Raw genomic sequence first — 225000 nt, 5'->3', positions numbered from 1 at the left:
ATGTCAAGTGGAATTGACCGTTTGTGTTGTTTTGTCTTTGTCTTTTCCTGGGCTTCTTTCAGGTTTGCTCTAACTTTTTTGTAAATTGTTTGCATACCTCTTTTGATGCAGTGTGCGAGGTTATCTAGGTTGTATAAGGGTGGGGGTGGTTGGTTGAATATTTGGTAGGGTATGCGCATTGGTTGGCCGAAAATGATCTCATGTGGGGACATCTTTGTTGCGGAATTGACTGTGCTATTGATACTGGCTTGTACCTGTGGTAGCCAATCTTCCCAACTGTCCATGAGGTTATTGACCAATGGTCTGAGAATCTCTAGGACCTTGCGATTTGTTCGCTCAGTCAGACCGTTTCCCTGGGGGTGGTATGCAGTGGCAAATGTTTGGTCAATGTTGTAGAGATGTGCTATTTCGCGCATCACCTCATTTTTGAATTCTGAGCCATTGTCAGATAACATTGTGTGTGGTATGTTGTATCTACAAAAGATATTGTTGACCAGGGTTTTGGCTACAGTCTCTGCTGTTTTGTCCTGGAGTGGTATTAAGATTGTGTATTTAGAGAAATAATCAACTGCTGTAGGTACATAATTGGAACCTCGATGGCTCGTTGGCATTTTCAGTAGGTCAATGCCAAGTGTTTCCCATGGCTCAGCAGGGAGTGGGATATCTTTTATGTTGATTTGCCTCAGGTTAGGGCCTCTGAATTGGTTGCAAGTTACACAAGAATCTATGTGTGTGGTTATATCTCTTTTCATGTAAGGCCAGTAGTATGTGTGTCTAGCAGTGTTTAGTGTCTTATCTCTGCCCGAGTGGCCTCCCATTGCACTGTCGTGCAATATGTGTAGGAGCTTGGGGACTAGGGCTCTGGGGATAACAGTAACCTCCTTTGTATTAATAGTTCTCCTTATGACTCCGTCGACCAGATTGAGTTCCTCAATAGGGACAGGTGGTCGGGAGTGTAAGGGGGTTTGTGAGATGAGATGCTGTTTTATTGGAGACCATATTGGGTCTCTGTCAGTTTCATTTCTGAGTTCTTGCATAGGTATGCATGTGGTTTGGGTTATGAGGGTGATGTGAGTTTGTCTGCTCAAGCAGTCAGCCACTACGTTAGCTTTCCCAGTTAAGTATACGATCATGGGATCGTAATCAAGGAGAGTTGTTTTCCATCTAGCAACTCTCCCATGTAAGTCTTTGGAGTTAAAAAGATAGACTAGGGGTTGGTGGTCTGTTAGTATGGTAATCTTGTAGCCTAAAATGAGGTATTTAAAGTGTTTTAGTGCCCATATGATTGCAAGTCCTTCTTTGTGTGTAGTTGAGTAGTTATTTTCAGTTTTGCTTAAGACTCTACTTGCGTAGGCTATGGCGTGTTCTTTGCCATTGTCATCTTTCTGTTGTAGGACTGCGCCTATTCCTTTAGAGGAGGCGTCTGTGTAAAGAAAGAATTCTTTCTTCATGTCAGGGAAAACTAGTACAGGGGCTGTGGTGAGTGCGTGTTTGAGAGTGTCGAAACTTTGCTGTTCTGTTTCTGACCATTGAAATGGCTCGCCTTTCCTTGTGAATTTGGTCAGAGGGGAAGCAATATCAGCAAAGTTTCTTATGAAGTGTCTGTAATAGGAGGCTAACCCAATGAAACTTCTTGTTTCATTAGCGTTTCTGGGGTTGGGAAATTGTTTATTGTATCTATTTTATCTGTGGTTGTGTGAATCCCTTTTGCATCCACTTTATGGCCTAGGAAGATGAGTTCCTTCATGAGGAATCTACATTTCTTTAATTGAATCTTTAATCCCGTATGTTTGAGACGTTTGATGACAATCTCTAAAGTGTTAAGGTGGTCTCTTTCTGTGGGACTATATATAATGAGGTCGTCTAAATAGACGAATAATGAGATTCCTATCATGTCACTGAAAATGCGGGTCATCAACCTTTGTTGGGTTGAGGGGGCATTCTTAAGGCCAAAGGGCATACGTTCGAAATGAAAGTGTCCTTTGTCAGTGGAAAATGCAGTTACGGGTTTTGATTCCTCTGTTAGTTCGACCTGCCAGAAGGCTGACTTGAGGTCTATTGTGGAAAAAACAGAGTTCCCGTTGCCAATGCATTGTAGTACATCTTGCATGGCGGGGAGGGGGTGTGGGTCAGATTGAGTTAGGTTGTTTACTTTCCTGAAGTCAACAACAGGGCGTAAGGTTCCGTCTTTCTTAGGGACCAAAAAGAGGGGACTGTTCCATGGGGAGTCTGAATGGGAAATCACGCCTTGGTGTATCATCTCTTGTACACTGTCATTGACTTGGGATTTCCTACTGTGGGGTATGCGGTAAGCGGGGGTGTATGAAGGGGTGGTGTTTGGGGGAATTTGGATGTGATGTTTGATTATATCACATTTGCCTAGTGGTTCGCCTTCTAAGGCGACAGCTGATCTATTCCTCTGTAGGAGAGCTAATAGCTCGTTATGACTTTCTCCGTCAGCTGATGTCGTGATCTGGTCTGGGGGAATAGGGGGAAGGGGTTGTGTTGGTCTTACTTGGTTGATGTGTTGCGGCAGTGGTTCCTGGATAGGGGAATTATGGAGATGGACTGCGCAGATGTTTGTATTCTTCCTGATTTTACGGTGTTGGTCTGACATGTTTGTTAACATAGCTAGTGTATGTTTATTTTCTGATATTGTGTCCCAGGAGGACTCAATGGTTATGTTGTTAATCCTGGACGTGTCTGAGTCGATTATGACGTCCTGATGGTCGATTGCACCGGGCATGTATAGTGGGACTGTTATTGAATGTCTAGGGGGTATGATGACTGTGTTAGACATCAGTGCCTTTGAGGTGACATAAGGGGGTGGTCGGAAGGAATAGCTGTTAGTGGGATTGGGAGTATTGAAGGAAGGTAGACATGAGAGATGTTGTGTATCTGAGTCGGGTGTCTCAGGAACTGTTGACTCATTATTTACATCTCGGAAGGAGATTTTGTTAGTCTAAAAGTCTATCTTAGTTTTCCAAATCCTCAATGAGTTTAGTCCTATTATACCTTGTTGATCAAGACTCCATTCATCAGCTATGTGGAAAGGTGTGAGACCTACCTTACAATTATTGACTTCAATGTTTAAGTCTATGGTGTCGTGTAGAGAAATTGTGCTCCCTTCTATTAGGAGTCCTTCCATATTGGAAAATTGAATTTGGGGTGGGTCATTTAATGCTTCATACAGAGCTCTTGGGATGATGTTCAGGTTTGTTCCTGTATCAACCATCATGTCAACTTTAAGTTGATCTAGGCTCACTTCTAGGGTGAGGTATTTGTGTTGTGTATGAGATATTCCTATGGTGGTTTGGTGCGTGAGGCTGGTACACGTTCCCCCAATCGTTGTTGAGTATTGCGTGTCGTGTTGGAGGGAGCTGTTTGTCGAGGGGTGGTGAATGGTTTGTTAGTTCTCTGATGCGGTTGTTGTTGTGTTTTCTGTAGGTAACACTCTTTGTTGGAGTGAGTTGATGTTTGGTGTAGGTTGCAGTATTTGATTGGATGTGTTGGTGTAGATAGGAGTGGGTGTTTAAAGGGGGGTGGAACTTGTTTGTTTTGATTCTGAACTTGACACTGAGCATTCGTATGTGAGGTAGTAGCATGCACTGAGCAAGGGATGGGGTGGTGTTGTACCTGTGGGTGTTGTTTTTGCTGTGTCCAACACTGGGCATCTGTGTGGGAAATGGTTCCATGAACTGAGCAAGGAATAGGGTGGTGTTGTACCTGCGTGTGTTGCTTTTGCTGTGTCCAACACTGGGCATCGGTGTGGGAAATGGTTCCATGAACTGAGCAAGGAATAGGGTGGTGTTGTACCTGCGGGTATTGTTTTTGCTGTATGCAGTCTTTTGTGTTGTGACTGTTTGATGAATGGTAGGAGCACCACTTAGAAGGTTGTCTTTGATTGGTGGGAGGGGGTTGCTGTGAGTGAAGGCTATTTAGTCTGGGGAGATGGTTGGGGGTATCTAAGGATACATTGCAAGCATTCATGATATCTAAGATATAGGTATAAGCTAGAGGATTTCTAGTGTCTAGTTCCCTTTTGGAGGCTTCCTTTAAACACTTTGGAGGGAGTTGGGAGAGATAGGAAGCTATTTCAAGGAATGTTAGTAGGTGTTTTGTTGGGATTACATTTTGACCAAATTGATCAGTGTGAGTCCAAGGAGAGTTATTCTCTAGGTCTTCTCTGACCTCTTTCATTCCGTTTGCAACAAAATCCATAATGTTAGTAATGGAATGTGGTTGGACTCTAGTGTTATTGAGGAAAGTGATGAGAAATGAAATGTTATTTGGTTGTTTGTTATGAAAGACCTTAAGAAGGTGGCGTTTATATTCCTGATATGTGATTCCACATGCAACTAAGCTGTCTAGCATCCTTGCCTTTGAACGGCAAATGTCAGATGGGTTTATTTTCTGACGGCACAAATTTATTTTATCTGTCTCCGAGTATTGGGGGTTCTTGGAGAAGAACAGGTCACATGCTGTCAAGAAATCTGTAATGGATAGTCCACTATCTTGGGAAAAGGTTGGGATTTCTGTGAGGGGGGTTATGGTTTGATAGTTGTTAATTATTGTTGGTTGAGGTAGTGGGTAAGGGTAATATTGTGGGTTTGGAGGAAGGTTAGGTGGTGGTTGGTGGTATGGTGTGGAGTGGGTTTGAACAGGTGGGGTATGGGGGGAAGGAAAGGGGAAGGTTTGGTACTGCTGCTGAATGGGAGGGGGGTTATTATGTGTTGGGATATGGGGGTTGGATGGATTATGGTTTATAGGAGGTTTTGTTTGCATATTTGGTTGGATGGGAGGAATGGGTGGTTGTGATTGTGAGGGGTGAAAGGGGTCTACTTGAGGAAGCTGGTTGAAAGGCATGATATTAGGAGGAGCAACATGAGGAGTTGGTTGGGTGGGTTGTTGTGGTTGAGATGGGTTGGAGGTGTCTACTTGAGAAGGCTGGTTGAAAAAAGGTAAGACATCGTTCTCATAAAGAGGGTCTATTGGATTATCTGCATTAGGATTAGTTTTGTCAGGATTATTTAACTGGTCATTGGTTAACTGTTTAGAGGTATTGTCAACCTGTGGACATAGGTAAAGATGGTCTGTTTTGTCATTGCCAATTAAGTCTTCTGTGTGTATTTCCTCTTTGTCATTGGATATGTCATGTTGTTGTTTTTCTTCTCTAGACTTTGAGAAGACGCTATGTAAACTTTGTTTTAGTTTGGATCTGGTGGCAAAGGCCATGTTGTTAAGTCATGTATTAGTTAATAGTTAGGTTTGATTTGTAATCTAAGAAAAAAAAAGCTGTTAAAATATGAATAATAGGTATATAGTAACTAAGGGTAATATGTTATGCTTAGATATGGGAGGGGGATATAGTATGTCAACGGTTATACAGTATAATGGGATTACATATGTAAAATCATAAATATATGTATATACATAAAATAGTAATAAAATGTCATAAAAAATTTACAGCAGTAAAATAGGTTACATAATAATAATAATAATAATAATAATAATAATAATAATAATAATAATAATAATAATAATAATAATAATAATAATAATAATAATAATAATAATGATAATGATAATAATAGTAATAACAGCAATAACATACATACATATACCAAGGCTTTTTTTCCCTTACAAGGGAGGTAGCCAAAAAGGAAAAGGCATAAAATCATTCCTACCCATTCCATCCCTGAATACACTCCACACCCCTCCACCCTCCCTCTTATCTTAGCACCTCCTGGATGACGGGTCATCCCTGCACCTTTGTCCGCTGCCCTGGGTCAGAAGCTGTGTCGCCAGACACAGCACATCCACAGCAAGGCCGCTTCATTAAATCGGTGACCCCCCTCTCCGTCCCCCCATGCATAAAAGGAGAAGACGGGGAGAAATCCCTTCGGGCTGCGTCAAATTTTGCTCACACATACTACCTCACCCCCCCCCCCCGCCCATTCCACCTCATGCATCACAACATCATCCATATACAACCATTCTCCATTCACCCCTGTCTTCTGTCCTCTCCCTTCCTTCCTCAACAGACATTCCCCTCTTCCCCAAAACCCCCTTCATCCCATCCATCCACCTCATCCTAGGACGTCCCTTCATGTTCACTCCCTCCACATCTGCCTTCCATACCTCTTTTACTAGTGTAGTGACGTGATGGATCCTACGACCCGTCACACACTGATCAAAGAAATCTTCAAGTTCCTGTAGTTGGCAAGCATAGTTCGCAAGGGTGACCCTGCCATCCAGCGGTCAGCCAATCAGGAACTTGGAAAGCTCCTCACGTTCCCGCCAGCCTCCCTTAAAAGGTCGGCGTTTTGCCGAGATGGGCAGAACAGTATCGACCAGACTGACCAGTACACAAACTACATCTCCTCGTCCAGTCTTCTAGCTGTCCCATCGAGCCTCGCCGTCATCATCTGCTACCGCCTCGCTGACGTTAGGCTCCACGTCCAGCTACAACCATAAGCTCCACTAAGCTGTGGCCTTAGTCCGAGCTTCACCTATATTTCTCATGTGACTCTTCTAGTGTCGCACCTTGTGGCTAATTACCAAAAGAAAGAGATTAGATATTTTGTGTTGATTTTCATTTGTCCTGCCGTTGTTCCGAACTAAAACTACCAGCCTCCTCAGGTTCCTTGGCACCAAACGCAACCGGACTACCGCTTACCACCCCCAAGCCAATGGACTCGTGGAACGGTTCCACCGCCAACTGAAGGAGTTGCTTAAGGCACAACCCTCATGCGACTGGGTCGACGCCCTTCCCCTGGTGCTTCTCACGATCCGCGTCACACCAAAGGTCGACAACGACATTTCCCCATCTCAGCTACTTTACGCTGAGAAACTTCGCCTCCCTGGGGAAATTGCCACGCCTGCCGTCGGCGATCCCGACCGTCACGCCCTCCTCCAACTTATCAAGGAGACATTCGCCAACACCCGTCCAACCCCCCTCGCCCACCACAACCTCAACCGGAGCACCTTCCCCCGGCCCTGTCTACAAGTGACTACGTCTTCCTCAGGCGAGACTCCAAACGAACTCCTCTTCAACGCCCATACGATGGCCCCTTCCGAGTCCTCACCAGATCAACAAAACACTTCGTCATCAAAACACTTCGTCATCAACCGAGATGCCAAACCGGATCGCGTCTCCATCGACAGGCTCAAGCCGGCCCACCTCCCCACCACTCCCCCTACCAAACCTCCAGGGCCACTACAATACCTCTTACAACATGGTCCTAACCCCATCCTCACCACCGAACCAAGTCATTCCCCACCCCCCGAAAAACTCCCCCCCCCAAAACCAATACTCCCCTCCTGCCCCTAACTCCCCAGCACCTGCAGCAGCCCCCCCCAAACTCACACAGATCACGCGTACGCGACGGCGAACCTTTGTCCTTCTCCTATCCCACAACCACACCCTTCTACAACTGTTCCCAGCACCCCCCAAGATCCTCCCCACCCCACGCCCCCGCTCGACCATGCAATGCAACAATTCTCACCCAACATTATGTCTCCACAGCTCCATACTCGACCGACCTCCCATCACCAGGCCTCCGATCTCGACAACACCACCCTGCACTCGAGCCCCCCTCCATCAAGGCCCTCCTTGCCAGACATGCCCCCTGACGGCATGACCACTCGTTCGGGGCGATTGATCCGAAGACCAGACCGGTTCAAGTACGTCGCGCGCGTCGCTCACTATCCTCCTCGACGCCCGCTTTCGAAGAGCGGGGGGAGTGGTGTAGTGACGTGACGCACCCTACGACCCGTCACACACTGAACAAAGAAATATTCGGAGCTAGCCTTTCCAAGTTCCTGTAGTGCGTAGTTCGCAAGGACGTCCCGACCAGCCAGCGGTCAGTCAATCAGGATCTTGGAAAGCTCCTCACGTTCCCGCCAGCCTCCTTTAAAAGGTCGGCGTTTCGCCGAGATGGGCAGAACAGTACCGACCAGCGCACACATCTCCTCGTCCAGTCTTCTAGCCGTCCCATCGAGCCTCGCCGTCATCATCTGCTACCGCCTCGCTGACGTTAGGCTTCACGTCCAGCTACAACTATAAGCTCCACTAAGCTGTGGCCTTAGTCCGAGCTTCACCTACATTTCTCATGTGACCCTTCTAGTGTCGCACCTTGTGGCTAATTACCAAAAGAAAGAGATTAGATATTTTGTTTTTCATTTGTCCTGCCGTTGTTCCGAACCAAATACTACTACAAATCCACCAAACCATTTACTCACTTCTCTCAATCTACATTCTACCTCCACCTTCACTCTACCTTTTCCTGCCACATTTGCACCCAAGTATCTAAAACTATCCACTTCCTCCAGTCGCTCCCCCTTAATGCTCACTTCCAGTCTACTGCCACTTTCACCCCTTGTGCATCTCATCACCTTACTTTTACCCACATTTATCTTTAGCTTTCTTCTATCACATACTCTCCCAAACTCTGTCACCAACTTCCTCAATCCCTCCTCCGATCCTGCCACAAGCGCAGTGTCGTCCGCAAACAACAGCTGGCTCACCTCCCACTTTTCTCCATTTTCTTTAACCATCTCCAATCCCTTGCCCACTACCCTTGCATTTACCTTTCACACTACCCCATCCATGTATAAGTTGAACAGCCAGGGCGACATAACGCATCCTTGACAAAGTCCCACCTTTACCTCAAACCACTCACTCTCTCCATTTCCAATCCTGATACAAGCTCTACTACTCTCATAAAAACTCTTGACAGCTCCTAGAAGCTTTCCTCCTATCCCATATATCTGCATAACCTCCCACAGTGCCTTTCTATCTACCCTATCGTAAGCCTTTTCCAGATCCATAAAAGCCCAAAAAAACATCCTTCCCCTTACCTATAGCTTTCTCACATATCTGTCTTACCACAAAGATCTGATCTACACAACCTCTATCTGTCCTAAATCCACACTGTTCCTCACCAATTACTCCCTCTGTTCCTCTCAATCAAGATCCTCCCATAAGCCTTCCCAACTACACTTACCAAGCTAATCCCTCTGAAACTACTACATTCACACTTGTCCCCTTTCCCCTTGTAAAGTGGAACTATACAGGCACTCCTCCAGTCCTCCGGCACTCTACCCTCTCTCCAGCAAATATTAAATAACCTCACCAGCCAGTCCACCATCACTGTACCTCCTTTCTTTAGACATTCTGCATGGCATCCATCCAGACCAGGTGCCTTACCTGCTTTCATCATCTTAACAACTGCCTTCACATCATCCTTCCTTATTTCTCCTCCATTTTCCTCACTCATCACGGTCATTTTCTTAGCTTTTCCCACTGCAGCTATCTTTCCCTCCCTATCCTCCTTCTCATTTAGCAACTCCCTAAAATATTCTGCCCATCTTCCCCTTACTGCCTTCTCTTCCATTATCATCTCTCCATCTGCACCTTTTACCTTTTCTTCTCTACTTGATTCGCCACCTCTTCCTCTCTTAATTTATTTCCAAAACATCTTTTTATTACTTTCAAAATTTTATTTCATACTCTTACCCCACTTCACATCTGCTCTCCTCTTTGCCTCCTTTACCTTTTGCTTTACTTCTCTTTTCTTTTCTTTGTACCTCTCACATGACTCCCTCGTCCTATTTTGTAACCAATCTGTGAAAGCTCGCTTCTTCTCTTCTACAACCTTTTTTGTTTCCTCATCCCACCATTCACTACCCTTCCTTCTATTTCCTCCTGTCCTTCTTGTTCCACACACCATCTTTGCACACTTTGTGACTCCCTCCTTGAACCATCCCCATTCCTCCTCCACACCTAGCTCTACTCTATCCTGCACTCCCTCCCACTCCTCCTCCAGCTTCTTCTTGTACTCCTTCTCCTTTTCATCTAAAGAGCTCATTCTAAGCACCTCCCTACCTTTTGTCCCTTTCCTCTTTCTCCATCTATCCTCCACTCTCAACTTACCTTCCACCAAAAAATGATCTGATATTCCCCCACCCTCTCCCCTTAGCACATGTACATCCTTAACTCTTCCTATCATAGTCCTATTTACCACTACATAATCCATCAACGCTCTATCTACCACCCTCTCCCATGTGTACTTATGCTTGACTTTCTTCCAAAACACTGTATTTGCTATCATCAACTCTCTAGACACATTTCCATCATCATCTCTCCACTATGATTCTTTCCTGGAACTCCATATTTCCCAACCACTCCATCAATAACAGAAATAAAATAAATAATAATTCAAAAATACTCACAAATGTACATTCACTCTTTTAAGCCACTTCCATTTGACACATTAAAAAAATCTCACCATCCACTCCACTATCATCACTGTACCCTATGTCTGTCATTTCACATGATATCCACCTAATCCAGGTGACTTTCTCATTTTCTGTTTCCTCTCCTATGATAATAATGATAATACTGTAATAATAATGATGATAATAATAACAATAACAATGATAATAGAAATAAAATAATAATTCGAGAATACTCGTAAAGGTTTATTCACTCTTTCAAGCCTTTTCCTTCCATTTGACACACATTAAGAAATCTCATCATCCACTCCACTATTATCACTGTACTCTGTCTGTCATTTCACGACATCCACCTAATCCAGGTGCCTTTCTCATTTTCTATTTCTTCTCCCATTGATACTTGTGGGTAAAAGTAAGGTGATGAGATGTACAAGGGGTGAAAGTGGCAGTAGACTGGAAGTGAACATTAAGGGAGAGCGACTGGAGGAAGTGGATAGTTTTAGATACTTGGGTGCAAGTGTAGCAGGAAAAGGTGGAGTAAAGGTGGAGGTAGAATGTAGATTGAGAGAAGCGAGTAAATGCCTTGGTGGTTTTAAGAGTGTAATGAGGAATAGACATTTGGGAATGGATGCGAAGAGGAGACTGTATGAAGGAGTGATTGTGCCAACAGCACTGTATGGGGCAGAAACGTGGAACATAAGAGAAGAAGAGAGAAGGAGTTTGAATGTGTTTGAGATGAGGTGTCTGAGAAGTATGGTGGGGGTTACTAGGCTAGATAGAGTGAGAAATGAGGAGGTGAGGAGGAGAACAGGGGTGAAAAAGGATTTGGGAGATAGGGTTGATGAAAGAATATTAGGATGGTTTGGACACATGGAAAGAATGAGTGAAGAAAGACTAGTAAAAGAGGTATGGAAGGCAGATGTGGAGGGAGTGAACATGAGGGGACGTCCTAGGATGAGGTGGATGGATGGGGTGAAGGGGGCTTTGGGGAAGAGGGGAATGTCTGTTGAGGAAGGAAGGGAGAGGACGGAAGACAGAGGTGAGTGGAGAATGGTTGTATATGGATGATGTTGTGACTGCATGAGGAGGAATGGGCGGGGAAGTGGGGGGTGGGGTAGTATGTGTGAGTAAATTTTGACGCAGCCCGAAGGGATTTCTCCCCGTCCTCGCCTTATATGCAAAGGGGGACGGAGAGGGGGGGTCGCCGATTAAATGAAGCGGCCTCGCTGTGGATGTACTGTGTCTTGCGACACTGCTTCTGACCCAGGGCGGTGGGCAGGGTGCAGGGATGACCCGTCATCCAGGAGGTGCTCAGATGAGAGGAAGGGTGGGAGGGGTGTGGAGTGTATTTAGGGATGAAATGGGTGGGAGTGTTTTTATGCCTTTCCCTTTTTGGCTACCTCCCTTAGAAGGGGGAAAAAGCCTTGGTATATGTATGTATGTATTGATACTTGTACCTCCTTTTGTAAGTCTTATAATTCCCACAGCATTTCCCACTGCCACAGTGAAAGCCCCCTTATTTTCCTCTACAGTCAACTTGAAATACTCTAAACTTCTTTTCTATTAACAAGTGGCCATCTGTCCCCTTTACAAATAGACAAACACCTACCACAATTAACATCTGCCATTCTCAAGCCTCAAACATTTTGTACTTTGCTTCCACCCTCTATATACTATACCTTTTTTGTCTATATTTATATGCCAGTAGACTTCTTCCCCTTTATAAGAGAGGTAGCCAGTCAATATACATGTATCCACCCCACCTGCCATCCATTTCCCTTCCATCTTAACTCTTTGTGATGTCATGGTTTTGGTTCGGACAAGCCAGGGAAATGAGACTCACAATAACACTAAAACTAAGATTTAATGGTTAATAGGCTCAGTGGTCACGGACGAGGGCTCGTAGAGGGAAGGTTCGGAGTGAGGCTCTCTTCAAGTGTTGTGGCTGAAAGCGAAGGGCCACAGGAGGGAATAAGGGTACTTGCTGAAGAGAACTGGTCCTGAGGTGGCTTGCTGGAGAGAACTTCTGCTTAGAGTTGTGCCCAGGAGAGAACTGATCATCTTGGCTAGGCGCCGTCTTTTTAAAGGGGGCTGGTGGAAACCCAGGGAGCTTTCCCGAGTTCTGATTGGCTGCTGGGTAACTGGCCGAGATGTCTTTGTGAACTATGCTTGCCAACTACAGCGAGTATATAAGCCTAGCTCGAGTTGTGTGATGGCCAGTCTGGTTTTGACCAGCAGCGCATCACTACAGTGGATTATAATAAAATGTATTTTCAACTCAAGGCTTTATTAGAGTGGTAGCTTGCTTAGCTCCACAGTAAAATAAACAATAGCATAATTCATATAATAAAAAAAAAACACAGAACCTTCACAGGAGAGTCAAATCTAACAAAGGCACTAAGAAACCACAGAATGTAAACAAGAGAACAAATGACATTATCTAAAACACTAATATATCACATGGGTGAAGAGTCATCTCTGTTCCCTGCCTACTATCCAGATCAGAAGCAATGCAACTAGACACAGCATATCTAAAGCAGGGCAAGTCACTTCATCTACATGGTAACCCTCCCTCCTCATAAAAAAAAATAAATAAAAAAAATAAATCCCTTGTGGTGATCTACGCTTCATTTAATTTTATATGTATAATTGCTCGATGGGTTACACTACGTTATTTTGTCTACTTATAACTAATTGTTCATATTAACATGATTAGAATGGGTATGTTTACTTATATTGTTTCTGTTTTGTTTTCAGACGATATTGATGTTTTGTTAGTTGAATAAAGACTAGAGAAAGGTTTCAATTCCTCTTTATGAATATCACATCCCTTTAGGCTACATCATTTCACATTCCAATCACAACCATTCTCCACTCACACCTATCTCTTGTCTTTTCCCTTCCCTGCTCAACAGGCATTCTTCTTTCACTCAAAGTTACTTTCACTCCATCCAGCCATTTCATTTTTGGTCTTCCCTCTGAAGTTCACACCTTCCACACCAGGGGTGCAATGGCAATTTTATAGGTACCAGAGCTATTGAATCTTAAAAAAAAATTATATAATAATAATAATAAAATAATATTATCAACTTTATCAATAATGTTTTCTTCTACCACCAACCAGCCATCATCCCCTCATACTCTCCTTTCCCCCAACCCAGTAGCCACCACCCACTTGTAGAGGTGACGGAGCAGCACTCCAGCAAGCTCTGTCGGCATTGCACCCATTCCCCACACTTTCTGCTAGTCTTTCCCCACTCATATTTTCCATGTGCCCAAATCATCCCAGTATTCTTTCATCTACCCTATTTGCCAGCTCCCTTTCCTCATCTTCTCATTTCTCACTCTATCCATCCTTGTAACACCCACCATACTTCTCAATCACACTTACATTTCTCCTTTCTGCATCTCTTAAACTCCCCAGTGTTATAGGGACAATCACCCTTTCATGCAATTTTTCCTTCATATCCATCCCTATATAACTATTTCTCATGACACTTTCCTTTTCTTTTCTAAGACATTCATTCTTGTACCTTTCATATGCTTCATTTTCTTTTTTACAACTAATCCTTATTTGTGTGTATCCTTCCTGCCATTACTGTACTTGCCTTTTCATTCCACTATTCACTGCTTTTTCTTCTGTTCCTACCATTGTTGCACTCAATACTTTCTCCATGAAGTAAATATATTTTCTTTCTACTTCCACTACATCACATAAGTCTCACAGTTCTGCCTGGAATTTGTCCCTCCTTGGGTAATTGGTAAGATTTATTCAAGTACAAATATATACAGTTTGTGCATACATTCCTCTACTGCATCCCATCATAAAATGATTAAAATATTGAGTAAATCAATCAATCATATTTAATCAATACTATTTGATTTTGTTTTATTCTTATCCAGGTTATATCCACCTCCTTAAAAAAATCTTAACATTTTGCTTACTATATGGTGGTCAGGCAAGATGGACATCAAGAGTCAATTACAAGCCAGCCATCTTCTACACCTATCAAGTAGCTGACATTGAGTCTGGAATGAACATGGAACATAAGAATGGAGACTGCAAGAGACCATAAGGCCTACATTAGGCAATTATATGTTCATTATCACCTATCATCACCAGACAAGTTATCTAACCTTCTGTTAAAACTACGAATAGTTTCAGCACTCACTACATGATTACTAAGTCTATTCTATTCATTAGCATTATATTAGTAAACCAGTTCTTGCTTATTTACTTCTTAAATCTAAATTTAAGGGACCAAGATCTCTATCAACTTCCACTGCATTTTCTTCACCTTTTCCCATGAAAGGTGACATTTTGGCAACTGTTCCCCTCCTATTATAAACCAATACATATTCCTATACCAATACAACAGACAATAGTCCAATGACCCCCCCCCCCCCCAAATGGGATGTAGTGGGAATCCCTAAGGACATTTGCCAGCCACTGTGGGGCTGTGAGCTTCCTGTCAATGAAACTAGAGGCAACAGTTATTATATTTATTTCAGAAAGGGAGAATTGGGAGAGATATACAAATATATAAAATTAATAGAAAACAAGAAGACAGGAGAATGGGAGTACATAAACTGTTAAAATGAAAACTAAGAACATAAAATATCTACAATAAGAATAGATGACTATAATATTTACAATGATACTGTTTTCTTGGATGCTGCTGCCAGGAGGAATGATACTGTTTGGGGTATGATTAAAATAAAATCAGGTTTCCTGAAGAACTATTGTAATTAGAAATGAGTATCAAGGTGTTCATTCATTCTTTCAGGAGATACAAGTTCTTGACACACTGGGCATGGGTAGGTTATTTCTTCCCCACTTAAAGTTACTTCATCTGGTCGACTTTTCTTTTGAATGTCAGTCTCACACTCTCTAGCCTTATTTTTGGATGTTCCTGGCTTCATGGAAAGTTCTTCTGATTCTGAGTCTAAGCATTTATCTAAGTGGTTATTTATCATTGATGCTGGAAAATAATTTTTGCATACAGGACAAGGCAATTCTGAGTTTGTATCATCATTAACCTGATTCTTATTTCCTCTCAAGGATGACTCGGTTTCAGTAGATCCAGTCCGATGACAATCTTTTTTTCTCACTAAATTTTGGTCTTCCCGCCTTCTACTACTCATATTTTTCTCCTTATTGGAAATAACTTCTTTCTTCTTGTCATTCAAGTTCAAAAGTTTTGAAACATTACTACCTCCACCTAATGCATGTCCTGTTCCTTTAAAAGGAGTAAAAGCTCTTTCTGGTGCTGAGCTCTGGGAGCCTGATTTCTCTGTTTCAGTTGATGTTCCTTTTTTTGTTACGGTCACAGTTGAACTACGTGATCCTGTGAAAGTCTTCATGCTCTGACCTCCATTATGTGTTTTTCTGCTTTTAACTTTACCATTATCTGAAGATTTTATGAATGACTGATTTTTAAGTCCAGAAACATTTGAATTATTTGATTTACTAAGTTGAGCTTGAGTAACCTTTCCTGATGATGACACAAAATTTTGCACATTCCCATTTGACAATTCACTTGACTTTTTACCAGTCGCATTTTTACTATGGACTGTCCCATTACTAAACTTATCTTGTTGATTTTCCTTATCTTTTGGTGATTTACTAATCCTACTCAGTTGTCCCTTTTGTCCATGAGAACTGGTCCCTGCTCCTGAAACTTTCCCTTGGGAAGATAAAGATCTTCCTTCTCCTTCAAATGATATGAACTTACGTATATCACCACAGCTTTTCAGCTTCTTTTGATCTGAAAAATAAATAAATATATATATATATATAAATAAATACACTGAATAAATATATAAAATAAAGAAAATAAAACATACATACATACATATACCAAGGCTTTTTCCCCCTTACAAGGGAGGTAGCCAAAAAGGAAAAAGCATAAAATCATTCCCACCCATTCCATCCCTGAATACACTCCACACCCCTCCACCCTCCCTCTTATCTTAGCACCTTTTTTTTTTTTTTTTTAATAAAGTAAAAAAATAAAACATACATACATACATACATACATACATATACCAAGGCTTTTTCCCCCTTTCAAGGGAGGTAGCCAAAAAGGGAAAGGCATAAAAAACACTCCCACCCATTTCATCCCTAAATACACTCCACACCCCTCCCACCCTTCCTCTCATTCTGTTGCCCCTGGTTTCTCTTGCAGAAGAGACAGGCTTCTGGTAAATAGCAACAGCTTCTGGGCAGGTCTACAAGTCACTCAGGGTCCATATAGTGTGTTGTTGTCTAGGGATTGTTAGCATGGGGCATTGTATACAGTGTTGTGTCTTCTGTGTGTGATTGCACCTGGGACAATTTGAATCTGAGGCCCGACCTATTCTGTGTTGGTACTGTTTCAAAGTCCTGTGTGGTTCATACCTGAATTTATTTATTTATTTATTTATTTATTTTTTTCTGTGGGGCTTATGCCTGGGGGTTGATGGTGGAGTATTGAATTTGGTCTGTCTAGAAGGGCTTCTTTTAGTGACCTGAGTGAGTATATGTTTTTGTGTGGATGTTTTGTGTGATATAGGTGGTATGTTGTTATAAATGTTTGAGTGGTATGCTGCTGGTGTAATCTTTTTTGTTTTTTTCATTGCATTCTGTTAGTTTTGCTTGTGAGATGTAGTGTGATGGGTGTATGTTGTTAAGGGTCTTGGTACAGAATTGTGTTCTTGTTATTTTCTATGGGGAGGATTTTCCTTTCTGTACTGTATTTAGGTGTCCAATTGGGGTGGTTTTGGTACGTCACGTTATTACTCTCATTGCTCCACAAGGTTCAGTGCTAACACCTATAATGTTTCCCCTTAATAAGGATGATGGCTGAATCAAAGCATACATCCTACACTCATCCAAAACCCACTCATCACCCTACCCATCTTAACCTCTTCAGTACGGGCCAAAATCTCGCGGGCAGCATTAGCTGCCAGACGCACAATGTGTCGTAATAATACTCGCATCATAAAATATAGTCACCGCTTATATCGATCATTCTCTCTTTCACCCATGAATTTTGATAACCATAGAAAATGTGATGAAGACAGTTTAGAGAGTATGTCATTACGCAGGGGCAACTACAATAAATATAATCAAGACGCCGATATGGCAGCCTCGCGTATCCACTTGCTCCTCATGCCGCCTTCGTATGCGGCACCGTATGGAAGGGGTTAAGATGGCATGCTTCTCATCTCTATGGCAACAGAGTGTGACACAATGCTTCCAAAGCAGGGGATGACAGCCAGAGTATACAATATATGAAAACAGCCATAAATTAAACAAGAAGAAAGTGCAACCAACCTGATACTTTTGAATCTGATTTTCTCTTCTTTGCTCCATAACCTTCTGGTTCTTTAATCTTTGTATAAGAACCTCCACATGTTTGCTGGTGTTGAGACCACCATGGGTCTCTTGGTCCAGGTACTCTATTCATAGATCGTTTTACTAAACCATAGTATGGACGTCTCTGCCTACATGGACCATCACACTGCCAAATATGTTGTCGATACACATCTACTTCATCATGAAATGTGTGGTAAACCTGAAACAATCATTGAAGGGAAATAGTGAATGATGATTTTCAACAGTGTTTAAGAAAGAAAGACAGAAAAAAGTACAAAATTATAGATGGACCAGGGTGATTTGTGGGTGGGTAGTTGAGGTGATGATGGATTATACAGTGATGCCCAACAGGAAGACTGGAAGAGATCTAGATGTGAATTTGTTTAGAGGAGAGAGCAAAGGAATGTCTATTCATCATCTGGTGGAAGGGAGATTTAGAGTGGATGTAGCATGGTGAAAGAAGAGAAGGGAGGCAGAGAGGAGTTGAAAACTAGTTGAATCTAATATATGAGAAAGGAGCTACACTTATGGAGTCTTGTGATACCTGTGGTTGTGTTTGTAAGCTGAATAGTGTGTGTGTGTGTGTATATATATATGTGTGTGTGTGTGTGTGAAAAAAACAATGACAATTACCTGCATGTGGTGGTCCTGGAAGATGGACTTTATGAGCACAGCTCCAAATCTATAGAGTACAACTACATAAATACCTATCTAAGAGATGTTCAGCATTGGTAGCACACAGATATAACAATAGGTGTGATAGATGGTGAAAAAGAAACAGGACTCACATGAGTACATCTTTCTTTTATATTACAATTAGATGAATACAATTTGGTAAATGTAGCATATCTAGGATCACTGAGGGATAACCTACAACAATAATAATGACAAAAACTTTATATTTCTCATATGTATCCTCTTACCTTCTTTACAATCATTCTACAAATACATCCCTCTTTCCAGTCAATACTATACTCATATTTTAATTCTACCACTACCTTTCCTTCTGCTACTGGGATTAGGCAAATGGGTAGTCTATCTAAGTATATAGACAGACTACCCATTTGCCTAATCCCACACACCATTCTAATAACTTCAAATTTCCCTCCTTAAAACATATCCATTCTCTTTTCTACTTCCTCACCCTTCCCTTTTCACTATATTCCACACATCCTTCAGATATGACTGATTACTTAACTACAAGAAACTTTCAGACAATCTACAGCAATCTTTATAAGCCTAAACAAACAGAGACATGAAGCAATATTGTCATCATGGTGAAAAATAATTGAGATGTGGAAGACTGCAAGAATTACACTTCCATCATAATAAAATGCTATCTACATAACAAGGGCTTTTACAGGCTGCCAAGGAGGTAGCCAAAGTCAAAAGGCACAAATCTACTCCCACCCATTTCACTCCTATCCACCATCCTTTCCTCTTTCTAATCTCAGCTCCTCATGGATGATGGGTCATCCCTGTATCCTGCCCACTGCCCTGGATCTGAATCAACGTAGAAAGATACAGTACATCCCCAGCAAGGTCACTTCACTCAATTGGGGACCCCTCTCTCAGTTTACAGGGAGAAATTCCTTTGGGCTGCGTCAAAATATCATTCACACAACCACTCCCTATTCCCCCACATCTCCCACCCCTCTCTTCCTTGCATCACAGTACCATCTACACATATTCTCCACTTGCCCCTATCTCCTGCCTTCTCCCTTCCTTTCTCAACAGATATTCCCCTCTTGCTCAACACCCCTTTCAATAAAATGAACTTGTAATAAACTTACAGAAATTTTAGTTCCGGCCACATTGTTAATGCGATACATATGTTTATGAAATTCTGGCCCATGGCCATCATGATCCTTATTGTTGGCTGTGACAAACAAGTAGGCATGAATCATCTCGTGCTGAAAGGAAATCAATATCATGTAGTACCTGCTAAATGATTAGCATGAGTTGTATTATATGAACTGATATTACCAATGGTAATTTACGATAAATAACAAGCTATGACTCTACCAGTAAGGTTTCTATTAAATCTTTCCTTGGCCTCAATTTGAGCAATGGTAAAGAAAGCCTCACAGAACACAGTCCGCTTCTCCCTTCATAACTACATACTCCTGCACACCTGAAAGGAAGGAAAAAACAGTATCTTTAACTAAATAATTCATATCTAAACCTTAAGGGTAGTATAAAAAATATATATATATCAAATGTTCTTTCCCTTTCATGAAAGAGAGGGCAGTGGATGACCATCTCAAAGGACACACCTATACAATTAAATCAATTTAATCACCCCTTCAATTTCAGTACCTCAGGGAAAAAGGGTCATTCTGTCCGTTGTCACATTGCAAGGGTCAAAAGTAATGCAGTAGGATACAGTTCTTCCACATCAGAGCCCAAAAGCTGGTTTATCTCTGTTATTTAATTTGGCAACACCCCTCTACTCAACAACACAAAATAATTTATGAAGTAAATGTCAATGTAGTGGTATTGGGAGATCTCAGTGCTAGGGTAGGAGACAAACCAATAGATGGAGTGGTTGGGAAGTGTGAAGTTCCAGGAAAAAATCATAGTGAATGGTGAAGATGTGTCTGGAGAGTTGATAATAGCAAATACAGTGTTTAGGAATAAGGTCAAGCATATGTACACATGGGAGTGGGTGGTGGATGAGTTTTGGATGTACATGTTCTTAGGGGAGAGAGTGGGGGAACATCAGATCATTTTTTGGTGGAAGGTAAGTTGAGAGTGGAGGATAGATGGAGAAAGAGGAAAAGGACAGAAGGTAGGGAGGTGCTTAAAGTAAACTGCTTAAATGAGAAAGAAAAGGAGGAGTACAAGAAGAAGCTGAGAGAAGAATGGGAGGGAGGGGAAGATACAGTAGAACTAGGCGTGGTGGAAGAATGGGGATGGTTCAAGGAGGGAACCATAAGGTATGTGAAGATGGTGTGTGGAACAAGGAGGATGGGAGAAAATAAAAGGGAGGGTAGTGAGTGGTGGGATGATGAAGTAAAGAAGGTTGTAGAAAAGAAGAAATGAGCATTCATAGATTGGTTACAAAATGGGATGAGAGAATCATGAGAGGTACATAGAAAAGAGAAGCACAAGATAAAGGAGGGAAAGAGGAGAACAGCTGTGAAATGGGGTGAGAGTATGACAGAAAATTTTTGAAAGTAATAAAAAGATGTTTTGGAAAGAAATTAAGTGAGGAAGAGAGGGCGAACCAAGTAGAGAAGAAAAGGTAAAAGGTGGAGATGGAGAGATGATAATGGAAGAGACGGCAGTAGGAGGAAGATGGGCAGAGTATTTTTGGGAGATGCTACATGTGAAGGAGGATAGAAGGAAAAGGTATCTGCAGTGGGAAGCACTAAGAAAATGACAATGTTGAATGAGGAAAACAGAGGAAAAATAAGAAAAGATGAAGTGAAAGCAGTTATTAAAATGATGAGAGTAGGTAAAGCACCTGGGTTGGATGGGTGTCATGTAAAGTGTCTAAAAAAGGGAGGTAAAGTGATGGTGGACTGGCTGGTGAGGTTGTTTAATGGGTGTCCAGAAGAGGGAAGAGTGCTGGAGGACTGGAGGAGTGCCTGTATAGTTCCACTTTACAAGGGAAAAGGGAACAAGTATGAGTGTAGTAGCTTCAGGAGGATCAGTTTGTTGAGTGTAGTGGGGAAGGCTTATGGGAGTGTTTTGATTGAGAGGATTACAAGAGGAACAGAGGGAGTAATTGGTGAGGAACAGTGTGGGCTGAGGACATGTAGAGGTTGTGTGGATCAGATTTTTGTGGTAAGGCAGATGTGTGAGAACACTTTAGGAAAATCTAAGGATGTTTTTTGGGCCTTTATGGATTTGGAAAAGGTTTGTGATAGGGTAGAAAGAAAGGCACTCTGGGAGGTATTGCAGATATATGGGATAGGAGGAAAGCTGTTAAGAGTAGTCAAGAGTTTCTATGATAGTAGTAGAGCCTGTGATAGAATTAGAAATAGAGAGAATGAAATGAGTGGTTTGAAGTAAAGGTGGGACTTTGCCAGGGATGTGTTATGTTGCCTTGGCTGTCCAATTTATACATGGATGGGGGAGTCTGAGAGGAAAATGCAAGTCTTAGCATCTCTGTATTTAGCATATGCAACACTTTGATGCACACCCGTGCACACACACATATGGTGTAGCATGGTACTTTCAATGACAAGACCTGTGTCTCCCTAGGGATTTCCATTGTTCTGTGACCAAGCTAACCGACCTTTCTTGACAGCACCCCTTGATAACAAAAGATTCTCAGTGCTCAGGTCAAGAGCTCTACCTTGAATAATAGCTGCAGTTGCACCTTGGGTCAACACCTGCACGACCATACAATGCCTCAACCAAGGCGACCCAACTTCCAAATATTCCTGATATGGCAACTATATATATGTAGATAATATGTGTCTGGCAACCCTCCGAGCATTGCTGAGGGCTTGCCGTGTATGTAGGAGAACAAAATTGAACCAGGAGAATTAAAGCCAAGAATTCCGCCTGAGTTTCCTTCACCACCAATTCCAATGTAGAGTAACACAACCTACACAAGGGTAATGGGCCAGGGATTGAAGATGGTTAAAGAAATGGAGAAAAGTGGGAGATAAGCCCATTGTTGTTTGCTGGTGACAATGCACTTGTAGCAGGATCAAAGGAGGGATTAAGGAAGTGACAGAGTTTGGGAAGGTGTGCAATAGAAGGAAGTTGAAAATAAATGTGGGTAAAAGTAAGGTGATGAAATGTACAAAGGGTGAAAGTGGCAGCAGATTGAAAGTGAGTATTAAGGGAGAGAGACTGGAGGAAGTGGATAGTTTTAGATACTTGGAGGTGAATGTGGCAGGAAAGGGAGTAGAGGTAGAGGTAGAATGTAGATTGAGAGAAGCAAGTAAATGCCTTGGGGGATTAAAAAGTGTAATGAGAAACAGACATAAGAACATAAGACATAAGAATGAAGCAGACTGCAAGAGACCATAAGGCCTACACTAGGCAGCTCTGTATCCATCACCATCTGTCATCCCCATCCATAAAGTTGTCTAATAGTTTCTTAAAACAACTAATAGTTTCAGCGCTTACTACATGGTTACTAAGTTTATTCCATTTGTCGACCACCCTATTAGTAAACCAATTCTTGCCTATTTCCTTCTCAAATCTAAATTTTTCCAGTTTATAACCATTACTGCGAGTCCTACCCTGTTGTTTTAATATGATGACCTTGTTTGCATCACCCTTGTTAAAGCCTTTGATCCACTTCAACACCTCTATCAGATCACCCCGCACTTTGCGTCTTTCCAGAGAGTGTAAGTTATGGTGCCTAAGTCTCTCTTCATAAGGCAAATTTCCATGTATCATTTTGGTCATTCTTCTCTGTACTGATTCTAGTGAATTGATGTCTATTCTGTAGGACAGAGACCAAAACTGTATTGCATAGTCAAGGAAGGGTCTAACTATCGCTAGATAGAATTTAATAATTACCTCTGCACTTCTATTTGTTACCGTCCTAGCAATGAAACCTAATGCTCTGTTAGCTTTATTCCTGGCGCTAATGCACTGTTTCCTGGTTTTAAGTTCCGGACTCTCTAGAACTCCCAAGTCCATCTCGCACTCGGATTTTTCTAAAAACGTGTTATCTAAGCTGTATCTATTTTCGGGGTTGTGTAGCCCTACGTTTAACATGCTACACTTAGAGATATTGAAGTTCATTTGCCATTTCACCGACCATGCGAACAATTTGTTAAGATCATCCTGCAGAATCTCTGCGTCGTCTCCTGACCTAATTAGGCGTCCTATTTTAGTGTTGTCTGCAAACTTACTAACATCACTATTTATCATGTTGTCTATAAGTTGTTTATGTACATAATGAACAAAAAGGGACCCAAAACCAAGCCCTGGGGGACCCCACTAGTAACATTGCCCCACCTAGATTTTACTCCATATATGGTGACCCATTTGTGAACGGATGCTAAGAGGAGATTGTACGAAGGAGTGATTGTGCCGACAGCACTGTATGGGGCAGAAGCATGGAACATGAGAGAGGAAGAGTTTGAATGTGTTTGATATGAAATGCTTGAGAAGTATGGTAGAGGTTACTAGACTGGATAGTGTGAGAACCAAAGAGGTGAGGAGGAGAGCGGGGTTGGAAAGGGAGTTGGGAGATAGGTTTGATAAAAGATTATTGGGATGGTTTAGACACATGGAAAGAATGAGTGAGGAAAGATTAGTAAAAGAGGTGTGGAAAGCAGAGGTGGAAGGAGTGAACATGAGGGGGCAATCAAGGATGAGATATATGGATGGAGTAAAAGGGGCACTGGGAAAGAGGGGGTCTGTAGAGGAAGGAAGCAAGAAGAAAGAAGATTAGGTTGAGTGGAGAATGGTTGTGTATGGATGATGCTGTGATGCATGGAAGGGAGTAGGTAGGGGATGGTGGGTGAGGGAGTATGTGTGAATGATATTTTGACACAGCCCAAAGGGATTTCTCCCTGTCTTCTCTTTTTCTGCATGAGGGGACAGAGAGGGGGTTGCTGATTACATGAAGCAGCCTTGCTATGGATGTGCTGATTCTTGCTACATTGCTTTTGACCCAGGACAGTGGGCAGGATCCAGGGATGACCAGTCATCCAGGAGGAGCCAAGAAAAGAGGGATGGAGGGGTGGTGAATGCAGGGCTCATCTTTTAAGGCATGCATTTTTATGCCTGTGCCATAATGTGCCTAAATTTGAAATGAGCACTAAAAAATGCACACCTATGAAAAATCAAAGTTTAAATTTTGCGTGCCTCAATGGTAAAGATTAAAGGTAAGTACTAAACAACAATGATGAGACAACTGTATAAAAAGGCAGAAACAATTTAACATCTCCCACTTATCATTAAGGAGACTGGTAGGTCTCCTGTAATATTCACATGTTAAAGAGGAGAAGAAAAAAAAAGACATCTCTGTTTACTGTGTTGCGATTCAATTCCTACAGTATGAAAAAAGTGATTGCCTATCGGTTATGGAGAAAATTCAGGCAAGTACTTATTTGCTCACCTGCATTTTTTTGAGGACAAGGATTATGAATGGGAGTGGAGTATGTGGGGATGAAATGGGTAGGAGTGGATTTATGCTTCTGACTTTGGCTACCTCCTTTGTAAGGGGGAAAATGTCATTGGTATATGTTATACTTATTCTCCTTCACCCTGAATAAATATAATGTCACAGAAAGTGTGATCAAGCCTGTTCACAGAATATGGGGTCCCTCAGTTATAACTACAAAATAAATATAATCAGGAAACTGATGCCAGCATCCTCGCATACCCTACTCATGGCTCATGACACATACATGGTCATCATTGTATTTAAGAGGTTAATCCCACCCAACTTCTTCATTCTCTGTCTTCCTCTTAAGCTCATTCCATTCACTTCTGGTTTTTATAGTCTCTTTGCTTGTTTCTCATTCTTTCAATATCTAAACTTCTTAAATATTTACATGCATACATATAACAACGAGTTCTTTCCCCTTTACAAGGGGGGTTAGACTAGCCAAGGCATGCACCCATTTTTTCATTTATCTCATATCCATTTGTCGTCCCTTTTATCTTAGCTCCTTGTGGATGAATGATCATCCCTGCATAACTACTCTTTCCTTTGTTGGGTCCTCCTACTTTTTTACTACAGCATAAAACATTTTTGTCCATATTCTTGAAGAAACTGTCTAAACTGCACAATGTTCAGATTACTTGTTCAAACATTTCATGTCATATAATTTGCATTTTTCTCAAAGCAATGATCTAACTTACAGAGTCATCCTTGGGCTCCACCTGACCTCTACAGAAGAAAGCCTCCTCCAGAAAAACTGATCATTAAACTGGAGGAAGAGCTGATGAATGTCAGGGTTTGGATCAATCAATTCCCATGATGGATCAATAAGAGAAACTGACAATTTCTCTTGCCGTGGTTCTTCAAGTTCCTTAGGTGAACGCTTCTTGTATGTTTTACCTATGAAACATGTTGTGCATATATAGATTATGAAATATGTAGTGAATATATATATATATATATATATAAAATATTTTAGGAATGTTATCCATTGTGCAAGTATCACCATCCAAACAATTCCACAGATCAACAGAAGTGGGCAGCAAACATTGTCAATACTGGTTCATACAACACTTCTTCCATGCTCAACCACCTTCCTTTAAATAATGGTTAACTGGTTGAAAGAAGGGGGGGGCTAGCCCATAGACAGTGGTGATTATTCTTTTATATGGTACCCTTGGTAGTGTGAGGTTAATTCTATTAATTTCAGAGAAACACCCAATCATTTACAAGTGACAGCTCACTATATCTGAATTAATTGGTAGATAGCAATGACTAATCTTGTACAGATGCTCCTCAACTTATGTCTTAGTTACGTCCTGAACGGCCGAACGTAACGTGAAAATGAACGTAAGTTGTTACTGTACGTTCCAGTAATGTATGACCGTTCATACTGTACTATACATCCATAAATTCTATTACCGTATCTTATAAAACACCCCTAAATCATTAATTATAGTAAAATAATAACGTTAATTTCAAGTAAATTACATTCAAGCAACATAAAGTGAGATGGTGGAGGAGGAGGAGGAGGAGGAGGCACGGCATGTTCAGTCTGTCGTTTGTGCCATGTAAACAATGGACGCAGCGTCATGCGTAAGTATAGTTTGAACGTCTCATACTACGGAGAGCGCGCTAAACTAAAAAATTCACTCAACAATTTTTTTTTTTTTTTATTACAATTTTTTTCTTACAGTCAGTGCAAACGTAAAATCGAAAAAACATAAAACGAATGAACATAAGTAGAGGAGCATCTGTATATATTTTTCTCTGGCCATGACCAGGCAACTCTTCAGTTAAGGGAATCCACCTCCTGTTTAAGATTTGATAAACTAACACAAATACCTCCATGATAGCTTTTGTTCTTTGCCGCTGTTGCTTCCCTTTCCTGTTGAAGAAGACTAGCACGCAACTCCTCCTGAAACTGGGCCTGCAGCTGCAGAGCTAGAGTCAAGTCAATTTCATTTTCCACATCCATTTGCCTTCACTTTTCACCACTCCTGTAACAGTAAGAATTTATTAAACTGTGGATATAATGATTCAATGAATATACAGAAAAAAACAAAAAGAGGAAGAAAGACAGATATATATATATACATATATTTATGTATGTATATATATATATATATATACATATATTTATGTATGTATATATATATATATATATACATAGAGAGAGAGAGAGAGACAAGAAGGAGAGAGAAGGAGAGAGGAGAGGAGAGAGAAGGAGAAAGGAGAAAGGAGAGAAGAGAAGAAAAGAGAAGGAGACAGGGGGAGAGAGAGGGAGAGAGGAGAGAGGAGACAGGAGAAGGTGAGAGAAGGGGAGAGAGAGGGAGACAGGTGAGAGGAGAAGGAGAGATGGGGAGAGAGAGGAGAGAAGAAGAGAGAGAGTGAGGGAGATATAGACACAGAATGAAGGGGGAGAGGGGGAGAGGGGGGGGAGAGAGAGAGAGAGAGAGAGAGAGAGAGAGAGAGAGAGAGAGAGAGAGAGAGAGAGAGAGAGAGAGAGAGAGAGAGGGGGGGGTATAGGGAGGTTGTGGTGGGGATAAATCATGTTTCTGAATGGGAATGCCAGGAGTGCCAATACAAGACACATTTTCTGCTGTATTTCTGATCTATTTGTTAACTAGCTCTCTAGCTTTTATTGATTGGGGGCCTCAAAAACTCAGTAAATGACAGTATTTGTTCATTTTTTCCCCTAGATTGACCTTTTATGGAGTTGGTTTCCTAGTGTATCCTCTCTATTCAGAATTAGCTCTATGGGGACATAACCAAGAGTGCAGTGCTGTCCGAGCTCATTGGAGTGTTGCTCTCACACCTGTGCAAGTGGGTAGTAGGTGGCGGCTGGTGGGGTTGAATACAGGGAGAGAAGATAGCTTTTATATGTTTAAAAAAGTAAACAGGCTAAAATTGTACTAATGTGAATTCAGAATTATGTAGTATGCTTACTGTCCATTTCTGTGAGATAAGCCCTCTAGAGATCTGGTACCTATAAAATTGGCAATGCAACCCTGGACATAACCAAGACTCAAGTACCAAAATGACAACAATATCATTATCAACCTATGAAATTCTGTAAACAATACTGTACTATTTTCATCATGTGGTGGTTTTAAATTGGTCTGCTACAGTCTTTGTACAGTTACTGTCGACCCTGTCAGGCTATACTGGTGGATATTTTTTTGGAGCTTGCCAAAAATACAGAAACCTTTGGGATGTATAATAAAATATAATCCTAAACATAAATTTTGAATGACTTGTCTTGTGGCTCTGCATTACCTGAAATAATTGTATGCATTACATGCAGGAAAGTGATTTTTTTTTTGTTCTATTCTTGTATCAAGTTAGGTTATGTTAGTTTAGGAACTACTGGACAACGCAAGTTTCATGTTAAATATCCGTGCTAGATTATATTGGAATTTTACCATTTCTCGTAACATATTATGCTGGAGGAGACCTTTACTGTGATTAACATTGCTGTATTGTACTGTAATATTGATGCAAAAGGTGACGAACCTTGAATTTCCTTGTAAAATCCTTGAAATATTTGATATTTCCTCTTCTATTTCCGAGGACGAGGTCATCAAATTAAAGTTGGCTGAACTTCACTTTTGTACGACTGATTAGTAATGTTCTCTGCATTCAAGTTTCAACTTGTTTTCTTACCGACTACTATTGTTATACTTATCTTTAATGCCTGAAATATGACTCAGGTTTATATTGCCTCAGTTCTATATCCAAGTAGGAATTGAATGTAAATTCAGGCGTTTACAGCTGTTACAAAACCTTTATGAATTGACTATTTCGTTTGTTTAGTGGTGTCTCTGCTGCTGCCTGGGTTGGGAGAGTCAATTTTGTTGTGCGTCAGAAAAATAATTAACGTGTCTTTATAAATCTTCAAATTATAAAGTAATGTAATAGGTGTACACAGTGGAATGGACGTTTTTAAGTAATGTTACATATTGTAGGTATTGGTGTTATATAAGCTATTGAATCCGAGCTATTATTTGATTGTTTTCAGGCGATCATTCGGAACTACATTGAGTTTTGTATGAGTACATGCTATCCGTAAGAACGCATTTCCTGTCTATATACAATATATTAAGAAAAAAGTTAAAAGGATCTTGCTCTGGTTTGTACCAGGTAACTTTATTAAGCTTAATTAAGGGAACCGCTGGGCACTACAGGTTTAACTTCCACAAACATTAGGGCAATATCAAACAACGTTTTTACTATCGTCGTAAACGCAACGATCAGCTGAGTTAGTTTGTAAACAGTGCAGGGAGAAAGACAAGATGAAGCTAGGAAGACTTATTTATTTTTTTAAATAATAATCATAATAAAAGGGACCTAACAGTTGTTAGTAATGAAAATAAGGTGTGTGAAAAAACAGGATGATATCTCGTGTTTATTGCATGGTTAAACTTTGGGTTATCGACATAGATAGTTGTCATTGATGATATAATAATCATAATTAATGGTCCATGAATCATTGGATGGTCACAACGTGCACATTTTCATGTAGGTACGGGCACAAAAAAATAAATTCTTGTTGCATATGAAAGACCATTTCATTAGAAACAAAGCACTTTTTAAATGTTTGAAATAGCTTGAAAAATAAGGGAGATACGATTTTTTGAATTATTTTTCCATTCCGATTTTTTGGCTAGAATCCATGGCAAGTATTCTATTGTGACTGTCAGTTTAGAGATAATCATCCATAAAATCCAAACTCCTGACCCATTTGACATACAACTTGATATGCAAAGGTTTTATGGGTGAACAAATCACCTGACTCCTGAGCATGCCAAAAACAATGTAGGCCCTTCCTTTTATACTATCATGTTGTCATGGCAACTATTGTCAAGTTAGAGATAATCATCCATAAAATCCAAACCCCTGCCCCATTTGACATGCAACTTGGTATGCGAAGGTTTTATGGGTGAACAAATCACCTGAGCATGTCAAAAACAATATAGGGCCTTCCTTTTATACTATTATACTATAACTATTCTTACTAACACCCATCATGTTGCCATGGCAACTGTTGTCAAGTTTAAAAGTTAGAGATAGTCATCCATATAATCCAAACCGCTGCCCCAATTGACATGGAATTTGGTATGTGAAAGTTTGTGTGTCAAAAAATCACCTAAGCATATAAAAAAAATGTGAGACATTTGCATCATATCAAATTTGCATTTTCATGGCAACAATTAAGTTAGCAAGGGCAAACATCGCTTGAGGCACCACCATCGATTATGCCCGCCAATAGTGCATCATTTTATGCGCATACCATTCAAATGGCCAAATTTACATATTGCAGGAAATTTAATTCATAAAAATGGCATGAGTGTATTAACTACAATCGTAGTAAATGTTCAACCAGTCACATCATCAGTTACATGTCAGTACATAAAAACACAAGATAAACATGGCGGCCTGCATTCAGCAGTAAATCGAAAAAAAAATGGTTTCAAAATGAAAAAATGAGCTAAAAAAAAAAAAATCCATTAAAAGGCAACATATCCAAAATAAACAAAAACTACTAGTCTCATGGATTATTCTAATACCAAAATCAGGGCAGGGTATTATGGGAGAGCTGAGAAATCAAAGTACAAATTAGTTTTTTTTTCTATTGGGTCGGATTATCGGATTATCATAGCTATGGTCCGTAATTTTGCAGAGGATAAAAATGTAACTTCTCTTTGATCAAATTACATGAAAATCACACATTTTAAAGAAAATAGGTCAAATAATGCACCCATATACTAATTTTTTATATAAAATTGTGCATTTAAGCTAAAACCATCATTGTTTGGGTTTGGTCAGCTATTAGTGAGACCGCACGTTTTGGCCTGATTTTCTGGGACAAAACAGGCCCGATTTTGTACCCTTCAAAATGCAATATGTCAGAAGCTAGGGCAGCTAGATGGATAATTTAAATTGCATTGTACTAATAGCGTCTTTCTACATCCCATGAGAATTAGTTCAGCTCAAATATCAGGAATTCCATTTTTATGTTGACCTAGCTAATTTAGTTGTCAATTTAGAGATAATCATAAATAAAATCCAAACCGCTGCCCCAATTGACATGCAATTTGGCATGTGAAGGTTTTATGGGTCAAGAAATCACCTGAGCATGTCAAAAACAATGTAGTACTTACCTTTTATAGTACTCTTACTAACACGTATGATATAACATGTTCCATCAATGTAATGTATGTGCAATGTAATGTATGCGCAGCTAAAAGAACTCTACCGTCACATTAAGAAGTGCATATGTAGGTGCCTTAGCCCTTACCCCTAGATTGCTTCTCGGTACACAAACCAGTCAGTACTGCAACTATCCTAAGACCTAACTTAAATTTACATTGAAATTGGTGAATTATTTTTTACACCAATTTACTGAAATAGAAAAATGAATAAGTCTTTTTACTTTCAAAGGAGTTATTTTGTTTAATCATGTTATCTATAATCATGACAATCTGAATAAACTGCCTCATTTCAACAGCTCATATCTATTATCATCATGAAACCAAGAAGAAAGTATAAGTCTAGCCTCTAGACCTCTTCTAGTCTTGAGACTTCTCATGGTCATGGACATGGTCCATGCCATGGAATAGTGACCATATTATTAATAGTTATTTCATATACTTGCTATCATAGCCATAGCTGGCTATGTAATAGGCAAAGCATAGCCTGTCCATCTTAAAATTCATACCATAAAAATGTAAGTATTGTTTGTGAACAGCACCTTCTATGACTAATACATGTAGTATCTCTGACATGTCATGCGTTACCAGACACAACTAAGTATCAGAGAACATGCCTATATGTTGACCATTTAGGCACAGCTGTCTCATTATCAATGATCTTAAAGTTGTTCATTTCTGAGAGAAAAATAGGCTAAAAGATATTAGTATTACATTAAAATATTTATATATAGGTGCCTTATCTTTAGTTTTTACTCAAAAAACTAATTTGCAATGGCTAATAGCCGAATTTGCGTTTAAGTCTGATTTTTTTGTTTTTGAAGAAATGGGCATACACTTGCAGAACAGCAAGACAATTTGATAATTCTGCACATGCGCTGAATGCTACAAGCATTGAAATTGACGCGCACCCATTCAAAGGGGTCGCAAAAGATGGCTGTGTAAATATTACATCTGCGATGGTTGCGCGGCACATGGATTTGCGCGTACCTATTTCATGTTACAGTTTCCATGCCACTGTAGTCACACTGTCCATGCAAATACAATCACAATGTCAATGCCAATACACTCATATTGTCCATGAAAATACACCACAAGTTAAACAGTACAGTTTCAGAGAAATGGGCATATGAGCCGATGTTGATGAGGCTAAGAAAATGTTATGGACAGGAGAGTTTTTGTTTAGGTGGGCACAGAAACCCTGGAGGACCATTTGCAGACACAATTTCCCCCACCCCTCCAGTGCTAAAGATAGCAAAATTTTGTCTTGTCATAGATTTTGGTCTTAACACCATGGTCTGGTCTGGGGACACACTGCTCCCACATCTCTGCTCAAACCTTATGTATTGGAACTGGTCTGCAATTGAGTTCAACACTGCTACTTGAGAAGTTGGGCCATGTGAGATTAGAGGTTTATCTGGGATGTTGTCCAGGAATTTGTCTAGCCTCCTCTTGATAGCCTCTGACTCTGTGTTGACTCCCACTAGGTCCCTAATCTCAGTATTTTTTTTTTTAGAAGTGCACACATGTGCAATATAGCATTAGAAAATTAATTAGGTAAATTTTTAGAGGTGCACATCTATGCAAAATAGCAATAGAAAATTAGATAATTTTCTAAATTATATTACGTCAATTTAGTATATGTTATTCTTGGTATTAATCAATAATAGAAAAAGTTGCTAAAAGCTATTAACAATCCCTACCCACTCCCTTCCATGCATCACAGCATCATCTGTACACAACCATTCTCCACTCACTCCTATCTTTTGTCCTCTCCCTTCCTTCCTCAACAGACATTCCTCTCTTTCCCAATGCCCCTTTTACCCCATCTATCCATTTCATCCTTGGTTGCCCCTTCATGTTCACTCCTTCCACCTCTGCCTTCCACATCCCTTTTACTAATCTTTCTTCACTCATTCTTTCCATATGTCCAAACCATCCCAATACTTTTTCATCAAGATTAACACATTGTTCATTCCTGTTGGCTCCTTAATAATCTGTTCTAAATGGTTATTATATGTGAGTCCAATTAGCTCAATGGCTTGGGCTTGGTTACTGACTGTTCCACCACTTATATGCCTAGAGGGCCAACTGATTATGGGCAGATTAAAATCTCCAAGCAGGAGAAATTTTGTCTCACTTTCTTCTAGATTTTCAGATGTCTTTGCTAGTATGTCAGAGAAATCTTCACAGTCATTGTTTGGTGATTGGTAAACTGTCACTACTATTATGTTCACTTTTGGCACCTTAACAATGAGCAGTTCATTTGTACCTTTCAAGTAAGAACATAACACTCTTGCACTTGATGCTACATCATCCCTGAGGTAAAGCACTACACCATCATGTGTTTTGTCTCTTCTGTTGGTGCAGTACAGGGTGTAATTTTCAATTTTTATTTCATTGTCTATTATCTCTTCACTTATATGGAATTCTGGTACATTTAGGAATAAATAATGATTTTCTTTATATTGTTCCCCTAGTTATTTCACTTTTGTCTGGTTCTTCATGGTGGTGAAAACATTATAACCAGTAAGCATAGAGATGTCCCTCCCGAGCCTGTACAGAGGGGGGGTGCTGGGGGTGCCTGAGCACCTGCCCCTTTGCCCTGTGCCCCAAAAGTGCCCTTCACAAAAATATTTAAAAACAAATGAAAAATTATCTCTCACAGGCTTTTTCCATTTTCTTACCATTCACAAATTATAATGTGGAAAATGGTGTTGCACCCTACCGGATAGTTGCCAAATACAAATAATACAAAAGAGTGAAGTGCCCAATTTCCTGCCTAAAGCACCTGCCCCTTGCAATGTCTGTGTACATTACTGTCCCTCCCCCTTATTTCATCCAGACAAGATGGAAAAATAACAGTCTTTGTCATGTTAAACATTTGCTAATAGGAGAATGCACATTGTGTTGTGAAATTTTAACAGTCATGTGAGTGTGCATGTATAGTGAGGGTATCCTTTACAAGAATATCCACAGAAAGACTCACTTTTTATCTGGTTACCATTATTTAAGAAGTTTATAAAGCAATGTATTTGAGTGGGTAGTTTTTACTAGGATCAAGGAAAATATGGGTGGTGCTCGGGGCAGACATAATATACAGGTAAACGTCGACTTACGATGGCCGCGACTTACGATTGTTCGACTTTACGATGACGACGACGACGATATGATAATTTAACCCCTTCCATACGGTGCCGCACACATAGGCGTCATGAGGAGCAAGTGGATTCGCGACGCTGCTATATCGGCGTCTTGATTATATTTATTGTAGTCGCCCCTGTGTTTTTACATTCTCTCAAATGATTCATTCTCTGTGGTTTTCAAAATTCGCGGGTGAAAGAGAGAACGATCGATATAAGCGGTGACTATATTTTATGATGCGAGTATTATTACGTCACGTCGTACGGCTGGCATTGGCTGCTGCCCGCGAGATTTAAGTGCCGTACTGAAAATACATATTATAGTGTTTGAATATGGTAAAAAGGATAAAAATAATTAAATAAACTACTGTACATGTTTAATATGCTATATTCAGTATCTCTGGTGGTTAATATACAGGTAGGCTAGGTACAGTGACCACGGAACAGAGTGGGGATCGACTTACGATGAGATCGTCTTACGATGGCTCTATCGAAACCTAATGCCATCGTAAGTCGACGTTTACCTGTACTTTAAGTTTAAAGACTTATTATGGTATTAAATGTATTGGATAGTAGTTGCTCTATTATTCTGGCTATTGCTAGGCTCTGTAAAAATGATACCCACCTCTATGGGTGAATTTAAATAAGCTGTGAGACTTAAGTGGTGGGGGTGTTTTGCTCATTTGAGTGAAATTGCCTGGTGGGAGCCAGAAGAAATGCATAATAATGACCCATGCCCTCTGAAGGCTCAGTGAGGAATCCTCCCATTATTTTCCTCATCCTTTTATACTTATCTCATAGTTTCTGGGCAATAGGAGCCATCACTGAACCTGTTCTATTGCTCCTTCACATCACCATATATTGCATATACCATGGGTACTCTCACCCAGCATCCATGGAACTTGTCCTTCCCAGGATCTATTGTTTGACACTTCATGACATTCATGTTTGATTCTTTCATGTATTATCATTCAAAATCCAGATACACAAAATCCAGCCCAAGACATTTAACTGTGGTATTTAACATTATTCCTTATCTTTGTTCCCTTTGTGCAACAGCATTTTTTTTCCATTTCTTCTTACATTCATATCAGAAAGCCTTTTTCCTCTTGTAAAAGGAGTGGTTAAGTCAAAGAATAAAGCCACACTATACCCATCCCAATCTCCCATATTGGGTATTGACTATTTAACCTTTATGTAGCTAATCTTTCCTTTACCACTGCTATGACTCAACTTCTGTGATATGATATTGTCCCCAAGGATAGAAGCACTGGCTATATCTAACAAAGTATGACTAAATGCCTATCTAAACCCATTCATTGCCCTTCCCATCTTAGCATCTCATGTATGAAAGGTCATCCCTGCCCCTTGTCACATTGTTTGTGTCTAAGGCAGTTCAGTGAGACACAGCACTTCCATAGCAGGCCCAGCATTCAGAACTAGTTTTCCCCCACCACTTCATTATATGGCAACCCCCCCCTCATTCACCCAAAAGAATTTATAGAACAGACTAGAGGAACATCCTATTGAGCCATCTTTCTTTATCCATTTACAACCACTCTCCATTCACTCCTTTCTTTTGTATTCTCTTCCTTACTCAACAGACATTCATATAGTATCCAATGCCTCCAAAATCCAACTCATTTTTGGTCTCCCTCGTAAATTTAAGTTATCCACTTCTGCTTTCCATACTTTTTTTGATAGTCTTTCTTCACTTATTTTTTTCATATGTCCAAACCAAGTGAGCATTCTTTGAGCAGCCCTATTCCACAATTCTTTTTCAGCCTCCTCTATATGACTCACCTCCCTAATGCTATATATTTTTCTTTATTTCAAAATTGCTTTCATAGAATATTTCATATACTCTTGCATATTTATATATTGATCTGTTTGCTAAAATATTGAAGATTTCATGGAAAGGATTGAATTAATAAAGTTTTTCATGCTTGACTGATTTTCTTTTCAGATGACTCGTATGTGGCAAATTCATCCTAGGGGACTATTACAATGGAAACTATATTCATCAACCCTTCCTCTGTCAGAGTGCAGGTCTATGCTAAAGAGCATTCAAAGACTTTATGTTCAAGCCTGTCCTCATGATACTAAAGTACATGTTACTGCTACAACAAAAGGAAAGGACTTGTTACTATATCAGGAATTTCATAATGATAGTTTTGGAGAAAAAAACAACTTTAAGACAAGGAAGAGATATTACTGTGACCAGAAGGAGTCCATAAGTAGTGCAGGTTATGAAAATATGTTAGAGGATATACAGGAATCAGATACTGAAGATACTCAGGATATTGTTCAGTTGAGTTTTGAACAATTTGACTCACTAAGAGTATCTATTTATTCAGATTCTTCTGATCCAGTTGTAAAATCGCTTGCACAAGCAGCAAGTTTGCAGGAGGTGTTTGATCTGGTTACAAATAATGATTCACCTTTGACTGCTGAGCACATAAGCCAGGCAATTATAACTCTTTGGGATCTCCAGAAAATGTATGAAAAATATGGTGTCGAAGTTCCAGAATTGCTAACTAGTCATGTTACAGAGTTTTTAGAAGGTATTAGAAACCACCCAATATTTCAGAATCTTCTTGATGGTCTAGGCAGATGTTATCAAGAATTAAACGATGATGCTCTTGCATGTATGCTTCTTTATTTACATAGAATTGGGTTGAAAAATTCTCACCCAGTAATGCAAAATATGGTTATTTTGGCTTTGAAGAGATACAAAACTTTTTCATTGACAGCATTGTCCAGACTTTCTGTATATGTACGTGACCAGGGCTTAAGTGGTATATATATACAGTCAAGAATAATTAATACTATTTCAAAACACATAAGCAATTGTAGAACTAAAGATGAATTGAAACTGATTACTATATGTCTTTTAAGCATGAAAAAGCTGGTTTCGGATACAGTGTTAAGTGAGTATAGTACTTTAGTTACTAAATTTCTCAGTGAAGGTGTTCTTGATGGTACAGAACCGAAATATGAGTTAAAGATTTTGAAATTTTTCAACCACAATGAATGGTCTTCCAAGAATAATTATTTGGTAAGAGCATTGATCTTGACTCTGTTAGATAAGGTAGGTACTCTTAGTCCCACACAAATTGTATATCTTAATTCTCATTTTCAAAGTAATTTAGAACCAAGAGAGATATTAAAGAAAATCCAGGAGCATGCAGCACGACACATTGAAGAAGTAAAAAATCCAGAAATCAAAGCAGATCTGCTTCTTTGCTTAGCACCATTTAGTTCACATGGAATGCGAAGTAATTTTGAAGAGCTTGTTGCAGAGATTTTAGATGGCAGCAGGTCTCAGTTTTATATGTCAGTAATTTTTAAAACATTGCGGTTTCTCAAAACATCCAATACCAGACTTTGCAATACTTTCTGGAACACGGCTATGGAATCTGTGCTAAAAAGTGTAGAAAAAGTTAAAGGAACCAGCTTAGGTATTGAAGAGATAATCTTGCGATCAGTGTACCAGCGTTACATGTACTTTAATAATAATTTAGGTGGTACATACAGAAATTATCAGCTGGAACACCAAATGAATCAGATTTTACTTGAAGAGTTAAGACATTCATCAGGAATACTTCCAAGTAAAATGGCTAAGATATCTTCATTTTTGATTGGGTATGCTGGGAAAGATGGAATTCCTGCTCTTGTAATTGACAAGATAAAATTGATGTCTTCACAACTGCAAGTTGTTGATACTGTGGCCCTTTCCCGTGGTATCCAAATTTTCCTTGCAATGTCGCCAAAACATATTCAGAGGAGCCATATGGAACAGATTGCACTTCTTACACATATCCTTAATACCTGTACTGAGAGACATCTTAAGGTATGTCCTAAATATAATTTTATCATTTTTGTGTACTCACATCTGTAGATAACCTTCAATGTTTGCTTTCTAGCAAACACTTAATATGATTTACTTTATTTCATATTACTATATGTGATTAAAGTGTATTTTTCTTAAACCAGAGAGTTGGATCATTGGTTGAAATAACAAACATCACTCGTGCATATTTGAGTAGGCGATGTTCCCCGGCTACTTTTCTCTTCGATGACATTATAAATGGGCACAACAAGTTTTTGGACCAGCTGAATTCACGAATAGTTCGAGATATCTCAATGAACTTCTTGTCTACTAGATATTTATCACCCCAGGTATTTTTTTCCCAGTTTATATTCATAGGATATTTGGGTAATGGTGTATATATATAAACCATAACATGTGTCCTTTTTTTTAATATACATATATATATGTATATATGTATATATATATATATATGTTTATATATATATGTATGTATACATATATATATATATATATTTATATATATATATATATATGTTTATGTATATATATATATATATATATATATATATATATATATATAATATATATATATATATATATATATATATATATATATATGTATATATGCAAAATAACCATAGGAGAAAGGAAACTTGTATATACTTGGTTGGGAGTCCTTTGCGCTTTAACACAGCCTCAAGACGACGTGGAAGTGAAGCAGCTAGGTTGTGGAGGGTTGTAGGCTCAAAATTATCCCAGATTTCCTGAATGGCTGCCTCGAGCTTGGGTATAGAGCTGACGTCTTTGCCTTGTAACCTCTTCTTTATAAGGTGCCACAAATTTTCAATTGGGTTCAAATCAGGGCTATTACCTGGCCAGTCCTTTATAAAGTTCACTTCACAGTCGTTGAGCCAAGTAGTGATGGATTTAGCAGTGTGGCAGGGGGCACCGTCCTGCTGAAAAACTGTGGCACCTGTTTTTTTCAAATGATTCAGGTAAATTTTCACACAGAAGCTCCAAGTACACGTTTTGGTTCACTTTTAAGTTCTTGGGTAACACTACTAATGACCCCAAGCCCTTGCCGCTGAAACAGCCCCACACCATTAACCCCTTCCATACGGTGCCGCACACGTAGGTGTCATGAGGAGCAAGTGGATTCGCGACGCTGCCATATCGGCGTCTTGATTATATTTATTGTAGTCGCCCCTGTGTTTTTACATTCTCCCAAATGCGCCCTGAATCCCATTCTCTGTGGTTTTCAAAATTCGCGGGTGAAAGAGAGAACGATCGATATAAGCGGTGACTATATTTTATGATGCGAATATTATTACGACACGTCATACGGCTGGCATTGGCTGCTGCCCGCGAGATTTAAGTCCCGTACTGAAGTGGTTAAAGTATCAGGGAATTTGACAGTACCCTTGACGTACCGAGGGTCAAGCGGGTCACTTCCATGTCGCCGGTACACCTTTGCACCACGGTTACAGGTGACACTGAAGGTGGCCTCATCAGACCACAAAACGTCAAGCCAGTCGTCTTCAGTCCAGTGAGAGTATTTCTTGGCAAATTCAATCCTTCTGGCTTTCTGCTTCTTGGTGACAAGTGGCTTAGCAACAGGCTGGTGACTCGCGTACCCAAGCCTGACACTGTCCTCACAGACACCTCACCAAACACCCCAGGGTTCTGTTCCTTCACTACCCTTGCTGTCTTACGATGAGATGCCTCTAGAGTTCATTTTATGATGGTATCTGCCCTTGTAGAAGTCTTTCTAGGGCGTCCTGAGCATGGTTTGTGAGCTGGCAAAATGTCATCTGGCAAATCTTTCACGTGCACACCACTTCCTCACTGTAGACTTTGCACAGCTTAACTGTTCACTTATTTCCTTCGTTTTCTTGCCTGATTCACGTAGAGCAATGATCTGGGCCATTAACTGCTTGCTTCTATAAGCTGCATCAGCCATGGTAAGGTCACAGGCAATGGTAAGGTCACAGGATTGGAGCTACCAAAAAAAAATGTACCTCAGACACTTTGCCTGCTCACAAACCATGCTCAGGACGCCCTAGAAAGACTTCTACAAGGGCAGATACCATCATAAAACGAACTCTAGAGGCATCTCATCGTAAGACAGCAAGGGTAGTGAAGGAACAGAACCCTGGGGTGTTTGGTGAGGTGTCTGTGAGGACAGTGTCACGAAGGGTGCATGAGCTTGGGTACGTGAGTCACCAGCCTGTTGCTAAGCCACTTGTCACCAAGAAGCAGAAAGCCAGAAGGATTGAATTTGCCAAGAAATACTCTCACTGGACTGAGGACGACTGGCTTGACGTTTTGTGGTCTGACGAGGCCACCTTCAGTGTCACCTGTAACCGTGGTGCAAAGGTGTACCGGCGACATGGAAGTGACCCGCTTGACCCTCGGTACGTCAAGGGTACTGTCAAATTCCCTGATACTTTAATGGTGTGGGGCTGTTTCAGCGGCAAGGGCTTGGGGTCATTAGTAGTGTTACCCAAGAACTTAAAAGTGAACCAAAACGTGTACTTGGAGCTTCTGTGTGAAAATTTACCTGAATCATTTGAAAAAACAGGTGCCACAGTTTTTTCAGCAGGACGGTGCCCCCTGCCACACTGCTAAATCCATCACTACTTGGCTCAACGACTGTGAAGTGAACTTTATAAAGGACTGGCCAGGTAATAGCCCTGATTTGAACCCAATTGAAAATTTGTGGCACATTATAAAGAAGAGGTTACAAGGCAAAGACGTCAGCTCTATACCCAAGCTCGAGGCAGCCATTCAGGAAATCTGGGATAATTTTGAGCCTACAACCCTCCACAACCTAGCTGCTTCACTTCCACGTCGTCTTGAGGCTGTGTTAAAGCGCAAAGGACTCCCAACCAAGTATTAGGTGAGTAAAAATCCAATAAATATAATGATTAATTACATTTTTGTGCATTTTTGTTTAGATTCGCTGAGGCGCCGCGAACTTTTGTCGAGCACTGTATGTATGTATATATATATGTATATTTATATATATGTATATATATGTATATGTATATATATGTATGTTTATATGTATATATGCAAAATAACCACAGGAGAAAGGAAACTTGTAGACAGTAAGTACTTTCGTATATTACATCTTCAGACTAAATGACAGAGATACAGAGTTGGGTTTAAATATAAGTATCAGGTGCAACCATAGGGGGGAAGGGGGGAGACAATACAATGTGAGGAGGACCTGACCAACACATAAGGCTCAATCTGGCGGAAAGATCTCGGTGACCATTTGGGTTACCAATTTATCACATTTAAAATGACCATAGCTTAAGTTTATATTTTTGTCAAACGTGCCTGATATTAAGCAGGATTCTATTATATTTCTTTCTTGTAGGCTTTTTCCTTTAGCTAAAATTGTTGCCTTAGACCAATCAATATGATGGTTGTATAATGCTTTATGTTGGAATAACGCATTATTTTCCTGGGCAGATCTCACACTATATTTATGTTGGGAAATCCTTGTTTCCAAGTTTTTCCCAGTTTGTCCAATATAAAATTTATTACAATCTTGGCAAGGAATTTTATAGACCACACCGTTGTTGTTAGGAGGGCTGTTCTTAATTAAAGTTTTCTTAATGGTGTGGTCATATTTAAAAGCTACTTTGATATCCAATTTTTTGAGTAGGTTAACAATACTAAGAAAATTTTTCATGAAAAGGAAGAACATGTGTCCCCATGTAGGTGCACTGCTCCGCAAACTTGATAAATGTTGCCAATCCTTTAGCGGCATCCTTCCACGTTACTCTTGGCTCTGGGTCATCTTTCTCTTCACTATCAGCCTCTGTTTCCTTACCATGCTTCTCCTCAATCACTGCCTGAATGATTTCGTTGTCAGTGTGGGGGTGATAGCTTTGTCATTGTTGACCTCCATCCACTCCTGAAGAGCTTCATCAGTGACGCTAAGCTTAGCACTACCACGCATATCCTTCAACTCAGCCATCACTGCCTTCCTTTGCTGTCGGTATGTGTTTGTGTGTTGAGAGAGTTGCTAATAGACAGTCGCACGCTTAACATCAGGCGTCTTATTACAGTGGGCACTGGGCCTGACGGAACGGTGGGATTTGTGGGAGATGGCGGGAAAGATGCGCACTACCTCTGGTGGTGGCAGGAGTGGCGCGGGAATTTTAAATTTGATTTTTTCAAATTTTTACATTTTTATACAAAATTGTTATTTCCCCGTGAATAATATGCCGGTTATAAGAAGGAGCCGGATGCGAGAATAACGGATAAAAGAGCTTTTACTCTATATGTATATATATATATATATATATATATATATATATATATACATATATATATATGTATATATATATATATATATATATATATATATATATATATCCAGGACAATGGATAGATTAACTGATATTGTAATCCCTTATGTGAGAATTGTCTTCATTCACAACCATGAATTAATTTAACACATTTTTGTTCATTATCTGCCCCCCCCGCTCTCTGGCGCTCTCTTCCTCTCTCTCTCTCTCTCTCTCTCTCTCTCTCTCTCTCTCTCTCTCTCTCTCTCTCTCTCTCTCTCTCTCTCTCTCTCTCTCTCTCTCTCTCTTCCCTCCTCTCTCTCTCTTCCCTCCTCTCTCTTCTCCCCTCACTCTCTTCCCCCCTCTCTCCCTCTTCCTCTCTCTCTCTCTCTCTCTCTCTCTCTCTCTCTCTCTCTCTCTCTCTCTCTCTCTCTCTCTCTCTCTCTCTCTCTCTCTCTCTCTCTCTCTCTCTCTCTCTCTCTCTCTCTCTCTATGTCCATGTTATGAGGCAGTTTACTCATACCAGATTGTTAACAAAAAAAAATATGTATGAAAAGATGTAGAATGAAAAAAAAAGCTGGCCAATTTTAAGTCAGATATAATTCTACAGATAATGGATGCACTGGCAAACTACGTCATTGAGAACAAGGATTATGTATTAGGGGATGTAGTGGAGCGTCTTCTGAACTGTTTGTATCATCTTGGCTACCATCCAAAGAATGAAAAGGATTTCTTTAAAGCAGCTGAGGAAATAATTGTACAGTAAGTAAAAGGGGTTTCCAGTAATTTTATAACATTTTATATTGAAAGTACTTTGATTTGGCCACCCCTAATGTAAGGGGGAATGGGGCTTCAGTACATATATATAAATATACATATATATATATATATATATATATATATATATATATATATATATATATTCATATAATATATATATATATATATATATACAGTATGCGCGGAAAGTAATAACACTTTACACTAAGCGTCATTACTTTTCACGGAAAGTCTTTGGCCCTCAATAGTACCACCAAATGAAGGATGTCATGAGCTGATGTTTTCTATACGGCAACTGGCAATACTGTATGAGTGTGTGGCAGTGGTTTATTTATCTCAGTAACACATGGTTTGTTGTGATGAGTGTTTGTATTTTTTTGGTCTCCCGCTTTTTTCCCTTTTTTGGGCTCGTGTTACCACCCAATTGTGCCTCCTATATACCCCTTACCATGCCCAAACAAACCCTGGATAAGGACAAACATGTTGAAATAGTTGCATTATTCAAGGCGGACCATAAATTACCCGAAATATCGAGACTCACAGTTGTTAAGCTACGTACAGTGCAGTGGTTTCTCAAGCGGTACCGTGACTCTGGGGAGGCCTGTGTTCCTGCCCCTTTGCCGAAGCCTGGTAGACCTCGCAAGACTACATTTAGGACCAGAAAACTCATTGATAGGCAAGTAAGGAAGGATCCTCGCTTAACTGCAAGACTTCTAAAAAAGATGAACCCGAATCTCCTTGGTGATGTTTCTATCAGGTCGATCCAGCAGCTACTACACGATGACCTGAATTATAAAAGTTACCGTGCCCGCACTACTCCTTGGGTTACTCGTCGGCAAGTTGTTAAACGTCTAAAATTTGCCAAGAAATATTCAACATGGACAGATGAACAGTGGAAAACAGTCTTCTGGAGTGACGAATCGACTTTCACAGTGACTGGCACCCCAGCAGCCAAGGTCTACCGCAAGCCTGGTGATGACCCCTTGAAACCTCGCTTCACGAACAAGGTCGTCAAGCACCCTGCCTCGCTTATGGTTTGGGCAGGATTTACGTATTATGGTGTTGGCAAGCTGGTTGTACTCCCTGCTAATGAAAAAGTAAATCAGTATAACTATCTGGAGTTATTGGCTGACTATCTTCCTGACTGTTTTGAGGAGACCAAGGCTGTGGTTTTTATGCACCTGCTCACACGGCCAAACTTGTGACAGACTGGCTAAGAGACTGTGAAGTGAGTTATATTAACCTCTTCACTCCGGGGCACATCGCACGTCTGGCAGCATTAGCTGCCCGATGTGGGATGTTGCATCATAATAATCGCATTATAAAAAATAAAGTCAGTGCTCAATCGTTCGTTCTCTTTCACCCGTGTATTTTGATAACCATAGAAAATTGATGAAGCCAGTTTAGAGAGAATGGAAATTACATAGGTACAACTACATACATACATATACCAAGGCTTTTTCCCCCTTCCAAGGGAGGTAGCCAAAAAGGGAAAGGCATAAAAACACTCCCACCCATTTCATCCCTAAATACACTCCACACCCCTCCCACCCTTCCTCTCATCTGAGCATATAATCAAGATGGCGACGTTGGCATCATCGAGTACCCACTTGCTCCTCATGCCGCCTACGTAGACGTCACCGTATGGAAGTGGTTAAAGACTGGCCAGGTAACAGTCCCGATATTAACCCAATGGAAAACCTTTGGGGTTTAATGAAAGGAAAATTACGTGACATGGACACCTCATCAGTGCCACGGTTGGAATCTGCTATTCACCAGCTCTGGGCCTCCATTCCTGAAACAACCCCCCAGAACCTTGTATTATCAGTTCCAGGACGTCTCCAGAAGGTGATACAGAGGAAGGGATATTCATTTTAACCAATTTCTATATGTAAGTACCATAATTTGCATTATTTCATATATTTTCACATGCAAACTAACCTTCACCTTCAGTTTACAGGTTTCATTAAGGGCGGCGTCATTACTTTCCGCGCATACTGTATATATGTGTGTATATATATATATATATATATATATATATATATATATATATATATATATATATATATATATATATATATATATATATATATATATATATATATATACATACATACATATACCAAGGCTTTTTCCCCCTTCCAAGGGAGGTAGCCAAAAAGGGAAAGGCATAAAAACACTCCCACCCATTTCATCCCTAAATACACTCCACACCCCTCCCACCCTTCCTCTCATCTGAGCACCTCCTGGATGACGGGTCATCCCTGCACCCTGCCCACCGCCCTGGGTCAGAAGCAGTGTCGCAAGACACAGTACATCCACAGCAAGGCCGCTTCATTTAATCGGCGACCCCCCCTCTCCGTCCCCCTTTGCATATAAGGAGAGGACGGGGAGAAATCCCTTCGGGCTGCGTCAAAAATTACTCACACATACTACCCCACCCCCCACCCCCCCGCCCATTCCTCCTCATGCAGTCACAACATCATCCATATACAACCATTCTCCACTCACCTCTGTCTTCCGTCCTCTCCCTTCCTTCCTCAACAGACATTCCCCTCTTCCCCAAAGCCCCCTTCACCCCATCCATCCACCTCATCCTAGGACGTCCCCTCATGTTCACTCCCTCCACATCTGCCTTCCATACCTCTTTTACTAGTCTTTCTTCACTCATTCTTTCCATGTGTCCAAACCATCCTAATATTCTTTCATCAACCCTATCTCCCAAATCCTTTTTCACCCCTGTTCTCCTCCTCACTTCCTCATTTCTCACTCTATCTAGCCTAGTAACCCCCACCATACTTCTCAGACATGTGTGTGTGTGTGTGTGTGTGTGCGTGTGTGTGTGTGTGTGTGTGTGTGCATTCTCTGTGTGATTGACAAAACAATAAAATTAACATCCTCATCTCTCTGATTTTGCTGAAATTTGGTTCATAGGTAGTTTTAGGGTCCTAAACACATTTCTGAAATTTAAAGGCCAATCTGAACAACCATTCAGGAGATATAACTTTAGATATATTGAGGTCATATGAGAGGTCACTAACATTTGGTGACCAATAACCAGGGCCCTTGAGAGGGAAAAAATGTGCTGGTGTGAGACCTTTTCTGGGTCCCCTCTTTCATAAAGGGGGTGTGGTCAGAAAAGGTCTAGATTGCAATGATTAATTTGTTAAACAAATATTTATCCAGAAAATTCATAATATTTACTTAGAAATTGTATGTATTTGAATGTGAAATCGCAGTTTGAACAGTGTTTCGTACATTGATAGATATGTCACTAAGGATGTGTGTGTATGAATTCCCCTCACGAAGACCATTGTCTCAAGGTGATGGGACCTAATAAAAGCAAGTGCACCATCCCTTGTGAGCCAGTTTGTACTTTGGTTGCAAACTCACTGCAGCAGCGGCAGCTTTAGCTCTTAATTGATCCCTGACTTGGTTCTGATCTAGAGTGGAGAGCAGAAATTTTCTCTTACCTAGCAGCAGTGTTAAGGGTGCACTGAGTGATATTTGGGAGCATCCCTAGGTTGTGGTTATGGACAGCCACCAGTGACATATTATTTACTTTGCAAAATCCTGAATCTAGTGATACAAACCTGAGGTTGTCACAAATTAGGAAACATTACAGTTTAAGAGAAGTACTAACCACAGCCATTATTTATATTTTTATTGGAGATAAATTTATATTGGAGAAGTGCTACCACAGACTTATTTTAGAGGCTGATATATCAAACATAATTGCCCATTTCAGCTTTGAACTTTGATATTCATGGGGCCCCTAGACTATTATGGGCCATGGTGTGGTGCATCAGCTGCATCCCCCTCTTGTGGGACCTGCCAATAAAACTAGGGTAATAAAAGTCATAAATGGATGAAAGAGTATTGGGATGGTTTGGACACATGGAAAGAATGAGTGAAGAAAGACTAGTAAAAGAGGTGTGGAAGGCAGATGCGGAAGGAGTGAAAATGAGGGGGCAACCTAGGATGAGATGGATGGATGGGGTAAAAGGGGCTTTGGGGAAGAGGGGAATGTCTGTTGACGAAGGACGGGAGAGGACAGAAGACGGGTGAATGGATAATGAATGGTTGTATATGGATGATGCTGTGATCCATGAGGTGGAATGGGTGGGGGATGGGGGGTGAGGTAGTATGTATGAGAAAAATTTCATGCAGCCCAAAGGGATTTCTCCCTGTCTTCTCCTTTTCTGTATTAGGGGACAGAGAGGGGGGTTGCCTATTTAATTAAGTGGCCTTGCTGTGGATGTGCTGTGTCATGCGACACTGCTTCTGACCCAGGGTAGTGAACAAGATGCAGGGATGACCCATCATCCAGGAGGTGCCAAGATAAGAGGGTGAAGGGGAATAGAGTATGATAGGGATAGAATGTGTGGGAATGGTTTTTATGCCTTTGTTTTTTGGCTACCTCCCTTATAAAGGGGAAAAAAGCCTTGGTATATATATATGTATTTATGGGGTCTGCCTAAAATGCGTCCAAAGGCGTCCGATGGCGACCTATGGCGTCCAATCCCTTTAAATGTTTATAAATTTGGCTGGAAACAATTCAGAAATAAATATATATTGCAAGTGAGTCGTCTTTGTCAGTTTCATGCACTTTGTGCCATTAACAGGGAAGTTATCTACATTGAAATTTGCCCGATCGAGATAGCGGCCAGACCTCCTGGCCGCCATCTTTGTTTTCACGGTTCCCGATCGGGTCGGTGGAAAACATGGAACCAGCACTTTCAATTTCCACATTTCTTTCAAGAGTCAATCATTTGGTTCATCACAAGACTAAACATAGTACCAGAAAGGCAATTTATTTTATCATGTTTGCAGAACTTGGTTAGTTGGGGCTTGGAGGAATTATACAGGCAGTATAATTGCTAATACAGATCAAACATTTTCAAATTCTATATTACATCGTTTCTGTTATTTCTTTTGTAAGCGGCTAAACTGGAATCTTATGCTTACCTGAGTTAGTTTTGATTAAAGGGTGTTACCGAATCATTTGTGCAGTTAATATCCTTTCACCATTTTAATCATTATTATCAATCCTGTGGTATTTTATAGTGAAATTTATTTCAACAATTAACACCTTCACGAATACAGTACACCAAAACCCCCTAGTTATTTTTCTCATCTTCTGATTTATCAAATAAGGTTTACCCATCATATGCAAAGTTGTGATGAAAAATGATCTATGGAGAGTTGACCAATCCGAATATATGCAATGCCTTGCAGAACTGAAATAGCTGTCAGTGACTAGAGTAATACAGACACCTGATAAACCATCATAACAACAACTGATATACTCCCAAATGTCGATATGTTGACATGAAATATTAATTTAACATTATATTTATAGTTCTTTTATGTGTGGATAAGTAGATTCGGGTGTGACTTTTTATTATGCGGGATTTGGGTTGAGGGATTGCATCCGTACACCATTTACTGTACCCATTAATTGATCAGAATTAAACATTTAATTACTAACCATATAATCCCAAGAAGCATATTTGAATATTTTATTGCTAAGCTTCTTCACCAAATATATGGTTATCTGTACTAATGATAAATTTCATGTGGAGACCAAATGTCCAGTTTTTGTTAACGAAGGAGACCAAATGTCAGGAGACCAAATCTCCAGGGATCAAATGTCTGGAGACCATGTCCAGTTTTTGTTAACGAAGGAGACCACATGTCCAGAAATCAAATGTCTGGAGAACAAATGTCCAGTGTTAACGAAGGAGACCAAATGTCCAGAGATCAAATGTCTGGAGACCAAATGCCTGGATCCCACATAACCCCATACAATGAAACAACGCGGCTTAATGCGTCAGAACAAAGCGAGAGGACTTTTTATCCCTGGGGGACTTTGATCGCTTTTACACGGGCGGACAATAACTTTTCGCATGAGTCCCTTTAATTCCTGTCGACAAACAGACGGAACGGAAGGATTGAGTGTGGCGACCTCTATTTTCAATATGTAATGATAGAGTTATTTACGATGATGTGGATGTTGAGACTATTATTCCCAGACGCACAATGTACCCCGTGCGCCAGCTGTGTCAGGGAAGTAAGTTTTGTGAATTTTCCTGAGCAAAGATCCCCTAGGATTATGACGCCTGAGCGATGATGATGATGATTGTTGGGCCATGCCATTTTAAGATGGATGTTTCATACTCACTGTTTTTTTCGTTTAATAAATTAATTCAAAGGCCCAACTAACCAAGTTCTGCAAACATGATAAAATAAATTGTCTTTCTGGTACTATGTTTAGTCTTGAGATGAACCAAATGATTGACTCTTGAAAGAAATGTGGAAATTGAAAGTGCTGGTTCCATGTTTTCCACCGACCCGATCGGGAACCGTGAAAACAAAGATGGCGGCCAGGAGGTCTGGCCGCTATCTCGATCGGGCAAATTCCAATGTAGATAACTTCACTGTTAATGGCACAAAGTACATGAAACTTACAAAGACAACTCACTTGCAATATATATTTATTTCTGAATTGTTTCCAGCCAAATTGATAAACATTTAAAGGGATTGGACGCCATCGGACGCCTTTGGACGCATTTTAGGATGTCCGGTATTTATGTGTTACATACATGCATATACCAAAGGCTTTTTCCCCCATACTAGGGAGGTAGCCAAAAAAACAAAGGCATAAAATCCACTCCCACCCATTCCATCCCCACATACTCCACTCCCATTGACCCCCCTCCCTCCCTCTTATCTTGGCTCCTCCTGGATGATGGGTCATCCCTGCATCTTGTCCACTGCTCTGGGTCAGAAGCAGTGTAGCAAGACACAGTACATCCACAGCAAGGCCACCTCATTTAATTGGCAACTCCTGCCTCTCTGTCCCCACATGTATAGAAAAAAAAGAAGACGGAGTGTGTGTGTGTGTGTTAATCCCTTTGGGCTATGTCAAATTATTTTTCACACATACTCCCTCATCTGTGTTAATTATGTAAAAAAATACTAGCATAAACATTTGTTTTTTATTTTTATTTATTTATTTGTATTTATTTATTTATTTATTTATTTATTTTTTCATTTATTCATCTTTTTTTACTAATGCTTATAGTCAAAGCATGCCTTCATTTTTCTCATTGATAAAAAAAATTCAATTTTGATACTCCAGTGGGATTTTTTGTTTTTCAACCTAGAGTTGAAATGACTTTTATTACCCTAGTTATTGATTGCCAAATGTGACCTCATATGACCTCAAAATATCTGAAATCATATCTCCTGAATGGTTGTTCAGATTGACCTTAAATTTTTAGAAATGTGTTTAGGGCCCTAAATCTACCTATAAACCAAATTTCAGCAAAATCGAAGATATGAGGGTATTAGGCACTTGTTGATCTAACAGAGAATGCCCCTATATATTTGTATATGATTTTCTTCTTTCTCCTTTTTTTTGGGGGGGGGGGCAAGAGGGAGGGGGACTTGTATAAGTTATGGTAATAATAAATGTTGTCTTGAGTTTCACCACAGCAGTTGGCAACAGGCCTCATGCTCTTCCATAGATCTCTTGGAAGAAACATTGGGCCACTGTCCTTGTTGTAATGTGGGACTTTCTGTGTCACCAGCTTATCATATTAGGAGGAGGGGGAGTAGTTGTCATTTGTCAACTTTTGTTATATGAAAAGGTGGAGGAAATACAAAGTTGTTTGGAGAGAGATCCAGATCCTATTCTGTATCAAACCATCAGAGCTGCACCTCCAGATGGAGATAAGGGTGTTGACAAGTTATGAAGGTGGACAGCAGGGAAGTGATTCTGATGCTTGTCTCACCTGGACCACCATTTGCAGATTCCTGTTGGTGGTCCCTTGTAGATTGTTGCTGCAAGGTATTGACATGTGAAGCCTATCAAAGGCAGTTCTGTTATACTGAAAGAGGAAAGATTGAGAGGCATTATTACATTGAGAACAGCAAAATCAAACTTCAACCTACTGCACTCGAGATTCTACACGAAGGTATGGATAAGAAGACCAGAAAATCTATAGAAGCTGCGTACATCACCACTCGTCCGAATATCAACAATAAGGCTGGGAGCTTCACCTGGGCCAAATCTTCAGCGAATATAGCGCTTCGTGATTGGCTGTCTCAGCGGGCCAATCAGAACACAGCGCTATACGCTCGCACACCCCCTTGAGCCATAAGGCGGGTTTATAAACTCTGTATGTTTCTAGTATGCTCATTCCTTTGAGAAAGTCATTAGACGAAACGTCAGGAATAAAAGCTTCACCTCCAGTCCATGTTTCCTTTACCGTGTCTATACAACTTGTTCACATGGATTTTCAACCTTCTCCCCCTCCACCCAGAGGTGCAACCCCTAGGGACTGGTACCTGGTTTCCAGAATAGGCCCAGGAACTTGCTTTCTGTCATTCTTCCACTTTTCAATACATGGATGAAGCGATGATGAAAAAGCTCATAGAAAACCTAATTAGGCCTGGGCTTAATATGCAGTAGTGGTGTGATCTCCACACATGAAAAAGGATATAATCAGACTAGAAAATATTATCATCTGTACCACAACTATGCTAATTTTATGACCCAGATTTTTGGGTTCTGCTTGGAGTTCTCCAAGACGCTCTTATGTCTTGACTTCTCGTAGGATAAATATACAAAGAGCAGGATCCCTAGTCCCATCACTGTCCCACTTTGTCACCCTTTACAACTTACATGATAATCATGGTGGCAGAATTCTTTTTTCCCCTACCACAGTGGATACAAAGATGTGTAGTCACAGAAATGGCAAAGGACAGTTTAATGGGAGCAGCATAAAGGAGGGACAGTTATAGTACAAAAGTAACATCATTCCTCTATTAGTAGAGATTTTACTCCAACATAGACAAATGATGTGTGCCTCAAAACATTCCCTTGAGCATTGGTTACATGCTGCCATGCAGTCAGTATCCCAGTACAGGGATTCAGTACTCCAGTAAGGAGTATTGATGATATCTTGATGCAGCTAGAAGGGATTTCTCCCTGTCTTCTCTATTTTTCACAAAATGGGATGAGGATGATCACCATGTAAATGAAATGGCCCTTTTTGTATATAGGTCATTGTTTATATTTGTATAGATATGCAAGTAATTCATAAGTGTAAAACTGAAAGCTATGGATAAGATATCTTTAAGTAATTGTTTGAAAATTTTACAGATCACATGGTCAACTACAAGGACTGAATATGCTACAAGCTTGCCTGTCTCTCTGTTTATATGATGCTTTATCCCCTGAGCTTATCCACAAGATCTTCAATCTCTCCTTCCTAGATCAGTTGGATGAAGAAATCTCTAATTGTTATTCAAAAGTATGTATTTTATATATTTTTAAGTGTTTTAAGTGAAAATGTCATAATTCTAAGGTCATTAAATTGAAAAATATATTAAATTAGTGGGTTTGATTTCCTCTCTGTTTATTAACCTTTAGAAAATTAACTAAATTTATTGATATAGTAATGCATTGGCAAACCACATTCACTGGCAGGTGATACGAGTGCACACTACCCAGCATGGGCATACTTAAACAGCAGATCAAAGAGGGAACAAAATACTAGAATACCTTCCTTGTGGATTGAAACAGTGACTATGGCCAGATTCCTGGGGAGCAAGAAAGAACCAGCACTGGATTGGGTGATTGATTATTCTGGTTATATTTCTTGCAGGCCTCTTATCCAGCCAAAGTCCGCCACATGTTGATGGAGCTGAATAGAGCTGTTTGCATTGACCACCCCCAAGAGAAGATCCCATGGTTTCATGAGAAATACTGTCAGGACTTACTTGAAACAGGTATAACTTTGTATGGTATCATCTTCTTGTTTAATGCCCAGTAGGATTAAGTTGTCATTTTCATGTGTTTCATTAACAAATCTTCCTCTCACTTCTGTTCAGGAATACCTAATGTTGCATGATTTCTTCCAAGGTTCTTTTTCTGTGGAATGTTTCATCCACCCCCTTGATCCACTGTTTCCTTGAATATCCAACAGATCTCCTTCCCTTTGGTCTGTATGTTAGAAATTGCTTGAGATTTTTCTTTTCATTCATATACCAAACGTGACCATACCATTTTATCTTGTTTCTTTCTACAGCCTCCAAGACAGATGTTATGCCATGTTCCCTACATTCCTCATTGTGTCTCTACCAGTAACTTCCATGATTGTTCTTAAAAGTCAGAATGCGGTAGACAAAATAATTTCTAAACCACCCACTCCCTTTTAGAAATGGTTTTGTAAACCATCCCAGTTGATTCCATCTTTATAGTCATATTTTGATTAAACTGTGTTTATAAGAGCAGATTTCTGAAGATTTCTTAAGATCCCTGAGATGTGCAGCCATTCATCATGCATTGGCTGAATTTCATGGTAGTTAAACATCATATCTAGATAGCAGTGCCTTAGAATTGATTATTGCATAAACACTCACAGTTTCTACTGAAAATATTGCAGAATTTAATTGAATCTGAAGGAGAGGAGTTAGACAGTGGAGTTCATTCATTATCTATCCAGCTATGTATGTTTGAGCCCATAATACAATGCCAAACATCAAAAGATGATAAAGAAAAGACTGAACATACTGAAGTTGACCTTCTTGACAATGATGAAAATGGGAAGTCCGATCATAGATGTGAAGAAAATGGTGAGGAATAGGATCAGTAAGAGGAAAACCAGGGATACAGGGCAGAAAGAATAAGAAATACTGAATGGTATGTCTAGGGATAGGCTAGGCCTAAGGCAAAACTAGATCATGATCTTATTCTTAGTGTTAACCTAATCAATGAATTGGTGTTCTGGTCATAAGCCTAACCATGACTTTACTCACCCACCCCCCTGGCCCAGCCAGGGGGTGGAGGTCTGAGGAATAGCCATAGGCCTAGGCCTAGTGCTATTCATGATAAACTCAGTCTCATGTCACATAGGCATAGCCCAACAACACAGGCTGCTTCATTTAATCAGCGACCCCCCTCTCTGTCCCCTCATGAAGAAAAATAGAAGACGGGGAGAAATTCCTTTGGACTGTGTCAAAATATGACTCGCACATACTCTCTCACCCCCACTCCCATCTCCCACCCACTCCCTTCCATGCATCACAGTATCATCCATACACAAACAATCTCCACTCACACCATCTTCTGTCTTCTCCCTTCTTTCCTCAACAGACATCCCCTCATTCCCAATGCCCCTTTTACACCATCCATCCATCCATCTCATCCTTGATTGCCCCCTCATGTTCACTCCTTCCACCTCTGCCTTCCACACCTCTTTTACTAATCTTTCTTCACTCCTTCCTTCCATGTGTTCAAGCCAACCCAATACTCTTTCATCAACCTATCTCCCAACTCCCTTTTCACTCCCTCTCCTCCCACCTCTTCATTTCTCACTCTATCCAGCCGAGTTACTCCTACCATACTTCTCAGGCATTTCATCTCAAACATATTTAAACTCTTCCTCTCTTATGTTCCCTGTTTCTGCCTCATATAGTGCTGTTGACACAATCACCCCTTCATACCCAGAGATGAAAAGAGAATCTACGAGAAAAAAAATGATAGAAAAATGCAAGGAAGAAACCAAACTATTTTATAGGTATGTGAATGGCAAACTGAAGAATAAACAAGAAATAGAAAAGCTGCGCCAATGTAAATACAAATATACAGAAGAACTGGAAATGGTTGAAATTATGAACAACCACTTCAAATCAGTACTCCCAATAGAAATTCACCTAACTGTGAGGAAATAGAGAGATATCCCCCCTCAGTTAAAGAAATAGTTGTAACACAGAAGGAAATCAGCAACCAAATCAAAACCCTTGACGTCAGAAAATCACATGGTCCAGACGGAATTGCAAATTGGATACTGAAAGAATGCATGGAGGAATTAGCAGATAAAATATACAATATAATTAAATTCTCACTTCAAGAAGGAAAGGAGTGGAAGAGTGCAAACATTGTATCAATTCATAAGGGAGGAAACAAGAAAAATCCATCAAATTACAGACCGGTCTCCCTGACAAGCACAGTAGCAAAAATTTGTGAAAAGGTAATCAAAAATAGATTGGTTAAACATTTGGAAGAAAAAACTATACTGAATCCAAATCAATTTGGATTCAGACAAGGAAGATCATGTACAACAAATTTGATCTGCTTCTACTCAAGATTAATAGATATGATATAAGAGAGAGATGGTTGGGCAGACTGTGCCTTTCTGGACCTACAAAAGCCATTTGATAAGGTACCACACAAGAAACTAATAAGGAAAATAGAGTCGTGCCATCAGAGGAAAACTATTGGAATGGATGAAAGACTTCCTGACTGGGAGGAAAATGAGAGTAGTAATAAGAGATAAATTCTCAAATTGGGAAGAAATGATAAGTGGTGTCCCGCAGGGATCAGTACTGGCCCTGATCATGTTTGCCATATACATAAATGACTTGGATGAAGGAGTAGAGTGTTATATGAATTACTTTGCAGACGACACAAAAATACTATAGAAAGTAAGAATGGAGGAGGATTGCAACTCATTACAACAAGACTTGGACAAGATCTGGAAATGGACTCAAAAGTGGGAAGTGAAATTCAATATCAAGAAATGTAGTATAATGAATTTGGAAAAAGTAAAAACAGAATATCGAGAGATTATAAAATTGGTCAAGAAGAGGTAAAAAAAGTAAACTTGGAAAAAGACCTTGGATGAGGAAATGATAAAAAAATAATTTAATTATGCTAATAATCTTAGAAAAGAATGATTTGTTGAAATGGGACAATGGAAAAACAAGAAGGCACAAAAAGAAACTCAAAAAAGATAAATATAGAAGAGATCTGAAAAAAATAGCTTCCTGCACAGTGATAGATATCTGGAACAAATTAGACAAAGAAACAGTGTGTGCAAACACTTCAAGATTTTAAGAAAAAACTTGATGCTGAAAGATACAAAGACGGGTCACCATGAGCATAGCTCCCTTCCCATATAATACAACTAGGTAAATACAATCTCCTCTTAGCATCCATTCCCAAATGTCTATTTTTCAATACATTTATTAATTCCCCTAGGCATTTACTTGCTTTTTTCAATCTACATTCTACTTCCACCTCCAATCCTCCCTTTCCCACCACATTCATCCCCAAGCATTTAAAGCTATCCACTTCCTCCAGTCTTTCTCCCTAAAACTCACTTCCAATTTGCTGCCATCCTCTCCCCTTGTACATCTCATCACCTTATTTTTACCTACATTTATCTTCCCAAACTCTGTCACTAACTTCCTTAATCCCTCCCATGATCCTCTTACAAGTGCAGTGTCATCAGCAAAGAACTGGCTTATCTCCCATTTTTCTCCATTTTCTTTAACCATCTCCAATCCCCAGCCCATTATCCTTGCATTTACCTCCTGCACCACCCTATCCATAAGTAAATTGAACAGCCATGGCAACATGACACGTCCCTGGCGAAGTCCCACCTTTACCTCAAATCACTCACTCTCGTGATTTCTATTTGAAACACAGGCTCTAAATACTTTCATAGAAACTCTTGACTGCTCTTAACAGCTTTCCTCTAATCCCATATATCTGCAATACCACCCACAGTGCCCTCCTGTCTACCCTGTCATAAGCCTTTTCCAAATCTATAAAGGCCCAAAAAAACATCCTTACCTTTCCCTAAAGCTCTCTCACATATCTGCCTTATCACAAAAACTGTGAGGTACTAAGTCAAATGCCTTCTCTAGGTAGAGGTACACACTGCTCACCCACCCCTCTCTCTCCTGCATCTCATCAGTCACTCTCAAATAAAAACTGAAAAGATTCAACACCCATGGCCTTCCAGATCTGAAGCCAGTCTGACTGTCTGTCAGAATCTTCATCTTTTCAAGATATTTGGTCCATCGATCTTTCACTTAATTTTACTCTTGTGCTAGTCATTGATACCAGCTATAATTCAGTGGTGTTTCCTTATTTCCACCTTTGTGAATTGGTACCACATTTGCCCTTTTCCACTCAGGCAGCATAGTGCCTTCTTTCAATGAACATGTAATAAGACTGAATCTTATCCGCTAGATGTTCCCAGTATCTTTTAAGTATCCAGTTTGAGATCCCAGTAGGTCCTGAAGCTTTTGTCACATACAGTGATTCCAAGAAATTGACCACTTCCCTCACTTCCACATTTATGTCTTCTAGACCTGGCTTTTTGCTCTCTTCACTTTCCTCCAAAAAAGTGCTCTCTTTTGTGAAGAATGTTTGGAAACTCCTTATTTCTGTCTGAGCTGAGGCTCCTTCAAAAGTCTCACTACCCACTATTTACTTGGTGACTACTTCCATGTATCTTTATTTGCCATTTATAAACCTGTAAAACCATTTTGGTTCATCTTTGCAATAACCCACTACACCTCTTTCAAAATTGCATTCTTCCTCCTTGCAGAAAGGGTGGGTGGAAAGAGAATCATTCAGTAGAATAGATAAAAAAAGTTTAATTGCTTTGGGCATATTGAAAGAATGAATGAGGGAAGACTAACAAACAAAAGTGGAAAACAAAAATGGATGAAGTGAACTTGAGAAAGAAACCAAGAAGGAAGTTGATGGACAGGGTAAAGGAGGTATTGTATGCAAGAGGGATGCCTGCAGATTAAGGAAGAAAGTGCAAAAGATAGGAGTGGAGAATGATTGCATGCCCTATAATTTTTTGAGTGAATGAGGTTGGGAGTGTTCTGCTGTGGAGGTACTGTGCATTGCTGTATTGCTTTTGACCTTAGTAGTATGGTGGAGGACAGGGATGACTCTTTATTCATGAGTTGTTTAGATGAGAGGGGCAGTGAATGGGTTTTAGATGGATGTGGGGTGAGTGTATACCATTTGTATGGGGAAACAGGCTGTTTGGTATGTATGTTGAAGTTGTAAGTCAGGATTCCTGTGTTATTATTTCCATGTAACCATAATCTTGTCATTCTTGTGTTTCAGTGCGAGTTCCTACCAATGCCTTCCAGATGGAAGTAGGACAGGTTTTAATCAATTTGACTGGAGGACCTGAATTTATGAACAGTAACATCACAACACCATATTATTATCTTATAGGTATGGCCAAAAAATTTGCATATGGTTTGTGATATATAGATGAAACTTGTGCTATTTCATTGTGTGATTTGAAATAAGAATTGTTTGAGCCATGACTGATTATGCATGAATTTATTTTATTTTTTTGAGATGTCAAAGTGTGAAACTTCAGCTGGTCAAGAAAACTTACAAATAGCATAAGACATTTACCCTTTTAGGTAATAGCTGAGCCACAGCACACACACACCCTACACCTATCCCAAATATTTTTTGTCCCTCCCATCTTAGTGTCTCTGTGGCTCCATCACCAGATACCTATTTTTCATGACACTTTTCATTCCCTCAAGACATTTACCATCTTCTCTCACTCTACAGTTTACCTTAACCCCCCAGTCTACTCTCTGCTACATACATACATACTTACATATACCAAAGGTTTTTTCCCCCTTACATGGGAGGTAGCTAAAAAACAAAGGCATAGAAACCACTCCCACCTATTCCATCCCCTACATACTGCACTCCCCTCTACCCTCTTCCCTCCCTCTTATCTTGGCACCTCCTGGATGATGGGTCATCCCTGCATCTTGTCCAGTGCCCTGGGCCAGAAGTGGTGTCACAAGACACAGCACATCCACAGCAAGACCACTTCATTAAATTGGCGACCCCCCCTCTCTGTCCCCTCCTGCAGAAAAGGAGAAGACAAGGAGAAATCTCTTCAGGCTGTGTCAGTTTATTTCTTATACACACTCCCTCACCCCCCATCCCCCACCCCACTCCCCCTCATGCATCACAGCATCATCCATATGCAACCATTCTCCATTCACCCCTATCTTCTGTCCTCTCCCATCCTTCCTCAACAGACATTCCCCTCTTTCCCAATGCCCCTTTTACCCCATCCATCCATCTCATCCTAGGTCACTCCTTCTTGTTCACTTCTTCTACCTCTGCCTTTCACACCTCTTACTAGTCATTCTTCACTCATTCTTTCCATGTGTCCAGACTATCCCAATACTCTTTCATCAACCCTGTCTACAAAGATTACAAAGGATTACAAAGGCAGAGCATGACGACAGGAGACTTTTTGATCCATAACTAGGTCGGATGCAAAAAAATATATATAATAATGAAAGAAAAAAATAAATAGAATAAAATAAATAAAATAGAATAAAAATTATAATGATATAGATAATAATACATAAGATAAATAAGTGCATAGTTATAGTTAGATAATAAACAAACAGGTAAATAGTAAATAATAATTAATTTACAGATAAATGATAATAAATGGAAATCAAGCAAATGATAAACAGACAAATAATAACAAACAAATAAACAAATAATATAAAATAAACTCCCTTTCCACCCCTGTTCTCCTCACCTCATTTCTCACTCTATCTAGTCTAGTAATCCCTATCATACTTGTCAGGCATTTCATCTCAAACACATTAAAACTCCTTCTCTCTTCCTCTCTTATGTTCCATGTTTCTGCCCTGTACAGTACTGTTGGCATAATCACTCCCTCCTGATTGGTAGAAAGATGAGAGTAGTGCTCAGAGAAAAATATTCAGGTTGGAAAGAGGTGATCAGTGGAGTACCCCAAGGATCTGTATTGGCTCCAATAATGTTTGCTATTTATGTGAATGACATGGATGATGATGTGAAATGTTACATGAGCTTTGCAGATGACACCAAACTGTTAGACAAAATAAAAACTGAAAAGGATTGTAAATCACTGCAGGAAGACCTGAATAAGGTATGGAACTGGAGTCAGAAATGGGAAGTGGACTTCAATATTAACAAGTGTAGCATAATGGAGTTTGGAAAAAGCAAAAATAGAATATCAGGACAATATAAAATTGAAACCAAGGAGGTAAAGAAGGAGAGATCCGAAAAAGATTTGGGTGTAATTATCTCAAACAACTTGTCCTATGATAAACAGATAAACAAAATTGTTGGAGAATCCTACAACTTGCTAAGATCAATAAAAATGGCATTTACATATTTGGACGAAGAAATATTAAAAAAATATTGGTCACACTGATAAGGCCTAGACTAGAATATGCGGCGACATTGTGGTCACCCAGTACCAAAAAGAATATAAAGAAAATAGAAAGAATCCAGAGAGCAGCCACAAAAATGGCACCTGCACTGGCAAGCTTGTCATATGAGGAGAGATTGGCTAAACTGGAGTTACCGACTCTGGAGCAAAGAAGAGAAAGAGGTGACCTACTGACCATCTACAGAATCATGAAGGGCACAGAAATACTCAATAGAGAGGACTTGTTAAACTGGGACAAGAGAAGCACAAGAGGACATGGGAAGAAAATAAAAAAAACAGCTACAGAAGAGATCTGAAGAAAAACAGTTTTCTGCATAGAGTGGTGGACACTTGGAACAAACTGGACAATGAAATAATGTGCACAAAAACCATTCATGAGTTTAAGAGCAAACTAGAAACTGTGAGATACAAAGGTGGGACACCACAAGCATAGCTCCCCTTCCTGCAAATTACAACTAGGTAATCTAGGTAAAATACGATCTCCTCGTAGCATCCATTCCCAAATGTCTATTTCTCATTCCCTTTTTTTTAATCCCCCAAGGCATTTATTTGCTGCTCTCTATCTACATTCTACCTCCACCCCCACTCCTCCTTTTCCTGCCACATTTGCACCCAAGTATCTAAATCTATCCACTTACTCCAGTCTCTCTCCCTTAATATTCAATTCCAGTCTGCTGCCACTTTCTCCCCTTGTATATCTCATCACCTTACTTTTATCCACATTCATCTTCAACTTCCTTCTTTTGGACACCCTCCCAAACTCTGTCACTAACTTCCTCAATCCCTCCTCTGATCCTGCTACAAGCGCAGTGTCATCAGCAAACAACAATTGACTTATCTCCCACTTTTCTCCATTTTCTTTAACCATCTCCAATCCCTGACCCACTACCCTTGCATTCACCTCTCGCACCACCCCATCCATGTATAAATTGAACAGCCAAGGTGACATAACACATCCCTGACGAAGTCCCACCTTTACCTCAAACCACTCACTCTCTTCATTTCTAATCCTAACACAAGCTCTACTACTCTCGTAAAAACTCTTGACTGCTCTTAACAGCTTTCCTCCTATCCCATATATCTGCAATACCTCCCACAGTGCCTTCCTGTCTACCCTGTCATAAGCTTTTTCCAGATCCATAAAAGCCCAAAATACAACCTTACCTTTTCCTATAGCTTTCTCACATATCTGTCTTACCACAAAAATCTGATCTACATAACCCCTACCTGTCCTAAACCCACACTGTTCCTCACCAATTACTCCCTCTGTTCCTCTCCTAATCCTCTCAATCAAGACCTTCCCATAAGCCTTCCCAGCTACACTTCACAAACTGATCCCTCTGAAACTACTACACTCACACTTGTCCCCTTTTCCCTTGTAAAGTGGAACTATACAGGCACTCCTCCAGTCCTCCAGCACTCTACCCTCTCTCCAGCAAACATTAAATAACCTCACCAGCCAGTCCACCATCACTGTACCTCCTTTTTTCAGACATTCTGCATGGCATCCATCCAACCCAGGTGCCTTACCTGCTCTCATCATCTTAACAGCTGCCTTCACTTCATCTTTCCTTATTTCTCCTCCATTTTTCTCACTCATCACAGTCATTTTCTTAATGCTTCCCACTACAACTACCTTTCCCTCCCCATCCTTCACATTTAGCAACTCCCTAAAATACTCTGCCCACCTTCCTCTCACTGCCTTCTCTTCCATTATCATCTCTCCATCTGCACCTTTTACCTTTTCTTTTCTACTTGATTTGCCTCCTCTTCCTCTCTTAATTTCTTTTCGAAACTTTTTTTTTATTACATTAAAAAATTTCTGTCATACTCTTACCCCATCTCACATCTGCTCTCCTCTTTGCCTCTTTTACCTTTTGCTTTAATTCTCTTCTCTTTTCTTTGTACCTCTCATATGATTCCGTCATCCCAATTTGTAACCAATCTGTGGAAACCTGCTTCATCTCTTCTAAACCCTTCTTTGCTTCCTCATCCCACCACTCACTATCCTTCCATCTATTCCTCCTCTCCTCCTTGTTCCACACACTATCTTTGCACACCTTATGACTCCTTCCTTGAACCATCCCTATTCCTCCTCCACTCCTAGTTCTACTCTATCCTTCACTCCCTCCCACCCCTCTCTCAGCTTCTTCTTATACTCCTTCTTCTTTTCTTTCTCATTTAAGCAGTTCACTCTAAGTACCTCCCTACCTTCTGCCCTTTTCCTCTTTCTCCACCTATCTTCCACTCTGAACTTACCTTCCACCAAAAAATGATCTGATATTCCCCCACTCTCTCCCCTTAGAACATGTACATCCTTAACTCTTCCTACTATACTACTGGTTACCACTATATAGTCCATTAGTGCTCTATCTACCACCCTTCCATCCACCACCCTCTCCCATGTGTACTTATGCTTGACTTTCTTCCTAAACACTGTATTTGCTATCATCAACTCTCTTTCGAGACATGTCTCCACCATCAACTCTCCACTACGTTTTTTTCCTGGAACTCCATACTTCCCAATCACTCCGTCTATTGGTTCATTTCCTACCCTAGCATTAAGGTCTCCCAATACAACTACATTGACATTTCTCCCTAATCCCTCTATGCACTTATTTAAATCCATCCAAAAAGCCTCCCTTTCCTCTACACTCTTCTCAATACCAGGCTCATATGCACTTACAAAAACCCACATCTCCCTTCTCGGCTTCACCTTCATCCACATTATCCTTGAAGAAACCTCCTTCCACTCCACTACACGCTTACATATCTCTTCATTTACTAGTATAGCCACCCCTTCTCTCCCTTGTCCTCTCTTCACTCCTGAGAACCTCCCAGCTACACTCCCAAACTCACACTCACCCTTCCCTTTTAGCTTAGTTTCACTCAGTGCCAACACATCCATCTTTCTTCTCACAAACATACTGCCTATCTCTTCCTGCTACATGTGACCATAAATACTTTAAAATATCCCCCTCCTCTGGCCATTCTACCCTCACCCCTTATATATCTCATTATATATACTTTGAATTTATTCCTCTCACATAACCTCATGAGCTCAGTCACCAGCTGCCTTTGACCTTTCTCTGACCCTGCCACAAGCAGTGTCATCTGCAAATAATACCTGGCTCACCTCCCACTTCCCTCCACTCTTGCTATCCATCTCCAACCCCCTGCCCATCACCCTTGCATTTACTTCCCATATCACTCCATCCATGCATACATTGAACAGTCATGGGGACATAACACAACACTTGTGCTCCCCACCTTTATCTCAAACCACTCACTCTCACCATTCCCATCCCAAACACAAACTTTAATGCTCATGTAAATGCTTTTGACTACCATTATAGCTTTCCTTCTCTCCTATGTATCTGCAGTAATTCCAACAATGCCTTCCTATTGACCCTGTCATAAGCTTTCTCTAGATCCATAAAAGACCCCAAAAAACATTCCTACCTTTTAATTCATGAGTGTTGATATTTTTCAGACTTTGAGTTCATGTTGGACAGTCGTGATAAGTTTATTTTGGTGAAGGACTTTTCAAATCATACTCAGAAGAAAGGTAGCATCAAGAGTGTGAGGCTCAGCAGTACACCAGGTTTTAGAAGGTTTGTTTTGATTCTATTAATTTCTTTAGCCTCAATACCACAGGGTTTTGTCACCAGCCTTGTGTAATGTCTTCCATAGTAAATTAAATTTTTGTTTTGTTCTGGCTGTTGCCAGGTTATTTTATTTCTGTGTAATATCCTGGGTAATGAAGAGGTTATAGTCTATTTCGATTTACCCCTTTTGTAGAGTGGGCACATTTTCTTTTATTCTGGCTGCTGCTCTGCATTACCACCATGGTAGTTAAAGGGTTTAGTATCCAAAAGGGGAACCAATGATGGGTACCTGCATGTAATGGTCCTTCAAGATGGACAGTGAAACTGCCCATTTACAAACCCTATCAACCCTCTCACCCCCATCAGGAGGTGCAGCCCTCAGGGGCTGACACTCAGTCTCCAGACTAGATATCAAAATCGCTTTCTTTCAAATTCAGCTGTATTTTTCACATCTTTTCACACATGAAGAGCTGACAGTCAGCAAGTTCTTTCCTTTTTCTATCAGTTTCAGATGGTAACATAAATGTTGCAAGATGATTGAAGGCAAGAGTCAATCCTTTAGATGTTTAGTGTGCACACGTGCACACGCATTCATGTGGTGTGAGATAGAACTCTGACGTCCTCAGACAACTCAAGGGACCCTCCATTGTGCTCTGATCTGACCCCCAAGGGTCTCTCCATTGTCATCAGACCTGACCGTGGCCAGAGGAACCAGGCACTTTGGATCACACCCAAACACCTGGCAAAACAATAGAGACATCTCTGTCCAACATTGCCAACCTCCAAATCAACATATGTCAACACTTTTTCCTTTATCAGCATACAGCCAACACATATTTCTTTTATGCTCTCTCTCTTATGTAAATATTCCATACATGGATACTGAGTGTCCACTCAGTCCATGCATTGTACATTGTAGATATAGGAGAAAATAATGTATTATTGTTTAGATTAGTAGGAACAACCAACTTGTACCTTGTAAATAGAATTTGGCAACCCCCCTGAGTTCTGCTCGGAGGTTGCTCCATGATTTAGAGGAGAGAAGATGGAGACATTAAAGCAAACAGACTTTCACCTTGTTTGCCTCACTAAATCTTCAATGTAGATTTCAAACTACAAATCTACATTCTAGAATATAGATTTGTAGTTTGAAATCTACATTGAAGGTTTGGTGAGGCAAATGAGGTGAAAGTCCACTCATTAAAGGCTCCGTTTTTTCTCCTCTACAGTTATGGAACAACATCCAAGCAGAACTCAGGGGGTTTCCAAATTCTATTTACAAGGTACAAGTTGGTTGTTGCCACTTAACTAAATAATACATTATTTTCTTGTATATCTACAATGTACAATGCATGAACTGAGTGGACATTCAGTATCCATGCATGGAATATTTACATAAGATAGAAAACATAAAAGAAATGTGTCGGCTGTATGCTGACAAAGAAATAAAATGCTGACATGTGTTGATCTGGAGGTTGGCAATGTTGGAGGGAGACATCTCTATTGTTTTGCCAGGTGTCTGGGTATGGTCCGAGCACCTGGCTCCTCTGGCCATGGTTAGGTCAGATGACAATGGAGGGTCCCTTGGGAGTCAGATCTAAGCATAATGGAGGGTCCCTTGAGTTGTCTGAGGATGTCATTGTTCTATCTCACACCACATGTGTGCACACTAGACATCTAAAGGATTGACTCTTGCCTTCAATCATCTTGCAATGTAAGGAAGTCCCACACCAATACAACACAGAACATAAGAATGAAAGAGACTGCAAGATACCATAAGGCTAACACTAGGTCATGTCAGTTACCTCCTATCATCTCCCATCCATAAAGCTATCTAACCTTTTCTAAACTGGTAGTTTCAATACTCTCTACATTGTTACTAAGTCTATTCCATTCATTGACCATTCTATTGGTAAACCAGTTCTTGCCTATTTTCTTCTTAAATCTAAATTTGTCCAATATAAATACATTACTGTGAATCTTACCCTGTTGTCTTAATATGATGACCTTGTTTGCATCCCCCTTATTAAAGCCCTTGATCCACTTGAACACCTCTGAGTCTTTCCAGAGAGTGTAAATTAAGGTGCATAAGCCTGTCTTCATAAGGTGAATTTCTGAGTGTATAGTTGGTTTAAGGAAGAATGTCAATGTTGTGGTATTGGGAGATCTTAATGCTAGAGTAGGGAATGAACCAATAGACAGAGTGGTTGGGAAGTGTGGAGTTCCAGGAAAAAAATTGTAGTGGAGAGTTGATGGTGATGTGTCTAGAAAGAGAGCTGATGATAGCAAATACAGTGTTTAGGAAGAAAGTCAAGCATAAGTACACATGGGAGAGGGTGGTGGATGGAAGGGTGGTAGATAGGGCATTAATGGACTACTGTATAGTGGTGAACATGAGAAGAGTAGGAAGAGTTTTGGATGTACATGTTCTAAGGGGAGAGAGTGGGGGAATATCAGATCATTTTTTGGTGGAAGGTAAGTTGAGAGTGGAGGATAGATGGAGAAAGAGGAAAAGGACAGAAGGTAGGGAGGTGTTTATAGTAAACTGCTTAAATGAGAAAGAAAAGGAGAAGGAGTACAAAAAGAAACTGAGAGAGGAGTCAGAGGGATTGAAGGATAGAGTAGAACTTGGAGTGGAGGAGGAATAGGGATGGTTCAAGGAGGGAGTCACAAGGTGTGCAAAGATGGTGTGTGGAACAAGGAGGAGAGAAGGAAATAGAAGGAAGGGTAGTGAGTGGTGGGATGAGGAAGCAATGAAGGTTGTAGAAGAGAAGAAGTGAGGATTCACAGATTGGTTACAAAATAGGATGAGAGAATCATATTAGAGGTACAAAGAAAAGAGAAGTAAAGCATAAGATAAAGGAGGCAAAGAGGGGAGCAGATGTGAAATGGAGTAAGAGTATGACAAAATATTTAAAGTAATAAAAAAATGTTTTGGAAGGAAATTAAGAGAAGATGAGGCAAATCAAGTAGAGAAGAAAAGGTAAAAGGTGCAGATGGAGAGATGATAATGGAAGAGATGTAAGAGGAAGATGGGCAGATTATTTTAGGGAGTTGCTAAATGTGAAGGAGGATAGGGAGGGAAAGGTAGTTGCAGTGGGAAGTGCTAAGAAAATGACAGTGATGAATGAGGAAAATGGAGGAGAAATAAGGAAAGATGAGGTGAAAGCAGTTATTAAAATGGTGAGAGCAGGTAAGGCGCCTGGGTTGGATGGGTGTCATACAGAGTGTCTAATTAAGGGAGATTCAGTGATGGTGGACTGGCTGATGAGGTTGTTTGATATATGTCTAAAAGAGGGTAGAGTACCAGAGGACATGGAGGAGTGCCTGTATAGTTCCACTTTATAAGGGAAAAGGGGACAAGTGTGAATGTAGTAGTTTTAGAGGGATCAGTTTGTTAAGTGTATCTGGGAAGGCGTATGAGAGTGTTTTGATTAAGAGGATTAGGAGAGGAACAGAGGGAGTAATTGGTGAGGAATAGTGTGGGTTTAGGACAGGTAGGGGTTGCGTGGATCAGATTTTTGTGGTGAGACAGATATGTGAGAAAACTGAAAGAAAAGGTAAGGATGTTTTTTGGGCCTTTATGGATTTGGAAAAGACTTATGACAGGGTAGACAGGAAGGTGATGTGGGAAGTATTGCAGATATATGGGATAGGAGGAAAGCTGTTAAAAGCAGTCAAGAGTTTTTATGAGAGTAGTAGAGCCTGTGTCAGAAATAGAAATAGAGTGGTTTGAGGTAAATATAGGACTTCACCAGGGGTGTGTTATGTCGCCTTGACTTTTCAATTTATACATCCATAGGGTGGTGTGAGAGGTAAATGCAAGGGTAATGGGCTGGGGATTGGAGATGGTTAAAGAAAATGGAGAAAAATGGGAAATATGCTAGTTGTTGTTTACCTAGTTGTATCTTACAGGAAGGGGGAGCTATGCTCGTGGTGTCAAGCCTCTGTATCTCGTAGTGTCTAAATTGTTCTTAAATTCATGTATGGTTTTTGCACACACTCATTTTGTCCAGTTTGTTCCATACATCCACCACTCTATGAGGAAAGCTGTTCTTTTTCAGGTCTCTTTTATAACTGTCCTTTTTGAGCTTCCATGTCCCCTTGTATTCCTCATATCCCAGTTTAGTGAGTCTTCTCTATCAAGGACTTCCATAACTCTCATGATTCAATAGATGGTCAACAAGTCTCCTCTTTCTCTTCTTTGTTCCAGAGTTGGTAACTCCAGTTTTGACAGTCTTTGTATGACAGTTCTGAAAGTGTGGGGGCCATCTTCATAGTTGCTCTTTGGATTCTTTCAATTTTCCTTATATTCTTTTTGGTACTGGGTGACCATAGTGTTGCTGCATACTCCAGTCTTGGTCTTATCAGTGTGACTAGTATTTTCTTCACCATTTCTTCGTCCAAGTAAGTAAATGCCACTTTTATTGATCTCAGCAAGTTGTAGGTTTCTCCAACAATTTTGTTTATCTGTTTATCAGGGGACATGTCCTTTGTGATGATTATTCCCAGGTCTTTTTCAAATCCCACTTTCTTTACTTCCTTTTCACCAATTTTATATTATCCTGATATCCTATTTTTACTTTTTCCAAATTCCGCTATACTACATTTCTTAATGTTGATATCCACTTCCCACTTCTGACTCCATTCCCAAAGTTTGTTCAGATCTCTCTGCAGTGACTCATAGTCTATTTCACTTTTCTCAACAACTTTGTGTCATCAGTAAAGAGGCTCATGTAACTGTCCACATCCTCATCCATGTCATTCACATAAATAGCAAATATTATTGGAGCCAGTACTAATCCCTGTGAAACTCCTTTAATCGCCTCTTCCCAAGTAGAACCTTTATCTCTGAGCACTACTCTCATTTTTCTTCCATGCAAGAAATCCTCCATCCATTCCAGTAGTTTACCTTGTACTCCATTTATGGTTTTCAGTTTTCCTAATAGTTTTCTATGTGGCACTTTATCAAAAGTTTTTTGTAGATCTAGGAAAGCACAATCAGCCCATCCATCCCTTTCCTGTATTATATCTAATAGTCTTGAGTAAAAACAGATCATATTTATGGCACATGAACTTCCCTGTCTGAATCCAGACTGTCTCAGATTTAGTATGTTGTTCTTCTCCTGATGTTTTGTCCATCTATTTGTGATAACTTTTTCACAAATTTTTGCTATGGTAAATGTAAGGGCAACAGGTCTGTAATTTGTTGGGTCTTCCTTGTTTCCTCCTTTATATATTGGTATGATGTTGGCCTTTTTCCAGTCTTCTGGTATTTTTCCTTCCTTAAGTGAACATCTTATATATTTTGCTTAGCAATTCTTCTTTACACTCCTTTCGTATTCAGTTTGCAATTCCATCTGGGCCATGCATTTTCTGACATCAAGGCTTGTTATATGGTCCATTATATGAGCTTTTGTTGCTATTATTTTTCCCATGGAGGGATCTCAGTTCTCACCCTTCCTCCCAGAGCCATACTTTTTCTCTAGTGAAAACCGACTTGAAATGTTTGCTTATGACCTCAGCCATTTCTATATCTTCTGTGTATTCCATGTTTCCTTGGTGTAGTTTTTCTATTGTTTGCTTATTTTTTAATTTGCCACCCACGTATCTATAGAATAGTTTTGGTTGATATATATTTTTAATATGTTTTTTTCCTAATTTCTTTTTTATTGCATCAGACAGCTAATGTGCACATGAATATTTGACTCATATTGAAGAGGTTAAGTATGGGGTGATGACCTGAATGCAAGAGTGCCTGTGCAATTCATGTTTGTCTTGGGAGTGATTTCTGTGATGGGTTGATTTCTGAAGGAGTTTAGTGAATTATAGAATTTGGTGGTCTTTTAAAGGGGCATTGGAAAAGAGGGGGTTGTCTATTGAGGAAGGAAGGGAGAAGACAGAAGATAGGGGTGAGTGGAGAATGGTTGTGTATAGATGATGCTGTGATGCATGGAAGGGAGTGGGTGGGGGATGGGGTGAGGGAGTAAGTTTGAGTGGTATTTTGACACAGCCCAAAGATATTTTTCCCTGTCTTCTCTTTTTTTGCATGAGGGGACGGAGAGGGAGGGTCACCGATTAAAGAAGCAGCCTTGCTGTGGATGTGCTGTATCTTGGTGCATTGTTTCTGACCCAGGGCAGTGGGTGAGATGCAGGGATGACCTATCATGCATGAGGAACCAAGAAAAGAGTGAAGGAGGGGTGGTAAATGGGAGTAGAGTATGTGGGGATGAAATGGGTGGGAGTGGATTTATGCCTTTTGACTTTGGCTACCTCCCTTGTAATGGGAAAAAAGCCCTTGGTATATGTATGTATTTATGTAAAAGAATCTTGCCTTGTACCTTTGGGGATACCTCCTGCCATTGTCATGATGTTGCCACTTAAAGGCACCTCTTGTTGACACCAGTCATAAGAAATTTGATAACACTTCTTTTTATTACAGATTTGCTGTTCTTTTAAGGGATGAGAGTAGCTACTGTATTAACAAACGGCAACTCATGGGGTGCCACCAACTTGAAAGACGGCATTTAGAAATATTAGGATACAGTGTAATTGAAATACCACATTTTAAATGGTATTCTATGGCTAATGCAAATTTTCAAGATAAACTGTCATATCTCAGGAATGCTATCTTTATCAATGGTAAAATTACTACTTGTACATAAAATATGTTGTAAATTGCATAAATGTTTTGTACAGTCAAAATAAATATTAACTTTGTATGAAGTGTTGAGTCTTGCCTGTCCTATGATTTATTGGTAATATGGAACATTATGAAGAGAATATCTTGTAAGTCATAAGGAAACAACCAAAGACCTCTCTTCAGACCTTTATATGATAACATTCTCTGTACAACAGCCCCTAACCATGAATTCCCTGCATGTAGTAAGAGATGACTCAAATAGTGCTACAAATTGACTTCAGAAAAAATTCAAGGAGGAATTGATAAGTTTTCCAGGATCTTATGCAAAACCTGTAATCCTGAGGAAACCAGTTAAAGCCAGGTACAGGCCCTTTTGAAGAAGAAGGGTTCTTGGAGCACTTTGAGGGAAATACATTGATGATCTCTCTTTTGGCAGTGTAGACCTGGAGTCTTCTATGATTTCTTTTCACTGTTGGTCCACTACTTACAGATGTACTCTGTTGGTTCCATCATGAGGGAAATGTTGTGCTAGGCTGGCCAGCTACAAAAGGATCCTTTCTCTCTTCTACAGCCTTCTTTGCTTCATCATCCCAACACTCAGCACCCTTCTCTCTATTTCCTCCCATCCTCCTTGTTCCACACACCATCTTTGCAGACCTTGTGACTCCCTTCTTGAACCATCCCCATTCCTCCTCCACTCTTAGTTCTACTCTATCCTCCACTCCCAATCCTCTCTCAGCTTCTTCTTGTACTCCTCCTTTAAGCAGTTTGCTTTAAGCACCTCCTTACCGTCTGTCCTTTTTCTCTTTCTCCATCTATTCTCAACTCTCAACTTACCTTCCACCATAAATGATCTGATATTCCCCCACTCTCTCCCTTTAGAACATATACATCCAAAAGTCTTCCTACTCTTCTGGTTACCACTATGTGGTCTATTAATGCCCTATCTACTACCCTTCCATCCACCACCCTCTCCCACATATACTTATGCTTGAATTTCTTCCTAAACTCTATGCTATCACCAGCTCTCTTTCTAGACATATCTCCACCATCAACTCTCCACTACAATTTTTTCCTGGAACATACTTCCCAACCAATCCATCTATTGGTTCACTTCCCACCCTAGCATTAAGGTCTCCCAATACCACTACATTGACATTTCTCCCTAAACCCTCTATGCACTCATTTAAATCTATCCAAAAGCCTCCCTTTCCTTTACACTCTTCTCACTACCAAGCCCATATGCACTTACAAAAACCCACATCTCCCTTTCCAGTTTCACCCTCATCCACATTAACCTTGAAAAAACCTCTTTCCACTCCACCACATGTTTACCTATCTCTTCCCTTTCACTTTCATATATACCACATCCACACACATTAAAAGACCCAAACTTTAGTGGTCTGATTGGAATACTCCTCCCATACCCTCTTATACCTTTGCTTTTTTTAGGAATGTCCCCTTTGGGGATACAGAGAGTAGAATGCCTAGTCCCATCCCTGTCCCATTTTTGTCACCTTATATGACTCAAGTGGGGACACTTGGTGGCAGTATTCTTCTCCCACCACACATGGTTTGGTGAAAAAATTAAACTTTCAGAGAAGTGGTACAGGACAATATTAAGAGTGGGGGACAGCATAATGGAGGGACAGTCGCAGTATAATAAAATATCATCCTTTCTCTATGAATTGAGATTTTCTCTATCACAGACAAAATAATGTGTGCCTCTGGTCCATAGGGACACCCCATATACAGGATGTTTGGGATAAATTTGACACTTTCAGAAAGGAAAGAAAAACATCATATCTTGGCCAAAAATTTATGTATTCTCAAAACTCAAAGTGCATCTCTTAGAATATCTTTTGCCAAATACAGCTCACTCAAAGAAGCCACCTTGAGCCTCCACCACAGCCTTCAGGTGGGACCTGAACCTACAACACACAGCCTTCTCAGTGTCCTTTGAGAGATGCCTAAACACCAGTTTGATCCTGACAATCAGCTCATCCTTGTTGTTGCAGGCAGTATGATTGATGTCTTTTTCAACTGCACCCCACACATAATAGTCCATGGGGTTGCAATCAGGTGAGTTGGGGGGCCAGATGTTGGGACTGGTGAAGTCATAGAAGTTCTCAGATAACCACTTCTGGGTTTTCCAAGAGGTGTGATATGGAGCTGAGTCCTGCTGCCATACATATGGTCTTCCTGTAGCCACCCTCTCCACCCAGCACTTGACAACAGTGGACAGCAACTCAATACAGCCATCTGAAGTGAGTCCCTCTTCAAAGATGTGGGGCAGCATGATGTGGCCTTTGCTGTAATCATGCCAAAAGACCATCACAGTTTGAGGGAACTTGATCTTTATGAAGGAGGGGACTTCATGCGGACTGTAGGCTAGCCACCTGTTGTTCTGTGCATTGTGCAACTGCTCTTTGCAGAAGTTCTTCTCATCTGAGAAGAAACAGAGCATCCCCGGCTCAACTGGGTGTTTGACCTTGTTGAGGAGTTTCTTGGCTTTCGTAAGACAGCTCTTTTGGGGCTTGGCAGTGAGTAGTTGGCCTTTGCGCCTCTTGTATGAGGAGTAGCAAAGATCCTCATTCAGCGCTTTCTTCATTGCTGCCACTCCGATGCCCATCTCTCTTGCCAAGGTCTGCAGTGCCTTGCCTGGATCTTGCCACACCTTTTTTTGCAGCTCTTAGACAAATTTCATTGTGTGGACAGAGTCAGAATGCCTACTATGATCCTTCCTGCTAGCCACTGCTTCCATATCTCTGTCATAATTCTCCAGCTCACATCTCATAGCCTTCATGGCATTCAGGTTAACACTGAGCTGTAGCTAAAATTTCCAAATTTTTTAATCCGACACGAATCCTCATGATGCAGGTTACTCTCTTCCAATATTCCAGTGCTTTCCAGTTGTCCATGCTCTCTAGCTCTCACACCCACCAATAGTACACAGAATCAGCTATCTGTTGCACTTTACCCCTATTGAATCCTTCTAATGGTTCTGAAATGACAGATAAAAAAATTATAAAATTTATCCTGAACACCCTGTAGACCCTAAAGTATCAACTGCATGCTACTGAACAGCTTTTAACCCCACAATAACATGCAGGCAATATGCCAGACAGTGATAGTGTGCATAATATTCAATCCAGTAGTTCAAAGAACTGCTTGTGTTTGCTGCTGATTTTAGTATGTTTATTTTCTTGCGACACTGCTTCTGACCCAGGGCGGTGGGCAGGGTGCAGGGATGACCCGTCATCCAGGAGGTGCTCAGATGAGAGGAAGGGTGGGAGGGGTGTGGAGTGTATTTAGGGATGAAATGGGTGGGAGTGTTTTTATGCCTTTCCCTTTTTGGCTACCTCCCTTGGAAGGGGGAAAAAAGCCTTGGTATATGTATGTATTTTCTTGTTTTCATGGTCAGGGCTTTGATGTGTATTTACCTAGCTTTATTTTACGGGAAGGGGAGCTATGCTCATGGTGTCCCGTCTTCATATCTCATTTTATCTAAACTATTTTTAAATTCATGTATTGTTTTTGCACACACCACTTTCTCATTTAACTTGTTCCAACTGTCTAGTACTCTGTGATGAAAGCTGTTCTTTTTCAGATCTCTTCTATAGCTGTCTTTCTTTATTTTCTTTCCATGTCCTCTTGTATTTCTATCATCCCATTTTATCAGATTCTCTCTATCAATAATTTCTATGCCTTTCATGATTCTGTAAATAGCTATCAAATCTCCTCTCTCTCTTCTTTGCTCTAGTGTCTGTAGTTCAAGTTTTGCTAGTCTCTCTTCATATGATAGTTTTGAGAGTGTTGGTGCCAATTTTGTAATTGCTTTTTGTATTCTTTCAAGTTTTTTTATACATTTTTTTGTACTTGGTGACCATATCGTTGCTGCATATTCCAATCTTGGTCTTATCAGAGTGATTAGTATTTTCTTCACCATTTCTTCATCCAGGTATGTAAATGCCACTTTGATTGTTCTTATTAAGTTATAAGTTTCTCCAAAAATCTTATTTATATGTTTCTCAGGTGACATATTATTCATAACAATGACTCCCAGGTCCTTCTCATTTTCTACTTTTTTTATTCCTTCTTCTCCCAATTTATATGATCCTGTTATTCTGTTTTTGCTTTTTCCAAATTCCATTATACTACACTTTTTAGTGTTGAACTCCATCTCCCACTTCCTACTCCATTCCCATACTTTATTTAGATCACTTTGTAGTGACTTACAATCTTCTTCTGTGTTCACTTTTTTTAATAGTTTTGCATCATCTGCAAAGAAGCTCATATAACTTTCAATTTCTTCATCCATATCATTAATATATATAGCAAACATTATTGGTGGTCTGAAAGTCAATGCGATTATTGAAGGTAAGGCCTAGGATTTTTAGCTTCTTTTCCAATGGAAAGGTTTGTCCATTCAGTTCTCATATTGAATGGTTCCTTGATTCATAGTTGCCTGGAGAGAGTAATATTACTGGTGATTTCTGAAGGGAAGCCTTCATTTTCTATTTCCAAGCCACTGTTCTAATTTGTCCAAGTGAGCTTGGGTGGTCTTGGCAACTATTTTGTAGTTACTATGTTATGCTATTGTCAAGTCATTTTAGTAGGTGAACACATACCAATAACACGGCATAAGAAAGTACAGTCTTTAGGGGTTGGTAATTCCTTTAATGGACATAAACATTCAGAATCTGATTAGAGAGAGCCATGGGTTATTGTGTAATCAAGAAAATCTATTGATTTTGAAGAAATGACAGATTTACTCTCATTGAAGGTAAGGTTGTGGAACCGGGCAGCCTCTGGAAACTACACCAAGTTCTCATCATGCTCCAACTGGGTCTTTCCTGTCATGACAATATTGTCCACATAAGCTTTAAGTTCCATGCTAACTATATTGCTTGATGATGTTGACAATAGTCCTTTGGAAGCAAGCAACATCATTCGTAACCCCGAATGGCACTCTGCAGAACTGATATAGCTTGCCATTTTTCAAAAGCAGTTATGGCTTGTCCTCTTCCCATATAGATATCTGGTGATAAGCACTTTTCAGGTCCAGTAAACTATAGCACTTGTAATGAGACAGTTCCATGACAAGGTCGTCTATCTTGGAAGAGGGTACGTATCCAAATGAGTGAATCTATTAATGGTCTGTCCATAGTCAACAACCAATCTCTTTCGGTGGCACTCATTTGACACAACAAGAACTTGTGCCCTCCATGGAGATGTGCTCTCCTCAATAACACCATCATGTAAATTTCAGACCTTATGAACTTCTTATCATCATCCCCAAACCTCTGAGATTTTGTTGCAAGACTTGGAAAGAGACGAGGTGTATCCACCAAAGCAGACAGTACACTGCGAGTGGCAGGGTTGGAGATATTTAGATCTTTCTTGGATCCACCAAAGTCCATAGTAACACTAGAGTGCCGACTCATGAAGTCTTGACCAAGAATGACTTCACAAGTCTGGGAGCACAGAAAGCCTTGTATTGTAGTAGCAATCACCCTTCAAATTGATGTCAACCATGTAGCATCCCTTCACAGGAGACATGAGTGATGGAGAGGCCATTGATATGTTTCCAGTCAATGGAACAACCTTCAACTTGTATTTCTTGGCATAGTTATGTGAGATGAAAGATTCAGAGCTCCCTGTGTTGATAAGAGTGGTTGCTTCATTGTTACCAACCAAAACATACACAGTAGCCCACAGTAGTAGTCCTGGGGAAGAAGCAGAGATGACAGCCAGTGTAGAAGACTGAGTGGATGCAGAAGTAGAAAATGTAGTAGACCAACACACCTTAGCAAAGTGTCCCTGCTTATTACACTTATGACAAGTGACATTTTTTGTAGGGCACTGTCCATGATTGTGACGGGGGCCACCACAGAAATAGCATCAGGACTTTGAATTGGCAGCAGCACAGGTCCTTTCAGCAGAATAAGCAGTTTTAGATATTGCAGCAGTACAGGTCCCATCATCGGTGCGAGCAGGTTCGGATGTCGCAGCAGCTCTTACACTACAGTATAACGAGAATAAGACTCTGAAGTCTTCTGAGCAACACCGAGTGCCCCTGCTTGATCAACAGCCATACTTAGGTCCAAAGTTTTGTTTTCAAGCAATCGTTGCCTGATTGTATGAGAGAGCAAGCCATTGATGAAAGAATCCCGTATGTAGTCATCCCAATTCTGTGAAGCAGTAGCAGCCTTAAAGTTACAATCCTTGCTGAGCTACTGAAGCTCTTGTAGATATTCATCTATTGTCTCCCCTTCATGCTGCCTATACAAGTATCCAATAAATGTCTCATGAACACTTCGTTTTTGGGCTTGACATAGAGGTCTTTGAAAAGATCTATAGCTGAATCATAGGTAGTACACTCTGCAATGTAACCATATACAGTTGGAGAGACAAAATTGATCAATATATAGCTTGTTAGGATCAAGGCTTGCTATGATCCCAGGAATGCATATAAAGTACAATTCCAGTGATTCCATTTTCATGCAGCAGTAGGCCAATTGGGAGATACATCCAGGCATTCAGGTCTCAGGAATTTATCCATCTTCAGATCAGATACAGTTTGTTAGTTGAATAAATTATGGTATTCATAAAGAAGAGTTGAAACCTTTCTCTAGGCTTTATTCAACTAACAAAACATCAATACAGTCTGAAACCAAACAGAAACAATATAAGTAAACATACCCATTCTAATCGGGCTAACATGCACAATTATTTGTAAGTAGACAAAATAATGTAGTGTAACCCATCAGGCAATTATGCATACAAAGTTACATGAAGCTTTGATCACTACAGTCATATTTATGTTTACTGCTACCATGACTATTCTTTCTGTTGGTGCTTTCTTGTTAAATCTCTCCAGCACTTGATGTGTGATGTTTGTGAGAAGTTTAGTGGTGTAGTGTCTCTCCTTGAATTAGTTGGTTTGGGGAGGTTGGCAGGTTAGTTGTTTCTTGCTCCAGTCTTTCTGTCAACTTGGGTATGGTAGATAGTCATGAGATTGGTCTGTAGGATGCTGGACTTTCTGGTGGTTTGTTTGGTTTCAATATGGAGATTATATATGCTCTTATACAGATTGTCAGAATTAGTTGTACAGCCAGAAGTGGTTGAAGGTATCAGTCAAGGCCTTTATTGGATCTGGGCCTAGGTGTGTTAGATATTCAATACCTTATCTGGGTCTTCTACAAGGGAATTTTTCAATTGCTTTAATGCCCCTTTACACACTTTTGTTGATGTTAGGAATGGTATCTATGTCTAGTTTAATGTTCTGTATCTCAAGTTATTTTCCTACTTTGTGGAGTTCTGGGTTTGAAACTTGTTTTAAAGAAGTGTACTTGACTTTGAATGAATGTTCTTTGTTCTTTTCTTCATTGAGTGACCCTCTGTGGGTAATTATTTACATATTTTGGAGAGGGTTGGAGATGGAGAGAATGAAAGGAAATGGAAGGTGAGCCAGATGTTGTTTGCTGATGGCAGTGCACTTGGGGTTGGCTCAAAGTAGTGTCTAAGGCAATTAGAGATAGTTTGGGAAAGCATGTGATAGGAGGAAGTTGAAAGTAAATGCCCATAAAATTAAGGTGATGAGATGTAAAAGGGGTGAGGGTAGCAGTGAGCTGAAGGTAAGTCTGCAAAGGAGAGAGGTTAGAAGCAGATAGTTTTAAATATTCAGGGTCACATATAGCAGGGAATGGAAGAGTGGGGGTATAGGCAAACTGTAGAATGAGGGAAGCAAGAAAATGTCTTGGGAAATTCAAGTGTCATGAGAAATAAGTATCTAGGGATAGATGTAAAGAGAAGACTATGAAGGGGTGATTGTGTCTATGATGCTGCTTGGAATTTATGGGAGCCAGAAAGGAAAAATTTAAGTGTGTTTCAGAAGTATGGTGGGCATTACATGAATGGATAATGAAAAATGAGGAAGTGAGGAGGAGAGCAGGGGGTGGAAAGGGAGCTGACAGATAGGGCAGATAAAAGAATACTGGGATGGTTTGGACACATGGAAAGAATGAGTGAGGTAAGACTAGCAAAAAGAGTGAGAAAGGTAGAGGTGGATGAAGTGAACTTGAGGGGAAGACCAGGAACAAGATAGGTGTGAATGGAGAATGGTATAAATTGATGCAACCTGAAAGGATTTCTCCTCAGCTTTCCTATTTTTGCATAAGGGGATCAGGAGGGGGTGATCACAGTATGAATGAGCCATCTGGCCCTGTTTTGGATGTGCTGTGTCATGCTGTATTGCTTCTGACCCAGGCGGTGGACAGAGGATCAGGATGACCCTTCATCCATAAGGAGATAAGATAAAAGGGAAACAAATGGATGGGATGGGTGGTGTTGGATGCATGCCTTGGCTGACTACTTCCTTATAAGGGGGATGAAGCCTCTTGGTATATAGATAGATAATTATTATTATTTTTTTTTTTTTTTGGGGGGGGAGGCTTTTTTCATCCCTTGTAATATGGAGACAGTAAAAGTATTGCCTCTTCTGTATGGGAGAAATCAAGTAGGTCAAGAAAAGCACATATAAAGTATAGCTTTATACGAGTAATACAAACAACATAATAAAGATTTATAATTAATGATAAAAAACAATCCTTGTAAGAATTGGCACTCAAATATTTCATGTAATTATGAGACCTGCTTCTTCTTTAACTTTTTGCCTTTCCTCTTTTTCAACTTTGCACGTTTTTCTTGTTTCTCTTCCACCTCTTCATCTTCTTCTTCCTCCTCCTCATCATCAACTTCATCATCATCATCCTTACCAATGTCATCTTCTCCAAGAGACTGGAAGACAAAATTAATAATTGATACATGGATAATACATTTAAAATTGGTTAATATAATTTGCAAATCACCACATCTAAAGAAAGATATTAGTATAATATAGAGAATACAAAGGGCAGCAATCAAGATAATCCTAACTCTAAATGAGAAGACATATGAGGAAAGATTGAAACAAATTAGAACTTCTCACATTGGAAGAGCAAAGAGAAAGATGTAACATGATGATGATATTTATAAAAGACCAGAGGAAAGTAAAAGAAAAAGAATGTAAATGATTTGCTGGTATGGAATGAAAAATCAACAGGAGGTTAGAGTAAAAATTTGATATAGTAAATTTATTTGAAAGACATTAGGAAATATAGTTTTCAATATAACAGTATATACAGTAGAACCTCAGTTCTCAACCAACTCAATCTGTTCTAAAACAAACTGTTCTAGAACTGATTTAGTCAAAAACTGAAACAAGATTACTGATCTGCTGGATACAGCTTTATCAAGGTGATTTTTTCCACAAAACTTTGAATTTTGCTTCATTTTCCATATTTTTCCATTTGGGCTGGTCAAAAAGCAATATCTTGGTTGAATATCACAGCAAAAAATTCTCAAAATTTTTTGTTGAGAATTTATTTGTTCAGTTTGTGAGATGTTTCAAAACTGTGGTTCTACTTCACTCTTGGAAACAGCCTATACCATAAACATTTAAGGTAAAGTTTATTGAGTGGGAGCAAAAAGAAGGGATCTCATAAATATTACTTCAACCCCATTTACTAGGTAAACATAGGGTATTATTCCCTCTCTCTTTGCTCCTTCATTTCTGATTTTCTTACCCATTATTGTACACTTTGAAGGGAAGACACATGAGAGAACAGTAGTAAAGAATAAGATGTCAAAATGGAGAGCAGTAATGAATGGAGTTCTATAAGGCTCATTGCTTACATACGATAAGAATGAAGGAGACTGCAAGAGACCATAAGGCCTACAGTAGGCAGCTCAGTATCCATCACCACTTGTCTTCCCCATCCATAAAGTTGTATAATCATTTCTTAAAACAACTGATAGTTTCAGCACTTACTACATGGTTACTAAGTCTATTCCATTCGTCGACCACCCTATAAGTAAACCAGTTCTTGCCTATTTCCTTCTTAAATCTAAATTTGTCCAGTTTAAAACCATTACTGTGAGTCCTGCCCTGTTGTTTTAATATGATGACCTTGTTTGCATCACCCTTGTTAGAGCCTTTGATCCACTTGAACACTCTGTGTCTTTCTAGAGAGTGTAAGTTAAGGTGCCTAAGCCTCTCTTCGTAAGGCACATTTCTGAGTCCATGTATCATTTTGGTCATTCTTCTCTGTACTGATTCTAGTGAATAGATATCTATTCTGTAGGACGGAGACCAAAACTGTACCACATAGTCAAGGACGGGTCTAACTATCGCTAGATAGTTTGATAATTACCTCTACACTTCTATTCGTTACCGTCCTAGCAATGAAACCTAATGGTCTGTTAGCTTTATTCCTGGTGCTAATGCACTGTTTCCTGGTTTTAAGGTCCGGACTCACTAGAACTCCCAAGTCTCTTTCGCACTCAGTTTTCTCTAAAAGCCTGTTATCTAAGTTGTATCTATTTTTGGGGTTGTGTAGCCCTACATTTAACACGCTACCCTTAGAGATATTGAAGCTCATTTGTCATTTCACCGACCATGTGAAGAATTTCTTAAGATCATCCTGCAGAATCTCCTGACCTAATTTGGCGTCCTATTTTAGTGTCGTCCACAAACTTACTAACATCACTATTTATCCCATCGTCTAAGTCGTTTATGTACATAATGAACAACAAGGGACCCAAAACCATGCCCTGGGGGACCCCACTAGTAACATTGCCCCACCTAGATTTAACTTATTTTATGGTGACCCGATGTTTTCTGTTACTAATCCAAGCTCTAATCCATTCTAACACTTTTCCTCCAATCCCATGGGCTTTGATTTTATTTACTAGTTTCTGTTGTGGCACCATGTCTAACTCTTTGTTAAAGTCAAGGTAAATAACATCATAATTACCACTGTTATCTGACGCCTTATATACTTTAGTGTAAAAGGATAGAAGATTAGTCACACATGACTTACCCTTGGAGAAACCATAATGTTTCTTGTCTATGTCAATGACATGATGGAAGGTAAAACAAGCTATTCCAATACATTTGCAGATGATGCAAAAATCATGAGAAGAGTAAAAAAAAAAAGGAATGTAGACTATTGCAAAAAGATTTAGATACTATTTTTGCATGGAGGCAAGAAAGGAAAATGAAATTCAATACCAAAAAAGTAAACTACTGGATATGGGCAATAGCTGCGAATGGCCATCTTTACACTATTCCTTGAGGAGAAAACCCATTTCAAAAGCAAAAGAGGAGAAAGATTCAGGAGTGTTAATAAGAGACAACTTGTCACTTGACAGACATATCAGCAGGATTGTGCGAGAGATGTATGGACTACTGCAGAAGATTAAAATGACCTTTCACAATACAGATGAAGAAATAATGAAAAAAACTCATAAAAATCTTGATCCATCAGTGGTATGGTCCCAACAAAGTGAAGGAGATATGCAAGATCAAAAGAATACAAAATGTAGCAACCAAACTGGTCCCCAGCCTGACAGATAAACTATACAAGGAATGACACACTGGGTCTGGCAACCTTGAAAGGTTGAACTTCCTGTTTGCTGCCATACTCTCCCTTTGTACATCCTATCACCTTACTTTTATCCACATTTATCTTCAATTTCCTTCTTTTACATACCTTTCCAAACTGTCACTAAGTTCCTAAATCTCTCCTCTGATCCTGCCACAATTGCAGTGTTGTCAGCAAACAACAACTTGCATATCTCCCACTTTTCTCCATTTTCCTTAACCAACTCCAATCCTCGACCCACTACACCTTGCATTTACCTCTTGCAGTCCCCCATCCATATATAAATTGAACAGCCAAGGTGATATAATAGATCCCTGGCAAAGTCCCACCTTTACCTCAAACCACTTACTCTCTCCATTTCTGATTCTAACACAGGGTCTACTACTCTTGTAAAAACTCTTGACTGCTCTTAACAGCTTTCCTCCTATCCCATATATCTGCAATACCTACCACAATGCCTTCTTTTCTATCCTGTCATAAGCCTTTTCCAAATCCATAAAGGCCCAAAAAATATCCTTACCTATCATAAAGCTCTCTCACATATCTGTCTTACCACAAAAATCTGATCCATGCAACCCCTACCTCTCCTAAACCCACACTATTCCTCACCAATTAATCCCTCTGTTCATCTCCTAATCCTCTCAATAAAAAAACAGTTCCATAAGCCTTCCCAGGTACACTTAACAAACTGATCCCTCTGAAACTACTACACTCACACTTATCCCTTTTTTCCCCTGTAAAGTGGAACTATACAGACACTCCTCCAATCCTCTGGCAGTCTACCCTTTTTTAAACAGACATTAAATAACTTCACTAGCCAGTCCACCATTACTGTACCTTCCTTTTTTAGACATTCTGCATGACACCCATCCAGACCAGGTGCCTTACCTGCTCTCATCATCTTAAAAACTGCTTTCACCTCATTTTTTCTTATTTCTCCTTCATTTTCCTCACTCATCACTCTCATTTTCTTAGTGCTTCCTACTGCAACTACCTTTCCTTCCCTATCTTCCTTCACATTTAGCAACTCCCTAAAATAATATGTCCATCTTCCTCTCACTACCTTCTCTTCCATTATCATCTCTCCATCTGCACCTTTTACCTTTTCTTTTCTACTTGATTCGCCTCCTCTTCCTCTCTTAATTTTTTTTCAAAACATCTTTTTATTACATTCTAAATTTTCTGTCATACTCTTACCCATTTCACATCTCCTCTTTGCCTCCTTTATCTTATGCTTTCTCATTTCTTTTCTTTGTACTTTTCATATGATTCTCTTTGCTTCATCATCCCACCACTCACTACCCTTCTTTCTATTTACTCCCATCCTCCTTGTTCCACACACCATCTTTGCACACCTTGTGGCTCCCTCCTTGAACCATCTCCATTCTTCCTCCACTCTTAGTTCTATTCTATATTTCACTCCCTCCCACTCCTTTCTCAGCTTCTTCTTGTACTCCTCCTTTTCTTTCTCATTTAAGCAATTTACTTTAAGCACCTTCCTACCTTCTGTCCTTTTCCTCTTTCTCCATCTATCCTCCACTCTCAACTACCTTCCACCAAAAAATGATCTGATATTCCCCCACTCTCTCCCATTAAAACTTGTACATCCATAACTCTTCCTACTATTCTCCTAGTTACCACTATGTAGTCCATTAAAGCCCTGTCTACCACCCTTCCATCCATCACCCTCTTCTATGTGTACTTATATTTGACTTTCTTCCTAAACACTGTGTTTGCTATCATCAGCTCTCTTTCTAGACACATCTCCACCATCAACTCTCCACTACAATTTTTCCTGGGAGCTTCACACTTCCCAACCTTTCTGTCTATTGGTTAATTTCCTACCCTAGCATTATGGTCTCCCAATATCACTACATTGACCTTCCTCCCTAAACCCTATATGCACTTATTCAAATTTATCCAAAAAGCCTCCCTTTCCTTTACACTCTTCTCACTACCAGGCCCATATGCACTTACAAAAACCCACATCTCCCTTCCCAGTTTCATCTTCATCCACATTAACCTTGAAGAAACCTCCTTCCACTCCACCACATGTTTACCTATCTCTTCACTTACTAGTATAGCCACACCTTCTCTCCCTTGTACTCTCTTCACTCCTGAGACCCTCCTAACTATACTCCTAAACTCAAACTCATCCCTCCCTTTCAACTTAGTTTCACTCACTGCCAACACATTCATCTTTCTTCTCACAAACATAATGCCTATCTCTTCCCTTTTACTCTCATCTGTACCACATCCACGCACATTAAAAGACCCTAACCTCAGGGTTCTAGTTGGAAAACTCCTCCCAGACCCTCTTATGCCTTTGCTTTTTTTAGGAATATCCCCTGTGGGGCTACAGGGAGAAGGATGCCTAGTCCTATCCCTATCCCTTTTTTTGTTGCTTTTTATGACTCAAGTGTGAATACTTGGTGGCATTATTCTTGTCCCCCAACATAGGGAACACAGGCTCTACTACCCTTGAAAAACTCTTGACTGCTCTTAACAGCTTTCCTCCTATCCCATATATCTGCCATACCTTTCACAGTGTCTTCCTGTCTACCCTGTCATAAGCCTTTTCCAAATCCATAAAGGCCCAAAAAACATCCTTACCTTTTCATAAAACTTTCTCACATATCTGTCTTACCACAAAAATCTAAGCCATGCAACCCCTACTTGTCCTAAACCCACACTCTTCCTCACCAATTACTCCCTCTGTTCCTTTCCTAATCCTCTTAATCAATACCCTTCCCAACTACACTTAACCCATGCAGTCCGACAGGCCTTAAACAGGACTGTGTCGCAAAAGTCCGACAGTCCTTAAATGGGACAGCTACTTTGAGCGTTAAAAAAACCCGCGCTAGCATTGGTATCGCTGCCATATTTGGTCATGAGGTAGGCCTATGGTAGCAATGTTGACTGGCAACAAGCAGACTGGTCCTCGGCTCCAGCCAGCCAGTGAGACGTGTGTGCGTCAAGTGTTGCGGCGAGAATTATTTAAGTATTTACTTATTTGTGTAACTATTATTTACAACTATGGCTCCTGGTGCTAAGAAGAAGCTAAAGTTTAGTGATAAATGTGATAGCCAAGGTGGGACGAGACGCACAGTGCACAGGTTAGATGTAGACCCTGACCCCACTATTGTGACTACATCGTCACCCACGCCTTGTACATCATCCAGGCGTGGTGCAACCACAGCTGCAGCATCTGGTGGTGACCGGAAACGTGCCAGGGTGTCAAAAACGGCACCAACAACCCCTGTTGTTAGTGCACGTGGCCGGCCAAAGCGGGGTTCCATGACACAAAGCCTCTCCACCCACGCGCGACCACCACCATTTGGGACCACCGCCACCACCACCACAACCACCACCACCACCCGGTCTACATCTGCAGCTGCTTCTGTGCCCTCTGACCCTTCTATTGTTACTACGGGAGTTCCTACGCCTCGTTCTTTTTATACGCTGCACCTGTGCCAGGGAGGCGGAGAGTTGGTGCTACCACAATTTTTTCCAACTATTGGTTATTTATCTGAGACAACATGGTGAGTAGAGCAATAAAAACTTGTAGGCTGATGCATTGTCATGTCTACTAACAGTAGAATTTTTTCCAGAGTAATTTGTAAGAGTTGATTTTTTTATGATAAATGCGGTACTAGGGGGTTGTGAATTTTGAGGCCTTTGGCCCAGGCGGGTTAACAAGCTAATCCCTCTGAAACTATTACACTCACACTTGTCTCCCTTTCCCTTGTAAAGTAGAACTATACAGGCACTCCTCCAGTCCTCTAGCACTCTACCCTCTTTAAGATAAACATTAAACAACCTCACCAGCCAGTCCACCATCACTGTACATCCCTTTTTAAGACATTCTGCATGACACCCATTCATCCCAGGTGCCTTATCTGCTCTTATCTTAACAACTGCCTTCACCTCATCTTTTCTTATTTCTCCTCCATTTTCTTCATTCATCATTGTCGTATTCTTAGCACTTCCCATTGCAACTGCCTTTCCCTCCCTATCCTCCTTCACATTTAGCAACTCCCTAAAATACTCTGCCCATCTTCCTCTCACTGCTGTCTCTTCCATTATCATCTCTCCATCTGCACCTTTTACCTTTTCTTCTTTACTTGATTCACCTCCTCTTGCTCTCTTAATTTCTTTCTAAAACATCTTTTTATTACTTTCAAAATTTTGTCACACTCTTAAGGGGGTACGCGACACCTGGAGGTCATTTTCTAAAATATTTAGAGTAAAGAGCTGAAACTTCTCAGGTAAATAGGTATCCATATTGCTTACATTTTAGGTGAAGCAGAATGATGTATGTACACATGTACATATGTACACATGTACACATGTACGTATACCAGTAGCGACATTTAAAAGTGCACAGCACCATAATACGTGGACCAATTTGTTTTATATTTTGGCTATGATTAGTCAGTAGGCACACCTAGGGCCGGTCATTGAGTAATTGAACAATTTCCTTTATACTTTTGCATACAGGCATTTCAATTTTAATGGCTGGCAAAAATCGTGAAAAATACAATTTTTTTGCTCTTGTTTCCATTATTACTCCAAACTCTTTTATCCTATTCAAAATATTCGAACGATCGGCCCTAGCAATTACTAAAAGTAATATTCCCTGTAAGTTTCATTTAAATCTAATGTATATTAGATTTTTTATGATTAAAAAAAAGTAGAAAAATATCGAACGGAGATATGGCAACTTGAAATATGAATATATCTGTAACTTGCTTATAGTTTCACCAATTTGACTGATTTTTTCATGGCTTAATTCTTATTATATAATAAGTAAGTACAGTAAAAATTATCAACATATTTTAATTATAAGTACTTTAAATACTGAAAAACTAAAGTATAAGTATGTCACAGTAGTGACGACGCACAGACGACAACATCATATAATTTGCTTTTTTGCACCTTTGGCGGTTTCTTCATATGAAACCTCTCTGCTGGGGGTCTTCAGGGTATCTAAATCATTGGAAAGAGGTTTATTTTCCAGTAGTGGGCACCTCTTTCCTCATCAGATTCCCCTCGCCAATCTATGTTGGTAGGGCACCCCCTCCAGCATCATATGATGTCCCTTCTTCTTTCTTCTTCCTGTATAGCCTTGATCTTTTTCCTCTTACTTTCTTCTTTGGATTTAATCTTCCTCTTTGAATTGTTTAGTCTAATGTTGTCCTTTACCTCTGTCACCGTCACAGAGGTGCAGGTGAGGGCGGTGGTGGAGTGAGAGGTGGTGAGATCTTTAGTCGTCTTTGACTGCTTGCCATCTTTAACTGCTGTTTTTTGTCATTGTGATGTTCTTTTGTTCTTTTTGCTACCCATGATGACTGTACTAAAGAGTAATATGTACTAGCTAAAGTAATAGATTGCAATGAGAGCTCATGAGACATGCGTACTTCCCTTTTCAGAGTTAGCCGGTAACTAACGCTTAGTTTCGCACAAAGTTGGCGAAATATTCTCCCTCCACCTTCCTCCCTTCCCCTCCACAATCGTATTGGCCGTTGATACACTGGGCGAGTGTAAATTCAATCAAATTTCAACGTTATTCGCTGCGCCTGAAGGTCCTAAGTGGCACGCCTCCTTCTAGTGTGGGTTGCGCCTTTAAATCTGTCCCTTTAATCCTCACCCAGGACCTTTAAATTGCGCGCGGCTGGAAAATTATTTGTCGGGATTTATTTCTAAGTGGTATACGAACATTTTGAACACAGTTTTGAAAAATGCCATATCTTGACCAAATTCACCCCCCCAGGTGCCGCGTACCCCCTTAACCCATTTCATATCTGCTCTCCTCTTTGCCTCCTTTACCTTATGCTTTACTTCTCTATTCTTTTCTTTGTACCTCTCTTGTCCTATTTTGTAACCAATCTGTGAATGCTTACCTCTTCTCTTCTACAGAAGTTAATAAATAAATAATAATAGCCACAGATACAAATGCAGATATAGGTATCTGGTCCACTTCTAGTGAACATACATTAAATTTTAGAGTAGTCTGTAATAATGAATAGAACTTGAATTTAAAATTAGTCCATAATAACCATTTCATCTCTATCTATATACTAAGGGCTTCCCCCCTTACAAGATAGGTAGCCAAATCAAATGCACACACCCACTCCCATCCATTCCATTCTCACCCATTCAACTCCCATCCACCATCCTTGTTACCCTCTCATTTTAGCTTCTTGTGGATTTTCTTACTATGAAATGATTATTCAAAACTCAATAACATGCACAGATATCAACATAATAACAGCCATATATACTAGCCTAATATTCTATCAAAGAACCCAAAATATTATTTATACCGTAAACTTGAAGGGTTCAGGTGGATGGCATAACTGGCAAGGCATCTGGCAATTGCAAGTATGGCACTTCAAGTATTCAGCATCAAATCCCTTGATAGTTCTAATACCCATAAGCTGATGGAATACACGGTGATGATATGGTTTCTTGTGTCGCTTCAGGAAATTTCGTGAAAACACTGCCCCATTGGTCTGCAGAAAGATATGTGATGGTTAAACACACTGTACAAATGTGTTAGTTACTGAAATTATGTGAAGCAAGACAACTGTGATCCATATAACTGTATGAGTCATCTTAAAACAGATATCAAAGGAATGCATATATTTTCATAATATCAGTAGAGAACAAGGGCACAATAAACTTATGTTACTACCTGAATGGCCAGTTCTGCACACACATTATTTTCAGGTACTGCTACATGTGGACGCAAACTTTTGTTCCCACTCACATTACGTTTCCGGGCATGTGGTACTGTATATGTAGTTTGTACATCCATACCTGGTTACAGGAAAAAAAAGAAAGAATAGAAAGAAAAACAAAATCAACCAATCAATCAATGAATGTGGGTTCTTGATTCTATTGGATCAAGGAAGAAAGAGGATTATCAAACTATTATAGTAATAATCATACATACATACATATACCAAGGATTTTTTCTCCCCTTACATAGGAGGTAGCCAAAGTCAAAAGGCATAATTCCACTCCCACCTATTTCATCCCCACACACTCCACTCTCATTCACCACCCCTCCCTCCCTTTTTTCTTGGCTCCTCCTGGATGACAAGTCATCCCTGAATCTCACCCACTGCCCTGGATACAATCACTTCATTTCCAAATATCTACCTATTATTCATCACAATTTTCATTCCACTTCAATATTTATTCACTTCTTTTATTCTGAATCTCACCTCCACATGTACATGAATTTGAGGCTAGGTATGATAAATTAGAGAGTAGGAGACAGGAACAAATGGGTGTTACTCTTTTCCTGTATACTACAATTATGTAGATACTCCTTCATTCGCCACTACATAAGACACAGCAGCAGAGAGAAGGTTGCATCAATGATACTGAGAAAAACAGATTTTCTGCTTTTGTGGTACTGTACAGGAAGCTAGGTCTGAGGGTTAGCTTAGTTCACTAGTGGTTGTTCTAGTTTATGGTTCAAGGGCTAACAGGAAAAATGTAAGTAGGGCTGTACTTAACAAATCCCAAACCAAAACAAGGGATACCAACAGATAGGCACCTCTGCTTATATTGGAAGACAGTAAATGTAAAGTCCTCTACAACAAAACATATGGTCAGTAAAAAAAAATAAATAAAAGTTCTGTAATTCTAAACCTACCCAAGAGTTGTCTCTTTGCTTTTTTTGAGAGTTTATCTTCATTTATAATGGATAATCCTTCTTGTGTGGTAATGTACATATGTACTCCTTCTTGTAACATCCTATCACGAAGTTTCTCCATATGAGGCTGGGTCTGTGGAACCATAGGTTTGAATATTTATGAATTGATTTCTGGAATGAGTATTGTATGTGAAACTCAAAACTACGTTCACAAAATACTTCTTAGAAATAACAACTGTAAGAACAAATATCATAATTATTACCATAGTTTTGCACTCTTTGCTTTTGCAGTCAAAAACAAACACTGCTTTCAGTGATCTGTAGGAGAAATCAAGGTCCAGAGCATCCTCCAGTGCATTGGGAATAGTTTGTCCTCGTGCAAAGATGACATCCGTTAGCTTATTGACAGAATCAGGAACACTTTCTTTATGCCCAGTGTAGCGAACAGTTACACGATTTGCGCTGGAGATAGTAACAGTTATGAACATAATTACAAGGTGAGAATTCAGTTTAATGGAAAACTACATAACCAAACAGCCACATCAATGAAAGAAGAATATAAATACAGTTACTGTACTGTGGTGGTTTAGTAAATTTGCATGAACTTATGATATTGTACATACTACATATTTTTCACCTTTTTATAATGTATCTGAAATTAAACAAATCCAGTACTGGATTATTTATATAGGCAAGCAAATTTAATATATATCATTGTTATGATTGAAAAAAAAAAAAAATCTAGATGAATTTGTATTGTATTATGGTAGCTCTGTTTTAGTTCCACACATGAATACTTTTTTATTTTTAGACTTTTTTTTACATCAATGCACTGTTATTTCAACATTTTATAAAATGAGATAAGGTTTCATCAATAACTGGATGAATCAAGGCAAGTAAAATTATTAGTGATATTACTGTATTAGGCCAGTCACTTTGATAACACTAACTTATTTATGTTAGCATACATTTTTTGCAGTTATTCAAGAAGGTTATAGTTAAGAAAAAAATTAGCATTCACAGATTGGTTACAAAATAGGATAAGAGAAACATATGAGAGGTACAAAGTAAAAAGAAGAAAAGTAAAACAAGATAAAGGAGGCAAAAAAGAGAGCAGATGTAAAATGGGGAAAGAATCTGATAGAAAATTTTGAAAGCAATAAAAAGATATTTTGAGAGGAAATCAAGAGAAGAAGGGGAGGTGAAGTAGAAAAGAAAAGGTAAAAGGAGCAGATGGAGAGATATTAATGGAAAAGGCAGTGATAAGAGGAAAATGGGCAGAGTATTTTAGGGAGTTGCTAAATGTGAAGGAGGATAGGGAGGGAAAGGTGGTTGCAGTGGGAGGTGCTAAGAAAATGAGTGAGGAAAATGGAGGAAAAATAATATAAGATAAGATGCAAACAGTTATTAGGATTATGAGAGCAGGTAGGGCACATGGGATGGATGGGTGTCATGCAGAGTGTTAAAAAAAGGGAGGTACAGTGATGGTGGACTGGCTGGTGAGGTTGTTTAATGTTTGTCTAAAAGAGGGTATAGTACTGGAGGACTGGAGGAGTGCCTGTATAGTTCCATTCTACAAGGGAAAAGGGGACAAATGTGAGTGTAGTAGTTTCAGAGGGATTGGTTTGTTGAGTGTAGTTGGGAAGGCTTATGGGAGGGTTTTGATTGAAAGGATTTGGAGAGGAACAGAGGGAGTAACTGGTGAGGAACACAGTGGGTTTAGGAAAGGTAGGGGTTGTGTGGATCAGATTTTTGTGGTAAGACAGATATGTAAGAAAGTTTTTAGCAAAGGGTAAGGATTTTTTGGGGCCTTTATGGATTTGGAAAATGTTTATGATAGGATAGACAGGAAGGCACTGCAGGAGGTATTGCAGACAGACAAAATAGGAGAAAAGTTTTTAAGAGAAGTACAAGAGTAGTAGAGTCTGTTAGAATTAGAATTGGAGAGAGTAAGTGGTTTGAGGTAAAAGTGGGACTTCACCAGGGATGTGTTATGTCATAATGGCTGTTCAATGTGTGCATGGATAGGGTGGTGCAGGAGGTAAATGCAAGGGTAATGGGCTAGGAATTGGAGATGGTTAAAGAAAATTGAGAAAAATGGGAGATAAGCTAGTTGTTGTTTGCTGATGACACTACAGTATCCTTGTAACAGAATCAGAGGAAGGATTAAGGAAGTTAGTGACAGAGTTTAGGAAGGTGTGCAAAAAAAGGAAGTTGAAGATCAATGTGGGTAAAAGTAAGGTGATGAGATGTACAAGGGGAGAGGATTGCAGCAAATTGAAAGCAAGTATTAAGGGAAACAGGCTGGAGGAAGAGGGTAACTTTAGATACTTGGGGTTCCATGTGGTGGGAAAGGGAGGAGTGGAGGTGGAGGTAGAATGCAGATTGAGGGAAACAAGTAAATGCCTTGGAGGGATTTAAAAAATGTAATGAGAAATAGACAATTAGGAATGGATGCTAAGAGGAGATTGTATGAAGAAATGATTGTGCCAACGGTACTGTATGGGGCAGAAAGATGGAACATAAGAGAGGAAAAGTTTAAATGTGTTTGAGATGAACTGTCTGAGAAGTATGATAGGGGATACTAGGCTGGATAGAGTGAGAAACAAGAAGGTGAGGAAAAGAGCAGGGGTGAAAAAGGAGTTGGAAGATAGGGTTGATGAAACAGTATTGGGATGGTTTGAACACATGGAAAGAGTGAGTGAAGAAAGATTAGTAAAAGAAGTGAGGAAGGCAGAGGTGGATGGAATGAATAGGAGGAGGCAGCCAAGGATGAGATGAGATGGATGGGGAAAAAAGGGTATTGAGAAAGAGAGGGATGTCTGTTGAGGAAAGACAGGAGAAGACAAAAGATAGGGGCGAGTGGAAAATAGTTGTATATGGATGATGTTGTGATGTATGGAAGGGGTGTAGGTGGGGGATGGGGGAGTTAGGGAGTGGTTATATGTGAATGATATTTTGATGCAGCCTGAAGGGATTTCTCCCTGTCTTCTCTTTTTCTGCATGAGGGGACAGAGAGAGGGGGTCGCCAATTAAAGGAAGCCTTGCTGTGGATGTGCTGTGTCTTGTTGTATTGCTTATGACCCAGGGCAGTGGGCAAGATACTGGGATGACCCATCATCCAGGAGGAACAAAGAAAAAATGGAGGGAGGGAGGTGGTGGTGGTGAATGGGAGTAAAGTGGGTGGGAGTGGAATTATGCCTTTTGACTATGTCTGCCTCCCTTGTATGGGGGAAAGAGTTTTTGGTATATGTACATTTTTTTTCATTACTGATTATTTCATACAAAGTTTACACAGTTCTTTCTTGGTCATATACAGCAGCTGGGACTACAGTCTAGTTTTGAAACACTTTCTGTAATTTTCAATTTGTGGCACATCTACCACCAAAATCTTTTGGATTTTGGAATTTTGGATTAAGGATTCTTTTCCTGTATTAGATGATCTGTGTCTTCTGTGTGATGATCATATCTTGGGCAATTGGTGTCTGTTGCCAGGCTGATTCTGTATTGGTACAGTATGGGGTGGAGATATGGACACTGGTGCATCAGTGTAATACTAGAGTTTCTTGCAAGTGGTATATGTATGTATGTATGTACAACAAAAAATGTAGTGAGACTAAAGATAGAAGAGATAAAGCTTAGAAAAGATGGAAAAAAAGATTTAAAAAAACTAGTACGTGGCAAATATATACCAAACTAAGAAATGAATATGTAAAAATATGCAGAGATGAAAAGAGAAACTATGAAAAGACCATAATAAAAAAAATGCAAGGAACCTAAACTATTTTACAGGTATGTGAATGGTAAACTAAAAGACATACAAGAAATAGTAAATGAGGAAATGGTAAAGAAAATATTAGTTACATTGATAAGACCAAGATTGGCATGCTGTGACACTATGAACACCCAGTACTAAAAAATATATAAAGAAATTAGAAAGAATACAAAGAGCAACAACAAAGATGGCACCAACACTCTCCAAACTGACATACGAACAAAGACTGTCCAAACTGGAACTACCAACCCTGGCACAAAGAAGAGAAAGAGGAGATCTATTGACTATTTACAGAATTATGAAAGGAATGAAAGTCCTAGATAGAGATGATCTATTAAAGTGGGACAAGAGAAAAACAAGAGGACATGAAAAGAAACTAAAAAAGGATAGTTATAGAAGAGATCTGAAAAAGAATAGCTTCCCACACAGAGTGATGGATATCTGGAATAAATTGGATGAGGCAACAATGTGTGCAAATACTATTTAAGAATTTAAGAACAAACTTGATGCTGAAAGATACAAAGATGAATCACTACAAGCATAGCTCCCTTCCTGTATAATACAACTAGGTAAAATAATTATAAAGGCTCTGCCCTCACATGGTGTTTATTTTGATAGACTTGTTGGCAACTGCCACTTTCATACACATTCTTAAACTTGCTTCTTAATGGATGTGTGCCTCACTTTATATTTATCTATCATAAACCCCTCTTATATTTATATATCTACCTAGTTGTACCTAGTTGTATTATACAAGAAGGGAGCTATGCTCGTGGTGACCCGTCTTTGTATCTTTCAACATCAAGTTTTTTTTCTTAAAATCTTGAATAGTATTTGCACACATTGTTGCCTCATCCAATTTATTCTTTCTTTATCTAAATTATTTCAGGTATCCAGTACTCTATGTGGGAAGCTATTTTTTCAGATCTCTTCTATAGTTATCCTTTTTAAGTTTCTTTTTGTGTCCTCTTGTTTTTCCATTGCCCCATTTTAATAAATCATTCCTATCTAGGATTTCCATTCCTTTCATGATTTTATAAATAGTCACAGATCTCCTCTTTCTCTTCTTTGTTCTAGAGTTGGTAATTCCAATTTGGACAATCTTTGTTCATATGTTAATTTGGAGAGAGTTGGTGCCAAATTTGTTGTTGCTCTTTGTATTCTAATTTCTTTATATTCTTTTTAGTACTGAGTGTCCATAGTGTTGATGCATACTCCAGTTTTGGTCTTATTAGTGTAACTAATATTTTTTATCATTTCTTTATCCAAGTAGTCAAATGCCACTTTCATTGACCTTAATAGGTTGAAGGTTTCTCTATCTTATTTATATGTTTGTCCGGTGTCATGTCTTTGCTGATCATTACTTGAAGGTCTCTTTTCGAGTTCGCTTTTTTTACCTCTCCTTCACCAATTTTATAATTTCTCAATATTCTATTTTAATTTTTTCCAAACTCCATTATACTATACTTCTTGATATTGAAATTCACTTTCCACTTTTGAGTCCATTTCCAGATTTTGTCTAGGTCTAACTGTAATGATTCACAATCCTCCTCTGTTCTTACTTTCTTTAGTATTTTTGCATCATCTGTGAAGAAAATCATATAACACACTACTCCTTCATTCATGTCATTTATATACATGGCAAACATGATTGGAGCCAGTACTAAACCTTGCGGGACACCACTTATCATTTCTTTCCAATTCGAGTATTTGTCTCTAATTACTACCCTCATTTTTCTCCCAGTCAGGAAGTCTTCCATCCATTCCAATAATTTTCCTCTGATGCCACTTATTGATTCTATTATTCTTATTAGTTTCTTGTGTGGTGCATTATCAAATGCTTTTTGTAGGTCTAGAAAGGCACAGCATGCCCATCCATCCCTTTCTTCCATTATTTCTATTAGTCTCAAATAGAAGCAGATCAGGTTTGTTGTACATGATCTTCCTTGTCTAAATCCAAATTAGTTTGGATTCAGTATAGATTTTTCTTCCAGATGTTTAACCCATCTAGTTTTGATAACTTTTTCCCATATTTTTGCTACTGTGCTTGTTAGGGAGACTGGTCTTTAGGTGTTTGGATCTTCTTTGTTTCCTCCTTTATATATTCGTACAATATTTGCATTTTTCCAGTCCTGTGGTACCTTTCCTTCTTTGAGTGAGTATTTAATTATACTGTATATTTTGTCCATCAACTCCTCTATGCATTCTTTCAGTATCTAATTTGCAATTCCATCCGGACCATGTGATTTTCTGACATCAAGGTTTTTTATTTGGTCTCTGATTTTCTTCTGTGTTACAGTTATTTCCTTCATTGGGGAGCAGTCACCATTTGCCAGCTTTCCTTGTGGAAAAAAATGGAGGACAGATAGTTGAAAATGACAGAGACAGATTTTTGGCCCATTCCAGAGACTGAGTGCTAGCTCCTTTATATAGAGATGAGGGGGTTGATGGGAGCTGAAGAAAAATGGTTAGATAATTCTCCCTAACATCTATCTAGCATGACCAACATGGACAGGATTTCACTGCTAATGCCTTGAATTCTTTAATATGGCTCTGATGTAGCTACAATTTATATGACACTTCTTCTCTTTAATATATTTTTAGTACCTACCTTCCTTTCTCCCCATTGAGATACTCCAGAAAATCTTCTATATCATCCTCACACTCAAGGCTGGTGACAATGACCACCTCACGGGAAAGGTCAGTTTCAGCCTGTGTAGTCTCATCCTTCACACATGTATCTAAGAAAGTGAATATAAGATAAGTAAACATGTTCCATATAGTAGGAAATATGTGTTTTGTTGTATGGGTGGGGGACTAAAACTGAAGTACATTCTTTATCAGTATATCTTACTGTATGGAGTTGTTGGGGGAGAAATTTAGAGGCAATTTAGAGTTTTCATGATGGATGTGAAGCCAGATATATGAGATGAATGTTGGTTTGAAGCAAGGGTAAATATGTAAATATCATCATAATTGTTTAATCTGTATATAAATGGAGTGATGAGAGAAATGAATAAACAGGGGAAGGAAATTTACAAGGTATACATGGCCAACACTCAAATATGGATATGACAGGATCCATTAAATTACAGACCAGTGTCAGTCACAACCATAGGTAAAAACACTTAGAAAGTGTAAATCATGTAAACTTACCACACAATGAAGATATAGTGTTTGTATCTACAAAAGAAAAGTGTTGTTTGCAGATCAAATCATAAGTGTGGAAGGCTGCACAGGGTCTACCTATTTCACAGATCTCCTTGTAAACTGTGTGAGACACATGATCAAAGCAAAAGCTGAAATGGAACAGACATTTAATAAATGCAATCTCTCATCAAGTTGATATGATGTTTCATGATGTGTCAGGATATGACACGAAGATATATGAGTGTAAAACAGTAGCTTATGTAAGTTGCATTAGCAGAGCTGGATACATTACCACCAGGCAGGTAATGTATTACTATCAATGCATTACCAATTTGAATTTCTTTTAGAATGATTTTGATGAAAAAATAAAAAGTGGAGAAGTATTTACTTATAAATATTCTCAATAAAATAATACATAAACTACAACATTAATATTCCCTATTCTAAAACATAAACTAACCAGAGCGGGGCACTCGTGTTACTGTGTTACTAATGCACAACCTGTCCGGAGGTAATCCGCCCAGCTCTGTGTGTAAGATAATGTTAGTCCACATATCCCTGCAAGAGTTATAAAACATTGTAATTGCCCTTACTAGCTATCTTATGGTGCCAATACAATTCATGTTGAATTCAACCAATACTAGGCTATCTTAAGCTGGATAATGAGATATAGGACTATAATATTGGGTAACTTATGATTAATGATCAATTACAAGAAAATTGCTGAAGAGTACAGCAGAGTACACAAATGGATCGATTTGCAGTGAAGGGTCAAGGGTCAATACAACAGCAATGGCATAGGGAATTAGTGCCATCACAAATAGTGCTTAGTTCTTAGCAAGATTCAGATATATAGCAAATGATAAATTGTAAACCTTCTTCACTCAAAAATAATGAAGTGGAAGGATTGTGTGAAGCCAGGTAAATAGGAATATAGACTAGGCCTATAGATACAGCAAAATGGCACCTGCCACTGGCACTTGTGTGTGCCCCACATATAAAAAGAGGGTTGCATGCTGTGCCAACAGATTTGCACCTTTGTTCAAACCCTTCATATCTTGTAAGTTCACTCTGTACATATCTTATATAAATAGTTATAGTTTGCTTTTTGCCTTTATTTTATATCCAGTGTAAGAAAATCTCCCAGCAAAAGGCATAAAGCATACTGGCAATTGGATTGATAGAAATGATTGAATCATGACCAGGTTTGATACACCAAATCAAAAACAACACGCCAGATTGTGACATATAAATGGGGGCCTGTCTGGGATTATTTTTCTTCTTCACTGGGTGAAATACTTGGTGTGCACAAAATACTTGAGAGGAGATAGAAAAAAAAAATTAGATCACACTGAGTGAATTCAAACAGCAACCTGTCATAAAAACAGAAGGGCATCTACCAGATTTGTTTGTTTACATACAATAGGCATACAAATAGAAAAGACAAAAATGTCATGCTCAGGCAGTTTAAATCATGAAGTGAAGGATCAAGGGTCAATACAACAACAATGGCGGAGGGAAGTAGTACCATCACAAATCATGCTTAGTTCTTAGCAAGATTCAGATATATAGCAAATGATGAATTAACCTTCTTCACTCAATAATAAAGTGGAAGGATTGTGTGAAGTCAGGTAAATAGGAATATAGACTAGGCCTATTGATTCAGCAAAATGTCACCTGCCATTGGCACTTGTATGTGCCCCACATATAAAAAGAGGGTTGCATGCTGTGCCAACACAATTGCACCCGTGTTCAAATCTCTCAGATCTTGTAAGTTCACTCTGTACATATTTTATATTACATAAGTAGTTATATTTTGCATTTCGTCTTTACTTCATGTCTGGTGTAAGAAAAAAAATCTCCCAACAAAAGGCATAAAGCACACTGGCAATTGGATTGATAGAACTGATTGAATCATGACCAGGTTTGATACTGAAAAAAAAAAGCCAGATTGTGACAAGTCATGAAGAAAGACAGTCATAATAACAAAAGATAAACACATGAACAGACAGATAAATATATATACTGTCACTCAGATCATAAAGTGAAAAAATGGAGTCAGAGTGATGGACACACACACAATAAAAAGTGTAGTGAGGCAAAAGACAGAAGAGATAAAGCCTGGAAAAGATGAAAAAAAGAAAAAATCTGAGAAATGGAAAATATACACCAAGCTAAGAAATGAATATGTACAACTACATAGGAAAGAAAAAGAAATTATGAAAAGGACATAATAGACAAATGTAAAGATCAACCCAAATCATTTTATATACAGTATATGTAAATGGCAAACTAAAAAATAAACAGGAAATACTTAAATTACGTCAAGGTAACAGAGATATAGAAATGGCAGATATTATAAACAAACATTTCAAATCTGTATTTATCAAAGAAAAAGAAAATCTACAAAACTGTGATAAAAGAAATTAAGCAAGATTTCCTCCAATGAAGGAATTAAGTATTACTCAGAATGAAATAAGGAATAAGATATTAAAGCTTGACATTAACAAATCACATGGCCTGGACAGAGTTGCAAACTGGGTACTAAAGGAATGCATTGATGAACTAACAGGAAAAATATACAAAACAGTTGAATGCTCACTCAAAGAAGGAAAATTACCAGGAGACTGGAAAAATACCAATATAGTGCCAATACAGTCATCCCTCGTTATTCGCGTTTTTTTTCATCTGTGGTTTTGACTATTCACGGATTTCAATTGAAAGAAAAAATAAATTTTGACCCATTGGAAAGCCACTAATGCATCCCACGGCCCATGCTGCCTGCGTGGGCTGCGGGCAGTATAACCTGCCACTCAGTTCACACGTGTTCTTCAAGGTAAATAATTATAAGGTGAATAATCGCAGAATAATTATTTTTTCTATAGCTGTTCATTCATCAGTTTCCTGTTGATCAGTACCAAATTTTCCCCATTATCAGCAATAGCTTGTCCGAAAATAGCAAAAAACTAGTCCTATGTTCAATTGTATCACTCAGAGCACTAATGCGTCGACGCAGTGGGCATGGCCTATCGACCAATCGTTGGCCACGGTTGACTGTCGACTGCGCGCGCCGGGCCAGGCGTAACTGCTGATTATAGTTTAATATGTGTTATTAAATTATACTTGTTAACCACTGATATATGAGAAGTGAATTTATTATAAGTGGAAGACATTTAAAGCATGTTTCAACTGTTAGTAGATAAGTGTGGCTAGAATGAAGCACGAGAGTGCGAATTTTGGCTGTGAAATTCCGTAGATTTTTAATCGTTTTATCAAAAATAGTATTAGCTGTTTTAGCCATTCACGGGGATTTTGAGAACGTATCCCCCGCTGTCATGTTTCCACCATGACCATGCCATGTTACACAACGGACTCGTGTTTTCACCGTGACATGTTACACAACGGATGCGGGCATCGCACACACGGATGACGTGGAAGACTTGGAGGCCGGCAGCGGAGGAATACGAAATTGGGGCCTCCTGCTAGCAGAGGTCAGAGGGCACATAAATCAAATGAAGAAAAGAAGCAGGACCCCCACTTCCATGCCCCATCATTTATGTATAGTGGATGACTATTAGTGACTATATTGTGAGCCCCCTTCACACAAGAATAAAGATACTGGTAAATTGTGTGGAGCTGGGTAAATAGAAATATGATAGGTTACATAGACATACATTGGCACCTGTGCCACAGCACTGGTGTTGCACAGCTGTAGCATGAAAAAGATGTGCGGGCCCTTTTGAGCCCTCTCCTGATTACCGTGCCCGCACTCTGTTCACACTGATTAACTAGTAAGATTTAGTCGTAATTTGATTTAGGTATTGAATTAAGTGATTGCACCCCACCATTTTTCTTTATCCCAGTGAAGTTAAATTGATTGTAAGATGCTAAATGTTGATCTAGGATTCTGGATTGCAGAAACTACTCGAGTCACGGTTTATGATTCTATATATCAACAAAAATACAGGGCCTAGCACGCGACACCCATGAATAACGAGGGATGACTGTATATAAGGGGGGAAATAAGGAAGATCCCACAAATTATAGACCAGTGTCCCTAACGAGTACAATAGTTAAATTTTTTGAGAGAATCATCAAAGATAGATGGACAAAATATCTGGAGGAGAACAACCTGAGGCAATTTGGATTCAGACAGGGAAGATCATGTACCACTAATATGATTTGTTTCTATTCAAGATTGATAAATATATTGCAAGAAAGGGATGGCTGAGCAGACTGTGCCTTCCTGGACTTACAAAAGGCATTTGATAAGGTACCACACAGAAAATTGCTTTATAAACTGGAAACAATAGGAGGCGTACATGGAAAACTATTGAAATGGATGGAGGATTTCCTACATGGAAGAAAAATGAGAGTAGTACTCAGAGACAAATTTTCAAAATGGGAAAAAATGAGTAGTGGCATCCCACAGGGGTCAGTACTAGCTCCGATAATGTTTGCTATAATGTGAATGACATAGACAAAATTATTGAATGTTACATGAACTTCTTTGCGGATGACACAAAGTTTTAAGGAGAATAAACTCCAAAATAGAATGTGAGTCATTACAGAGTGATCTAAACAAAATCTCAGAGTGAAGCAAGAGATGGGAAGTAGAGTTCAATATCAAGAAATGCAGTATAATTAAATTTGGGAAAAGCAAGAATAGGATATCAGGACAGTATAAAATTGACGGAAAAGAAGTAAAGAAAGTGAATTCTGAAAGGGACCTAGGAGTAATCATCACTAAAGACATGTCGTCTAATAAACATATAAATAAAATAGTCGGAGAAACATACAATTTGTTGAGATCAATAAAGGTGGCTTTTAAATACCTGGATAAGGAAATGATAAAAGAAAATATTACAAACACTGATAAGGCCAAAACTGGAATATGCAGCATTGATATGGTCACCCAGTACAAAAAAGAATATAAGAAAATTAGAAAGAATACAAAGAGTAACAGTAAAGATGGCCCCAACACTTTTAAAGTTGACATATGAACAAAGACTGACCGAACTGGAATTGCCGACCCTGGAAAATAGAAGAGAATGAGGGGACCTACTAACCATCTACAGAATTATGAAAGGAAAAGAATGCCTTGATAGAGAGGACAGAGGAAAAACAAGAGGACATGCAATGAAACTCAAAAAGGACAGCTACAGAAGAGACCTGAAAAAGAACAGCTTCCCACACAGTGATAGATATATGGAACAAATTGGACAAAAAGATAGTGTGTGCAAACACAATACAAGAATTTAAGAACAAACATGATCTTGTGAGATACAAAAACGGGTCACCACAAGCATAGCTCCCCTTCCCATAAAATACAACTAGGTCAATACATGGTCTGAGTTCAAATCCTACCCTTGGCTGAAATAACTTCAGTATTGCTATGCTGTGAGCCATTACTCCAACTCTTGTGGGTGGAGAGTTGGGAGGAGGGATGTCTGTATGTGTAAGGTCACAGCATTACCCATGGATTGGTCATATATGAGCTCTGAGCTCTCATCTAGGAGGGTAATAGCTGTTTATCACAAGTCCAATATGTGATCCAAAACCATGGTGAATTACACATCACTTGAGAGTGATTGATGTGCTGCAAGAGAGGGGGGGGGTGACTGTATGTACCTCATCCTAGAGAAGGCATTTGATAAAGTACATCATAGTTGCCTTATATGGAAATTGGAGCCTGTTGGAGGACTGAAAGGCAAACTAGTAGAATGGATGAAATATTTTCTGAAGGAAAGGTACATGTGGACAGTAGTAAAGGATAAGATGTCAAGATGGAGAGCAGTAATGAGGAGAGTTCCATAAGATTCGGTGCTTGCACCAATAATGCTTCTTGTCTATGTCAATGACATGATGGAAGGAACAAGCTATGCCAACATGTTTGCAGATGATGCAAAAATTATGTGAAGAGTGAAAAATGAAAGGGACAATAGATTATTACAAAAAGATGATGACACTATTTTTGCATGCAGCCAAGAATGGGAAATGAAGTTCAATACCAAAAAATGGAAAGTACTGGAAATGGGCAATAGTGGCAAAAGACCATCCTTAAACTATTCTTTGGAAAGAAAACCCATTACAAAAGCAAAATAGGAGAAAGATTTGATAGTGTTAATAAAAGACAACATATCGCCTGAAAGACATATCAGCAGAATTGTGGGAGAAACATATGGGCTACTGCAGAAGATTTAAGTAGCATTTCACTATATGGATGAAGAGATGATGAAAAACTCATTAAAACCCTGTAGTATGGTCCCCCACATAGTGAAAAATATAAGGATCAAGAGAATACAAAGGGCAACAACCAAACTGGTCCCCAGCCTGGCAGATAAACCATAAGTGGAGAAAGAATAATAGCAGTATGTCTGCAAACTTTGAAAGATCAAAGAGAAAGAGGTAATATAATTACAGTACAGTAAGTCCTCATTATACGGTACATATGCATTCCTGAAAACCTTACTGCAAATTGAAATTACTGTATACTGAACCCATTATAACATGTAATAATAGGATATAGAAGGCGTACCTTCTCCCTGCTCTTTCCTCTTCAAAATATCTAGCAGATACCATATCTGTGAATTTTTCTTACCGTAAATAGAATCGAGGGTAGTAATTACCAAATACCGTAACTGTGAATTTACCGGATAAAAAATTACCATATAAGGAGGGCTCACTGTATTCAGGTCATTAAAAGGAATACGTTGCATTGACAGGAGAGATCTCCTGATTAAAGATAAGAAGGCTTTAAATGGTCATAGGAGCAAATCAAGAAAGACCACATGTCAAAAGGATGTGAAAAAATACAGTTTTTCCATATAGATACCGTATTTTTCGGACCATAAGGCGCTTCGTACCATAAGGCGCACCCGTAATTTGCTATTCCCTGTCCTTACATAAAGTGCACCTGACCATAAGGCCCACCTGGTCTCGTCATCGGATAATCATGCATATGTGAGTGCATTCAGAACAACATTTTCGTTGTTGAATGAGAAAAATCGGTTGGGATTTAGCAAAATTACAAAAATAAATGATATATATTTTTTTTTGGTCAGTGAAATTAGACCACCTCCATGGACGGTCTGCCCTGCCAATACTCCTAAAAAACAATAAACACGTTACGGGAATTGTGGGGAATAAAACCAACATTAGCAGTTTTATTCCCGGAATTCTCTATTCACTTAAAAACACAAGATTACAAATGAAGGTAAATTTTTAGTTTCGACCATGGGCACAATATAGCAATAAAAAATTAATTATTAATTTTGTAAATTATAATGTATCAACATAATATGCAATTTTGTGAGCAGAAATAAAAAACAAAAAATGTGCTGAAACAGATTTCGTAAGTAACAAAGTCGTTTCGGACTAATGGTACGCCATGTTTGTTATGATAGATGCCGACGTCGAAGATATGAAAGGGTGATAAACTCGTCTAACCCTAACCTAACCTGTGTTTAATAAATCATTACCTGCAAATTAAAGGTCATCCGGCTCGTCCTCGTTGTTGTCGTCGTGAGAGACGTTGGCGTCCCGATCCTATGCTACCGACTTCGTTCATTAGCATATTTGCTTGTAGCAAGGTTATTTTTTATTTTCATTTCCGCCCACAAAATTGCATATTACGTTAATACATTTTAATTTACAAAATTAATAATTAATTTTATATTGCTATATTGCGTCCATGATCAAAACTAAAAAAATACCCAAATGACTACAGTCTGAGTGGAGTGAGACTATACCAATGCAAAATGGCTGTCTGTGTTGTGGACGCTATCATGTCATAGCCATGATAGCGTGAATGAATGCTGTGGCATGGACCCGAAAACTGTCGAAGTTTTCACAATTTTCTTGTCAAGATACATACCTTGGTTATAACTTAGTTGTAACTTTTGCTAGGCCTATCATGCACTGTCGCCGTCGGCAGGCTAGCTACGAAACGTGTCAAAATAGTACGTCACTATCCGAGGTATTTTTTTGCACTGAAGCCACGCATAAGGCGCACCGCACGATAAGGCACACCACCCGATTTTGGCCGATTTTAAGGATTTTTCCCGCGCCTTATGGTACAGAAAATATGGTATTTGGAATAGCTTAGGAAGTGATATAGCTCAAGCTCAATGAGTTCAAGTCTAAATATGATATTTAGAAATCAAGGATATGAATTAAGTTGGAACTATACATTAATTCAAGGCTAGGTATGATAAAAGAAGAAGAGAAAAAAAAAGAGAGAGAGAAAATAGGAGATGAGATCCAATGAGTATTGCTCCTTTCCTGTATACTATTATTAGGTAGGGATCTGAAAAAGACCTGGGGGTGATCACAACAAAAGATATGTCCCTGACAAACACATAAACAAAATTGTCCGTGAAACCTATAACTTGTTAAGATCAATAAAAGTGGCTTTTACTTGGATGAAGAAATGGTAAAGAAAATATTAGTCACACTGATAAGGCCTAAAGTGGAGTATGCAGCAACACTATGGTCACCCAGTACTAAAAAAGAATATAAGATTGAGAGAATCCAGAGAGCAACTTCGAAGATGGCTCCAACACTATCAAAAATGTCATATGAAAAAAGATTGTCAAAACTAGAACTACCAACTCTGGAACAAAGAAGAGAAAGAGGTGAACTGTTGACCATCTTCAGAATTATGAGGGGTGTGGAAATCCTTGATAGAGATGACTTACTAAATTGGGATAAGGGAAAAACAAGAGGACATGGAAGGAAACTCAAAAAGACAGTTATAGAAGAGACCTGAAAAAACAGCTTTCCCCACAGTGGTGGATGTATGGAACATACTAGATAAAACAATAGTGTGTGCAAAAATAATACAAGAATTTAAGAGCATATCAGATATAGCAAAATACAGAGACAGGACACCACAAGTGTAGCTCCCCTTCCTGTAAGATACAACTAGGTAAGTAAAACTAGGTAAATACACACCAACCGCTGGACTGTAAACAAGTATCAACTAGAGTTCCTGAGAGTTAAAAAAAACAACAAAAATATAGAACTTCTCAACACTACAAAATAACAGGATGCCTAGGTTATGTTAAATATGAAGGGGAACACTTGTAGATGCCCAAGATGGTTTAATACAGTGGATATAGTATCAAGGAAAAATGGAAGGGAATGAAAACAGAGCAGGAAATGGCAATAAAATTGGTACAAAGAAAGTAAAGAAAGTGGAATCAGAAAAAAGACCTGGGAGTAATCATTACAAAGGACATGTCCCATGATAAACAGATAAACAAAATTGTTGGAGAAACCTACAACTTGCTAAGATCAATAAAGTAGTGAAGGACAAGATGTCAAGCTGGAGAGCAATGATAAGCAGAGTTTCACAAGATTCAGTGCTTGCACCAATAATGTTTCTTGCGTATGTTAATGATATGATTAAAAGAACAACAAGTTATGCCAACATGTTTGCACATGATGCAATAATCATGAGAAGAGTGAAAAATGAAAAGGACAGTAGAATACTGCAAAAATATCTAGATACTATTTTTGCATGGACCCAAGAATAGGAAATGAAGTTCAATACCAAAAAATGCAAAGTACTGGAAATGCGCATTAGCGACAAATGGCCATCCTCAAACTATTCCTTGGGAAGCGAACACATTACAAAAGCAAAAGAGGAGAAAGACTTGGGAGTGTTGATAAAAGACAACCTGTCACCTGACAGACATATCAGTAGGATTGTGGGAGAAACATATGGACTACTGCAGGAGGTTAAGATACATATATACATACATATACCAAAGGTTTTTTCCCCCCTTATAAGGGAGGTGGCCAAAAAACAAAGGCATAAAAACCACTCCCACCCATTCCATCCCTATCACACTCCACTCCCCTCCACCCTCTTCACTCCCTCTTATCTTGGCACCTCCTGGATGACGGGTCATCCCTGCATCTTGTCCACTGCCCTGGGTCAGAACCAGTGTCGCAAGACACAGCACATCCACAGCAAAGACGCTTCATTAAATCGGCAACCCCCCCTCTCCGTCCCCTCATGCAGAAAAGGAGAAGACAGGGAGAAATCCCTTTGGGCTGCATCAAATTTCCCTCACACATACTCCCTCACCCCCCATCCCCCATCCATTCCACCTCATGGATCACAACATCATCCATATACAACCATTCTCCATTCACCCCTGTCTTCTGTCCTCTCCCATCCTTCCTCAACAGACATTACTCTTCCCCAAAGCCCCTTTTACCCCATTCATCCATCTTATCCTAGGATGGCCCCTCATGTTCACTCCTTCCACCTCTGCCTTCTACACCTCTTTTACTAGTCTTTCTTCACTCATTCTTTCCATGTGCCCAAACCATCCCAATACTTTTTCATCCACCCTATCTTCCAACTCCCTTTCCACCCCCGTTCTCCTCCTCACCTCCTCATTTCTCACTCAATCCAGCCTAGTAACCCCTATCATACTTCTCAGACACCTTATCTCAAACACATTCAAACTCCTTCTCTCTTCCTCTCTTATGTTCCATGTTTCTGCCCCATACAGTGCTGTCGGCACAATCACTCAAGGAGGAGATGACTCGTGGGGCAATGTACTGCTAGATATGACCATGGAGTACACAATGACCCAATGGGTCCATGAAAACACAAGGTACAGAAATAATGAAGAGCCATCGAAACTAGATCTAATATTTACAACAGAGCCTGAAATAGTGCATAAAGTCCAGTATGAGACACCAATTGGAAAGAGTGACCATGTACTCATCGAAACTATACTAAAGGAAGAAATAGACATAGAGAGGAACGAAAAGCATAGGAAAGGAAGACTGAGGTACAACAAAACAGACTTTACAAAACTAAAGACATTCTTCCGGAGTGCAAACTGGGAAATATTTTACAGGGAAGAAACAGCAGTGGAAGAGAAATGGAATATATTGATGGAAAACTACAATGAAGGGGTAAACAGGCATGTACCAAGACAAAAGCGAGAGAGAGAGTACATTAAATGTTGGTTCAACAAAAGATGCAGTGAGGCAAAAGACAGAAGGGACAAAGCTTGGAAAAAGTGGAGAAAAGACAAAAAACAAAGCAAATGGCAAATTTATGTTAACTATAGAAATGAGTATGTTAATGTGAGAAGAGAGGAGAAAAGGAACCATGAGAAGGATATTATAGACAAATGCAAAGAGCAACCCAAACTATTCTATCGGTATGTGAATGGTAAACTTAAAAACAAACAGGAATTGGTGAAACTATGCCAAGGAAACATAGAATACACAGAAGATTTAGAGATGGCCGAAGTCATGAACAATCACTTTAAATCTGTTTTCACCAGAGAGAAAATACCGAATTGTGACATAGACAAAAACAAGAAATCTCCCCTCATGAATGAGTTTACAGCATCACTAAAGGAAATATCAGAACATTTATCAAGGCTGGATGTCAGAAAATCACATGGCCCGGACGGTATTGCAAATTGGATTCTAAAGGAGTGCAAAGAAGAACTAACAGACAAAATACACATCTTAATAAACAGCTCACTCAAAGAAGGAAAGATACCCGAGGACTGGAAAAACGCTAACATTGTACCAATACACAAAGGAGGAAACAAAGAAGAACCCACCAACTATAGGCCAGTATCTCTAACAAGCACCATTGCCAAAATTTGTGAGAAAATAATCAAGAATAGATGGGTAGAACATCTGGAAGACAATGACATATTAAACCCAAGACAATTCGGATTCAGACAAGGAAGATCATGCTCCACAAACTTAATATGCTTTTACTCAAGACTAATAGACATAGTGCAAGAAAGAAATGGATGGGCTGATTGTGCATTCCTAGACTTGCAAAAAGCCTTTGACAAAGTACCACACAGAAAACTACTAAAAAAACTGGAACACATAGGAGGAATACAGGGAAACCTACTAAAATGGATAGAGGACTTTCTGACTGGTAGAAAGATGAGAGTAGTGCTCAGAGAAAAATATTCAGACTGGAAAGAGGTGATCAGTGGAGTACCGCAAGGATCTGTGCTGGCACCAATAATGTTTGCTATCTATATGAATGACATGGATGAGGACGTGAACTGCTACATGAGCTTCTTTGCCGATGACGCCAAACTGCTAAGGAAAATAGAAACTGATGAGGACTGTGAAGCACTGCAAGAAGACCTAAATAGGGTATGGAACTGGAGTCAGAAATGGGAAGTGGACTTTAATACGAAGAAGTGTAGCATAATGGAGTTTGGAAAAAGCAAAAACAGAATATCAGGAAAATATACAATTGGAACCAAAGAAGTAAAGAAAGTAGGATCCGAAAAAGATTTGGGAGTAATTATCACGAACGACTTGTCCTATGATATACAGATTAACAAAATTGTCGGGGAGACTTACAACTTGCTAAGATCAATAAAAGTGGCGTTTACATACTTGGACGAAGACATGATGAAAAAAATATTGGTTACATTGATAAGGCCTAGATTAGAGTATGCAGCGACATTGTGGTCCCCCAGTACCAAAAAGAATATAAAGAAAATAGAAAGAATCCAAAGAGCAGCTACAAAAATGGCACCTGCACTTGCAAACCTATCATACGAAGAGAGATTGGCTAAACTGGAGTTACCGACACTGGAGCAAAGAAGAGAGAGAGGTGACCTATTGACCATCTACAGAATCATGAAAGGCACAGAGGTACTCGATAGTGAGAACTTACTTAACTGGGACAAAAGAAACACAAGAGGACATGGAAAGAAAATAAAAAAACATAGCTATAGAAGAGAACTGAAGAAAAACAGTTTTCCTCATAGAGTTTTGGACACTTGGAACAAACTGGACAATGAAATAGTATGCGCAAAAACCATTCATGAGTTTAAAAACAAACTAGACACTGCAAGATACAAAGGCGGGACACCACAAGCATAGCTTCCCTTCCCGCAAAATACAACTAGGTAAATACAACTAGGTAATACAATCTCTCTTAGCATCCATTCCCAAATGTCTATTTCTCATTACACTTTTTAACCCCTTCCATACGGTGCCGCACACGTAGGCGTCATGGACTTAGATCTCGGTGGCAGCAGCCAATGCCAGCCGTACGACGTGTCGTAATAATACTCGCATCATAAAATATAGTCACCGCTTATATCGATCGTTCTCTCTTCACCCGTGAATTTTGATAACCATAGAAAATGCGATTACAAAAGAATTAGAAAGAATGTCATTATGAAAGGGCGACTACAATAAATATAATCAAGACGCCGATATGGCAGCCTCGCGAATACACTCGCTCCCCATGACGCATCATAAAATATAGTCACCGCTTATATCGATCGTTCTCTCTTCACCCGTGAATTTTGATAACCATAGAAAATGCGATTACAAAAGAATTAGAAAGAATGTCATTATGAAAGGGCGACTACAATAAATATAATCAAGACGCCGATATGGCAGCCTCGCGAATACACTCGCTCCCCATGACGCCTACGTGTGCGGCACCGTATGGAAGGGGTTAATCCCCCAAGGCATTTACTTGCTTCTCTCAATCTACATTCTACCTCCACCTCTACTCCTTTGTCAGGGATGTGTTATGTCACCTTGGCTGTTCAATTTATACGTGAATGGGGTGGTGCAAGAGGTAAATGCAAGGGTGGTGGGTCAGGGATTGGAAATGGTTAAAGAAAATGGAGAAAAGTGGGAGATAAGCCAGCAGGATCAGAGGAGGGATTGAGGAAGTTAGTGACAGAGTTTGGTATAGTGTGCAAAAGAAGGAAGTTGAAGATAAATGTGGGTAAAAGTAAGGTGATGAGATGTACAAGGGGTGAAAGTGGCAGCAGACTGGAAGCGAGTATTAAGGGAGAGAGACTTGAGGAAGTGGATAGTTTTAGATACTTGGGTGCGAATGTGGCAGGTTAAAATGACATTCCATTATATGGATGAAGAGATGATGACAAAACTCATTAAAACCCTGATGTGTCCATCAGAGTGAAGGATATAAGCAAGACTGTGAGAATACAAAGGGCAGCAACCAAACTGGTCCTCAACCTGGCAGATAAACCATATGAGGAAAGACTAAAATTACTGGATCTACCAACTTTGAAAGATCAAAGAGAAAGAAGTGACAATATTACAGTGTTCAGGTCACTATAGGGGATGGATTACATTAATAGAAGAGATCTCCTTATTAAAGATGGGAGGGATTAAAGAGGTCATGGACATTAATTAAGAAAGACAACATGTCAAAAGGATGTGAAGAAATACAGTTTTCCATATAGATGGATAAATATGTGGAATAGGTTAGAACAGTGTTTCCCAACCTTTTTTGGCTGCGACCCTAAATCCACTCTTGGCCTGGAGTCGCGACCCTAATTGTAATAATAAATTCAACCATTTCATGTTATATTTCTACGTACTTGCATAATGTTTATAAACTTTCGTTTTTATAGTTCAGTTTATATTTGCTAGGACAATGAATTTACTAGGACAATAACATTTGAAACTTGAATGAAAAAAAAGTTAAAAATGGCGACCCTCAAAAACACCCTCGCGACCCTAGTTTGGGTCACAACCCTGGGGTTGGGAACCACTGGGTTAGAATATGATATAGCCCAAGCTCAAACAATACATAAATTCAAATTTAAATATGATAACTGAAAATCAAAGCTATAGGTTAAGTTGGAACAGTACATGAATTTGAATCTAAGTATGTTAGAAAATTAGAGAATAGGAGACAGGACCCAATGAGAGTTTCTCCTTTCCTGTATACTACAATTAGGTAGATACAAAATATACCACAGTGGAGGAGGCTTGTACAAAATTCAAATCCCATATGAAGTACGACACCATATTGAGAAGATTCAATAAATTATCTATAAGATATAGGATGAGCTTGGAATTGGAAGAAATGCTTACCTCAAGGGTGAATCCTGCCACTCAAAATGTTTTTGGCATATAAGAGACTGCCCTGGTCTCTGAGGTGTGATACCCACTGGTGGTATTGTCGATGCGCATTTATCATCGTTTTCAATCTGCCAACCCCCCCAGCGCTCGGCATCTCTCATATTCTGAGAAGAATGAGTAAGCATTAAAGTTAGTGTACAACAATAGCTTGAGCAGAAAAATGTACAAACAGATGTTTGAATATGTAGAAATATCACACCCTACTAAGGGATATTCTGTACATTTTGGCCACATGAACATGAGAGAATTATTAAAGAAAGGTGGGTTAAACACCCTGAAAATATGAACATTTGAAATATATAGTGTTGTTTAGTCTTAGTTTATTCATACATCAGAGATATTTGTGATGAACTGCACATACATGCTACAATCTGTAACATGTGCTTGGTTGTAGCTTGCTGACAAGTCTGAAGTGTTTGTAATTTGAAGAACATGTATTGATATGAATACCTATACTTGCTTTTAAATCTTTTCTTAATGTAAATTAATTAAAGGAATATTGGACAAAACTGATCAATTTGTACTTCACCTGTAACTCCCATGATGGTCCAACTGCATCTGTGTTTGCTTCAAAGTCAAAGACTCCCAATAGACCTGAAACTCTAGCAAAGGAGAAGATTCCAATGCTGATGGTACACAAGTCAAGTTTCCGATTGAATTCAATTATAAGGTCGATGGATGGGACTGAAATCGTAGCCATTTCTTTGGATGAATGAAGTGTCAACCCAGACTCCATGAACTCTGTCTGGCGAATCATCTTTCCATTGTAAAGAACCTTGGGAAAAAAAATATATATATATCACTGTCTTTGAGGAAATGTTAGCTAATAGCTCTAGTCTCCCTAATCTTTCCATCTTTGATTAATCACAATAATTTCCAATTATCCCCTAAATTAATATATATATATATATATATATATATATATATATATATATATATATATATATATATATATATATATATACATACATACATATACCAAGGCTTTTTCCCCCTTACAAGGGAGGTAGCCAAAAAGGAAAAGGCATAAAATCATTCCCACCCAAGTAAGACGCTGACATCAGCATCCTCGCGAACCCACTTGGTCCTCATGATGCCTACGTAGGTGTCATCGTATCGAAGAGGTTAATGCCAAAGATGCTGACGAGGCAGAGGGAACCAATACAGGAGGAAATGGAGATACTCTTAAGGCTATGGATTGATAATGTGTCTCACTGTAGCAACTCTCTACCTCCCTTGTGACAATGAAAACCCTCTTGATTTGTAATGATCTATATAAGAAGGGATATGAAGTTAAGGATGGGTCAACTTTCAGTGCCTGTAAGGGTTGGTTCAACTGTTTTAAATCCCAAGCAGCCCTACACAACATCAAGATGGTTGGTTGTCACGGCGAACCATGACAGAAAAAAAAAAAAAAAAAAAATTGTTGTATATAGATCAACAATTCAGATGCTACAGATTGCCACCCATCTTCTGGATGAAGCGATCATTATTCCGCTACTCCTTGACTTCCAATGACACAAACCGAAGGATGAGGAGTTGTACTGTACTGCCGGTTAGTCGTCTGGTAGAACATGGGAACTGTGGGTATATGGGTCCTACTCCAGCTTTCCATTCTTGGTTGAAAGGAAACTCGACCTTCTTTGGTTAGTTTATTCTTCCAACATTATTCCAAAAGCTTCCCAAACCGGGGAAGGGAGGGAATTGAGAACTTGCTTCCCATTCGGTCTCCTAATAGTTCTGAAACCAGACTAGTTCCCTTTTAAAAGGGACAATTTGAAGATGACCTTAATATCTTTGTTAGGCCGTCTTGCAGTCTACATGGCATCTTTTCAATCTCTCAGACCACGTGAGCATGAGCAATACATCAAAAACTTTCTTGATCACTTGTCCAATAGCGAGAGTAGGACTATAATTTGACATAGTAACATTTTTACATGAGTTTGTTGACAAATACAGTCCTTTTTATGGATTTCATTATAATTAATGTTAATGATTACAATAGTAATTTAAAGATATTAGAGCTGGATGATGAATCAATTTCTAAGTACATCCAAAATATTAGGAGGATAGCTTTTCACTCTGACATGGTGAGGCAACAAGTTCTGACAGGCCTGTCACTGCAGCATTCATACCAACACTGAAGAAACACATTGAAGAGTGTGGCTACAGTGCCAAACAGGTGATAACCTATGACAAGACAGGCCTGTATTGGAAGAAAATGTCATCCAGAACATTAATTTCTAAGGAGGAGAAAACAACACCAGGATTTAAAGCTGGGTGGTAATGCAGCTGGGAACCTGAAGCTGAAGCCTTTACTGATCTATCACTGTGAAAACCCTAGGGCACTTAAGGGCTATGTGAAAAAGTATCTTCCAGTGATATATAGATCCAACAAGAAGGCCAGGATGATGTCTTCTATGAACCAACATTATGTTGCAAATTATTTGTCCCCTGCACTGTGTGATTATGCTGCCAAAGAGAACATTGCTAAACCATTTCCTCATGCTGGTTGACAATGCCCCAAGCTACCCAAGAACCATGGAAGATTTGACAGACAACATAGAGGTGATGTTTCTGCCTAAAAACATGACATCACTCATCCAGCCCATGGACCAAGGTGTGATTGTCACTTTCAAGGCGTATTACCAGCACTGCACAATGAGTCAGCTGATTAACATGACTGACAGCCCAGACAAGCCCACAGTCAAGCAGTTCTGGGCCAATTATAATATCAAGAAGGCCAATGACAATATCACTGCAGCATGGAAGGAGGTGACAGGAAAAACAATGAATGGCTGCTGGAAGAAACTGTGGCCCAAATGTGTCAAGCCAGCTGACAACTTCATTGGATTTCATGATGTGACACCCATTCGTAAGGACATCGTCAGGCTCTCACATATGGATGGCTTCAAGGAGGTGGATGAAGATGGTGTGAATGAATTGCTAGTCTCATGATAAGCCATTCAGCATTGAAGATCTGATGGAGTTGGAACAAGAATGAGCTCTCCATGGCGATGATGATGACGTGCCCCAGCAAGGCCTAGACATCAAAACACTTTGTGAGGTGTTCTCTGGCTTAGATGCAATAATCAAAAATATAAAGGAAAGGGACCCAAACCTAGCCTGTAATGTGGAGCAATCCTTCAAGGTCTACAGAGATATATTCAAGGCCAAAAAAAAAAAAAAAGGCAAGGCAAACCATTATTTCCAACTTCTTCAAACCTGCTGCTCCCTCCTACCCAGGCCCCCACCCTGAATCAGCTGATCCAGACTCCCCTCCACCACCTCTCCAGTCTACGTCTGGTGCTCTTCCGTCAACCTGTCTGCCCAGGATTCATCTAGTCCTACCACTTCTGATGATGAGGAAAAAGATTCCTTGGGATTTTAGTAAGACTAACCATAAAAGGTATGTGCAGTGTGGGATTGGGTAACTAGTGACTAGTGGCATTCTACAGAGCTTCTTTTTCTACACTTTCCAATGGATATAGGCCTACCTGGCAAACCACTGTATAAAAAATAATACATCTATAACACTATTTCTTTGGATGGCATGGAAAAGTGTAATATAACGCTCAATATAAGCTGGGCCAAGGCTACTCTCCCCATTAAACTAAATCCTATTAAAACTTAAGTTTGCTATCCAATCATTTGTTATTTGTTATCCGATTGTTTGTTATTTGCTATTCAATCATTTGTTATTTGTACATAACCCAATTGTATAGTGGGGGAAACTTGTATTATTACTGTTATCATTATCATTACATACCTAAGAAGAACTTTTTGCCTCTTTCAAGAGAGGTAGCCAAAATCAAAATGCATAATTCCATTCCCACCAATTTCATCCCCACCCATTTCACCCCCATTCACCACTCCTCCTTCCCTCCCTCTCATCTTGGCTCCTCCTGGATGATGGGTCATCCATGCATCTCATCCATCACTCTTGGTCAGAAGCAGTGTAGCAAGACAGCACATCTATAGCAAAGCTGCTTTGTTCAGTTGGTGAACCCCCCTCTCTGTCCCCTTGTGCAGTAACACTGAAGATGGGGGGAAATCCCTTCAGGCTTCATCAAAACATTTTTCACACATATCCGCTCCCTAGCCTCCTCCCCCTATCCCCACCCACTCCCTTCCATGCACCACAGTATCATACATACACAGCCATTCTCCATGCACAACTTTCTTCCTTCTTCTCCCTTCCTTCTTCAACAGACATTCCCCTCTTTCCCAGTACCCCTTTTACCCCATCCATCTCATCCTTAGTCGTCCCCTCATATTCACTGCTTCCACCTCCGCCTTCCACACTTCTTTTATTAATCTTTCTTCATTCATTCTTTCCATGTATCCATACCATCCCAACCATCATTATTATCATCATCATCCTTATCAGTGTTATCATTACTATCATATTACTATCATCATCATCATCATCATTATTATTATCATTTTTATAACTTATTATTATTATTATTATTATCATCATTACTATTATTATCATTAATTTATTATTATTATTATTATCATTATTATTATTATTACCATCATCATTATTATTATCTTCATCATAATTATTATTATCATTGTTATCATTAGGGGTTAAGGAGTGGTTATGTATTAACCTAATTGTAGTATACAGGAAAGGAGAAACTCTCATTGGGTCCTGTCTCCTATTCTCTAATTTTCCAACATACCTAGACTCAAATTCATGTACAGTTCCAACTTAATCTATATCTTTGATTTCCAATTATCATGTTTAGATTTGAACTCATGTATTGTTTGAGCTTGGGCTATATCACCTAAGCTATTCCACATATTTATACATCTATGTGGAAAACTGTATTTCTTCACATCCTTTTGACAAGTGGTCTTTTTTAATTTACTTGTATGACCTCGTAAAGCCCTCCCATCTTTATTTAGGAGATCTCTTCTATCAATGCAATCTATCCCCTTTAGTGACCTGAACACTAATCATGTCACCTCTTTCTCTTGATCTTTCCAAGTTGGCAGACCCAGTACCTTTAGTCTTTCCTCATATGGTTTACCGTATATACTCGTCTATAGGTCGATCTCGTGTAAAGGTCGACCCCCCATTTTTGGTCAAAAATCTGGAATTTTCCATATACCTCATGTATAGGTCGAGTGGCTTGTTTTTGTTTTGGTGCTGTAAGCATTCCACTGTCTTAATGCTTTGAAGTGGCGTGGCTTGCCTGGTATAGCAATTGATTATTATGGTTTTTCACTTCATTAATTCTGATGTATTTTGGTGTACAGTAAACTTTCACTTATCCGAACTCCAAGGGGGATTAGAAATGTCCGATTAACCGAAATGTTCGGTTAATCCGACTTTGTATTTTTCATTCCCGTAGAGTTTTATGTGATAATGTCCGCTGCAATATTCGTACCTGTAAACTTAACATACACATGGAAATGCTTATAATAGTTCATAAACATATTCTATAGAGTATAAACAGCTGATCAGGTGTAAACATGGAGTGTGCTGCCACCGTGTGAGCACTTGGTGAAGCTTGCGGGTGGCGCTGGGGTGGCGGAAGAGGCGGCGGGGTGTTCGAATGTTCGGTTGAGATCCAAATACGTTCGGTTGAAGCGATGGCTACAGTATTGAGAAAATGTTCGGTTAATGCGATTATTCGGTTAAAACGCGTTCGGATAAGCACGACTTTACTGTATGTTTTTTTCAAGTTCACTGATTTTGATATCTAGTAAGTTTCACTGAAGTTGCCATTTCAACAGAGTGAAAAACTTGAACAGATTACCAAGATTTAATTTCATGAAAGTAGCAGTAGCCGACAAGACTGACGAATTAAACACCATATGAGGACGGAGCCTTTATTTGTATGATGTTTCGCTTATTACAGCCTTTTCAAGTACAGGTTGAGATACATATGCTTGAGATTAAATAAGGGGAAAGGAGAGAACGGGGAGAGAAAAGAAGTAGGGGGAAGGGAGAGGAGGAGGAGGAAGGGGATTGAACACTGGGAAAGGTTGAGAATGCTGGCCCAAACGCCCGTGGGCAAAATGTTCACAAAAAAAAAAAAAAAAAAAAAAAAAAAAAAAAAAAAAATGCTGGCCATGGGTATTAGGGGAATTATGTGGGGCGAGATATTGAACATACCCCTATTTTGTTCAATAGTGTTCGTTCCTTGAATGATTGCTGCTTCTAAACACTTCCTGCGGATTTTGTCTGGTTCTCGTATCAGCAGCTCTGCATTCTTCCAGTCCATAAGATGGTTTTCCTTGTTTCTATGTGTCACACATGCATTGGTGGTGACATCATGCCTGACGTCGGAACGGTGTTCACGTATTCGTGTATTCAGGTTGCATGACGTTTCTCCGATGTAAACTTTATCACATCCTGATCACGGAATACGATAAACACCAGCTTTGGTGCCCGGTGTTTGGTTGTGTATTTTCGTCTTCGTGGTGTCTTTTATCGTCCTGCTTGTCTGGCACACTACTTCCAAATTGGTGGTTCTTAAAGTATGTGTCAGGTTGGTGGCAACGTTGCTGGTTGGCAACACGAGACGTCTTGTGCAGCAGGACAGCACAACAAGACGTCTTGTGTTGCCAACCAGCGATGTTGCTACCCACGTGACACATATTTTAAGAACCACCAATTTGGAAGTAGTGTGCCAGACAAACAGGACAATATAAGATATCACGAAGACGAAAATACACAACAACCAAATACCGGGCACCAAAGCCGGTGTTTATCGTATTCCGTATGGGGTTACCGTAACTAGAAGGAATTTCACATGTTTTGGTACATACCGTGTATTTTATGTCCCCATTGTTTACTGGTAGTAACTAGTAGGTAAATATTTTGATTTCTGAACCTAAAGAAAAGGTAAGAGTTCTTCCTAGCCTTTCTTGTCATGTCTGGATTTCAACCTAACAAGATTATTACTTGTGTATAGGTCGACCCCTAGGTTTTGGCCTAAAAAACTTTCCTTAAGATTTCGACCTATAGACGAGTATATACGGTATCTGCCAGGCTGGGGACCAGTTTGGTTGCTGCCTTTTGTATTCTTTCAACCTTGCTCATATCCCTCACTCTGTGTGGGGACCATAGTACTGATGCATATTCCAGTCTTGGACGTATCAGGGTTTCAATGAGTTTTTTCATCATCTCTTCATCCATATAATGGAATGCCACTTTAATCTTCTGCAGTAGTCCACATGTCTCTCCCACAATCCTGCTATGTCAGTCAGGTGAAAAGTTGTCTTTTATCAACACTCCCAAGTCTTTCTCATCTTTTGCTTTTGTAATGTGCTCACTTCCCACGGAATAATTTTAGGGTAGCCTTTTGCCGCTATTGCATATTATTTGGTATTGCACTTCATTTCCTATTCTTGGCTCCATGCAAAAATAGTATCTAGATCTTTATGCAATATTCTACTGTCCTCCTCATTTTTTACTCTTCTCATGATTTTTGCATCATTTGCTAATGTGTTGGCATAGCTTGTTGTTCCTTCCATCATATCATGAACAGAGACAAGAAACATTATTAGTGCAAGCACTGAACCTTGTGGAACTCAGCTCGTTACTGCTCTCCAGCTTGACATCTTGTTCTTTACTACTGTCCTCATGTATCTTTCAAAAAGTCTTTAATCCATTCTAATAGTTTGCCTCTCAGTCCTCCAACATGCTCCATTTTCTGCAGAAGTTGAGGCAAATGATATTTTGATGCAGCTCAAAGGGATTTCTCCCCGTCTTCAATGTTACTGCATGAGGGGATGGAAAGGGGGCTCACCAATTAAATAAAATGGCCTTGCTGTGGATGTGCTGTGTCTTGCTGCATTGCTTCTGACCTAGGGCAATGGGTGAGATGCAGGGATGACCTATTATCCAGGAGAACCCAAGACGGGAGGGAGGGAGGGGTGGTGAATAGGGGTGAAATGGGTGGGAGTAGAATTATGCCTTTTGACTTTGGCTACCTCCCTTGTAAGGGGGAAAAACCCTTGGTATATGTATGTATATATTATTATAACTCCTATCAATCCTGTTATATGCCTTCTCAAGACCCATAAATATTCAAAAAGACCTCTTTAAATTTTGCCAAAAACTTTTTGCATGTAAAATTTTTATAGTAACATGGATATACATAAATATCTTAACAAAAGATAAGGATTTTTGGAGGAATTCATAGATATGGAGAAAGCATATGAAAGAGTCAACAGCAAGGCTTTTGGGATGAGTTTCAGAAGTAGGGGATTGGGGAAAGGTTGTTGAAGGCAGTCAAAAGTTTTTACAAGAGAGCAGAGCATGTGTAAAGGTAGGAAATGAGGAAAGTGGGTGATTTGAGGTGAAGATTGGGCCATGCCAGAGTTGTCTAATATCACTATAGTTGTTCAATGTGCACATGGATAGGGTGGAGTAGATGGTAAATGCAGTGGTAATGGGAGGGAGTTTGGAGATGGTAAGAGTGGGAAGTGAGCCAGTTGTTTGTGGATGATACAACATTTTAAGCTGGGTTAGAGGAAGGTCTAATGCAGCTAGTGGCAAAGTTTGGTAAGGTATGTGTGAGGAGAAATCTCAAAGTATATGTAAGCAAAAGAAAGGTGATGAGATGTACAAGGGGAGAGGGTGGCAATGAGTTGGAGGTAAGCCTCAAGAGAGAAGGGCTGGAGAAAAAGAAGAGTCTTAAGTATTTAGGGTCACATATAGTAGGGAAAGGAGATATGGGGGTGGAGATAAATTACAGAGTAGGGGTAGCAGTAAATATCTTGGGGGAATGAAAAGTGTCATGAGAAATAAGTATCTCAGGATGAACACGAAGAGAAGACTATGAAGGGGTGACTATACAAATAACATTGTATGAGGTAGAAACTTGGAGATTAAGAGATGCAGAAAGGAAGATTTTAAATGTGTTTGAAATGATTGTTATGATATGAAATAAAGATTATATACTTAGGTGTCTCTTCAGTAAGTGAATTTTTCATTAAATACCTCTTTTGAGAGGGAAAAAGAAAAGGAAAGGAAAAAACAAAAATGAATGATCTGGTAACATACTGAGTACCAGTAATGGTATGTCAAGTTACAAAATTTAATTTCCAACTTACTCGCAAGTTTGAGTCGATGCTAATGACACTGTTTCCAATATACAGTGTTATTATCCGGACCCAATTACCAGTATGGTCATCCTCCTTTACTTGCAAAGTGATGGCAGAAGGTGTAGGTGCATTGGTGAAGTAAGCAAGTAAATAGGGGCAGGTACTACGAACAAGGGATGAAATATGTTGCCCATCCCAACTGATTGCATTGTCCCAGCCATAGATGTATGCATGGCCTGAAAATGTTTAATAATGGTTGAATAATAACTATGCCGCATATATAAAGAAATAGAGTCAAAGGAAGAGACAAATGAAAGAGGATAATTTACAGAATAAATTAATTAAAAAAAATGGACACAAAGAGGTCTATGAGGCCAGATGAGTTATATCAATACAGTCTGGAGCAGTGACATACAAGTAAAGACATGCTTCAGAAAAAGAGGAACATGATACCACACCTGGCAACACAAAACAATACACTAAGAGCTGCAGCTGCAGCCACCACATATTCAACATTTTCATTTAAAAAAAAATTAAAGCATAAAAACACACTCCAAACATCTATCTATAGCAAAAGGCTTTTCCCACCTTATAAAGGAGGCAGCCAGCCAAAATATACACCCACCCTCCACCTATCCCACACCCATACAACACCCTTCTGTTTTCCTTCCATCTTAGCTCCTTGTGGATAATGGGCTATCCCTATACCCCACCCACTGTCCAGGTCAGAAGCTGTGCAACAAGACACAACACATCCATAGTTGGGCCTGAAGAAGAATAGGGAGGGAAAGGTAGGTGTAGTGGATAGCACTAAGAAAATAATAGAGATGTTTGAGGAAAATGGAGGAGAAATAAGGAAAGATGAGGTGAAGGCAGTTGTTAAGACGATGAGAGCAGGTAAGGCACATGGGTTGGATGGGTGTCATGCAGAATGTCTACAAAAGGGTGGTAAAATGATGGTGGACTGGCTGGTCAAGTTACTTAATGTTTGTTTAAAAGAGAGTAGAGTGTCAGAGGACTGGAGGAGTGCATGTATAACTCCACTTTACAAGGGAAAAGGGAACAAATGTGAGTGTAGTAGTTTCAGAGGGATCAGTTTGTTGAATGTAGTTGGGAAGGTGGTTTATGGGAGGGTTTTGATTAAGAGGATTAGGAAAGGAGCAGAGGGAGTAGTTTGTGAGAAACAGTGTAGGTTTAGGAGAGATAGGGGTTGCATGAATCAGATTTTTGTGGTAAAGCAGATATGTGAGAAAGCTTTAGGAAAAGGTAAGGATGTTTTTTTGGGCTGTTATGGATTTGGAAAAGGCTTATGACAGGGTACACAGGAAGGCACTGTGGAAAGTATTGCAGATATATGGGATAGGAGCAAAAATGATAAGAGTAGTCAAGAGTTTTTATGAGAGTAGTAAAGCCTGTGTTAGAATCAGAAATGTAGAAAGTGAGTGGTTCAAGGTAAAGGTACGACTCCGCCAGGGATGTCTTATGTTGCCATGGCTATTCACTTTATACATGGATGGGGTGGTGCAAGGGGTAAATGAAAGGGTAATGGGTTGGGCATTGGAAATGGTTAAAGAAAATGGAGAAAAGTGGGAGATAAGCCAACTGTTGTTTGCTGACGACATTGTGTTTGTGGCAGGATCAGAGGAGGGATTGAGGAAGTTAGTGTCAGATTTTGGAAAGGTGTGTGGAAGAAGGAAGTTGAAGATAAATGTGGGTAAAAGTAAGATGATGAGATGTACAGGGGGAGAAAATGGCAGCAAACTGAAAGTGAGTATTAAGGGAAAGAGACTGGAGGAAGTGGATAGTTTTAGATACTTGGGTGCAAATGTGGCAGGAAAGAGGAGTAGAGGTGGAAGTAAAATGTAGATTGAGAGAAGCAAGTAAATGCCTTGTGGGATTAAAAAGTGTAATGATCACCAATTAAATGAAGCAGCCTTGCTGTGGATGTGCTGTGTCTTGCTGCATTGCTCCTGACCCAGGGCAATGGGTGAGATGCAGGGATGACCTGTCAGCCAGAAGGAGCCAAGAAAAGGGGGAGGGAGGGGTGGTGAATAGTAGTGAAGTATGTGAGGATGAAATGGGTGGGAGTGGATTTATGCTCTATGATATTGGCTACCTCCCTTGTACGGGGAAAAAAGACCTTGGTATATGTATGTACACACGAATACCTTACTGAATATTCAGTTCACAAAGTTTCGTCTTTTATTTGCCTATCAGTAATCTAAGGCAGTGGGTAGAGAGCATGGATGGCTCTTCATCCACAAGGAGCTCAGATAAAAGGGAAAAGAAGTGTTGGATGGGTGGAGGGTGGGTGCATGCCCTGGCTGACTGCCTCCATTATAAGGGTAAAGAAGCCTTTTGTGATATAGACAGTAACTTAAGTTTTACAAAAACAAAACTCACTGTCTTCTCATCTTTTGATTACCTTAATGCAAAATTATATCAGATTTTAAACTCTTCAGATCTCTTTGTCTCATGTGTGAGGACAGTTTGAGTCATTTATTTAGCTAATTGTTCCATACAGGAAAGGACACACATATGATAAGAGTTTTACGGCTTATAACATATAGTTTTAAACCCTACTGTTTGTGGGACTTCCATATCCCCCAAGATTTTGTGATTGGTGGGATATTTAAGAAGTTAAACATACTTGTGTTGATATCTTGACTTCCCAGTCCCAACAAGCTCCTCAATGGAAGTTATTTTGCATATATTTTATATCATTCTAACACAATTAGTTGCATTCTAATTACATGCCATTTCTAATATTAAACAGAAGTAATAAGAATGAATAAATAAAATTAAGCTTGAGAACTCACAAAAACTGAATATATTTTCATTCCCTATAGAAAATATACATACATGCATATACCAAAGGCTTTTTCGCCCTTCCAAGGGAGGTAGCCAAAAAACAAAGGCATAAAATCCACTTCCACCCATTCCATCCCCACATACTCCACTCCCATTCACCCCCCTCCATCCCTTTTATCTTGGCTCCTCCTCAATGATAGGTCATCCCTGCATCTTGCCCACTGCCCTTGGTCAGAAGCAGTGTAGCAAGACACAACACATCCACAGCAAGGCCACTTCATTTAATTGGTGACCCACCCACTCCATCCCCTCATATAGAAAAAGAGAAGACAGGGAGAAATCCCTTTGGGATGAGTCATGTTTTTGACTAAGAAGGGCTTAAATGTTACGAAGATCATAGAAGGTGAAAATAATGTGGAATTGATCATGATAAGAGTTGAAAAGTGACATGAAAAGTAGAAAATTTGTGGTGATCTATGTGCACCTGAAAACACATTCTTAGAAAGACAGTGACCTACCCATTACCATTGTATTTACCTCTTGCACCACCCCATCCATGTATAAATTCAACAGCCAAGGCAACATAACACATCCCTGGCGAAGTCCCACCTTTACCTAAAACCACTCACTCTCTCCATTTCTGATTCTAACACAGGCTCTACTACTCTCATAAAAACTCCTGACTACTCTTAAAAGCTTTCCTCCTATTCCATATACAGGAATGTTATTTGGGGGGGGGGGGCGAACCGATAATCGATACTTGAAACACGCCAATATTCTAACCTCAAGAATAATGCTGTTGGCTTGGAGATTGGTTCAAAAACCTAAGTCTGTTTTGCTCGTAATTGTATGTAAAATCATATATAACTGTGGCGAAAGAGCATGAATGTTGCATAGTGCGCCTAGATGGTTAGTATGGACGTGACGTGATTTGTAACATGTGATTGATGTTTGATTCGGAGAGGAAGCAAGGGGTATGTAGCGAGGGTATGCGTGGGGGGATGCAAGGGGGGGGTCCCGGCATCGCCCGCCATACCCTAGATAGCAGTGCAAGCCTAGACCCGGTGTGAACAAGTGTCAGTCCTATTCGTTAGTCAGAATAATGTGAAGAAAGTGACACTCCTGCCTTTCCCTGACCCGGACAATTGTAAGTGAGCTTCTTTCATTGCTCGTGATTCCAGGATCACGGCCTATGTGAGTCTAATTGCAAGAGATCCATAACATAATTCACCAATATAATTCAAATCATAAATTAGCACTAAAAAGTGTTTATCCAAGGAAAATTGGAGCATGGGGGGGGGGGTATGGGCCCCCCACTTGTATCCACCCAATACTTCTCACAGTGCCTTCTTGTCTACCCTGTCATAAGCCTTTTCCAAATCCATAACAGCCCAAAAAACATCCTTATCTTTTCCTAAAGCTATCTCACATATCTGCCTTACCACAAAAATCTGATCCATGCAACCCCATCTCTTCTAAACCCATACTGTTCCTCACCTATTACTCCCTCTATTCCTTTCCAAGTCCTCTCAATCAAAACCCTTCCATAAACCTGCCCAACTGCACTCAACAAACTGATCCCTCTGAAACTACTACACTCACGCTTGTTCCCTTTTCCCTTGTAAAGTAGAACTATACAGGCACTTCTCCAGTTCTCTATCCTCTTTTAGACAAACATTAAATAACCTCACCAGCCAGTCCACCATCAATGTACCTCTCACACTCAGCACGGCACCCATCTTATCTAGGTGCCTTGCTTGCTCTCATCATTTTGATAACTACTTTCACCTTATCTTTTCTTATCATTTATAACGTAGCTAATTTTCTAGATTTAATTTATGCAATTTCTAATACTTTAATTCTAAGGTAGCAGGTGAGACTTCAAAAACTTGAATAATTATAGTTATCTTACCCTTGATGTGCCACGAGGTCAAGTAGCAAAAACGTGACCAGGTTTGTCTTGCCCAGTGCTCAAAGATTCTTGTCATCTCTGATGTGGACTTGACATCCACTGAATGTATGACTGCAATTATATCTTCTTGCAACTTATCTGGTGTTGGGAGCTGTATGAAATGGTGAGAAAGCATGTGTAATGTATTTATTGGGGCAGGGATAAAAGGCTTCTACTGAACAGAACTGTACATTACTTTATGTCTGGTCCTAAAAAAAATAATGTTTATAAAATCATATTCTGATTATATTACATTATTCCATTATTCTATTGTATTCAATATCAAATAGAAAAAGGTTTATCATTATTATATTAGAATATATTGTCATGAAATATACAAAGGCCCCCTTACAAGGGAGGTAACCAAAATCCACTCCTCCAGATGTTTTGTCCATCTTTTTTTTTTTTTTTTTTTTTTTTTTTTTCACAAATTTTAGCTACCATGCTTGTAAAGGAGACCAGTCTAATTTGTTGAGTCTTCCTCATTTCTTCCTTTATAAATTGGTACAATAGCAGCAATTTTCCAGCCTTCTGTTATTTTTCCTTCTTTGAGTGAGCAACTTATTATGTTATATATTTTGTCTGTTAGTTCTTCTTTACATTCTTTTAATATCCAATTTGCTATTCCATCTGGGCTGTGCAATTTCCTGACATCAAGGTTCATTATTTGATCCATTATTTCTTTCCGTGTTACTATTATTTCCCTCAAGGGGGGAATTCACTTCTCTCCCTTCATCCTGATGTTGCATTTTTTCTCTAGTGAAAACTGACTTGAAGTGTTTGCTCATGACTTCAGCCATTTCTGTATCTTCTGTGTATTCTGTATTCCCTTGGTGTAGTTTCACTATTTCCTGTTTATTTTTTAGTTTACCATTTACATATCTATAGAATAGTTTTGGCTGATCCTTACATTTTTCTATTATGTCTTTTTCATAGTTTCTTTTTTCTTCCCTGCATATTTTTACATATTCATTCCTTTGAATATATATTTGCCACTTTCTAGTTTTTTTTTTTTTTTGTATTTTTTCCATCTTTTCCAAGCTATATCTGTCCTGTTTTTTGCTTTGCTGCACCTTCTATTAAACCAGCACTTAATATACACCTTTTCCTGTTTTTGTTTTGGGACATATCTATCCACTCCTTTTGTACAGATTTTCATTAGAATCATCCATTTTTCTTCCACTTATGTTTCTTCCTTGTAGAATTTTTCCCAGTTTGTTTTAAGAAAAAATTCCCCAAGTTTCTCAAAGTCCATTATACTATACATCAGTCTTCTTTTTCTGTGTATTCATGTTTATTTACTATTTCAGATTCTGACATAAATAATAAATATAGTCTCGATAGTTCTTAATTATTTCTAAATCTAGTTTTTTCTTGTACCCATTGTGTCATTGTATAATCTATAGTCATGTCAAGTAATACATTTCCCCATTGATACTCTCCACCTTTCACTGTAATCTCTTCCCAACATATTTCTTTGCAATTAAAATCTCCCATGAGCACCGCCTTATTTCCATCCTTCAGCATCTCATTTAAACTGGCAACAGCCTCTGAGTAGTATGTTGCTGGAGTGTTTATTTTGTTGCATTCAGCTGGTAGTGCTTGTGTGATATAATGAGATCAGCAAGTGGAGTTGAGGGCTCTAGCATATAACTGTGTGGCTATCATTTTCATATGATATTTTATGGAAAGGATCTTAGTTCCTATATACAGGTGTCTCACTGGAGTGGTTCAGTGCATTTTGTTATCACTCAATACTTTTTTGAATTGTTTATAAGGTATCTATATTCTGCTGATTGCTAGGAACCATGTTATGGAACCATGTTATGTTAGTCTAGGGTAGATCTGATAAGCACATTAATTATTTCTTATGAGATATTTAAGTTGTTGATGAACATATGAAAGATATTCAACTTCATGAAGGGGGACATGAAAAAACAAAACAAACTGATGCTCAGAACATATAGAGGAAAATGGAATTCCTCTCATTAAAAGAGAGATGACATGATTGCTATATCAGATCAATGAAGGAAGTGAACAAAATTGACAAGAAAGATTTCTTTGAGATTAGTAACATAATATAATTAAAATAAATAAGTAAATATATTTATGAAATGAATACAAGATGTTTATAGGGTGTAAAAGAAAATTAGTTTTCCAAATATTATCAGTGCACATGAAAATTCAAGTTTACATAAATAGGTAAAATATCCCAACATTTGCTGATCATGACCATGATTTGTGATAGCACAATTTAAATAGCCCACCAGGTCATGTTGTGCACCAGTGTCTGGAGAGGGTCTGGGGACTTAACCTATTTTTTCCCATAAAACCTGTTATTTGCCAACATGAATTTCATCCTGCGCAATGGGCTAAGGAACCTAACACTCGTGTTGGGTTAGGTCTGACTGTAGATGCATAGACTTTTGGAATAACCTAAAGGAGGAAACAGTCAAATAAGCTTGTTTAATTGATTGAGATAGAGACAAGGCTGTGCAAATATATCTTTCTTCCCATAGAGATGACATAGAACATCTCATACTACTGCCCTCTGCACTAACAATCCCAACTTCTCTAAGTGACTTATGATCCTGCCTAGGGGCTGTTGCACCATTTCATGGGGGCTGCAGGTCTTCTCCAAGTGAGACCAGAGACAACAGATTGATTGACTGATCCTATACATTACATTTAGCTAAATATGCATATTTTACCTAACCTGCTGTACCTCTGCCCTGCTGGCATACAAAGATGCTATGTAATTATTATTCTTTATTGAAGATGTTTCCCATCTATCCATACATACATTTACCTCCTACCTATTTTTTTTTTTTTTAATTTTCTACCACTAATCACTATGCAGGTGCCACTGTATGTACCTGAAGTTGGATGGAGCTGTCATGTAGCATCTCTACAGAGAAAGTGGTGAATCTACCAAGTTGCTTGATGAAATTTTTCCCAATACTCCGCAGGTTCTCCCATGTTAGGGCTGTCAACACTTCCTGTAGAAGTTTATCAAGTGTTAAACATATAATTTATAGTTCCTTACCACTAGAAACCTTGGTTACAAAAATACAACAAATGGTAGCAATCATCATTACTAAATTAGATATAACATAAATGGAATTGCAATAATAGAATTGGCTATGTTCACACTACAGATAATATATTATGAATCACAATATCAACATAGATCAATAACACTTAAAAAATTAGGGGTACATATAGCAGAGAATGGATGAGGGGAGGTGGAGGTAAACTGTAGAGTGAGGAAAGCAAGTAAAAGCCTCATGAGAAACAGATATCTAGGGATGGAGGCAAAGACAAGCCTATATGAAGGGGATATTGTGCTTACAATACTGTATGGGGCAGAGACTTAGATTGTAAGGGAGCCAGAAAGAAGAAAATTAAATGTGTTTGAGATGAAGTGTTTGAAAAGAATGGTGGGGTTACAAGGATGGATAGAGTGAGAAATGAGGAGGTCAGGAGGAAAGTAGGATGGAAAGGGAGTGAGACAGGGTTGATCATAGAATACTTGGATGGTTTGGGCATATAGAAAGAATGAGTGAAGAAAGACTAGCAAAAAGTGTGTGGAAGGCAGAGAGGGGTGGAGTGAACTTGATGGAAAAACTGAGAATGGAATGGATGGATGGGTAGAAGGAGGCCTTGTATAAAAGGGAAATGTTTACTGAGCAGGCAAGGGAGAGGGCAGAAGATAGGTGTGAGTGAAGAATGGCTGTGAATGGATGATGAATATGCCCTGAAGTGACTTCTTCTTGCCTTCTCTATTCTATCATGAGGGGATGAACAGGGAGGGTTGCAATATAAATGAAGTGATGAGGGTAAACTAGGTTTTGCTGTTGGGTCCTGCTGTAGAGGTGCTGTGCTGCATAGCTTTTGACCCAAGGAATGGGTGGGGGATGGAGATGGAGATGGATTTTGATCCACAAGGAGCTATGATATTTTTTCTACACAGAAAGCAAATAGGTGTTTGATTGGTGTGGGGTGGGTACATGCCTTAGCTGTCTACTCTTGTGAGGAGGAAGAAGCCTTTTGGTATACAGACAGATATAATAGCCATTTTCTTGCAACCAACTATCCACTATCCACTAAATGAAGTGGATGGCATGGAAGAGAATAATTCTCATCCTTTCATTTTCATCACACTCATTCTCTTAACTCTTTCTTGTTTCAGCCGTATATTTTCATGTTCTTCCATACTCCTTTTCTTTTTACTCTATCATATATTGCCTTCAAAATACAGTTACAATTGCTTCCTTTTCTCATATCCTTGCTTCCTTACTATGTTTTAGGCCACTATCTGATTATCTTATAAACATTAATGTGTTCTCCTATCATCTTTGTTTCCTTCATTATACTCTATATTATAATTTTACCATAAACTTTACCTAGGAACAAAAAGTGTAGTCCTTAAATTTGAACTTGAAACCTTTACTTTTATGAATTGGCACTATGCATGTTTTCTTCCAGTCCTTAGATCCTCTCCCCTTCTTTTATAGTATACATCACACACCCACATTAACTATCTCCTATTGGCTTTCTCATCTTTAAAATAATTTCCATACTTGCCTCAAACCAAAAACAAAGAGGTAATTGATCATCATCCTATCTCTCAATTCTAATCTGATTTGTCACAATCAATCAAATAACCTGTTGGACCAGGTCTCTACAGCTTTCAGGTAATCAACAATAACTACCGGATTGGCCCACAAGTTACTAACAACAGTGTAAAAAGTTTTAAGAGTCAACCAAGAATTTTCTAATGGAGTGGGCCATTTGCCAGTTCCCTGAAGTTAGTTTGATATATTTACCTAGTTGTATTTACCTAGTTGTATTTTTGTATGTGTATGTGTGTATTTACCTATTTATATTCTACGGGAAGGGGAGCTATGCTCGTGGTGTCCCATCTTTGTATCTCACAACATCCAGTTTGTTCTTAAATTCATGTATGGTGTTTGCACACACTATTGTTCTGTCCAATTTGTTCCAGACATCCACCACTCAGTGTGGAAAGCTGCTTTTTTTTTTTTAGATCTTTTCTATAACTATCCTTTTTGAGTTTCTTTTCATGTCCCCTTTTTTCTTCTTCTTCAATCCCAATTTAATAATTCTTCTCTATCAAGGACTTCCATGCCTTTCATAATTCTATAACTGGTCAACAGATCACCTCTTTCTCTTCTTTGTTCCAGGGTTGGTAATTCCAGTTTAGAAAATCTTTGCTCATATGTCAATTTTGAAAGTGTTGGGGCCGTCTTTGTTGTTGCTCTTTGGATTCTTTCTATTTTTTTTATATTTTTTTTTCTACTGGGTGTCCATAGTGTCACTGTGTACTCCAGTCTTGGTCTTATCAGCGTGACTAGTATTTTCTTTACCATTTCCTCATCTAAGTAATCAAAAGCCACCTTTATTGATCTTAACAAATTGTAGGTTTCTCTGACTATTTTGTTTATCTGTTTGTCTTGGGACATGTCTTTGGTGATGATATCGAGACTAGATTTAATATTTACGTCAGACCCTGAAATTGTGGATAAAATGGAATACAAGACACCAATTGGAAAGAATGACTACATATTAACAGAGACTGAACTAAAAGAGGAAATTGATTTGAGAAGAAATGATAAACACAGAAAAGGAAGACTATTGTACAACAAAACGGATTTTGAGAAACTCAGAAAATTCTTTCAAAAAGTGAACTGGGAGAACTTCTTTAATGAAGAAACAAAGATGGAAGAGAAATGGAATACATTAAAAGAAATTTATAAAGAAAGAATACTGTAGATGAATATGCACCAAAGCAGAAGTAGGAAAGGGTGTACATTAAGTGCGGGAAAAGAATAGTGCCACCAAGTATTTCCACTTGGATCGTAAGAGACGAGAAGAAAGGGACGGGGATTGGAACTAGGCATCCTTCTCCTTATAGCCCCACAGGGGACATTCCTAAAAAAAGTAAAGGCATAAGAGGGTCTAGCAGTTTTCCAGCCAGCACCCTAAGGTTTGGGTCTTTTAATGTGTGTGGATGTGGTACAGATGAGAGTAAAAGGGAAAATAGGTAGTATGTTTGTGAGAAGAAAGAAGGATGTGTTGGCTTTGAGTGAAACTAAGTTGAAAGGGAAGGGGAAGTGTAAGTTTGGGAGTGTAAGTGGGAGGTTATCAGGAGTGAAGAGAGGGCGAGGGAGGGAAGGGGTGGTTATACTAGTAAGTGAAGAGATAGGTAAACGTGTAGTGGAGTGGAAGGAGGTTTCCTCAAGGATAATGTGGATGAAGGTGAAACTGGAAAAGGAGATGTGGATTTTTGTAAGTGCATATAGGCCTGGCAGTGAGAAGAGTGTAGAAGAAAGGGAGGCTTTTTGGATAGATTTAAACGAGTGCATAGAGGATTTAGGGAGAAATGTCAATGTAATAGTACTGGGAGACCTTAATGCTATGGTAGGAAATGATCCAATTGATGGAGTGGTTGGGAAATGTGGAGTTCCAGGAAAGAATCGTAGTGGAGAGTTGATGGTGGAGATGTGTCTAGAGAGATGATGATAGCAAATACAGTGTTTTGGAGGAAAGTCAAGCATGAGTACACATGGGAGAGGGTGGTGGATGGAAGGGTGGTAGATAGAGCATTAATGGATTATGTAGTGGTACATATACATACATATACCAAGGCTTTTTTTTTTTTATAGGAAGAGTTAAGGATGTACATGTGCTAAGGGGAGAGGGTGGGGGAATATCAGATAATTTTTTGGTGGAAGGTAAGTTGAGATGTATTCAATTTTATCCACAATTTCAGGTTCTGTTGTAAATATTAAATCCAGTCTCGACACCTCATTATTTCTGTACCTGGTGTTTTCACTGACCCACTGTGTCACTGTATATTCCATGGTCATGTCCAGTGATGCATTACCCCATAAGTCTTCTCTGCCTTTCACTGTCATGTCCTCCCAACAGATTTCTCTACAGTTAAAGTTCCCCATAATTACCAGGTTACCTCCGCCCATTAGTACTGTATCTCATTTAATGAATGCTTTGTATCTTCTAGCATTTTCATATGCTTATTCTCTTTCCAAGTGCTCATTTTTGGGGGCACATAAGTCACCACAAACTTTCTACTTTTCATGTCCTTGCCTTTGATTTTTATCATGATCAGTTCTACATTATTTTTGCCCTCTGTAATTTTTGTCACATTCAAGTTTTTCTTGGCCAAAAACATGATTCCTCCTCCCTGTTTCTCATCTCTGTTTTTAATCCAGTAATTGTATAGCCCTTGTCCAACATTGATGGGTGGTATTGAACCCCTTAATTTAGTCTCCACAATTCCCATTATGTCTGTTTTTTCTTCTAACAGGTAATCATTAAGTTCATTCAGTCCTGAAATTAATCCGTCAATGTTAATGTATGCCACTTTTAATTTTTTCTTTCTCCATCTTTTTTGCTTCGCCCATTCTGATGTACCATTTTCTCAGTCTCATGTTGATTACTCTCCAATAGAATTCCTTGCTTTTGGTGTCTGTTCTCTTTACATTTTTTCCTTCGCTTCATCTCTTAAGTGTCTTTTTCTAATTCCTCAATACTCATTTCTCTTTTTATCCATATCTTATTGTAATGTTCACTCCTTGCCAACTTACCTACTTTTTCAAATATGTCTTCTGATACCATTTGTGATTTTAGTTTTATCTTTAGGGGTTGATTTCTTTCCTTAGAATAATGTCCCATTCTATACACATCATCAATGATCTTAGTTTTATCCTTAGGGGTCGATTTCTTTCCTTAGAATGATGTCCTATTCTGTACACATCGTCAATGTCTTTTTCTGCTTTCTGGTCCCCATCCTGAATTTCTTTTAAGGCTATTGCTGTTTCTTTTTCTTCTTTTTCTCTCATGTACCTCACCAGACCATGTTTTTCTCTTAGTCCATATACCACAATACATTTTTTTCTGTCAACTGCATCTCTGACCCAATTTACCTTTTCATTAATTACTTGGATGATTGTATCTTTTGTATTTTCTTGCATTTGTTGTTGGACTATTTCTTTAAGGGCAATTTCTTTATTTTCTGTTTTCCTTCCATTTCTTAATCTTTTGGATACTTTCCTCACCTAAGTTTTCTTCAATTCTTTCAGTCATTTCTTACATTTGTTATTTACCTCTTTTTTTTCTAGGTTTTCACTATTGGTAGTATCATTAATTTTCCTCTTTTTATTTTCATGCTTCACCTCTATTATATAATTTTTCATTTCCTTAAGTTCGGTTCCTAGTTCAGAGTTAGTTTTTCTTAGGTCGGAAATTTCAATGTTAGCTTGCGCTAAGCAATCCATTAGTTCAACAATTTCTTTCCTTAGGCCCATAATTTCATTCTCCCACCATTTTCTATTTTTGCTCATTGTGAATGAGGGACTATCCCTGTCTCCCTGCCCATTGCCCAAGTCTGAAGCAAAGCAATGCAATTTACATAAGGTAAATAATCCTTATAAAAAATATAAACATTATTCATAACATGGAAGGCAATGAATGGTACCTTAGGGAGGAATGTAGAAGTGTCATGAAAACACTGGTATGAAAAATCTGATTAAAATTATGATTATACGTAAATATCTAATAACAAATAGAGAGAAATGGAGACATACCCGTTCAATCCTGGTCACAAAATCATTTGTGAAGAATCCATAGAAGCCAACATGCCGTCCAATCTGATGTCGCACCTGCCTGCCAGCTCGCCAAGTTAGTGAGTATAGACTCTGTCAAAAGATTATTTGTCTAAATGAGAATATGGTAAGTCAGTCAGTCAGTCCACCCCAGATCTCCTCCTAACCACATCTCTTACTTTATCTATCTTCATAACATCCACCTTACTTCTCGAACACTTTGAAATTTCTTCTTTCTCCCTCCCTTGCATTCCAAGTCTCTGCCTCATATAGTGTCATATGCACAATCACTTCATATAGTGTCATAGGCACAATCACATATAGTGTTAGGCATAATCACAGTCATTGCATCCATCCCCAGATACCTATTTCTCATGACCCTTTTCATTCCCCTACATAATTTACTTGCTTTCTTCATTCTACAGTTTACCTCCACCTCCACCCCCACTCCTCCATTCCCTGCCATATGCAACCCCAAATAAGTCACTCAGGGAAGATATATTGTGTTGTTGTCCACAGACTACTCATGTGGGACACTGTAATATGAGGTACTTTATGTCTTCTGCGTGATGGTTGTATTTGGGACCCTTTCAATCTATGGCTAGACCTATTCTGTATTGGTACTGTTTCAATGCTGGGTGACTGAATTCAAGCATACCAGTGTGGTTTTAACTTGATTTGGGAGGGCTTTTTTCTGTGGGGCATATGTCTGGAGGGTGTTGGTACAGTACCAAGTTTGACCAAATCATAAGTAGGTCATTACAGTATCATCTTCATGAGCTTGTACAAACCACATGGTGTGGAGCACACATTGTCTTATTTATTCATGGGGCTAGACCTGACATGCCAGCCACACACACCTGCCTATGACAGTGCAACTCTGCTTGACCCAACCTAGCCAAATCCATTGCAATTGTGTAATTATGCACCACAGATTACCCACAAGGTATATATATCGGCTCATGGCTGCATGTAAAATCTGTTCAGTTATACCTTAATAATAAAGAGATAAACTCACCAAACCTCTTTTTCTTCTCACTGCAATCAACCATGGCTACATTGGTGACCCTGAAGTGAAGACCATGGATCCATCTCCCATCGCTGCCACCCCCACCACCACTCCAACTCTCCCAACCTTTACTGGGGGACATTATACTAAGCACAGCATATGTCAAGATGCTATCCATCACCTGCCTCCTACCCACAGCTAATAGAACCAACAGGAGCATTGACATGCTCTATCAAATGTGACTCCTGTACCTCCCAGCGCCCATCTGATCCATCCTTGGCAACACTAAGGACAAAATCACTACCACAGCAGCAGCACCAACCTACAGGTGCCAACAACAACAAGAATGACACTGGACCATTGCCCCTACCACCATGATCTGACACACTGTAGACCTGCATCTCACCCTCGGGAATCACCACAACTCCTGCCGTTTTGTCCTGGCAGATGTCAGGATACCTTTCCTCAGTGCTGACTTTCCCATTCATTACAGGTTAGTGGTCAATGTCGCCAACAGCTGTCTGGTCTTTGCAACAGCTCCCACCTCAACTATCTTCAAAACCACACTGCCATTGACACTAGACATCTCATGCCCAGTGCTCACTGAAGCCAACTGGGGCAACCTCATCTTGGCTCATCTCAACTCCACTGCAAAATGCATCACAATCAACCATGGCTACTGCCGTTGATGCTAGACATTCCTACACCCAACATTCATTGAGCCATCTGGGGCAACCTCAGTATGTTTTCAGTAGAGATGGCCAGTGGCCATCTCCTCACAGGCAGATTGTCCTCTTAAGCAAAAGGCATTTTAAGAGGGGAGTATTGTGCAAACCACGTGGCATGTAGCACATGTTGTCTTGCTCTCCCACGGGGCTAGACCTGACATGCCAGCCACACACACCTGCCTATGACAGTGCAACCCTGCTTGACCTGACCCAACCTAATCGAGTGCAATTATGTAATTACGCACCACAGGTGACTACCCATGCAGTATATACATTGGCTCATGGCCACATGTAAAATCAGTTCAGTTATACCTTAATATTAGAGGAGACAAACTCACCAAACTTCTTTTTTTTCTCACTGTAGTCCACATTGGCTACAAGCTACACCTGCTAGCACTTACCTTAGTTTTAAATGTCATTTATATGGAGTGAGCTCTGCATTGACTAATGAAGTACAAAAGTGACTAAAACCACCCCATCTGGGGTATCACCAATAATTTAGTAATGTCAACTAAAATTACCTCTATTGATTGCATGTGTAAAGTCTTTTTAAAAGCATGTCAATTATCAGTTTCATTACTTACATATTTAAAAGCAATGTCAGTGTTTTAGTGGTTAGTACATACATGGTCATCATTGTAGTGGAGAAAGGAGAAGATGGCCCACATGCGGTAAAATATTGGGCTTAACTTCATTTCTAAATTTTTCATAACTGGATCAAGATGCCCTTGAACAGAAAGGTCATGTCACATTAGGCATTCAAACAATATAAAAATATGATTATGTACATTTATATTAATCATTGAAAAATATTTTCTTACTGTTGAATCTATAAAAATCTTGACAAAATGTCTTCTTTTGCCTTCATAATGTGTGTTAAGGTGCAATTGGTTACATATTAAATAGCAAAGTAGTTTTAACTCTTCCCATACCTATTGCAATATCTTTCCAATTGTCTAAGATGGCTTTAAAATTTTCATAGGCACCAGTAACTCTTTCAAGAAGAAGGAAGGGACCTCTGTACACAGTCCTTAGCATATCTGTCAAAGTCGTCCATATCCATGTTATCCTAGAGCCAGAGAGGCCTAAGATTTTGTCAACTTGTAGCATCGGCAGCTCACGTAACCAGAAGATCCTTTGAAGGCCATGAAGAGGTAGATGAACATCAGACTGGCATTCATTACCAACAGATAAAATAGCTTTAGATTTTTTTGCCTGAGGTTTAGTTTGATTACATATGACAAAATGAAATGGCAATGTGAATTAGTATGCATAATACATTAAGGGATGAAATAATACCTGTGGTGCTAATGGAATTCATTAATAAAATACTAAAAAAATACTAGAATAAAACTATGTAGCAGGAAATGAAGGAGTTGGGGTGGAGGTAAACTGCAGAGTGAGGGAAGAAAGTAAAAGTTTTGGAGGAATGAAAAATCTCATAAGAAATAGGTATCTAGGGATGGATGCAAAGAGAAGACTATATGAAGGGGTGACTATGCTTATGACACTACATGGGGCAGAGACTTGGAATGTAAGGGGAACAAGGGAGAAATTTATATGTGTTTTAGAAGTACAGTGAGGGTTAAAAGGATGGATATAGTGAGAAATGAGGTGAGGAGGACAGCTGGGTTAAAAAGGGAATTAGCACATAGAGTTGATCAAAAATAATTGAACGGTTTGGGTATATGGAAAGAATGAGTGACAAAAGATTTGCAAAAAGATTTTAGAAGGCAGAGGTGGATAGAATGAACTTGACAGGACCAAGAATGGGACAGAAAGATGGGGTGAATGGGGCCTTAAGTAAAAAAGGAATGTCTGTTGAGTAGGGAAGGGAGAGAGCAAGAGATAGGTGTGAGTGGAGATTATTTGTGAATGGATGAACTGAGGCAGTCTGATGGGATTTCTCCTTGTTTTTTCCATTTATTCATGAGGAGACAAGAAAGGACAGATGCCATGTGAATGAAGCCGTGAGATTTAACCAGCTTTGGCGGTCAGGACCTGCTGCGGAGATGTAGAAGGTAGAGGTGAATAGAGTGAAGTTAAATGGACGACTGAGAATGGGATGGATAGATAGAGCGAAGGGGGCTGTGAGAAAAAAGGAATGTCTGTTAAATAGGGAAGAGAAAGAACAAGAGATAGGTGTGAGTGGAGAATGGTTAAGAATGGGTGAAAAACTAAGCTTGAAAGGGATTTCTCCTTGTCTTTTGTATCTATTCATGAGAAGATGAGGAAGAAGGGTTGCCATGTAATGGCAACCATGAAGCAGTGAGAGTAATCCTGCCTCAGCTGGCAGGCCCTGCTGTGGAGGTACTATGCCTTGCTGGATTGCTTCTGACCTAGGGAGTGGGTAGGAGGCAGATATGTCCCTTCATCCATAAGGAATTAAGAGATTGAAAAAAAAGAACAACAAATGGGTAATACATGGATGTGGAGTGAGTAAAAGGTTGGGTGCATGCCTTGGCTGGATACCTCCCATGTATGGAAAAAAGTCTTTTGATTTGTAGATACACACCCAATGTTTCATGATAATGTTTATATTAGCCCAGATACACAGAGTTATATAAAAAAAATCTGAATATCAATGTTTAACAGAACTGTAACTTGTCTAATTTGTGCCTCAAAATCTTTACTATGGATTAGTTTGGGGAAGAGGGGAATGTCTGTTGAGGAAGGACGGGAGAGGACAGAAGACAGGGGTGAATGGAGAATGGTTTTATATGGATGATGTTGTGATGCATGAGGTGGAATGGACAGGGGAATGGGGGGTGAGGTAGTATGTGTGAGCAAATTTTGATGCAGCCCAATGGGATTTCTCCCCGTCTTCTCCTTTTATGCATGGAGGGACGGAGAGGGGGGGCCGCCGATTTAATGAAGCGGCCTTGCTGTGGATGTGCTGTGTCTTGCAACACTGCTTCTGACCCAGGGCAGTGGACAAGGTGCAGGATGACCCGTCATCCAGGAGGTGCTAAGATAAGAGAGAGGGTGGAGGGGTGTGGAGTGTATTCAGGGATGGGATGGGTGGGAATGAGTTTATGCCTTTTCCTTTTTGGCTACCTCCCTTGTAAGAGGGAAAAAGCCTTGGTATATGTATAATTTATGTACTCATCTACACATTCTGCTGTACCATATCTCTACAGTATTGTGATGACCTTGTGCCTACCATAGTGTTAATAGTTTAGTACAGTACTGTAGTAGTATCTGAAGATTTCTTGCTTTATTTCACATTGGATTTTATCCATACACTTATATTCACTGTAGTATGCAGCAACACTATGGACAGCCAGTACTAATGAGAATATAAAGAAATTAGAAAGAATACAAAGAGCAACAACAAAATTGGCACTAACTCTCTCCAAATTAACATATGAACAAAGGTCACTGTTAACCCACTATCGGAGAAATAATAACGGAAAGTACAGAGAAACTGTATATTTCGACTACTCTCTGTAGTCCTCTTCAGCAGAATGCTTACATAAGGTTAAGGTACAAGTATATATGAAGAAATGAGGGGTACATAGAAGGGGATGAGGAAAGTGTGGGGGGGGGCTCAGGTCACATGCCCTTGAAATGGTCGGGTCAAAGTAGGACAAGGGGTGATATTTTGTCCAACCGCTTTAGACATGATCTTGTTGACCGCTAACTTGGTAATACAATCTGGGGGCCACTGGCCTTTAGAGGTATTAAAGTTAGGATAATGTTTTATTAGAGAAGATTCTACAATTTTTCTTCTATAGCTACAGTGTGATTTATAAATAATTGATGCATTATCCCAATCTAATCTATGGTCTTTTTGGCTGGCATGAAGGAACACAGCGGAGTTAACTTGTCCATATTTTATGGAGTTTTTATGTTCCTTTAATCTCGTGGACAAATTCCTGCCAGTCTGGCCCCAGTAAACATCATCACAGTCTTTACACGGCAATTTATATACCCCGGAGTTTTGGTCCACATCATCCCTCCGGTGTACATTAACTACCTTTCTAAAAATGGTGTTTGGATAATTGTAAATAAATTTGATTTGATTATTAGGTAGAAATTTGGAGACCGAGTTGATAGAATCATTAAATGGTACAATGATGTTATTGTTACCCCATTTAAACTTCTCCCTGGAGTTGCTTGGCTTATAAAAGTTGGATTTGGCTTTATGTAGGGCTTTCTTTAGAAACCATTCCGGATAACCTACGTTAGAGAGTTGTTTATTAATGATATCAAATTCTATTTGCAAGAATTGTGGACTGCAAATTCTAAGGGCTCTGAGAAATAGACCCAATGCAACACTAGATTTAATATTATCCGAATGGTGGCTAAAAAAGTGTAAGTAATTGCCGTGTAAAGACTGTGATGATATTTACTGGGGCCAGACTGGCAGGAATTTGTCCACGAGATTAAAGGAACATAAAAACTCCATAAAATATGGACAAGTTAACTCCACTGTGTTCCTTCATGCCAGCCAAAAAGACCATAGATTAGATTGGGATAATGCATCAATTATTTATAAATCACACTGTAGCTATAGAAGAAAAATTGTAGAATCTTCTCTAATAAAACATTATCCTAACTTTAATACCTCTAAAGGCCAGTGGCCCCCAGATTGTATTACCAAGTTAGCGGTCAACAAGATCATGTCTAAAGCGGTTGGACAAAATATCACCCCTTGTCCTACTTTGACCCGACCATTTCAAGGACATGTGACCTGAGCCCCCCCCCCCACACTTTCCTCATCCCCTTCTATGTACCCCTCATTTCTTCATATATACTTGTACCTTAACCTTATGTAAGCATTCTGCTGAAGAGGACTACAGAGAGTAGTCGAAATATACAGTTTCTCTGTACTTTCCGTTATTATTTCTCCGATAGTGGGTTAACAGTGATCTTTTACAAATGTGTTATAACATACTAGTTTCCAATATGAACAAAGATTGTCCAAACTGAAATTACCAACTCTGGAACAAAGAAGAGAAAGATGAGATCTGCTGACTATTTATAGAATCATGAAAGGAATGGAAATCCTAGATAGGAATGATTTACTAAAATGGGACAATAGAAAAGCAAGAGGACACAAAAAGAAACTCAAAAAGGATAACTATAGAAGAGATCTGAAAAGAAAAAAAAAATAGCTTCCCACATAGAGTACTGGATACCTGGAATAATTTGAATAAAGAAACAGTGTGTGCAAACACTATTCAAGATTTTAAGAAAAAACTTGATGCTGAAAGATACAAAATCGGGTCACCACAAGCATAGCTCCCTTCCCGTATAATACAACTAGGTAAAACTAGGTAAATACAATGATTATTCTCTTATATAATCTAACATTTGAAAGTACTGTGCTGTGCTATCTGGTGCCCATTTGATATAATGAACATTTAGCAATATGCCCATTACAATGAAGTTTTTACTTTATATGCAATTTTCACAATATAATAGACAATTGACAAAAACAAATAGGAACTCCCAGAACTAGTCCATTATGGCAAAATTTGACTGTGCCTCAGATATGTTTTTTTTTTTTTTTCAATTGTGGAAGGTGGTGTGGATGTAGTTGTGTGTAGCATATAGGGTAGCATGTATCTACTTAACCTCTTGAATACAATGACTCCTATGTATATATCATGAGCCGCAAGTGGGGTATACGAGAATGCCAGCATTCTTCCCGAATATATTTATTTTGTTGTAGCTGAGTGATCCCCGTATTCTGTGAACAGCCTTGATCACATTTTCTGTGACATTATATTTTGTAATGCGTGCACTGTGATGCATCATCGTACATCAGGCAACCTGATGTATGCATGAATGTTTGACTTCTACTGAAGAGGTTAATGTATTTATTTTAGTATATAAGAAAGGAACAATGCTTATGGGGTTTTGTCTCCTACTCTCCAATTGTCATACCTAGTTTCAAATCCATGTGGTTCCAACTGGGGCTACATTGCCTACCAGGTTTTGTGTATGGCATGCTGTACTGTCTTCTGTGCAGTGTTGGAATTTTCATCTACATATGTATAGGGAGTAAAGGTAAGGTTGGTGCACTCCAGGTGGACCAGTTTCTATAATTGGTGCAGCAAACTTTGCCTTATGATGCACACATCTTTTTATGATGGGGTGTGCACACATGGCAAAAAAGGTTCGACTCTTGACGGTCCCAGGTTTAGTTTTATGTCGTTAACTAGCAACAGCAGCTGGGAGGAGATAACCAAAACATCACCTTTGACCACAAAATCTCTGGAGACATATTTACCTAGTTGTATTTACCTAGTTGTATTTTACAGGAAGAGAGCTATGCTTGTAGAGCCTGCTTTTGTATCTTTCCGTATCTAGTTTGTTCTTAAAAATCGTGTATAATTTTAGCACTCACTGTTTCCTCATTCAGTTTATTCCAGATATCTATCACTCTGTGTAAGGTTATGTGTGTATCTATTTTAGGGTGGGAATTCAATCAAGCTGAAGGGAAGATCAGTGTCTCATCTATTGCTAACCAAGCAGAGGGGTGTCACACAATGTAATTTGATAAAGCAGCCTCTTATTGGCAGCATTCCAGCATGGATGTCAATTAGTTATAAGAGTAAATACTTAGAGAAAATCATGAGCCAAATACAAAGTTACATGCTTAACACAACATTAATGGCATTATAACCCAATTCAAACAGGCAGGTTCATACCAATGACCTGTTTAAGTAATTTAATGTTTTCATGGTGTCACAAAGTAGCACAAGTAATCATTATTACAAACCATCATTCTATGTACCAAAGGCTTCTTCCTTTTTATATGGGAGGTAGCCAGCCAAGGCATGCACCCATCCCCACCCATTCCACTCCCATCCACCACCCATTTGTTTCATTTTTATCTTGAAACAAATGATCATACTAAAAAAAAATTATATACTAGGGTGTTATAAATATCTGGACTTGATGCATATGCCTGATTTTTTTGTATGCCATCCTTAATTCTTAGTATGGCTCAATCTGGATCATCACTAGCTTGAATACATATCTTATGTTTACCAGTATTCAAGCCATTTTATGCGAGGTGTAGGCCCACAAGGTCTAGCTTGTTCTTGAAATATCTTTAAAGGATATTCAGGAATATTTCATTCATTAATATAAAGAAAAATATTTTCTCTCTTCCCTGATGAGACCATATACTCAGTGATTTCACATGAATATGAAGAACAAGCCATGTAGGGTAACAACAAAAAATTTGGAAATATTGGAAACTTCAGATGCTTTCCCCATGGCAAGCTCAACTTGCATTCCAGTGTACGATCATTCCTAAAAATTGTGGCGTGAGAGAAAAGCAATGTAAACCTTTGCTAGAACATTTAAAAAACATGTGAATACTAGCAAACCTTACACATTAGACAACATATTAGATGTTTTGGTTTGAGCTTCTTGCAAGAGCATTTGTGTATCTTCTAGCAGCTGATGAAGGCCAAGCGTGCCAGTGACCAATAAGAAAGAAGAGTCCTCCAAGTTCATTAGGTCTGATGTTACAGAAGAGCTTCGAGCTATTAGTTCCTCCTGGAAATGTTGGACTTGAGAATGATACTATATATTCAAATATGCTGCAACAACTTGGACATTTTCATCTTCCTCAGGATATAATGGCTAATGTAAATTTTAATATAAAAACCTGATATGATGTTACTCATTCCTATTTAATGAAGAAAAGCAAGTTAAAATGTCAAATTACCACATGATGTTTTTCACTAGAAAAACTATGTAAAATTGTTATCATATTTCCTAGTGATCTTATTAGTGCAAGCAAGCTACTGTTGCTATGCACATTTTCACTAAAATAGTTTACTAATATGTTAATGGCATTTCAAATATCAGCTTTTACTTTATTTACTGCAGACATCTAAGAAGAGCTAATTCTAGCATTTCAACATGACAGACCTGGAGCTGTACAAGGTAAGCTGCATCCCAGTTAATTAACACTTCAAGTACATCATCTTTTTGGTTTGCTGTTACAGTAAGTCCTGGAGGCGTGTCAAGGGGCTGCAGTCGTCCAGTACCCAGCTGAAGAGTTACTGTGCCTGGTCCCAACATTTCACCAATGCGCATATATGGTCCTTCACCTGGTTCTAAAGAGAATAAAAACTGCAGACTTTGACAGAAGTACTACTGATATGAAGGGTATGGTCTATCTACCTATTGAAATTTATTTGCAAAAAACTTCTTCCCTTTCACAAAAAAGGTAACCAGCCAAGGCAAAATTTTTTGCAAAAAACTTCTTCCCCTTCACATAAAAGGGAATCAGCCAAGGCATGCACCCACCCTCCACCTATCCCACACCCATTTATTTTCTATTTATAAAATCTCATAGCTCTTTGTGGAAGGGACACCTCTATCCTTCACCCATTGCCTGGGTCTGAAGCAATGCAGCAAGACACAGAACATCCAAAGCAGGGCCCAGCAGCCAAAGCTGGTTTACCCCCACTGATTCATTACATGGTAACCTTCCTGCCTTGTGCACCCATGTGTAATCTATAGAATGAATAGATAAGAAGAAGTTCCTTCAGACTATGTCAATTTATCTATTCACAACTATCTCTTGTCCTCTCCCTTCCCTGTTCAACATTCATTTTTTACCTATGGCACTCTTCAGCCCATACATTCATCTCATTTTTCCCCTCAAGTTTGCTCCATCCACTTCTGCCTTCCACACTCATTTTGCTATTCTTTCTTCTTCTTTCTTCACTCATTCTTTCCATATGTCCAAAGCAAATCAGTATTCTTTGATCAACCCTACCTGCCACATTGGTTTCCAGCCCTACTCTCCACCTTTATTTCTCACTCTATTCATCTTTGTAACCTCACCATGGTTCAAACACATTTAAACTTCTCCCTTCCATCTCCTTTGTATTCCAAGTCTCTGTCCCCTTCAGTGTCATGGGTACAATCACTCCGCTGTCTTCTCTTTGCTTTCATCCTCAGACACTCATTTCTCATAAATTTTCACATTCCTACCAGACATTTACTTGATTCCCTCACTACAGTTTACCTCCACCCATACTCCTTCATTCTCTGCTATACAAGACCTAAATATCTAAGACTATCCATTTCCTCTAGCCTCTCTCCTCTAAGACTTACCTTCAATTCACTGTCATCCTCACCCCTTGCACATTTCATCACTTAATTTCTACCCACATTTACTTTCAATTTTCTCCTCTCACATAACCTCCAAAACTGTCACTAACTGCCTTGGGCCATCCTCTGACCCAATCATAAGTACAGATTCATCAGGAAACAGCAACTGGATCACCTTTGTCTCTTCATTCTCAAAACCATCTCCAATCTCCTGCCCATGACCCTTGCATTTACATCCTGTACCACCCCATCTATGTACATGTTGAACAAACATGGTGACACTACAAAACTCTGAAACAGTCCCACCTTCACCTCAAAAACCACTGGGTAAAGCATATGTCTCTTCTACAGAACTGTACTTTAGGCATAGAAATCAAACTCTCAGGGTTAATACCCATCTCTTTCTACGGCAGTAGTGAATATCTCTGACCACTTAATATATATATATATATATATATATATATATATATATATATATATATATATATATATATATATATATATATATATATATAAAATATATATATATATACATACATATATCTGCCCAAGGTGTGGATATGTCTAAACAAACAACACAAATATTGGTTTCAGTTGTATGAGAAAAAATCTAATGCCCATTCCTCAGTTCTGTAATAGTATAATGTTACTTAGATAAAGCTCCGGTCAAAGGTCCCTATTGCAAATTTTACTTCTTCAATATGAGTTAAATATTTGCATCCACATTAGGTTGCCTGATGTATGATGATGCATCACAATACGTGCATTATAAAATATAAAGTGACTGCTGTTATATTCATTATCTTTCACCCTAAATAAATTTAACACCACAGAAAATATGATCAAACCTATTTACAGAATACTGGGGTCACTCAGCTACAACAAACTAAATATAATCAGGAAGCCAATGCCAGTATTCTCACATACCCCACTTGCGGGTTATGATGCATACATAGGCGTCATCATATTCAAGAGGTAAATATGATTTTCCTATGTTCCTCAAACTTACATTGATACATACATACATACATATACCAAAGGCTTTTTCTCCCTACATGGGGGGTAGCCAAAAAGAAAAAGGCATAGAAACCACTCCCACCCATTCCATTTCCTATATATTCCACTCCCCTCCACCCCCGCTCCCTCCCTCTTATCTTGGCACCTCCTGGATGACAGGTCATCCCTGCATCCTGTCCACTGCCCTGGGTCAGAAGCAGTGTCGCAAGACATAGCACATCCACAGCAAGGCCACTTCATAAATTCGGCAACCCCCCCCTCTCCGTCCCCTCATGCAGAGAAGGAGAAGACAGGGAGAAATCCCTTCGGGCTGCGTCTAATTTTTTTTTTCTCATACATACTTCCTCACCCCCCATCCCCTACCCACTCCCCCTTATGCATCACAGCATCATCTATACACAACCCCTCTCCATTCACCTCTATCTTCTGTCCTCTCCCGTCCTTCCTTCACAGGTATTCCTCTATTTTGTAATGCCCCTTTCACCCCATACATCCATCTCATCCTAGGATGTCCCCTCATATTCACTCTTTCCACCTCCACCATCCACACTTCTTTTACTAATCTTTCTTCACTCATTCTTTCCATGTGTCCAAACCATCCTAATACCCTTTCATCAACCCTATTTCCCAGTTCCCTTTCCACCCCTGTTCTCCTCCTCACCTCCTCATTTCTCACTCTATCTAGCCTAGTAACCCCTATCATACTTCTCAGACATTTCATCTCAAACACATTCAAACTCCTTCTCTCTTCCTCTCTCATGTTCCATGTTTCTGCCCCGTACAATGCTGTTGGCACAATCACTCCTTCATATAACTTCCTCTTAGCATCCATTCCCAGATGTCTATTTCTCATTACACTCTTCAATCCACTAAGGCATTTACTTGCTTCTCTCAATCTATATTCTACCTCCACCCCCACTCCTCCCTTTCCTGCTACATTCGCACCCAAGTATCTAAAACTATCCACTTCCTCCAGTCTTTCACCCTTAATTCTCACCCTCCAGCCTGCTGTCACTCTCTCCCCTTGTACATCTTATCACCTTACTTTTACCCACATTTATCTTCAGCTTCCTTCTTTCACACACCTTCTGAAACTCTGTCACTAACTTCCTCAATCCCTCCTCTGATCCTGCTACAAGCGCAGTGTCGTCAGCAAACAACAACTGGCTCACCTCCCACTTTTCTCCATTTTCTTTAATCAACTCCAACCCCTGACCCACTACCCTTGCATTCACCTCTTGCACCACCATGTAAAGATTGAACAGCTAGGGCGACATAACACATCCCTGACGAAGTCCCACCTTTACCTCAAACCATTCACTCTCTCCATTTCTAATCTTAACACAAGCTCTACTACTCTCGTAAAAACTCTTGACTGCTCTTAACAGCTTTCCTCCTATCCCATATATCTGCAATACCTCCCACAGTGCCTTCCTGTCTACCCTGTCATAAGCCTTTTCCAGATCCATAAAAGCCCAAAAATCATCCTTACCTTTACCTATAGCTTTCTCACATATCTGTCTTATCAAAAAGATCTGATCTACACAACCCCTACCTGTCCTAAACCCACACTGTTCCTCACCAATTACTCCCTCCGCTCCTCTCCTAATCTTCTCAATCAAGACCCTCCCATAAGCCTTCCCAACTACACTCAACAAGCTGACCCCTCTGAAACTACTACACTCACACTTGTCCCCTTTTCCCTTGTAAAGCAGAACTATACAGGCACTCCTCCAGTCCTCTGGCACTCTACCCTCTCTCAAACAAACATTAAACAACCTCGCCAGCCAGTCCACCATCACTGTACCTCCTTTCTTTAGACATTCTGCATGGCATCCATACAGACCAGGTGCCTTAACTGCTCTCATCATCTTGACAACTGCTTTCACTTCATCCTTCCCTATTTCTCCTCCATTTTCCTCACTCATCACTCTCATTTTTCTTAGTGCTTCCCACTGCAACTACCTTTCCCTCCCCATCCTCCTTCACATTTAACAACTCCCTAAAATACTCTGCCCACCTTCCTCTCACTGCCTTCTCTCTTATTATCATCTCTCCATCTGCACCTTTTACCTTTTCTTCTCTACTTGATTCGCCTCCTTTTCTCTTTTAATTTCCTTCCTAAACATCTTTTTATGGCTTTCAAAATTTTCTGTCATACTCTTACCCCATTTCACATCTGCTCTCCTCTTTGCTTCCTTTATCGTATGCTTAACTTCCCTTCTCTTTACTTTGTACCTCTCATACGATTCCCTCGTCCAAATTTGTAGCCAATCTATGAATGCCTGCTTCTTCTCTTCTACACCCTTCTTTGCTTCCTCATCCCACCACTCACTACCCTTCCTTCTTTTTCCTCCCACCCTCCTTGTTCCACACACCATCTTTGCACACCTTATGACTCCCTCCTTGAACCATCCCCATTCCTCCTCCACTCCTAGTTCTACTCTATCCTTTACTCCCTCCCACTCCTCTCAGTTTCTTCTTAAACTCACTCTCCTTTTTTTTCCTCATTTAAGAAGTTCACTCTCAGTACCTCCCTACCTTCTGCCCTTTTCCTCTTTCTCCACCTATTCTCCACTCTCATTTTACCTTCCACCAGAAAATTATTTGATATTCCCCCACTCTCTACCCTTAGAACATATACATCCTTAACTCTTCCTACCATACTCCTGGTCACCACTATATAGTCCATTAATGCTCTATCTGCCACCCTTCCATCCACCACCCTCTCCCATGTGTACTTATGCTTGACTTTCTTCTTAAACACTGTATTTGCTATCATCAACTCTCTTTCAAGACACATCTCCACCATCATTTCTCCACTATGATTTTCACCTGAAACTCCATACTTCCCAATCACTCCATCTATTGGTTCATTTCCTACCCTAGCATTAAGGTCTCCCAATACAACTACATTGACATTTCTCCCTAATCCCTCTATGCACTCATTTATATCTACCCAAAAAGCCTCCCTTTCCTCTACGCTCTTCTCACTACCAGGTCCATACGCACTTACAAAAACCCACATCTCCCTTCCCAGCTTCACCTTCATCCACATCAACCTTGATGAAACCTCCTTCCACTCCACTACCCGCTTACTTATCTCTTCACTTACTAGTATAGCCACCCCTTCTCTCCCTCGTCCCCTCTTCACTCCTGAGTACCTCCCAGCTACACTCCCAAACTCACAGTTGCCCTTTCCTTTCATTTTAGTTTCACTCAAAGCCAGCACATCCATCTTTCTTCTCACAAACATACTGCCTATCTCTTCCCTTTTACTCTCATCTGTACCACATCAGTGTTAGATATGTGTGACTCATCACAACTATATATCACACTCTCACTGTAAACCTCATCTTACCTGAACCCATAACTTGCAGGATGAGCTGCCTTGATGGCTGTGGGCATAAAGTAGCTACATGATGTGTTGGTGAGATATTGGGGCTCCTCAACACAACACTTAACACTGTGCATGAGACTCCATCTACTCCTGTTTCACCTAGTAGTGCTTCTATGCGTCTACCTGAGCTCTCAAGCTGCAAGGAAATAGATAACCCATTAATATCTGCATATATGTGACTACATGTTGGTGAATCCTTGTCAAAACAATAAAATGTCAAAAAATAATTTACATTACATCAGTTGATTATAATCATTCCAAAATGTGTGTAATAATAACACAGAAATATGTTACAAAATTAGTTTATAAATACATATAAAAACAGATAAGAGGAAACTGTTTTCCATAGAGATTAACTGCAATAACATAGAAGTTGGCATAGCTCAAACTAAAACTATGTGTGAATTCAAAGCTTATGTATGATGGTTGGAGAAAAAGAAACAGGACCCAAAAGTGTAATTCCTTTCCTATATATCATAATTAGATAAATGCAAAGGAGGTAGAAATTATTACATGAGAATTTGTGGGAAGGAAGAAAAAATATGAAAAACAAAATATGTATATCCTAAAAGGCTTCTTCCCTCTTGTAATGGATGTAGCCAATGAAGGCATGCAACCCTAACCCACCCCACTCACATTCGTCACCCATTTCCCTTTTATCTTAGCTCCTTGAGGATTAAAAGTCATCCCTGTTCCCTGCCTATTGCCTGGGTCAGATGCAATGTAGCAAGACAAAATACATCCACAGCAGGGCCAACTGTTTCATTTAAACAGTGACCCTCCCTCCTCATCCTCTCACGAAAAATAGTACTACTATTTAAAACAAATGTAAGCCTAGACAGTGTTGCAGGTTCATCAATAGCAAACTGAGACACAAAGAAAGAATCTCTAAGTTGACAACAGATGGGAAAGTATGTGAAGAAGTATGAGCACAAATCTAAATAATAAATGAGAAGTTCCAATCAGTTTTCACTAAAGAAAAGTATTTACCAAAGGAAAGAGGTGTAGACAGTGATTTCAGGTCATATGATATAAATGTAGAAATAAAGTACACAAATTATTACAAACTTTATAAGTGAGGAAAGCTTTGGGGGCCTGATGGAATCTCTAATTTGATGCCTAAGGAATGAAAATACCAATTGGCAGACAAGATTTATAATCTAATCATGTACTCATTGGAGGAAGGAATAGTTCCACAGTGGAGTAAGTAAAGATAAACCACTGAAGTACAGCACAATAGAGAAGCATTACCATGTCATAATATTTAATGATGTGTCATGATATGACACAAAGATATGCAGGTGTAACACAATAGCTTATGTAAGTTGTGTTAGGTAATGTTAGTTCATGTATCCCTGTGAGAGTTATATAACATTGTAATTGCCCTTGCTAGCTATCTTATAGTGCCAATACATATATTGATGTTGAATTTGACCACTACTAGGTTATCTTAAGCTGGATAATGAGATATGTGACTATATCAATAGTTGACTTATGATAAATGATCAGTTGCAGGAAAATTGCTATTGAGTATGGCAGAGGAGTACACAAATGGAATGATCTGCAGTGAAGGGTCAAGGGTCAATACAACAACAGTGGCATAGAGAAGTAGTGCCATCACAAATCGCACTTAGTTCTTTGCATGATTCAGAGAGAAGCAAATGATAAATTGTGTATGTATGTATGTATATATATATATATATATATATATATATATATATATATACATTCACTATCCGAGTTACGACCTGTGCGACTTACGACCACATTCAGCAGATGCCTACATGCACATATTATGAGTTTACTGGTTTACTGTACGTTTGCACGTGGCATCCAGCATCCCGTACGACAGTTACGGCAGCACAGCATCTCACCAAGGTTGCGCTGTCTGCCATAATTATGGTATTTCTACCATAATTTAGTGTGTCTACCATCTACCATACGATATCTACCATGTACCATAATTTTACTGGAATTGATATTATACCGTATTTCGATTCCCAGTTCCCACCGATAATCAGGGCAGGTGGGAATGGTCAGAAAGAGCAGTTTTGCCAGATCGGTGATACGCGCTTCCCCGAAAGCCAAGACAGATAGTCGGTTTACAGTAGTCCTGCATTCATACTTTTCATTCTGGTTCGAGTTCTCTATTGGTCGAAAGTCGAAAGCTGTAGTGTACGAACTGATATTCCTGGAGTTCTGAAGTATAATATCTTATATTCAATAAGACAATATATCTCACTGTACTATTCCATGCATAAAATATTTATTTGATGAAATAACGTTATGCTATGATTATCGTTCTTTTCTTATGAAGAGAGACCAAACGTTTTCGCATGGGAGGCGACGATTGAGCCCAGTGCATAGAAGCGAATATTGTACTTGTTTTCATGTACATTTGAGGGAATTATTTTAAATGTTATTAAGCCTTTATTACTTCAACCTCTTTTTATTAATTATGCCTCGACCAGCGGATACCAACGGATCCCCCATGGTGCCTCACCAGACCTACTGCCTGATCTTTCCCTCGACCGTACGCACGAAGAAAGTGTAGATGACGTGCAACCAAAAAGTGGATTTTAATTTTTGTGTTTTTTACATGCCTATTTTCTATTTTTTATATTTTGTAACTTTGTGTTAATTTGTATTTTCGGTCTCTAATAAGAATCCTGTGTAATATATTTTCTTTCTTTACCCTATCCTATTGATTTATTATTATCAATTTATTATTTAGTATAACAATCAAAGAGTATTGGATATTTTGCACTGCAAATGTTCTACAATGAGGCCACAGAGACATTTGATCTGGATTTACGCTCTGCATCATATGTCCTTGAGTATACACCTCCAATGTATACGGTCCGAGTTACGACCGTTTCGACTAACGACCGGTTGGTCGGAACCGATCTAGGTCGTAACTCGGATAGTGAGTGTATATATATATATATATATATATATATATATATATATATATATATATATATATATATACACACACATATATATATATATATATATATATATATATATATATATATATATACACACACACACATATATATGTATATGTATAATTATATATGTGCGTATATGTATATATATATATATATATATATATATATATATGTATATGTATATATATATTTATATATACACATATATAAAGTAGAAGCCCGATTTAACGAACTAATTCAGCCAAGGTCCAGTCCGCTAAAATGAATTTTCCATTAAATTGAGCGAGTGAGCATTGGTGTAACAGTGTTGCCAGAGTGGATTGTAAAAATGATACGTACCTAAAAATTCCCTAGTGTACACACACACACATACAGTATATATATTATTGTAAGTGAATTATAGGCAGCACAATCGTGAATTGCAAACGAACAGCAACGTGCAGTAATTTGTTGCAACGAGTATGTGTGTGTGTCGTGTAACAATGATAGTCTATGAATTTCGGGGAATATTAGTCATAGCTTCGTGTTTGGTTCGATGTACATAATTCTAGCGATTAATAGGACTGGACAGTTGGTTTTTGGATAGTGAGCGTTATTGTTGTGTTGTTGCAGAAAACGTAGTTCATTGTTATAGAAGTGTTTTTCGTGGTGATTACTCTCGTGTACTGATTTTGAATTTTCCCATCAACTTACTGTTTCATTATTTTGTTTTCCTATTATAGCGTCTATTTCTACTTGAATATATTTCGGCTACAATTATACTTGATACATATACTGAATTATATATTATTGTATATATATTATAGTACGTATATACTGTATATATATTTATATACTGTACCTCCAAAATACTAAATTATAATTTTTTCCTTGACTCCACCACCACAATCTGATAACATCTGGTAACATTGGACTCTGAGACACGCATGTGGCCAGTTGACGGAAAATGCTCAACTTAGGCGACCGTTCCCACTAAATTGAGCTATTTCTGTAGACGCACGTCTGGCCAGCTAGCGGAAAATGGTCAACTTAGCAGACCATTTCCGCTAAGTTGAGCATTTTCGTTATTGCTATTTGCAGTTCGCTAATTTGAGCTTCTGCTAAATTGATATCCGTTAAATCGGGCTTCTACTGTATACATATATAAAGAGAAAAATGGCAGAAAACTAAATGGTTCCTAGCTTGGGAGAAAAGCCATATGAGCGAAGACTGTAAGCATCTAAACTGCCAACAATGAAAGATCAAAGAGAAAGAAATAACTTGATCACATTTTTCAGATCACTGATGGGGACAGACTACATTGAAAGAAGAGATCTTTTGACTAGGGTTGGGAGGGGTTCAAGAGGTCATAAAAATGAAATGAAAAAATTAAAAGTCTAAGAATTTGAAAAAATACAGTTTAGTATAAATACCTATTTGGTAAAAGATATGATTCATGTAAGAAAGGTCAACCTTACAAAGAAGATAGCCTATTCCCACCTCTTTCACTCCCCTCCACCACCCTTTTCACCCTTTCCATCTCAGCTCCTCATGGATGACGGGTCATCTCTGCATCCGCCAACTGCCCTGAGTCAAATACAATGCAGCAAGACACAGTACATTCACAGCAAGGCCACACCATTATCCTATTTGAGGTATTGGCTGCATGTTATTGTGAAGTTAAAATCTGTTCAACAGCATACAGTTGATACTATAGGGTTTATATGGGGTGCCCCTATGGACCAGAGCCACACATAATTTTGTCTGTGTTAGAGGAAATCTCTATTCATAGAGAAATTATGCTACTTTATCATAATATGACTGTCCCCTCAGTTATGCTGTCCCCCCACTTTTAATAATGTCCTGCACCACTTCTCTGAATATATGTTTCCATTTTCACCAAATTGTGGTAGGGGAAAAGGAATACTGCCACCAAGTGTTCCCACTTGAGTCGTAAAAGAAGAATAAAATGGGAGAGAGGATAGGACTTGACATCCTATTCTCTGTAGCCCCAAAGGGGACATTCCTAAAAAGAGCAAAAGCAAGGACATTATTGACTTTTTTAAATATCTTTGCCTATAATAAAAAGTGGCCATGTAACATTTCAATTCTATTTGGAAAATTACAGGAAATGAGAAATCTTTCTATTCCATTAAAACTTGGATGTCTCACCAGCTTATGTTGGTGGGAGAGGAACAGTTTCTGGTTGTCAGGTCTCCTTACAAGAATGAATAGGAGAAAATATAGTCAAAGATGAAAGAGATCTTGAGCCCAATCCATAGACCAGTGAACAGTCTTTGGTTGTCAGCTCTCCTTAGATAAATACAAGAAAATATAGTTAAAAGTGAAAAAGATCTTGAGTCCAGTCCTGAGACTGTTGTTGATGAGTTTTGAAAATAGGCAGTGGTGAATTTTTTTTTTCTAACAGCTACTTTGCAGGCTCACTACTTGCAGGTACATGTCATTGGTACTAATATCATCATGAAAAAGCCTCACAGGAGCCATCCAAATGATGTTTACAAAAATCTCTTGTCATTGAAGTTGTGCTGAGTCCCATCAGGAACATGAAATAAAACAGGATGGAAACCAAAAATAAATGAAGTAAATTCCCTGCTGAATACATATATATTACAAAATCACATTGCCCCTTTAGCTCTGCTTTCCCAACATAAGCATAAACTACCTTGGAAGGACTCCACAGACCACATACTGACCACAATGAGCTTTCAGCTCCTCAAGGTGTATGCTCTTGTTAACGAGCTCTTCCCTCCTTATTCTACACACATCGTTGCTTCCTGAGTGAAAAACTGTTAAATCCAAATTCATCTGCTTCTGTTCCTTTAATATTAAGGTTCCATTGGTGAAATCATAACCCAGCTGACTTGCAAGGAAGCAACACCGCTTTGTCCTCCGCCGCAGCATGACGTCACAGTTTCACACCTTGGAGTCTCCCACCACAAGGATCTCCTGGTGCTCTGCCTCTTCATCCTGCAACGGAGCAAAGCGGTTGGCATGAACAAGCAGCTGTTGCACAGGCTTCTTCACCACAAATTTATTTGATGAAAAATATCCTATAAAATGCTACTTGTTTATGACAGACATGGTAGGTAAAAAGCATGCCACCCCTGATTCTGAGAAGATCAGAGTTCATGCTCAAGAAAAAACTAGTGAGAAATTCCATTTTTCCCAAATAAGGCTGGAGTCATTAGGCCAAATCCTCACTCAATGTACACATCTTTAATCCTATGGAAAACAACAGAAAGTGGTGATATAATCCTAGTTGGAGACTTTAATAAGAAGGTAAATTGAGAGAACTAGGAGGCATGCAATGATTAAAAATCCAGGGATAATTATCTTTTGAATACTATATAATATACCAGCAGCTTTTTTGCCCTTACAAAGGCATAAAATCCACTCCCACCCATTCCATCACCACATATTCCATTCCCATTCACCCCCCTCCCTCCCTCTTATCTTGGCTCCAAGGAGTAAAAGGATTATACAAGTAAGAGAAAGCACTCCAATGAGACTGGACTTGCTACTTACCAAAGAACCAAATATTCTTGGCTTGTTGAAGTATATACGTGCTCTATGGAAAAAAGTGTTCATGTTGTTTTTTAATTTCAGTTGTAAAATGGAGAAATAGGCCCAAGAAATCAAACATACAGGCAAGGCTGATTCACTTTCATGAATGAAATCACAGGAACATGAGGTGGTAGAGAAATTACTTTTATAATTATGGGAAATGCAACTAAGGTAACAGACAGGCCATGGAAGTTAGCAGGCTCAAGTAATTTTAATAACATTTGGATCAGGAAAAATGTTACTGAGAATAAAAAGGTGATAGCTAGAGAACTTTTATTAAAGTCAAGGACAGGAATGAGGATAGGACAGAACAAGAGAAGTATATTTTTCTAGAGATTTTTATATCAGAAATTGAGAAAATGGTATAGAAAGAGAGAAGAGACCAAGGCAGCGCTGGAAGCAGTGCAAAGAAACTAAAAATAGCACTTGCTAATGTATATTTGTATACTATCACCCATATTGAAATTCAATGACTACCTGATGGTATATGAACCAGATATTTTGTGCTTAGTATTAGCTAAAAATTGTTTATCTATAATTGGAGAATAGTAGATACAAAGTCTGGAGACATGACAAAAGAAATAAAATGGGAGGTTGGGTGGTGATGGTCTTGAAAAATGACATGACAGTAGAAATTGGAAAATCAGAACCAGAGGACCAGATATGAAAGATCTCAAAATAGCACATGTCTCTCCTAAGAGGGCTTAGAATAGCTGAATACCAAGTAATTTTGTTAGACACATATTTTCTCCTGAAAAGTCTAGCAACTAAGGAGACCAGTTTGATTTCCTAATCCAGAAGCCAATGTAATCAGCTATGATATTGCAGCAGAGGTAATTCATGATATTCATGGGAGAAAACACAGAAGTTTTATTAAAATCTTCTACCATCTATGTATGAGGTTAGGACCAGCATAAGATGTTAGGATCACAGTTACAATTGGCACCAACACCTGCACATCTATTATGTATAAAGTTATTTGTCTTTTGTGTTTACCATTTACTAAGGTGGGTTTTCATTTATAGGTCGTCTACATATGAGAAAACATTGGTGTTTAGTTCTGATTCAGGGCTTGGGAGTTCACTCATGAAAAAACTGAATAGTAAAGGTGGTATTGTACCTTGAGGGACTCCTTTATATAGTCTTTTTGTTCCTGAGATTTGATTGTTTTGTGTTACTCTGCACTGTCTTCCTGATATGAAAGCATGAAAAAGAATACAATTTAAAACAAAACAAATGAAAATGAAGTGTTTCCAATTTGAGTAAGTATATAATGATATGGGACCAGTGACAGGTACCTGCATGTGGTGATCCTGCATGATAAACAACAAAGCTGCCCATTTTCAAAATTTATCAATCTCTTTACCTCCATCAGGAGGTGCAACCGGGATTGAACTCAGTAGTCTCTGGACTGGGTCCAAGATCTCTCTCTATAAACTTCAGTTTCATTTTTCATGTTTTCACACATGGGGAGCTGACAACTGGCAACTGCTCTACTCTTAGATGTCTAGCGTGCACACAAGAAAACAAAAAATAAATTTTAAAGAAATTGTACAAGTGGAAGAAAATGCAAAAGAAACAGTCATTAAATTAATCAAAGAGAAATAAAACTGGGTCAGAGACACAATTGATAAAAAAAAGTGTATAGTAATTTATGGTATTAAAGAAAACCACAATCTAGCTAGATACTTGGGATAAAAAGGGAAAGAAATAGCAAAAGAAATTCTGAAAGAGATACAAGAGGGGCAAGAAATGGAAAAGGAAATAGAGGAAGTGCATAGAATGGGACAATACTCTAAAGAAAAAATAGACCACTAAAAATTAACCTAAGGTCTCAAATGATGGCAGAAAAAGTACTAAAAAAATGGCAAAATTGGCAAAAAGTGAAAATTACAAATATGGATAAAAAGAAAAAATTAGTGATGAGAAAAAAAAGAGGGAAAAGACACTAAGAAATGAAGCTAATAAAGAGAGAGAGAGAGAGACAGAAGAACAGACTGAATTTTTTTTTCTTTTTGAGAGTACTGGACTCGAGTCTGAGAAAATTATATATATATATATATATATATATATATATATATATAAAAAGGAAACATAGGACACAAAGAAAGAGAGAGAGAAAAAAAAAATGTATACCAACATAGATGGCATGATTTCAGGACTAAATGAATTAAATGACTATCTGGCAGAAGAGAAACCGGATATAATGGGAATTGTGGAGACAAAATTAAAAGGTCCACTACCACCAAATACTGTGGGACAAGGTTTATATAATCATTGGATAAAAAATAGAGAGGAGAAACAGGGTGGAGTCATGTTTTTGACTAAGAAAGGCTTAAATGTGACAAAGATAACAGAAGGAAATAATAATGTGGAATTGGTTAAGATAAAAGTTGATAATGGTGACATGAAAAGTAGAAAATTTGTAGTGGTGTATGTGCCTCCAAAAAATATTTTTAGAAAGAGAGTGACTATTCCAAAATGTTAGAAGACACACAGCATGCATTAAATGAAATACTGAAAGGATGAAACTTAGTAATTATGGGTGCCTTTAACTCTAAAGAAATATGTTGGGAGGATGACAGTGAAAGGTGGAAAGGACCATTGGGGAAATATACTACTGGAAATGGCCAATGAATACATAATGACTCAATGGGTAAAAGAAAATACCAGATATAGAAATAATAAAGAACTGTCAAGACTAGACTTAATATTTATGTTAGAGCCTGAAATTGAAGATAAAATGGAATACAAGACACCAATTGGGAAGAGTGACCACATGCTAATTGAGTTTGAACTAAAAGAAGAAATTTATTTTGAAAGAAATGAGAAGCACAGAAAAGGAAGACTAATATTTTGAGAAACTCAGAAAATTCTTTCAAAATGTGACCTGGGAAAACTTCTTTAATGAAGAAACAAAGATGGAAGAGAAATGGACAATATGAAAAGAAATTTATAAAGAAGGAATGGATAAATACGTACCAAAACAAAAACAGGAAAAGGTGTACATTAAATGACTCAATGGGTAAAAGAGAATACCAGATATAGAAATAATGAAGAAGTGTCGAGACTAGATTTAATATTTATGTCAGAGCCTGAAGTTGTGGATAAAATGGAATACAAGGTACTAACTAGGAAGAGTGACCACATACTAATTAAGCTTGAACTAAAAGAGGAAATTTATTTGGGAAGAAATGAGAAGCACAGAAAAAGAAGACTAATGTACAACAAAATGGATTTTGAGAAACTTAGGAAATTCTTTCAAAAAGTGAACTGGGAAAACTTCTTTAATGAAGAAACAAAGATGGAAGAGAAATGGAAAATATTAAAAGAAATTTATAAAGAAGGAATGGATAGATATGTACCAAAACAAAAACAGGAAAAGGTGTACATTAAATGCTGGTACAACAACAAAAAATGTAGTGAGACAAAAGGTAGAAGAGACAAAGCTTGTAAAAAAAAAAAAAAAAAAAAAAAAAAAAATGGACAAGTGGCAAATATATACCAAACCAAGATATAAGTAAAAATATGCAAAAAAAAAAAAAAAAAAAAGGCATAATAGATAAATGTAAGGATCAACCTAAATTATTCTACAGATATGTAAATTGTAAATTAAAAAATAAACAGGAAATAGTGAAACTGCGTCAAGGGAATGTGGAATATATAGATGTAGAAACGGCTGAAATTATGAATAAATATTTCAAATCTGTATTCACAAATGAAAATACACACAATTGGGATGAAGGAAAGGGAGAAAGTATCCCCTAATGAAAGAAATAATTGTGACACAGAAAGAAATAAGGGACCTAATAATAAACCTTGATGTCAGAAAATCACACGACCAGACAGAACTGCAAATTGGATACTAAAAGAATATATAGATGAACTAATGGGCAAAATATGTAAGATAATAGATTGCTCACTAAAAGAAGGAAAAGTATCGCAACATTGGAAAAATGCAAATATTGTGTCAATATATAAAGGGGGAGATAAGGAAGAACCAACAAACTATAGACTGGTCTCCTTTACAAGCACAATAGCCAAACCATGTGAGTTATCAAAAATAGATGGAATAAACATCTGGAAGATAACAATATACTGAATTCAAAACAATTTGGCTTCAGACAAGGAGGAATATGTGCCACAAACTTGATTTGTTTTTATTCAAGGTTGATAGATATAATGCAAGAAAGGAACGGATGGGCAGGTTGTGCTTTCCTGGATTTACAAAAGGTGTTTGATAAAGTACCACACAAAAAGCTATTAAGAAAACTCAAAACAATAGGTGTACAAGAAAAATTATTAAAATGGATGGAAGATTTCTTGAATGGGAGAAAATGAGGGTGGTACTTAGAGATAAAAACTTGACCTGGGAAGAAATGATAATTGGAGTCCCACAAGGTTCAGTATTAGCTCCGATAATGTTTGCTATATGACATGGATGAAGGTGTAGAATGTAATATAAACTTTGCAGACGATGCAAAATTACTAAAGTATGGAAAAAGACTGTGAATCACTACAGAGAGACCTGGACAAAGTCTGGGAATGGAGCCAAAAGTGGGAAGTAAACTTCAATATCAAGAAATGTAGTATAATAGATTTTGGAAAAAAAAAGACTATCAGGACAATATTAAATTGGTACAAAAGAAGTAAAAAAGTTAGCCCCAAAAAGGACCTAGGAGTACTTATTAACAAAGACATGTCACCAGACAAGCACTTAAAAATAGTTGGAGAAACCTACAATTTACTAAGATCAATAAAAGTGGCTTTTAATTACTTGGATGAAGTGATGTTAAAAAAATATTAGTCACACTGATAAGACCAAGATTGGAGTTCGCTGCAACACTATGGTCACCCAGTACAAAAAAGAATATAAAGAAATTAGAAAGAGCAATGACAAAGATGGCACCAACACCTTCAAAATTGACATACAAATAAAGATTGTCTAAACTGGAACTACCAATCCAGGAACAAAGAAGAGAAAGAGGAGACCTACTGGCCATTTACAGAATCATGAAAGGCATGGTAATCCTTGGCAGAGAAGACTTATTGAAGTGGAATAAAAGAAAAACAAGAGGACATGAAAAGAAGCTCAAAAAAGATAATTATAGAAGAAATCTGAAAAAAAAAAAAAAAAAAAAGTTTTCCACAGAGAGTGGTGGATGTCTGGAACAAATTGGATGAAACACTAGTGTGTGCAAAAACCATACAAGAATTTCAGAACAAACTAGATGCTGAGAGATACAAAGATGGATCACTATGAGCACAGCTCCCTTTCCCGTATAATATAACTACGGTAAGTAAATACACATGTGGTGTGAGAGAGGAATCCAACATCTTCAGACAACTCTCAAGAGACCCTCCATTGTGCTTGGTTCTAACTCCCAAGGGACCCTCTATTGACATCGGACTTGACCGTAGCCAGAGGAGCCAGGCGCTTTGGACCACACCCAAACACCTGGCAGAACAATAGACACATCTCTCCAACATTACCAAACCACCAGGTCAACATATGTCAACACTTTATTTCTTTATCAGCATACAGCCACCATAAAATTCTTTTATGTTCTCTATCTTATGTAAATATTCCATGCATGGATACTAAGTGTCCAGACTCGGTCCATGCATTGTACATTGCAGATACTGTATAGGAAAAAATAAACCATTTCTAGTTGTGTAATGGCAACAACCAGCTTGTACCTTGTAAATTCTACTCGGAGGTTGCTTCATGACTGCAGAGAAGATGGAGACATTAAAATGAACAGACTTTCACCTGGTTTGTCTCACCAAACCTTCAAAGTAGATTTCAAACTACAAATCTACATTTTGGTAACAGCAAGAGAGACAAAACTAAGACTACATTCTGGCAGGAGCAGTTGAAAATTAGAACTTCAACACTGCATTCCTCTGAAGCAACAACACTATGCTCTTCCCAGCATCACCAACCAATGCTCCGACACTTTTCATCCATCATCTTCTACGAGCCAATGCTCCTAATCCATAATCTACTTACGAAGCAACACTCCAACGCTCTTCGTCCATCATCTTCTACGAGCCAATGCTCCTTGTCCATCATCTACTTATGAGCCAACTCCATCAATCTTTGTTCATCATCTTCTACAAGTCAACACTCCCCGTCCATCATCTACTTATGAGGCAACGCTTCAATACTCCAACACTCTTCGCCCATCATCTACTTATGAGGCAACGCTCCTCTTCATCCATCATCTTCTATGAGCCAATGCTCCAATGCTCCTCATCCTGCATCTAGCTTCACATGGGTGCACACTTCAATTCTATCTCACTTATTCCTATTTTTTATATGTAAATGTTCATATCTATTCTATTTAATTCACCAGCCAATACATTGTACTAACTTCTCCCTGTTTCCAGCAGTGCATTTTACCACATATTTGTCCCATTGCCAAAACTCCTATATCCTCTTGGGTAAGTAGATATTTTTCTGTTCTCATTTTCACCTAGGAGGCATACAGTCTTTGTATATTTTTTTATTGTCATTATCAGTTAGTCCATGAATGTGTCCAAACCCCCTCTGTCTTGACATGCCAACCCTGTACACGCAGCCAATCTATGCACACTTCCAATACACCAAATATGTCCCCTCCTTCTGTTAACAACTCTTCAGAAAATTCACCTGCTACTCAAAACACCATGACAACACAAAAACTTATCAACGTAGTCAAGGATGAGACCACATTACCTTTCTTTAATGGCAAGAACATTCCTGTACACAATTTCCTCTCTGAGGCTGAATCAGAGATAACACGAAGAAACATCACAGACGACAAAGGAAAAAATCTCCATATTGATATCCAGAATAGATAAGAATAACACATTACCTGAATTTGTAGAACACTTTAAAAAGTCCTTTGGTTTATTTGAACCACTTAGATCACTTTCCCCCCTATACTCTTTGGCTAAAACTTACAATCATGGTCCACTCCACACCAAAGAGAAAACTGTCAAAATTGCTTCAACATTAAAAAATTAACTTAGACAAAGCCTCGAAAAGTCAGACTCAGTCTCGGAAGACAAAAATTCAATGGAACACATAGTCTCACTCATGGCATGCTTTTGACTACTCTCCCATTTACACCCACACTCCAGAGAACTAGTCACTATTCCATTGAAACCAGGTATCTAAATAGGTAAATTCTCCAAGAAATTCTCTGACATGGACAAAACTATGATCCAGAGCCAGTCAGTACCCATTACACCCACCCACACAATAGCCTATGTCACACAGTCCCCCTCACATAATGTGAGATGAAGGTATACATCTTGCAATTGACATTGCTCATGCCAATACTCTCCTTCAAGAACACAACTGGTTTGTACACACTGCCACAAACCAGGTCACCTCATAAACACGTGTTACCACAGAAACCCTTCACAACCAAACTGACACTAAAATTATCACTGTACAGTACATGTTTTTGCAGGAGTGATTGTTGACGTGTGCTGTTAGCACAGAGGCAACACAGACCAAAATCCCCAGATTACTCTCTTGCAAGACATTCACATAACAAATCTCCTGCAAGGTATTCATGTAACACATCTTCTTTATGACTAAATAATACCAAGACTCAATGCACACCAAGCACAATTACTCCATGCCCAGAAATTCAGTCATCAACTCTACCTGTACATACCCTGGATATCCTAGACATGTCTTCCCATTTCTTAACATCCAATGCTACGTCTAGCAACACCAAAGTGACAATCTCTCTCAACACGGGTTCCCCAGTTGATATACTGTAATGTCAACACAGTTTAATTAAATTCTGCACTGAAACTAAACATGTCACTATATTGGAACCCCCAGATGTCAATCTTTGCAATGCAGATGGTGGACCATTCTCGATTACTAGTAAATTCTCCCTAAACATTAGCTTCAAAGATGAGTGCCCATCCATTCCAGTTACAACCTATGTAGCTGACGTCCACTTTCCTGCTGATATCCTCATAGGTTTAAAATTGATGAAGCAACATAGCATAGTCATTTACCCTGCTCAAAATGGTATCATTTATGCAAATAATTTCCTCGCCTGCATTCCCATCAGCAACTTCTCACAAAGTAAACCACATACATGTGACCGAGCAGGCAGAACATGACTCCACATCAGTTGACTCTAACCACCATTCAAATTCACTCCGCTTAGGATGCACCAGCTGCTAGCACAAATTGCTCCAACACCTGCATACAAAAGAGTTCCCAGTGTTCAAGCACCCAACTCCCTCCCAAGACTAACCTCTTCTACCTTACTGACAGCTGTGGACATAAGTTCCAAACATAACAGACGCACTCTTATATGTCCAAATCAGCAAAAATCAGGACAAAACAAGTAAATATAATTTATTTTTTACCACCTGAGGACACCTTCTTGCCCCTCTTAAAGATTTCAACACCAAATCCAGCCCAGTCTCAGAAGTATTATCTACATTCAAACACACTCATGCAGTGCTTATCAGCACAAAGACACTGTTCCCTTGTGAGTATACAAAGATACACATACCAGTTTTTTTTAACCACAAGACACTGATGTACTCTGTATGCCAGAAACTTGCCATGTAATTGGCATTTCCCTCCTTTCAGCCATCAACTATATATGTCAAAGAAAAGTCATACTTACATTTTAATTGTCAATGACACTAATGCACCCCTCCATCTCACAGTTGGTACAGACATTTGCAATTTTGACATATATCACTTATGCATCAAAGTCATGGATGACAAATTCCCCACTTCTCAAGTTTGTACCACAATTTCTGACATCCCCATGGCACAGAAATCCATTGATGCATCACATTTCAACCCCATAGACTTTCTTGGTGCACAAGCAGAGTTTCTTGCACTTTGCAACAAGTTCAGACATACTATTGCCACCCCAGGTGAACCCCTTGGAGTTACTAATCTCATTCAGCATTATATACCCCTTCATGAGGACTTTAAACCACATTACATTACCACATACAGAATGCCACACAGTAAACACATGATTGTAGATAACCTTATCCAAGACATGATTGTACAAGACATTATTGAACCATCAATCAGTGAATGGAATTTCCCCTCTTTGTTGGTTCCTTCCATCCAGTAGTAGACTTCAGAGAGTCAAATAAGCTTACAATCCCAGATAGACACCCCATCCCTGTATCACAAGATATCTTGCACTCCATTGGTGAAAACAACATAGTGTTCACAACCTTCGACCTTATGTCGTGATATTTTCTTCAGAAAGAAAAACACCTCTAAGGGTATGTCCTTAACTCACAAGGAATTCTAACCTCACAGGACAATGTCAAGGAAGTCATTAATTTTCCATACCCTACTTCTGTTGAACACATATGTTCATTCCTTGGTCTATCAGGATTTTACAGACATTACATTCAATATTATGCTGGTATAGCAGCACCATTAGCTTCACTACTTACGATGGACACCCCATTCATTTGGACATCTGACCAAGAGAAAGCATTTAATGAATTAAAGAAAGCCTTAACCACAGCACCTGTGCTTTTCTTCCCAAACCAAAAATTTCCTTTCACAATATACATAAATGTGTCCTACATTGGACTTGACCCAGTCCTCATGCAACACCACAGTACAAAACTCAGACCAATTGCCTATGCTGGCTGCACACTCAACAAGCATGAACAAAATTTCTCAGTCACAGACATAGAAGCTTTAGCTGTTATATATGCACTCCAACATTTTAAAGAGATCATCCTTGGTTATGACAGACACATATACACAGACCATCAACCAATCTTACACCTCTTCAAAGGAAAGAATCTTTCAGGAAAACTTGCCTGTGGGTTCCTCATCATACAAGAGTTCATGCCCACCTTTCATTTTGTTCAAAGAAAAGCAAACCTAGTTGCAGATGCTCTTAGTTGCCATATCACAACCATCACTCAAAATCCAATTTCAGTAACTCTTACACAAATGCACATAGCTACAGCTCAGAGATCAGACCCTCTTTGGAAATATGTCATATACTTCCTTGAATTTGCGGACACAACTGACAAAGAAAATTTTCCTCCTAATCTTGACAATTACACATTAGTTGATGACACACTGTATCACAAAACAACACTAATAAACGAACATGAATCCAACTGATCAGTGTTTCAGCTTGTAGTCCCTATGGACTTTATTCCATAAGTTCAACTTCTACATGATTCCCCCATTGCTGCACACCCTGGCAAAGAGAAATGCACTACACAAGCCAGACTGCACTACTTCTGGCTAACCATGAGGAAAGATATACATGCCCACCTTAATGCTTTCCACCCTTGTGTGACTCACAAAGATCATATAAGCGGTCATGTTCCAATTCTAACTTACCCAACCCCTTGTAAACCATTTGGCACAGTCTCTGTAGATTTCCTTGAGATAACACTTTCACATGGTAGAAACCAATACAGTGAGTCCTCCTTAGATGGTAATTTTTTATCTGGTAAATTCACAGTTATGGTATTTGGTAATTACTACCCTCGATTCTATTTACGGTAAGAAAAAGGGGTTCAGTATACGGTAATTTCAATTTGTGGTAAGTTTTTCAGGAATGCATATGAACCGTATAATGAGGACTTACTGTAACTCTTTGTCTATGTTAACCATTTTTCACAATTCTGTATTCTTTCCCCTACCAGACAAGACAAGACAACACGTAGCAAAGACTCTTACTGACAAACTTGTATGCCCCTTCACTACAACCAAAACTCTGATTTCTGACAATGGGACTGAATTCAACAATGATATTCTTTCACACAATTGTAATTACTTTCAAATAAAAAAAAATGCAACACTACTGCTTATCACCCTAGTTTAAATGGCTTAGTTGAATGCCAGAATAGAAATTTTTTCAATGTTTTTTGACACCTTGCTTCTGATCATTACCCTTCTTAGGATGAACATGTCCCCATGATTCAAATTCCATTAACAGGTCAATATTGGCATCACCTCATTTTGTCCTCTGGCTCAGACAAAAGGCTCCAATATGACCTTCTTTCAGAATTACCTTCCATTTGCAATGTCAATGATTATGTCAAAGTCAAAGTAACAAATTTCATTCATCTTCTCAAAAGAATCCATAATACTCTTCATCTAACAAATCAGCCAGAGCTTGTACATTTGAACTTGGATACATTGTTTACAACCTCAACCACACCCCCACCTTGAAGCTCTCCCCTAAATTCTCTGGACCCTATTGTATCATTAGACATGAGTCAAAGAACAAAGTCAAAGCACTTATGTTGCATGATCTTACAGAGACTGTCTTGCACAAAGATCATATCAATAGTGTCTCCCATGGCCTCGACATACTGTCCCTTCACAAACTCACACTACCCTGCAATAGAGGACCATCACTGATCCTCTCCACTGACACCTATCCCCTTCCCCTGCTACAATCTTCGAAATCGAGTGACAACTTCATAAGAGTATAATTTGCCTAGGTGAATGGAAATAATATATAGTTCCGCATAATCATAGAATTAAGTAAATTTCATTTCTAATCATAAATATTTCCTGGTATCACCAATGTTCTAACATTATATGTATTTATCTTCATGCCAAAAATTGTGTAAAGGCCTTGTACTATTTCTTATCTTCCCTGAGCATTAACCTCACTGTGGTCAGTGAGTGGTAGCTGAGATGAGCATCTGTTGCAAGATGATTTAAAGGAAGAGTCAATCTTTTAGATGTCTAGCATGCATATGTGCGCATGCATGTATGCAGTGTGAGAGAGAACTCCAACACCTTCAAACAACTCTCAAGAGACCCTCCATTGTACTAAGTTCTGACTCCCAAGGGACCCTCCATCGTCACTGAACCTGACCATGGCCAGAGGAGCCAGATACTTCGGATCACACCCAAACACTTGGCAGAACAATGGACATATCTCTGTCCAACATTATCATCCTACCAGATCAACATATGTCAACACTATTTCTAGTTGTGTAATGGCAACAGCCAATTTGTACCTTGTAAATAGAATTTGGCAACCTCCCCAAGTTCTGCTCGGAGGTTGCTCCATGATTGTAGAGAAGATGGAAAGATTAAAACAAATGGACTTTTACCTGGTTTGTCTCATCAAACATTCAATGTAAATTTGAAACTACAAATCTACAGCTGTCCACTAACAACAACTGGCTCATATCCCACTTCTTTCCATTATCTTTAACCATCTCCAGTCTCCTGCCTATTACTGCATTTACTTCCTGTATCACCCCATCCATATACACATGACACAATCCTCATGTGGTCCTACCTTTGCTTCAAACCACTTGCTCTCTCCATTCCTAATTCTAACACAGGCTCTACTACTCTCATAAAAACTCATCTGCCTTAACAGTTTTCCTCCAATCCCATATATCTGCAAAACCTGCTACAATGCCTTCCTGTCTACTCTGTCATAAGCCTTTTCCAAGTCCATAAATGCCCCCCCCAAAAAAAAAAACCTTATCTTTTGCCAAAGCCTTCTTACAAATCTGTCTTACTACAAAAATCTGATCCATGCATCCTCTGCCTTTCCTAAACCCACACTACTCCTCACCAATTACCCTCTGTTCCTCTCCTAATTCTCTCAGTTAAAACCCGCACATAATCCTTCCCAACTACTCAACAAACTGATCCCTCTAAAACTACTACAATCACAATTGTCTCCTTTTCCTTTGTAAAGCAGAGCCCTCTGATTTGACCACTTTTCAATCATCATCACCACCAAAACACAATACACCCTCCAATAATTATCACCAACAAAACACAATACATTCTGGTTGGCCACAGACATACATAAACCAATTACAAAAGAACAAACTGGGAAATTTTCACTTAAGAGACAGGACGACACTTTGAGACATTGAACAGTACACCAATCACCTAGACATTGCTGTGCACACCTTCAACACAACTATACAAAATGCAGACAAGAAATACATCCCCAGAGGCAACAGAAAATCACACCACCCAAATTTCACACCAGAAATTCAAGGCCTCATCAGACACCACAACACACTCAAACACACCATCCCAACACCTATCCCTCAGAACATAACAGACAAAATACAAGCACTTAACACTGATCAGATCAACAATAAAATACATGAACAAAAAATACTATATTGGCAAACATTTGTCAACACAATTATGTAACAAACACCAAAAAATTGTACAAGACACTCAACAGTATTACACTATCCAATAGTAACACAACAATTACCAAAACATCAGTCGGCTTACCCTCAAACAGACAACAAGCAAACCCTCCCATAAATCACTTTGTAGAATCAAGCCATCTCATTCCTAATCTTGATGACCTATGCATCATCTGACATAAGAAAGACTTCCCCACAGACCCAGACTATGCACCCTTCATAAACAAACAGAAGAAATGTATCATCCATAACCTCAAGCACTTATCTGCTTGTGGTCCTGACAACATGAATAACATCCATTTAAGATATCTTGGACCATATGGCATACATCCACTCACCAACTTTGCAAACTACAGCTATTCACACAACACCATACCCAACATCTGGAAGCATGAGAAAATCATCACAATCCCCAAACCAAACAAAAACTCAACAGTTCCAGCATCACACCACCCAACCATACTTCTTTGCACCCCCTCTAAAGTCATAGAATGCCTCATACTATAATTTGGAGTAATAATCAGCAAAGACATGACACTGGACAAACATATCAACAAAATAGTCGGAGAAACCTTCAACTTATTATGGTCAGTGAAAATGGCATTTGACTATTTGGATGAGGAAATTATTGAAGAAATATTTGTTACATTAATAAGACCAAAACTGGAATATGCAGCAACACAATGGACACCCAGTACTAAAAAAGAATATAAAGAAATTAGAAAGAATACACAGAGCAACGTCAAAGTTGGCACCAGCTCTTTCCAAATTAACATACAAACAAAGATTATCCAAATTGGAACAACCGACACTAGAGCAGAGAAGAGAAAGAGGTGATCTACTGACTATAGAATCATGAAAAGAATGGAAATCCTTGATAGGAATGATTTACTAAAAAGTGATAATGGAAAAACAAGAGGACATGAAAAGAAACTATAGAAGAGATCTGAAAAAAATAGCTTCCCACACAGAGTGCTGGATATCTAGAATAATCTAGAAAAAGAAACGAACACTATTCAAGATTTTAAGAAAAAACTTGATGCTGAAAGATAGAAAGACGGGTCACCATGAGCATAGCTCCCTTCCTGTATAATACAACTAGGTAAATACATGCACACACCACAATGCAGGCAGAGCTGCAGAATTCTACAGCCATACCTCAACACATTCAAAACCTGGTTCACTACAAACAGACTCAAAATAGTCCAAATCAAATCCACAGCCACACTTCTCACCAATTGACAGCAGAACACTATTGCATACCATGCCTCTTTATCAACAATAACCTCATACCACACACACACACACACACACCAAGATTTTTGGCACAACATATGATGTATCCACCTCATTCAAACAACACATCACAAACATAAAGACAAAATGTATACCTAGAATTAACACACTGAGATTACCCTCCAACTCACTGCCACCCTCACCCCTTTTCCACCCTGTCACCTTACTTTAACCCTGCACTGGTGGCATAATCATAAACATACTGATCTTGTACTTGATTAGTTGTGGGTTCAAATCCTCCACTCCTTTCCAATTCCTAGCAATGACTGTTTCCTGCCCTAACAGTCCAAGTGCATAGGGCAAAGATGACACCCTCAGACACAGCTATATGGCTTCTGCATACATTCCTTACCTTTACTTTGAACTCCCTCCTATCATATAACTTCTCAATATTCATCACCAACTGCCTTACACCCTCCTCTGACCCAGCCATATGTGCAGTATCATCAGCAAACAGCAACTGGCTCACCTCTCATCTCCTTCCATTCTCTCTAACCATCTCCAATCCTTTGTCATTATTATATCTTTACTCATATGAACAATGTAATTTTCATGTTACACTTCTGGAAGGGATGACAACCAATGTATCTACTTTAGCAATAAATTAAATGTACCAGAGCAGTACTGAGGGGAGCTATGGTATCAGTGCACCCCTGCCATATGAGAAGAGACTGCTGTTAAAAGAATGTTCCTACCTGGATAATGTGATTCTCGATGCTTGTTCCTTTATTCTTCTCAACACGGTAGGAAACATGCAAGAATGTGTTCCCAAACTGGTGGATTAAATGAAAGAGAATGGGAATTAGCATGCATATGCATATACAATAAATGAAATGTCTTGATTAGGAATGGGAGGGCTTTAAGACGTCATAACAACAAATTGAGAGCCACTAAATGTCTACAGGATGTGAAGAAATACAGTTTTCCATACAGATGTATAAATACTTGGAATAGCCTGAGCTTGAACAATACATGAATGAAAATCTAAATATGATACATACATACATACATATACCAAGGCTTTTTCCCCCTTCCAAGGGAGGTAGCCACAAAGGGAAAGGCATAAAAACACTCCCACCCATTTCATCCCTAAATACACTCCACACCCCTCCCACCCTTCCTCTCATCTGAGCACCTCCTGGATGACGGGTCATCCCTGAACCCTGCCCACCGCCCTGGGTCAGAAGCAGTGTCGCAAGACACAGTACATCCATAGCAAGGCCGCTTCATTTAATCGGCGACCCCCCCTCTCCGTCCCCCTTTGCATATAAAGGGAGGACGGGGAGAAATCCCTTCGGGCTGCGTCAAAATTTACTCACACATACTACCCCCCCCCCCACCACCCTGCCCATTCCTCCTCATGCAGTCACAACATCATCCATATACAACCATTCTCCACTCACCTCTGTCTTCCGTCCTCTCCCTTCCTTCCTCAACAGACATTCCCCTCTTCCCCAAAGCCCCCCTCACCCCATCCATCCACCTCATCCTAGGACGTCCCCTCATGTTCACTCCCTCCACATCTGCCTTCCATACCTCTTTTACTAGTCTTTCTTCACTCATTCTTTCCATGTGTCCAAACCATCCTAATATTCTTTCATCAACCCTCTCTCCCAAATCCTTTTTCACCCCTGTTCTCCTCCTCACCTCCTCATTTCTCACTCTATCCAGCCTAGTAACCCCCACCATACTTCTCAGACACCTCATCTCAAACACATTCAAACTCCTTCTCTCTTCTTCTCTTATGTTCCACGTTTCTGCCCCATACAGTGCTGTTGGCACAATCACTCCTTCATACAGTCTCCTCTTCGCATCCATTCCCAAATGTCTATTTCTCATTACACTCTTTAAACCACCAAGGCATTTACTCGCTTCTCTCAATCTACATTCTACCTCCACCTTCACTCCACCTTTTCCTGCTACACTTGCACCCAAGTATCTAAAACTATCCAATTCCTCCAGTCGCTCTCCCTTAATGTTCACTTCCAGTCTACTGCCACTTTCACCCCTTGTACATCTCATCACCTTACTTTTACCCACATTTATCTTTAGCTTTCTTCTATCACATACTCTCCCAAACTCTGCCACCAGCTTCCTCAATCCCTCCTCTGACCCTGCCACAAGCGCAGTGTCGTCCGCAAACAACAGCTGGCTCACCTCCCACTTTTCTCCATTTTCTTTAACCATCTCCAATCCCTGACTCACTACCCTAGCATTCACCTCTCGCACCACCCCATCCATGTATAAGTTGAACAGCCAGGGCGACATAACGCATCCTTGACGAAGTCCCACCTTTACTTCAAACCACTCACTCTCTCCATTTCCAATCCTAACACATGCTCTACTACTCACATAAAAACTCTTGACAGCTCCCAAAAGCTTTCCTCCTATCCCATAAATCTGCATAACCTCCCACAGTGCCTTTCTGTCTACCCTATCATAAGCCTTTTCCAGATCCATAAAAGCCCAAAAAACATCCTTCCCCTTTCCTATAGCTTTCTCACATATCTGTCTTACCACAAAGATCTGATCTACACAACCTCTACCCGTCCTAAATCCACACTGTTCCTCACCAATTACTCCTTCTGTTCCTCTCCTAATCCTCTCAATTAAGATTCTCCCATAAGCCTTCCCTACTACACTCAACAGGCTAATCCCTCTGAAATTACTACATTCACACTTGTCCCCTTTTCCCTTGTAAAGAGGAACTATACAGGCACTACTCCAGTCCTCCGGTACTCTACCCTCTCTCCAGCAAACATTAAATAATCTCACCAACCAGTCCACCATCACTGAACCTCCCTTTTTCAGACATTCTGCATGACATCCATCCAGACCAGGTGCCTTACCTGCTTTCATCATCTTTACAACTGCCTTCACCTCATCCTTCCTTATTTCTCCTCCATTCTCCTCACTCATCACTTTCATTTTTTTCGTATTTCCCACTGCAGCTATCTTTCCTTCCCTATCCTCCTTCACATTCAGCAACTCCCTAAAATATTCTGCCCATCTTCCCCTCACTGCCATCTCTTCCATTATCAACTCTCCATCTGTACCTTTTACCTTTTCTTCCCTACTTGATTCACCTCCTCTTCCTCTCTTAATTTCTTTCCAAAACATCTTTTTATTACTTTCAAAATTTTCTGTCATACTCCTACCCCATTTCACATCTGCTCTCCTCTTTGCCTCCTTTACCTTTTGCTTTACTTCTCTTTTCTTTTCTTTGTACGTCTCATATGACTCCCCTGTCCTCTTTTGTAACCAATCTGTGAATGCTCGCTTCTTCTCTTCTACAACCTTCTTTGTTTCCTCATCCCACCATTCACTACCCTTTCTTCTATTTCCCCCTGTCCTTCTTGTTCCACACACCATCCTTGCACACTTTAAGACTCCCTCCTTGAACCATCCCCATTCCTCCTCCACACCCATCTCTGCTCTATCCTTTACTCCCTCCCACTCCTCCTTCAGCTTCTTTTCGTACTCCTTCTCCTTTTCCTTTTCATTCAAGGAGTTCACTCTAAGAACCTCCCTACCTTTTGTCCCTTTCCTCCTTCTCCATCTATCCTCCACTCTCAACTTACCTTCCACCAAAAAATGATCTGATATTCCCCCACCCTCTCCCCTTAGCACATGTACATCCTTAACTCTTCCTATCATAATCCTATTTACCACTACATAATCCATTAGCGCTCTATCTACCACCCTTCCCTCCACCACCCTCTCCCATGTGTACTTATGCTTGACTTTCTTCCGAAACACTGTATTTGCTATCATCAACTCTCTTTCTAGACACATTTCCACCATCAACTCTCCACTACGATTCTTTCCTGGAACTCCACACTTCCCAACCACTCCATCGATTGGACCATTTCCCACTCTAGCATTAAGGTCTCCCAGTACTATTACATTGACATTTCTTCCTAAACCCTCTATGCACTCATTTAAATCTATCCAAAAGGCCTCCCTTTCTTCCCTGCTCTTCTCACTGCCCGGCCCATATGCACTTACAAAGACCCACATCTCCTTTCCCAGTTTCACCTTCAGCCATAATTATTCATTCTATTAATTATTTTATGGATCCCATATTTGTAAAAAAAAATATACACATATATATATATAATAACAATAAAAAAATCTAACTCTTAGTAACTTATAACGTATATGAGACTGTTGCCACATGTTTTGGCAATAAAACTTACTTTTCCTTGGGGAGATAAGTAAAGTGCTGGGACTCTTGGTTCTATTATTGGGGCAATCTCTACAAGATCAACAAGTACCTAACACCCTCATCTATCAGATTTTGCTGAAATTTGGTTTGTATGTAGTTTTGGGACTCTAAATACATTTCTGAAATTTTAAGATCAACCCAAACAACCGTTCAGGAGATATGACATCAGATATTTTGAGGTCATATGAGAGGTCACTAACATTTGGCGACCAATAACTAGGGTGATAAAGTCATAGTTATATATTTAGATTCTGTACAAGGAGCAACATGTTGCAAAAATTGGCAGATCATTCTGCACTCTTATAAATTTACAACGATTTGTAAATACAGTACATGGTGTTCATTTATAAGTTAATTACATGAAAATGACCAAGATAAACAACCTTTGTATGGCTGTTTACAATAGCCCAGGGATATACTTTTATTTTCTTTATTAAAATAAAGGTAATTAGATTAGGAGCTTAAGTGTAAGAAATATGTACAGTTGATGTACAATATATAAATATGACACTTATGTGTTAATTACTGTATATGAAAAATACAAACTTTTTTTTACTGATTCTAATAGCCAAAGCTCGTGCCTTCCTTTTTCTCGTCTCTAAAAAAAATATAAATTTTGATGCCCCAGGAGTCAAATCCTGACCTAAAATTTTTGCTACAGTGGGATTTTTTGGTTTTGAACCTAGAGTTCTAAAACCCTGATTCTAAATATATAACTGACTTTTATCACCCTAGTTATTGATTGCCAAATGTTAGTGACTTCTCACACGACCTCAAAATATCTGAAGTCATATCTCCTGGATAGTATTTTAGATTGACCTTTAAATTTCAGAAATGTGTTTAGGGCCCTAAAACTATCTATAAACCAAATTTCAGCAAAACCAGAGATGAGGGTGTTAATTTGATTTTTTTTTGTCAACCTCACAGAGAATGTCCCTATTTGTTTATGTATATTTATAGGTTCAGGGAACATATCAGGAATTAAGGCGATCATAGATCTAATCAGACATATAAGTGGTAAGGCATCCCCGGCTTGGGGTCAAAAAGGTCACGGTGAGGGAGGAGTACCATGAATACATGACGGCATTTGGCCCCAGTGCACGTGTGTGTGTGAAACGAGGGAAGAATTACAAAGAATTACAAAAGAGGAGCATGCTGACAGGAGACCTTTTGGTCCATAACTAGGTCAGATGGAAAAAATTATAATAATGATAAACAAAAATTATAATGTAAATAATGATAGATAAAATGAATAAATATGTAAAGTTGAACAATAAACAAACAGGTAAATAGTAAATAATAAATTGACAGATAAATGATGATAAATTATAATCAAGCAAAAAATAATAATCAAACAAACAATAACAAACAAATCATATAAAATAAATAGCAGACATTACAGAATCTTGCTTAAGTGTTTATCTAAACGAATCTAAAAGCTTCAAACTGAACTACAATGCACTGCCTCTGCAGGAAGTTTATTCCATTCATTAACTACATAGTTGGCAAAGTTGTTTCTACCCACTTCCAAATTAAATCTATTTCCTAACAGTTTGACACCATTATTTCTTGTCAAATTCTCATTCAGTGTGAAAATTTTGTCACTTTTGATGTTGTTAATTCCCTTTAGAATGTCGATGTCTTTAATGAGATTCAAATGCCTTTAATGAGATTTGGATGTCTTTAATGAAACTGTACTAGGATTAAGTTTACAAATAGGAAATTGTTTTAGTTAAGCTAGAACAGGGAGTGAGAGAAGTGAGTACGAATGATGGGGGGGTTAAAGAGTGAAGCAGAAGCAAATGAAGGAATGGGATTTCCACAGAAATCAGGTAAATGATCAACAAATCTTACGAGCTATCTAGGCACTAAAGAAGGTTGAGGCAACAAGCACAAAGGAACCATTCAAGATGAACAATATCAACTTAAGGCCATTTGATGGCAATGGAGACATTGCTGGGTGGCTCAAAAAGGCAGAATTTGTGGCTAAATTAACTGGAGTCCCAGATGTGAGCAATATTGCCCTTAACCTAGAGAATGATACATTGGCCATCCACCTGGAAATGATAGCTAGTGATCAACTGGATGTGGGGAAGGTAAAGAAAAGATTACAAGAGGCTTTTGGCAAGTCATTTAATTGGCTGCAAAGAATGCTCTGGGCTGGCGAACACGTTTATGTTTTTGCCAACGAAATTAAGAGGTTAGCTGGACTGTTGACATTCACAGGTGAAGGCTTAGATAAACTCGTTAGGATGGTGTTTGTGAATGGCTTTCCAGATCACATATCTGCTGGACTACAGGAAATAAATAATGCTGTGTCGGCGAATATGGACAAGTTGATAATTCACACTGGGCTTCTCATGGGGTCAAACAAGGATAGGCCTTTAGCCACCATGGCAACAGTGAAGCCACAAGGGCCTACTTGAGATCTCGGGTCGAGATGACAACTTGATGACGATGGAGGAGGGAAAATGGGGAGAGTCCAAGAGTGACTACAGTGGATGGAGGGAGCTGTCTATGGTCTGTTGTTGTGTCAGAGAGTCGGTCACTTAACGAAGAACTGTAGAGAGATGGAACTCATATGTTACAAAAGCAATGAACTGGGACATATGGCTCGACATTGTGAGCAGGGAAACAGGCAAACAGCGACTATTACGCAATCAGCTGCCAAGGAAATGTAAGGACGCTATCCACCTATGTGCCAATTTTGGATGTATGGTTGAGAGGAAGGTATCCGAGGGTACTAACAGATTCTGGCTGTTCAACCATGATTGTAACAGTCGACTTGATTAAAGAATTCAGACAAGGAGATATGGCCCTGATGACAGTCAATGTAAAGGAGACAAGAAAGAATAGGAGATTCAAAATGATTAGAACCCTTTGAAGACAACTGTATGGTCTGATCATGCACAGAAAGCAAGTTACATCTGGAAAATGACCTATTTATTGCAGGAATAACAGAATTATGAAAAGTCACTACACAGTGCCTAGGAGCTTTAGGAGTGTCAATCCCCAAGAGGCAATCAAACACGAGAGCAATTCCAGAAACAACAACAAAACTAATGTGGAAAATGGTAGCATGAGAGGAAAATCTTAAGGGAATGCAAATAGACCCAAGAATAGGCAAGGGAGAACCTTGTACAGAATGCAACCCTTTACAAAAAGGAGATAAAGGGAGATTGTACAAATCCCTGAGAGCATAATAAGCCCTTCTACCTATAAGACTACATTCTGCACCAGTATCTACTATGATTGAGATAGGTGTGTTCTCTGTAAAAAAAAAATGGAAAGTGTGTAATTGAGAAGACTCAGCAGTCACCAAAGGAATGATCTGAGATGGCTATTACTGGTCAATTCCTTGGTTTGTGATATGAGCACTGGTAAAAATGGGGCTGAATTTGCTTAAGTTGATGAGAGGTCTTTGTCTTAAGTTTCAGAATCTTTGAACACTGATCAGTCGAATGTTTACAGTGACAATGGACATGGCAGCAGCTAAGTTTATCCTAAAATGCTACTCTAGGGAGATCATGTGTCATGTTAGAAGAGACATCAGAGGAATTCCTATGTACAGAGGACTGCTTTTACTTGTGCTTGTGATGCTTATGGCAAAAGCAAAAAGCTTGATTGACCTGACTTGTTACAATAGGTACATGTGAAAATAGGTGGTGTAAATGCAGATGAAGGAGTGCTATGAGTAGGTTCTAATGACTGAGGGGGTGGAGGAGAACTCAGAACATTGGCATGTTATGCATTGCTAATACACAAAGAACCATAAGGCACTTCCTTATTTTATTTGAAAACTGTGTTGCAAAAAACAATAGGGATTCATACGTCTTATAGCTGAGAGATGCTGCTCTTCTCTCAATAGGCACCAGTAATAGTATATAAAAAAGAAATTCCAAAATAAGGCAGAACTTATCCAAAGTGATAGCGTTTATATCTACCCGATCTGAATTAAACAATGACTCCAAGGCATCAAAAGCAATGTTGCTGACCTTGGCCTGAGTCTGCATATAGTTAAGTGTGTCAAATTGGGAAATAAGCACATCAGCTAAATGAAAACACCATTAAAACTTATCACCTATAGGAGTATCAGAAAAGATTTTGAGGAAACTAGCTCAAGTATCATAATTATAGTTTAATGTTTTGGGGTTAAGACATGAGGCTGCTATAATTTCAGCTGCCAATGAGTTAGGAACAAATTGAAATCTCACGAATGAGATTTTCTCAGATTGATGTTAATGTTAACTATGCTATCTTCACATTGTTATATATATACAGATACTGTATAGTGGGTCCTGAGCTGAGAATTTAACTATGGAAAGATCCTGATGTAAAAGAGTAAATGTATTAGCCATTGTCTGAGATGGAGTTTAAGGACTATAACATAAATCCACTCATAAGTACCATTAATGTAAAAGAGCAAAGGGAAAGAGGGAACATAAAAGTAATGTTTAGAATAGAAAATTATATATGAAAAGGTGGAGAGAAAGGAGTTGCTGATACAGGATGAAAGATCAACAAGAGCTCACAGTAAGAAATTTAAAATGCAATTTTGTTTGAAAGATGTTTGGAAGTAAACTTTTACACATTAAACCATATGGAAATCTGAAGTTGGGTATAACACCATGAGCATTGCTCCTTTCCCACATATCACAATCAACACAGTTATCTCGAATTATGACAAAAGAAACAATATAGATTTAATATATCTAGACTTTGCAAAAGCTTTTGATACCGTCCCACACGAAAGACTACTTACTAAATTAGCTTTGCATGGAATAAGTGGCAGCCTATTAGGTTGGACTAGTAATTGGTTGAAAGGTCGAAAACAGAGAGTTGTTTTAAATGGAAAAACTTCTGGATGGAAAAGTGTTGCAAGTGGAGTTCCTCAGGGTTCCGTTCTTGGGCCACTTCTATTCATAGTATATATAAATGATATAGACCATGGACTAAACTCTACTGTTTCCAAATTTGCTGATGATACAAAACTGTGCGGAGTGGCAAATGATCACTCAAACCAATTAGATATTCAAGAAGATTTAGATCAATTACAGCAATGGTCTGAAAAGTGGCTAATGAAATTTAACACAAGTAAATGCAAGGTAATGCACATAGGTAAAAATAACAGTAAGTACGATTACAAGTTATTTGGAAATTCGTTAACAAAAGTGGATAGTGAAAAAGATCTCAGCGTAATTATCAGTAACGACCTCAAATCATCCAAGCAGTGTATTTCAGCCTCTGAGAAAGCAAATAAGATTCTGGGATTGATTGCACGATCTTTTGATTTCAAAAGTCCATCACTCATTAACAAGCTATATAAATCGTTAGTTCGTCCACATTTGGAATATGCTGTTTCCGTATGGTCACCGAATCTCATTAAAGACATTGACAGACTGGAAAAAGTACAACGGCGAGCCACAAAACTGATTCCAAATATCAAAAATAAATCATACGAAAATCGACTTAAGCACATGAATCTGTTTTCCCTAAAAAAGCGTAGACTCAGAGGTGACTTGATACAGGTCTTTAAGATTTTAAAGGGAATTGACAACATCAAAAGTGACCAAATTTTCACATTGAATGAGAATCAGACAAGAAACAATGGTCTCAAACTGTCCGGAAATAGATTCAATTTGGAAGTAGGTAGAAACAACTTTGCCAACCGTGTAGTTAATGAATGGAATAAACTTCCTGCACAGGTAGTGCAATGTAGTTCAGTTCGAAGCTTTAAGAATCATTTAGATAAATACCTAAGTAAGATGCTGTAATGATTATAATTTATGTTATATTATTTGTTTTTGTTTTGTTATAATTTGTCTGTCTGATTTTCATTTATTATTAGTTATATGTCAATTTATAATCATTTACTATTTACCTGTTTGTTTGTTATTCAACTATACCTATGCATTTATTTATGTATTTTATTTGTTATTTTTACATTGTTATAGTTTTAATTTATTATTTTAATTTATTATTTTTTGCATCCGACCTAGATATGGATCAAAAGGTCTCCTGTCGGCATGCTCCGCCTTTGTAATCCTTTGTAATGTAAATACAATCAGGTAATTACACACACTAATATACTTACTTGACCTATTTGCAGTTTAAATTCTTCTTGTTCTTCAGTAATAGCAACAATTATTTGGTCTGATTCTTCCACAAATAAATCCAAGACCAGCTCTGTGTACCCCTCAGACATTGAATGAGAGAATGTAATGGCTCTGGGCTGAAAAACAAATGAATAATCTCCAAAACTTCTAAATCTAATTTTATTGTTCTATAGTATTATTACAGATATAACTTAATTTCCATTTCCAATAAACAATATGAAGGGAGACTAAAGCTGATCTGCCAATTTAAAAAATTGAAGATATGTGTGATGTGATTATAGTGTATTTCTAGATCTTTCTAACTTTCTATCATTGTTCTACCATGTAACATTAACATTTATTCATATAATGTGTTGCAATTTTTATAATTTCTCTTCCTCTATTTTTTTCCTCAATGGTGATTCAAACTCCAAAATATCACCCAAGTGTATGACTCTAAATATATACCAACCTAACTTATGTCATAAAAAATAATACTGTTTGACTGTAAGTCCATAATTCTTACCCTTCCAATTGAGGACTGCTCAAGAGTGACAGATGCCGTTACTTCAGAGGGAAAATAGCGCATGTTGAAGTTGACTTCATACCTCATTTCTTGGTTAAACACACCTTTTGGGAATCTTTGGTAGAGTATTTTTCCATTTGTACCTTTGAGCTCATTTTCAAGTTCAAAGGATGCAGAATGGTCATAATCATCAATACGCCAAATGAGCTCTGTGACAATAGAAATGAGAGAAACAACTTTTGTAGAAATCATATTCTAATGTATAGGAAATACCCAATCTTGTAACTCCTACCATACTTCTCAGGCATTTCATCTCAAACACATTTAAAATTTACCTCTCTTATGTTCTATGTCTCTGCCCCATACAGTGCTGTTGACACAATCACCCCTTCATATAATCTCCTTTTAATATCCATTCCCAAATGTCTATTTCTAATTATAATTTTTAATTCCCCAAGGGACTTACTTGGTTTTCTTAATCTGCAATCTACCTCCACCTCCACTCCTCCCTTTCCTGCCACATGTGATCCCAAGTATCTAAAGCTACACTTCCTCCAGCCTCTCTCCTTTGATACTTCCAAATTGGTGCCTCTCTCTCCCCTTGTACATCTCATCACCTTACTGTTACCCACATTTACCTTCAACTTTCTCCTGTCATACAACTTCCCAAGCCTACAAAACTACATAATAACTACAAAATTGGGGTAAAAGTAGAATAGCTACAGGTGAAGAGGGATTGGAAGAAAAGTAAAATATGATGTCAAAAGTCAAAGAGCATCTGAAATCAGTTAATGAAGAATAAAGGATATCTACAAGGAAAGTTTTTCTCATGATTTTCCACCTTACTTGTTTCAAATGAAGTTTATATCAAGTGCTCTGAAGGGCTCACCATGTCTGTCATCACTTTATTCTTTTCACAGAGTTACCGACTCTGGAGCAAAGAAGAGAAAGAGGTGACCTATTGACCATCTACAGAATCATGAAAGGCACAGAAATACTTGATAGAGAGGACTTGTTAAACTGGGACAGGAAAAGCACAAGAGGACATGGAAAGAAAATAAAAAAACATAACTACAGAAGAGATCTGAAAAAAAAAAAACAGTTTTCCACATAGAGTGGTGGACACTTGGAACAAACTGGATAATGAAATAGCATACGCAAAAACCATTCATGAGTTTAAGAGCAAACTAGACACTGTGAGATACAAAGGCGGGACGCCACGAGCATAGCTCCCCTTCCCGCAAAATACAACTAGGTAAATATATTACACATACTAGATATCAAGTAAGGGATTCAAAAATGCAAAATAATCAATGGGCCACAAATATCAGTCTGGCACACCATTACTTCTAACTTGATATTCATTCCTGAGAGACTAACAACTGGTCTCAGGAACAGGCCCAAGACCAGGTGCAACAGATTGACTGGAGGAGAACAATATCCTAAATCAGAGACAATTCGGATTTAGACAGGTAAGATTATGTACCACAAATTTGATCTGTTCTTACTCAAGACTAATAGACATAATACAAGAAAGGGATAGATGGGCTGAATGTGCATTCTTAAATCTACAAAAGGCTTTTGATAAAGTCCTTCACAAAAAACTATTAACCCCTTCACTACGGGCCAAAATCTCGCGGGCAGCATTAGCTGCCAGACGTGCGATGTTGCGTCATAATACTCGCATTATAAAGAACAAAGTTACCGCTGTATTGCTCGTTCTCTTTCACCCGTGAATTTTGATAACCATAGAAAATATGATGAAGCCAGTTTACAGAGTATGGGGGTCACACAGGTATAACTACAATATATATAATCAAGACGCCGACATCGGCATCCTCGCATACCCACTTGCTCCTCATGACACCTACGTAGGCGTCATCATATCGAAGGGGTTAAGAAAATTGGAAACCATAGGAGGGATACAAGATAAACTACTGAAATAGATGGAGGACTTTTTGCATGGAAGAAAAATGAGGGTAGTGCTCAGAGATAGGAGTTCTACTTGGGAAGAGTTAATTAGTGGGGTTCCACAAGGATCAGTATTGGCTCCAATAATGTTCGCTGTGTGAATGACACGGATAAAGGTGTGGAATGTTACATGAGCTTCTTTGCAGATGATGCAAAATTGTTATAGAAAGTGAGTACTGAAACAGACTGTAACTCACTACAGAGAGATCTGACCAGGGTCTGGGAATGGAGTCAGAAGTGGCAAGTGGACTTCAACATTAAGAAATGTAGCCTAATGGAATTTAGAAAAAGTAAAAAAAAGGATATTAGGATAATATAAAATTGGTGAAAAGGAAGTAATAAAAGTGGAATCTGAAAAAGACATGGGGGTGATCATCACAAAAGATATGTCCCCTGACAAACATATACAAAATTGTCGGTGAAACCTATAACTTGCTAAGATCAATAAAGTGGCTTTTACTTTGATGAAGAAATGATAAAGACAATACAAGTCACACTGATATGGCCTAAATTGGAGTGCACAGCGACACTATGGTTACCCAGTACAAAAAAGAATATAAGGAAAATTGAGAGAATCCAGAGAGCAACTATGAAGATGGCCCTAACACTATCAAAAATGTCATATGAAGAAAGATTGCCAAAACTAGAACTACCGACTCTGGAACAAAGAAGAAAAAGAGGTGACTTGTTGACCAACTACAGAATTATGAGAGGTGTGGAAGTCCTCCTCTTCCTCTTTTAATTTCTTTCCAAAACATCTTTTTACAACTTTCAAAATTTTCTGTCATACTCTTACCCCATTTCACATCTGCTCTCCTCTTTGCTTCCTTTATCTTATGCTTAACTTCCCTTCTCTTTACTTTGTACCTCTCATACGATTCCCTCGTCCTAATTTGTAGCCAATCTATGAATGCCTGCTTCTTCTCTTCTACGCCCTTCTTTGCTTCCTCATCTTACCACTCACTACCCTTCCTTCTATTTCCTCCCACCCTCCATGTTCCACACACCATCTTTGCACACCTTATGACTCCCTCCTTGAACCATCCCCATTCCTCCTCCACTCCTAGTTCTACTCTATCCTTCACTCCCTCCCACTCCTCTCTTAGCTTCTTCTTATACTCATTCTCCTTTTCTTTCTCATTTAAGCAGTTCACTCTAAGTACCTCCCTACCTTCTGCCCTTTTCCTCTTTCTCCACTTATTATCCACTCTCAATTTACCTTCCACCAGAAAATGATCTGATATTCCCCCACTCTCCCCTTAGAATATGTACATCCTTAACTCTTTGTACCATACTCCTGGTCACCCCTATATGGTCCATTAATGCTCTATCTGCCACCCTTCCATCCACCACACTCTCCCATGTGTACTTATGCTTGACTTTCTTCTTAAACACTGTATCTGCTATCATCAACTCTCTTTCTAGACACATCTCCACCATCAACTCTCCACTACAATTTTTACCTGAAACTCCATACTTCCCCATCACTCCATCTATTGGTTCATTTCCTACCCTAGCAATAAGGTCTCTCAATACAACTACATTGACATTTCTCCCTAATCCCTCTATGCACTCATTTAAATCTACCCAAAAAGCCTCCATTTCCTCTATGCTCTTCTCACTACCAGGCCCATATGCACTTCCAAAAACCCACATCTCCCTTCCCAGCTTCACCTTCATCCACATCAACCTTGATGACGCCTTCCACTCCACTACCCGCTTACTTATCTCTTCACTTACACTTACGAGTATAGCCACCCCTTCTGTCCCTCGTCCTCTCTTCACTCATGAGTACCACCCAGCTAGACTCCCAATCTCACACTCTCTCTTCCCTTTCATTTTAATTTCACTCAAAGCCAGCACATCCATCTTTCTTCTCACAAACATACTGCTTATCTCTTCCCTTTTATTCTCATCTGTACCACATCTACGCACATTAAAAGACCCAAACCTTAGGGTACTGGTTGGAAAACTCCCAGACCCTCTTCTAGCTTTACTTTTTTTTAGGAATGTCCCCTTTGGGGCTACAGGTAGCAGGACTCCTAATCCCATCCCCCATCCCATTTTTTGTCGCCTCTTACAACTCAAACGGAAAGACTTGGTGGTAGCATTCTCTTCCCCCACCACAGGGTAGGCAAAAAAAGGAAATGAATATTCAGAGAAATGGTACAGGACAGTAACACGAGGTTGAGGGACAGCATAATGGAGGGACAGTCGTAGAATAAAAGTGTCATCATTTCTCTATGAACAGAAATTTTCCTCTATCACAGACAAAATGATGTGTGGCTCTGGTCCTTAGGGGCACCCCATATAGACCCTAAAGTATCAACTGCATGCTACTCTGCCACAATATCATACATATACCAAAGGATTTTTCCCCCTTACAAGGTAAGTAGCCAAAGTCAAAAGCATAAATCCACTCCCACCCATTTCATTCCCACATACTCCACTCCCATTCACCACCCCTCCCTCTTTTCTTGGCTCCTCCTGAGTGATGGGTCATCCCTGCATCTCGCCCACTGCCCTGGGTCAGAAGCAATACAGCAAGACACAGCACATCAACTTAAATTATAGAATGCAGAAAATCTATTGACAGTAGACCACTGCATTGTAATTTACAACACCAATGTGAATGAGGCCTAGATAAAACTTATAAAAGATGATATCTACCTACCTATGCAGAAAATTATTGAAGTTGAACATCTACTCACCATAAATGTGTCGGTTTGACTCCAGCTTCGCTATCACCTCTGCTTCAAAAGTGCTGACAGATACTATGGGTGGCACACTATTGTAGCTGTACTCTCCATTCACAATAGAAGGCTGACAGAAAAGGAAAGGTTGACAGACAGGAACAAAGAGACAAATGAACAAATAGAAAGGTAAAAGTAAATAAAAATATAGAGAAGAAGAGGGGAAAATATGTAGATAAAAAGGCATATACAGATAAGTATAAACATTAATAATTTTTTACATAAAAACAGATAAGAGAGACAGAGAGAGAGACGAGACAGAGAGACATAGATAGACAGACAGACAAAGAATAAGAGGACAAGGGAGAGAGATGGCAGAAGAACAGGAGAGAATGAGAGAGAGAGAGAGAAAGAGAGATCATTAGTATAGTGTGGCATTTCTCAGAGTATTTGTTAGATATTGTATATGTAGGGATCAGCTGTGTGGTATGCTGTTGCAGAGGTCTTTCTATAAACTTCCAGAGTCTTATCCCTATCCCCATCCTATTATTCTAAACATTGTACCCCATACAAACATACATACATATACCAACTGCTTTTTCCCCCTTACAAGGGAAGTAGCCAAAAAACAAAGGTACAAAATCCACTCCCACCCATTCCATCCCTACATACTCCACTCCCATTCATCCCCTCCCTCCCTTATATCTTAGCTCCTCCTGGATGACAGGTCATCCCTGCATCTTGCCCACTGCCCTGGGTCAGAAGCAATGTAGCAAGACATCACATCCACAACAAGGCCGCTTCATTTAATCAGTGACCCCCCTCTCCATCCCCTCATGCAGAAAAAGAGAAGACAGGAGAAATCCCTTCAAGCTATGTCAAAATATCATTCACAAATTCTTCCTCATGCCCCCCATCCCCCACCCACTTTCTTCCATGCATCACAGCATCATCCATACACAATCATTCTCCACTCATCCCTATCTTCTGTCTTCTCCCTTCCTTCCTCAACAGTCATTCCCCTCTTTCCTAATGCCTCTTTTATTCCATCCATCTCATCCTTGGTCATCCCCTCATGTTCACTCCTTCTACCTCTGTCTTCCACACCTCTTTTACTACTCTTTCTTCATTTATTCTTTCCATGTGTTTTATGCTATGTACAGAACACACAAATATAGTGCTAATGTAGGGGTTAGAGCTGTCAATATGTTGGTTAGACCAATAGAACTTCAGTTTAGCCTTTATATCAATAAATTAATCTGCTGACCCAGATCTCTCTTGCAAGAAATGGCTCCAGTTTACATGAGAATTTTTTTCATGATGTAACACAATAAAAAGTAATGTAAATAGGAGCCTAGAAATGGCTGTCCTGTGAGATGGATGGTGAGGATAATCATCTTCATGTTTCCTATCTTCAAAACCTATCAATACCTTAACAGGCAGACATCATCTACCTGCCACCTGCCTTCAAAACAAATCTGAAGTGCTGGCAATTGATCTCTTGATTGAGCCCAAGATATTATTGTATCAGCTTCAGCTATTTCTCTTCTCCTTTTTTCACATAAGAAGACTTGACAACTGTCAACTGTTGCACTCTTCCTCATCCTCAACTCCCTATTGGCTGGTGAGAAACAGACCCACACTAATAATAGCTGTATAGAATAAGACAGGACCCTTTAAGTTTAACTCTTTCCAGTATATTACAAATAGGTATATACAATAAGATACTGTAAAAACTACAACAGCCAGATAACAGTCATAATTTATTCCCAAAGATCATGAATGAGGAGGGCCAAGGACTAATGCTAGCTACTGTGGGGTCATAGGTTTCCTATTAAAGAAACAAGCAGCAAAACTTATCATATCAATTTAGTAGACAGGTTCACATAATTTCCCTATGCTGGAGGAGGGAAAGATCTTGGGATATACAGGTATGCAAACACACCTACATAGTAGTCAAAAGATACTTTGCCATACTTTTGTCATTATCTTTGTCAAAAAAGCCTTTTCAGGTTTCTGATTTTACTTTTTTTTTTCAATCAGGAGGATCATTATGCTGTGAGGAAATGAACAAGCATTGGCAACATCTCAATGTCAATCCTGACAGAATGGAAGAAGTGATGCAGAAGTATCAGTCATCAGTTGTCTGTCCTCTTTATGTGAAAAAGTAAATGAAAATACTTAAGTTGAAAGAGAAACCTCCAGCCTGGTCTGAGGAGTGAGTACCAGCCACTTGGGCCTGCACCTCCAGAAAATGGTGAGATTGTTGATACGACATGAAGATGAATGATAGGCAGATGATTCTTTCCAACATTTGTCTCACAGGACCACCATGCAGGTTCCCAAAATTGGGCCCACTAGTGATAACTATAAAGATGATTCATGAGAGTGTTACCATTGTTCATTCTGTCAAATACATCATTAAGTTTTAATTTCAAAGTCTGATTAAAACACGTATCATAATTTCCAAAGTTTGCCCTACTGACAGACTCATTACATTCAATCTAAAACCTTGATGTTAACTTTATTTGCAAGAATTAAATAAAGAATGAGAACTAGACACCTGGTGGAATTTCTGGAATAAAAATTTGAAGAAAATGTGGGTTGGATCTTTCCATAAACCCTCAACTTGAACTTTGGTGAGATGATTTCTTTCATTCCCTTTCTCAAGGGTATAATGCAGAGATCCACCTTCCATATGTTGGAATGGTCCTCTTCCTCCTGCAAAAATTTGAATTATAATACTGTGGTTTTAGTTTACATGATTCTCTTAGCTTGACTGCTGTTTAATGGCTTAATTAAGTACTAATGTTCCTTTTGGGAGGTGAGGAAAATAGTTCTGATCTACCTCTCTTTTTGGTCCACATGGGTGTGTGCTGAAGAACTAGGCTACCCAATTAGAAACATTATATAAAAATGCACAAGTATGTGGGAAATTTGTTCACATAGTTTAATAATCCATATATGGAAGGAAGACATATATTCAAGTAAAGACCATTACCATTATCGGCGTAACAAATAGTGAGAGAAAAATGTAAAACATTTGGAATAAAATATATCAGAAAATAAATCTGATTTCAGAACGGAAAGATTATCCATGGAAAATCTGTTTATCTAACATGACAATTATAGAAACTTTCCAAAGGGGAAATATGGTTTGTGTATACTTGGGCCAACAGAAAGCCTTTGACAGAGTAATTCATAAGAGACTAAAGTGCAAGGTCACTGTAAAAGGCAGAATTGAATATAATCTTCTACAACAGATGGGAGATAGCCTAGATGGGAAGGCAATGTGAACACTAATTAGGAGAGTAATCAGAGTGTGTTTGGTAGGGAGCATCACTGAAAAGCTGGTGCTGCCTGGCAATTGAAACTGGTACCTCCCACTGTCCAGGCAGGCCTGCTTACCAATTACAACTCAGTTACCTCTAGCAACTAGTCACACATCTCCATTCTATGGGCCTCTGCCAATCCAAGAATATGCAATGCTTTGGGATCCTATTCACTGCACTATGTTTGTTAGGGAGCATCACTAAGAAACTGGTACTACCCAGGAATCAAATCCAGGACTTCCCACTGTCTGGGCAGGCATGTTTACTGAATCCACCATAGTCACCTCTACTGAATCAGTGATAGCATCAGTTGTGCTCCCTATATATTATCATACCCATGATGTTGCCTGACATTGCTGGGTTATACATATCAATTTGAACTGAGGGACAGTTTAGTACAGTACAAGAAATATGTCTATGCTCCCTTATCTGCTACAAAGTTACAAAGTTGCTAACAAATTATACCTGTATGAAAATTATATATCATGATTAAACTGCCTTACCAACATCAATCCTTCCCTCAAATTTGTGCTTTGAGGATGGTGTGTAAAATTCTATATCAAAGATGATGTCAAGCTGGTTCTTTAATTTGGCTGTGAGGCGATGATTAGGAAGAAGGTCTGGAAATGTGAGCTCAATGGTGATCTAGTAAAAAGAGAAAAATTAGCATAGTGTTAGGCTGAAAGAAATCTTATTAGTATAATTGCAATAACTAAATGAAAACTCTTAAGATTTATGCTTACATCACATGATCCATTAATTAAATTGTACACTTTTGATTTACTGAAATGCTAGTTTTAAATAATCAAAATAAAAAGAAAATTGCAGAACCCAATACATTAAGCAACATATATCATTAATAAAAAATAAATAGTTTCCATCCAGGATATAAAGGTTTTCAATACTTATTTTGTTTTGGAAAATGACATGATAATTTCTGTTATGGAATTATAATTCCAATAGGATCAAAACTCTTCTACAAAAACCATAATTTTTTCAAATGCTGACTATGAAAAAAAGTAATTTGTACAGTTATAATACACACAGATAAAGATTTTTCCTTTAACAGAACATGATTTTAAGATAGGTTACTGATAAAGGATCTTGAAAAGAAGACCTCTTACCATTTCTATTGATTTTTCAGCATGAACCTGCCAGAAAGAGGAGCGCTCTGCAGGCTTACCCTTCCTCTGAATTTCAAGCTCATCACGACCTCGTATAACCAGAGATTTACCCCCATAGCCTTTTTGAGTTTGTAGAATTGTCCTGAAAGACATTAGTACATTGTTATTAAACTCAGAGGAATGTAAACCAAGCATAGATGGTTATAACTGTGGTTTTAGTATCACAGTAAAGCCTCAATAAGCTGAGCCTCATTAAACTAAATTCTAGATACCAAATGCTTTTTTCCATCTAAACAAACTACAAATGTAATGAACTTTAGCGTGGCATATGCAGCAATGAGCATTGCTGACCTCTGCTTTAGAGAATGGTAAGCTGGCTATCCTGCACAACTCAGTTCACACTCAGACAATGTGTGATTTACCATGGTCTTGGATCACATGTTGGACTCATGATTGGCAGGTATTTCCCTCCTGGAAGAGAGCTCAGAGCTCATATATAACAGATCTATGGGTAATGCTGTGACCTTACATCCACACACACCCCCAACTCCCCACCCATGAGAGCTGGAGTAATGACTCACAGCACAGCAATACTGAAATTATTTCAGCCCTGAGTGGGATTCAAACCCAGACCACTGTAGTGGCGGCCAGGAACTCTAACCAATGAGTCACAGGTCATGTATTTACCTAGGTTTACCTGTTTGTATTATATGGGAAGGGAGTTGTGCTCATGGTGACCCTTCTTTGTATCTTTCAGGATCAAGTTTTTTTTCTTAAAATCTTGAATAGTGTTTGCAGACGCTGTTTCCTTCTCTAATTTATTCCAGGTATCCAGCACTATGTGGGAAGCTATTTTTTTCAGATCTCTTCTATAGTTATCCTTTTTGAGTTTCATTTTTGTCCTACTGGTTTTCCATTGTCCCATTTTAATAAATTGTCCCTATATAGGATTTCCATTCCTTTCATGATTCTATAGTTAGCAGATTTCCTCTTTCTCTTCTTTGTTCCAGAATTGGTAGTTCCAATTTGGACAATCTTTGATCATATGTTAATTTGGAGAGGGTTGGTGCCAACTTTGTTGTTGCTCTTTGTATTCTTTCTAATTTCTTTATATTCTTTTTAGTACTGGGTGTCCATAGTGTTGCTACGTACTCCAGTTTTGGTCTTATTAGTGTAACAAATATTTTTTAATCATTTCCTCATCCTAGTAGTCAAATGCCACTTTCATTGACCTCAATAGGTTGAAGGTTTCTCCAACTATTTTACTGATATATTTGTCTGGTGTCATAGTTGTAGCTGAGTACATACATACATATACCAAGGCTTTTCCCCCCTTACAAGGGAGGTAGCCAAAAAGGAAAAGGAATAAAATCATTCCCACCCATTCCATCCCTGAATACACTCCACACCCCTCCACCCTCCATCTTATCTTAGCACCTCCTGGATGACGGGTCATCCCTGCACCTTGTCCACTGCCCTGGGTCAGAAGCAGTGTCGCAAGACACAGCACATCCTGTAGCTGAGTAACCCCAGAATTATGTGAACTGGCTTGATCATGTTTTCTGTGTTTATCATTACTCAGAGTAAAAGAGGCTGAGTAAATCAGCAGTGACTTTATATTCTATAATGGGAGTATTGCAATGCATCATCGTACATCAAGCATCAGATGCTGTGCGTGAGAATTTGATTTGTATTGAAGAGGTTAACAACCATGGTAACCTTACACAACCCTGGTACAACTTCCCCTTCACTTCAAACCATTCACTCTCTTCACTTCATATCATCACACAAGCTCTACTAATATAAAATCTTTAACACCTCTCAACAGATATTCCCCTATCTATACAAACCATAATGTCTCTCTTTCAACCCTGTCTTATGGCTGCTCCAAATCCATAAAAGCCCAAAAAACATTCTTACAATTTGCTAAAAACTTCTCACATACCTGTTTTATTATGAACTTTGGTCTATGCACTCTCTTCCTTTCCTACACTCACACTGTTCTTCCTCAATTACTCCCTCTACCCTCCTAATCCTCTCGGTTAACAACCTCCCATATGTCTTATCAACTTTATTTAACAGACTAATCCCTCTATAGCTATTACATTCATATTAGTCCCCTTTCTCCTTTATTTAGTGAAGTTTATATATGCAATCTTCCAGTTCACTGACAGACTTCCCTCCCTATGGCACATATTAACCTATACAGCATCAACAGCAATAATTTAATGTCACAACATTCTTGTTACTACAATCATAACTCTTCCCATACAATACAACTAGGTAATTAAATCAGCTTGAGTGCCAATGGCATTAATTCAATGCCATGACAGCTGCTATGGCAGCTGCTTTCTCACAAACTGGTTTGGGTGAGCTGCGTGGTTTCCATACATCTCCACAACACGTGGCAATTGTATGCAGTGGTTGGAGCCTTTGCAAACTCAGTTATATAGAATTTTTATGAGTTATAAATGTCCCACTGCACACTACATATTTTTGCTGTCATGGGTTGACTTATGAGCTCCCCTCTACACCCTTTTGTAACATTGTAACACTGCAGAGTGCTGGGGGAGAACTGGCAATGCATTGTTTTCATGTTTTGGCAAAATGTTGATGGTTTTAACCACTTCAGTACAAGTCAAATTATTGTGCACATCATCAGCTGCCATATGTACGATTCATCACACTATTTGCATTATAAAACATAAAGTCACTGCTGTATTACTCATTCTCTTTTACTCTGAGTAAAAATACATACATATACAAAAGGCTCTTTCCCCTAACAAAGATGGTAGCCAAAAAACATAGGTACATAATCCACTCCCATCATTCCATCCCCACATACTCCATTCCCATTCACCCCTCTCCCTCCCTTTTATTTTTGCTCCTGGATGATGGGTCATCTCTGTATCTCGCCCACTGCTCTGGGTCAGAAGCAATGTTGTAAGACACAGCACATCCACATCAAGGTCACTTCATTAAATCAGTGACACCCCTCTCCATCCCCTCATGCAGAAAAAGAGAAAACAGGGAGATATCCCTTTGGGATGCGTCAAATTATTTTTTCACAAATACTTTCCTCTCCCCCACCCCACACCCACTCCCTTCCATGCATCACAGCATCATCCATACAAAATCATTCTCCATTCACCCCTATCTTCTGTCTTTTCCCGTCCTTCCTCAACAGACATTCCCCTCTTTCCCAATGCCCCTTTTACCTCATCCATCTCATTCTTGGTGACCCCCTCATGTTCACTTCTTCTACCTCTGCCTTCCACACCTCTTTTACTTATCTTTCTTCACTTATTATTTTCATGTGTCCAAACCATCCCAATACTCTTTCATCAACCCTATTTCCCAACTCCCTTTCCACCCCCCTTCTTTTCCTCACCTCGTTTCTCACTCTATCCAACCTAGTAACCCTATCATACTTCTCAGGCACCTCATCTCAAACACATTCAAACTCCTCTCTTTCTCTTTTATGTTTCATGTTTCTGCCCCATACATTGCTGTTGGCACAATCACTCTTTCATACAACCTCCTCTTAGCATCCGTTCCCAAATGTCTATTTCTCATTACACTTTTTAATCCAAGGCATTTACTTGCTTCTCTCAATTTACATTCTAACTCCACCTCCACTCCTCCCTTTCCTGCCACATTCACACCCAAGTATCTAAAGATATCTATCCACTTCCTCCAGTCTATCTCCCTTAATATTCCCTTCCAGTCTGCTGCCACTTTCTTCCCTTGTATATCTCATCACCTTACTTTTTCCCACATTTATCTTCAGCTTCCTTCTTTCGCACACCTTCCTAAACTCCATCACTAACTTCCTCAATCCATCCTGTGATCCTGCTACAAGCACAGTGTTGTCAGCAAACAACAATTGGCTTATTTCCCACTTCTCTAGTCCCCGACCCATTACCCTTTTGTCCTATTTTGCAACCAATCTGTGAATGCTCACTTCTTTTCTACAACCTTCTTTGCTTCCTCATCCCACCACTCACTAACCTTCCTTCTATTTCCTCCCATCCTCCTTGTGCCACACACCATTTTTGCATACCTCATGACTCCCTTCTTGAACGATCCTCATTCCTCCTCCACTCCTAGTTCACTCTATCCTTCACTCCCCCCCCCACTCCCCTCACATCTTCTTGTACTCTTTTTCTTTCTTATTTAAGCAATTTACCTTAAGCATCTCCCTATCTTCTGTCCTTTTCCTCTTTCTCCATCTATCCTCCACTCTCAGCTTACCTTCTACCAAAAAATTAACTGATATTCCCCTACTCTCACCCCCCTTAGAACATGTACATTCTTAACTCTTCCTATTATTCTTCTAGTTACCACTATATAGTCCATTAATACTATATCTACCACCTTTCCATCCACTACCCTCTCCTATGTGTACTTATGCTTGACTTTCTTCCTAAACACTGTATTTGCTATCATCAATTCTCTTTCTAGTCACATCTCCACCATCAACTCTCCACTACGATCTTTTCCTGGAACTCCACACTTCCCGACCACTCTGTCTATTGGTTTCTTTCCTACCCTAGCATTAAGGTCTCCCAATATCACTACATTGACATAATAAACACAGAAATAATAAATACAGTTATAGTAAACACAGTAATGATAAACAGAAAATGTGATCAAACCAATTCACAGAATCCGTGGGTAACCAACACCGGCATCCTCATGTATCCACTCATGCCTCATGATGCCTATGTAGGCATCATTATACCAAAGTGGTTCACACTGTTTCTCTCATCAACTATTTCCTTTAGTTACATGACATTCACGAAGTATATAAATCCAGTAAGATGGTATATACATGCATAATAATCATATGTATGGCCTATAACTTTCATAATATGTGTGGAAAACATAAATGAGAGGGAAAGAATTTGCTAAATTTGCCACCTTACCCTGTCAACTCACTTACCATAGGCCTATATGTCTCCCTGATCTCATGCTGACACTGGTCATGGATGCATGATATATTCAACTGTGAGTACATTTTTCATGCTATACCTTCATTTTATGTTAAGAAAAATTATGTAAAAAAAAAAAAAATCGAAAATCAGCTGACACCAGCATGTATCTGAGCTATGCATTGGGCTGACATTGTATGGGTTAAACAATCTCAAAAGCAAATCCACTACAACTGCTCCTCCCTTCACCAGACACTACATATGACAACCACCTAACCCAGATGCCTCACTAGTTTTTTATCTCCTCCAATGCTTTTTGTATCTCTCCCTTTCCTACAGCCTTATTATTCTCCTCTCCCATCACATTTTCCTGGTATCTCCCACTGCCACAGTCAAACACTCTCTGTCCTCCTCTACATAAATACATATACCAAGGGCTCACTCCCCTTACCAGGGAGGTAGCCAAAGTTAAAAGGGATAATTCCACTCCCACTCATTTCATCCCCACCCACCATCCCTTCCTCTCCATCATCTTGGCTCCTCATGGATAATGGGTCATCCCTGCATCTTACCCATCGCCCTGGGTCAGAAGTAATGCAGCAAGACAGACCACATCTACAACAAGGTCACTTCATTTAATTGGTGACCCCCCTTTTTCATCCCTTCATGCAAAAATGTTGAAGATGGGTGAATATCCCTCCTATCCTCCTCTACATTTAACAAACTCCTGAAATACTCTACCCATCCTTCCCTTACCACTTTCACTTCTATTAGCATCTCTATGTTTAAACCATTTCTTTTTCCTCTTTACATGACTCACCTCATTCTTTTTACTGCCTTCCTTTCAAAATTCATTATCAAACGTCTCCACCCACCTAATATCTGCTTTCCTCTTTATCTTCCTCACTTTGAATTTTGCTTCTACTCTTTTTCTTCTGTACCTCTCATATGTTTCCATAGTTCTACTTTGACACCAATCTTCATATACTTGTTTCTTTTTCTTCCATTGCTGCCTTCACTTCTTCATCCCATCGTTCATTGCCTATCATAATGTTTCCTCCCATCTTTCTCATCTCCATACCATCTTTGTACACTAGCATTTCTTCCTTGAAACATGCCCATTTTTTCTCTACTCCTGCTTCTCTTTTATTCTTCACTATCTTACATATTTTTCTCAGATTCAACTGGTATTCTTTCTCTTTTTTCTTTTCATTCAATTTGCTCACTTTAAACACTCCACCTTCCTCTCCATTTTACCTAACTGTTCATCCTTCTTTTACTCTTACTTTCTATATATGTATATACCATGGGCTTTTCTCCCCTTATAAGGGAGGGAGCCAAGTCAAAAAGCATGTATCCATTCCCACCCATTCCACTCCCATGCACCACCCTTTCCTCCCTCTCATTGTAGCTCCTCATGGATGAAGGGCCATCACTATCTCCTACCTTCCACTGAAGGACTCACACACTGACCGACTTTGTCTCACATGGCTATTGTGTGGATGGATGGCTGAAGGTTGCCAGTTAGTCACTTTTTCCTGCACAACTTTTGTGAACAAAATATCACATGGGTCCCAAAGATGCAGACTGTTATGCATACGGGTACTTGAAAAGTTTGAAAAACAGTCCGTGTTAACTGTAGAAGAGATTCTCAAGGATGCTTTGTCATGTGGCCTGCAAGATCCTGAGATCCAGCTCGACCTGCTTGGAAATCCAAAACAGGACATGATACTGGAAGAGGTGTTTCAATTCATAAAAGCCAAAGAAGCAGGGAAGAGGTCAGTATCAAGACTCATGGTGCAATCACTGCCTGTTTCTCTGGAAAAGATCAATCAGGAAATACCAGAGAATCCCATTAGATAGCATATGTTACTGATAGCTCTGACAAGATTTTTCTAAGCAGAGAAACATTTATTGCACTTGGTATTATCTCTGATAAATTTCCAACTATTGGTGAGGCTCAAAGATTGGAAGACACCCATGATTCAACTACAACATTACATACAACCACACATGATTAATACCCTAGTAGAATGTGGCTGCCCAAAGTGCCAGATGCCACCACCTGTCCCAAAGAAGCTACCATGTGAAGCTATAAAAGATAACAGAGATATTCTTGAGTGGTACCTCCTTGATTTCTATAATTCCAGCACATTCAACATTTACGAGCTTCAGCTACTTCCTCAGATGGACTGCACACCCTTAAGCCTGATGGTTGATCCCATGTAAAGCCTGTAGCATACCATACTCCAATACTGGATCCTCTCCATTGGCAAGATGAAGTGAAAGCTGGTCTTGATAGACATAAGATTGGGTGTAATTGAACCAGTCCATGTTGGAGAACCAGTTACATGGTGTCACGGACTGGTTGTATGCCCAAAGAAGAATGGACAACCCTGCCGCACTGTTGATTTTCAATCAATGAATGCTCATGCAACCAGAGAAACCCTACATACCCAATCACCATTTCATCAAGCACATGCTATACCTCATGAATTGAAGAAAACTGTCTGTGATGCATGGAATGGCTGCCACAGTATTCCACTGAAGAAAGAAGACCGTCTCCTCACTACTTTCATTACACCATGGGGCCGATAGCAGTACTGCACTGCACCACAAGGGTATATTGCATCAGGTGATGGTTATTCCCAACAATTCAACAAGATTGTTTCTGCAGTTCCCAACAAAACTAAGTGTATCAATGATACAATCCTATGGGCACCTACCTTGACAGAGTTTTTTCCAGGCCTGTGAATAGTTGGACATCTGTGGCAGACATAGTATCATACTCAACCTTGACAAATTCATCTTCGGGCAAGATAAGGTGGAATTCATTGGATTTGAGATAACACTGAACAATGTTCATTCATGTAAGAAAAAACCTCATGTCCTTCCTAGCATTCCCGACCCCAGAGAATCACACAGACCTTCAATCTTGGTATGGCCTCCTGAATCAAGTATCATATGCATTAAGCATGGCTGAGAAAATGTATCCTTTCTGTGAACTTCTCAAAGCAGGCAGACCATTTCACTGGAATGAACACCTGAATGAGTTATTTGAAGAATCTAAACAAGTGATCATTGTAGACTGGTACTCCAACTGGCCTACTGTTGAGAGAGCTAACACAGGTTCAGACAGACTTGTAGTTAATCTATGTTGCTGCTTTGTCACATTTGATATCCCTGATGAACTGTCTTGTGATAGTGGACTGAGTTCACATCTGCTACCACTCAAAGGTTTCTCACAGACTGGGGAGTTCATCATCATATCTCATTGGTGGCTTTCCCTAACAGTAATTGCCATGCTAAAGTCAGCGTTGAAACTGTGATGTTTATGATCACAAACACCACACGTCCTAACGGAGAACTTAACACAGATGTCTTCTAGCGTGCAATACTCCAGTATCGGAACACCCCTGACAAGGATACAAAGCTATCTTATGCAGAATGTGTTTTGGCAGACCTATCAAAGACTTCATTCCAATTCTGCCTGGTCACTACAAGCCTCACCCTACTTGGCAGGATACTCTTTCCTTACAAGAGTGAGCACAAAGGATCTGTCACACTGGAACAGAGAAGAAAAAGAGGTGATTTATTGACCATTTACAGAATTATGAAAGGGATGGAAATCCTCGATAGAGATGACTTATTAAAGTGGGACAGAAGATAAACAAGAGGACACGAAAAGAAACTAAAGAAGGACACTTATAGAAGAGACCTGAAAAAGAATAGCTTCCCACATAGAATGATTGATGTCTGGAACAAACTGAATGGAGAAACAGTGAATGCCAAAACTATACACGATTTTAAGAATAAACTGGATGCGGAGAGATATGAAAATGGGTCACTACGAGCATAGCTCTCATCCCGTAAAACACAACTAGATAAATACATGAATATATCTGAGTGACTCTCCAAACACACTAAACATTTACCACTCAAAGTTGGGGACTACATTCGAATTCAGAACCAGACTGGACCTAATCATTGTCAATGGGACAGAACTGGTTATGTCATAGTGGTATGTAAGTTTGATCAGTACAGTATGTTATCCGTGTTGATGGTTCTGGGAGGGTTACTCTGCAGAATCACAAATACATACATACATATACCAAAGGCTTTTTCCTCCTTACAAGGGAGATAGCCAAAAAGAAAAAGGCATAAAAACCATTCCCACCCACTCCATCCCTAATACACTCCACTCCCCTTCACCCTCCCTCTTATCTTAGCACCTCCTGGATGATGGGTCATCCCTGCATCTTGTCCACTGCCCTGGGGCAGAGGCAGTGTCGTAAGACACAGCACATCCACAGCAAGGCTGCTTCATTAAATTGGCAACCCCTCCTCTCCGTCCCCTCATGCAGAAAAGGAGAAGACGGGGAAAAAATGCTTAGGGCTGCGTCCAATTTTTCTAACACATACTGTACTACCTCACCCCCCATCTCCCCACCCATTCCACCTCATGCATCACAACATCATCCATATACAACCATTCTCCATTCTGTCCTCTCCTGTCTTTCCTCAACAGACATTCCCCTCTTCCCCAAAGCCCCTTTCACCCCATCCATCCATCTCATCCTAGGTCGCCCCCTCATGTTCACTCCCTCCACATCTGCCTTCTATACCTCTTTTACTAGTCTTTCTTCACTCATTCTTTCCATGTGTCCAAACCATCCTAATACTGTTAGAATCAACACTGTGTGAGATCGAAACCTTTATTGGTATGACGTTTCGCTTGTTACAGCTTTTTCAAGTTCATCCACCCTATCTCCCAACTCCCTTACCACCCCTGTTCTCCTCCTCACCTCCTCATTCCTCACTTTATCCAGCCTAGTAACCCCTATCATACTTCTCAGACACCTCATCTCAAACACATTCAAACTCCTTCTCTCTTCCTCTCTTATGTTCCATGTTTCTGCCCCATACAGTGCTGTTGGCACAATCACTCCTTCATACAGTCTCCTCTTAGCATCCATTCCCAAATGTCTATTCCTCATTACACTCTTTAATCCACCAAGGCATTTACTTGCTTCTCTCAATCTACATTCTACCTCCACCTCCACTCCATCCTTTCCTGCCACATTCGCACCCAAGTATCTAAAACTATCCACTTCCTCCAGTCGCTCTCCCTTATTGCTCACTTCCAGCCTGTTGTCACTTTCACCCCTTGTACATCTCATCACCTTACTTTTACCCACATTTATCTTCAACTTTCTTCTATCACACACTCTCCCAAACTCTGTCACCAACTTCCTCAATCCCTCCTCTGATCCTGCTACAAGTGCAGTGTCGTCTGCAAACAACAGCTGGCTCACCTCCCACTTTTCTCCATTTTCTTTAAACATCTCCAATCCCTGACCCACCACCTTTGTATTTACCTCTCGTACCACCCCATCCATGTATAAGTTGAACAGCCAGGGTGACATAACACATCCCTGACGAAGTCCCACCTTTACCTTGAGCCACTCACTCTCTCCATTTCTAATCCTGACACAAGCTCTACTACTCTCGTAAAAACTCTTGACAGCTTCTAGAAGCTTTCTTCCTATCACATATATCTGCAAAACCTCCCACAGTGCCTTTCTGTCTACCCTGTTATAAGCCTTTTCCAGGTCCATAAAAGCCAACAAAACATCCTTACCTTTTCCTATAGCTTTCTCACATATCTGTCTTACCACAAAAATCTGATCTATGCAACCTCTACCTGTCCTAAATCCACACTGCTCCTCACTGATCACTCCCTCTGTTCCTCTCTTAATCCTCTCAATCAAGATCCTTCCATAAGCCTTCCCAACTACACTTAACAAGCTAATCCCTCTGAAACTACTACACTCACACTTGTCCCCTTTTCCCTTGTAAAGTGGAACTACACAGGCACTCCTCCAGTCCTCCTGCACTCTACCTTCTCTTAAACAAACATTAAATAACCTCACCAGCCAGTCCACCATCACTGTACCTCCTTTTTTTAAACATTCTGCACGGCATCCATCCAGATCAGGTGCCTTACCTGCTTTCATCATCTTAACTATTGCCTTCACTTCATCCTTCCTTATTTCTCCTCCATTTTCCTCACTCATCACAGTCATTTTCTTAGCACTTCCCACTGCAGCTATCTTTCCCTCCCTATCCTCCTTCACATTTAGCAACTCCCTAAAATACTCTGCCCATCTTCCCCTTACTGCCTTCTCTTCCATTATTATCTCTCCATCTACATCTTTTACCTTTTCTTCTCTACTTGATTTGCCTCCTCTTCCTCTCTTAATTTCTTTCCAAAACATCTTTTTATTTCAAAATTTTCTGTCATACTCTTACCCCATTTCACATCTGCTCTAATCTTTGCCTCCTTTACCTTGTGCTTTACTTCTCTTTTCTTTTCTTTGTACCTCTCATATGACTCCCTTGTCCTATTTTGTAACCAATCTGTGAAAGCTCGCTTCTTCTCTTCTACAACCTTCTTTGTTTCCTCATCCCACCATTCACTACCCTTTCTTTTATTTCCTCCTGTCCTTCTTGTTCCACACACCACCTTTGCACACTTTGTGACTCCCTCCTTGAACCATCCCCATTCCTCCTCCACTCCTAGCTCTACTCTATCCTTCACTCCCTCCCACTCCTCTTTCAGCTTCTTCTTGTACTTCTCCTTTTCCTTTTCATATAAAGAGTTCACTCTAAGCACCTCCCTATCTTTTGTTCTTTTCCTCCTTCTCCATCTATCCTCTACTCTCAGCTTACCTTCCACCAAAAAATTATCTGATATTCCCCCACCCTCTCCCCTTAGCACATATACATCCTTAACTCTTCCTATTATACTCCTATCTACCACTACATAGTCCATTAATGCTCTATCTACCACCCTTCCATCTACCACCCTCTCCCATGTGTACTTATGCCTTACTTTCTTCTGGAACACTGTATTTACTATCATCAACTCTCTTTCTAGACACATCTCCACCATCAACTCTCCACTACGATTCCTTTCTGGAACTCCACATTTCCCAACCACTCCATCAATTGGTTAATTTCCTACCCTAGCATGAAGGTCACCCAACACTACTATATTGATGTTCCTCCCTAATCCCTCTATGCATTCATTTAAATATATCCAAAAAGCCTCCCTTTCTTCTACACTCTTCTCACTACCAGGCCCATATGCACTTACAAAAGCCCACATCTCCTTCCCCAGTTTCACCTTCATCCACATTATCCTTGAGAAACCTCCTTCCACTCCAGTCAACGTTTAACTATCTCTTCACTTACTAGTATAGCCACCCCTTCTCTCCCTCCCTCGCCCTCTCTTCACTCCTGAACACCTCCCAATTACATTCCCAAACTCACACTCGCCCTTCCCTCTCAACTTAGTTTCACTCAAAGCCAACACATCCATCTTTCTTTTCACAAACATACTACCTATCTATTCCCTTTTACTCTCATCTGTACTATATCCATGCACATTAAAAGACCCAAACCTTAGGGTGTTGGTTGGAAAACTCCTAGACCCTCTTATGCCTTTACTTTTTTTAGGAATGTCCCCTTTGGGGCTACAGGGAGTAGGATGCCTGGTTCCAATCCCCGTCCTGATTTTTCTCGCCTCTTACAGTCCAAGTGGAAATACTTGGTGGCAGTATTCTTTTCCCCCCACCACAGGGTAGGCGAAACAAGGAAATGAAATTCAGAGAAATGGTACAGGACAGCAACAAGGGGTTGGGGGACAGCATAATGGAGGGACAGTAGCAGTATACCTATGGAAATATGTTCCAGTGTACCCCTACTGTTATATACTTTTGCAATATCTTCTCAGAGGTACAGGAGGCCCACAGCTTAGCACATTTACTCCAGCTGTAGCACCAGATACACCATCCAATCAAGGAACTTGTTCACCAGACACAACTGATAGCAAACATGATCCACTTTCACCAGCCATATCTGTCCCCATTGACCCACAAACTGGAACCCCTAACACAGCCTAGCTACCTGATGTGGACATATTATCAGACAACATTCAAGAGCCTCAGTTGATGGTTGCTCTGCCCAAAGCCCCTTCACCACCTGCTCTCTGTCTCTTCAGTGGGACCATGTCCAAGCCTGTGTGAAGGATTATTCAACTTGATGTAATATGTTTAGAATATATCACTATTTTGGAGGCTTATGAGCAGTCTATCCCCCTGATAGCCTCTTTTCTGTAATTCATGTATTTACCATACAGATGCAGTCTTTTAACCTCATCTTCACTGTAAGGTATCAATACTGCTACACACTGGGGGAGGTAGAGGATAAGGATAGTGGTGAACACTTATGTTTATATTTATGCTTATGTTTGCATTATTTTGTTACCTTTCCTAATGGAGATTTGTCTATGTATTTTCAGAATCCTCATCATTCCTATAGTCTGGATAAAGATTGCTGAAATAATTGAAGTTTATCTACTAATACATTTAAGTACATAGAAATTATTATGTTTGTAAATAAACTGAAATCTTCTAATGAGATAGAGAACAAATAACATACCGTAGAACCCACCTGTAGGACACCACCCAATCTGGGGCATCCCCTGCCTGCCGCACAGCTCCGCCAAAGTCATACTCCAACGTTTCCTCATTATGGCGATTCTCTCTACGCCAGAATCGAAGATGATACTCTTCAGCCATAAGAGAGCTTCGTACATCAACATCTAGTTCTGTGACATCAGTCATCAATCTAAAAAAGTGGAAAGCCATGGATATTTACATCTACAGTAAATATGTAAAACTACAAGCATGACACTTTGAAATCCCTTAAATTTACAGTCTTCATAATCTGTACTTATGATATTCAAAGGATAAATTTTGAAAAGGATTGTCTTCTTACTGCCCTTCTCCACAGCCCATTCACCACTTCAGTATGAGTCAAATTCTAGCATGCAGTATTGGCTGCCATATGTACAATGCATCACAATACTCACATTTTAAAATATAAAGTCACTGCTGTATTACTCATTCTCTTTTCCTCTATGTAATAATAAACACAGAAAACATGATCAAACCAGTTCACAGAATCTGGGGATAACTCATGTACATACATACATACATCCATACATATAACAAGGCTTTTTCCCCCTTATAAGGGAGGTAGCCAAAAAGGGAAAGGCATAAAATCATTCCCACCCATTTCATCCCTGAATACACTCCACACCCCTCCCACCCTCCCTCTTATCTGAGCACCTCCTGGATGACGGGTCATCGCTGCACCCTGCCCACTGCCCTGGGTCAGAAGCAGTGTTGCAAGACACAGCACATCCACAGCAAGGCCGCTTCATTAAATCGGCGACCCCCCCCTCTCCGTCCCACCTTGCATAAAAGGAGAGGACGGGAAGAAATCCCTTTGGGCTGCGTCAACTTTTGCTCACACATACTACCTCACCCCCCACCCCCCCGCCCATTCCACCTCATGCAATCACAACATCATCCATATACAACCATTCTCCATTCACTCCTGTCTTCTGTCCTCTCCCGTCCTTCCTCAACAGACATTCCCCTCTTCCCCAAAGCCCCCTTCACCCCATCCATCCACCTCATCCTAGGACGTCCCCTCATGTTAACTCCCTCCACATCTGCCTTCCATACCTCTTTTACTAGTCTTTCTTCACTCATTCTTTACATGTGTCCAAACCATCCTAATATTCTTTCATCAACCCTATCTCCCAGCTCCTTTTCCACCCCTGTTCTCCTCCTCACCTCCTCATTTCTCACTCTATCTAGCCTAGTAACCCCCACCATACTTCTCAGACACCTCATCTCAAACTCCTTCTCTCTTCTTCTCTTATGTTCCATGTTTCTGTCCCATACAGTGCTGTTGGCACAATCACTCCTTCATCACTCCTCTTAGCATCCATTCCTAAATGTCTATTCCTCATTACACTTTTTAATCCACCAAGGCATTTACTCGCTTCTCTCAATCTACATTCTACCTCCACCTTCATTCCACCTTTTCCTGCCACATTTGCACCCAAGTATCTAAAACTATCCACTTCCTCCAGTCGCTCTCCCTTAACCCCTTCCATACGGTGCCGCACACGTAGGCGTCATGGACTTAGATCTCGGTGGCAGCAGCCAATGCCAGCCGTACGACGTGTCGTAATAATACTCGCATCATAAAATATAGTCACCGCTTATATCGATCGTTCTCTCTTCACCCGTGAATTTTGATAACCATAGAAAATGCGATTACAAAAGAATTAGAAAGAATGTCATTATGGAGGGGCGACTACAATAAATATAATCAAGATGCCGATATGGCAGCCTCGCGAATACACTCGCTCCCCATGACGCCTACGTGTGCGGCACCGTATGGAAGGGGTTAATGCTCACTTCCAGTCTACTGCCACTTTCACCCCTTGTACATCTCATCACCTTACTTTTACCCACATTTATCTTTAGCTTTCTTCTATCACACACTCTCCCAAACTCTGTCACCAACTTCCTCAATCCTTCCTCTGATCCTGCCACAAGCGCAGTGTCGTCCACAAACAACAGCTGGCTCATCTCCCACTTTTCTCCATTTTCTTTAACCATCTCCAGTCCCTTTCCCACTACCCTTGCATTTACCTCTCGCACCACCCCCATCCATGTATAAGTTGAACAGCCAGGGCGACATAACGCATCCTCGATGAAGTCCCATCTTTACCTCGAACCACTCACTCTCTCCATTTTTAATCTTGACACAAGCTCTACTACTCTCATAAAAACTCTTGACAGCTCCCAAAAGCTTTCCTCCTATCCCATATATCCTCAAAACCTGCCACAGTGCCTTTCTGTCTACCCTGTCATAAGCCTTTTCCAGGTCCAAAATGGCCCAAAAAACATCCTTCCCCTTTCCTATAGCTTTCTCACATATCTGTCTTACCACAAAAATCTGATCTATGCAACCTCTACCTGTCCTAAATCCACACTGTTCCTCACCAATTACTCCCTCTGTTCCTCTCCTAATCCTCTCAATCAAGATCCTTCCATAAGCCTTCCCAACTACACTTAACAAGCTAATCCCTCTGAAACTACTACATTCATACTTGTCCCCTTTTCCCTTGTAAAGTGGAACTATACAAGCACTCCTCCAGTCCTCCGGCACTCTACCCTCTCTCCAGCAAAAATTAAATAACCTCACCAGCCAGTCCACCATCACTGTACCTCCTTTTTTTAGATATTCTGCATGGCATCCATCCAGACCAGGTGCCTTACCTGCTTTCATCATCTTAACAACTGCCTTCACCTCATCCTTCCTTATTTCTCCTCCATTTTCCTCACTCATCACAGTCATTTTCTTAGCACTTCCCACTGTAGCTATCTTTCCCTCCCTATCCTCCTTCACATTTAGCAACTCCCTAAAATATTCTGCCCATCTTCCCCTTACTGCCTTCTCTTCCATTATCATCTCTCCATCTGCACCTTTTACTTTTTCTTCTCTACTTGATTTGCCTCCTCTTCCTCTCTTAATTTCTTTCCAAAACATCTTTTTATTACTTTCAAAATTTTCTGTCATACTCTTACCCCATTTCACATCTGCCTCTTTCCCTCCTTTACCTTTTGCTTTACTTCTCTTTTCTTTTCTTTGTACCTCTCATATGACTCCCTCGTCCTATTTTGTAACCAATCTGTGAAAGCTCGCTTCTTCTTTTCTACAACCTTCTTTGTTTCCTCATCCCACCATTCACTACCCTTTCTTTTATTTCCTCCTGTCCTTGTTCCACACACCATCTTTGCACACTTTGTGACTCCCTCCTTGAACCATCCCCATTCCTCCTCCACACCTACCTCTACTCTATCCTTCACTCCCTCCCACTCCTCCTTCAGCTTCTTCTTGTACTCCTTCTCCTTTTCCTTTTCATTTAAAGAGTTCACTCTAAGCACTTCCCTACCTTTTGTCCCCTTCCTCTTCCTCCATCTATCCTCCACTCTCAACTTACCTTCCACCAAAAAATGATCTGATATTCCCCCACCCTCTTCCCTTAGCACATGTATATCCTTAACTCTTCCTATCATAATCCTATTTACCACTACATAATCCATTAACGCTCTATCTACCACCCTTCCCTCCACCACCCTCTCCCATGTGTACTTATGCTTGACTTTCTTCCAAAACACTGTATTTGCTATCATCAACTCTCTTTCTAGACACATTTCCACCATCAACTCTCCACTATGATTCTTTCCTGGAACTCCACATTTCCCAACCCCTCCATCAATTGGATCATTTCCTACCCTAGCATTAAGGTCTCCCAGTACTATTACATTGATATTTCTCCCTAAATCCTCTATGCACTCATTTAAATCTATCCAAAAAGCCTCCCTTTCTTCTACGCTCTTCTCACTGCCAAGCCCATATGCACTTACAAAAACCCACATCTCCTTTCCCAGTTTCACCTTCATCCACATTATCCTTGAGGAAACCTCCTTCCACTCCACTCCACCCAAACCTTAGGGTGCTGGTCGGAAAACTCCCAGACCCTCTTATGCCTTTGCTTTTTCTTTTAGGAAAATCCCCTGTGGGGCTACAAGGAGAAGGATGCCTAGTCCCAATCCCTGTTCCTTTCTTCTCGCCTCTTACAATCCAAGTGGAAATACTTGGTGGCAGTATTCTTTTCCCCCACCACAAACACTTCAGAAATACTGAATAAAGCACGAAGGATGCACCAAAACCACCCTAATAGGACATCTGCACACAGAGACTAAGATTGTCCTCATAGAACATCACATAGAACATACATCAAACTAAGAAATGATTATGTAAAAATATGCAGTGAAGAAAAGAGAAATTATGAAAAGGAAATAATAGAAAATTGCAAGGAACAACTGAAGCTATTTTATAGACATGTGAACAGTAAACTAAAAACAAACAAGAAATAGAAAAGCTGTGCCAAGGATGCCATGAAAACACAGAAGAGCAAGAAATGGCAGAAGTTATGAGCTACCACTTCAAATTGGTATTCACAATTGAGAACCCACCTAACTGTGAGGGAATAGAGAGACAGAAATCCCTCCCAGTGAAGGAAATAACTGTAACAAAGAAGGAAATCAGCGACCAAATAAAAAACCTTGACGTTAGAAAATCGCATGGTCCGGATGGAATTGCAAATTGGATACTGAAGGAATGCAAAGAGGAATTAACAGATAAAATACACACTATATCAAATGCTCACTCAAAGAAGGAAAGGTACCACAAGACTGGAAAAATGCAAAAATTGTACTGATATATAACGGAAGAAACAAGGAAAATCCATCTAACTACAGATTGATCTCCCTAACAAGCACAGTAGCTAAAATATGTAAAAAAGTGATCAAAAGTAGATAGGTTAAAAATCTGGAAGAAAAATCTATACTAAACCCAAGCCAATTTGGATTTAGACAAGGAAGATCATGTACAACAAACCTAATCTGCTTCTACTCGAGAATAATAGATATAATAGATGAGAGGGATGGAGGGGCACACTGTGCCTATCTAGACCTACAAAAGGCATTTGACAAAGTACCACACAAGAAATTAATAAGAAAATTAGAATCAATAGGTGGCATTGCAGGTAAATTATTAGAATGGATGGAAGATTTCCTGACTGAGAGAAAAATGAGGGTAGTAATTAGAGACAAATACTCAAAATGGGAAGAAATGATAAGTGGTGTTCCACAAGGGTCAGTGCTGGCTCCAATCATGTTTGTCATATACATAAATGACATGGATGAAGAAGTTGAATGTCATATGAATTTCTTCGCAGATGACGCAAAAATATTAAAAGAAAGTAACAACAGAAGAGGACTGTGACTCATTACAATCAGACCTGAACAAAATCTGGAAATGGAATCAAAAGTGGGAAGTGAACTTCAATATCAAGAAGTGTAGCATAATGGAGTTTGGAAGAGGCAAAAATTTTTTTTAAAAAAATTACAAAATTGGTGAAGAAAAAATAAAAAAGTGCACTTCAAAAGGGACCTTGGAGTAATAATCAGCAAAGAAATGACACCGGATAAACATATAAACAAAATAGTCTGTAAAACCTACAACCTATTGAGGTCAATGAAAGTGGCATTTGACTACTTGGATGAAGAAATGATTAAAAAAATATTAGTCACATTGATTAGACCAAAGCTGGAATATGCAGCGACACTATGGACACCCAGTAATAAAAAGAATATACGGAAACTGGAAAGAATACAGAAAGCAACAACAAAGTTGGCACCAGCTCTTTCCAAATTAACATACGAACAAAGATTATTGAAATTGGAACTGCCAACACTAGAGCAGAATCATGAAAGGAATGGAAATCCTTGACAGAAAAGATTTACTAAAAAATGACAATGGAAAAACAAGAGGTCATGAAAAAAAAGGAGAACTACAGAAGAGATCGGAAAAAGAATAACTTCCCACACAGAGTACTGGATATATGGAATAATTTAGATAAAGAAACAGTGTGTGCAAATACTATTCAAGATTTTAAGAAAAAACTTGATGCTGAAAGATACAAAGACGGGTCACCACGACCATAGCTCCCTTCCCGTATAATACAACTAGGTAAATACATGAAAATGAGAGGTACACACTTCTATGATAGAACACTAAACACCACCCACCCATCTCATTCAGAGCCCCTACATGCCTAAGTGCCACCCCAGGGAAAAGTTCTCAGTGACCCTCGCCTCCATCACCACTTCCCACCTCTGTCAAAACCACAAATCAACTGAACATGGAATAAAAAAGAAAATGTAGATGTTTTGAACCAAGCTTAATAATCTTTTATGTAGATATTTTAACAATTGACTTGCAAAATAATTCAAGAGATATTAAAATATGTATCTAATATGTCCCTATTGCAGAAAGAGTATGGAAAAATACTTCATATTTTGTTAACTATAATGCAAAACTGCTGATCGCAAGTCCTGGCAGGAATTGCCATCACCCTAAAAGTGCCACCCACAGGCATATGACCCCCCACCCACCACCATGTGAGGGCCCTGATCTCATATAACACACAAGCACCATTGGCTGAATGGGAAAAAAAATCTGAACATAAAAAGAAAACAGGTTACTACTCAAACATACACAACAACCTTGCACTTGTACTACACAAAGTATCCACACAAAAACACATTCACACTTAGATTACTAAACAAGATAGACCATCAAATTCATATTCCATCAACAGTCCTCACAGATAAATCACTCGCAAGAGAAGTAAGAATAACACTAGCATGCTTGTGTCTAGGATGCCATCCAGCATTAAAACAATAACAATAGAGTAGGCTTGGCCATAGAATTAAACTACCCTAGGTGCCATTACCACACAGAAGACAGGGAGCACCTCATTCTACAATGTCTCACATAAACAATCTCTGGACAACAGCAATATTTCTTCCCTGAGTGACATATGGGCCCTCCCAGTGGCTGTTGCTGGATACGGGAGCCGTGGGTCTCTTGCAAAAGAGACCAGGGGCAAAAGACTGGCTGACTGTAAGTCATAAGTTCATGGCACTGTGTTTATTTAACCTTCATATTACATGAAAAAAAGGTAATTATGATCTAGGACACATAATATTCATGATGTACATCATAGCATGACACACCTGAGTGATGCTGCACAGTAAGCTGTGACCCCATTGATGAGAATATTTCCAGTAGCCTGGTAGAGATGTCTCTCAGGGTTGTTGAACAGTAGCTTCACTGACGCTGAACCAGAGGGTCGTATAAAGGCCATAGACACTTCATAATTGTACTGAAATTTATCACAATTTACTTTAATACTTGGCTCCAACTGATTTCTCATTAAATGCATCAGCACAGGATGGTTACTTTAACATGAATGTATATACACGTAGTTCAGAATGCTGCATAAGACAGAAAGAGGAAAGTAGTGCCTCAACATTCTCCCACTGGAAGCCTATGAATCAATGTCTGTTGGATATAGTCCTTTGATCTCTCTTTTGATTTCTGAAGAGACACTAAACTACTGCCTGTTTTATGTTAATGTAATAGCTATAAACAGAAACAAACCATTTGGTAATCTTCTTAGCCATATAACATCAAAAAAGATCATAGAGACTGATATTCACAACAATGACAAGAAAGGGTTTATCAAATTCTTAGCAGGTAGACAGTGCTTAGTAACCAATGATAACCAAACCCCTGAGAATAAAAAGATGGTACAGTGGAGTTCCCAAAGAAACAATACCATCATGCTAACCTTTTTGCTGCCCATTCCCAATCACCCCCTCTATTTCCCACATAATCATTTCAACATGCCCATACAACTTACTGACCACATACTGCACACTTATCACTCTAAAACTACTAAATTCTTATTTGTCTCCCTTTCTCTTGCATAACAGGACTATACATACACTCCTCCATCTAACAGGACACTTCCTTCCTTAACACACATTAAACAATCTCACCAGGCAGTCTACAATCACTATTACACCTTTGTCAGACATACCACATGACATCCATCAAGTCTAGAGACCTTTCCAATTTTTGTTTCTTTCAAAGCAACTTGTATTTATGTTTTGTAATATCCTTGTAAAACTAACAACAGGTACCTACATGAGGTGGTCCTGCAGGATGATTATGTAAAGCATATCCCCATGCCACCCATCTTCAAAACACATAAATGGCTTCATCTCCATCAGGAGATTCACCCCCATAGGGCTGATACTATCTTTGGACTAAGCTCAAGCTCTCTTGCAGTTCTTTTGAAAGAGAGATCAGTAGCAATGGAATGACTGATCTCTATCCATTTTGTATTTTCTTCACCTTTTCAACAATCCAAGTGCATAGAGCAAACATGACAATTCAGCCACAGAAGGAAATCAGCGACCATATCAAAACCCTTGATGTCAAAAAATCACATGGTCCAGACGGAATTGCAAATTGGATACGGAAAGAATGCATGGAAGAATTAACAGATAAAATATACAATATAATTAAATTCTCACTTCAAGAAGAAAAGGTGCCACAGGACTGGAAGAATGCAAATATTGTACCAATTTATAAGGGAGGAAACAAGGAAGATCCATCAAATTACAGACTGGTCTCCCTGACAAGCACAGTAGCAAAAATTTGTGGAAAAGGTCATCAAAAATAGATGGGTTAGATATTTGGAAGAAAAAATATACTGAATCCAAATCAATTTGGATTCAGACAGTGAAGATCAGGTACAACAAACTTGATCTGCTTCTACTCGAGATTAATAGATATAATACAAGAGAGAGATGGTTGGGCAGACTGTGCCTTTCTGGACCTACAAAAGGCATTTGATAAGGTACCACACAAGAAACTAATAAGGAAAATAGAGTCAATAGGTGGCATCAGAGGAAAATTATTGGAATGGATGAAAGACTTCCTGACTGGGAGGAAAATGAAAGTAGTAATTAGAGATAAATTCTCAAATTGGGAAGAAATGAAAAGTGGAGTCCCACAGGGATCAGTACTGGCCCTGATCATGTTTGCCATATACATAAATGACATGGATGAAGGAGTGGAGTGTTATATGAATTTCTTTGCAGACAACACAAAATACTAAAGTAAGAAAGGAGGAGGATTGCAACTCATTACAACAAGACTTGGACAAGATCTGGAAATGGACTCAAAAGTGGGAAGTGAAATTCAATATCAAGAAATGCAGTATAATGGAATTTGGAAAAAGTAAAAACAGAATATCGAGAGATTATAAAATTGGTAAAGAGGTAAAAAAAGTAAACTTGGAAAAAGACTGTGGTAAATTGAGATTAATTGTATTGTTGCCTTGTTCTTGCTTTGCAATAGACTTTGTGTTGATGTATAGGAATTATATACTTGTGCTGGAGGTTCCTTACATACCATGTGATTCTCATATGTTTAATACTCTGAAATATGTTTAGATGCTCTATAGCATCTATTGGTATTGTTTATATGTTTAGATCCTATGTAGACATCTTTTGTTTTGTTCAGGTACTTATACTATGACGTCAATATCTTTGTTTTACGTTTTGCTTCAAGCTCTCAATAAAGGAGCAAACTTGGTTCCAGTTTTATTCTCAGTCATCGACAGCCCAACAGTAACAGTGGCGACGAGGATCTGAGGATTTGTTAGTGGATGAACCGATTATCATGTTGAAAGTCGGAAATAGCTGCCTTTCCCACTGATAGACAAGATGTACAGCGATGAAGATAATTTTTCTCGCCGATCCCGCTATCATGTGCACCCATGCCAGTACTACCGATTTACAGATAGCCTTGGTTTAGCAGGCTACTGGTCATTTGTTTCACAAGGATTAAACAAGATTCACTACAATTCAGGTACAATGGCGAATACCTCAGGTAAGATTGACTGTTTTGACCCCAATAAAATAAGATGGGAGATTTGGCTAAGCAAGTTGCAGGCTCATTTTGCACATAATAGAATCAATGATGACGACAAGAAGAAAAATTCTTTATTAGTTTCATTAGGAAGTGAATCTTATAGTACCTTAGGCTCCCTAAGTGCACCTGATTTACCTCATATTCGAAATTATAGTGAGATAGTAAAGCTTTTAGAATCACATTACCAGGTTAAACTGAGCTATCATCGGCGTTTAATCAAATTTCAGAAGAGAAAGAAAAAATCTGATGAAAGTTTAAGAGATTTGTATGCTGACTTGAAAAATCTAGCCAAGGATTGTAGTTTTGGTACTTTATTTGATGCACGAGTGAGAGATCATTTATTTATGGCTGTCGATACTGAAGTGTATTTCCCGAACTTAGTTGCTGAGAATTTGGATTTACAAACCATGTCTTCCGCGGACACATTAGAGAAAATTTTAAATTTGGAAAAAGCTTTTGTTGGGGAAAAGCTCCCAACTACTGAAGTGAAGAAAGTGGATGTTAGTTCTGAATTTTTCAATAGTCAGAAAAAAGAAAGTTGTAAGCATTGTGGATATCCACACAAAAGTGAGAACTGTAGGTTTAAGCACCTAACATGCGCAGTATGTAACACGAAGGGACACCTCAAAAGAGTGTGCCGTTTTGATAAGACTTTTTCTGGTAAATACACAGGTTCTCAAGGTAAGCCTAGTGATAGCAGTGCCCAGAAAGGATCTTTTGGAAAATTGAACAAAAACAAGAGGTTTGATCAAAAGAAAACTAATATGGTTTTTGAGGAAATTTCTCAGGAAGAGAGAGATACTGGTAGTGATGATAACCAGTTGTTACATTTAATGGATAGATCTAGCCTTCCAGAAGTGGTTAGTGTTAATTTTTCACATGAACCTGTACACAGTGTTGTAGGTAAGGTTTTGCAAGTGAGAAATAAGGTTGATATTATTATTGAAGGTCATAATGTGCCTTATGAAATTGACTGTGGAGCCAGTGTGTCTACCCTAACCTTGCATTGGGTTAAGAAATTTAATTTAACAGTGGAGCCTAGTGATAAAATTTTAAAGGCTTATGGTAATAATGATTTGCATGTTTTGGGTAAGGTTTATGCAAATATGTTTATAATGGTCACAATGTATTTCAAAGTTTGTATGTAGTTGAATCTAATAACTCAAACTTATGTGGTAGAGATTTAATGCTTAAAATTGGTATTGCACTCACAGGTATAGAGGAAGGAGCTAATGTTTTGGATTCCAAGGTACAATTAGATAATTTTTCAGCTGATTCTAGATTGCCAATTTTATGTGTTGTAGCAAAGGTACACCTAAAGAGCGGTGCTGTGCCTAGTTGGAAAAAAGCAAGGCCTGTGCCCTACCACTACAGAAAATTAGTAGAAGATGCTTTAGATGAGTTAGTTGATAACAATATCATTAAACCAGTACATTCTAGTACTTGGGCAGCTCCAATTGTACCAGTATTAAAAGCTGATAAAAAGTCAATGCGTATTTGCGTAGATTTCAAGGAATTAAACAAAAGTATTTCATGTGACCAGTACCCTCTGCCTAAAGTTGATGAAATCCTTGCTGTTGTTGATAAAAGCAAGATATTTTCAAAAATTGATTTAAAGGATGCTTATTTACAGGTGCCAGTAGATGATGAGAGTCAAGAATGGTTAGTTATTAATACTCATAAAGGTCTTTTTAAATATAAAAGATTACCCTTTGGACTTGCATCATCTCCTGCCATCTTCCAAAGATTGATATCCCAGTTATTGATGAATATAGATGGAGTAGTTGCCTTCTTGGATGATATATTTGTTGGTGGTGAGACTAAAGAGAAGCATGATAAGAGATTAGATAAAGTGTTTGAAGGTTTTTCAGAAACATAATGTTGCTATTAATAAAAAGAAAACTGTTCTGAATACCAGCTCCTTAGAATACTTAGGCTGTCATTTCAGGTGATGGCATAAAACCTTCACCAAGCAAACTTGCTGCTATTTTAGAAGCACCTATACCAAGGTCTGTAGGTGAAGTTCAATCATTTTTGGGTCTAGTAACTTATTATTGTAGGTTTGTGAGAAAATTTTCAAGTGTATTAGCACCTCTGTATGATTTACTGAAGAAAGATGCAAAATTTAAGTGGTCTTCTGTTGAAGCAAATGCATTTATTACTGTTAAGGAAGAGTTAGCCAAATCTGATTTACATGCCAATTTTGATGGTGAGCATGATGTTATTGTTGAGGTAAATGCTTCACCAGTTGGAGTAGGATGTGTGTTAATACAAGAAATTAATGGTTGTTCACGACCAGTTTACTTTGCAAGCAAAAAGCTGTCTGCCACTGAGCTAAATTATTCTCAGTTGGACAAAGAAGCTCTAGCGTTAGTGTACGCTGTAACTAAGTTTAAGTATTTTTTGCTTGGCCGTAAGTTTGTGATCCGTACAGATCACAAACCTCTACTTGGTTTATTTGGTAAAGATAAACAGATTCCTGTCAATGCAAATGCAAGAGTACAGCATTGGGCATTATTGTTATCCCAGTATGATTACAATTTATGTTTTAAGTCTGGCAAAGAAAATGTTGTGGCAGATGCCCTGAGCCGTTTTGCCTATGTCAGATTCTGTTTTAGACTCACATACACCTGCTGAATATGTGAATTTAGTTGAAAATTTGGAAGATCAAAATATTTCCTATGAAAGGGTTAAGGTTATGACAAAGAGTGACCCTGTTTTGAGTAAAGTTTTTCAATGTGTTTAATTTGGTTGGGTATCTGATCCTGTTATTTCTGAATATGCAGCAGTTAAAGCAGTTTTAAGTATATATGAAGATGTGTTGCTATTTAGGAATAGAGTTGTTATACCAGCTGAGTTAAGAGGTCGTGTACTTTCACAGCTGCATGTAGGCCATAATGGTATCAGCGCTATGAAGGCTGAAGCCAGGAATTGGATATGGTGGCCTAAGTTAGACCAAGATATATCAGAGGTTACTAAAGCCTGTTCAATTTGTTTTAAAAATTTTCAAGGTTCTCAGAAAGTTACCTTATCTTGGCCTGAGATGGGTAAGTCTTGGTGTAGACTCCATATGGACTATGCAGGTCCAATCAATGAAAATTATTTCTTAGTGATTGTAGATTCACACTCTAAATTTATGGATGTTCATGTAACAAAGTCTACAACATCTACAGTAACAATTTCTATGCTGAGAAAAACTTTTTGTAATTTTGGGTTACCTGACATTGTGGTTTCAGATAATGCTTCATCTTTTGTATCTGAGGAAATGGAGACTTTCTTAAATAAGAATGGAATTAAACATATGACTCCTGCCCCTTATAACCCATCATCTAATGGTTTAGCTGAGAGGGCTGTAAAAACTTTCAAGGAAGGATTAAGTAAATTTAAGGAAGGTGATATACGAGCCAGAGTCTGTAGATTTTTATACAATTACAGACATTCAATCCATTGTTCCACAGGTAAAGCTCCAGCTGAGCTAATGTTTAACAGAAACTTCAGAGGTATTATTGAGAAAATTAAACCACAAAATAAGAAGGAAATGGTTTTGGAAAAAGAGTGTAAGTTTGAGAAGTCTGAATATAAGATTGATGATGCTGTTTTTGTAAAGAATTATGGCAAAGGTCATTCATGGTTGGAAGGGAAAGTAATTGAAGTTCTAGGTGTGAGGAATTACAAGGTTATGTTAAAAGATTTTGGTAACATTGTTTGGAAAAGACATTTTGATCAACTAATGCCTAGATATACACCAACTGTTCCCAGTAATGACACTGTACCTAAAGATAACTCATGTAGCAGTAAACCTTTTGTGCCTATGTCTCCTTCAGGTCAAGGACACTGTCCTGATAGTTCAGAAGTAATTGATAAGGCTGATGGAAATTTGTCAGTAAATGTTGATAATTTTGATAGTACTGTCAATGTACGAAGTTCACAACCTCTCAGAAGATCTAGCAGAGTTGTGAAACCACCTGATAGATTGAATCTCTAATTCTGGTGTTGTAATGTCTTCATTATGAAGATTAATGTTTCAGTTATGTTCCTTGATACTCCTTTTTCAATAAGGGAAAAGGGATGTGGTAAATTGAGATTAATTGTATTGTTGCATTGTTCTTGCTTTGCAATAGACTTTGTGTTGATGTATAGGAATTATATACTTGTGCTGGAGGTTCCTTACATACCATGTGATTCTCATATGTTTAATAATCTGAAATATGTTTAGATGCTCTATAGCATCTATTGGTATTGCTTATATGTTTGGATCCTATGTAGACGTCTTTTGTTTTGTTCGGGTACTTATACTATGACGTCAATATCTTTGTTTTACGTTTTGCTTCAAGCTCTCAATAAAGGAGCAAACTTGGTTCCAGTTTTATTCTCAGCCACTGACAGCACAACAGTAACAAAGAACTTAGAGTGATGATCAGCAAAGACATGACACCAGACAAACATATTAATAAAATAGTCGGAGAAACCTACAATTTATTGAGGTCAATAAAAGTGGCATTTGTCTATTTGTATGAGGAAATTATAAAAAAAAATTAACTACACTAATAAGACCAAAACTTGAGTACGCAGTAACACTATGGACACCCAGTACCAAAAAGAATATAAGAAAATTAGAAAGAATACAAAGAGCAACAACAAAACTGGCATCAACTCTTTCCAAAATGACATATAAACAAAGACTGTTCAAATTAGAATTACCAACTCTGGAACAAAGAAGGGAAAGAGGAGACCTAACTATCTATAGAATTATGAAAGGAATGGAAATCTTAGATAAGAATGATTTATTGAAATGGGACAATGGAAAAATAAGAGGACATGAAAAGAAACTCAAAAAAGATAATTACAGAAGAGATCTGAAAAACAAAAGCTTCCCACACAGAGTGATAGATACCTGGAACAAATTAGACAAAGAAACAGTGTGTGCAAACACTATTCAAGATTTTAAGAAAAAACTTGATGCTGAAAGATATGAAGACGGGTCACCACAAGCATAGCTCCCTTCCCGTATAATACAACTAGGTAAATACAGCTACATGCATTCTGGTTCATGTTCTACACATATTCCTCTTTTACACAAGGAAAGATGATAATCAGCAACTCTCTGCACCTACAAGCCAGAAAAATAAACAGTCACACTCCAATATAATAGTGACATCTGTTCAAAAAATTCATTCAAAAGAAATCTATGGGAGGGCAACTGCAAGTTTCCAGCCATTAAAACTTGAGGCAATATTTATTATTATGTATAACAGTCATATTTTCCTTATTTAACACAGTCATTCTCCTAGCATCTTCCACTATCATGACTGAGAGAATACAAAGGGCAGCAACCAAACTGGTCCCCAGCCTAGCAGATAGACCATACAAAGAATGACTAAAGGTACTTGGTCTGCCAACCTTGAAAGATCAAAGCGAAAGAGGTGACATGATTACAGTGTTCAGGTCACTAGAAGAGATCTGATTAAAGATGGGAGGGCTTTAAGAGGTCATAAAATTAAATTAAGAAAGTCCTCATATCAAAAGGATGTGAAGAAATACAGTTTTCCATATAGATGTATAAATATAAGGGTTCAAATCTAAATATGATAATTGGAAATCAAAGATATAGATAAAGGTTGAACTGTACATGAATTTGAGTCTAGATATGTTAGAAAATTAGAGGATGGGAGACAGGACCCAAAGAGTGTTGCTCCTTTCTTTTAAATACAATTAAGTAAATACAATCAAAACCTCTGTCCTCCTTTACATTCAACAATTCTTTGAAACAATGTGTCTCCTCACAGCTTTCTTTTCCATTAACAATTGTCCATCTGCCCCCTTTTGTGTGGAGAAGGGAAGGTAAGGTTTACACTAGAGGTCTAACATGTGAAATAACAAATCCTATCTCTCTATACACCAACAGCTTTTCCCCCTTATAAGGGAGGTAGCCAAGTCAAAGGAATGTACCTACTCCCACCCATTCCACTCCTCATCCACCATCCTTTCCTCCCTCTCATCTTAGCTCCTCATGGATGATGGTTCATCCCTGTATCCTGCCCAATGCCCTGGGTCAGAAGAAACATAACAAGACACAGTACATCCACAGCAAGGCCGCTTCACTTAATCGGTGACCCTCCCTTTCCACCCTCTTGCTCAATGCCCCCTTCCCCCATCCATCCATCTCATTCTCAGTTGTCCCCTCAAATTCACTCCCTCTACCTCTGCCTTCCACACCTCTTTTACTAATCTTTCATCAATCATTCTTTCAATGTGTCCAAACCATCTCACTTCTCTTTCAATAGCCCAAGGTGTCATCTCCTTTTCCACTCCCACTCTCCTCCTCACCTCCTCATTTCTCATTCTATCCAATCTAGTAGCCCCTACCATACTTCTCAGACATTTAATTTAAAACATATTCAAAGTTTTCCTCTTCACCTCTCTTAAATTCCAGGTCTCTGTCCTGTAAAAAGCCGTCAACAAAATCATCCCTTCATACAATCTCCTCTGCATCCATTCCCAGATGTTTATTTATCATGAAACTTTTTAGTCCCCCAAGGCCTCTCTCCTTTAAAACTTATTTCCAACTCACTGTCATCCTTTACCCTTGTACATCTCATCACCTTGCTTTTACACATACTTATCTTCAACTTTCTCCTATCTCATACCTTCCCAAACTCTGTCACTCCCTTAATAAAGCCCTCTGATCCTGCCACAAGTGCAGTATCATTGGCAAACAACAACTGGCTCACCTCCCACTTTTCTCCATTTTCTTTAACCATCTCCAGTCCCCTGACCATTACTCTCCCCTTTACCTCCTGCACCACCCCATCCATGTACACATTGAACAGCCATAGCAACATTACACATCCCTGACACAGTCCCACCTTTACCTCAAACCTCACTGCTGTTTGAAATGTCTACTGTTTCTTTTCTTTTTATAGGAATGGTTTTATGTGTAAGTTATCTAACATCTTACATGCAAGAAATAGAGGGTTGTGGGTTGTGTGGAAGTGACAGACCTGCCCCTTCCATGATGTCTGAGAAGAATTAAGGAATGTGTGGTAGCTCACCCGTGTATGAGCACCACTCACCGCCAACTACCTCTAAGTGACAAAATGTGTGAGTTTTCTACACCACCACAAATGAACTAATGCAAATATTTAACTAATATTTGGTTTTAGTATACTTTTCCATGCAAGCTTTCATTTATAACAGTAAAACTATCTTTAGAGATTTTTTTCTCTGAAAAAATGTACACCACAAGTATGACCAATGAAAACCTGCTGTACAACTATCAAGTTAATGGTATAATCTTTAAGGCATTGTATCTCATCAGCAAGCAAATATACATACACAGATGACAGAAATACAAGAGGACACGGAAAGAAAATAAAAAAAGACAGCTACAGAAGAGATTTGAAAAAGAACAGCTTTCCTCACAGAGTAATAGACAGTTGGAACAAGTTAGATGAGAAAGTGGTGTGTGCAAAAACAATACATGAATTTAAAAAATAGTTTAGATAAAATGAGATATGAAGACGGGACCCCACGAGCATAGCTCCCCTTCCCGTAAAATACAACTAGGTAAATACAACTAGGTAAATACATACATATACCAAGGCTTTTTCTCCCCTACAAGGGGGGTGGCCAAAAAGGGAAAGGTATAAAATCATTTCCACCCATTCCATCCCTGAATACACTCCACACCCCTCCACCTTCCCTCTTATCTGAGCACCTCCTGGATGACGGGTCATCCCTGCACCTTGTCCACTGCCCTGGGTCAGAAGCAGTGTCACAAGACACAGCACATCCACAGCAAGGCCGCTTCATTAAATCGGCGACCACCCCTCTCCGTCCCCCCATTGCATAAAAGGAGAGGACGGGGAGAAATCCCTTCAGGCTGCGTCAATTTTTGCTCACACATACTACCTCACCCCCCACCCCCCCACCCATTCCACCTCATGCAATCACAATATCATTCATATACAACCATTCTCCATTCACCCCTGTCTTCTGTCCTCTCCTGTCCTTCCTCAACAGACATTCCCCTCTTCCCCAAAGCCCCCTTCACCCCATCCATCCACCTCATCCAAGGATGTCCCCCCATGTTCACTTCCTCCACATCTGCCTTCCATACCTCTTTTACTAGTCTTTCTTCACTCATTCTTTCCATGTGTCCAAACCATCCTAATATTCTTTCATCAACCCTATCTCCCAGCTCCTTTTCCATCCCTGTTCTCCTCCTCACCTCCTCATTTCTCACTCTATCTAGCCTAGTAACCCCCATCATTACTTCTCAGACACCTCATCTCAAACACATTCAAAACTCCTTCTCTCTTCTTCTCTTATGTTCCATGTTTCTGCCCCATACAGTGCTGGTTGGCACAATCACTCCTTCATACAGTCTCCTCTTAGCATCCATTCCCAAATATACTGTAAATATTTTGATAAGGAGCCTCTGTAAGCAAAGCATGAAAAAAGTCAAATACTATATTACAGTTAGTAATAAATGTCATCAACAAAGAACAGTATATCTGCCACTGAAAACTTTCACTTACTTGTTTCAGAGTGGGCCTCAATATTTAGGATCCAGTGGTGCCGTCCATTCAGGCTTAACCGTCCACTCATTGTAAATCTAAAGGGTAAGAATGAGTTTGTCTTGGGGCTGTAAGGGAATGGAAAAAATAAATTCTATATTGGCCGTGAGTAGGAAATATGAATATATCTTGATGCACCTATACCAGGTAAAACATGAGTAAATATTATCATATGAAGAGGAAGCCATCTCCTAATATGGAGAGAGGCTGGAGATAAATGCATACTTGTTCATGTTTGAAAAGGTTAATGCATATAGTATTCAGGTCACAAAAGGGGATTAGATTACATTGACAAAAGATATCTCTTGATCAAGGATGGGAGGGCTTTAAGAAGTCATGAGAACAAATTAAGGAAGACTACATGTCTAAATGATACAAAGAAATACAGTTTTCCATATAGATGCATAAATATTTGAAATAGATTAGAAGGTGATATCAAATCTAAATATGATAACTGGAAATCACAGGTATAGACCAAGTTGGAACTGTACATAAATTTAAGGCTAGGAATGATAAATAATATCTCAAAAGAATTTGTACAGATATACCAGCAGATAGTTATTACAATTTCTGTTGTCCAAAGTCAGTCCCAAAAATCACTATTGACCAATCAACTTTTACTAAAATAGATAAATGAATAAATAAATAAACAAATAAAAAATAAATTAATAAATAAACAAATAAAAAATAAATTAATAAATAAACAAATAAAAAAAAATTAATAAATAAACAAATAAAAAATAAATTAATATAAAATAAAAAGATAAATAATATATAAACTATTAAGATAAAGCCATCAAGGCCAGGCTTGATTATTCTATACCTATATATATACATATACATACTGTATATGTTGGTGTATAAGTCAACATTTGAAGCCTAAAAATATCTCTCCAATACCAGTAGTCAACTTGTATGCTGAATATAAAGTATAACCTTTTTCACAAAGGGTTAAATAAGAGAAACTGCTTGCCCAACACTCATTTCACACTGATGATCAACAAGTGAGGACACAGGAGATACTCCTAGATTAGCCTTGTACTGGCCAAGCCAGATGAAAATATTTGCCACTTGAGTGGTCAGGAGAAGCAAAGCTATCAAGGCTCACAGATGAGGCAATAACACTGCTGGATACAAGTTTGGAAGAGAACCAGGGAGGGAGAACAGTGATTTTTCATCTCTAAAGTTGCTCATGTTAAGAATCCAAAGAAGATCAAAATTAAAGTTTAGTTTGTTTACGCTACAAAGAATTGGCTTTTTCTGCAAAGGCACTAATAATGGCAGACTTTGAAGTTTTTCAATCATCTAGGATGAGTCATTTCATTGATGAATTTGAACAATGAAAAAATGTAAACAATAGGGCTGGGAAAGGGGTGCTGCCTTATTTACAGGGATCGTCTTATCTGTTGAATGTAGGCTTAAACTTGAATTACACCTCAGAATTTTTTAGGATGAGTTAAGTGCTGGGTCAACTTATTCACCAATATATGTGGTATTTATACACACACATATATATATATATATATATATATATATGTATATATATGTATATATATATTTTTATATATATATATATATATGTATATGTATATACATATATATATATATATATATATATGTATATACATATATATATATACATATATATATGTATACATACACACACACACATATATATACATATATATATATATATATATATATGTATATACCGTATTTTCCGGACCATAAGGCGCTTCGTACCATAAGGCGCACCCATAATTTGCTATTCCCCATCCTTACATAAGGCGCACCTGACCATAAGACGCACCTGGTTTGGTAGATCAAACACCACCAGAGGCGCCACTATCGATGACGAGCACAATAGCGCGTCATTTTATGCGCACACCATGCGAATGGCCAAATTTACATACCGCAGGAAATTTCATTCATACAAATGTTATGCAAGTGTATTTACTACAATCGTAGTAAATTTCAAACAATTACATCATCAGTTATATGTCAGTACATAACATAAGATAAACATGGTGGCTTGCATTCAGCAGTAAATCGAAAATTGTTTTATGTTTCAGCGTAAAAAATGAGCTAAATGAATTCAGTGTATTGGCAACTGACCAAAATGAACGAAAACTACTAGTCTCGCGGATTATTCTAATACCAAAATAAAGGCAGCGTGTTACGGAAGAGGTGAGAAATTGGTGGTACTAATTCGTTTTTTTGTTGTTGTTTTTTCTATCGGGTCGGATTAAAGGATAACAACATCAACGTCCATCCCGCCATCTTATCTATGATCACCGGTGGTATGGATCAAACTTCACTCTATTAAGTTTCTATTATGTTATTAGTGTAATAGACTTATAGTTGAATTATTTGAACTATTTTCTTTAAAATGTGTGATTTTCATGTAATATGATCAAAGAGAAGTTACGTTTTTATCCTCCGTAATATTACGGACCACAGCTACGATTCGTCCTGCCCGCTATCTATGATCATTGGTGGTATGGATCAAGCTACATTATTAAGTTTGTTACTATTGTGTTATTAGTGTAATAGATTGCATATAGTTGAATTATTTCAACTATTTTCTTTAAATTGTGTGATTTTCATGTAATTTGACGGTATTCGTAGCTGTGGTGGGTAATTTTGCAGAGGATAAAAACGTAATTCTTTGATTAAATTGCATGGAAATCACACATCCTAAAGAAAATAGGTCAAATAATGCAACCATATGCTAAATTCTCATATAAAATTGTGCCTGTCAGTAAAAACCGTCATTGTCGTCATTATTTTCACTTCATGTACAATTGATTTATTGCCAAATAAAGTCTATCTATCTATCGGCGATTAGTCAGACCGCACGTTTCGGCCCGATTTCCTGGGACAAAATAGGTCCGATTTTCCCTTCAAAACGCAATATCTCGAGAACTAGGACAGCTAGATGGATAATTAAAATTGCACTGTCGCCGTCGGCAGGCTAGCTACGAAACGTGTCAAAATAGTACGTCACTATCCCAGGCATTTTTTTACACTGAAGCCACACATAAGGCGCACCGCACGATAAGGCGCACCACCCGATTTTGGCCGATTTTAAGGATTT

General features: G+C 39.1%; 3 protein-coding genes across 6 annotated transcripts; 1 reads left to right on the top strand and 2 right to left on the bottom strand.

Moving 5' to 3' along the window:
- Window positions 1–14728: 14728 nt before the first annotated feature.
- mh (DNA-dependent metalloprotease SPRTN) lies at window positions 14729–28741 on the bottom strand. 2 transcript variants are annotated; one of them, XM_076184906.1, is made up of 8 exons: window positions 28206–28741; window positions 27398–27533; window positions 26535–26689; window positions 25391–25589; window positions 19625–19733; window positions 19393–19512; window positions 17558–17798; window positions 14729–16007 (listed from the first exon to the last, which is right to left on the bottom strand). In XM_076184906.1, exons 3-8 carry the CDS (start codon window positions 26665–26667, stop codon window positions 14989–14991), a joined length of 1821 nt encoding a protein of 606 aa, XP_076041021.1. In that variant the 5' UTR covers window positions 26668–26689; window positions 27398–27533; window positions 28206–28741; the 3' UTR covers window positions 14729–14988. The 2 variants fall into 2 exon arrangements, with proteins under 2 accessions (XP_076041021.1, XP_076041020.1); XM_076184905.1 differs by lacking the exon at window positions 27398–27533 and having other exon boundaries at window positions 28206–28740.
- Window positions 28742–28916: 175 nt separating this feature from the next.
- On the top strand, window positions 28917–70393 carry LOC143025362 (FAST kinase domain-containing protein 1, mitochondrial-like). Its single transcript, XM_076184904.1, has 9 exons — window positions 28917–29066; window positions 36011–37897; window positions 38041–38226; window positions 42794–42945; window positions 52136–52286; window positions 52641–52764; window positions 57914–58027; window positions 63559–63679; window positions 70116–70393. Exons 2-9 carry the CDS (start codon window positions 36011–36013, stop codon window positions 70336–70338), a joined length of 2958 nt encoding a protein of 985 aa, XP_076041019.1. The 5' UTR covers window positions 28917–29066; the 3' UTR covers window positions 70339–70393.
- An 8465-nt stretch (window positions 70394–78858) lies between these two features.
- On the bottom strand, window positions 78859–210775 carry LOC143025361 (uncharacterized). Of its 3 annotated transcripts, none has more exons than XM_076184901.1 (27): window positions 210552–210775; window positions 203476–203664; window positions 190037–190178; window positions 189416–189557; window positions 188144–188301; window positions 185599–185710; window positions 180917–181125; window positions 180390–180527; window positions 170763–170840; window positions 149030–149204; window positions 143458–143645; window positions 142913–143079; window positions 136491–136693; window positions 136185–136285; window positions 133804–133914; window positions 128050–128172; window positions 125135–125285; window positions 120421–120647; window positions 111869–112114; window positions 111292–111443; window positions 96406–96548; window positions 95861–95990; window positions 89738–89936; window positions 89475–89607; window positions 88503–88627; window positions 88132–88320; window positions 78859–79118 (listed from the first exon to the last, which is right to left on the bottom strand). In XM_076184901.1, exons 1-27 carry the CDS (start codon window positions 210758–210760, stop codon window positions 78963–78965), a joined length of 4296 nt encoding a protein of 1431 aa, XP_076041016.1. In that variant the 5' UTR covers window positions 210761–210775; the 3' UTR covers window positions 78859–78962. The 3 variants fall into 3 exon arrangements, with proteins under 3 accessions (XP_076041016.1, XP_076041017.1, XP_076041018.1); XM_076184902.1 differs by having other exon boundaries at window positions 203488–203664; XM_076184903.1 differs by lacking the exons at window positions 203476–203664; window positions 210552–210775 and adding an exon at window positions 197697–197851.
- Window positions 210776–225000: the final 14225 nt, after the last annotated feature.

This window comes from Oratosquilla oratoria, chromosome 5 (assembly GCF_046742065.1).
Source record: "Oratosquilla oratoria isolate Oo_2021 chromosome 5, ASM4674206v1, whole genome shotgun sequence".
Classification (NCBI taxonomy): domain Eukaryota; kingdom Metazoa; phylum Arthropoda; class Malacostraca; order Stomatopoda; family Squillidae; genus Oratosquilla; species Oratosquilla oratoria.
The sequence above is the reverse complement of the archived record's forward strand: the minus strand, read 5'-3'. Positions and strand labels throughout refer to the sequence as shown.

Bases quoted from the DNA above. Each gene is read 5' to 3' on its own strand.
- mh (XM_076184906.1), bottom strand. From the start codon at position 26,667: ATGGATGTGGAAAATGAAATTGACTTGACTCTAGCTCTGCAGCTGCAG. The intron at 25,590-26,534 runs GTATTTGTGTTA...CATGTTTCATAG, and splicing joins GAACAAAAGCTATCATGGAG to GTAAAACATACAAGAAGCGT. The intron at 17,799-19,392 runs GTAAGTTTATTA...TGATTGTTTCAG, and splicing joins TGGCCGGAACTAAAATTTCT to GTTTACCACACATTTCATGA.
- LOC143025362 (XM_076184904.1), top strand. From the start codon at position 36,011: ATGACTCGTATGTGGCAAATTCATCCTAGGGGACTATTACAATGGAAA. The intron at 38,227-42,793 runs GTATTTTTTTCC...ATAATTCTACAG, and splicing joins CTAGATATTTATCACCCCAG to ATAATGGATGCACTGGCAAA. The intron at 42,946-52,135 runs GTAAGTAAAAGG...AAAATTTTACAG, and splicing joins GCTGAGGAAATAATTGTACA to ATCACATGGTCAACTACAAG.
- LOC143025361 (XM_076184901.1), bottom strand. From the start codon at position 210,760: ATGCATTTAATGAGAAATCAGTTGGAGCCAAGTATTAAAGTAAATTGT. The intron at 190,179-203,475 runs GTATGTTATTTG...AATGTCTTTCAG, and splicing joins TCCTACAGGTGGGTTCTACG to GACAATTCTACAAACTCAAA. The intron at 189,558-190,036 runs GTAAGAGGTCTT...TCTTTTTACTAG, and splicing joins CTGAAAAATCAATAGAAATG to ATCACCATTGAGCTCACATT.